The sequence below is a fragment of the Grampus griseus genome, assembly GCF_964374135.1.
Source record: "Grampus griseus genome assembly, chromosome: 15".
Classification (NCBI taxonomy): Eukaryota; Metazoa; Chordata; class Mammalia; order Artiodactyla; family Delphinidae; genus Grampus; species Grampus griseus.
The window spans coordinates 77,045,034-77,326,910 of NC_139009.1; the positions used below are offsets into that span (position 1 = coordinate 77,045,034).

At 42.1% G+C, this 281,877-nt stretch overlaps 6 protein-coding genes and 1 pseudogene across 9 annotated transcripts; 2 read left to right on the top strand and 5 right to left on the bottom strand.

Annotated features, from left to right (window-relative positions):
• Positions 1–8,501: 8,501 nt before the first annotated feature.
• LOC309833742 (axin interactor, dorsalization-associated protein-like) lies at positions 8,502–9,511 on the bottom strand (annotated as a pseudogene). Its single transcript has one exon. The product of its transcript is annotated as an axin interactor, dorsalization-associated protein-like (transcript).
• Positions 9,512–12,965: 3,454 nt separating this feature from the next.
• Positions 12,966–17,330, bottom strand: CHCHD5 (coiled-coil-helix-coiled-coil-helix domain containing 5). The gene is made up of 4 exons (XM_082672384.1): positions 17,078–17,330; positions 15,806–15,946; positions 15,553–15,718; positions 12,966–13,268 (listed from the first exon to the last, which is right to left on the bottom strand). Coding segments are annotated over exons 1-4 (333 nt in total). The 5' UTR covers positions 17,080–17,330; the 3' UTR covers positions 12,966–13,244.
• Positions 17,331–22,931: 5,601 nt separating this feature from the next.
• On the bottom strand, positions 22,932–51,534 carry POLR1B (RNA polymerase I subunit B). Its single transcript, XM_082672460.1, has 16 exons — positions 51,346–51,534; positions 47,595–47,762; positions 47,199–47,345; positions 44,825–44,957; positions 42,157–42,293; positions 41,047–41,270; positions 40,298–40,469; positions 37,155–37,326; positions 36,126–36,407; positions 34,873–35,006; positions 33,431–33,601; positions 32,473–32,634; positions 29,971–30,162; positions 29,302–29,555; positions 24,697–28,466; positions 22,932–23,831 (listed from the first exon to the last, which is right to left on the bottom strand). Exons 1-15 carry the CDS (start codon positions 51,520–51,522, stop codon positions 27,584–27,586), a joined length of 3,408 nt encoding a protein of 1,135 aa, XP_082528586.1. The 5' UTR covers positions 51,523–51,534; the 3' UTR covers positions 22,932–23,831; positions 24,697–27,583.
• Positions 51,535–59,630: 8,096 nt separating this feature from the next.
• TTL (tubulin tyrosine ligase) lies at positions 59,631–96,247 on the bottom strand. The gene is made up of 7 exons (XM_082672251.1): positions 96,000–96,247; positions 92,564–92,642; positions 85,815–86,047; positions 76,548–76,683; positions 75,275–75,544; positions 69,635–69,778; positions 59,631–63,079 (listed from the first exon to the last, which is right to left on the bottom strand). Exons 1-7 carry the CDS (start codon positions 96,154–96,156, stop codon positions 62,965–62,967), a joined length of 1,134 nt encoding a protein of 377 aa, XP_082528377.1. The 5' UTR covers positions 96,157–96,247; the 3' UTR covers positions 59,631–62,964.
• Positions 96,248–113,860: 17,613 nt separating this feature from the next.
• LOC309834153 (uncharacterized protein) lies at positions 113,861–145,713 on the top strand (the record flags this gene model as incomplete). The annotated part of the gene is made up of 7 exons (XM_082672771.1): positions 113,861–114,066; positions 126,600–126,783; positions 127,973–131,239; positions 135,195–135,380; positions 138,799–138,971; positions 142,106–142,223; positions 145,525–145,713. 7 exons carry the CDS (start codon positions 113,861–113,863, stop codon positions 145,711–145,713), a joined length of 4,323 nt encoding a protein of 1,440 aa, XP_082528897.1.
• A 23,253-nt stretch (positions 145,714–168,966) lies between these two features.
• On the bottom strand, positions 168,967–221,735 carry ZC3H6 (zinc finger CCCH-type containing 6). Of its 2 annotated transcripts, none has more exons than XM_082671743.1 (12): positions 221,576–221,735; positions 202,460–202,640; positions 195,547–195,669; positions 189,370–189,646; positions 186,770–186,903; positions 181,704–181,820; positions 180,965–181,078; positions 178,621–178,728; positions 177,362–177,615; positions 175,142–175,515; positions 174,449–174,682; positions 168,967–171,370 (listed from the first exon to the last, which is right to left on the bottom strand). In XM_082671743.1, the coding sequence occupies exons 1-12, from the start codon at positions 221,605–221,607 to the stop codon at positions 169,902–169,904; spliced, it is 3,417 nt and encodes a 1,138-aa protein (XP_082527869.1). In that variant the 5' UTR covers positions 221,608–221,735; the 3' UTR covers positions 168,967–169,901. The 2 variants fall into 2 exon arrangements, with proteins under 2 accessions (XP_082527869.1, XP_082527868.1); XM_082671742.1 differs by having other exon boundaries at positions 175,004–175,515.
• An 8,538-nt stretch (positions 221,736–230,273) lies between these two features.
• On the top strand, positions 230,274–264,611 carry ZC3H8 (zinc finger CCCH-type containing 8). 2 transcript variants are annotated; one of them, XM_082671744.1, is made up of 9 exons: positions 230,274–230,438; positions 233,605–233,701; positions 243,549–243,786; positions 244,679–244,818; positions 246,889–247,011; positions 247,412–247,523; positions 248,534–248,643; positions 249,901–249,950; positions 264,029–264,611. In XM_082671744.1, the coding sequence occupies exons 1-8, from the start codon at positions 230,275–230,277 to the stop codon at positions 249,928–249,930; spliced, it is 1,014 nt and encodes a 337-aa protein (XP_082527870.1). In that variant the 5' UTR covers position 230,274; the 3' UTR covers positions 249,931–249,950; positions 264,029–264,611. The 2 variants fall into 2 exon arrangements, with proteins under 2 accessions (XP_082527870.1, XP_082527871.1); XM_082671745.1 differs by lacking the exon at positions 233,605–233,701 and having other exon boundaries at positions 243,554–243,786.
• The last annotated feature ends 17,266 nt before the right edge of the window (positions 264,612–281,877 follow it).

Here is a 281,877-nt window from a genome sequence, read left to right on the forward strand (position 1 = left end):
AATACTCTTATATAACGGAATCAGTTTGCTGTACACCTGAAACTAATACAACATTGTAAGTCTATACTTCAGTAAAAAATTGTTTTGAAAACAATATATGTATAGTAAGTTAGCATTTGCATAAAAAAGGAGGATTGAGATACACACACATATGTGTGGGAATGTGTCCACATATGTATGCCTTTGCTGGTGTATACATAAGATGCTCCTAGAAAGATATACAAGAAACTGGTAGCATAGGCTGCCTGTAAGGAGATGAACTTGATGACCTGGAGCAGGGGTGACAGGGAGATTTTTCAGTGGGTAGCCTTTTCTACCTTTCGAATTTTTGTAGCACGTGCAAATACTATGTATTTTAAAAATTAATGTATAAATACTCTTCCTGAGATCACACTATAATTACAGTACAATTTGCATTTTATTGGACATCTGTTCAGACGACAATATAAGAAGATCTGTCTTTGTTTGTTTATTTGTTTGTGGCCATGCCACGTGGCATGTGGGATGTGAGTTCCCCAACCAGGGATCGAACCCATGCCCCCTGCAATGGAAGTGCAGAGTCTTAACCACTGGACTGCCGATGAAGTCCCTGTCTTTGTTTTTAAATGATCTGCATCCCATTTTTTGTCCAATGTTTCCAATTTTTATTACTGTGAACTGCATTGCTAGATGCGTTCTTGTACACTTACATCTGTACACTCACGATTCTGTAGCATAAATTCCTACAAAGGGAAGAAGATTCTTCCACATTGCCTTCCCGAAAGGCTGTTCCAGGCCACACACCTCTCCCATCCACACCAGTGTGTGCCTGGTACTCTACTTAGTCTACAGCCCTGAGTATTGTCCCCGAATTACGCAGGGTACCTCTGTGGCACAGACGATGCTGAGCGCTTACTGGCTTTGCCTCCGGAGCACACAAGTACGCTACATCTCTCAGCACCCCTTGCCGTGAGGTGAGGCTGAGTTCTGGTTGGTGGCAGTAGTGATGTACACCAGCACTTCCAGAACTGGCCCCTAAAAAACCTCTCCATAATCCTCAAGCTCTCTCTCTTCCTTCATCTGCTTGACATGTGCAGAAAGTCAAGTGGAAGTCTCTGAGCCCTAGAGCATTACTAGGTTGAGCAGAGAAACAAATTTTTACCATATCTCATTGCTGCCCCCTCCCCTCTCTCCGCACTGAGATTCGATCGCATGCCCTGGACCTAGCAGCAAGTCTTTGCTCAAATGTCATCTTCTCGGAGGGCATTCCCTACCACCTGATTTAGCACAGCCTGCCTACAGATCTGAGCAACTTTGAGGGATCTGCCTGTCTTTCAAATAAGATGATACTGGCATTTCCAATGAAACTTCTTCCCCAGACGATGATGCAACCTTGATAAATAGGCTAGAGCCACTTAGGGCAGAGGTGAGGGAGTGCAACGGTGAACCCCTGGGCCCTGAGGCCTCAGCCTTACCATTTCACCACCACTCCGGGGTCCCGGACCTCACCACGACAGCTCCAGCCACACTTCCTAGGCTGTGACCTGAACAGAGCATGGTGATCACCTCCTTCGTTCATTCTAAAATATATATTGAGGGAGTTCCTGCTGGTCCAGTGGTTAGGGCTCTGAGCTTCCACCGCAGGGGGCACTGGTTCGATCCCTGGTGGGGGAATTAGGATCCTGCAGGCCACGCAGCATGGCCAAAAATAAAATAAAATAAAATAATAAAATATTCATTGAGCACCTATCAGACACTATCCTCAAGGCTTTGGATATAGCAATGAACAGATGAGACAAAGATTCCTGCCTATTCGAGTGGGAGAGACAGACCGTAAGCAATAATACTAATAAATAAGGTAGGCGAAGAGGTGATAAAAGGAGAAGAGCAGGTTATCCGAAGTGCAGGGCAAGAGGCACGTATCTGTGCTAAGTAGGGTGGTAGGAAGGTGACATTTGAGAAAAGACTTTGAGGTGACAGTCACATGCTTCTCTGGGAGAAGAAGGCTCCCAGCAGAATTAAGCAAAGGCCCTGAGGCAGGGCCACTCCTGGAGTGTTCGAAGAGCAGGAATGAGTCCACGTGGCTGGGAACTTGGAAGGAAATGAGGTCAGAAGGCATGAGGAGGAGGGTGCCCAGAGGGCGCAGGGCATCACAGGCTACTCTACGGACTTTGGCTTTTGCTCTGAGATGATATACCTTTGCACAGTTTCAGATGGAGAAGTGACAGATATTCTGACTTAATATTTAAAAGGATTCCTCTAGCTTTTGTATTGAGAACACACTCAGGGTGGGAGGAAGGAGAAACTTGGAGAGTAGGGACGAGGCTGTGCAGAAACCCAGGTGTGAGGGATGGTGGTTCCCGCTGGATTTGGTAACAGGAGGTACTGAAAGGTAGAGGGATGGTGGATATATTTTGAAGAAGGAGCCAATGGGATTTCCAAATGCACTGGATATTGGATGTGAAAGAAAAGTGGGGTTAAGGAGGCTCCCAAGGTCTTTGGCCTGAGCAGCGGGCAGAATGGATCTGCCTGAGTTAGGGGAGGCAGAGGTGGAACAGTTTTAGGAGGAGAATCAGAAGCTCAGCTCTGAACATGGTAATATTGAGATGTTTCAAGACATCAAAATAGAAACGTTGGGACTTCCCTGGTGGTGCAGGAGTTAAGAATCCGCCTGACAATGCAGGGGACACGGGTTCGAGCCCTGGTATGGGAAGATTCAACATGCCACGGAACAACTAACCTGGTGCGCCCCATCTACTGAGCCTGCGCTCTAGAGCCCGCGAGCCACAACTACTGAGCCCATGTGCTGCAACTACTGAAGCCCATGGGTTCCTAGAGCCCGTGCTCCACAAGAGAAGCCACCGCAATGAGAAGCCTGCGAACCTCAATGAAGAGTAGCCCCTGCTCACCGCAACTAGAGAAAGCCCGTGAGCAGCAACGAAGACCCACTGCAGCCAAAAAATAAATAACTAAATAAAATAAAGTAAGTGTAGTAATTAAAAAAAAAAAAAAAAAGTCGAGTAGGCAATTGATATGCAAATCTGGAGTTTGGCAGAGAAGTCTGAGTGGAGATTAAATTTCAGGAGTTAACCACCTGCCTTTTTTTTTTTGGCCGCGCAGCACGGCTTGCGGAATCTTAGTTCCCTGACCAGGGATCGAACCCGGGCCCCCTGCAGTGGAAGCGCAAAGTCCTAACCACTGGACTGCAGGGAATTCCCTGCCATTGTTGTTGTTGTTTTCCTCCCAATGTATAATTTGACTCAGAGTATTGAATCCTCCATCGCTGCATCACTCTGAATGATGCAACTTAAATGTGTAACAAGTACATTGTAGTTGTATGTTAATACTCTGTCTCTGTGGATTCACTGTTGTACTTTGGACTGGGACAGTGACAGTTTAATATTTAACATTGTGAATATCGTGACTTTGTTTTCTAGGAGTTCAGATAATGAAAATGAGAATAATTGTAGTACCAATGCCAGCATGACCCAGATAGCACATAAAACACAGACTAAATGTTTATGTTATTTTAATGACAAATGGAAGAACATATATAACTGGATTAGGAAAGTAAGTAACCAAAATATATCATACTGCACACTATGCAGGAAAAAACTGGGGATTGCACATGGTGGAAAAGAGTATATGAAAGCACATGTGGAGATTGAACCTCACAAGTTCAGGATGAGACAGGCAAGTACTTCGAAATCTACCAAAAGCCAGTGTGTTGGGACTTCCCTGGTGGCGCAGTGGTTAAGAATCTGCTTGCCAATGCAGGGGACACAGGTTCGAGCCCTGGTCCGGGAAGATCCTACACGCCGCAGAGCAACTAAGCCGGCGCGCCACAACTACTGAGCCTGCGCTCTAGAGCCCACGAGCCACAACTAATGAGCTTGCGTGCCACAACTACTGAAGCCCATGAGCCTAGAGCCCATGCTCTGCAACAAGTGAAACCACTGCAACGAGAAGCCCGCACACCACAACGAAGAGTAGCCCCCAGCTCACCGCAACTAGAGAAAGCCCACGCACAGCAACAAAGACCCAAAAATAAATAAATAAATAATAAAATAAATTTATATATTAAAAAAAAAGCCAGTGTGTTCGTTTGCTTGTTTGTCTCCCCAAAAGACACCAAAGCTCAGCTGAAAACAGCAGCCATTGAATCGACACAAACATGTACGATCAGCGTACTGTTCCCTTGACCGCGCTATGAAACCGAGTAGAATTACATTTCCTCATTCAGATATTGCAACTAAAATGTCTTGTGGGCCAACAGAAGGGTAGACTCTAGAGCGTAACAGATGTGTTGGCCCCTTACAGTGCGAAACTGACTCCGTCGTATCTCACCAATGATCATACTTGCTACAGTGACTCAACTGAGGCATGGCAGCCACAACAAATGTTTCCCCTAGCTCTTAGGTACTTTTTCAATGAAAACTGGAGCTTCACATCATTTCTTAATTTCTATGAAGGTTGCCTTGAAGTTGCAGAAGACATAAAACAAAAAAATTGCTGATCTCTTATACAAACACGAACTAGACTTTGCTTATTTATCTGCATATTCAGCAGAGAGTGCAAATGTAAATTTTGACAAATCCCATTCAGCATATAAGCTCCTTACCAAAGAAAACGGAAAGATCTTACTTGCTAAGTGTCCTGGACACATTTTGCTAAAAAGAGATGTGATTTACTTACCTGTGATATTGAGGCTTTTATAATGTGCATTTTGGTCACTTTTCCTTTTCTCGAAATGTAAAGAAGAATTAAATGAGGATTTTTTGTTTGTTTTGTTTTACTTTATCACTTTTACTCTATTATGTAAAATTCACTTTGCCTTGAAGTTCTACTCTCAGAAGGCACACATCACACTGATTCCTGGTGTCAGGCCAACGTGATGACATCGAGCTAAACATTCTCTCAACAAAAGCACTGAACACGGAATCATTAGGATTCTCAGTTTTACCACTAAATGAAAGAAAATAAGACATCCTAAAGACTGCAGGCACTTTAGAGAATTATTACTGGAAAAGGAAACAGAAAAAGCAAAACTATGTTACTGTATCATCAGACAGGAAGAAACAGGTCATTGTCATTTTTATTCTGTATAGGTTATATCCATTTAAATTAGTACTATTTTATTTGCCGTCTTCTTTTTTAAAGTCTTGCCTTTACGTGTCTTAAGAACATATGTAAATATGCTTCCCTGGACTTGGTTCCCTGGGGCTCACGCTCTGCTGGGTACAGAATCTTTGGAGTTGTTCTCTTTCTCCATTTTACCGATTTGCGTTTCCCCCCTTTTTCTCGCCAGCACCTCACACTGCTGCATCGAGGTCACCGTGTTATCTTCAATGTCTTCTCTGGGGAAGTAAGAGATTTGACTTTGGACATGCTCTGCAGCCAGCACAGTCCCAGCAGCAGTGTCCAGGCCTCTGGCCTTGGAAGACTCAGGAGGGCAGGTCCCCTTATTGCACAAACTTGTCCATGTCCTTGACATTTTTGCTGCTTAATGCTTTTTAGAGTGACACCCTTTCCTTCTGTCCAGTTGAACTGACACACCTTGCATCCCATAATTTCTGGCCCATCAGAGAAGGAGGAAAGGATGTAAATTACTTGGATCTGACCTTGTTTCGTATGTCCCCACCTCACTGGTAAATATTCATTGGGTTAGAAATACTATTGTGACACTCACAGGCTCCCAGACTCTGTAAATTCTAGATCATCAGGGGCTTCAGAAATAGGGTCAACAACTTTCAGAACTTTATTTCCAAACAAGTTAATATTACAAAACGCAGTCAACCAAAAATGAGGAATTCCGCCAGGGCGGTGGTTCTTGGCTGCATATTGAAATAAAATTTAAAATCGGTATTTTAAAAAAAATACCCATGTCTGGGTGGGTCTTACCCCAGGAGATTCTGATTTAATTGGTCTAGGGTGTGGCAGCAGGACTTTTGAAAAGCAACACACTTTATGGTAAAAGCTAGCTTACTTTCTTTCAAGATTATTAATTTCTTTAGAGATCTGACTTCTATTTGCACACATTCTGCCTGAAAGTTTTTGATGGTATAAATGAGGTGCTTACCCTTTGAAGGTAAGTGCTGACTGAAATATTTCTTACCATTAATATAGTGATAATCTTTATCATCAAAGTCAGTACGTTCAGTGACAAACACAAAATCCTCAGTCCAGCCATCAAAGGTGAAAATGATGACCCTCGAAGACTCTGCTTTCTGGTTCACATACCCCGCCTCCTGACCTCCACACACCTTTGACTGGCTTTTTTTTTTTTCTTCCAGTTTTGCTACATTTTAATGGTAGGTTCTTTTTAAGTACTACTATTTTTTTAAATTAATTAATTAATTAATTTTTGGCTGTGTTGGGTCTTCGTTTCTGTGCGAGGGTTTCTCTAGTTGCAGCAAGCGGGGGCCATGCTTCATCGCGGTGCGCGGGCCTCTCACTGTCGTGGCCTCTCCCGTTGCGGAGCACAGGCTCCAGACGCGCGTGCTCAGTAGTTGTGGCTCACAGGCCTAGTTGCTCCGCGGCATGTGGGATCCTCCCAGACCAAGGCTCGAACCCGTGTCCCCTGCATTGGCAGGCAGATTCTCAACCACTGCGCCACCAGGGAAACCCAAATGGTAGGTTTTTTAAGGGATTAGTTTTAGGTCTTGTCAGCAACATCTAACAGAAGGTACCGAGTACTCCACAGGGTACAGAGCGCTGCCAAGCACCTCAGAAAATGTACGTGATGTGGCGAACATGTGGTTCTTGCCCCCTGGGGAGCTTACAGTCTGGGGGTCGGCGGCGGGGGGCGGGGGGGCTGACACCTCACAGTCTAAGAGTTGAGTGAACAACAAAGTAACTTATTAAGGCAAATTCCTCATCCCCTCAAGCTACTGCGGATGGAATCGTTTTGGAATTAAGCTAATCAAGAGAGAGGCAAGACTGAATTTGGTTGAGAATTCTTCAGGCTCATATAGTTTTTTAACATCCATCATAGTAAACAGAACTGACCTAACAGACAACTGAAAGTGGAGACTAGATCTCTTGAAGTGCAAGGGCTAGAACTTGACTGTGGTTACTTACTTTAAAAAGCAAACATACTGAACGGTATGACCAGGCCTATTACACTAGTTTAAAAATAGGCCAAGTACTGGCACTGCGTTCCCCTCATGCTAGCACTGGTCATTTAAAATAGTGAATATTAAATATGTGGGCTCCACACCTAACCCACAGAATGCCCACCCCAAATCTTAATGTTCTGTGTATCAAGTATCCACCTCGTGTGTACTATGAAAGTTTTATTTATGCCCCATTATCAAGTTGAAACAATGTAAATAGTCAAATTATAAAAAGCTCATGACCTGCATATTTCCATATGTGAATGGCAATATATCTACATAGGAAATAAATGGCAATCCTATCTACCTATATAAAAAAAAAAACAGAATATCTCCAGATTTGCGTACTCACCACTATAAGAAGAGGTAGGCAGGTTTTAAGGTTTCACAATCAGTTGTCCGAAAAACAGCAGTTATTCCTGCAGTATCTTGTTAGCATCTGACTAACAATCTAAAAATAAAATTATTTTTAGATTACATGATTTAGAAGACATTATAAACCCACCAAGAATTCGTAATTATTCCATCATTAACCCCAGAATCACTATCAGAAAGAGTAACGATGTGGTGTAGAAAGAAGCTAATCAACATGACTAAAAATATGCTCTTTCAGGGGCTTCCCTGGTGGCGCAGTGGTTGAGAGTCCGCCTGCCAATGCAGGGGACACGGGTTCGTGCCCCGGTCCGGGAAGATCCCACATGCAGCGGAGCGGCTGGGCCCGTGAGCCATGGCCGCTGAGCCTGCACGTCCGGAGCCTGTGCTCCGCAACGGGAGAGGCCACAACAGTGAAAGGCCCGCGTACCACAAACAAAACAAAACAAACAAACAAAAAAATGATCTTTCAGAAAAACGATCTGGTCATCTGGAAAAATCACAGCTACAACCTGTGAACACGCCCATATGGGATGCTGATTTGGCCAAGACACACTATTTCTAAGCAGGAGAACCATGAGATCAGGGTGAATCAAGGCCGTCTCCGAGGAGCAGCCTATAAATTTCCAGACTGACCTTGGGCAGCATAATTGGTCCAATTCCTCTCAAAGACAGTTTCATACTATCCTAGCCACATCAACCCAAAGTTTGACATTAACTCGAAAAACCGAAGAGCATATTGGAGCGGAAGTGGACAGGTGTGTAAACTCCAGCACACTCTTATTGCTGTATTAAGTGTGCAGGTGAGCACATTCCACCCACAACAGTGTCGTTCCAGGAAGCAGGGCAGGAGTAGTGGCACATTAGAAAAGAGGCTATTCATTGCACAATTAATAGAAAAGTGAAAATGTTTCAAGATCTACAATAAGCCTGTATCCAAAGGAGTCTTTTCCATCAGTGACGTGCTGGACTTTGAATTCTGGGCTACAGCTGGGTAATGGACTCGCTCTGTCCTGCTGGCCTGGGTATGGCTTGCTTCCTGCCTGTTGAAGGGTGAATAGGCTACACAGAGCTAGGATGGTTTCTACTGAGTGGTAAGATTCACAGAAGTTCCAGGGTATTCATGTCACGATCATTCCTTGGGCAAAGTTTGATGCAGATGAAGATAAAGTGGTTTCTTGGTCAGCAATTGCAATTTCTTTCTTTTAAAGTCAGTGGGTTTCTTGTATAGTTCTATTACAATTGGCCCAGGTTTAATTTCATACTTCTCCATGAAAGCAAAACACTTGGTGCTGGTAAACCTTTTTTGGGGGCTTATAGTGTTTGAATTCAAAGAAAATAGCTGCACCTTTGGTTAATTTTTCAACATGCTTCTGGAGCTCCACGTCCACATTAAAATGAACACACATATCTTCTTCTCTTGAAGCCACTGGAGTCTCTTGCACAGGAGTTAAATCCACGCCATTCAGATCTTTTACGCTAACCGTGACATAGGGATCAATGCGTCGCCCAGCATCTTTCAGGCCAATTTTCTCAATTCTGATGATGAGTAACGTCACTCCTGGTTCTGACGGCAACCTTGGTAATAAAGTACGGGGAACTCTTAGCAGGAAAGGCATCAGGAGACCCTGCTCTAGCACCACCCTCTTCTTCAAATTCCAAATTCTCTTCTTCACCAGGTGCTAAAACTCTTCTTAAGGGGACAGGCTGAACAGCAAATGGGAATTCTTTATTATATGTAAGAACATTCTTTAGGATTGGTTCTAGCTTCTTCAGATCCTCCAGTTTAAATTCTTCTTGGGACCATGTGGGCTGTAAAGCTGCACTTCGTAATTCCAAGCATGTCGCCATTTGCCTATGGTTTTCTTTTGTTCTTCGGTGAATTCAGAATTGCTGTGCTGAGCTTGGGCCTCTTTTTGTAGGTGTCTTGCTAATATCTGATGCTCCTCTATCGCCTCCACCAGCTGGCCCCAAGAGTCGAAGTCGGAGCCTCTCCCAAAGCTGGCACCCCAGCGCTGCGGCAGACTTCGGGTCACCTCCGACATGGCCGGTCCCCACCGCGTCCCCTCCCGTCCCTACCCCAGCGAGGCTAGGCTCTAGGGCACCATCTTCCCCGGGCCTGGCCCCGACATTAACAGGGCCAGGAGGAACCGCCAGGCCACCGCCACCACCCACCAAGGAGCCGCCCAAGCCCATCTGCCGCCCGAGCCAAACTCTGCGGTTCTGAAGCCTTGACTGGAACTCTGCCTCCTCAGAACCCTGAGCGTTATCCGCTCACTCAGCCCCTTCAGCGTGCACACGCGTCCCCCCAACACTGCCGTCCGTCCCTCCCCACACACTTCCCTGGGCTTCCCCCCGCCTTCACGCCCACCACTTCTCACTGGCCTCCTGGGTTGAATGCAGCCATTCTTTGCGAACGGAGTCAAGCATTTTGAAGGCATTCTTGTCATTTCAATACCTCCACCAACGGTGGCTATGGTGGGATGTGGTGATGGCATCAGTAGTGACAGGCAGCGAAGGTGGTCAGGATGACGCTGGCTGCTGCTGAGGCAGCCATGACAGACGGGAGCAATGGCAGCTGTGGCCACAGGTGGCGGCCACAGACGTGAACCCAGTGGGTGAATCAGGCGAGGCGGCTGACCTTTGCTGGAGAGATCCCTCTCCACCAAAGCCCACTCTGCCTGATGTGTGTGGCCAGCGGGAAGTGGCAGCGAATTAAAAGTCCATCCCCTCGGGACTCCCCTGGCGGTCCAGTGGTTAACACTCTGCGCTTCTACTGCAGGGGGCACGGGTTCGACCCCTGGCCAGGGAACCAAAATCCCGCGGGCCAAACTAAAAAAAACAAAAGACCCCACAAACCCATCCCCTTAAGTAGCCCTCAACCAAATGAAGGGTGTACAAGTGCCCTCACCCCAAGAGTGGGAAGCCTATTTCCACTGCTTCCCAGAGTTGCCCAGAGAAGGAAGCTGCTGCCCACAGTGATACCTTGCTTGAAAATGCACCTCTGATGTGCTGCCTTCCCTTCCCTGCCTCACTTCCCACAGCTCTACCAGTGCTTTCTGGGATCATCTCCCAAACCCTTGTCTCAAAGTCTGTTTGTGGGGGAATCCAAGCTACGATGATGCGTCACGAGCCAAGCATTCAAGCACATACGGCACATGAACAACAACTGACCATATGCCAAGCCAGAAAGTCGAAACAGATTTCCAAAGACTGAAATCACATAAAATATGTTCTCAGCCCAATTGTAATTAGGCAAGATAACTAGAAAAATCCCCATATGTTTAGAAATTTAAAAATACAATTTTAAACGTCTAAATAATCTGAGATCAATGAAAAAAGCAAAATAGCCATGCTTTGGGGAAACAGTGCATATATTAGAAAAGGGAAAAGGCTGAAAATCAGTGAGCTAAACATTCAAAAAGGTAGAAAACAGAAAATTAAATCCAAGGAAAGAAGGTAATAATAAAGAAGAGATTTAAATTAAAATAAATATATGAACTAGAGAGCACCAACAAAGCCAAAAGCAGATTCTGTGAAAAGACTAATAATATTGATAAACTCCTGTCAAGACTCATCAAGAAAAAAAGGAAGAGGACACAAATAACCAAAGTCAGAAATGAAAACGGGGGGAATTCCCTGGCGGTCCAGTGGTTAGGACTCCACACCCTCACTGCCGAGGGCCCAGGTGGGAACCAAGATCCCACAAGCCACACGGCTCGGCCAAAAGAAGAAAAGAGAGAAATGAAAAAGGCGCCTTTGTCACAGGTTTGACGGACCTTAAGATAACATGAGGATATGAAGAACAAATTGATGGCCATTTAAAAATTCAGATCATGTGAAAAATTCTTAGAAAAATACATTTTACCCAAACAGACGCAAGAATAGAAACTATGAAGTTTTTATGGGTAAATATGGGCAAAAATTCTTTGCAGGCAAACGCCGTCAAGGGGTGGAGTCCCTTCCCCGCCAAGAAAGAGGCAGCGTCTCCAGGGCCTGTAGTCTGGGTTGGCCTCATGACTTACTTCAACTAGTAGAATGTGGTGAACGCGGTGACTTTGTTTCCATTTTTGCTCTCGTGGACCCCTGAGACCCACCATGTAAGGAAGCTGGTGTAGCCTAGTGGAAGAGAGGCCTGTTAGGGATGTTCTAAAACGTAGTCTCCACCTCCATTTTGTCTGCTCTTATCACTTCTTTCAGTCACGTGGAGAGAACCCCACCCTAGCTTACTCAAGTAAAGACAGGTTGGCTGAAAACATACACAGAAACCTGAGGGCTCAATCCACAGCCCAAGGAAACTGGAGCTGGGAACAGAAAGCCACCAGGACCCAAGCAGCCCTATCAGGGACCACAGGAACTGATCACAACCCTCTCTCCACAACCTGGGTTTTCTTGTTTGGGCCACATGGCATCCAAAGGCCCCTGCAACCCTGGCTGCACAGGACTCCCGCCCTGGCTGCGAAGCCAACCAACAAGTTCCTTTGTTTTAGGTGTCAAATCCCCAGGAGAGGCTCCCAGCTCATTTTTCCAAGCCAGAGCACAAGCCTTAGATTTCAAATGGCCAGTCCGGTCAGCGCTGACCAGTCACTTCCAGTTTCTGTAAGTCTGGATTACGCTCCAGGGAAGAGCAACTTATCTGAATGGTGAAGCTGGGTGCAGGCTCTGGGCTCGCTCTCTGCATACTTGCCTGTCTACCCTCTGCACCTTAGGACCTCCCCTGCAGGAAGACGATCAACCAGCTGTGCCCACGGAGCCTGTAATCCTGCAGAGAAACATTAAGAAGCTGCAGCAGCCACTGCTGGTACCTACCCGATCCACTCAGCACCCTCTCCTGTGTGCTGAAGGCTGCTCACGTGACTTCCCACTGCTCTCTGCTCAGGGCCCTCTCTTGGTGGCAGGAGGGCACTCGGCCACGCATAGGGCAGTCAATGCCCATGAAAACATCCCTCAGTGTCAGATGGGGAGTTGGTGTACATACACCCCAACTTCCTTGCCCCTGGGATGGGGGAACTGAGGTACGTTCTGTGCCGCCTCCCAGAAGTCCCAGGTGGGACTGAGCCTCAGCTGCCCACAGCAGTGACCGGCTTGATGATGCACCTTTTATTGGCTGCCTTCGTCTCTGTCACACCTCTCCACTTCCCTACGAGTATTCCTGGAATCATGCCCCCAGATACTACCTGCACTCAAATCCTCCGGGTTGGACTCTGGAAGGATGCAAACCAAGACAGAGGAGAAGTCCAGTGCAGCAAACTCCAAGCCACATCCGTCAATGCAGCTGTTTTCCATACAAAAGCCAGTGTTTTCACCTGCATTGCCTCATGGCCATGTCTATTGCTCAACTGGTTCTGAACTCAGGAGGGAAGGAGGTGTGTTATTTATTGCCCCCTAAGCCTCAAGGAAACACTCAATGAAGACTTGTAAATGCTACAGTTAAGGTGAGAAGGAGCCCTTCTCCGTATCTGTGCGGCAAGGGACAGGAAATGGATGTTGGCAGTGCTGAGGGGGAAGAGGGGTCGCCTTAACCCTGGTGAACAGACAGAGCAGCTTGCCCCAGGCCCCAGGCCCCTCCTTGGCGCACTAGGTGAAGCTGGGGAACAGGGCCCACAGGCGCTGAAGGCAGGAGCCAAAGGCTGTAGAGTCTTTATTTATTGTGAGCCTTGATGTCCAGGGAAGCCAGGCCCATGTCCACAGCCCTCAGGCTCCACCTGGCCATGCTTCAGGGGTGGAGGCATCAAGCGCAGTCGCTCATGTCCAGTTCTCCTACGGTCTGAAGGGTCCTCAGGAGGCAGGAAGTGGCTGTGCCTGCAGAAAAAAGCCACATCAACATCTGCTAGCACCTCTGTGGGCCTGGCCCTGGGACCACTGCTGGCGAGATCAGGTAGACACGGCAGAGGCTGCCCTTGCCGAGCTCACAGCCTGGAGGGAGAGGGTGTCAGGTGATGACCTCGGGTGCAGCGAGCCATCACTGGGAGCAGGGAAGGCAGCATTCTGCTGGGTTTACACAGCACCTGCTGTGTGCCCAGCACTGTGACAGGTACTAGGGACGCAGCAGTGGATGCAGCAGACACACATCTCTGACTCCAGGGAGGGACAGACACAAATGAACAAAAACGTGTCAGCGGGTAAATCCTATGAAGAAAACTGCATCGGGGTGAAGGGCAGAGGTGTGTGGAGCGGGAGGTACAAGCAGCACTTCACGCCGTCAGCCGCGCTAACATGACATGTCTTTATACCGTGTTTTACGAGATGAGCCTGTGTGTTTGCCATTTTGGAGACCAGAGAAGAGAGGAGGCCTGAATTTCACTGCCCCCAATCGGAGAGGGAAAGCTGCAGCTGGGGTGCCATTACCGGGAAGGGAAGGGCAGTCAGGGGGACCGGGGAGCGGGGTTAATGACTCTGAGTGCGCTGGAAAGCCACAGGCTTTAAAGGGGACAGATGTGACCCCATTTCCGTTTTTAAAAGCTCCTTTGGCTACCAGCGGGGAGACAGAGAATAGCAAGAGGGCAGGGCAGGGCTGACCCGAGGAAGACCAGGGAGAGCCTTGGTTGCTCATTCCGGGAGGGACGGAGCAACTGGCCCTAAGATAGGAAGGTGGGGTCTTTGCTCAGATGCTCAAAAAACTTGAAAGAAGTATCACCAAAATATAATTAATAAACTAGCGTGAACAGTATGCAATCATTACTGAATATTTTCTGAAAAGAATTAAAAGTCCATCTCACTGGTGTCTGCTCTTAGAACTTGAACCTTTCACTTATCTGTGCCTTATTAAAAAAAAACAAAACCCAACGTCTACAGGGCCTGGTAGAAGGGCATTTCCCCAGTCTTTAGGCAAGAACTCCTCTGAAACAGGCGATGGGAGGGAAGAAGACACAAGGCAGTAAAGTATAAGCCATAGTGGAGGGAGTTCAGGGATCTTGGGAGGATGGAGACGGGCCATGACGGGATTTTCTGGGGGAGGTGACATCGAAGCTGGGATACGAATTAGCCAGATGGAATGGGAAGGGCAGTCCAGGCAGAGGAAAAGTGAGATAAAAGCCTGGCAGCAGGAGAGACCGGCATTCGAGTAGCTGCATGTTCACTGGGGCAGGAAACACAGAGCTTGAGGTGGATGTCGGGTAGAGGCAGGGCCAGAGGTCATGTCCTGCAGGGCCCGAGAGGCTGTGCCGGGGTGTAGACCTGGCCTGGTCAATGCGAGCCATGAAGCAGTACACAGTCAGAGTTCCTTTGGGATCACTCTGGGACCTTCACAGAGAACGGACTGAATGAGGTAAGACTGACAGCATGGAGGTCCAAGAGAAGGCTTCTCTTCTGGGTGTGAACAGAAAAGATGGGGCCCCAGGAACCGAGAGAGGGGCAAATGGGAGGGGCTTGAGAGGGAGCTGGTGAAAGATGTGACTTTTGCCTTTGGAGCTTGCAGGCCAGTGGGAGAGACATAAACATCTAAACCAGCATTTCTCAACCTTTTTTTAAAAAAAATTATTGCCCCCCCAAGGAGTCTTTTCAGACATTTTTTTAAAATTGAACCCATCCATGACACTTTAATACCATAGATATAGTGTATATCTGTTTAGGTACTGTATACATTAAAAACAGGTAAGACTTTTTTGCTCCATCCTTACCCCCATTGCCCATACAGCTGAGAGGCAATGAGGACGAGAAAGGGAGAGTGGGTAAGGGAGGAGGTGGATCAGGTCAGCCTGGGGAAGAACACAGAGAAGCAGCAGGAACCTGGGATTTTGTTCTCAGTGTGGATGAGGAGTCACCAAAGAGCTTTAAGCAAAGGTGTAATGTGACTAGTTTTCAGTTCCTAAATGTTCTCTCTGGCCACCGCATGGAGGCAAGGTAAGAGGGGATTCAGGGAGACTAGGGAGAAGGCTGGGGCAAGTACCCTGGCTGTGGAGGGGGGGAGGAGATGGCTGGACTAAAGCAGGGACTATGGAATGGGTAAGAGGAGAACACGTGCTGATGTTCTGGAAGCGGGATGCATGGTAAAGGTCTGTGTGGGGCTGAGGCTGACTCCAAGGTCTTTACTCTGAGCAGCTACAAAGATGAAGGGGTGGGATGAAGTGCTGAGCTGCTGTCTTACCTCTGCGGTGGAGGAGGTGTGTGTCGGCTGCACCTGCTCAGCACACTGCAGGAAGCGGCGCACGTGTTCTGCACAGTTGCCCACGGCTGCCTCGTTCTTTCTAAGACATTCCTCAAAGGCCTCAAAAGGCTCCGCACAAGCCTGGCGGATCTGCCGGATGACTGGGCTGCAGGGGCAGGGCATTTCAGGCCTGGGGAGACTTCCACCCCACTGCCTACCCCCCTCCACCTGCCCCGTACTTGCCCACACTCACTGGGCGGACGTGCACTGAGCAATGCTCATCTTAAGGTGGTGACAGTCTCGTTGCCATGACTCAGGCTTGGCTGCCACACACTGGCCATACTGCTCCAGCTCCCGGCCACAGTAGCGAGCAGTGATCTCCAGGGCCGCCTGCCTGTGGGACGTGACAGTCTGAGGATAATTCCAGGCAGTAGGCAAGAAAGGGAATTCTGATCTGAGTCTGGGGTGGCACCCCATGGGGTCTTGGGAAATCTCAGAGTCTGAAGGGTCCTGGGATAGGGCCAGGGAGGTAGAGAGGTAAGGCATGAGCCTTGGGGGCTGTGGAGCAGGCTGGAAGCTTCTGGGGAGTTAATGGAGGTCCTGAAAAAAAGGTCTGATTATTCCAAGGCAGGCTGTGGAGGTCCTGGAAGAAGGGTCTGGGAGTCTGGGCATCCCCCAGTTTAGGCTTGGGAATCATGAAGAGAAGGCTTAGGGCCTTAGAAGTAACACCTAGAGTTTTCCGAGAGAACCTGGGAGCCCTAAATGAGTTCAAAGGCCCTAAAAGTGAGGGTTAGAGGTCCAAGGGTTGAGGTCTTGGGTCCTGGGGAAGGGTCTCTTGACCAAAGGGTCTTAGAGATGAGACCTGAAAACAGGGGTACTGAAAGGGAGACTTGAGGCCCTGGGGCAGGTTTGGGGGTCCTGGGGTGGGTCTCAGGGTCCTAGGGGCATGATCTGGAAGCCCTGGGTGAGGCTGGGGCTCTAGGGTAAATCTGGAGGGTCCTACAAATAGGCTCTTCAAGTTCTTGGGAACAAGGTCTGGAACTCCAGCGTGAGATCAGTGGTGTCTAAGAACAAGTCTGTGGGCCCTATAGGTGAGATCTGAGATACTCGACAGACCCGGAAGTTCCAAAAGGTAAAGTCAGATGATCCAGGGGGAGGAACCTGGAGCTCTAAAAGGACGGCTCTAAGAGTCCTAGAGGTCCTGGGAGAAGTCTGGAGTCGCAGGGTTGCAGGGTGAGGGACGAGACCGGGTGTTTTGGGGGGCAAGGCTTGGGGTGTTGAGAGACTGGACCTGAAAGTCCTCCGTTATCACCCGAAAGAGGGGCGGAGCCTAAACGCTCAGAGGGCGGGGCCTGAACCCGCGCCGAACTGAGGCTCGTGAAGGACAGCGCTGAATCCTAAGGCTCGGGATCTCCAGGGAACAGAGTGGCCAATCCTTCTTCCCGGAGTCCTGGCCTAAGTCCAGATCACTGGGGAAGAGAAAGAATACGGGGGCAGTTACGGGGTAGGGGCTCCCGCTACTCACATCCTGAGGCCGATACCGGAGGAGGATCAATGAGGGAGGATAGCCCCGCCTTTTCCGGTATCAGGTTGTCATGGCGGCGCCCAGCCCAGCCCTCCTTGCCTCGTATTTTCCCGGTCGCAGAGCAGACAGGCTGCCCAGTTCCCTTTAGGCCCAACCCGTCATGGCGGCGCCCTACTTGTCCTTCCGGCCCCGACCTCTAACGGTGGAGCCTTGCGTAGCCACTTTCCGGCCCCAGCCGGCTCGGTACTTTGTGCCCTTCAATTTCCGGCTGGCCCTGGCGGCACCGGGAATTCACCGGAAGTGCTGGGAAGAATCGCGGTACCTCCGCTCTAACGCGAGTGCGGCGCCGGTGTGCGCCGCTCCTGTACTTGGCCGCAGCCGCACGCGCCTTTAGCCGCCTTGCTAGAGCTGGTGGCCAGCGGCTGCCGCTGCTGCGACCCCTCAACATGCTGCCGTTCGCGGCTTGGTTGGGCGCCGTGGCTGCGGGCTGCTGGGTGCCCGGACACGGAACCTGATACCTGATGCCCCTCTGCATCTTCTGCTCTGCGCGTGCGCTCGCTAGCCTCTGGGGACGCTGGTTGTACGCGAGGCGGAGCGGGCGGGAAGGGGGTCACCCCGGGAGCAGGAGAAGGAGGCCTGGACCACTCGTCTACTCAGCCTGGGTTACCCAGACCGTGTCCCCTACCCCTTGGCATAAATTATGAAGCCAAGGCGGATGTGAGTTTTAGTCTTGGCTCCCTGCCAACGCCTCCTCGTCTGTCTTCAGGTATGAGGCTCCGTGTGAGTATCCCTTGGTCAGAGAACTGAGCGTCAGTCCTGCTGTCTTGTGTGCAGAGCTTTTTCCAGACCCAGGGTGAGCCAAAATGAACATAAAATGTAGTTAATCATAGTGGCTTAGAGGAACCAGAGCCATTTGTGAGCACGTGACAATTGCTTGGAGTCTCAGTATGTTACCGAACTGAAACAGCACAGCTCAGATGGGACTGGAACCCAGGGGCTGGGACTCTAACTCACTGTCTTTTCATTGAGCTCGCACATCTGGTATCAGGACTTACAGAGGCTCAGGTTTTTTCTGTCTGGTTGCCGAAAGAATTCAATGAGACACAAAGTGATAGGAAAGAAGTGGATTTATTTAGAGAAATACACTCTATAAGCAGAATGCAATCCATCTCAAAAGGGGAGAGTGGCCCGGAAATATGGGGTGGTTAGTTTTTATGGGCTGGGTAACTTCTTAGGCAAGTGGGAGGAGTATTCTAACTACTTAGGGGAAGGGGCGGGGATTTCCAGGAATTGGGTCCCCGCCCACTTTTTGGCCTCCTTTGGTCAGCCTCAGAACTGTCCTGGCACCTGTGGGCATGTCATTTGCATATGTTAGTGTATAATGAGGTTCAAGGTCTTCTGGGAGTTGAATCTTCCTCCATCTTGGGCCTAATCGGTTCTAGCCAGTTTTTGTCATACCTGCAACGGCTCTGTCATTCTTTTATTTTTTTTAATTTGTTTTGGCCACGACACACAGCTTGAGGGATCTTAGTTCCCTGACCAGCGATTGAACCCGGGCCCAGGGCACTGAAAGCTCCAAGTCCTAACAACTGGACTGCCAGAGAGTTCCCAGGGAAAGGTTTTTAAAGACAGGGTGAGGGGGCCTCCCTGGTGGCGCAGTGGTTGAGAGTTCGTGCCCTGGTCCGGGAGGATCCCACATGCTGCAGAGCGGCTGGGCCCGTGAGCCGTGGCCGCTGGGCCTGCGCGTCCCGAGCGAGCCTGTGCTCCGCAACGGGAGAAGCCGCAACAGTGAGAGGCCCGCGTACCGCAAAAAAAAAAAAAAAAAAAAAAAAAAAAGACAGGGTGAGGGAGCGGGGTTGTGAGGTGTGTGATCAGCTCTAGACATTCTTCTCATTGGTTGGTGGGAGTTAGTATCATCAACTTTCTGGTTCCAACCAGTCTGGGGTCTACGTGCCTCCATCTGGTGAGGGTTTCAGTATGTGCAAAACAGCTCAAAGGACGCGGCTCAGAATATTATCTGTAGCCCCTGAGGAGGAACTAAAGGGCCTTGACTTTGTTTAATGGCTAAACTATTATTATTTTGTCTTGTTTGACGGTTTTCCTTTCTGCATTTTCTCACTTCTCTGATTAAATTTCCTCTTTGGAACTCGGGGAAGGCCCAGGAGGCTAAAGTTTTTCTACAGACAGAAGGTAGGCAGAGGACATGGGGAGGAAGTGTGTTCTGGGAGGGCCCCAAAGGGTCCTCCTTGGTTGCAAGTGTGCTCGTCTGTAAAATGGGGACGATAACAGTGAAATTCTTCACAAGATATAGTATATGTGAGCGTTTTAGCATGGAGCCTGGAAGAGAGGAAGGGAACAGCGTCAGCATCTCTTCTCTTTGGCTTCAAATGTAGACTAAATTCTCAGGTTTTCCCTTCCTGGGAGAGTGAAATCTTAACCTGTCCCATGCCTCCCCCTGAGTCTTATCCCAAAGTCCAGGTAATATGCTTCCTCCAGGGAAGGGTTTCAAACGTCTGACACTCATGCCTCCAAACTTCTAGTTGCCTTTTGGTCTGTGCCTCAAGAGTGTAACTAACTTCCTCTTTAGGAATCAAAGGAAGGGGGGACCCAAGTGACCCTAGGGTTTGGAGTGAAGCAGATCTGGGTTTGAACCTGAGATCTCGGACAGAGTACTTCTGTCTGTGTTTCAGTTTCCTTGTAACAGATGTTTCAGGATTTCCTTGTGAGTAGAAACATAGATGACGCGCAAAGCACCTGGTACGGAGCACTTTGTACTTTCTTTCTAGCCTTATCAGAGTTTGTTATGTTGACCTAAAACAAATAGGCTGCCAGTTATTTCTCCAGCAAAAGTGGGTTTATTCGAGATCAGTAAAGAAATAGTTAACAGGTCTGCAACCATAGCAAGCCAGGTGCAAGTCCCAGCACAGCAGGGAGAGGAGAGCTCCTTTAAAGAGGAGAAAAGGAAATTGGGAGGACCGTAGTAAACAGAGTCCATTGGAGGGACTGGGAGTTTGAAGTTTAGCGGCTTTTTATTGGCTAAGTCCTGACAGTCTCATTGGCTGAGCTCTTGCTAGGGAAGAAGAGGAATCTCTTCCTGTTGGGTTCAGTTATGTGTTAGGGTGTGAGTGCGCCCCCTTCTGACCTCCTGACTGTTTTAATTTTGGTTCTGTTTATTACTTTTTACAATTATTATTGTATATATTTGTTGGCTTATTTTCTGCCTACTTCAAAGCCCTGTGAAGCCCATGAGAGAAGGGACTTTGTATCTGTATCATGGTCACTGCTGGCTACCCCACAGCATGGGGCCTGGCAGAGTAATAGTGGAATGAATGAAACAGTGTGCTCATAGGATTGCATGAGGATAATGATGAAATAAAATTGTTTTTAAGGCAGTACAAGAAAATATTTAAACATAAAATTCTCAAAATAGAAAAAGGAAAACAAAATTCTCTCTCTGCCCATTTGAGCCACTACTCCCTCCCTTTTATTGTGCATTGGGCATCTGCATTATACATCAACTAGATCCCCTAAGAGGATACAGAAATGCCTACTTGACAAAGAGAAAAAAAAAAGCGATTTCCTCCTGGCACCAGCTGAGTAACTCCTAGGAGATAACATTCCTTTCTCAATCCTGTAAGCAATCGCGATGACCCACTACTCTCCTTGTTGGACTGTGTTAACTGTCAATATGTTACTTTGATGTATAAGCCTTTGTCTCAAAAACTTATATAACTGTGCCTTGACCTCTAACAAGAAGAACAGTCCTCAGAACTTCCTGAAAGACTGTCTCCTGGGTTATAACCCTCAGGTTGGCTTAAGTAACATTTTCCATGTCTTAGATTGACCACTGATTAATTTTTTGTTGACAGTAACATGAGATCCAGTTATTCACTGTTGACGAAAAACTGATCAGTTGATCTAAAAGAGAATTGGAAATTTTTATTTTATTCTTAAAAAATATTTATTTAGGTTGTGCCAGGTCTTAGTTGCGGCAGACGGGCTCCTTAGTTGTGGCATGTGAACTCTTAGTTGTGGCATGCAGGAGGGATCTAGTTCCCTGACCAGGTATCGAACCCAGGCCCCCTGCATTGGGAGCATGGAGTCTTACCCACTGTGCCACCAGGGAAGTCCCTGGAAATTTTTATTCGAGCCAAATTTGAGGATAATAACCTGGGAGGAGCATCTCAGAAAGTTCTGAGAACTGTTCTACCCTTTAGAAGTCAAGACACAGTTTATATAAGTTTTTTGAGGCAGAGGGCTGTACATTAAAGGATTTAATATTGACAGTTTACATAATTCCAGATTTGAGCACCATCACAGTGGGTCGTGTGACCCTTTATAAGATCAAGAAGGAATGTAATTTTTTAAGGAGTTGTCTTATTTATGCTAGGAGAGTGTTGCTGTTTATGGTTGAGTAGGTATTTCTGCTGAGGGGGGAGGTTTGGTGAATGCATAATGCAGATGCACAATGCACAGTGCGGTGGGGAGAGGGGAGGCCAAAGGGCAGATAAGTTTTTTTTTTTTTTTTTGCGGTACGCGGGCCTCTCACCGCTGTGGCCTTTCCCGTTGCGGAGCACAGGCTCCGGACGCGCAGGCTCAGCGGCCATGGCTCACGGGCCCAGCCGCTCCGCGGCATGTGGGATCCTCCCGGACCGGGGCACGAACCCGTGTCCCCTGCATTGGCAAGCGGACTCTCAACCACTGCGCCACCAGGGAAGCCCCAGATTCTTTTGTTTTGATGCAGAAAGAATTCAGCGTGAGGTAAAGTGGCATTCAAAGAGTGAGTTTATTAGCATAGGACAGTTGTGAGAGAGACAAGCGGGCAGGCAAGGCGCAGCCGCAAGAGCAAAGAGGGCTCCATTTTTATAATCAAAGAAAATGGGGAGGGGCGAAGACCACCTTTTTCCTCATTCTTGGGTAGACATCAAGGCTTACATCATTAGTCCCTCCTTTAACCCTATATGGTCTGAGACCGTCATGGTGCTATTTAAATCCTATGTATATTAGGGTGGTGACATATACTAAAATATGGTAATTCATCTCAGGTTTCGGTATAATGTCCCCTTTCACCTAGTTTCTTCACCCTTTCACCTATACAAAGTCCTGTCTTGGCTACATGCAGAAATGATACTTTTCGAGGACCACTAACTCCCCGATTTCATGTAACAAGACATAGACCCCATATCTATAGTCTTGTGGGTTTTTTGTTGTTTTTTTGGCCACGCCACATGGCTTGTGGGATCTTAGCTCCCCGACCAGGGATTGAACCCCGGGCCCTCAGCGGTGAAAGTGCAGAGCCCTAACCACTGGACCGCCAGGGAGTTCCCTATTGTCTTGTGTCCTAGCTGTCAGGGTTTGTGGCTTGAGTGTGCCTGGTGTTCCTTCAAGGTAGAGTAGATTGTTGCTAGATTACTGGATCCTTTTCTTGAGTGTCATTAGCTTACAAGAGTCTCCCAGACTCTTAAAATTCCCTTTCTTTAATCCCCTAGTGGGATTTCTAAACTAACCATTTAATTATCCTTCGCTATCCCTATCGTAGCGAGGGGTAATTATCCCTCACATAATTACCATTGTGTGTGTGTGATGAGAACATTTGAGATCCACTCTCTTAGCAGATTTCAGGTACATAATACATTATTGCTAACTGTGGTCACCATGCTGTACATTAGGTCTCTAGGACTTACTCATCCTGTAACTGAGTTTGTGCCCTTTGACCAACATCTCCCCATTTCCCCCACTCCCTGGGCCTGGCTACTCTGCTCCTATGAGTTTGACTTTTTAATTTTATTTATTTATTTATTTAAATTATGTTTTAGCTCCACAGAGTTTGTTTTTATTAATTTATTTATCCATTTATTTTTGGCTGCGTTGGGTCTTCGTTGCTGTGCACCAGCTTTCTTTAGTTGCAGCGAGTGGGGGCCACTCTTCATTGCGGTGCGCGGGCCTCTGACTGCAGTGGCCTCTCTTGTTGCGAAGCACAGGCTCTGGGCACACGGGCTTCAGCAGTTGTGGCGCGCGGGCTTAGTTGCTCCGCGGCATGTGGGATCCTCTAGGACCAGGGCTTGAACCCACGTCCCCTGCATTGGCAGGCGGATTCGTAACCACTGCGCCACCAGGGAAGTTTTACTTGTTTAGATTCCACATATCAAGTAGATCATGGAGTGTTTGCTCGGTGAAATCAGCTAGACACAGGAAGACATAGCGCCTTCCAGGGAGCGCGTGTCAGAGTTGGTGAGGGGCAGGGTTGTATGATGGGAGGATGCACTTGTAGACTGACTCAGAGAGAGTTTTAGTTCAGGGCTTCGATCCCTGGCCAGACTGAGAGCCGTCACGGATGGCAGCACAGACATGACTTTGACCAGATGATCTCCGACCTGGCAGCAAAGTGAGTGCTGACCCTTGATCCCTTGAAGGGGCTGTGAGGCAGCCTGTGATGGTGCCTGGGCGTACAGGTGGTTTCCTGACGGGGTGTTTCGAGAAGGCTCTGTAGACCAGGAGAGGGTCTCTTGGCCCCACGGGCTCCTCTCCTCTCGGGTGGCTTCACCCACCACCCTCAACCCTTGGGCTTCCTTCTGTCTTTTCTGGAAGCTCCACACTCCTGATCTTAGGTTGTAGGGCATGCTGGAGGCGAGGCAACTCCTGAGGAGCCCCGCACACGTAAAGTCTCCCGGTGTGAGGACAGCGGTGAGCGGATACACCCTGCCAGCCACCTTCCACCTTTTCTCAGTGACGTAGAACTTCAGGGCCTCCCCTCCTGTGGAAAGAGTGGCACAGGAAATTGTTAGAGGAAACCACATACTCTGAGGGGGTCTCTTGCCCCCTTTTCTCCATCGTAGGCCCTTTAGTTTAAAATCGGAACTGTGATAAATTCTATCCTCAGTGGGGACTTCCCTGGTGGTCCATTCGTAAAGAATCCACCTTCCAATACAGGGGACGTGGGTTCGATTCCTGGTCAGGGAACTAAGATCCCACATGCCGCGGGGCAACTAAGCCTGCGCGCCGCAACTGCTGAGCCTGCGTGCCACAACTAGAGAGCCCGTGCGCTGCAACTACAGAGCCCACACACATCAACTAGAGCCCGCGTGCCGCAGACTATAGAGCCTACGCACCCTGGAGCCCGCACGCCACTAGAGAGAAGCCCGAGCGCCGCAACAAAAAGATCCCGGTTGCCGCAACGAAGAGCCAACGCAGACAAAAAAAAACTCCATCCTCGACTCCAGCTTCTGGATTCCAGCCGTTTGCCAGTCTAGGCAGGGCTGGGAGGCCTGGAGGAGGGTATACCTGCAGGTTCCTGCCGTGCTCTCAGGCCTGTATTAAGGTGCCGGGCAGAGGAGGTTTTGGGGAAGAGGTGGAAGCTGTGGCTGTGTCCTAGAGAAGCTACCGAAACAGCCTTCCTGAGTGATGGCAGGCACGCTGCAGGTGAGGAGGACGCGGTGCCCTCATGAGGGCGGACTCAGACTCTTCTGCTCCCTGGGAGCAGGGGAGCAGCTCCCTCCTGGGGACCAGTCTTAGACAAGACCTCCGCCGCCCACCCAGTGCAACTCCTTTCCTCGTGCACTGGGCTGCTGGGGCTCCCGTGGGCCTGGCCCCCTCCTCAGCACTGCCCGAGCCTTCCTTACCCACTGCAGGTTCACGGGGTGCGAGGCTTAGAAGAGGTGCAGTTTCATAAGCAGCAGCTGATGAATGGGTCCCAGTGCCCTACTCCTTCCTCCAGGTCCTCCAGAGCTGTGGGCCAAAAGGCCAAAGGAGGCGCACAGAAACCGGTCACAGATGCAGGGCATTTTTTTTTTCTTTTTTTTGGCCGTGCCGCAAGGCTTGCAAGGTCTTAGTTCCCTAACCAGGGATTGAACCTGGGCCCTTGCTGGTGAAAGTGCAGAGTCCTAACCACTGGACCGCCAGGGAATTCCCCCTGCTTAGCCTTTAAAGTGCATTTGATGTTTCAAACAGAACTTGGCACCTCGTGGGAAGGAAAAAGGAAGCATGGGAAGGGTTAATTAGGTGGTTTGGTTCTCTGACAGCCAGTCTGGGCCCCTTCACCTCCCCCTCACTGATCCCAATGGAGGGACCTAAATGTCACAGTTAGAGCCCATGCTATTCAACGGTGTGCCCCACCAGGCACTGAGCTTCGGCTGTGGAAGTTTCCTGAGGTTGCTGAACAGTCTACCACAAACTAGGTAGGCAGAAACGTGTTCTCTCACAGTTCAGGCCAAAGTCCAGAATCAAGGTGCTGGCAGGTAGATTCCTTCGGGAGACGGGGAGAATCTGTTCCAGGCCTGTTTCCAGCTTCTGGTGGTCGCCAGCAGTCCTTGGCCCTCCTCGGCTGGTAGACACACTGCAGTCCTGTGATGTGGCCTCTTTTACCACAAGACCGATGGGAAGGAGTCACAAGTGGCTTCTCATTAGTATCCTGACTGCCAGAGGGACTGAGTGCTGTGAATCTACCCCATACATTTGTCTTTGTCTCCAAGTGGGCTGGGCCTGGAGGTCTGACTTCTAGCAGGACCCAGGGACGGGTCCTGCCAGGAACCAAAATCTGTCATTCAATTGTGTATTTACTTCTTTCATTTAAGGTACTCATAATAAATTCTTTAATTATGCAACACTTCATTCATGGTTATAAGTAACTTATTCAGTTTTACATTTAGCTCTGTCTTCCCATTGAAGGTACTTTTCTCTGCTTTTCATAGAGTTGCATAACATTAATTCAATCTTTTGAGTATATTTTTCCTTTAAGTAGATTTTTTGCTTGTTCTCCTATTTATTGAGATTATATACCTATATATATTTACACATGAATTTCACACGCACGCACAGATCTTGTATATACCGTTCTTACTTGAGCAAATACATTCATCTGGGTTCACCAACACTCCACTTACAGATACAAATCATCAGTGCCGCATATGGCAGTCTGTCTCAGCAGACACCCATGTGTTCTGCCAGCAATCCATTCACAGGGGAAAACCTTTCAGGCTCATTTCTAAATCCTTCCTTTTAATAGGTACAATTGCTTATATTCTCATACTCCAGATACATCATTTGTGTTCACAAACACTCCATTTATAGATAAAAACACATCACTCATTCTCATTAGATACACTTCTTGTTGTTATACCAACATTCAGTGCAGCGATAAGTAACCTATCATTCAGTGTTGTGTACACCGCTTTTCTTTGAGTGGATATATTCCTTTCCATTCTAACCACATTTTATTCCAGGGACCCACAATACGCATTGTACATAGGCGTTTTCTCTCTGTAGACACCTCCTGTTTCTGTTTTCTACCAACGTTCCATGTATAGATATATTTTGCATCATTCTCTTTTGCGTATAAATCCTTTCAGTAGTTACATTCATTTAGATTCATAAACTCTTCATTCAGGGAGATATAAAAGTATAATTCAATTATGTATATGGAAATGTCTTATGTTAATATATTATTGTTCTGCCAACATTCCATTCATAGAGATACACAGCATATAATTGTGTGTATAGTTTTTCCCATTCTACAACAGTTTATTCTAAAAAATGTCATTCGTTCTTATGTTCAGGTATTTCCTTTGAGTAGACAGTTTTGTTTTATACAAACTGTCCATTCATAGATATACTTCATATCATTCCGTGTTGAGTATAGCTCTTTTTAGATACATTTTTGTTCTAGTCACATATAGAATTCAGTCTTGAGTTGTATTTTTCTATGTGTTTTAGCAGCCATTCACTCATAAACTTGTTACACACACCATTCAGTTTTATCGCTCTTTCCTTCAATAAATACATTATTTTTTGTTACACCAAGACCCAGTTTCTAGAGACACATATCGATCTTTTGAACAACTGTTTTTATGGGGCGATATATTCATCTGTGTTCTATCCATAGTCCATAGGGTAGAGATCAAGTTCAGTGTTCTTACGGTAAAAACACCAAGAAACAAAACAAAACCAACCACCCCCAGGAGCACAAGGAACCCTTTGGAGGTGACACTTATTACCATGATTGTGATCATTCACAAGTGTGTGCATATGTTCAAACGCACCAAATTATATACATTAAATATGTGCAGTTTTTGGTACAACCAGTACACCTCAAAAAAGCTGCTAAAAATTTTTCTACCTTTGTTTTTACTTTAAGAAAATACAAAATTACATATATATGGCTTACACTGTTTATTTCTATTGGGCTGCTCTGCTCTACATGGACAAATAAATGTTTGACTGTCACTGCCTGCTGAAAGCAGGATACGAAGAACCTGGGGGTGGAAAGACTTTCCCCTGAATATCCTTCTATTTATCAGTGTATCACTTTTAAAGAGCAACAAATACACTGAACGTCATCTTCAGCAGTTATTATACCAGAGCAACTCAGAAACTCTGCATTCTTAGTTGCCAGGTCTTGGTTGAGCACTCTTAACCTTGAAAAACTCGAGTAACTATTAACAGCTTCAATGAACCAAAGTTACATTTTGTTTTAAGCTGATAGCAATCTTGACCCAAAAGGCCAGCGTCAAGTTAAACGATATCCAGTTTCACTTTGATGTTCATAGCTGCCAGTTCAGCTACAAAATACCGAAAGACGTAAGGCACGGAAACAGTGTCGATGGTGTCACTGCGGTTACACAGAGTACAGTTGTACTTCCTGTTGCGCGTGGTGGACCACGATGGGGGTGGCTTCTCCAACAGCGGGGAGAGCAAACTACCACACTTCACACACACGTGGGCTACGGACCGATCCGAGCAGTTGAAGAGCCGGTCGTGAAGGAGGAAAGATGTACCATGAGCTAAAAGGGCGTCCCGCTCCATCTCCCCGAAACGGATCCCACCCTGGACGTTTCTTCCCCCGATAGGCTGGTTAGTGACTTTGTCTCTGGCTCCTGTTGTCCTAACTTGGAATTTGTCTGAGACCATGTGGCGTAAGCGTTGGTAATAAACCACACCTATGAAGATGTCTGCATCCAGCTCTAGCCCACTGATGCCACTATACAACCTCTCAGTGCCATAGTAGTTGTAGCCAGCAGCCTTCAACATCTCACCAAAGTACTCCAGGGCCGAGTTCTCCTCGGAGAAGATGAAGGGCGTGGCGTCATGGCAGAGGCCATGTGAAGCTGCAGACTTCCCTGCCATACTCTCAATCAGCATACCGATGGTCATGCGGGATGGAAAACCGTGAGGGTTGAACAGAATGTCTGGAACCATCCCGCTCTCAGTGAATGGCATGTCCTCAACTGGCCACAGTCTGCTCAAGATGCCCTTCTGCCCATGACGACTGGCAAATTTATCCCCGATAGTTGGGTTCCGAGGGACTCTCATCGTGATGCAAACACACTTGAATTTGCCATTTCCGGTGTCATTACTGCACACTTTGATGTTATCCACAATACAATTTTCTTTACTCCTAGGAAAAAATAAACCGGACAAAATGTCAAAATGTATAGAGATACTAAGTTTTACTGATATAGTTAGCGCTTCATAAAGGATATTTGCAGAACTTATTCTCACCTCTATTCTCCAATACAGATAGGGCTGGTATCCCTAAAAGTATATTTATGAATAGGGCTACTGATTATGTTCACTAGAGAACTGTGTTCATCTGAAAGAATACTAGCAAGAAAGGCAGCTGAAGACCTACTACTGAAACCAATTTTACAGCTGTAAAATAAGCTTAAAAATTTTATTTTTATTAAGAGGTATAATGAACTCAACATTTTAGCTGGGAAACATTACTAACAACATGTCCAAGAGAGATGCTCAAGTTTGAATAATATAGTTTTAAAATAAATCACAGATTAGCTGATCTATTGTAGTAGACTGACAAGAAAAGTAGAAAAACAAAGGCAGTACAAAAGACCACAGAACTTTGTCTCATTTAAGAAATGTCCATTCAGTTAATAACTAAGCTACCGCTTATATTTTCTCCAAAAATTCTCCTGTTGAAAAATAACTTGCATTGACTTCCAGGAATTTCACTCAGAAACAGCCTTTAAGAAACAGCACTGGTGGGCTTCCCTGGTGGCGCAGTGGTTGAGAGTCCACCTGCTGACGCAGGGTTCACGCCCCGGTCCAGGAAGATCCCACATGCCGCAGAGCGGCTGGGCCCGTGAGCCATGGCTGCTGAGCTTGCGTGTCCGGAGCCTGTGCTCCGCAACGGGAGAAGCCACAGCAGTGAGAGGCCCGTGTACCGAAAAAACAAAAAACAAACAAAAAACACAGCACTGGTTATGCGAACTTACTTATAGTACATCACAAAGCTTTCCCCGGTGTTGAGGTTTACGTAGCTGTAATATGGATCTCCATACTGCAGTTGTGCTCCAATAAATGGCAATCCGTCATCATCCAACTTCTGCAGAATCCGTGGGTCACCAGGTTTGACTCCAAAGACCAGACTATCATCTCCTTGTTTGATTTTTTCAGACAGATCTATACACTCGGACTTGTAGACACTTCCATGGGCAAAGCCTCGTTCCCAAGAAGCCTTATTCACAATCTGTGAAGTCAAAGAATCATTAAGAGACTGAGACCAAATGAGAGTTTTCAAAATAAACCCGGTTAGAATTACAACTGGTTTAGGCATTTGATTTTAAAACTATCCACATTTCCTAAATCACCTATGCTATTAAAATCCAGACACAATAAAGGTAGATATTTCCAAGACTACATTCATTCGACATCTACTCGTACTATGCACTCAAACAGGCAGGCTCTATGCATATGAATATTCAGTGATATCCCTCAAGGCTTGCCACTTTTAACTTAGACCAGGAATTAACTATTTAACAGCATAGCCATGCACCAAATACTAGGCACTTGGGCACACAAGAAATCCTCCTTCAGTGACCTGATGGTAAACAAAGAAGTTAAAAACGAAAAAGGATGCAACTACGTCTCCTGGTAGAACTTACCATGGCATCTTCCATATCATAGCCAGTGTAAGAAATAACAGCAACAATGGCATTTGTCCCAATTGGATAGTTATCCATGTCATAATAATCATACATGTATGGTCGCACTAAAGGGCTTTGTGGAGTCTGAAGACGATACAGTTTATTATCTGACCGGTCTTGAAAAGTGAGGAGTGGAAAGCCCATAGTCTGCTTACCTACGAAGGGAAAAAAAATTAGTATTTCGTTTTTTCCTCCTTGATTATAAAGGTGACATATAAAATTGGAAACTAAATATTCATCATAGGGGAATGAATAAAGAAATTAATCATGCTGGTTATGTTTACTACAGACTAATACTTGGGGTGAAAATGAAGTAGACAAGTGTGTATCAACAGGAGCCATGAAAACAATGCTGAATGAGAAAAAGTACAGAATGACGTTTAATATGCATTCATGTACATTTGCCACACATCCCAATTCTAGACCTAGTTTATGGATACACATGTAATAAAAGCATAAAAAGGGGATGTAAAGGATATATACAAACTACAGGATATTACTACTACTGGGGAGAGAGATGGAGTGACAGTAACTACTATCTAAGTAGATTACTTTCGCGCACGCACACACACACACACACACACACACACACACACACAGAGTAAGATGTTGGTATTTGTAAATTGTGCATAGTGAGGTAGGTACAGGGGGCAGGTAAGACGCTTCTTTGTACTACTACCTTACAGTACAGAGAATCAATTCAAGACAAAATGATTTTAGGGCTTCCCTGGTGGCGCAGTGGTTGAGAGTCCGCCTGCTGATGCAGGGGACACGGGTTCGTGCCCCGGTCCGGGAGGATCCCACATGCCGCGGAGCGGCTGGGCCCGTGAGCCATGGCCGCTGAGCCTGCGCGTCCGGAGCCTGTGCTCCGCAACGGGAGGGGCCCCGGCAGTGAGAGGCCCGCATACCGCAAAAAACCCCCCAAAAAACCCCAAAATGATTTTAAAAGCTAAAATAAATAAATACATACACAGGGGAATTTTTTTAAAAAGGGAGACTTCTAGTTTCCAGTATATAGAGAGATATTCCTACAATATCACCCCCAACATGTAAGTATAAAATCCAGAAAAGAAAATCAACTACATACATATACACACTACCTGAAAGCACTGAAATTTAATAAAAAATAGAAATTAGAGAGGGATTAACATTTGGACAAAAGCAACTTCAGAGTGAATTTCCAGTTTTTTCAGTTTTTAATGTCTTGTTTCTTGTTTAATTTTTTACCGGATGGCTCAGTCAGTGTAGTGGCTAAAGCTCAGAAACCCACAGTCTTATTGGCTTGAAGAATCAAGGAACAGAGTTCAGAGCACGACAGCAGTTGGAAGCGTAAGGGGGGAAATTTCAGAAAGGAGAGAACCATAAAGGGAGAGCCTCACATTCTGCATATAAACTGAGTCCAAATCTTTGGTGGACTCCGTCCAGCACTATGTGCGGTGGGACAGACGTGGGCAGCCTACCTAAGGCTAAAGAGTGCACTTCAACAGCTGTTCAGCTGACTTCCAGCATCTAAAAACCAGCCCTCTTCCAAGGAACAGAATAGAATCTAGTCTTTACAACATATTTTCTGTCCACAATCCAATCCAATGTTATTAGACATACAAAGAAACAGGAAAACGTGCCCAAGACTCAAGAAATATGCAATCAATGGAGACTGATCCTGAGATGACCCAAATGTTGGAATTGGCAGACAATGATTTAAAAATACCTGTTATAACTATGCTCATGTAATGGAAAATTATGTTCACGATGAATGAAGATCAGACTCTCAGATAAAACAGAAACTATAAAAATGAAACAAATGGAAGCTCTAAGCTAAAAAATTAACTTTCTGAAATAAAAATGCACTAGATGACAGTGAATATGATAGATCAATAAAAATGATCCAATCTGAAGAAAAAAAGATTGAAAAAAGAGAACAAAAATCCAGTGGCTTATGGGACAACACTAAAAGGCGTAACATATATGATGCATAACTGAAGTCTCAGGAGATGAGAGAATGAGGCAGAAGCAATTATTTTTAGAAATAATGACAGAAAACCATACAGATTTAATTTTTTAAAACAGATTTAAGGCACTTTCCTGCTGGCGCAGTGGTTAAGAATCTGCCTGCCAACGCAGGGGACACAGGTTCGAGCCCTGGTCCAGGAAGATCCCACATGCCGTGCAGCAACTAAGCCCGTGTGCCACAACTACTGAGCCTGCGCTCTAGAGCCCGCGAGCCACAACTACTGAAGCCCGAGCGCCTAGAGCCTGTGCTCCACAACAAGAGAAACCACCATAATGAGAAGCCCACACACCGCAACAAAGAGTAGCCCCGGCTCGCCACAACTAGAGAAAGCCAGCGTGCAGCAACGAAGACCCAACGCAGCCAAAAATAAAAAGTAAATAAAATAAATAAATTTTAAAAAGAAACTACAAGCCCTTTTCTTCTGTGACTACCACCACCTTCCCCTCCACCTTACCCATCTGGCACTGGTACATGTTTCTTGGACTTTGGTTGTGATCAGAGAAAGGGATGAAGTTGGCGATCACACTCAGCAGGCTGTGAGGGAAGAGCTCCTGGTGGGTGGTAACGCCAGCCAAAACCTCATCCTCAAAGACAGCAACGTTCATGAAGATCTGGAAAAGAGGAAGGACGAGGAAGTTCAACATACAAAATAACTGTGACTGCTAACACGTATTAGCTCTATCTCTCAGAGTTTAGTTCTCACAGACTTGAAAGAAAAACTTCGCACCCAGTATCATGAACACTGAAGGGATCCACAGTTAGAAATACCACATGCCTTACACACCTCATTCTAAATCTACCCTGGTCCAATCGTGAAGGGAGACAGGAAGGAGGAACATTTTTTTTAAAGTAGCACAAAGCCCAGAGTTTGCAACTGCAGAAATGCAGGCAAAGATTGAGAGCGGTTCTAACGGAACGTTTCAGTCTCACCACCCGAGGCAGAGCTGGCTGCCAAGGAACGTGGGGAGTTGAGCGGGATGGGAAAGGCAAGTCATGTGACTGCCAACCCTCTCTCAAGTTTGATGAGCATGAAAACTGCTTCATGCTCGTCACAGAAGAGGCAGAAAATAAGCTTTGACTTTCTTTCAAATGCCCCAATTGTAATTATAACAGTTACACCTTTTTTTTTTTTTTTTTGCGATACACGGGCCTCTCACTGCTGTGGTCTCTTCCGCTGCAGAGCACAGGTTCCGGACGCGCAGGCTCAGCGGCCATGGCTCACGGGCCCAGCCGCTCCGCGGCATGTGGGAGCTTCCCGGACCGGGGCACGAACCCACGTCCCCTGCATCGGCAGGCGGACTCTCAACCACTGCGCCACCAGGGAAGCCCCAGTAACACTTTTAAAAAAGAAATAGTTACTAAGTCTCTGAAAGTTGCATACTATACAATCACACATAGTCTATGTACCTGTTCCATAGTTCCAATTAGTTCTTCTTTGCCCAATTCCAAGTTCTGCACAGGCCGCACCAGTCTACAAGGAGTGGTAAAAAGGTACAATCCTGGGTACAGACTTGGTTTTCCTGTCATGGGGACCAGGACCACCTCCATCCAGGGAGGAATTCTTTTTTCTCTCAAAACCTGTTCTCAAAAAAAAAAAAAAAAAAAAAGAGTTCAATTAAGAATAAATGAAGTATTTTACATCTATCTCCCCTGCCACCCAGGAGGTGGGTATAGTGGAGAAGCAGATCAAATGTGAAAAGCAACATCTTTAGAATTAAATCAGTTTTGCAGGTAACAAACCTAGTGCCCTGCCAGTCTCAACCCCACACAGATGGCCATTCGCCCCATATCCAGAGTTGGCAAAAGCCCTACTTTCTTGGGGGCTCAGTCCCAGTATCAGGCAGACTGCGTACAACTGAGACTGGGGAAAAGGTAAACCAAGAATGTGTGTGTAGACATACTAAATGAAATTCTATCCTCTGATGTCTACAACATAGATTACTGGGGACTTTCATGGCGGTCCAGTGGCTAAGACTCTGAGCTCCCACTGCAGAGGGCTCAGGTTCGATCCCTGGTCAGGGAACTAGATCCCACATGCCACAAGTAAGAGGTCACATGCCGCAACTAAAAGATCCTGTATGCCGCAACGAAGATCCCGTGTGCCTCGACTAAGAACTGGCACAGCCAAATAAATACTGAAACAATAAATAAATAAATAATATACAGATGACTGGTGTTATTTTAAAATGTATTCAGTGAAAAGGCGGCACGTGGGATCTTCCCGAACCGGGGCACGAACCCGTGTCCCCTGCATTGGCAGGCGGACTCTCAACCACTGCACCACCAGGGAAGCCCTCTACTTAAAAAAAAAAATGTATTTCAAGGGACTTCCCTGGTGGTCCAGTGGTTAAGACCCTGCGCTCCCAATGCAGGGAGCACGGATTCAATCCCTGGTTGGGGAACTAAGATCCACGAGCTGCATGGAACGGCCTTTAAAAAAAAAAAAAGGTATCTCAGGACCCAGAAGGCAACAGGTTATGACTTATATCCTGTATAGTTTCAATATTACTTGAAATATAAAGTCCATATTTCAAGGTCCCCTGTATGCCACTAGTGTTTACCAAGAAAAAAAAAGTTAAAAGGGTGTTAGATTAATAGACTAGGGCCTCAATGAAACCACCAAAAAAAAAGTACAGGTCAAATACCTGTCACTGACCCTAACTGATGACGTCAGTACAAGGCAAGACGCTGCCACCAGAGGGAATGTATGGGCACTTTTGTAATTAGCTTCTGACCTCCAGACCCCTTGACACTCGAGAATGCCCTGGGGCTACCTCAACTAGAAAATGACTGAAAACCTAAGACGGAAGGACAGGACAATTCACAGAGACTCAAGATCTTAAAATGACCTTAAAATGTCGGAGAGAATCGACAATGCCAGGAGCAAGCTCCTTATCCGCCCAGCCAACCATGACACCGTCCAGCAGGACAGGGTAGCACTCGCTGTACGGCCGATGTGGCGCTCCGTCAACTGGAGTGACGCCTGGTGAAGCGAGGAAACGGAATGATCACATCAGGATGCTTTTCCCGACATTTAACTTTCCCTCCACATTCAACAAGTGCTTCATCATTTTAGCTATCTAGTCATCTTGTCTCTACACCGGAATGTTTTTGTATTGCCTGAGTAAATATCTAAATCATTTCAGCAAGGACCCCCCAAATCTACTGTCTCTAATTGCCGGTGAGGAGAGGAGCAGGGGGACAGGGGTTTAAGGGAGGCTTTTCCCTGTGCACCTTTTGTATTTTGATTTCTGAGCCATGTAAACATATTAACTTCTTCCCAAAAATCTAATTACCTTTGATCCTCATTGTTCACATATCACAAATTTGCCGACTAGCTAAACTTTATTTGTAACCCCAATATCAATACTAGTGGCGCTTTTTTGATCATTTGAGGACATGCAGTGAAAATTTTGAATCGCCGGATACACGTGTTCCCAGCTGAGCTCAAACCAGGTGACGCACTGTCTGTTTCAGCTCATACTGTAAACAAGTGTCCTTTCCGCACTCTGTTCAGTGCCATGTTTTTTGCATCTTTGTGCTTTTGTTGGTGATTCTGCTGTTTATAATGGCCTTCAAGCACAGTGTGAAAGTGCTGGTTCCTAAGCACGAGGCCCTGCTGAGCCTTATGGAAAAACGTGTTAGATGAGCTTGTCGTTACAGTGCTGTTGGCTGAGAGCTCAATATTAATGAATCAACAATATACATTAAGTAAGGCGTCTTTAAACAGAAACACACATAAAGCAAGACTATGTACCAGCTGATGAAAACGCTGTGCCAAGAGGCTCACAGGAACCTAATCTTTTGTTCCCCCAGGAACAACGGCTCAGTATCTGCTAATTCAGTGCCAGTGGTGACTTTACAGAAGTACTGCAAATACCAAGAATCGACTCTAATTAAATAAAGAACGCTCTTCCATGAGCCATCAACATCTTCTGAAGATAGCAAGTGCTTTACAAAATGTCACAGGTTATCCACAGTGTTTCACCCATCGCCCTTACAAGAACTCTCTGCTCAGCCCCCAAAGAAGCACAACTTAATAGCTTTGCACCTGTTAAAACCCACACAAGCAAACAAGACAAGGCTGCTGTACACCACCTACCCAAGTTGCAGAGCAAAGCTGGAATAGATGCTGTATACACAAACTGTGTGACGACCTCACATATGGTGGTTAAGTGGTTCATCAGACCACAGGGCTCCCCGTCGGGGGTGTGCACGGGGCAAAGGAAACCCCAGGACTCCGGCAGCAGCCTGCGTACTGTGGTGGTCCGCATCTTGGCAAAATCTGCCCCTCTGTGCACACAGCGGAAGTGGGAGAGATAGCGTATGAAGTTCAGCTTGTCAGCCACAACACAAAGTCCAGAATCTTGCAGGAAGCCGAGACCTTAATAAAACAAATGTCAATGAAAATGGGCTAAACTTAAGGAAAAAAAAAAAAGCCTATCTTTTACTGGAGGCTCTGATAAGATAAAACCTCAGAGTACACTAGAGATCACAGAGTGGGTCATCACAAAGTTTACTCAGCTCTGGTGAGGGGAAGAGCTTAAAAACATAGTAAAAATCCCCAGATTTCACGAACTGTATTAGCCTCGACTGTTTCTCCATCTCCTCTATACTATCTCCTTTGTGGGAAAACATTAAATGAGTAATAAATAGCAAGTAATTAAATGGGATTCATCCAAGAGGGCTGGATAACACACAAGCATTTGTTAGCCCTTAAGGAATCTGCACCAGTATCATCTGTTTAAAAAAAAAAAAAAAAAAGATTTCTGGGCCCTCAATAACCACTTTTTAAAGTTTTCCAGTCATTCTAATACAACTGGTTTAGGGATGCGCACGTCTAACAACCCTCCCAGACAACCCATCTAGTTAACCTTTCCTCAGAGATCTAAGCTTTCTTTAGTTTTGTAGAAAGAGGCACAGGAAATGCATTTGATCATTAAAATTAGATTTCAACTATACAGACAGTCTACAGCCCAATATACACCTGTCAAAAGTTACAACTTGAAATCGGTCTTTAATGAGTAAGAAGTTCACTTTTGAAAAGAATCTCTCTCAGCAATATATAAATCCACATTAAGCAAATAATTTGAAAATCGTAACTAAATGAAGCCTCTCTATTTAATTTCACCTGTTTTAGAACGTAGATTCCCAGTAGCAAGAAGATATTCAAATGGTTTTGTAAGGTCTGTTCCCAGAGTAAAAATCTTCATCAAATTTTCAGTGTTTAAGGACACACTGGTCTTCTGGGCCTTCTTGTCTATAGCTATTTTAATAGATGCTAACCAAGCTTCCAATTTTTCCTGAAATAAGAAAAACTTTACATTGTTAGGTATTTTAATGAGCACAAGTTGGATATTTACTCTTACATAACCTGCACATCCGTAACAAAAGCCCACTAATTCGTACGTTTGACACGGAAAACTTCTAAACTATAAACCTGAAAAAACAGCTTTTCAAAGTACGATTGCAGCTCAGGCATTTCTTAAGACAGAAGATACAGGCTTCTGCAGTGCTGAGGTTCGCCTCGGCACTGTGGGCAGCTGGCTGGATAGTTCTTTGTGACGAGGGGCTGTTCTGTGAGCTGTGGGATGTTACCGCAGCATCCCTGGCCCTTACCCACAAAAATGCCTCCAGACACTCTCAAAGGTCCCTTGGGGTGGAACAAAATCGCTCCCAGTCGAGATTACCCACACTAATGGAAAAGAACCGAAACTGGTTTGCTTGGGCCTTAGAAAAGTTTTTAATTCAAATGCTCTTATCAAACAATCGCAAGACCTTCAACCCCAGAAACAGGCAACAACAACAAAGCCCTGAGACAAAGCAGCAGCCCGCTGTCCCAAGAACAAAACAACTAAGAAGAGCCCGGAGTCCCCAAATGACACCCAACACACAGGACCCCTGACTGACAAGCCAGTAGGAAAGACTGACACGTTCTTCTCATATAAAAGTTGAAACATAATGGAAAAGGAAGAGAAAACAAAAGAGAAAAGAGGAAAGAAGTCAGAGATGAGGAACAGAGACGTGGGTAAAATGCTCTGGAACCGGAGACGGGGAGGCGGAAAGAGTGAGCTAAACTTTCCTCCTGGGTCAGAGGCCTGCCCGTGGTCTCTTCGAGGTTAGCTAGCATTTACTGGGCACGTACCACAAGCTGGCGCTCTGCATGGTTACTTCAGCCGCACAACAAACTTTTCCTCAGGAAGCACGGCATTACAGGACCTCTGAAAACCCGTGGACCAGATGCACTTCAGTATTAAGAACTTTTTAGGCTTCCGAAAGGTGACAGGCACACAGACCTTTTATTACCTAACACCCATGATGGAGACTGAGGCACTGGCTCATAATCAAACACATTTCTACCCTGAAACACAAACTGTCATACTAGGTAGAGCAAATGAAAGTTACAAACAGCCTCCTGTTGGTTCGGATCAAGTTTTGCTGCCAACTCTTATATTTTTTTTTGGTTCTCATACTTTCTGGATCTGGAATTGCAGGCGAGCGATTGTGGACCTGTCTGTGCGGTCTGCACTCAGTACAAGCAGAAGCAAGCGAGAGCCCTCCAGGAAGCCTTCCCATGAGGCTCACCAGCCTCTCTGGGAAAAGGGCTAACGTGGAGATGGGCGGACAAGCCTATGAAGAGCGACGCAGCGCTGAGAAGGAGGTACAGCATCTCCCCATCTGCTCTCACACTGCAGAGCGGAATCGCTTCAGCGTCCCTCACTCCCCAACCCTGTTAAGCAGCCTCGGACCCAATCACAGGGACCTCAGTCTCTGTGGCAACACTCCCTGAGACGGTTATACAAGCCTGTCATTCGTATCAGGTCACTGTCGTGAACCTTCTGAAGATTGCTTTCATGTCCCGAATTCAGAGGTTTAAAAGCTTGAGTATAACGGAGGCAAAGGTAAGGAAATCAGACACTTTTACGCAATGAATTCTCTGAAAACGTCCCAAGTTTCCTTTCCTCTGTTGCTGAAACAGGTCACCTTGGTAATGTCGTGCAAGTGAAGGTACTTCTAACATGGCCAGCTCGCAACGAACCCACATGCTTCAGTTTAAGGAGGGAAATGTAAATTAGTCTTTAAAGGTGACTGAAACTTCTGCCTGATTTGAATTTTTATCGGGGAAATTCTAGACTACCAAAATTTCTCAATCTAATTTTATAGACAGAGCAGACAGAAACAAAAGTTATTACCTTCAAGTAAGAATTTAATTATTGACCAGATTAGGAACTTGGAGATTTTTACTGCAGTCCTCTCCATCTTCCCTGCCGTTGTTCTGTTATCTCTTAGATTAAATCTTTTTTAGGGATGATATTCAAAATATAAAATGCTACCAAGTCAACGTGCTTATAAAATTATTTTTGTGTCATGCCAACATTCTCTCCCAACACACACAGAGTTCTCATTATTTACAGTAATCATGTCCTATCCTGTCTCTGTGAACACTGCATTGGCGAGCACAGAAGCACTGCTCCTAGGGGAGATGCAGGGTTAGACTTCAGGGAGTCTCTGGTCATTGACGACGTTTTCGTCAACTGATCGAAACATGACCTCGTTTTTTGTGTTTGTTGAGAGACACCTTAGTTTATTCTGTTGGTTCGTTACCACTGAGCTCAGAGCAAACAGCACCGTAACTCATGCCTGAACAAAGCCTGTCAAGTGTTTTCTCCATAAGGAACGTCGCAGCCTTCTTACACTTAGGAACACTAGACGGTACTTCAGCACTGAGCCTGGGGGTCACTTTAAACAGCAAAATCACCAACAGAAAGCACAAAACTGTGAAAAACGTGGCAGTAGAGACCCTTGTTTACAGCTCATCAGACCTCAGCTGGGGCCATGAACATCAGGAAACTCCAGTTCTTCAGCACCTGTGCATGTCTGCAAATGATCCCGGGAGTGCTGACACTGCTGGCGTTCCAAATAAATTTTAGCGAGTAGGTGAATTCACAAGTACAGACTCTGTGAATAATGGGGACTGACTGGATGTGTGTATATAGGCCATTTACACTTTATCATTAATGTTATGACCAAGATTTGATATTGTCTTTATTTAGCTTCTATAAAAACATTAAAGAAATTTCTGAACCTGGCCAAGCTAAGATCTGTAAGTCCGTTACTGCTAAACAAACAAAAAGTAGAAAAGAAAAAAAAAAAAAGACTACATAAAATGCCCAAACGAGAAATTTTAAACATGCAGGAAACAATACTGCTGGAAATGGCCACGTCATCCCACAAGAGGTATGACTGCTCTGGGGTGAAGCAGCCTGCATTTACCTTCAGAAACATGAGGAAGAGCTGCCCGGGGGTCAGGACCTCTTGATTCACTAAACTGTCAGGATTCTCCTCCATGCACTCTCCTTTGGCTAAAGCAAAGAGCTTCCGGGTCATGAGACAAAGCACATAAAACTTTTCAGTGTTGGATTTCAAGTGGATACAGATGCACTGGCTGCCAAAAGAGAAAGAAAAAGCTTAGAACGATTCAGCCGCCGATACTACTCGATGTCCTACTGAATTCAGCTTCTCGGCTGCACTGGCCATTCAGATGCTCAGCGTGTGGCTCGTGGATACAGATTGGACAGCGCTGGTCTAGAGCAGGGCTCCTTTAATAACTACACAGTGGTTACAGAAGACCAGGTCCTAGCCTTGGGGAAATAAAGGGACGTGATGCCTGCAACTTTCAAGGATGCAGAAAGAAAAACACTGATGATATGCAGAGAAAGCAACAAAGCAAAGTGGTAAAAATATTAAGAACTAGTGAACGAGAGTGTCCAATGTACTATTTTTGCAGCAATTCTGGAAGTCTGAAGTTATTTCAAAAGTTTTAAAGTACAACAGAAGACATGAAGCTACCAGAAAAAAAAAAAGGCGAAGATGACTGCAGAAACAACGCTGGGCCCTACTTTCCTAAGCCAGAACCCTACCCCCAGGGCCATTCTGATTCCCAGATGACTCACCAGCCCCAGCTACATCAATACAAGGAAGCATGGACACCCTCCACCCCCAATAAACAAAAGCACACATACCTGAAGAGAAACTCTGCAGCGTGTTCATTTGGGTACCAGTCAGGAAGACTGAGTTTTACTCTGAAGCGTTCCCCCAGATAGCTGAGGACCTGTTTTTGTGTGGAACATCCCTCTTCCATTACAATCCTTAACATCTGAGAAACAGAGTTCCTAAAGAAAGAGTCATCTTCCTTTCCTTTGATGAGCTCCTGAAAAATCTGATAATCGGAAAAGCTGACAAGTGCCTAGAAAAGAAAAGAAGGTTCTTTTTTAAAATTGCTAATAACTAAACCATCTTAATCATTTAGTAACCATTCTGTTCTTTTTTTTTTTTTTTTAAATACCCGAGAAAAATTAGCACTCCGCTATCGCTGAATCTAAGCGATGCTTGTATGATAGACACCAAGATGGTCCCATGATCCTCACCTCCCGGTATCCACAACCTTGGTCTCCTCCACACTGAGCCAGGGCTGGCCAGTGTGACCGATGGAACATGGTGGAAAAGCTGAAGCATGACTCTCAAGGCAGGGTCTCAAGGGCCCTCCAGCTCCCGCCTTGCTCTCCTGGCTAACTCTCTGGGGAAGACAGCTGCCTCAAAGCAGCCTGTGCAAAGGTCCACGTGGAGAGGAACTGAGACCTCCTGCCAACAGCCCACAGTGACTTGCCAGCCATGAGGGAACCGCCTCGGAAGGGGATCCTCCAGCCCCGGGCAAGCCTTCTAAACAACTGTAGCCCCCGCTGACATCTCACGGCAACCTCCGGAGACCCCGGCCAGAGCTGCCCAAATCTGGAGCAACTTCCAAACTCCTGACCGCAGAAACTGTGAGAGAAATGTTTAGCGATGCTTTAGCCACTGCCTTTTAAGTTAACTTTTTTTGTTGGTGGCCGCGCCACGTGGCTTGCAGGATCTTAGTTCCCTAACCAATGATCGAACCCAGGCCCTCGGCAATGAAAGCGAGGAGTCCTAACCACTGGACCACCGGGAAATTCCCTGAGGTAACTTATTATGGAGCAGTAGGAGATGCCAGCACAGCATGAACTCTGATGAGGACAACCTATATCCATCCTGCGCAGGACACCATTTCCAGTGACTCACTCCCTAACGAGAGAAGTATATTCAGTAAGTCACACCTTAAGTGCAAATCCCAAAGGAAAAAAAAACAGTTCTTTCCGGTAAATAAAGTTCAACATAACCGTGCCATTTTCCAAGTAGTGAAGGTTCATATTGACGGCGGAATGTTCTTCCCTCACACAGTGCATTGAAACTCCTATTTAAACAAACAGAGCAAACGGTCAGAAACTCAGCAACACTACCACTTAGCATGCATGGCTACAATTAGAGACTGATTTTTAGCTCAATTATGAGAATAAATTGTTTAACTACAGGGCTCGTGAATGCAAAATGCTATCTTGTGAAGCCAGCCACTGTCACGGAGAGTGATCAAACAGAGGCCAGGTCACTGTCAGCCAGAGACCGAGGGGAGTGCCACATACCCTGAACCAGAAGAGTTCCGAGGCCTGTACCTACACCTGGCCAAGTCAGCATCCTTCAGCACCGTAAGCAGTAACATAAATACACGTGTTCATTCAGTTTGAAAAAAAATTGAACACAGTAGAAAGGTTTCCCACTATGAAATCATAACACAGAAATGCTTAACAGAAAAAAAAAATTATACATATATGGGAGAAAAATATCAAAGACTCTGTTTGGATGCATCTACTTTTTAATATCGGGTGGACCAAAACGTGCCTTCGGTTTTTAAGTAAAAATAAAAGACATATTTTTCATTTTCACCAAGAACTTTATTGAACAACGTATTCACCCTTTTGCTCCACTACCTTCTGCCATTTTTCAGGCAACTTCATAATTCCATCTTCCCAAAACTTATCTTTTTAAGCAAAGAACTGTTCCAGGTGCCTTTTGCAGTCTTCCAGGGAATTGAAATTTTTTTCATTAAGAGAATTTTGGGGCTTCCCTGGTGGCGCAGTGGTTAAGAATCCACCTGCCAATGCAGGGAACACGGGTGTGAGCCCTGGTCCAGGAAGATCCCACATGCCACGGAGCAACTAAGCCCCTGCGCCACAACTACTGAGCCTACGCTCTGGAGCCCGCGAGCCACAACTACCGAGCCCACGTGCTACAACTACTGAAGGCTGCGTGCCTAGAGCCCATGCTCCGCAACAAGAGAAGCCACTGCAATGAGAAGCCCGTGCGCTGCAACAAAGAGTAGCCCCTGCTCACCGCAACTAGAGAAAGCCCGTGCACAGCAACAAAGACCCAACGCAGCCAAAAATAAATAAATAAAATAAATTTATAAAAAAAAAAGGAGAGAGAATTTTGTAAAGACCAAAGTAAATTGCAATCCGAAGGAGCAATGTGTGGTGAATACGGAGGGTGAATCAGAACTTCCCAGCCAAGCTGTAACAGTTTTGAGTGGTCATCAAAGAAACATGCGGTCTTGCATTATCCTGATGGAAGACTATGTGTTTTCTGTTGACTAATTCCAGACGCTTTTTGTCGAGTGCCGCTTTCAGGTAGTCTAACTGGGAGCAGTACTTGTTGGAATCAATCGTTTGGTTTTCCGGAAGGAGCTCATAACAGAGGACTCCCTTCCAATCCCACCATATACACAACATCACCTTTATTGGATGAAGACCGGCCTTTGGTGTGGTTGGTGGTGGTTGATTTCACTTGCCCCATGATCTCTTCTGTTCCACATTACTGTACAGTATCCACTTTTCATCGCCCATCACAATTTGTTTTAAAAACGGAATGTTTTCATTACATTTCAGTAGAGAATCGCATGCAGAAATAAGGTCAAGAAAGTTTTTTTCGCTTAACTTACGTGGAACCCAAACATCAAACCAATTCACATAACCAAGCTGATGCAAATGATTTTCAACACTTGATTTGGATATTCTGAGTATGTCAGCTATCTCCCGCATGGCATAATGTTGATTTTTAAAAATTTATTTATTTTATTTATTAATTTTTGGCTGCCTTGGGTCTTCGTTGCTGTGCGCAGGCTTTCTCTAGTTGCGGCAAGTGGGGGCTACTCTTCGTTGTGGTGTGCGGGCTTCTTATTATGGTGGCTTCTCTTGTTGCAGAGCATGGACTCTAGGCGCGCGGGCTTCAGTAGTTGTGGCACATGGGCTCGGTAGCTGTGGCTCACGGGGTCCAGAGCACAGGCTCAGTAGTTGTGGCGCACGGGCTTAGTTGCTCCGTGGCATGTGGGATCTTCCCGGACCAGGGCTCACACCCGTGTCCCCTGCATTGGCAGGTGGATTCTTAACCACTGCGCCACCAGGGAAGTCCTATAACGTTAATTTTTCTCAATTAATGTCCGATTTGATCGCTATCAACAACTGGTCTACCCGACTGTGGAGCATCGTCCAGAGAAATCTCCAGCACGAAACTTTGCAAACCACTTCTGACACATTCAATCAGTCATGGCACCTTCTCCACACACTGCACAAATATTTTTTTGCGTTTCAGTTGCGTTTTTACCTTTCTTGAAATAATAAAACATAATATGCTGAAAAATGTTGATTTTTTTCTTTCATCTTGAATATTAAAATGGCTACACAAAAATTCACTAATTTTGATGTCTTTTTTTAAATGCGCGCTGATATGACAGCTGTCAAATACAATCTAACAGAATTGTTTCGAATGAAGTTAAAGACAACTAACTGCTATTAGAGCCATCTTATGGAAAAAAACAAACGAACCTTTTGGCCGACCCAATAAAATAGCTTAAATTTTTCTAAAAGAACATTCCAAAAAATCACTACAACTTACCATACTGAGTATAGCCAGGCCCTCTGCTTTTCCATTTTGGTCTTACCATTGCGATGGGGAAATTTCTGCGAGGCATAATCAACATTCGGATGACTTTTTCGATGCCATTGATTATAAAATAGCCTCCCATTTCCTGCCAAAGAGATGAATTAAAATCTGTTAAACAAAGATATATAACCACCCGTAAACATGAAACTGACCAACTGCAATCACCACCCTCATTCGTAAACAGATGTGCAGAAGAGGTGCACTCGGGCAAGAGGAACTGTGGATCCCTTGGAAACTGCAGACTTTATTAAGTCTTCTTAAGCACATTAAAACGGCTGTAGAGGGCTTCCCTGGTGGCGCAATGGCTGAGAGTCCGCCTGCCAATGCAGGGGACATGGGTTTGAGCCCTGGTCCAGGAAGATCCCACATGCCGCGGAGTGGCTGGACCCGTGAGCCATGGCCGCTGAGCCTGCGCGTCCGGAGCCTGTGCTCCGCAACAGGAGAGGCCACAGCAGTGAGAGGCCCGCGTACCGCAAAACAAACAAACAAAAACAAGTTACTCCAAAGAGAAGTCTAAAGATGAAAACAGTAATCGTTTAGCTTCCAGACAAGTATGGCTTCTTGAATAAGTTAAAAAGCTTTTGACTGTATGAAAGCTCTGGAAACCAGAAATTTGGATTAGCTAAATAGGAAAATATTTTTAATATTTAATTTTTAATAAGTTAATAGAACGTTTCTGTAATAAATAAGGAGCTACTATGAAGCAGGCATATCACGCTGAGTGCTCTATGTCAGCATAACATTTAATCCCATAATAATGAGAGAGAGCTATATGCCCATTTTCAGAAGAGAAAACTGAGGCTCAGGGAGATTAAATTTCCCAAAGGTGCGGGACTGGTAAGCGGAACAGCTGGATGTCAAACCCAGATCTGCCACCAAAACCCTCTTCCCACCACACAACACAGCCCCCCTGTTGTAAGCAGAGTCTGCTGGTCTTTTTTTTTTTTTACATCTTTATTGGAGTATAATTGCTTTACAATGGTGTGTTAGTTTCTGCTTTATAACAAAGTGAATCAGTTATACATATACATATGTTCCCATATCTCTTCCCTCTTGCGTCTCCCTCCCTCCCACCCTCCCTACCCCACCTCTCCAGGCGGTCACAAAGCACCGAGCTGATCTCCCTGTGCTATGCAGCTGCTTCCCACTAGCTATCTACCTTATGTTTGGTAGTGTATATATGTCCATGCCTCTCTCTCGCTTTGTCACAGCTTACCCTTCCTGCTCCCCATATCCTCAAGTCCATTCTCTAGTAGGTCTGTGTCTTTCTTCCTGTCTTACCCCTAGGTTCTTCATGACATTTTTTTTTCTTAAATTCCATATATATGTGTTAGCATACGGTATTTGTCTTTCTCTTTCTGACTTACTTCACTCTGTATAACAGACTCTAGGTCTATCCACCTCATTACAAATAGCTCAATTTCGTTTCTTTTTATGGCTGAGTAATATTCCATTGTATATATGTGTCACATCTTCTTTAGCCATTCATCCAATGATGGACACTTAGGTTGTTTCCATCTCCGGGCTATTGTAAATAGAGCTGCAATGAACATTTTGGTACATGACTCTTTTTTTTTTTTTTTTTGCGGTACACGGGCCTCTCACTGTTGTGGCCTCTCCCGTTGCAGAGCACAGGCTCCGGACGCACAGGCTCAGCGGCCATGGCTCACGGGCCCAGCCGCTCCGCGGCATGTGGGATCTTCCCGGACCGGGGCACGAACCCGTGTCCCCTGCATCGGCAGGCAGACTCTCAACCACTGCGCCACCAGGGAAGCCCTACATGACTCTTTTTGAATTATGGTTTTCTCAGGGTATATGCCCAGTAGTGGCATTGCTGGGTCATATGGTAGTTCTACTTGTAGTGTTTGCATGTCTTGATTACTTCAACTTAATACTGCAAAGCCACCTAACAGGGCTTGAACGGAAGGTACATGAAGCATTTAATACGTCCACAGAATCTGACTGTGGGTAAAGCAGACATTTGAGACAGATATGTGGGTTAAGACAGCTTTAAAAAAAACCAAATACATATCTAAATATGTATCAGTTGGTAGGAGAAACCTACCAATTCTTTCCCCATAATAATCATATTCTCTAACTGGAGTGGTTTTTTTCCATACATTGTCTCATGTGAGACTCATTATGAGGCCTATGCAGTGTGCAGACAAAACCTCAATGCCCCACGTTACCCATCCAGAGACTGAAGCAGAGAAAGAAATCCGGACCCCCCTCCCCCACTCCCGACAAGCTTCCCGTCCTCTCTCTCCCAGCTCCGGCGCTTTCTACTGTCACCTGGCCCTTGACTGCATGGGACCCCTGTAGGTACCTCTGCTTCCTCGTGGTGCTGGATGAGGGCTTTTGGAGGAAGGTTGTATAAGTTGCAAAGCTTGGATTTCACCATGATGGGAACATAGCCAAGAAACTGTTTAATGATGCCTTTTGAGATTCCATTCACTGCCCAGCTGATATCGGCCTAAATGAAAATGAGAGAGAAAAAAATTATTTCGTACAAAAGGAAATATCCAGATCTACAAGAATGAGTATTTGAAGAGATTAAGGCAGAAGACCATACACTAAATGATTTTATGCTTTAGATTGAAAAGATGGCATCTCTTGGATGACAGCACTAAGAAAGTAGAATTCTGGTATAAACTGTGTTAGGCACCAGGCTTATTCTCAAAAATGTACAGTGTGCAAGTCATACACTGTCTCTTGTACTCACCGTCAGCTTTCCCCGGTAGGTGCTCCTTCGGCCCCGGCATTCTGCTGGATAAACATTGAGCTCTTTACAGATGCTCCCTTTTGGAACCGTGGGTGGACTGATGACAGCATCCACAATAGTAAGAGAGATCCGCTCATCTTTGAAAGCAAATTCAAAGGGAGGGATGGCCTGAAACACAATTCACACTGTTAGCTGCTTGCATTTCCAAGGTATTTTTTTCTCTAAGACTCTTTCAAATCCCATGTGTTCTATAAGCATTGATGGCTATAATGCTAATGTGACACATCTGAAAAACAGCTAAAGCTACATCCAGTCTACTCACATCCTAAGTACCTAAAACTGTAATGCATTAACAAGATTTTTTTTGACTGTCTACTACATGTCCGATTCTGTAGCAGGTTCTAGGGATACAGCTGTGTACAGAACAAAGCTGTTCTCTGAACCAAGTGCTTGACTTCTCTATTCTTATATATAATAAACACACACACACACACACACACACACACACACACACACACATCTATTCTTTTTCAGTTTCTTTTCCATTATAGTTTATTACAAGATATCGAGTATAGTTAGTTCCCTGTGCTATACAGTATGTCCTTGATGTTTACCTATTTTATATATAGTAGTGTGTATATGTTAATCTCAAACTCCTAATTTCTCCCCCACCCCTCCCATTTGTACCTTGTACCCTCTGCATGCAAGACAAATGGGACTCCTGCCAACAGAGCAAGGATACAGACACACCCTACTGATTTAGCAACAGACACTCTAATAATGCCATTCTTTAGGCTGATCTTTGTACATTTCATTCCACGGTGGCCTCACACTGAAGCCAGAGCCATGCAAGGGGTTGGTGGTGGTCATGGTGGTTCTTTCCCTTCCACAGCAGTTGCTTCTTTGTACCACTCCCCGGGGGGAGCGCTGCTGAACTGAGGAAGGGGCATCACTGAGTTCTCGTACGTATTAACTCTAAACAACCTCCTGGCCTTAGTGCTGAAATAGCAAGAATGCCAAAAATGGAGCTAAGAATACGAGGGAGGTTCTTCCACCTCACGTGAGTTCAACTGACCGTTTCTAAACTTTAAAATTTTATCTAAAGCTGGTATTTTAGAATTCAGTATTTTATTCTAAAATAAAAATTTAACATATTTCCTATTTCAGGATAGAGCAATAGTTTACAAAAGGAGATTAGAAGATTCACTTTCTCCAGCCATTTGCTGCACTATCTATATCTCAACGCAGCCAATTCTCATTATTCAAGATAGTTACGGCCCATAAAGTCACCACAAGTGCTGAATCAGTGAATTCTGAACCTCTGTTCTCAGGGGAAATACAAAGTTAGGTTCCTGCCAGTCTCTGATCACAGCATTTCATTAACTGATCAATACATAACCTTGCTTTATGTGGGTTTCTTTCTTTCTTTTTTTTTTTTAAAAAAACATTTATTTATTTTGGCTGCACCGGCTCTTAGCTGCGACACCCGGGATCTTTGCTGCAGCGTGTTTAGTTGCAGCACGCGGGATCTTTAGTTGCAGCATGCATGTGGGATCTAGTTCCCTGACCAGGGATTGAACCTGGGCCCCCTGCATTGGGAGCACAGAGTCTTACCCGCTGGACCACCAGGGAATTCCCTTTATGTGTGTTTCTACTTAGGAACATCTTATTTAATACATACCGTGGTTCACTAACACTGATCTCACAGCCATCAGCACTAGCTCATGACTGAACAAAGGTTATCTAACATACATTTTCTCTGAAGGCACATCACAGCCTTCTCACACTTAGCAACATTATACAGCACTTCAGCACTACGCATGATGTCTGTTTTAAACAGCAAAATCACCAACAAAAAGAACACAATAAGAACGTGAAAAACGGAAGAAACTTTGAAAAGAACACTTTGAATCTGCTGGAAAAAAATGAGCATATCTCTCTTACTATCTCATTATTTTTAGTATAAGAACTTGAAACAAGAAAGCAAGAGTGTCGCCTTATCGTACCTGAGTTGGGATGGCTGTACAATGGGCAACTCAAATTTTTTGTCCCTGCAGATGTTGGCGAGTACTGGTTTGGGGGTTACAAATAAACTTTAGCAAGTAGGCAATTCACAAACGTGACAGACATATCAACTTGCACTCACAGATGGAGGAAATCTACTCCAAAGAAACTGGGCAAAACAAGATCTGATGAAGGCTATTTTCCCCTTGGTTTTGTAAACATTAGTCATTTACCTTACTGTGCTTCATGGAACAACATTTTCAAAAACCAAATTGCAGCGTCGTTATCTGGGTCAGATTTTCTTCATGTATTTCAACCAAAACAACATATCAAAAGAGACTGACTCTACAAGCAGGGTTGAGAATCCAGCTGTCTTCTAATAAGCCAAACATTAAAAAGATACACAAAAGTATCATTCATCTTCTAATCTCATTTTTGCTTTAGAAAATATTTTTTATAAAAAGTTCATATAAAATTGGTCTCTTTTTCAATGAATTAGTATTTTTAAGATTTCTCAATTTCAGTTTCTAATAGAGTAAACAAAAGCTCTTTGGGAATCGCTCAAGAATTTTATGAGTGGAAAGGGGTCCTGGGACCAAAAAGTTTGAGAACTGCTGGTCCACATATTACCCATAAAAATCTCTTATGTACATGTGCTCCATCATTTTAGGTCAAACCTTCCTTGATCATCTCAACACTGCTCTTTTTCATTGTTTTCATAAACCCCAGGGCCAATTAACTTTTAAGTAGACGTATAATTTTTCTCATAGACACGATACAATGAGTCCAGGCATGATAGAAATTATTTCCCATCAGACAAAAATATCTTGTCTTCCGCAAACAGGTCAAGGAATAATTAAACTTCAAAGAAGCCTCAACGGCTCCGAATTATTTGTGAAATAGAGTTCAAGCATCAGAGACTGGTACAGCTCTCCACATTCTCTCCACCCCTCCCACCATGCAAGCCCTACCCAACAAAAGCACAGGGTAGAGTCCCCTTGAGCTCTGCTCCTTCACTTCCCCTGGAGGGAACGCACTTTCCTCTTCAATTCGTGTACACCTGGACTAGCTGGACCTCCTCTGTGCTCCCCGAGTACCATGCGGCCGCCCCTTGTCAGAGCAGTGCTCAAGTGTACCGGCACCGACTGCCTTCACAGTTCCACCTCCTCACCCAAAACATGATGCCAAGCAAGAACTGTCTCTTACAGGCCTGCCTCTCCCTCACCCTTAGAGCCCAGTGCCTGGAGACAAGGGGATGCTTACTAATGAGACCTTCCCCCCACCATCTTCACCTGAACTCTGGCACCATGACCCTCTAGACCAATCACTTTAATGTGGAGCAAATGCTGTGTAATGATGGTACCAATCACTTCCTGTGGACCAAATGGTTCCTACGGAACCTCTTTTTTATGCCTCACCGATACCTTCCTCAACACAGACCCGCGCTGAGCCTACCTAGCACGGTCAAGGAGTTACAACTATTTGAAATTATACTGCGACCTCCCAGTCCTCTCTCTGGGACCCCTGCCCGCGGCATGTGCCCCATTCCCCCCGCCTCCTGGATCTCCCCCTCCCAGGCCCCGAGCCTCAATCACCTCTCCCCCGGCCCTCCTCCAACGCCTCACAAGCCCCCCACCCCTATCCTCGCCGGGCCCCCTCTCCTCCGCCCGCCTGGAGCAGGGGCTAGGGCCGCAGGCGAACCCAGAGCTGAGGGGAGCCTGGGTTCGCCTGAGGACGCCGCGCTCACCTGCACCGCGTGGCTGAGCCCCTCGCGCACAGCGTAGTTGAAGGACTCGACATGCGCCCGCGTCAGCTCCTGCAACGCTGGCTGTTGCTGCTCGCGCGGGATCCCGTAAGAGGGGTCGGTCAAGTGCTTTAGGCTGGGCCCGCTGGGTAGGTGCCGCCACCGGCCGTCGGGATCCATGAGTCCGCCTGCACACCGGATGCCGACAACAGCTTCACACGCGCCGGAAAGCATGGCCGGCGCCGGACGCCTTCGGCTTGCTGGGAAATGTAGTTCCTCTTTTTCCTCCGGCCCTGGGTCCTCCGATTTTACGGGGTCGACTTGAAACCAATACCGTGGAGCGAATGGGCCAGTTTAAACCTGTGCAGAGTGGGGGACTCGCCCGGCCTCCTTTCTTCCACCGCCCCCTCCCATATCCCCCTTCCGCGAGACGCCAAAGGCGGGAATCCGCTCCACGGGCAATTCCACGTGTGACCTCTTTGGCTCTCATTCGTGCTATCAGGGCCGGCCGAGAGCGGTGTTCAAAGATTTCCCTCTCTTCCCTTGACCGCTTTGCGATCCAGATGCAGACCCTTGGGGTGACACCCAGCCGGAGTCTTGGCTTCAAGGAAAAAGCAGTCGGGCACCAAACTGACTGCTCTCTACCCAACTCTGAAGTCGAAGGCTCATCACTGGGACGGTCAAGCGGTGGTCCGCCCTCTCTACCCACTCCCCGCGTCGTCTGGACTGAAGTCTTGAGCCAGGCGGGGCCGGCGGGGTGGGAAGGCGGGTGTCCGAGGGGCCTTGCAGCCTTAAGATCCTTTGAGGATCTGTAAGTCCTATGAAGCACTTATCTCCCCAGAATACGGACGTTATCAGGGACTGCCTGCAGCTGTCTTTCATCTTTGGTGTGTATGTGTGTGTGTGTCACAGCTCTCTTCTGTATTGAAGTATAATTGACATGCAATAAACTACACACATTTAAAGTGTGCACGTTGATAAGTTTTGACCTATTTATACACCCATGAAGCCATCACCACAATTAATGAATTAATTCACCACTCCCAAAAGTGTCCTCCTTCCCCAGTTTCACCTTTACCTGGGTCAGCTGGTAATTTTCACTCCTCTATTGCTCCCCCACCCCCATCCCATGCCATGTGGCTCGCAGGATCTCAGTTCCCGGACCAGGAATTGAAACGGCCTGGCAGTGAAAGCCCTGAGTCCTAACCACTGGACCGCCAGGAAATTCCTCTTATATCACTTTTAAAAAGTTATCTTCTGTTTCTGTCTTATGTTGACGTCATCAAATCTCCCAAGATCCGTGCAGCTGTGACCTAAATTCTGCCTTCTCTCCCTTTACAACGTCTGCTTCTTTTAAGGAAAACTTCCTTCATTCCCTTTCCCTTGGTCAGGGTCTCCTGGAGGGCAGGAGAATGCAGGGATGATGGCAGAAGCAGTCATTTCCATCAGCATACAAACCTGCTGGAAAAGCTGTTAAAACAAAAAAACAGCTCACTGATCTCTTGTCCCACTTCAGCTACCACAGGAATTCTCCCCTTCAGAACACAAAAAGCGTCGACCATCCTTACCATCTCTCCACTGCTTTTAAGGTTCATCCATGTTTTAGCATGTATCAGTATCTCATTCCTTTCACCGCTGAATAAGAATCCATTGTATGGATACATATTTTGTTTCTCTATTCACCGGTTGATGGACATTTCGGTTGTTTCCACCTTTGGCTATTATGAGTAATGCTGCTAGAAATATCCATGCACAAGTTTTTGTATGGACATAAGTTTTCAATTCTCTTAGGTATTACAGCTAGGAGTGGAATTTCTGGGACATATGGTAACTCCATGTTTAACTTTTTGAGGTGCTGCCAAATTTTTCCAAAAGCAGCTGTACACGTTTACATTCCCTCTAGCAACGTATGAGGATCCCAGTTTCTCCATGTCCTCACCAGTAGTTGTTATTCTCTGTTTTTTAAAAAATTATATCCACCCCCACACACACACACAAAAAAAAACGGTACAAGGACTTCCCTGGTGGCGCAGTGGTTGAGTCCGCCTGACGATGCAGGGGACGCGGGTTCGTGCCCCGGTCCGGGAAGATCCCACATGCCGCAGAGCAGCTGGGCCCGTGAGCCGTGGCCGCTGAGCCTGCGCGTCCGGAGCCTGTGCTCCGCAACGGGAGAGGCCACAACAGGGAGAGGCCCGCGTACCGCAAAAAAAAAAAAAAAAAAAAATTATATCCACCCTAGTACATGTGAAGTAGTATCTAATTGTGATTTCTGTATTTCTCTAATGACTAGTGATATTGAGCATATTTTCATGTGTTTATTGCCCATTTGTATATTTTCAATGGAGAAATGTCTGTTTAGATACTTGGTCCATTTTAAAATTGGGTCGTCTTTTTTATTGTTGAGCTGTCATACTTCTTTGTATTATTTCTATACTACTTATCAGATATATGATTTGCAAATATTTTTTCCCATTTTGTGGGTTATCTTTTACTTCCCTGGTTGTGTCCTTTGAAGTTTTTCATATTGATGAAGTCTAGTTTATTTTTTTCCTTTTGTTGCTTGTGCTTTTGATATCATATCTAAGAAATCATTGCCTAATCCAAGATCATGAAGGTTAACAGCTATGCTGTCTTCTGAGTTGTGTCTTTTTGTTTGTTTTTTTAGCTGCAACTCTTACATTTAGGCCTTTGACCCATCTTGAGTTAATTTTTGTATATGGTGTGAGAGAGACATCCAACTTCATTCCTTTGCATGTGAATATTTTGTTCTAGCACCATTCGTTGTAAAGACTATTCTTTCTCCCATTGAACTGTCTTAGCACCTTGTCAAAACTCAATTGATCAGGGCTTCCCTGGTGGCGCAGTGGTTGGGAGTCCGCCTGCCGATGCAGGGGACACGGATTCGTGCCCCGGTCCGGGAAGATCCCACATGCTGTGGAGCAGCTGGGCCCGTGAGCCATGGCCGCTGAGCCTGCGCGTCCGGAGCCTGTGCTCCGCAACGGGAGAGGCCACAACAGTGAGAGACCCGCGTACCGCAAAAAAAAGAAAAAAAATTTGATCATAAATATGATGGTTCATTTCTGGACTCTCAGTTCTGTTGCCTTGATGTGTATGTCTATTCTTATACCAATACCATACAATCTTGGTTAATATAGCTTTGTAATAAATTTTGAAAACAGGAAGTGTAAGTCCTCCAACTCTGTTCTTCTTTTTCTAGGTTGCTTTGGCTATTCCTGATCCTTTGTATTTCCATATGAATTTTAGGGTTGGCTTGTCAATTTCTGCAAAAAAAGGCTGCTGAGCTATTTGATAGGGATTATATTCAATCTGTACATCAATCTAGGGTCTATATTCATCTTAACAATAATTATCTTCCAACCTATGAACATGGGACGTCTTGCCATTTATTTGGGTGTTAATTTCTTTCAAAGATGTTTTGTAGTTTTTGGTGTACAAATGAACTTCTTTTGTTGAATTTACTCCTAAGTATTTAAACCTTTTTGATGTTGATGTAAATGGAATTGTTTTCTTCATTTAACTTTCAAATTGCTCATTTGTAGGGTCTAGAAATACAATTGAGTTTTGTATATTGATCTTGTTTCTGGCAATCTTGTGTGAACTCATTTATTAGATCTAATAGGTTTTGTGGATTTCTTAGGATTTTCTGTATGTTAGGTCTTGTCATATGCAAAAAGAGATAGTTATATTTCTTCCTTTCCAATCTAGATGCCCTTCCTTCTTTCCTTCCTCCCTTCCTTTTGAACCCTTAATCCATTGTTGAATAGAAGTGGCAAGATTAGATCTTTGTTTTATGCTTGATTTTAGGGAGAAAGCTTTCAGTCTTCCACCACTAAATATGATGTAGGCTGTGGGTTTTTCCAAAGATGCCTTTCATCCAATTGAGGAAGTTCCCATTTCATTCCTAGTTTTTTATTTTTTTTTTTTATTTTTTTGTGGTACGCGGGCCTCTCACTGTTGTGGCCTCTCCCGTTGCGGAGCACAGGCGCCGGACGCGCAGGCTCAGCGGCCATGGCTCACGGGCCCAGCCGCTCCGCGGCATGTGGGATCCTCCCGGACCGGGGCACGAACCCGCGTCCCCTGCATCGGCAGGCGGACTCTCAACCACTGCGCCACCAGGGAAGCCCCATTCCTAGTTTTTTTACAAAGGAAGTGTTGTTTTGTCAAATGCTTTTTCTGTGTATATTGATATGATCATTTTTTGTTCCATAAAAAATGATTATATTGATTGAATTTTGTGTGTTAAATGAATGTAGACTTTTTAGGATAGATCCTACTTGATCATGGTGTATACAACAGTATAGACAGACAGTCCCCAACTTACAATGGTTCGACTTATGATTTTTCAACTTTACAGTGGTGCAAAACGATATACATTCATTAGAAAACTTACTTCAAATTTTGAATTTTGATCTTTTCTCGGGATACGGATATGAAGTATGGTAGTCGCTCATGATACCGGGGAGCAGTAGTGAGCTGAAGTTCTCAGTCAGCCAAGCGATCACAAGGATAAACAACCAATACTCTTATAACCATTCCATACCCAGACAGCCATTCCATGTTTCACTCTCACTACAGTATTGAATAAATTACATGAGATAGTCAGCACTTTATTATAAAATAGGCTTTGTGTTAGATGATTTTGCCCAACTGTAGGCCAATGTAAGTGTTCTGAGTGCATTTAAAGTAGACTAGGCTAAGCTATGTTTGCTAGGTAAGGTGTATTAAATGCATTTTTGACTGACGGTATTTTCAACGTACAGTGGGTTTACTGGGACATAACCCATCATAAGTAAAGGAAGATCTATAATTCTTTTTATATGTTGCTGGATTTGGTTTGTTAGTATTTTGTTGAAGATTTTTTCATTTCTATTCCTAAGAGATATTGGTCTGTTGCTTGCTTTTCTTGTGATGTCTTTGTCTGGTTTTGGTATTAAAGTATTAATAGTGACCTTATAGGATGAGTTGGAAAGTGTCCCCTCCTCTTCTATATTTTGGAAGAGTTTGTGAACGATTGGTGTTAATTCCTCTTTAAACATTTGGTAGAATTTACCAGTGAAGCTATCTGGTCCTGGGCTTTTCCCTGTGAAAATATTATTTATTATTAATTCAATCTCCTGTTAGGTCTCTTCAGAATTTATCTTCTTGAGTTAGTTTCATCAGTTTTGTGTCTTTCTAGGAATGTGCCCATTTCATATAAGTTATCTAACTTGTTGGCATATTATTGTTCAGCAGGTTCCCCCATAATCCTTTCTACTTGTGCTGTAGTAATGTCCCTCTTTCATTCCTTATTTTTTCTTGGTCAGCCTAGCTAAAGGTTAGTCAATTTTGTTGATCTTTCAAAGCGTCAACTTTTGGTCTCATTGATCTTATCTATTGTTTTTCTATTCTCTATTTCATTTATTTCCACTCTAATCTGTATTATTTCTTTCTACTTACTTTGGATTTAGCTTGTTCTACTTTTTCTAGTTTCTTAAGGTGGAAGGTTAGGTTACTGATTTGAGATCTTTTCACAATATAGTCATTTAAAGATATAAGTTTTCCTTTAGGCATGGCTTTAACTGCTTTCCGTTAAGTTTTGGTAAGTTGTGTTTTCTTTCTTTTTTGTTTATTTATTTATTTGCTGTGTTAGGTCTTCGTTGCTGCACGCAGGCTTTCTCTAGTTGCGGTGAGCGGGGGCTACTCTTCATTGCAGTGGGCGGGCTTCTCATTGCAGTGTCTTCTCTTGTTGCAGAGCACGGGCTCTAGGCACACGGGCTTTAGTAGTTGCAGCACGCGGGCTCAGTAGTTATGGGTTGCAGGCTCTAGAGCGCAGGCTCAGTAGTTGTGGTGCACGGGCTTAGTTGCTCTACGGCATGTGGGATCTTTCCAGACCAGGGCTCAAACCTGTGTCCCCTGCATTGGCAGATGGATTCTTAACCACTGTGCCACCAGGGAAGCCCTGTTGTGTTTTCATTTTCATCTCTCTCAAAGTACTTTCTAATTTCCCTTGTGACTTCTTTCCTTTGGCATTTTTAACTTCCACACACTTGTGATTTTCCCAGATTTGTTAATGATTTCTTGTTTTATTTGTGTTCACAGAACATACGTAGTTTGATTCCAATCATTTTTAATTCATTGAGGCTTTATGGTGTAGCATATGGTTTATTCCTGAGAAAGTTCCATGTGCACTTCAGGAAAATGTATATTTTGCTATTGTTGGGTGGAGTGTTCTATAGATATTTGTTAGATCTGGTTGGTTTACAGTGTTTTCTATGTTCTTGTTGATCATCTATCCATTATTGAAAATGGAAAATTGAGAGCTCCAATTATTACTGTTGAATTTACTATTTCTCTCTTTAGTTCTGCCAGTTTTTGCTTCATGTATCTTGGGATTCTGTTGCTAGGTGCATTTGTTTATAATTGCTGTATCTCCTGATGGATTGATCTATTTATCATTATAAAGTGTCTTTCTTTGCCTGTAATAATTTTTTTTCTTCAAGTCTATTTTGTCTAATAGTAGTATGGCCACCTAAGCTCTCTTTGAGTTACTGCTTGCATGGTATATTTTTTCCCATCCTTTTACTTTCACCTGTTTGTGGCTTTGAATCAAAGCGTGTCTCTTGTAGATAGCAGAGTTTGATCATGTTTTTTTTTTTGATCCACGTTGCCAATCTCTGCCTTTTGATTGGCGTGTTTAACTCATTTACATTTAAATGAAATTACTGATAAGGTAGGATTTGTGTCTGCATTGTGCTATTTGCTTTGTAAATGCCTTATTACCTCCTCATCCCTTCACTACTGCCTTTTCTTGTTAAATATATATTTTCTAGTGTAACATTCTAGTTCCCTTGTCCTTTTTACTATATATTTAAAGTTATTTTCTTAGTGGTTAATGTGTCTTGGCGCGGATCTCTTTGAATGTATCCTACTTAGTTTATTGAACCTCTTGGATGCATTTTAATGGTTTTCCTCAAAGTGGGAAAGTTTTTGACCACTGCTCCTTCCAATTTGTTTTCTGCCCCCTTCTCTCTCCCTCCTTTCTTTTAGGATTCCTGTTACGTATATGTTGGTGTACATACATGTTTCTGGAGTTCTGTTCATTTTTTTATTCATTCATTTTTCTTTCTGTTCCTCAGACTGGATGATCTCAACTGAATTCAGATCCACTGATTCCTTCTTTTGCCAGCTCAAACCTGCTTTTGGACACCTCTACTGAACACCTCTACTGAATTTTTCATTCGCATGATCATACTTTTCAATGCCAAAATTTCTTTGTTCGATTTCAAAAACAATTTATCTCTTTAATGATACTGTCTCTCTGGTGACACATCGTTCTGTCTCCTTTTAGTTTACAGCTCTGCCTTAGTCTGCACGTCCTGCTTGTGCAGATCCTCCTAGTCAGACAGAGGTGAAAGCCGAGGGAATTCAGGTCTCCCCTGGGCATGGACACAGCCCTACACCTGTGTGTGTCCTTCCATATTTTTAGGAATATGTTGAAACTTTTCAAAACGTTTTATGGACATCTTATTCCCCATCTTTCCCTTCTAAATTTTTTGTCAGCGGCTTCTCTGTTCCAGCTGCTAAAGCCATCTCAGGAAGTTGAGATGTTAAACAACGGCTGCTGATTATTTTTAACAAGTGCACCTAGGGAAAAGGCTGCTCACACTGGGCACACTCTGAGACAGGTCACATAAAATAAGCCCTAAGACGGGGACTTACACAGAAGTCCTCAGTGAAGTCTTAGTAAGGACTTCTTGAACTTCCAGCTATTTGGGGAACGAACCTCACTTCAGAAGCCCCTCTACCTCCATGTTTAAAGCACACATAATTCCTTCACAACCAGGGGTGTCACCTCACAACCTGCAGCATGATTCAGGCAATACACATGACATGTGAGACATGATGGGCTGCATTTTGGCAGCTGAAACTGTTTCAATGCTTCACTCTGGAGCAGCTCATCACAGTTTCAAAGGCCAATCTGTTGGCTTACGTATTGAGTAGCATTCTGGGGTCAGTAAACAATGGCCGCATATATGCTTGTTTTTGTATGGCCTGTGTGCTAAGTTTTTTTGGCTTTGTTTTAATATTTTTTAAGAGTTGGGGAAAAAAAAGAAGAATATGCAAAGGAGAACCAGTTTGGCTTGCAAAGCCTAGAATATTTACTACCTGGCCCTTTATAGAACAAGTATGCCTACCTCTGGGTAACAGAATCATGCATTCAAATAACCAGTGATAACCTAGGACAGTCAACACTCGCAATAAGATGACAGAACCAAAGGGCAGAGAAATGCTTGAAATATGATTCCTTTAATGCTCCAGGCATTTTAAACATTCATAAAATCGCCTTGTGTCAGGAGTCATTTCCTCTTAGGTACATATTCTGTGTCCAGGATCAGAGACAGTTTTCTCCGTGGCACCCATGTGCTGTGGGGACCCACTCTGGCATCTAGTCTCCTCTGGCAGAGTCCCCACCACCCACAGCAGGGCTGGACGCACCCCTGCTTGACACGACCTCAATTCTTAATGGCAACACCCTCCGTAGCATCGCTGCTGCTTGCGGGTCCCGCGGATCCCATCCATTTCCAGCACTACCAGATGTCCCCAGTTTGGGATGATCACCCTGAGGCACTCGTGACACATCACGTCAGCTGGTAAGTCCACCAGCACCCGCTCCACTGCATCAGACAGACACCGAGGCACTTCCACGTCCTGGGGAAGTGGAGTCTATAGTTACCACGGGAGTCCAGAGGGAGGGAAGGGGATTTTTCTCTCCATTATTTGTTTATAATCTTAACACTTATTTAGCAGATTTATAAATTCATATCTGTTTATATTTGCTGACAAGGCTTCACAAACTGTTTAAGTAGATGAAAGCACAGCTGAGCTTCCAAAGGCTGTGACGGGGAGCAAAGGAAAACCTGCTTGGACGGCACTCGCTGTATCACGTCAGCATCCGGTCATTCTTAAAGGAACGCCTAGCCTTCTAGAAGGAATTTTTTTTAAAGCCCTAAACCTTATCTGATTCTTCCAAGGTAATAATGTGTTTGTCCTTCCTTCTCAGTCAGTGGTTCAAGGCATCTCAAAGCAAGCTGATGCCTGAGGTTCTGACTTAATCGGTCAGGGGTGAGGGAGGGGGAAGGTGTGGACACCGACATTCTTTAAAAGCTTCCCAAGTGATTCCAGCAAACAGCCAGCATTGAGAACCTTGGTGCTGGAGGTTCTCCAGCCTTCCTAATCTCATGTGTCCTCACTAAATGCCCTTGAAGTAGTCCCTGGGTCAGGCAACAAGCTCTTCCATGAGATAAGAAACTAAGGCACAGAGAGGTTCACGGGCTCCTCTGATGCCGTGCAGCCAATGACAGAGTCAAGATCAGAATCAACGCCTCCACAAAACACCACCTCCTTCCCCAGCAACTGGACACACGAACACAGACCACAGGTATGAAGACTGACTGCGGGCGAGGCATGACCACCTGTGTCAAGGATATCGTGGAAGGATATGGAAGAGCTCTGAGCCAGCCATTCCACCTGGTCAGAAATAAATGCATAAAATAGATACTTATTCGAAACCACGCGAGGAATGAAGCAGAATTTTCTCTTTAAAGCCTTCCTTCCCTCACATATATTGCTATTGATTCAGGTTTCTTAGAAAATCCATCAAGTTCCACAGACTTCCTACACCTGGATTCTTAGCTCTGTCACCAGTAAGAGACACGGTAAGAGAAAATTCTCAAACGTCCCTGCAGTTCAGGTCCAAAAGATCATTACAAATCTGCGTTCGCATGTGACAGCACTACAAAAACCTCCACGCTTTCCCCATCACCCTACACTTTCTACGTAGGTGTGCACCTCACCACGATCTGCTCAGAAGCCCCCAGCACTAACCCATCAGCTGTGCTGGGCCTCCACAGTTCCCTTAACACTGTCTTATTTCGCTCTGGATGGAAACTTCATTATCTATATATTCTGGGTAACCGCCCGCACGTTTATTTTGTAATTCCAAACACCCGGGAGGGCCGAGCCAGCTGGCCCTTCCTCCACTTCAGCCCGGACATAACACTTTCACATCCCACACACACTGCTGCAGCCATTGAATCATTTCCATCATGATTCCTTTTTTCACTGTTAAGCTCCCACATCTCATCATGTTTGAGGTGTTGCTGTTTCTTCTCTTTGTAAAAAAAAAAGTCTCCCCTGGCTGCAGAACTGTTTTCTTGTGCCAGGTAGAGACGAATAACGGAGCACACACGTGCCAGAGGGAAGACCCCGCCGCGCCCTGGGGAGGAGGGAGCCGGTTCAGTGGGTCTGCTGTGATTCCCAGCGCACTGTTCACTCATCTTACGGTGGACACAGATGGCATATGGGGCTTCCTCTCGCTAGTGACATGGCCTCCTGGAAAGTCTGCAGAAAATTCGTCCATCCCGTGAGTAGAAACTACATCTAACGGGACGCCGTTAACCTCTGCTGACTTAAGAGATGCTGAGTGCGGCTCTGAAACCCCATCTTCCCCATTTTAAGAGACTCTCCCACTCAGGCGAGACACACACTGATTCAGAGCCTCTCCGTGATGTCGAGAGGCACAGCAGACGGAGAATCTTCCCTGGAACAAAACCTGCCTGTCCAGCTCCCACAGAAGGTGCTAGAAGAGCAAGAAAAACAAAGTGGGGAGGAGCCCCCTGGGGTGGAGGGGGGGAATTCTACCCTCTCCCGACCCCTAGAAGGGTTTTTACAAAAGTTAAATCCCCCCAAAAAAAACAGAACGAAAGGGAACTTGGCCAAAGGGCATGTAGAATTCTGGTTAAAACAAAGAGAACTGAGAATCATATTTCAAAGACTCCCCCCCACGCAGCTATTAAGTAAAGCAGGACGTTGTGTTGTTTCCTCTCTCATGCTTATTGGATGCTTACGGGTTTGCAGCAAACTTGCTGCTTGGTTTCTAAAACATGCAGAGAGCAGGCTGAGAGCAGCGTTTGCTGTTGGGTGCCCAGCCCACGCCATCCCTGGCCAGTGACCAGCCAGATGCCATCAGGACCAAGAAGAGCAAGCCCCCTGATGGCAAGGCAGCGTCCGCAGAGCCCAGCACCCAGGACAGTCGGTGCGCGCTTGTGCAGATGCCCGTGGGACTAGCGGGGGACACCCTTGGCAACCTCCCAAGTGCTCTCGCATCCCGCCCCTGCCCCAGACAGGAGGCTGTAGCTGGGCACAGAGCTAAGGCACTAATGCAGCAGGTGGACAGACACCAACCAGATCCAACGGCTGCCACCCTGGGCAGGAAAGGCGCTGCTCACAGCACTACCTTAGGATAAAAATCAGATTTTTCAAAGGATGAGAACGTTAAGCACATCCCTGTGTTTTGCCCCTCAGAAGAATAGCCTGCTCTCCCATTGGCGAAATTTGCTGCAGTTTTCGAATCTCAGTAGCAGTGCCAAGAGCTCCACCTGGGAACCCCTGGGCAAACGACCACTCCTCGGGGAAGCTGCCTTTTCTTCTTCCAGCACATCTCTGCGGGTTGTCTCTCCTCCTCCTGTTTGGCTTGATGACGAGCAACTCGGACACTTCTCCTTCCCCCGGGGCAGCGCCCCCTCGTGCTTCTTCCGAGGCAGCTTCGAGCGCCTCCCTCGGTCACAGCTTGATGAAGGCGGCTGGCTGGGGCGGCTGCTGCCCCGAGCCGGGGGGCGGGAAGAGGCTGGCGATGGCTATGTCCACAATGCCCTGGCACAGCTCCGCATAGAGCTTCCTGCAACGGGTTCAAAGAGCTGTTACTGAGGATGCTCATCAAAGTGCGAGCGAAAAGTCAACGCTTTTTTCACCAGGATCCGCCCTAGAAATTCCACCTCACGTTTCTAAGACTACTGTCTGCTGACCATGCAAATCCTGCAGGAGGTACTGCAGGAAGAGAAAGCAGCCACTCGACAGATATTTCTGGAAGGTCTTGCAGGTGAACAGACAAGACGACTCCTGCTCTGACTTGAACTGCAGGGAACACAGGCAATTCCAAAGAGAACGGGGGCCGTCTTGCCTGTCTGGGGGGGGGACACCTGGAGGCGCAGGCTCTCCCCAGGGAAAGTGCCCACGCAGTGCGGCTGCGGGGCCTTTAGGAAAGACTCCCCGGAGTGACAGCTCGGCCGAGACCCGGAGAGGGAATCACGTCGGACAGAGAACAGATGATGGGATGGGAAACAGGATGAAGGAGGGGGAGCCAGACACAAAGAATGAGGGAGAGATGCGGAGAGAAAGGAGGGGAGGAAGAAAGAGAGACTTGGGCGAGAGAGAAGAGGGGCAGTGCAAATGGAAGGAGTGGTACCCACTGAGGAGAGAGAACTCAGGGCATCTGGGGAACTGGACCACTGCAGTGCGAGGCTAGGGACAAGGCAGGGGCCAAGCCATGCAGGGTTCTGAGGCCACGTGCAGGGGTCTGGAACCACCATAGCAGAAAAGCTAAGGAGGAAAACCTCCCATCCAGCCTCTTCAGAGAAGCGATGAGGCCCTCTGGCTCCCCACTCACTCATTGCCTATAGGATTTTCGCCCGTTTCACACGGCAGCACATGAGGCCCAGAGCCAGCTCTCGGAGGACTGTCTCTAACACAGGGGAAAACCAGAGACATATGGTCCAAAGAGAAAACCCACATCTGGGATGGCGCTCCAGGCCTGACGTGCCTTCCCAACTCACTCAAGACACATTTGGAATCCAGGTGGCTGCAGCCAAGGGTAGGAGCCCAGGCCAGCTCGACCTGGAGGAACAGAGGTCTTCACTGCCCTGATCTCCAGAAGATGCTATGTCCCAACCTCCAACAGGTAGGAAATCTTCACAAGCGAATTCCCATCCCTCCTGATGCAATGGCAAATCTCTGCTATCATCCACCCCATCACAGAGACTTTCTCCCACCCCTCCCATCCCCTTCTACTGCCCTTGCAGCTGGAACCTGTATGCTCTAACCTCTGGTAAGGCCCTCTGGGAAGAAAGCTCACGCAAAGCCATGCTTCCGTTGTCTATCTCAGGAAGTCCTAACTGCCAGCTAACCTTCATCTTTCCTGCTGGATGTCTGCTCTTCCCGCTCTCCCCTCTCCCCAGTCCCCCAGCCTCTGCCCCTTCTGTCTGTGAATCGAGTCCCATTTTCAACCGTCTGGTGTGGCCACACACTCAACCTCCCACTTCTGAAGGGATAGTGACCAGGGGGCCAGCAAGGGAGTGATAGCGGCTGCTAAACTTGGGACTCGGCAAGTCCCCAAGAGCCACAACCATCAAAATACACCGTGTTTGGTGTTTCGTGATGCTTGTCATTAGCTACCTCGGGAAGGCATTTTCCAAAGGGGATACTGGGGGAGGGGAGGACACAGCTTCAACCTGGTCAACTCATATCTTCGCTATTTCTGGTGTAGGAAGTACCTGACATACAGGCAAGAGTGGGCCTTTGAACATCCTGCTGGTTTTCATACAGCAAGATGAGTAAGTCCTATTTTAACATGTACACGATAATGGAAACTGTGGTTCCTGAACAAAGGCTTCCCGGGACTTCCCTGGTGGCGCAGTGGTTAAGAATCCGCCTGCCAATGCAGGGGACACGGGTTCGAGCCCTGGTCCGGGAGGATCCCACACGCCACGGAGCAACTAAGCCCGTGTGCCACAACTACTGAGCCTGCGCTCTAGAGCCCGCGAGCCACAACTACTGAGCCCGCATGCTACAACTACTGAAGCCCACGCACCTAGAGCCCACGCTCCGCAACAAGAGAAGCCACTGCGATGAGAAGCCTGCGCACCGCAACGAAGACCCAATGCAGCCAAAAAAAAAAAAAAAAAAAAAAAAAAAGACTTCCCTTGGACTACGCCCTCATGTCACCATCTCCATTGACCCTCTCCCCGCTGTTCGTCCTTTTGGAAGCAAGGACCCAAGAACACTCCCCACTCAAAATCATGAACCTAAAAGATAGAATCTGAGGGACATTCCCAGTGGTCCAGTGGTTGGGACTCCACGCTTTCACTGCCGAGGGCCCGGGTTCAATCCCTGGTCAGGGAACTAAGATCCCACAATTTTTGGCTTGGCCAAAAAATAAAAAGATGGAATCTGTTTCTTTTCTATTACAGCAACTGTAACACAGTATGATTCATATAATAATTAACTGGGCAGTGTCTGTCTCCCTCCTCCAGTCGACTCCTTGAGGACGCTCATTTTTACATGTTCCTAAAATCCCCACTGTTTCCCTGGACCCCACTGCTCGCATCAGGACTCTGAACGAAGGGAATCCAACAGACAGTGAGTGGCTGTGTGGGAGCTGGTGAGATGGAGCCCAGAGAAGCCAGTGAACCCTGATGCCCAGGGGTTTATCACCAGAGGCCTCTGTTGGGGCCCAGCATGACCTGATCCTGCAAGGCACCTCAGAGAGCAGGTGAGTTTCCACCAGGTTGGGGGGGTGCTACTGTTGGGGAAAGAGGTCAAAGCCATTACTAGACACTCCAAATGAACTAAGAAGTTGCCGTTTCTCTGCCCTCCCTAGCCTTCAATCCTTACGCGGAACAAAAGAGGCAGATTCACCTTTTCCAATCCAGAGACTGGAGGTCCACCCTTGAGCCAAAGCCCTTAAGACCAATGGTAAATAAAGAGTCCAACGTCTACGGAAAGCGTTCAGTTATGAGGGCCTGCACCAGATTATCTGTATCTTGACCTAGGATAATTTACACTTGGAATCAAAGAGCTACCCTGGAGAAGAAACACTTAGTGAACAGCTCATAAGCTTCAGGAATAAACTGAAACAGAATCACTTTTGCCCACAAGACAGTGGGGTTATTTTATGACTTTCTTACCTTGTACACTTGAATGCCTGACTGCATTTTAGATTCTGTCCTTGATTCACCATCAAAACATGATGGCATCCTTGTCTTTAAACACTTAAAGCTGCCATTTAAACATTCCCAAAGCTCTTCACAGTACGCACAGAACCTCCCTGCTCCCTGACACCCCATCCTGGCTGATGCGTAAGTTTGGGCCTAATGATAAAGAAATTCTATGCATCGAAGCACCAATGTCATTAGGGAGTATTAGGAAGATAGAAAGATGTCTCTATGTAAATAAAACCTAAGCAATTACTGACTCAGGTGAGTAAGAGTGTGAACCAGTAACACACACTATATCCACCCAACTACTATTTGCAGACTAGGATGTGCAAGGCACGGTGCCAGGTGCTGGGACTCCAAGGAGAACAAGAAAAACAAGGCTACTGCCCTCACGGTGCATACATTCCGTAAAGAAAACAAAAATGGGTTGATTTGACAGCAATTAGTGTAATGAAGTAAACTACCAAGGCTCTGGCTGGAGAAAATCAAAGATAGGACTGTTCAAGACTTGTGGTTGCCAAGGGGAGGGGGGAGGGAGGGATGGATTGGGAGTTTGGGGTGAGCAGATGCAAACCGGTATATACAGAATGCATAAACAACAAGGTCCTACTGTAGAGCACAGGGAACTCTATTCAATATCCTGGGATAAACCATAATGGAAAAGACTATGAAAAAGAATGTCTATATATGTATCACTGAATCACTCTGCTGCACAGCAGAAATGAACACAACACTGTAAATCAACTATACGTCAATAAAATAAATTTTTTAAAAAAGATGGGATTATTCAGGGGAGGCTTCCTGGAGATGCCATCTCGACAGACTAGGAGCAGCCTTGGTAAGACTGGGCTGGGGGGGGTAGAGTAAGAGTAAGCCAAAGGCCCCGCAGCAGGTAAGCGTCATCAGGGAAACGAGGCTCTGGGTGAGGCTGGAGAGGTAGGCGGGGCAGGAGCCCTGCAGGTGGAGGGGAGTCGGGTTTCGGTCCCAGGCGCAGGGGGAAGGCTAGAGAACAGCAGGGCCTGGTTTCTGGATGCTCAGGGGACAACGGACTCCACTGGGGCAAGAGCACAGACCCAGTTAGCAGGCTCTCTGCAAAAGCAAAGCTGGAGGACGATGTTTGGGAGAGCAAGGGCAGTGGGCGGGGGGAGCAGAGGGCTGGCGAGGCTGGAAGCAGAACTGACCAGGCCCCGATGGACAGAACCTGAGGGTAATGGAAAGGCAGGGGCAGGGTCTCGGTCACCTGGAAAGCGAGGGGCGGCAGCGGGGGGCTGGACATTCAGTGAGATGGGCGACTCTGGCCGGGTGGGGCGCCTACTGGACATCCACACACATCCTTGCAGGACGCCGGGAAGACAGGTGCAGATACTGGCCTGCAACTCCGGGCTGCGACATCATTTGCTGGTTTTAAAATCCTGGAGTGCAATATGGGCTTGGCTGGGGACCTGGAAAGAACAGTTTCTGTGCAGCGGCCGGGATGCGAGGCAGCCCGGAGTGGACCAGAGCGTGGATGCGGACTGAGGACAAGGAGACAGCGTGTGCACGTGTGGCTTCTCCAGAAGTGTGGCTGTGGAGGGAGCAGGGAGGGGGTGGTCCCGGGAGCAGGGCGGGGCTTCAGAGGAGGGCTTTTCCTAATTGCTGGGGAAATCTGCTGAGCGCCACAGGCTGGTGGGAACGAGGTAGCCAAGAGGGAGAAAGCAGATGAGGGAGGCATCCTCAACCCGCCCTCTTGCCTGGAGGGAGGGGATCGGGTCCAGAGCACAAGGAAGGGACAAACCTCTGACAGGAAGGACGGGAGAAGATGGACACCCCTGTGGACCTGGGGAAGGGAGGATGTGAAACATTCTGCTCTCCTCCACCCTGGGTCTCCTTAACTTTCCTTTCTCCTTCAGATCTCGGTTCCAAACATCACCTCCCAGGGGGACTTTTTGCTCAATTATATTACCTTCTAACATCTCTTACCCTATGAAAGGGTGTGTCCCAGTTTGTAATCTATATTTGTCTTGTCCTTTGTCTCGCCCAGTCTCCCTCCACTGAGGGCGGGGCCCGGGTCTCTCTGCTCACGACTGTGACCCAGAGCCCAGTCCGGGGCCTGGCGGGTTAGGGGTATCTAACAGGTATTCGTTAGTGGAAGGCAAGGATGAATGAGACGGAATCCCAGCTGCCAGGTCACAGCCACGAAGCAGGTGGCAAATGAGAGAACTGCTTATGTGTTAACACTGCCCCTTGGAGGTGCAGGCCTTTTTCCTACGCCGTCGGAAGATCACACCTCAATTTCTCCAAGACGTGGACGTGGGGAACCGTGAAAGGGTCTTGACGCTAATGAATGTGGATCCTCAGAGGAACCAACAGCCTTTGAGGATGAAGTCCAAATGACTCCCTTACACGTAAGGCCTCCCACAGTGGGGCCTCAACTCACCTTTTCACCCTCAACTTTCCTCACCCCCGACACTCATGCCACGCTGCAGCCAGGCTCCTCCCAGGAGGAACAGAAGTTCCCCGAGGGCAGGGTCTGTTCATCTGTGCATCTCCCCTAGAGCCTGGCCCAGAGCAAGGTCCCACTGGATTCTGGGTTCCCGCCCCCTTAGCACACATGACACTCTCCTCTTACACCCCAGCCTCAGCTCCACGATGTCCATGGTACCTTCTCAGACCACTTCCTGCCCAGGGAGCCTCTGAACTGCTTGGTCATCACTTTCTCCCTGACTCACAGGACGCGGCTGACTCATCACCTTGTCACGGGAGAGGGTCACTGCTGGTATTACCAGCTTTGTTTAGAACTCTCACGGCATCCACCACCCACAGGTGCTAAGTGCTCAACATATACAGGGAGGAAAAGGGATAAGAAATGACTCAGCAAAGACCCTGCTGGCCGGGGTCCTCCCAAAGCCCTCCCGTCGCTGGTACATCCTCCTTGACGGCACTCAAAGGGTCAGTGGTTGGACACCCAGGTAACAGGAGCTCACCACCTTGCCAAGACAGACTACTCCCCCTGCAGAACTAAGTTCCCACGCGTTTTAACCCAAATCCTTCTCTTCCAGGGACTCAAGGAGACTAGGACTTTGTGTATTTGCCTCCCACCCCACGTTTTTAATTTAATTTAATTTTTTTTAATTAATTAATTAATTTATTTTTTTTTTGCAGTACGTGGGCCTCTCACTGTTGTGGCCTCTCCCGTTGCGGAGCACAGGCTCCGGACGCGCAGGCTCAGCGGCCATGACTCACGGGCTTAGTTGCTCCGCGGCATGTGGGATCTTCCTGGACCGGGGCACGAACCCGTGTCCCCTGCACCGGCAGGCGGACTCTCAACCACTGCGCCACCAGGGAAGCCCTTATTTTTAAATGCATTAAAGATCGTGCTAGTCTCCTTTGCTGCACGGACTTCAAACTGCATGAAATGCATTAAACCTCATTTTAGATAAAAGCAAACAAACAGACAAAAACCCAGTGGTGTTCGGGCTTACTGAGCACAAGCAGGGGCGCCGTTGACTTCAATGAGCCAGACCTTCATCTCCTCATCCACCATGAAGTCGAAGCCGAAGAGCTGGAAGCTCTGGTAAGGGAGGTGTCGGGTGCTGATGGCGGGCTCCACGCTCATGAGGCAGCTCCTGCAGGGCAGAGGGGGCGCTCACTGAGGATGGGGTGGTCCAGGGAGAAGGACCACTGGGAGAGAGAGGTGCTTGGATGGTTTTATGTCGAATGTGCTGATGAAAATTAGGCTTTGGCTTAATTCTCTTTTTTAAATGCATTACCAATAGATTATTCAAGATGATGTGAGTTATTTGTTAGAAAACTCTGCCATCACTCTTGTTCTTACAAGTAGTGGCTGCTTTCCCAGCAAGTGCTGAGTCACCGTGGTCCCTACAAACGTGGACTCCTCCAACAGGTGGACTGCTGCCACATATGTTTATAATAAGCAAAACAAACCAAAAAATAATAATAATAATAAGCAAAACACTTCTACGTAGTTTTGCTATATTAAAAGAATGGACCACCATTTAGTGATGAGCAGAATTTGCAAAAAGAATGCTGACTCCGTTCATTTCTTTCACTAGCTCCAGTTCAAGTGTCAAATAGTTGCTTTTAAAGCTTTATATAATGAAACAAGATACTGACATACAGAATAGGATTTAATATTAGGATCAACTACTGTTCGCAAAAATTGGAGGATTTTAGTGACGCAGAAAAGCTGAAAGTGAATCTCAGAGACATAATGGAAAAGTACATGATGCCTGAGGTCAGGCTGCTGAAGCCAGAAGCTCGGACAAGTTTTTTAACCTCTTTAAGCCAAGTGTTGACTTCATTGTCCGTAAAGTTGGGGTAAAAATAATACTTACTCCCAGTGCTGAGATGGTTCAATGACATAATTACATAAGGAACTTGGCATGACTTCTGGTAGCTAGGAAGCATCTAATAAATGTAAGCATATTTTATGAATTTATCATTAATTACGATAATCATGAATCTATTGTTTATGAATAATAAAGAACTGTTATCTAGTACAACCATCCTAGAAAAAACCTAGGCCATTTCTGTTTTATGAAGTTCTCTTCACTGATTTTTCCCTCAACTAGATGTTGGGGCAAAATATTTCTCTTAGTAAATGCAATATATGTTATGATGACTCTAAGATTACCAGAGATAGCTGTCCTTCTACACAGCTGTATATTTAGAAGAAAAAAGATGTGTCCTAAAAAAAAAAAAAAGAAGAAGAAGAAGAAGGGGAAGAAGAAATAGAAGTGGACTTCACTGGCGGTCCAGTGGTTAAGACTCCGCACCCCCAATGCAGAGGGCGCGGGTTTGATCCCTGGTTGGGGAACTAAGATCCCACGTGCCGTATGGCCAAAAAGAAAAAAGACGTGTCCTTATAAGTAGCTTTTGGCTTATGACTTTAAAAGAAGAACTGAGGCTTCTGTGAACTTGGCACCAGGGTCTTGCTCCCCTCAACCTCCCTCCACCCCAAGCATCAGTTTCCTCCTTTTTTTCTCGAAGAGGAAAAACTTTCTATAGATGTGTTTAAACCTTTCAAAATCACTTTGGACAGTTAGTCACTTAAGAACCAATTGGAATAAAAATTTCTTTTCCCATTCATCCCTAACCTGCAAGCCACATATCACATTTTTTTCTATATTTCATCTCTATTCTACGAGAGAATACCCTTAACTTTTGTTTTTATTAAAATGCCCTTTAAAATATAATTTAGAAAAAAATTTTAATTTAATAGGTGCTCGTGATTAAAAAAAAAAACAAAACCAACAACATTGAAGGATAAAAATGGAAAGAAACATTACACTCCAACACTTACAGGAAAAACTGAAAGCAAGAACCAAGTCAAAACGAAATATTGTTTTATCTGCTGGGAGTTCAAGTTAATAATTCACTTTAAAGAATGTCTTTTCATCATCAGAGACTTTATATAGTACATCTTTTTTTTCAGCTGGAGTGGGAAGTTTGGGGGAAGCTAGCTGGGGAAAAAAGGAACATGAGAGCCGTGAGGAGCGTTAATAGCACCAATGTAGCAACACTCTCTGAAGTGCAGAACAATGAGGAGGAGGGGGTATATCAAATATCAAATAAATCTTCTGCCTAAAATATGAATTCTTTCTTCAGTATACTTGACTTATCTGGTGTCAGAATTCTAACCACATATAATCCCTGAAGAGATGGAACTCTGAGCCCCGTAATTATTCTGTTAGACTCTGTGTAAGAATACATTAAGGAAAAAGGCTCAGTCATCATGACAGGGTGGTAACGACAGGGCAGATAAACAGACCACGGAACAGAACAGAGATCCCAGGAACAGACTCTCACATAAACGGCCACCTGATTTATAACAAAGGCACACCAAAACGCAGTGGGGAAAGGACAGTCATATGTACTAGTGACCTGGGGTCATAAAGGGTTAAAATGTATGGGGGAATCTAACAGGATATTAACTATACAAATAACAAAAATAATGACTTGTGATTTTAAAATATATGTAGCACTAATGACTACCCATATACTTACAATTCAATACCTTTAAACCCCCTCCTTGGGTCCCTCCCGCTTCCCCTCCAGAGTTAACCACTATTTTGAATTTTGTGTTTATCATTACTTTGTTTCTCTCTAGATTTTTACCACATGTGTACATTCCTCCAAATAATGTATTACTTAGTTTTGCTTGTTTTTCAATTTATATGAACAGGACCAATTTGTAATTTTTTGCTTGACATTATATTTGTATAACTCCAGTGAAAAAAATCCTTCAGGAATAAGGTAAACTAAAGACATTCTCAGATGACGGAAAATTAAGAGGACTTATCACCAGCAGAACTGCTCTAGAAGAAATGCTGAAGTCTGAAGGGAAATGAAACTTGGAACTTGAGGACTGAAGGAAGAGCAAAGGAAACTGCAAATATCTGGGTAAATGTAAAAGCATAGTTTTCTCCCTTTATATTTAAAGTGCGTTGCTTGTAGAGAGCATATAGTTTGGTCTTTTTTTATTTTTTAATCCAACCTGACAATCTATCATATATTAAGTATTATATAATAAACCCTGGAGTAACCACTAAAACAAACAAACAAACAAAAATACAAAGAGATACAGCCAAATATTCAGTGGAAAAATTAAAATGGAACGCTAAAAAAGTTCAAATAATTCAAAAGAAGGCAGGAAACAGGGAAATGAAAAACAAACAAACAGAAAAGAAGGGACAGACAATGAATAATACAATGGTAGACATAAATCCCATCAAGTCAGTAATTACTTTAAATTTAAATGGTATAAACACAACAATTAAAAAACAGATGATGATGAATTGGGCAACTGGGATTGACATGTATATACTGATGTGTATAAAATTGATGACTAATAAGAACCTGCTGTATAAAAAAATAAATAAAATTAAATTAAAAAAAACAGAGATGATATATTGGATTAAAAACAAAAGAAAACAAAATCCAATGATGTGATGTCTACCAAAAGCCCATTTTAAATATAGAATAGAATAGAGAAGAAGGGTAGAGGGATGGAAAGAGACATACCATTAATCAAAAGAAAGCTGGAGTGGCTGTATTAATATCAGACAAAATAGACTTCAAAATAAGAAATATTACCAGAGATAAAGACAGAAACTACATAATGATAAAGAGGTCAATTGCCCTCAAAGAGATAACAATTCTAAATGCATATGCACCTGACAACAGATCTTCACAATGTACGAAGCAAAAACCTAATAAAACTAAAAGGAGGGACTTCCCTGGTGGCACAGTGGTTCAAAATCCACCTGCCAATGAAGGGGACATGGGTTTGAGCCCTGGTCCAGGAAGATCCCACGTGCTGTGGAGCAACTAAGCCCGTGCACCACAACTACTGAGCCTGAGTGCCACAACTACCGAAGCCCGTGCACCTAGAGCCTGTGCTCCACGACAAGAGAAACCACTGCAACGAGAAGCCCACACACTGCAACGAAGAGCAGCCCCCACTCACCACTCCAGAAAGCCCACGTGCAGCAGAGCAGACCCAATGCAGCCAAAAAATAAATAAATAAATTTATTTAAAAAAGAAAAAAACAACTAAAAGGAGACACAGATAAATCCATAATTATACTTGGAGACGTCAATAGTTTACCTTTCAATAATGTACAGGACAAGTAGAACAGAAAATGATCGAGGATGCGAAAGACTTGAACAACGCTACCAACCACCTTTGCCTAAAGCACATTTATAGAACACTCTGCCCAGCTATAGCAGAATAAACATTATTTTTAGTGCATGTGGAACATTCACTAAGATGGACCATATTCTGGGCCATGAAACAAACTTTAACAAATTTTAAAGATGTAAAACCATACAAAGTATTTTCTTTGACCATAATGAAATTAAAATTCCTGGAAAATCCCCAAATATCTGGCGATTAAGCAAAAATTTCTAAATAACACCAGTCAAAGATGAAGTCACAAGGGAAACTAGAAAATATTTTAATAAAATGAAAACAGTCTTCCCTGGTGGCGCGGTGGTTAAGAATCCACCTGCCAATGCAGAGGACATGGGCTCGAGCCCTGGTCTGGGAAGATCTCACATGCCGCAGAGCAACTAAGCCCGCGCACCCCAACTACTGAGCCTGCGCTCTTGAGCCTGAGAGCCACAACTACTGAGCCTGCGCACCTAGAGTCTGTGCTCCACAACAAGAGAAGCCACCACAATGAGAAGCCCGCTCACCGCAACAGAGTAGCCCCCAAAAATACAAAAAAAAAAAAAAAAAAAAAAAGGGCTTCCCTGGTGGCGCAGTGGTTGAGAGTCCGCCTGCCGATGCAGGGGACACGGGTTCGTGCGCCGGTCCGGGAAGATCCCACATGCCGCAGAGCGGCTGGGCCCACGAGCCATGGCCTCTGAGCCTGTGCTCCGCAATGGGAGAGGCCGCAACAGTGAGAAGCCCAAATACTACAAACAAAACAAAACAAAACAAAACAAACAAACAAACAAAAAAGAGTAGCCCCCACTCGCCACAACTAGAGAAAGCCCATGTGTAGCAACAAAGACCCAAAGCAGCCAAAAATAAACAAAAATTTTTAAAAATAAAAATAAAATGAAAACAAAAACATGACATAGCAAAATCTGTGGGATGCAGCGAACGAGTACTTATAAGAAAACTGATGGCCTTAAATGCTTATATTTTATAAAAAAATAAATCTCTCCAATCAATGATCTAACCTTGCACTTTAAGGAAACTAGAAAAAGAAAAGCAAATCAAACCTCCCAAAAGCGGAAGGATGAAAATAATTAAGAACAGAAATCAAAGAAACTGAAAACAGAAACAACAAAGAAAATCTATAAAGCCAAAAGCTGACTTTTACAAGAGATGAATAAAACTGATAAGCCTCTAACCAATCTGTCCAAGTGAAAGACAGAAGATATAAACTACCAACATGAGGTAATTACCAACGTAAGGATTAAAAAAAAGTGACAGCATTACAGATCCTATAGATATTAAAAGGATAATAAAGGGATATAACAAATAATTTTTGTTCTTAGACAATGTAAATGGAATCATTCCTTGAAAGGCACAAACTCCCAAAGCTCCTTTAAGACACATTTAACCGAAAGAGATAGGAATAAGTTACCTTATTATATGTTTGATTTGTAGTAAGATACTACTTTCCAGGGTGATGTTCAAAGCACTTGTTAGGTACCGATTGAACTCCTCAAAGAACATTTCGTTCCCTTCTTCATACTTCCCATAGTTCTTTGAGTACTCCTTTTGAATGCAGTGATTAGTCAAATGGCAAGTCTTATCTTGGAAATTATCCACATGATACGGTTCTGAAGCAGTCCGAAGTACACCCTCTCTATAGAGGTAGATATTATATTGATGATCCACCAAGACCCAGCTTCTGCAAGTCAATAAAATATTCAAGTTACCCAAAGTTTCTGCATGTTATATAGATCATCCCCACACCTTGATTTCTCTGGGAGGAAACAGAGGAAGGAGGTATGTTCTAAAATTATACGAGGCATGCCGTAACAACATTGTAAAGCAACTATACTCCAGAAAAAATTAATAAAAAATATATATACAAGGCAAGTCATGCCAGTTAGCCAAGATAGTGGATTACCACCATAAGGAGGCAAAGAAAACATTTCACCGTAACTGACAAGGAGACTTTGATCCATTCAAAAGATACAGCATTTCGAAGAGATCTGAGTGGCTTGGTTTTTACGGTTAATCTATGAAACCTCCAGTTGCCATGTTTGCTCTTTTAGTTATCTTAAGAAGACTTTCTGCTGAAGCTGATCTGACAGCACTGGTGTTCGAGAAGCAGCAAGTCAACGTGAAGGCACCTAAGTGACAAAGAGTCCTGGATGGGGAGAGGACAGCAAGGTTCAGGGCGAGCTGGGGCAGGGCTTTCAGCTTTTGAAAGCACCACGCAACCTCCTTCTCCTTGCAGGCCCTTTGCTCGCAAAGGTAAAGTCCAAACCCCTGAGGTGTGTTCATGAAAACCTTAAAAAGTGGGACACGGATAATAAAGTGAGGACGTGCTCTTTGGCAGGATCACCTGATCTGCTGTGACCGTATTAGGTGTTCTATGCATATCTTTCTGCCGCTTTCATAAAGCAAGCCCCACACACTGATATCCTTTCTTTGGATCCACAAGTCATCTTCATTAAAGAGAATACTTAAAAAAAAGAAAATTCATCATCTTAAAAACATTTTCTAGAAAGACAAGAGAAAGAGTGAAAGAAAAACAGAAGCTCGGTCCTGTTCAGCTGCACTCAACTTGGGGAACATTAAACGAAGTCCAATACTTCCCTATAATCCATGTCACCCTCCACATCACACACCACTGCATTTTTTCCAGATTTGTAAAACAAAAACTCCAGACGTGGAAGCATTACCGGATGTCAAACTTGCGATGGCCTGGCTCCAGAAGCAGGGGGCGCTCAAGGTATTTCTGGATTACGTGCACCTGGCCCTGGTTGTCTATGAAATCCAGCAGCTCCGCAGCGTCCGAGGAGATGAGGATGCCTTCACCTAACAGGGCAAAAGCAAACCATAATCAGTCCAGTTCACTCCAAGAGGAAAAGCTCTCTGCAAAGCCAGAAAGGAAATTCTGACAGCACGTAAAAACCGACAGGCGGCTGTTACTGGCCGACTCGCTTTTCATTCTCCATCCTTTCCCGCCTTCCATCTCTCTCACTCTCCCCTCTCCCCACAAAAGCACCAAGGGTTATCCAACCCTCTCTCCATGTAGGATTGTAAACACTGTCATGGCAGGCTCCATGAAATTTCATTTTTATGGATATTCAAAGGGTCTAAGCACCATAAATAAAGGCCGCTCTACTTTTGGTCACTGGCTACCACAGTAAAGGCCGTATGCTGCTTATGACCAATAGACCGACTGGAAACACTATATCTAGTAGAAACATCAGGTGGTTAGGGCAGAAAGACAAATGTACAAGAACATTCCTGCAGCGTTGTATTAGAAAAAACTGGATACATTTAAAGTGTCCCTCAACCTAGAGATTGTCATACTGAGTGAAGGAAGTCAGACTTACTTCAGAGAAAGAGAAATATCATATGATATCGCTTGCATGTGGAATCTAAAAAAATGGTACAAATGAACTTATTTACAAAAGAGAAATAGAGTCACAGATGTAGAAAACAATCTTATGGTTACCAGGGGTGAAAGGGCGGGGAGAGGGATACATTGGGAGATTGGGATTGACATATACACAGTGCTATATATAAAATAGATAATAACGACCTATTGTAGAGCGCAGGGAACTCTGCTCAATACTCTGTAATGCCCTATGTGGGAAAAGAATCTAAAAAAAGAGCGGATATATGTATATGTATAACTGACTCACTTTGCTGTACACCTGGAACTAACTCAACATTGCAAAGCAACTCTACTCCAATAGAAAGTGTCCATCAATATTAGATAAATGATGCATCAGCTCTGAGATATTGTTTATATCCTACAAAATTCACCCTTGTAAAGTGTAAAATTCAATGGTGTTTAGCATATTCAAGAGGTTTGCAACCATCACTACAATCTAATTTTAGGACATTTTCTTCACCTCCCCCCAAACCCCACACCCACCAAGCAGTTACTCCCCATTCCTTCCTCACACTAGCTCCTGAGGACTACTAACCTACTTTCTGTCTCTATGGGTTTGCCTATTCTAGATGCTTCATATAAATGGAAACACACAATATGGGGCCCTTTCTGGTCTGGCTTCTTTCATTAACACAGCGTTTTAAGCTTCACCCATGTTATAGCATGTGTCAATATGCCATTCCACCTTCCTATGACTAAATATTCCATTGTATGGATAGATCACATTTTGTTCAATCAATTGATGGACATTTGGGTTGTTTCCACTGTTGTTTGGCTCTTTTTTTAAAATTTTATATTAGAGTATAGTTGATCTACAATGTTGTGTTAGTTTCAGGTATACAGCAAAGTTATTCAGTTATACATATACATATATCTTTGGCTCATGAATAATGCTGCTATGAAGATGTGTACTGCAGTTTTCATGTGGAAAACATATGTTTTCAACATAGGAAAACATATGACATGTCTTCAACTCTTTTGGAAATATACCTAGGAGTGGAATTGTTGGTCATATGGTAACTGTTTAACTTTTTAAGGAACTACCAAACTGTTTTCCAAAATAGTTTGGTAATAGCTGTACCGTTTTACATTCCCATAAGCAAAGGGCGGCAAGAGCTCCATTTCTTCACATCCTTGCCAACACATGTTGTATTCTGCCTTAACTATAGCCATCCTAGTGGCTGTGAGGGAGGTGGTATGTTATTATGGTTTTGATTTGCATTTCTCTAATGACTTGGAATGTTGAGCATGTTTTCACATGCTTATTGGCTATTTATGTCATTTGTTTGTTTTGAGAAAGGTCTATTTAGATTCTTTGCTCATTTCTCAATGGCTTATTTGTCTTTATTACTGAGTTATAAGAGGTCTTTATATATCCTGGATACAGGTACCTTATATGATTTGCAAATATCTTCTCCAATTCTGAACAGTTCCATTATTGCACAGAATTCTCATATTGCCCTTTCAAAGCCACGAGTACCTCCCCCCACCCCACTCCCCGACCCCTGGTAGCCGCTAATCCGTTTTCCATTTCTACAATTTTGTCATTTCAAAAATGTTACATAAATAGAATTACAACATATGTGATCCCTGGAAGTTGTTTTCTTCACTGATACTCCCCTGGAAGTTCCTCCAAGGGGCTGTATTTATTAACGGTTCATTCTCTTTTATTACTGGGTAGTATTCTATGGGATCAATTCACCCCACTTTGCTTAATCATTCACTTGCTGAAGGACAGTTGAGCTGTTCCCATTTTGGGCTATTACAAATAGAGCTGCTATGAACAACCATGTACAAGTTTTTCGTGAAGGTAAGTTTTCATTTCTCTGGACAAATGCCCACACGTGTGGAGTTGCTGGGTCATGTAATTTCAGGTTTAGTTTTTTTTTTTTTTTTTTTTTGCAGTACGCGGGCCTCTCACTGTTGTGGCCTCTCCCGTTGCGGAGCACAGGCTCTGGACGCGCAGGCTCAGCAGCCATGGCTCACGGGCCCAGCCGCTCCGCGGCATGTGGGATCTTCCCGGACCAGGGCACGAACCCATGCCCCCTGCATCGGCAGGCGGACTCTCAACCACTGCGCCACCAGGAAAGCCCCAGGTTTAGTTTTATAAGAACTTGCCAGACTGTTTTCCAGAGTGGCTCTACCAATTTAAATCCCCACTAGCACTGGGAGGGTGATCTAGTTTCTCCTGACCCTTGCCAGCATTTGCTGTTGTTACCGTTTCCTATTTTAGCCATTTTAGGAGTGCAGTGATAGCTCATTGTGGTTTTAATCTGCATTTCCCTAATGGTTAATGATATTGAAAATCTTTTCATTTACTTATTTTTCATCTGTAGAACCTTTTCAATGGAATATGTTTTCATTGTCTTTTGCCCATTTTCTAATTGGATCCCCCCTTTTTTAACTGTTGAGTTTTGAATATTGTTTGTATAGTCTACATATGAGTCCTCTGTCAGATATAAGGCTTGGAAGTATTTTCTCCCAGTCTGTAGCTTGTCTTTTCATCTTCGTGGTTGGGTCCTTTACAGAACAAAAGTTTTTCATTTTGATGAGGTTCAACTGATCAGTTTTTACTATTATGGATTATACTTTCAGTATCAAGTTTAAGAATTCTTTGCCTAGCTTTATCTCTTATTTTTTTCTGAAAAATAACTTTATATTTTACAGTTAAGCCCACAATCCATTTTGAGTTCGGTTTTGTATAAGGGGTGAGGTTTATGTTGAGGTTCATTTTCTTGGTCTGTGGCTATCCACCTGCTCCACCAACGTTTGTTGAAAATTCTATCCTTCCTCTATTGAATTGCTTTTGCACCTCTGTCAAAAATCAGATGGTCATAAATGTGTGGGTACATCTCTGTCCCACTGATTCATATTTCTATCCCCTCCACGAATACCACAGTGTACTGATTATTGTAGCTCTACAATACAGTTTGGCATCAGGGACAGTGTTTCCTCCCACTTTTCTTCTTCAATATTGTGTAAGCTATTCTAGGGCCTGTGCCTTTCCATATGAATTTTAGTAGAAGCTTTATGTTTACACAAGAACCTTGCTGAGGTCTTGACACCAATCACCTAAAGCCTACAGAGCAATTTGGGGTGAAGTGACATCTTTACTGTGTTGAATCTTGCAATCCATGAACATGATATGTCTACCTGTTTATTTAGGTCCTCCTTGACTTCTTTCATAGTTGTTTTGTAATTTTGAGCAGATAGGCCCTGTACGTGTTTTGGTAAGTTTATACCTAAGCATCTCATTTTCTTTAGGGTGACTGTAACTGGTATTGTATTTTTAACTTTGGCTTCCACATGTTCATTGTTAGTATGAAATGAAAAAGATATGAAATGAGTTCACTGTGATTGAACCTGTCTTTGCCCATATGTAAAAGAAACTAATATGAAAAAATAAAAATAATTATGTTAGGAACTGGGTAAGGCTACGGGTAACTTTTCCATTTCCTTTTAATGTTAGGTTTTCTTTAATGATAATACTTTTTAAAAGGAAATGAAACTGGGTCATTTGTAGAGATGTGGATGGACCTAGAGTCTGTCATACAGAGTGAAGTCAGAAAGAGAAAAACAAATATCGTATATTAACGCGTACATGTGGAATCTAGAAAAATGGTACAGATGAACCTATTTGCAGGGAAGGAATAGAAACGCAGACGTAGAGAACAGACATGTGGACCCAGAGGGGAAGGGGAGGGTGGAATGAATTGGGAGCTTAGGGTTGACATATACACACTACCATGTGTAAAATAGATAGTGGCAACCTGCTGTATAGCACAGGGAGCTCAGCTTGGTGCTCTGTGATGACCTAGATGGGTAGAATGGGGTGGGGGGGAGGAAGGAGGTCCAAGAAGGAGGGGATATATGTACACATATAGCTGATTCACTTCATTGTACAGCAGAAACTAACACTGTAAAGCAATTATACTCCTATTAAAAAAAAAGTTATAGGGCTTCCCTAGTGGCGCAGTGGTTAAGAATCTGCCTGCCAATGCAGGGGACATGGGTTCGAGCCCTGGTCTGGGAAGATCCCACATGCCATGGAGCAACTAAGCCTGTGCGCCACAACTACTGAGCCTGCGCCCTAGAGCCCATGAGCCACAATTGCTGAGCCCGCACGCCTAGAGCCCGTGCTCTGCAATGGGAGAAGGCACTACAATGAGAAGCCCGTGCACTGCAACAAAGAGTAGGCCCCACTCGCTGCAACTAGAGAAAGCCTGTGCACAGCAACGAAGACCCAATGCAGCCAAAAATAATAAATAAATAAATTTATTTTTAAAAAGTACCTGTCTCCTTACTTTCTTCCCATTATTTTTCCATCTACTAGCATTAGAGATATTAATTTTCAATAAGAAATAGTCCGTAAGGAAATTGCATAAAGAAAATAAGGTTGGAGCATACAAGATGGGATGTGACCAGATTGCGGAGAGCAAGGCATAAATAGGTGACAGAGGTAGAAATGCAATTGATTTTTGTGTGTTGATCTCATATCCTGCGACCTTGCTGGACTCACTTTTTAGTTCTAGGACCTCCCACCTACACTTTTTTTTTTTATATTTATTTATTTACTTGGCTGCGTCAGGTCTTAGTTGTGGCAATGCGGGATCTTCATTGAGACGCGCAGGATCTTTTAGTTGCAGCGTGCAGGATCTTTAGTTGCGGCATGTGGACTCTTAGTTGTGGCATGCGGGATCTAGTTCCCTGAACAGGGATCAAACTGGAGCCCCCTTGCATTGGGAGTGCGGAGTCTTAGCCACTGGACCACCAGGGAAGTCACCCCCCTACACTTTAGATTCACAGCTCATCTCTACTTGGGTCTCATGCTTTCAGTAAAAATTTTTTTTTTTTGCGGTATGCGGGCCTCTCACTGTTGTGGCCTCTCCCGTTGCGGAGCACAGGCTCCGGGTACGCAGGCTCAGCGGCCATGGCTCACGGGCCCAGCCGCTCCGCGGCACGTGGGATCCTCCCGGACCGGGGCTCGAACCCGTGTCCCCTGCATCGGCAGGCGGACTCTCAACCACTGCGCCACCAGGGAAGCCCTCTAATATATTTTTAATTGAAGTATAGTTGATTTACAATGTTGTGTTAATTTCTGCTGTACGGCAAATTAATTTAACGATTCATCTTTCCTAAAAGCCAGCCCCGTTTTCAACTACCCCATTTCTATCACTCCCTCCACCACCTGGTTAGCCTCTTAAACAAGAAGCAGCAAATCAACTTGGGAAACATTCCTTCCGCTCTTTTTGGATGAACATAATTCATTCTGTTTCATTTCCCTTGAGAACCGCACTCAGATTCCCTGGTTCCTCTTCATTCTCACTTGCCAGTTCTTCAGATCAGACTTCAGTCTCTCCCGCTCCACAGCACCTTGCACACTCTTTTTAGAATCATCAACCGAAAACAGCATTTTCCTACGAGTGCCCTGAAGCTACCCATCGTCTTATTTCCTAACATAATGCTTTTCATTTTTTCATATTACCTTCCTTTACGTAATATGGCAAAGATAGGTTCAATCACAGCAGACTCACCTCATATTCTTTTTTCACTTCATACAGTCAATATTTTCACTGTATCTGCATTGACTTCCCAATGCTAGTGGCCAAGGACATATCCCATTGTGTGGATGTAAAAAATGACACGTTTACTGACTGCTGGACAACGGGGCTGTTCCTAAATACAATTTTGCTATTACAGGTAACACAATGGTAAAGGTCTTTGCTGTAGATCACCCTTGTTACTTTTTAACTATCTCCCCGGAGTAAATTTTCAGGAATGAGATGAGTGAGCCGAAAGCAAAGGAACTCTGACCCTTGCTCTGTGTGATCCTATTGCTGCTTCAAAGGGCTGTGTATCGCCACTGGGAGGGAGCAGTTCACAACAAACTCAGCAACACAACCACTGAAGGGTTCTGTTTTCTTACTTTGTAGATGTAAAATGATACGTAAAATCCACATTGATTTTGTAAGTTTTGTACACCAGCGTAGCATGTTTCCATGTGTTTCTTAACTGTTTCTTATACCGTTCGTTTCTATCCTCACTAACTATACCTGGAGGATATCTGTTTATATCCTCACTAAGTTATGAAGCTGGGGTTCTTCTAGGAGCTTCAAGGTCGCAGTCACAGTGGTTTTTCGGGTTCTTTGTTTCCATCTCAGCATTTAGCTAATCTGGAAATAAATGCATCATTAGCCTTCTTTCTGACTAGACTATGGGTCCCTGAGGGCAAGAGAACCATGTCCGTCTCATTTATCTCTTCATCTCCCTCCAAACGTTCATTACTTCTCTTATTCATTCATCCATCCATTCACTCGTTCGCTCAATACATATATTGAACCTTTGCAGCACGCCAGGTGCTGTCCTGGCCCCAGAGGCAGTGCTGAGGACAGATGTGACATGGTCTGATTGTGCTCTAACAGGATCTCTGTCTGCTGTATTTTGTGTAGACTCTGCAGAATGGCCAAGAACAGAACAGGGAGCAATGCTCCAGGTGACATGTGAAGGTGACTCAGATCCAAGACGGGGGTGGAGGTGGTGAACAGTGGCTTGATCTGGATATAGGGTGAAGTTAAGCCAACTACACCCAGCATGTAGTAGGCACTAAATATTTGTTTAACAAGAATAAAAGTCATTCATTCAGCCTAAACAAAACAAATCCACACCACTTATCTCCTCAACTCCCAAAGCAAAACGTCCTGTTTGGCATTTTATTCTCTCTTTATGACCTCCCTCTGCTGCTGAGAATCACTCTATATCTTGGGTTGGTGAGGGTCCAGGGACCACCTAGGTGGGATCACTGCCACGACTTGACAGATCCTTCTACCCAGGGCTCTGCCCCACTCATGGTTCCGGCACCAGTCAAGTCCATGACACAAGGACACACGATAGCCTCATAATGGCCATCCTGATTCCAGCCCCGATCCAAAGGAGGAATCTGGAATACTCTGGATGACTATTTCCTCTTTCAATTCCCCCACTTACTAGTAGAACAAAGCTAGGGGACTCTCCTGGAGAAGAAGTCCCAGGAGGGGAGGGAGAAGTAGGTGAGGTACCTGGCTTGTGGCAAGAGTCCAACTCTCCCACTTTCAGGAGATTCCAGGTGATGCCCTCCTGTCTCACGGTTGGTGGAAAAGAAGGTGAGATCCACTGGACCGGGGACAGAAATGAGTACCAATGGCCAGATGGTCTTCCAAGGCAATGAAAGAAGAAGTAAGTTCAAAATGGAGTGGGTTTTAAGAGAGCATATGATGGTAGTTGCAGAGATGGACCGTGTCTATGTGATCATTACATTGGCAGCTGCCTACATTTTAAGCCTGAGTTAGTATGACATACCTTATGCCTTCCCTGCATTCACTCAACATACCTCTATTAAGTGCCTATGGGGAGGGTACAGAGATGAACAAGACAGAACGTCTGTGTTTATATGGAGTGTGCAGGATTATGGGGGAGATGAACAGATAAACTAATATGTAATAGAGTGCTGGGAAGAGGTTAGTGCAAGGATGGAAAATAAAGCAGGAGAAAGGATAGAAAGCAATGGGCACAGAGGTTATTTTAGATCAGAAAAGCCTCTCTAAAAAAAAAAGAAAGAAAAGAAAAAAGAAAAGCCTCTCTGACAAGGCAACATCTGAGCTGAGAAATGAAAAATAGTCCATGAAAGCTCATTCCAGGTACAGAGATGAATTTAGAGTATTTCAGGGATGCTAGGCAGGTGTTATGGCTACAGTACAGGGAGCAAGGCCAAGAATAAGAGATGAGATCAGAGACACAGGCAAATATCAAGTGACGGAGACTTCCAGCAGGACTCGAGTTTATTCTAGTTGCCTTGGGAAGCCAGCTGGTAAGTCTTGAGTGGGGAGTAACATGATCACGTTTCTGTTTTTGAAACATCACTCTGTCCAAGAGCAGGAGAGCTGCTGTGAGCAGGTGCTGCAGTTACCCAGAATAGAGAGAAAAGGAGCTTTGGTTTAAGTGAGAGCAGTGGGAATGGCAAGAAAAAGTCCATCGCAGACTTTATTTTGAAGGTACAGTTAGCAAGACCTACTGATGCATTAGGTATAGATTGTAAAGCCAAAGAGGACTCCTGGGTTTGGGGATTGAGAGGCTGGGTGAGAAGTGGAATCATATACTCCATGGGAAGATGGAGAGAGGAGTAGGCTGGGGCGGGTGAAGTTGGGAAGGAAATAAAGAGTTCTATATCAGACATGTTATGCTGAAAATGCCTGCTGTTGGATGTGGAGCTTAAAGGGGAAGACCTCAGCTCGAGTTTATTCTATTTTAGAGATACTTCTATTTTTTTATTTTATTTTACTTTATTTCATTTTTTTATAAAATTTTATTTTATTCTATTTTAGTTGATTTGGAGATACACGTTTCTAAGTCACCAGCACGCAGATATTTTAAACTATGTAATGAAACGAGGTCTCCACCCCCGAGGATTCAGATTAGAATAGCCACACATCTAAAGACATCGTTTGAATCTAACAAAACACAATGGGAACCTACAGGGAAGGGAGAAGGGGCAACAGTGCCGACTCACCTTTGGCTCCGGCTGATGACTTTGCAATCCAAACGTTGCCCTCTCCATCTTCTTTCTTTCTATTATAAGAAGCCAGGAAAAATTCTCTCTCATCTGTCCTTGAGCTCTGGATTGGCGGGTGGATTCCGTTCTGAGCCGGAGCAACTGGGGTCTTGAGGTTAGTTGGATAAATCACATAGGACTCGGGGAACCATGTGCAGGACTCAGCCAGTTCTGGGCTGGTCTTGACGAGCCTGGCAGATGACAGAGGGTCAGTCTCCCTTCTGAGTACCCTCCGTCCCTCTATTCAGAACAGCCAGTGCTTTGCCCCAGAGCTCTTGAAGGAAGCCGGGCACGACCAGGGCTAGGTCTCCTTTTTATCCCACTCACGGGGCACACCTCCAAGGCACCACGGGGCAGCTCACAGCTGTTACCCGCGACCTTATAGGCATGCTCCGGTGAATTCAAAAGGGGCTTAAAGTCCAGAACTTCAGCTCCTTTTACAATGCATCTCTAAGGAAACTTAGCTTGAAGTAATCCTGAACCAACATCTTTTCACCGAACATGCTGTAGCTGAGCTAGACCCACCCGAAAAAATCAAAGTGGAGAACTGAGGAAACCATTTGGATTACTAGCAAAAAATACCACCTTGGCCCAACTCTGGAGAGAAAAGGCTAACACTCAGGAATCGGAATTATCTAAAGACATTTTCGTTCTTCATTTCTTGCCTTTAGCTCAGCCTGGCTTCGTGACAGAATAAAGGAAGAATCTTTCTAATGGAACCTGGGACTCCAGTGGTCATAACTAAACACACCTCCTGCCCCCCCTCAAAAAAAACCCCCATAATATAATGGAATATAAAGAAAGGCCCTGGGCAGGCACTTAATAAACACAAAGGCTTCACACTGTATCTCCTCTCCAAACAGACCCCTGGGGGGAGGCGCTAGCATCACGTTTCACAGATGAGGCACTGGGTCACAGAGAAGTGAATTTCCCAAGATCACAAAGGTAGTAAGAAACAAGCAGGATATAAGCCCTGAATCACTCCCATGTCCTAATTCCAAACCTATCCTTGGGAATTCCCTGGTGGCCCAGTGGTTAGGACTCCAGGCTCTCACTGCCGAGGGCCCAGGTTCAATCCCTGGTTGGGGAACTAAGATCCCTCAAACCGCGAGGTGCAGCCAAAAAAAAAAAAAAAAGAAAGAAAATAGAAAGAAAAAAAGCTACCCTTGCTCCCCAGGAATCAGAGGAGGGAGAAACCTGCCCAAAGACATTCACAGGCCTCCCCTGAGCTGCACTCCCTCTTCTATCTAGAGCAGAACTGTTAAAGCCTGGGGTATGATTCATCACCAAAACCCAGCCTCTGAGCCAATGGCAGAAATAATGAAAAGAAACTTTAAACTGAGATTTTTAAATAAAGCTATTTTTACGTTAGAGGCAATGGAATTTAACTTAAAGAACTCAAAGGAACAAAAAAAATCAATACATTTCTAACTCACTGACCATTCAGCTCTATCTGCATTGTCCAATACGGCAGCCACTAGCCACGTGGAGTTTCCAAGGGCTTCCGAGCACTTGAAAAGTGGCCAATGCGACTCGGAAACTGAATTTTCCGTTTTGTTTGGTTTTCATTTAAAAGCGGAAGCACTGTAAAATATGTTTCCACCAAGTACAACATTACTGTTTCGGTAGATGATGTTTTCACTTTAACTACCATGTGACCTCAGATGTTGTTGTTAGAGGGTGGCGTGCATGTCAGGCGCATGTGCTACTTCTGGAATTAGACATAAATGCATCACTGTTCTACTGGGGGACAACAGATGGATTCAGCTCATGTGAATTTTTTTCCAGGCACTGATGAAACATTATAATGTGTTTATTATGCACACAGCCAAGTTACAGAGATTGCTAGGTAAATCATAATTGGTAAATAATGTATAATTAGTCTTCTAGTTAAAAAAATGAGTACGGACAAACTTTTAAGTTTAAAACAAAGGCATTCTACTGACACGGAATTGAGTGGGGATGCAGAAGCTGGAACTATGACCAGACAATAAAGAAAAAAATAAGCACTAGAAGAAGACGTGTCACAAATTTCCTAACAAACGGCAATTACAATGTGCTGTGGCAGCAAAAATGAAGTTTGTTGTGTAAGGAGACATTTTCAGCAAATACATAATGAATTTGATAGGTGTTTTCCTCTCAATAGTCTAAAGAGAAGCAATGGAATTAGCGGCTGAAATCAGAATTAAAAACTCAACAAAAAAACTTTCAACATATTTTTCTTAGGATCTGAGCTTGTAACTTTGGTCAGCTCTAAAGTGGCTTGGATTCCTACATACACACGCAAAACGAACATCCTTTTAGATGGAAATGTGGTAATAGAAATTATTTTGAGGAAAAGACTAAAAAGATATTTTATAAAAAGTGAACAATCTTTAGTTAAGCCATCAATAATTGCCCATAGAGTACAAAGCATTTCTAACAATATTAAAGATTGATTCAAAACCGGAAAATTTTGAAATATTTTTCCTTAGCTTTAGATGAGTTGAGTGACATAAGAGATGCTGCCCAATTAATACTTTGTATGTTTTGCCTCAAAAGATTTCCAAATATAGGAAAAAATTATTGTCAAATTGCAGCCTAAAATGTAAACTCGTGGTGAGGATATTTCCTAATCTTTTACATTTGTCCAAGAAGAATTTCATCTACATGTGAAAAGTCAGCTTCTATCATGACAGACATTACTTCAGCTAGGTTGGGTTAAAATCTGGATTTACTGGGATTTTAATAGACTGACGTTTGCTTTATTGCTTTATTTTGTTGTACCATACGTATTGGAAACATCTGCTTCATTGCATGATACATTTTTTTTTTTTTTTTTTGCGGTACGCGGGCCTCTCACTGTTGTGGCCTCTCCCGTTGCGGAGCACAGGCTCCAGACGCGCAGGCTCAGCAGCCATGACTCACAGGCCTAGCTGCTCCGCAGCGTGGGATCTTCCCAGACCGGGGCACAAACCCGTGTCCCCTGCATCGGCAGGCGGACTCTCAACCACTGCGCCATTGGGGAAGCCCGCAAGATACATACTGAGAACGTTTGCACTCAGTATGGATACAGTTGTTGAAATGGTTCAGTATATGCTTGCAAATGCTACAATGGTTTGCAGGTATAGAACCATGAAAGAAACACAAGATGATGAATTTAATGATTCTGTGTTCTTTGCCAATGCTCACTGACTGAGAGATGGAAGAGTTTTACAAGGTTTCCCCGTACTGTAAACTCCAGTTTCTTAAAATAAGAGGAATGCTTGTCAAATCGTTCTTTTCATGCAACTATTACCTCATTCAATAATCAAAGATAAAAAATGCAGTGTGGTTTACATTTTTTCACCTATAACCACGCTGCATATGAACAAGCTAAATTTCAAGCTCCAAGGAAGTTGGAAAAAAAGATCTTACTTGTGATGTAGACCAACAGGTGTGAGAATTTGTGTTCCAACTTCATAATATAAGTCAATAATAATGATTTTACACAGTTTTATGACTCAGTATGCATAAGATTTTCCTTGTAACAGACAACATTATGCAAACTGGCTGCAAAAACTAAAGAAAAATTTGAAGAACACTTTGTTGATAATGATAAATTTAGAGTTTCTTTTCAATGTATTCAATACCTCCTCTGAATTCAATATTCATAATACTGAGTTGACACATGAGTTGGTGAATTTACTTAACTTGGACATAGTTTTAAAAACGATATGCTTTTGCTTCAAAGTCAAGTCAATTCTTCTCATGTTATGAACCTGCTTTGTCAATGTACATGTGACTATTAAAGGAAAATTATATTCTGGTATTTAATACAGTTATTGAAAAACTTTTACGTTTGTCAGAATGACTTGCATATGTAAATCTACCTTTTCAACCACACATTTTTATGAAATCTAAACATAGGACTTCCAATGAAAATTTAATATCTGAGCTTAGTTGTGCTATAAATGTAAAATATACACACCAGAAAAAAAAAAGAATATATCCCATTAGTTGTTTTTAATATTAATTACATGACGTTTTGGATTTATTTGGTTAAATAAAATACATTATTAAAATAAATTGTACCGGTTTCTTTGCACTCAATTTAATGGGGCTACTAAGCAATTTAAAATGCCACATGTGGCCAGCATTCTATTTCTGTTGGCCAGCGCTGGTCTGCAGAATGCCCTTCATCTGAAGCCCTCATTTCCTGTACAGAACCCAGTTCAGTTTCTACCGGAAATCTCTAGCGTTTGTTCCCTTTCCAAAAAAGGCCCATTTGGGAAGCAGCCACAAGTGGAGGTTTAGTCGCATCGCACACGAGATGTGAGAAACGCTAACAAGAGGAAAAGAAAGCTCGAATCAGGGCCAGGAGGACAGCCCTTGAGCACTCTGAGACTATGGCCATGGGGCCCTGATGAATTTCTAAAGCTCCTGGAAGTGACAGGCGTGACAGACTGTACAGGGTCCAGCATGGAACCCCATCAAGGCCCTGGGAACCTCGAGGGATGCCCAGGCACACTGCCCACGGGGCCCATTTGTACAGAGGAGAACCGTCCTGGCTCGACACTAACTGCTACGGCCACGGGCAACCTGGCTGTCTTCTCTGACTGCCACCTGAGATGACATTTTTTTAACTTTCTGGAGCTCTTTTGAGCCATACAAACTATGGGAGAGAGACAAAATGACAAAGGTAATCATTCCCTCCTGGAATTACTACAGTCCCTCGCAGGACACCTGAGAGAACGAAGGAAGCTTATGAGAATGATGACAACCCCTTGTCTGCATAAGTCACGTCGTCATTTATAAGGTGTCATGACAGACCACGCCGCGTGCTGCAGAACAGCAAAGGGCAGGTGTGATCACCTCCCTCCCCACAGATTCTGAGTGGTACTGTCCAAGGTCACAGAGGTCCGGATACCTATTCAGACCTGCTCACGACTCCAGCTCTGTACTCTCTTCACCCTATTATAGCTGCCAAGTATGCAAATATAGAGAACATTACTTTTTACAGCACCCTCTGCTTTCTACTTCAAAAACAGAATTCAACCTCTATCTTTAGGAAAAAAAATCATCATAGAATAAAGAATGAGTAAGCATTTTATAAAAATTTCCAAATGGGGCTTCTCCGGTGGCGCAGTGGTTGAGAACCTGCCTGCCAATGCAGGGGACACGGGTTCGAGCCCTGGTCTGGGAAGATCCCACATGCCGCGGAGCAACTAGGCCCGTGAGCCACAATTACTGAGCCTGCGCGTCTGGAGCCTGTGCTCCGCAACAAGAGAGGCCGCGACAGTGAGAGGCCCGCGCACCGCGATGAAGAGTGGCCCCCACTTGCCGCAACTAGAGAAAGCCCTCGCACAGAAACGAAGACCCAACACAGCCAAAAATAAATAAAATTAAAAAAAAAAAATTTCTAAATGGACAATCTGGATGAATAATCGTGTGCTGCTTCTAGTTCTGCTGAAACAACTGTTTGCACTCTAAATGTGAAAATATGTAAGACTTCAGAAAGCCTCGTTCTCCTTCAGGACAGCTGGTAAATCATGAAAATCCGTCACAGGAAGAAGTGGATACATAAGTTAGTGGGGGCAGTGAGTGAACAAAAAGGTGGAAATATTCCTACCAGCACTCAAACTAGTGAACAGCTAGAGAGCCCGGAAAGCTGTGCGACTGGGGAAAAGAGCCTTTGCTTTGGGTCAAGTCTTCTAGTGTCTTCTTACCTAAATGATTCGTTTGGCTACACACACATGTTCACAAGCCACTGTGGAGGGAATGCTGGAGACCTGATTTGGGGGGCCACACCCACCTTTCATTTATACAGTGTGAACTCTGACACGCGCATTATTCCGGGCGTTTCTGTAAAGTAACTCAACCAATCCTCACAACAACCCTGAGGTAGCTGCTATTATCATCCTCGTTTCACAGAAAAGGAAACTAAGGCATAGCGTCAAACGCTCACTCTGTGTCACCGTGCTACACGCTTTACGTCCATCACAACCTCTTTAGGAGGGAGGCACCGAGGCTTAGAGGGATCAGAACATTCGCCCAAACTGCTAAGAGCTGAAATTAAAACCCAAGCTGCTGATCCTACATCTTATCACTGTATAAGGCTGCTTCCTTCCGCCTTATGACACGGTTCTTTCGGCACCTGGCTGCAAGCCCACTGCTCAGAGGTGGGTGGTGCGGTAGACACCGGTATATTCTGCCCAGGTGTCCCTTCTGAGGGACCCCTGGCTGCTGAGCTTTGGCTGCCAGGGGCTTAGGCGCGTCTCTTCTCCGGGGACCAGCCCGTGCCTAGAAGCGCTGGGGAAGCTGTGTCCCGCCCAAAGCCGGTGGCTGGGCGACGTCAGAGTAGAGAACGTGGAGGGGCTGTTCACTGCTGCTCCATGGAGTCAGGCAGAGGCGAGACTTCAGCTGAAATCACCTCCTCGCTTCACGTCTTCCCCAGATGCCCTGCCCTTGGTTCTCAGCGCGTTTCTCCTGCAAGCCCTCCCCTTATAAATCACTTCCGCCAGAAGCCCTGTCTCAGGCTCTGCTTCTAGGGAGCCTCAACTTAAGGGACAGACAGGCACGTACGGCCAAGTTTGGACTGGGACTAAAAGCTGATCTTTGCTGGCTTTTTAAATAAAAGTGTCTTCTCCCTTTAAAGACGACCTCACACTTTTGCTTAAGTGCTTCAGGATGAAAGCCCAAAAGGTTCAGGTGAAAAGTGGAAAACACGGGTCGTAAAGAACACTTACTTCACTAAAGAAGCTTTGCGACACAGTTTGTCAGCTCCCCTGTAGTAATTCACCAACTGCATCAGGCCAGGCTCGTGACCTGTGAAGGGAAGAAGAGGCTCAGAAGGGGAACAGACAATTTCTCAAGTGGGAAATGACAATGTCAACACCAGCACACAGGAGGGAGAGCAGGGTCACGCTTAGCTTGTCATTCTCCCCTTTCAGGACTGGGTGTTGGAAAGGGAGCGATTCAGTGGCCCGGCCCCCCTACGCCCCTTTGCTCAGCGTCTCACTGGCAATTCTCACCCTCCCCACAGTGGCTATTATGATACCGCCATCGTAGGTCTGCCAAAGACCACTGCTGCCTCTGTTTTTTCTTCTTTGGGTGGGAGAGTATTTTCTATTTCGCCTCTCCTGGATCCCCACTGCACTGCACACATGGCTTAACACATATGGAGTTAGTCATCTCTGTACAGTAAGGACTTAAACAGTTAGGCTTTTGATGTTGCTACCCTTGCTTTCTACAGTCATCAAGGAAGGTAGGAGAACTACGATCCTGCTGTTCTCAAGCATGTCTCCCTGTGCAAGCTTCTAGGAGGGCCACTAGATGCTCCAAGAGGCCGTGTCTGTAAATTCAGAAGCCCTGAGGATGTTCTGTGCGTCCTCTCACAGGGAAACCCATTTTCCATAGATTGTACCGCATGCCCCCTCCTCTTTAAAATTAGGGCAAAAGGATACAAATAAAAACAAAAGCCTCAATTAAAAAACAATTTATTATAGTAGAGTTGACTTACAATACTGTGTTAGTTTCAGATGTACAGCAAAGTGATTCAGTTATACATATATATATTTCAGATTCTTTTCCATTATAGGTTATCACAAGATATTGAATATAGTTCCCTGTGCTATCCAGTAAATCCTTTTTGTTTATTTTTTATGTAGTAGTGTGCATCTGTTAGTCTCATACTCCTAATTTATCCCTCCCCCCCCTCCCCTTTGGCAACCATAAGTTTGTTTTCTATGTGTGTGTCTGTTTCTGTTTTGTAAATAAATTAATTTGTACTATTTTTTAGATTCAACATATAAGTGATATCATATATTTATCCTTCTCTGTCTGACTTACTTCACTGAGTATGATAATCTCTATAAAAGCCTCAATTTATGTTTAACATCTTAACAAAATGCAGTTTTCAGCAACACAAAGTAGAACCCAACAATGGGAGCTTGAACTGAAGATGCCAGAGGTTTAAGAATAATTCATCTGAGAACAGCATACAATCAAATAAAAAGTTTCAGGCGCTAACTAGCTCTCACCATCTCCCTGGACAGATGGACTGGTTCACACCTGAACTACCCACCTTCACATCACCAAGGCAGCAGCATTCCTTGGCCTTTATCCGCTGGGCCATCTCCTTGGGTTTCGAACTGTGTGAAAGGTAAATATCCTTAACAATGAAGGCATATTATAACCATCTGGTTGTGGGATGCTGGTTTTTTTGTTTTGTTTTTCTTTTTGTTTTTTCTTCTTCTTTGTTTTTTAAGATGCTAACCTTTTAAAAAATGTTTATTTTATTGAAGTATGGGGGGGGTTTGGCTGACATTCTTTTTAGAATTTTTCTTTTTTTAAATTTTATATTGGACTATAGTTGAGTTACACTGTTGTGTTAGTTTCTGGTATACAGCAAAGTGATCCGGTTATACATATGTAATAGTTTGCATCTGCTAATCCCAAACTCCCAATCGGATGCTGTTTTCTTTCCCATAAAAAGCAAATGTTCCCTGAGCAGTTGCTGACTTCATGGTACCTGCTTAGGATTCGGACCTTCTAGGACTCTGCTCCTAACCCTAATCCTACACCCTAGTCCTGAGCCTCACAGCAACGCCGATCACCCCTGCAAAGAGCCGTTTTTGTCAGTTTTTAATTTTAGGATTCCACCTAAGCTCTTTCAGCTGGGCACTGATCAGTCCAAAGAGGAAAGTCAGGCAGGCAGGGGAGCAGACAGAGCAAGGAGGAAATAAACGTTCTCAACTGTAAGCAGGTTTTCTTCTTTCAGGGAAGATATTCTTCTCGCTGAGGGCTTCCTGGGGAGACAGTTTAACAAAAGGGAATCAATCTCCAGGCCCATTCTCTGTATTCGAAGGTTTCTGGGGGTTGGAATCAGCCCTTCCATGGAGTCCCCAACACACATCATAAATTTGTATAACAATAAAAAGTTGTCCATGGTCTCATTTCAAAGAAAAAATATCAGGAAGACTAGGCTGAAACCCCCTTCATTCCTCAAATCATTACAATTCTACAGGCTCCCACCCAACTGTGCTCTGTCAGCTCACCAAGGGCTAGTCAGTTCCAAATGGCTATTTTCAGTCTTTGCCTATTCAACCTCTCCAACCCGCTGACCACACCTATTTCTAAAAACTGTCTCCTCTCCTGGACATACAACTGTTCTCTCTGGGATGCCCTCCAAGGCAGAGATGACTTTTCCTCATTATTTTCTCCCCTTCTATCTTTGGCAGTACGATGGGGTGCCCACCCCAGGGGAATTTTGGTAGGGCACACGGCGACCCTGAGTGAGGCTGCAATTCCGGATGACTATGCAGGGAGGAGAGGCCGTGAGACTATGTGCAGGTCAGTGGGATGTAAATGGCAATGATCTGCACAACTTCTGGATTACGTCATCTAAAAAGGAGCCGTTGGTCCTCTCCTTCCCCCTGCCTCTTCCTACAGGGGAAGATGTAGGCATGGGGGCGCCAGCTTCAACCGTGTCAATGAAGGGAACTCCCTCGGAGACAGTAGGGCAGAGAAACCTGGGTCACGTAAAATCTGCATTCAATGCGCAAGTGTGAAAACGTGTTCTTTGGTGAAACTAAGGGAAGGTCTAAAATCAGACACCCTTCCGCCCTTCCCCGGGCTGGGCTCACTGCTGAAGCTCCCGTTTTCGCAATCCAGAGGTCTTTTCCAAATCCCCTGCCGCTTTATCTGAGCCTTCGGGGAGCTGAATCCTCAGGGTTTTCAACACACACAAGCTCCCCTCCCGAGCCAACACAGACAGGGCGGAATCCCCCGTGGTGGAAATTTGCAAGATGGTCAGCCGCCAGCTCCGCGGAGCCTCGCCCCGCCCGGCGATCTGCCCAGCCGACCTGCCCGATTTGGGGGCGTCAGGACCGGGGAATCCGGGGAACGCGCGGCATTGGCTCCCCGCTCCCGAGGCCGACGCCCCCGGGGCTGCAGGGCCGGGTCATTGTCAGGAGGCAGCCGCCGTCCCGGGGGCCCGCACCGACACTCCCGCCCCGAATTCGATTTGGGACCCGAGAAGGCATGAAAAACGACGGCCTTAGCCCTTTAGGGATGCATTTTTTTATCCGCCCGAGGAACGACAGAGTGGAAGGTTTCTGACCTTAAGACAAAAGCGCTCGTTCTACCGGGAGGAGCGGGAGGGCGCGAAACGGGGAAGCTCACCCAGTCTCCCAAAGGGCAGCCGGTTCCTTTCTCCCAGCATCAGGTTGAACCTGGGGTTGTCCCGCCGCAGCCTCTTCCAGTGGCCGGTGGCGAGCAGCAGCCGGGAGACCTCGGCGTAGACGCTGCTGTTCTCGTCGCGCACCACGAAGGTGTACATGGCGAAGGGCCGCGCGACCGGGCCGCCCCGGCAGCCGCCGCAGGAACCAGCCGGCCAGGCGGCGGCTCAGCGTAGGAACCGCCCGGGCGCCAGCCGGGATCTGGCCCCGCCGACCCCGCCCGCACGCTCCGGCCGCGCCGCCGTGCCCGGCCCCCGCGCAGCTAGGGTTCCCCTGGCGGCCCGCGCCCGGGTGCCCGCGCGTCGGCCCGAGCGGCGAGCGCAGCCCGGACGCCGCGCCCACCGCCGGCGCAGCCCCGCCTCCGGCCCGTGATTCCGCGCGGCCAGCCCGGCGGCGGCGGGCGGGGGGGGAGTCTGTGCGCCCGGGGCGCGCCCCGCACCCTCCCTGAGCCGGCTGCCGGCGGCGGAGGATGCGGGGGCTGGAGGAGGGGCGCGCGGCTTAAGCTGCAGCCTCGGGAGCCGGTCCCCAGAGGGACCGGAGGGTGGGGCAGTCCTCCCGAGCCCAGGGTCACTGCTGGGGGCGGAGGGGGGCGGCGGTGCCAGCGGAAGATCCCTTTCTAGGGGGCTTGCTCCGGTAGCTTCCCACCCACTATTTCAAAGGGACGTTTTATGGATAAAACCAAAAAGTTCTGCGGCCCCATCCTGCGTCCAAGATGCGCTTCTTTGGCTTTCCTGCTTAAAGACGGCGGAGAACCAGAAGCGTTCCGGTGGCTGTTGGTTTCCCTTTGGGTCGAATGCTCCTTTCACCTGCTGAGACCTCCTGCGTGGCACACAGCCAGGGGGTGACTTCAGATTCCGCCGGGCGCTTGCACACAAGCTCTGGGGAGCCCTGGACTCCGCCCTGCGGTTTACCGGCGTTGGGTCACTCGCTTTCTCTTCTCCGGAACGATTTCCCCTTTCGAGTGTGTGCGTGGCGGGGTTCTTGAAAGTCCCTTCGGCCCTGATCTCACTCTGACTTCCTTTTAGGAAACGATTTTTGGTCCATTTGAGGGACAGAGAAAGGACTCTATCAGATTTCCCGTAAACTTCCTACACTTCCGCATGAGATAGCCGCATCAGCCACACGCCTCATATCTTTTACTCTTTAGAGAAAGAGCATCCTGGGACGTCTCCCCGTCCTGCTCTCCCTGTGCTCATGGTGTCTAATTAGCATATCGTAAAGGCGCTCTCCTCTCTCCCATTTTGCCCACGTTCCCAGCGGCGAGTACTCGCTTATTCTACGCCCAAGCCTCCAGCTCGGCAACCGCTGGAGGGAAGCTCGCTCAGAGGAGGAATGCGGCAGACTCAGGAGTGCCGGGTTGGTTACATTTCCTCACCCCCCCCCAACCCCGCCCCCAGCACTCAGACATCCAGGAGGAATAAGAGTTGGTAGAGGGTTTCCCTGGTGGCGCAGTGGTTGAGAGTCCTCCTGCCGATGCAGGGGACACGGGTTCGTGCCCCGATCCGGGAAGATCCCACATGCCGCGGAGCGGCTGGGCCCGTGAGCCATGGCCACTGAGCCTGTGCTCCGCCACGGGAGAGGCCACAACGGTGAGAGGCCCGCATACCGCAAAAAAGAAAAAAAAAAAAAAAAAAGTTGGTAGATAGTTCTCCAGCTTCCTCACCCCTCCAGTGAACGAACCGGCAGGGAGGCATATATCCTACACCCTACTTCGAGGTCATCTGCAGAAGCGTTCCCGTTGTCCACAGCTTGTAACCCGCTCATTCACGCACCTTCTCTTGTTGGAGTCCTTCCTTTTCCTGGTTTACTATACCACGTCTCTTGGGATCACTTCCCAAATAAACTACTTGCTCTCAAATCCCTGTACCAGGGCCCCCTTTTTGGGGAACTCAGGCCCAGACATTGTAGCTGCTTCTCTTCACAGCCAGTCATCCCGGAAGTGACACCCACTTTCATCGTGCCCCCCACCCCCGTCCTCTTCACTCACTCAATCCTCCTGCATCACCCACTCACCCCGGCAAGCTGGCTTCTCTCTCTGCCACTCCGCAGCCACGGATGTCATTAGGAACATCAGCGACCTCTGAATTTCCAAATCCAGTAGTACTTCTCTCCTTTTTCTCACCTACACTTTGCAGTGAACATCTTTTTTGTTTGTTTTAGTTCTTGTACAGCACCCCTTTTCTTAAGAATAGAATCCATCTTTCCCCTTGGAGTCCGTTTTATGTGATTCTGTTGGGATTGACACTGACCGTTCTGGACACAGGAAAATGAATATCTTGGCCCAACAGGACTACTCCACCCCGTTTGCCATCGTGATTGGAGAAACATAGGAGAGTGATCCAAATTTGGCGAATCTGATTCTCTCCGGGATTTTTCTACCTGAGCTATGGAGAAAGACTCTCTTTTTTCCCCCAACTGGAGTTGCTTAGCTGGAAGATGGTGTGGGACAGCGTGCAGCTCTCTTGCTATCTTACAGAGGGAACACCCTGTCTGAGAATTCAGCTTCCCATGCTCCTTTGCATTAGGCCTGGCCATGTGGATACATAAGTATCTTCATTTACTACATGTAAATGAAGTACTGTGCCTTTCTTCCTAGGCTGGACCTTAGAATTTGCACTTGCCTTCTCCTTCTTCTCTTGGAGGCAGGATACACAGTCAATAACAATAGTGGGACAAAACGTTGTAAGACATTTACCAAAACTCGTTATATGCTGCGTTATAAGGTAAGCCTCGACAAATTTCAAAGGACTGATATAATTTTGAGCGCTTTCTCTGACTGCAGTGGAATCAAGCTGCTTGGACATCAGGTAAAACCCTTCAGTAGCCCATGAGTCAACGAAGAAATCGCAACAGTATGAAAAAAAATTTTTTAACTGAATGGTAATAAAGATGTGGTGTATCAAAACTGGTAGAACGCAGACTGAAGCTGTGCTTAAATGGAAATTTACATTCTACAGAACATATGTTAGAAAAAGAAGAAAGACTGAAAATCAATTATCTAAGCTTTCATCTCTATTGTCATCTGTTTCATCTATGAAAAGAATATCAAATCAAATCCAAAGTAAGTGGAAGGGAAGAAACCAAGGAAATAGAAAACGGAACAGTTTTTGAGAATTGACAAGGCAATTCTAAAATTTACACGGTAATGCAAAGGACCAAGAATAGCAAAGACAATCTTGACCAAGAAAGTTGGAGGACTTAACACTACCAGATATCAAGAACTGTAAAATTATAATATTTAAGTACAAAGCTATAGTAATTACGAAACTATGATTTTGGTACAAGGAGAAACAAATAGACCAATGGAAAGAACCTATGCATATATAGTCACTTTGTTTATAACAAAGGCAACATTGCACATCAATAGGAGAAAGGATGGACTTTTCAATAAATGGAGCTGGGTCAATGGATATGCACTTGGAAAACAAAATTAATCTTGACCTCTACCACACACAAAAATCAGTTGCAAAAAGAAAAATATTAGTTGCAGATTCATTGTGATATAATGCATCTAAATGTGAAAAGTGAAGCAATAAACCTGCTTGAGGAAAACAGAAAGAAGAAAAATATTTATGATCTTCCGCTAGATAAAGATTTCTCAAAGCAGACACAAAAATCTCTATGAATAAAGGAAAAAACTGATAAAATGGCAACCTTAAAATTATGAACTTTTATTCATCAGAAGACATCATCAAGAGAATAAAAAGGAAAACAAGAGAGTAGAATATGTCTGATGTGTGTGTGCGCGTGTGTACATACACATATGTATCTGACAAAGGCCTCATAGCTGAGATATACAAGGAATTACAAATCAATAATTTAAAAAACTGAGGGGAATCCCCTGGCAGTCCAGTGGTTAGGACTTCACGTTTTTCACTGCCAAGGGTGCAGGTTCAGTCCCTGGTTGGGGAACTAAGATCCCACAAGCCACGCACGTGGCACGGCCAAACAAACAAACAAGAAACTGGTAAGCCAATTAACAAAAGAATTGTTCTGGATAGTCTAAGGGACAACCCAAGAGGTAAGCCCTCAGAAAAGAGAAAATTGGAAGAAAAGTCACCCTGAGAAACTAAAAAAGGAATATATTTGGCTAAAAAGCAGGCCCACATACACCTAATAGTTGTAGGGCAAGAGTACAAAGGGAAGCCATATGTCTAAATACTTTGAAGTTATAAACGAGCTGATAAGCTGCTAAACAATATGTCTATCTTCCTACCTTACAAATATACATTTACGAGAATGACCTGGAAGATCAGGATTTTAATAATTTTCAGACTCACAGGAGTTCCATGCCAGACCTTGGTAATACTGGAAGGGACGACCCTGGCCCCTGTCCATGGCCCGCCCCCTTGACTCCATCCTACACTGTGAGGGGTTGGTTTTGCATCATGCGCGGGGACTCCGTAGCCAGGAAATTCAAGCTCCGCCCACTCACCCAGCACCTCCCACAAACAGCTGCCTTTTGGCCACCTCTCAGGCCTAGAGGCGCACACACCAGCCATACCATTGACTCTTCAGAGAATGGACCCAGGGAAGAAGCCTGTATAGGCCCAGGCCATGAGCTGGGCTATTTGGACAGTGAAGCATCAGGTTCTCAGGTACCCAGAATAGTCTAGAAAGGGGGAAGGTTATAGTCTTGGGGTGCCCATATCCCCTTGACCTCACAGATGTCTCACTCATAGGGAGGGACGTGGCTAGAATAGGGCCAGACTTGGAGCCTCTAAAGAAGGACTTTTCTTACATAGACCTTAGATTGATGCTCCTAAGATACAAGCTGCAAAATCCTCAACTACCCTTTCCCCTCTCTCTGCTCTTTGTGTCTCCTACTTGGACACCAAACAACTCAAAACTGTCTGTCTCTGACGCTACCGCAATCATTCCACGCTTCGGTTACTACACCTGCCTCTGGCTGCTCTTCTTGCTTTCGCCCCTCTACCTCCCCTCTTCCCTGAACATCATTATCAGGTTAATCTTTCAAAAACACAGCGTTCATCACGTCTATCCACCCATCAAAAACTGCAGTGGCTCATTGAAGCCAGCATCCTCAGTTTCAAATTCATAGCCTTTCATTAAGTCTTCCCATTGGATCTTCCCTGCCGTGTTACCCACACTCCTTCATCCAAAGTCTTTGAAGTGCCCTGATCATCATCAAGGTCAAATGAAAGTCTGTTTCATTGTTGAGTGTGTATTAACCCTCCCTAAATGGATGGACCATATACCACATGGATCATAAAGTCCCTATTAATCAAAACATTTAATGAGCCAGAGTTTTGTATCTCACAATCGTGCTGAGTAAAATAAGACTTACTATTTCTTTAGCCTGAGGTCTCGGTAGCTCTTAAGCACTTTGCAGGTAGAACTGCCATACCCTTCAGTGGAGCCCTTGACCCCCTCCTTTAGGAAGGCCTGTCACACTCTTCTGCCCCCAAAGAACCGGAATCGCGGTTCTCAAGATGCTATGCACGTGATGTTACACTCACTGGATAATTCTTTTTTTTTTTTTTTTTTTTTTTTGGCCACACCACATGACTTTCGGGATCTTACTTCCCCGACCAGGGATGGAACCCAGGCCAGGGCAGTGAAAGTGCCGAGTGCTAACCTCTGGACCGCCAGGGAACTTCCCTTAATATTCTTTGAAGAAAGAAAGAAAAAAAAAAAAATCTAATTGTGAACACGTGATGGGAGATTTTTTTTTTCTCCCAATTAGGATGTTAAACAATAAAATGAAATGCTTTCACGTACCGGAAGAGTTTACTTGTGAAAGCTCCTTTTGCCTTTCTTTGACAGATTGATTGCAGCAAACTCTTCCTGCATAGCATGCTGTACAAACATGGACCACATAGGTCTTTTCTTTTTTTTTTTTTTTGCGGTACTCAGGCCTCTCACTATTGTGGCCTCTCTCGTTGCGGAGCACAGGCTCCAGACACGCAGGCTCAGCGGCCATGGCTCACGGGCCCAGCCGCTCCGTGGCATGTGGGATCTTCCCGGGCTGGGGCACGAACCTGTGTCCCCTGCATCGGCAGGAGGACTCTCAATGACTGTGCCACCAGGGAAGCCCTCACATAGATCTTTTTTATGTAAGGTTTCTCCCCAGTCTCTCCCTGTCCGCTTCGTCCATCCCAGGGCTGCCCACGCTTCCACAAAAGTAGATGTGGCCTGAGTCGGAAACACCAGTTTTTCCCTCTGGTGTTTCCTTCTCCTGCATGTCTCATACTACTCCACACTCACACCAAACACTTCACTTCTGACATTTCTGGTCACCAAGTGTGTGGAGGTTTTCCATACCCCAAGCGATTCTCTGTGGCCACCAACAGGTCCACCCAGTCCTGACACTACCCCATGGTAGCGTCAGATCCCACAGGTTAAGCGCTCAGGTCCACAAGACTGCCTCCACCACCACAGCACACACTTCCAGCGCCAGCCTCAAGCCCAGGTTGTCATCTGTGCTTCTGACCAGTGGGCTGTAGGTCAGAGGATCCAGTGGACTTCTTCCTTGGGTTTGATTCATTTGCTAGGGCGGCTCACAGAACTCAGAGAGACACGTTTATCAGTTTACTAAAGGGTATAATAAAGGGCAGAGATGAACAGTCAGATGAGGAGATATACAGAATGAGGTCTGGGAGGGTCCCGAGTGCAGGCACCTCTGTCCCCGTGGAGTTGAGATGAGTCACCCTCCTAGTATGTGGATTCGTTCACCCACCTGGAAGCCCTCTGAACCTTGTACTATTGGCATTTCATGGGGGCTTCCTCACATGGGCATGCTGAATTATTAACTCAGTTTCCAGCCCCTGTCTCCTCTCTGAAGGATGGAGGGTGGCACTGAAACTTCCAAGCTCCTAATAATCATGATTTGGTCTTCCTGACAACCACCCCCTATCCAGGAGCCATGGAGAAGCTCACCCAGAGTCACCTCAGTAGAACTCAAGATGATCCCAGGGCTCTTATCACTTGGGAAATTACAAGTGTTTTAGGAACTCTGTGCCAGGAGCCAGGAGCCAGGAGCAGAGACCAATATATATTTGACCTTTTTTACTTTTTCCCCCCAAGCACCAAAATGTTTAATAAAAAGACTGCATAAATTATCTGTTTTATTTTTCTGTGTTAAGTTCTTTCGTGCCTTTGATATTACAAAGTGAACATCTGCTTCAAAAATTTCTGTACTGTATGATGTCCGAAATATCCATAATAATAATTATTATACACATTCATGTGTACACATACAAACATATGCATCTAAAAAACAATTGTAAAAGGGAAGAACAGTCAGAACCTATAGTTAAAAGTATAAAAAAAGTACCCAAACCATACCTGAAATATGCGTCTGTTGTTGAATCCACTTCTAATCCCGCCCCAACTGCGAAGGGATTGCCCAGTCTATAGACAAGCATAGAGACCAATAAATTCGTGGAAGAGCTGCCTAAATGGGGCATTCTTTAGATAATGTGATTTTAAAGAGTTTCAATAAATATCAGTGATAAATGAGAGATTTGGGTTGCTATATTTGACCTTTGAATAACATGGGTTTTACCTGCCCAGGTCCACTTATATATGGATTTTATTTTCCAATAAATACAGCACGATACCATCCATGGTTGGTTGAATCCATGGATTGGAACCGTGAATAGGGAGGACCGACTGTAAAGTCATGCTTGGATTTTTGAAGGCGCAGGAGCCAGTGGCCTTAACCGCCACTTTGTTCAAGGGTCAACTGTATGTATTTTCTATTACCTCACAGGGGCCTTTGTAAAAACAGCTTGAACCTTGCAGCAGAGAAAGGCCCTTGAAGGGTGGTTCTATATGCAGTTCCTGGTATATACCTCTTGCAGTCAAGTTCCTTAGAGTTTCCGGGATGAGACATGCCCAGGTCATCCGTGGTATGTGGAACGTGGGTACCCGTGAATACGGCACCAGGAAGAAGGATGGGGGAGCTCCTCGCCCCTCCATAGACATCCCACATCCCGCTCTCCCAAAGGTCTCACGTGAGCCAGGAAGGGGCTCAGTCCCTCTGGAGACAGTATCCTCAGCTCACACAGCTGGTCCCTTCCCTTGTTCTCCTACCACTTCAAATGCCCTAAGAAGCACTGGAGAACATTCCAGGCTACTTAAACTCCAGCCGTAGAGAGGGACTTGGAGTTCCAGAACGAGGTCCTGAGCTTCAGGCTGGGTGTCATTTAGAAATCATGAGGCCTGAGGTTTTTATTAGGATGACAGAACTTGGAGTCACTTTCTTCAGAAGGTGACTGTGTCTGGGATTGTGACTTTGCTCAGGCTGTGTGACAGAGAGATGACAGCTCAGGCTCTGGGGCCACCAGGCCTAGGCTAACATCCCACCTCAGCCGCTGACTCTCTGTGTGACTTGCGACAAGTTACTCAACCTCTCTGGGCCTCAAATTGTATCATTCATTCATTCATTCATACATTTATTTGACTGCTCCGGGTCTTAGTTGCTGCATGCGGAATCTTTTTAGTTGCCGCATGCATGTGAGATCTAGTTCCCTGACCAGGGATCGAACCCAGGCCCCCTGCACTGGGAGCGTGGAGTCTTAGCCACTGGACCACCAGGGAAGTCCCTCAAATTGTATCTTTGAAGAATGGAATAATAATGTGACATTGGTGAGGATTAAGTGACATGTGAAATGCCTAAGGCATGCCTGGCATATAATCAACTCTTCATAACTGGGAAGTTACCAAGTTCGGATGTTGCGTGTACGTGTAATATAACGTTTCCGTTAGAAGGAAAACAGTCTGTAGGGCGAGGATATCCTTGCTGGTGCTTGTTCTAGACATCGCTTGAGGCATGGAGGACACAAGACAAAGTCCCTGCCCTCGCAGAGCTTCTGTTCCTGGGGAAGCTTGGATTTTACTGGATTCAGAGAGAGGAATTTTAACTGGAGGAGCACAAATTCCCACAGTCTCCGCAGCTGCAATTCTGGGTTGGGGTGACAGATGTAAGGGACAACAATACCTTCAGAGATCGTACTTTGCATGATTTCAAACCTTTTTATTTATTGAGACTTTTATACTTTTATGGCATAGCATGTCATTTTTCCTGGAAATGTTCCATGTGTTCTTGAAAAGAATGTGTATTCTCCAGTTATTGGGTGGTGTATTCTGTATATACTAGTTAGGGTGCATTTGTTGGTAGTACTGTTCATGTTTTGCTCATTTTCTGACTAGTTGTTCTATTAAATATTTAAAATGGGGTCTTGAAATCTACAACTGTATATGTTGAGTTGTATATTTCTCCTTTTAAATCTGTCAGTTTTAGCTTCATGTATTTTTTCACTGACCAGGGATTGAACCCGGGTCCCAGCAGTGGAAGCACCTAGTGCTGACCACTGGACCACCAGGGAATTCTCTAGCTTCATGTATCTTGGAGTTCTATTGTAAGTGCATTTACATTTTAATTGTTACATCTTTCTGACAGATGGACCCTTTTTATCATTATGAAATGTCCCATTTTGTCTCTGATGATATCTAAACTGGGGAGCTTAAAACAACAGAACTTGATTCTGTCACAGTTCTGGAGGCTAGAACTCTGAAATCAAGGTGTTGTCAGGGTCATGTTTTCTTTCAAGGCTCTAGGATTCTCAAGGGAAGAATGTTTCCCTGCCTGTTCCTGGTATTTGGTAATTGCCAGGAATATTGGATGTTCCTTGGCCTGTAGACACATCACTCAGATCTCTGTCTCCATCATCACATGGCGTTCTCTCTGCGGGTTTGTGTCCAAATTTCTATTTTCTTATCAGTACATCAATCATTGGATTAGAGCTCACCTTAATTCAGTATGACCTTGTCTTATCTTGATTACATCTTCAAAGACTCTATTTCCAAATGAGGTCATATTCACAGATTCTGAGTAGACATGAAATTTGGGGGGAATGCTCTTCAACCCCATACAGCACTCTAGCTCTCTTTGGGTTACTATTTGCAAAGAGTATCTTTTCCCAAAATTTAACTTTGCATTTATTTGTGTTTTTGAATCAGCGTTGTGTCTCTTGTAGACAGGATTGGACTTTGCTTTTTTATGCAGTCTTTCAATTTCTGCCTTTTGATTAGGGTGTTTAGATAATTCAGATTTAATATAATTATTGATATTGTTTGTTATATATTTGTCATTTTTCTATTTATTTTTTATTTTCTCCTTTTTTTTTAAAATAGGATTTACTCGTTTTTTTCCTTAATTTATTTATTGATTTAGGGCTGTGTTGGGTCTTCATTTCTGTGCGAGGGCTTTCTCTAGTTGTGGCAAGCGGGGGGCCCCTCTTCATCGCAGTGTGCGGGCCTCTCACTATCGTGGCCTCTCTTGTTGTGGAGCACAGGCTCCAGATGTGCAGGCTCAGTAGTTGTGGCTCACGGGCCTAGTTGCTCCGCGGCATGTGGGATCCTCCCAGACCAGGGCTTGGCCCTCCCCAGCTCTCCTGCCTCTGGGAAATCACTTTCACTGACAAGGACCCTGAGTGTGGGCATCATCCGCTGCTCCAAATGGAGTGAGCCCCCTTTGATGGCAACAGCAAAGTTGCTGGTTCTCACGGTCCTTCCTCCCTGACAGTACTCCACATTGAAGGGATAGACAGGATCAGACACAGACTAGAACGCCACAGATTTCCACGAAGTCCAGCATTTGCTAAAGCATAAACACTTCTCAGATTGTTGAATGCCTATGGTCAGTTTCCAGAGCGCTGAAATGATTGTTTGGGGGCAATTTTGTCCATCTTTATAGTTGTTTTTAGGGAAGAGCGTTTGACAATCTCCTCACTCAACCATAGTCAGAAGTCCTGCCTGAAATCATTATCCTTCCCAACACTTTTGTATTTAATTCTTTGAATCAGATTCCTTCTGGTTTAAGTACCTAAAGTGCTTTCTGTTTTCCTGATCAGGCACAACTCAAACGTCATATAGTCTTTAGGAACTTATTGTAAATCTAGGAATGAGTGATAATTTGAATAGGAAATAATTCTCAAAGGTTTGGCACCATTCACCTGCCCCAGCCTTTGGTTTCCTCACTTGTAAAGAGAAGTTCATAATACTTACCTAATTAAGTTGTTCTAGGAAGTAAGTGAGATGACGTATAGGAAACACCCGGGACACAGTACAAACCTTAAATACATGTTTAATTCTATTTTCCCTCCAGTTTAAGACCCCATTTCTTTTATTGTTCCCGCAAACAGCAGCCTGAATATTCACTCACAAACCAGATTCTTGTGAAAATCTACACATTAGGAAACTAGAAAGAAGCCAAGTTAATTAAACTGCTTAGTGATTCATCGTCTGGCTTTCAGATGCCTAATTTCCTTTCAGTTGCCCACAACAAAACTTTTTGAAGACCGATAGTCGAGTCTTATTTTTATGACTGAATTGATTAAAACATTTAGATTCTTTCTCGGACTGTAATCTGGTTCCTATTCCTGTGAATAAGCAGGACATTCAATCCCGCAGGCGCAGCAGACTTTGAATAGCTCCATGCATAAATTATGATGTTTGCTTGTTAGCAATACTGTCTGTGACGTAAGTAGCAGAGTCAGCTAACAGATGGTGGGAGATGCCACAGTTTTGAACAGTAGTATGGATGTAAATAGATTACTGTTGCTGGTTTTAAAAAACTGGATATTTTACATTTAGAGTGAATCCAGTATTCTGCTCTTTGGCTTGGAAAGTGGAGAGCATCTTCCCATCAAGGTAAGCAAAAATGTCCATGTTTTCCCCCTTGCTGGTTCTCTATGGGTGGCTATGCTCTCAAGATTGTCAATCAAGATGGATCATAGGGTTTTTACAACTCATGCTCTTGGCATAAGATGATGCTGGCTGATCTCTAGGCATACTCAGAAGCAGGAATAACCATGTTTTCCTTTTTCTTATGTGTTAAACTCTTTCTTATCTGGAATAACTTATTTTATGGTTTTTGTTTTTCTGTTTGTTTGGTGGTTGTTGTTGTTGTTTTGGCTGCATTGGGTCTTCGTTGCTGCACATGGGCTCTTCTCTAGTTGCAGCGAGCGGGAGCTACTCTTTGCTGCGGTCCTTGGGCTTCTCATTGCGGTGGCTTCTCTTGTTGCGCAGCACGGGCTCTAGGCACACGAGCTTCAGTAGTTGCAGCATGCAGGCTCAGTAGTTGCAGCACGCGGGCCCTAGAGCGTGAGGGCTTCAGTAGTTGCAGCGTGTGGGCTCAGTAGTTGTGGCACTCAGGCTTAGCTGCTCTGTGGCATGTGGGGTCTTCCTGGACCAGGGCTCAAACCCGTGCTCCCTGCATTGTCAGGTGGATTCTTAACCACAGCGCCACCAGGGAAGTCCCAGGAATAACTTATTTTATAATACGTTTTGGTGTGTTAAAATCTTTCATGAACAGAGTTCACACTAGAAACATTATGTGGGTATCCATTTAAAAATGAGAAAGAAGGTTTTTATAAAATAAAAAAAATACTAAATAAAAACAACCTTTTTAAAAATTTTTAAATTTTTTGATAACTGAGACAATGGGCCAGGATTCTGTAGCTCCTCCCTGCTACTCTATAAGCACTGCAGGTGGTGTTGACCACCTGTAGCTATGCAGAGGGAGGGGCCTCATTCCTCTGGGAGGTTCCCAGGTATGTCAGCGGAGTCTCCCAAATGTGACCAAATGGTTTAAGCAACACAAAAATAGTGTGTGTTGGAAGACAACTGTTTACCTGAATCCAAGGGCGTAAGCAATGTCTTCAGGACTTGGTCTTACTTGCTCCATCCCTTGGCTACCCTTGCTGTCTCCCTCCAAGAGCAGACACCACCCGCCACGCCATCGGGGGGCAAAACGGCTGCCAGCAGCTCCAGACGCATAGTCTGGCTCTCAACGGGTTTGGGGGGTCAGCTTTAATTGGACAGGCTGAGATCATTTGCCCTCCCTGAATCAATACATGTAGCCAGGGGAAGAGACTTAGCCCGGCTTCCCCAGAAGCAGAGACTGAGATAGTGGTTTGGGGGCACAGGATGTACTGAAGGAGTGCCCTTCAGGAAAAGCCTGAAGGGAGGACAGGGGAGGGGAAGGAGAAAGGACCTGGTCTCAGGACCAAGTCTAACCTGGTCTGACCCACAGGATATGACCATGGAGCACAAACTGCATCCTAGATCTGCCTCCCCTAAAGGCAAGGGGGCCTGACCATTTACACTCCATGTCATTCAGCCATTGGCTACAGTCCGCTCTGTCCAGGGGGAAGGAATTACTCCCCAGGGAAAGCAGCTCTGTCAGGTCAGAGCAGTTCCCGGGAGAGGGGAATTGGCAGCTCCTACTCACAGCACCAGCTGCACTGCTGGTGACAGTGTCCGAGTGGGCACCACTACCTTAACTTTAGAGGGACTCTTCCCGTATCCCTCCACACCCCACCCCTGTGGGAGCATGCCTGCTTGGCTGACACAGATTTCTCAAAAAACTTGTGGGTTTTCTTTGTGTGTGTGTGAGTCTCCTTGGGATTAACTCCGTTAGATGAAACACACTACAAATCTTTGAGATAAACCCTTCACTACCTTGAGCTCCTGCATGGAGGCTGAGAAACACTGCTCTTAATCTCCCCTTATTGTTTGATTGAGAGGATCTGAGAGGAACACCCAAATCTCTTTAAAGGGACCTTTGTATGACTGAACAAAACTCCTTTGATTTTCTTGAGGTATTACAGAAGGTGGTACTTACACAGATATAGATAACCAATATGGGGGTGATGGCAGGTAGCCGTCTCCACCACACAATGGTTTTAAAGGCAATTCCCTCTTAATCTTTGCCTTAGCTTCTTGGTTATTCTCAAGCACTTATTTTTCCCTATGAACTTTTCTGTCATTATTGTTGTTCCCTATGACTATTTTTAGCTAGCTCTAAACTCATTGTGATAGAATGGCAGTAATGTCCATACATATTAATGTTGGGAGGATTCTTATTTCTATGATACTAAGTCTTCCTATCCAGACGTGTTATATCTCTCAATTGATTCAGTTTTTATGTCCTCTAGAAGATTTTATTTAAGTTATATCATGCCTTTCATGTTAAATTTACTTCACGTTGTATATTGTTACTACTACAATGAGATATTCTTCCATTTCCAATTTTTGTTAATACAGAAAACATATGCAACCATTTAAACCAAATTTTCTTTTTAAAGATTTTCTTTCCTAAAATATCATGGATGATTTTGCCTATTTTTAAATTTAATTTTAACTTAATTTTATTTTTTTGGTTTAATTGCATTAAATAGAACTTTGGGAAATGTTGAATCATAGTGATAGATGCATAAGTAGTTTGAAACTGATTTTGATGAAATTGGCTCTGCATTTTACTCTTTAGTCTAAAGCTTTCTCTTGGTAAATAATCTTTATCATGTTTAAGTATTTTACTTGGAAATCTTTTTAAAGATTAGGAATAGCCTTTTTACTATTTATTGATTTAATATTATCATATTTAATTCATTGATTAAATATATTGTGATCATTTATTTTTAAAAAATTAGACTTAATTTTCCTTAATTTTCTTAAACAGTTTTGGATTTACAGAAAAATTAAGAAAGTAGTATGAACTCCCTGAACCCAATTTCCCCTATTATCAACATCTTATATTAATATGGTATATTTGTTTTAATTAATGAACTAATATTGATACACAATTATTAAATTTTTATTATTTATTTATTTATCTATGGCTGCACTGGGTCTTCGTTGCTGCACACGTGCTTTCTCTAGTTGTGGCGAGCGGGGGCTACTCTTCGTTGCTGTGCGCGGTCTCCTCATTGCAGTGGCTTCTCTTGTTGCGGAGCACGGGCTCTAGGCCCACGGGCTTCAGTAGTTGTGGCACACGGGCTCCGTAGTTGTGGCTTGCAGGCTCTAGAGTGCAGGCTCAGTAGTCCTGGCACACGGGCTTAGTTGCTCCGCCGCATGTGGGATCTCCCCGGACCAGGGCTCGAACCCGTGTCCCCTGCATTGGCAGGCGGATTCTTAACCACTGCGCCACCAGGGAAGCCCTCACAATTATTATATAAAGTCAATCCTTTATTCAGATTTCCTTAGTTTTTACCTAGCATCCTTTTTCTTTTGCAAGATTCCATTCAGGATGCCACATTAAATTTAGTTGTCATGTGTCCTTAGATTCCTCCTGGCCATGACAGTTCCAAAGGTTTTCCCTGTTTTTGATCACCTTGATCTAAACAGCTTTGAGGAATCCTATTTCAATTCATCACTGTTGATGCTGACCTGGATTGCCTGGCTGAGATAGCGTCGTCAGGTTTCTCTACTGTAAAGTTACTCTCCCCCATACCCGTTCCTTCCAGTTCTCTTTGGAAGGAAGTTGTTATGCACAGCCCACACTTAAGGACTGGGGAGTTATTCTCCCCCTTCTTGAGGGTGGAGTTGCTATAGAAATTATTTGGAATTCTACTGCATGGGAGATTTGTCATGTCTATGAAGTAACCCTCTTCATCTCCAGTAATATTTCTTGCCTTCGGTCTACTCTGTATGACATTAATTATAGCAAAACAGCTTTCTTTTAGGTAACATTTCCATGGCATGCTTCTTTATTTTACTTTCAATCTCTCTCTCTGCCCTTAACTATGTCTCCTGTAAGCAGGATTACTGTATTATAATTAGAATGAATTTGTTTTACCTAGACTGACAATTTTAGTCTTTTACTTGATGAATCCAATCTGTTTACATTTAATGTAATTAGATGTATTTGTGTGTGTGTATATATACTCTCTTACTGGGATGACTTTTCTATTCGGCATCTGTTTTATGCCCATTTTCCTCCTTTTCTTGACTTTAAAAATCAATCAAAATTGTAATTTTTCTGTTATTTCCATGTAATAACTTTTTAATTACACATTCCTTCACTTTTTTAGTGGTTAACCTAGAGATTATAATATATGTCCTTACATTATTATAGTTTAACACAGATGATTATTTTTACTAATTTCTTAATGATGCTGCAACCCTAAAACACTCTGACAACATTTACCCCATCCTGCTCTCTGAGTTATGATTGTCATGCATTTTATCTCTTTTTCTGTTTTTGGCCATGCCTCACGGCTTGAGGGATCTGTGTTCCCCGACCAGGGATCGAACCCAGGCTCTCGGCAGTGAGAGCGCCGAGTCCTAACCACTGGACCACAAGGGAATTCCCTGTCATGCATTTTATTTTTTTTAACACCTTTATTAGAGTATAATTGCTTTACAATGGTGTGTTAGTTTCTGCTGTATAACAAAGTGAATCAGCTATACCTATACCTACATCCCCATATCCCCTCCCTCTTGCGTCTCCCTCCCTCCCACCCTCCCTATACCACCCCTCTAGGTGGTCACAAAGCACCGAGCTGATCTCCCTGTGCTATGCGGCTGCTTCCCACTAGCTATCTATTTTACATTTGGTAGTATATATAAGTCCATGCCACTCTCTCACTTCGTCCCAGCTTCCCCCTCCCTGTGTCCTCAAGTCCATTCTCTACATCTGCATCTTTATTCCTGTCCTGCCCCTAGGTTCTTCAGAACCATTTTTTTTTTAGATTCCATGTATATGAGTTAGCATACAGTATTTGTTTTTCTCTTTCTGACTTACTTCACCCTGCATGACAGTCTCTAGGTCCATCCACCTCATGTCATGCATTTTAGATCTACATATATTTTAAACTCTATAAAATATACCATTATATATGATTATTGTTTTTTATAAGCAATATTGTATGTTACCCTTCTGCTGTTCTTTTTCTTCTGCATTTGTTTCCCTCTTTGGATCATCTTCCTCCTGCCTGATAAACTCCTTTTTTTTCCTTCAGTGCAGTTCCTGCTGGCAACAAATCCCCTTGGTTTTCGTTTGTCTGAAGATGCCTTTGTTTCCTTATTTTTTTTCATAAAAAAAAACACAGTTTACATACAGTAAAATTTACCCTCTTTTAGTGTACAATTCTGCAACTTTTGACAAATGTACACATTTACATAATCACAACAACCAAGATTTAGGACTGTTCTATCACCCCAGCACATTCATTTTTTTAAAAGCATACTTCACTGGGTATACGATTCTAGGTTAGCAATGATTTTCTTTTATCGCTTTAGAGATGCCATTCCATTATCTTCTGTACTCCTTTGTTTCTATAGAGAAGTCACCTGTCAAATTTAATACTGTTCCTTCAGAGATAGAGTGCCTTTTTCTCTGGATGCTCACAAATTTTTTCTCTTTGTGTTTAATTTTTAGCAGTTGGACTATGTAATGTTTCTCAGTGTGAGGTTTTTTTATTATAAAAGTTTTCTTTTTATCTGTTTCCCCCAGCACTGGGCTTCTGAATTGTCCAGGCCCTGTTCCTCAGCCTGTGCCCAGAATAACAAATTCCCCTAAGAAAATAGCCCTCTACACTAACTCATCTCTGAAAGATTCTCTCATTTCTGGATTTTTTTTTTTTTTTTTTTTTTTTGCGGTTCGCGGGCCTCTCAATGTTGTGGCCTCTCCCGTTGTGGAGCACAGGCTCCGGATGCGCAGGCTCAGTGGCCACGGCTCACGGGCCCAGCCGCTCCGCGGCATGTGGGATCTTCCCGGACCGGGGCACGAACCCGCGTCCCCTGCATCGGCAGGCGGACTCCCAACCACTGCGCCACCAGGGAAGCACCTCATTCCTGGAATTTTAATCTGTCTCATAATCCTTGCTGCCACAGCTCTCTGATGTATTTGGAATATAATTTTTATAATTTATCTGACTTTTCTTAATGTTATAGCAGGCACTTTGACCTGTTGTAATCTATTATGTCTTAACTAGAAGGGCAAGTCTGAGCCTTCCTCTTTTCTTCTCAGCCATGTCATACTTCTGTCCACAGATGGAGTCTTTCCTCTTGGATGACATCGGCTCCATGATACAGAACAAGGCCATTGAGAGAATCATCTCACCAATGACTGTTCAGCTTTGCCATCTGATCATCTCAGTGGAGAGGAAAGACATGGACAATGAAGTATTTGCCTCTTTGGAGAAGATGGCAGAGGAACTGGCTCAAGCTAGTGAAGAGTTTGTGCAAATTGCCCAAAGGTAATAATTTTAAACAACTCAAGCACTTTACTCTGACAAGTTTGCAGAAGAAGAGTATAAATAGAGCCTTATTATAGTCTCCTTAGATACTTTTGGAAAGAAGTCAGGTGTGACAAGTAAATTGATAAAACATAAAGCAAAGCTACTTAATATGTTGTTATTTATTAGTCGGGATGTAATTTCAAAAGGCAAACATTTCAGAATTAGCTGACTGAGTTTTCCACTAAGAATACATGTTTTCATCCAACATGTATTTATCGACCATCTACTAAAGTGTCAGGCACTATTCTAAGCGCTGAAATATAGCATGAATAAGACATTCACAGTCCTTGCTCTCAGGAGCAGTGGATCAAACAGAAAGGAAACATACAACGATATCAACAAGGAAAAGCCAAATACATAAATATAAAAGTAAGGAAAGTATAGCTATTTCAGTGAAAAAGAAATAAAAGTGAATTTTAAAATCTGGAATATATATTCAATCTTACTAATCCTCAATAATTCTTTTACCAAACATGTAGCAAACAAAGAAATGAAAATTAAAATGGTAAGATACTATTTTTCTAGCCCAGCATATCAGCAACTATTAAAGAATAATGATAATACTGTGGTGGCAGACATGCGTCGTCTCATATACTCATGATAGAAATGGAAATTGGTGTTTTAGAGGGTAATTTGATAAAATAGATCCAAGACTTTAGAAATATGTACCTGTTGACTCATTAATTCCAATCTTACTAATTTACCCAGAGGACATAGTCACAAATATGAGCTACGATGTATTCACAAGGACATTTGTTGTGTCATTATTTAAAATTGTGAAAAAGGAGAAACAAGCTAAATGACCTAGTTTGGTAAACCATGATATAACCTTATGGTGAAACAATAAAACAAAGTAGATGCTTAAAATGTCAATTAACATTTATTAATTAGGGGAAATATTTGTAGTATTGCTTTACATGGGGAAGCGGGCTATCAAACAAAATTTTTAAGCTAATATAGAGCTAGAATTAATATGAACAGAGAAGGCACCTATCATAATAATAACTGTTCCAGGCAAGGGTCGTCAGTGGATGCTAAAATTGGTGGGCAAGAGTTTAATGAGGAGCAGGATATTTGTACTGTCTCTAGTTATCTTCCGGCAGAGTATTTATTATTTACAAAGGGGAAATAGTAGTTTTACAGAGGAGAAGCCTGGCAGATATCACTTTACCCTAGCGATCAAGTTAACATTACTGTTATTGGGACAAAAACACCACCACATGCCCACTGATGTGGGCCATTGAGAAGGACACAGCACCACTTCTGTGGAATCAATTGCCAAGATGTAGAACCTGAATCTATTAATAAAATATCAGGGAGTTTCCTGGTGGTCTAGCGGTTAGAATTCAGCACTTTCACTGCTGTGACCTGAGTTCAGTCCCTGGTCGGGTGACCATGCACGTGGCCAAGTGTGTATATATATATATATATATATATATATATATATATTTATTTATTTATTTATTTATTTATTTATTTATTTATTTATATTTATATATATATCAGAAAAATCCAAATTCAGAGACCTTCTACAAATAAATGGCTTGTATTTTCCATAAAGTGTCAGGGGTCAAGACGAAGTCTCAGGAACTGCTGCAGATTAAAGGAGACTGAGGGGACGTGTATTAGGTTTTTTTTGCTGCTGTAACAAGTTATCAAGGTGCCCGTGGGCTGGGCTCTTCTGTAGAGGCTCTGGGAAGAATCCGTTTCCAGGCTCATTCAGGCTGTCCCTTGTGGTCATGGGACTGAGGAGCCCAGTCTCTTGCTGGCTCTCAGCCAGAGGCTCATCTTTGCTCTTCAAGGCTGCCTGCATTCCTGTGGCCCCTCCAGCAATGGCGGGTCAAGGTTGCCCACGCTTCAAACCTCTCTGACTTCCCCTTCTGCCTTATTCTTCTGCTTTAAGGGCTCATGTGATTACTTTGACCCACCTGGATCGTCCAGGATAAGTTCCCTATTTTAAGGTCACCTTAATTGCATCTGCAAAGTCCTTCCCAGCAGTACCCGATTAACACTGGATTGACTTACCAGGGGATGGGAACGTTGGGGTGGGGGCATCTTTAGAACTGCCCACCACAGGACTCGACAATTAACTTTCATACATGTCCTCAGATTGGGAGCAATTAGCAAACTTAGAATATGGATTTTGGATTACGTAATGGCGTTGTACCAATGTTTAATTTTCTGATTAATTTCTGATAATTGTTTTGTGGTTATGAAAGTGAATGTACTTGTTCTTAGGGAATCCACACTAAATCATTTCAGGGTAAAGAAGCATCGTATCTGGAACTTTCTATACACACACACACACATACATACACAAAAAGAGAGAGAGAATGATAAAGAAAACATGGCAAAATAAGAACAGTTGGTGAATCTCACTGAAGGATATATTGGAGTTTGTTGTATTATTTTCACAAAAATTTTTGGAAGTTTGAAATTATTAAGAGCTACAAAAACATTGTTAAAAAGATACTCATGGGGGCTTCCCTGGTGGCACAGTGGTTAAGAATCCGCCTGCCAATGCAGGGGACACGGGTTCGATCCCTGGCCCGGGAAAGATCCCACATGCCGCAGAGCAACTAAGCCCATGCGCCACAACTACTGAGCCTGTGCTCTAGAGCCCGCGAGTCACAACTACTGAGCCTGTGTGCTGCAACTACTGAAGCCTGCGCACCTAGAGTCTGTGCTCTGCAACAAGAGAAGCCACCGCAATGAGAAGCCCGCACACTGTAACAAAGAGTAGCCCCCGCTCTCCACAACCAGGGAAAAAGACCACGCACAGCAATGAGGACCCAATGCAGCCAAAAATTTTAAAAAAAACAAAACACCTCATGCTCAAAAGTTAAGTGAATTAGAAGCAGAGAGGATTCAAAACTGTACGTGAGTCCTCAAAAAACCAAAGATGGAATTACCATATGATACAGCAATTCTACTTCTGGTTCTATATTAAAAAGAATTGAAAGCAGGAATTCTAACAGTTACTTGTATACCCGTGTTCACAGCAGTATTATTTTCAATAATCAAAAGGTGGACACAACCCAAGTGTCACTAGACAGATGAATGCATAAACAAAATGTGGTGTACACATACAGGGGAGTATTAGTCTTAAAAAGGAAGGAAATTCTGACACATGCTACATCATGGATGAACCTTGAGGACTTAGTGTTAAGCGAAATAAACCAGGCACTAAAAGACAAATACTTTGTGATTCCACTTATGTGAGGTTCCTACAGTAGTCAAATTCATAGAGACAGAAAGTAGAATGGTGGTTGCCAGGGGTGGTGAGGGGCGGGCTCAGGAAGGGGGAAGATGGGAAGTTATCATTTAATGGGTATGGAATTTCAATTTGAGGGACTTCTCTGGTGGTGCAGTGGATAAGAATCTGCCTGCCAATGCAGGGGACATGGGTTCGAGCCCTGGTCCAGGAAGATCCCACATGCCACAGAGCAACTAAGCCCGTGCGCCACAACTACTGAGCCTGCACTCTAGAGCCCGTGAGCCACAACTGCTGAACCCATGTGCTGCAACTACTGAAGCCCACGTGCCTAGACCTCGTGCTTTGCAACAAGAGAAGCCACCACAATGAGAAGCCCACTCACAATGAAGAGTAGCCCCCGCTCACCGCAACTAGAGAAAGCCCGCGCACAGCAACAAAGACCCAATGCAGCCAAAAATAAATCAAATTAAATCTTAAAAAAAAAAAAGAATTTCAATTTGAGATGTTGAAAAAAGTTCTGGAGATGGATGGTGGTGATAGTTGCACAACAATGTGAATGTACTTACTGCCAAAATAGCTGTGCACTTAAAAATGGGTACGATGGTAAGTTTTATGTTATGTATATTTTAATACACACACACAAGATATGCAGCCAGAGGCACTGTACATGGTGTGACTCCAGTGATGTGAAAGGAAAAAGAATTCATGGAAAGAAACTTGCCAAAATTTTTACAATAATTTACTTAGGAGTTTGAGAATAGAGTGATTTTATACTAATTTAATGCTCTTTTGTACATTCTAAGTTTTTAATGCAATGCATTTTGTAATCACACAAAAAAGGGCACACAAAACTTTGGGAGAAGTTAACTATCCTTTTTGTCTGCTTCATTATAAATGCCTTTGCTGTATCATCTGTTCCGGGCAATTAAATTATTTATAAAGGGAATTATCTGTGCTCATGACCGTGGGATACGGTCCAGCCCATCAAATCCGAGCAACACTGCAAATAATTCATATTCTGACTTAGGTTTGGTTCCCTTGGCTTTCAGGGCAGCTCCTCCAGCAGTTCTCAGGAGAGGGCAAATGGAGGCAATCTGTACACAACGTGCTAAGTGTTTCTCTCTGGCTGGCAAGTTCCGGTGTTTCTCTCTGCTGTGTAAGCTCTCAGGAGGCCAGAAGGAACTTGCCACATCAGCAGACCAGCATTGGCATCAGGACGGGGCTACAGGGAAGACCCCACAAGAAGAGGCCAACACAGCATATGTCCCCTTTTGCTTAGAAATGTATCATACGATGAACATTTAGAAAATATGAATGAGATGAGGAAGAAAAGAATTACCCATAAGTCTACAGCCCATAGGTAACCACTGTGAACATTTGGTATATATTGATTCCAGATATTTTTGCTTTCTCTCTCTTTCCTTCCCACTCCCTCTTCCCATCCTTTTTTCTTCCCTATCTCTCCATTTTCATTAAAAAAAATTCATATAAAGCATATCTATCCATGGATATGCCTGTATATATGTATATGTGTTTACCATACATATATATGATCATACTGGTTGGTAAACAGGGAAGGGTCCGTGGGTTGCACAACCCCACAGGGTACCACTCACTTCAGAGTCTGGGTGAATCGTGCCTTTGGGGCTGTGACTGCACAGTCAGCATGAGCATCACAGCAGCCCTGGGGAAGATGGTTTAACACACCTTCTCTGCTCTCCACTTCCAACTTCAGTCTCTCCTGGACCACACAGTTGGAGATTTTCTAGCTACCTTTCTGATTTCTAGCATAATTATACTGTGGTCCAATAAATATTCTATATGATGTCTCTTCTTTTATGCAGTTATGCATTTTTAAATTATCCTTTTAATGTTCTGCACTATGCATGAATTAGTTCATTACAACATGAATCCTTGACTTTTTAGACTCTAATATAAATTAGTATTGATTTTTTACAAAGGTGTAAAGGCAAATCGGTGGAGGATGGTTAGTCTTTCAACAAATAGTGCTGGAATAATTGGATATTCATATACCAAAAAAATGAACTTTGATACATACTATATTAGATTATATACAAAAATTAACTCAAAATGGATCACAGACCTAAATATAAATCCTAAATCTATAGAAGTTCTAAAAGGAACCATAGGGGAAAAAAGTCTTTGAGATCTTGGATTAAGAACAGATTTCTTAGACATAACGCCAAGAGCATGATCCATAAAAGAACAAATTAGACTTTTTCAAAAAATAAAAAACTTTTGCTCTTCAAAAGAAGAGAATGAAAAGAAGCTACTACTAAGAGAATGAAAAGAAGCCGGAGACTGGGAGAAAATATTTACAAAGCATCTATCTGATAAAGAACTTATATCAAAAATATGTAAAGGGGCTTCCCTGGTGGCGCAGTGGTTGAGAGTCTGCCTGCCGATGCAGGGGACACAGGTTCGTGCCCCGGTCCGGGAAGATCCCACATGCCGCGGAGGGGCTGGGCCCTTGAGCCATGGCCGCTGAGCCTGCGCGTCCAGAGCCTGTGCTCCTCAACGGGAGAGGCCACAACAGTGAGAGGCCCGCGTACCGCAAAATAAATAAATAAATAAAAATAATATAGTTCAGGTACACACATCACCTCATTTTCCCTAATGTTAACAACTTATATATCCATAGTGCAATTTTCAAAACCAGGAAATTAACATTGATACGATACTATTAACTATACTGTAGACCTCATTCAAACTTCGCCAGTTTTCCTCCTAATGTTCTTTTTCTGTTCCAGGATCGAATTCAGGATCCCACATTGCATTTAATGGTCTCTCCTTAAGATTTTCCAATCTGTGGCAGTTCTTCATTCTTTGTCTTCTATGACCCTGATATTATGATAAGTCTTGGTCAGTTATTTTGCAGTCAGTTATTTAGTACTTTCATATCTATTAATTTGGGTTTGTCAGATTGTTTTGTCATGATTAGATTAGATTGAGGTTATGCATTTTTTGGCAAGAATATCACAGAAGTGATGTGGCCTTCTTTACGCATTCTATCATGATGTTGATCTATCTTATTACTAGTGATTTTAAACTTTATCATTTAGTTGAGTGGCTAACTAACCGATAGATTTCTCCACTATTTTTCCTTTTGTAATTCATAAGTGTCTTGGAGTAATTTCTGTAACTGTTCTGTTTCTCTTCAAACTTTCATCCATTTACCCATTAGTGTATCTTGCCTGTAAGAATTGTTACTGTGATGTTTGCCTAATAATTTTTAAAATTTCTCTCATTTCTTCTACGTGTATGAACTGGAATTCTTCTGTACAGAAATAATATCCTTTCTCCCTCATTTATTTATTCAATTATATGTATATATTCAATGATTTATACTGGATATTTATTTCGTTCTATGGCTTATAATCCAATACTGTCATTATTTTACTGTTTAATTCATTCCAGTTTCGGTCATCGGGAGTTCCTTCCAATCAGCTCCTGTGTCCTTTTGAAAATGTCTCCATTTTTTTAAAGCACCCACTTATTTTTCAGACTCATCTTGTATTTTTCCAGCCTGAGCCCTGGAATTAACTTCTTCCCCCAAAGAACCCTGGTTTCCTTTACTGAAGGATAAGAGCATTTAGAAACCAAGATCTGGGCTTTAAATATACTCATTACTACTGGTGTGTCATTGCTCCTCGGGCCTCTCAGCAGACAGAGCTAAGAAATATATGTATGTATCCTAATCCATGGGCACACATACATTGACTATTTATTTCTATGTCTCCGAATGCATATATATATATATATATATATAAAATCGCATATTCATATCTCCAAGTCCAATCCAACCCTACAAGGTTCTTTCTTATCTTCTCCTTTCCTTCTTTGCAGCTTCTTTTTCCAACAAATGAGAATCCTGGTTCTCATTACCCACAATATATCCATTTATTTTCAGCCCTATACACGTGAAGGAATTGCAAATTTAACCTGTAACCATATGAGAAACAGATTACTAGAGGGAAGCATTTTTATGTAGCTCTTACCGTTTTTATCCTGACCCTGTCCTGGAAAAATATTGTTCTCTAGAGTTAATTAGGTTAGTTTTTTTCTTCCCCATCCCCTTCAGTGTTATTCATTTGAAATCATATTCGTTTTCTACTGCTGCGTTACAAATTACCACCAGTTTAGCTGCTGAAAACAACACCCATTTATCATCTCACAGTGTCTGTGGGTCAGGAGTCTGGGCCTGGGGTAGCTGGTCTGCTGCTGTGAGTCTCATCTGGCTGGGTGAGCCAGATGACCCAGGTGTCAGGTGGGCCCCAGTCTCATCTGAGGCTCAGGTCCCCTTCCAAGCTCACTGGTTGCTGGCAGTATTCAGTTCTCTGGGATTGGAGAACTGAGGCCCTGAGATATGGCCCTCTCCGCAATGCGGCAATTTGCTTCTTCAAGGCTAACAGGAGAGTGTCTCTGCTCCTTCAAATCTGTCTCTTCAATAAGGACCCACTCACCCTTTTAAGGGCTCCTCTGCTTTGGTCAAGCCAGCCCAAGATAATCCTCCTTTGATTAACTCAAGCCAATGATTAGGGGCCTTAATTACATCAACAAACCCCTTTTTCCTATAAGATAACATAATCACAGGCTGCCATCCCATCCTATTCACAGGTCCCACCCACACTCAAGGGGAGGCCATTACCGGGGTGTGTACACCAGGGGATGAGAGCCTTGCGGGCGATCTTAGAATTCTGACAACCTCAGTGAGTAGTTTGGTTCATTTGTTACTTTTCATATTTTATTTTGGGATTTCCCCACATTCTGGTTAATTTTGACACATGTATCTTTTTTTTTTTTTTTTTTTTTTGGCGGTACGCGGGCCTCTCACTGCTGTGACCTCTCCCGTTGCGGAGCACAGGCTCCGGACGCGCAGGCCCAGCGGCCATGGCTCACGGGCCCAGCCGCTCCGTGGCATGTGGGATCTTCCCGGACCGGGGCACGAACCCGTGTCCCCTGCATCGGCAGGCGGACTCTCAACCACTGCGCCACCAGGGAAGCCCTCGACACATGTATCTTTAATATCTTCTTTCTTACATGAAGGGTATGTTACAGATATTGTTGTGCACTTTGATTATTTTACTTAATATATCATGGAGATCACACATACCATTTCATAGAAATTTTCCTTACTTTTTTATATGGAGTTGTATAATAACTCCATTGTGTGTATGAACGCACCATAATTTATTCAACCACTGTTGTATGAATGCACATGTAGGTTGTTTCCAATATTTGAAATTATAAACAATGCTGCAGTAAACAACCTTGTGCATATGTACTTTCATATTGTTGGAGGTGGTCGATTCTTTGTAGTGAGATTTCTGGGTTGAAATATATTATATATTACATGTTGGATCTATTGAAATATAATTAGGTTATTAGCCCTTTGTAGTGTATGTTAGGTTATGTTATTAATCCAAAACACATACACTATTAAGTGATAAAAGCAAAGTGTATGGTGCAGAGTTATATCATTAGGTTTATAAACATTGAATATATTATACATTAAGGTTAGTAACTTTGTCTGTCATATATATTGCAAAAATCTTTTCCCAGCTTACTGTAGGTCTTTTGACATTTTAGGTGTGTTTTTTTTTTTGCCATGGAAATTTAAAAATTTTATGTAGTTAAATTTATCAACCTATTCTTTTATTGCCTTTTGGTTTTGAGTCATAGTTACAAAGGTTTTCTCACACCAAGATTAAAGAAGAATTCACTCACATTTTCTTCTAGTACTTGTATAGTTTTGATTTTATATTCAGATTGCCTAATCTACTCAGAGTTCAGTCTTGTGTATGGCTTAAGATAGGAATCTCACTTTATATTTTTCCAGATGTCTACTCAGTTGTCCCAGCACTATTTATTTATGTATTTATTACTTTTTTGGTCACGCAGCTTGTGGGATCTCAGTGCTCTGACCAGGGATTGAACCCCGGCCACGGCAGTGGAAGTGCCGAATCCTAACCACTAGACCACCAGGGAACTCCCCCAGCACTATTTATTATAAAGTCTATCTTCACCAAAATAATTTGAGATGCTACCTTTATCTTTTCATGTGGGCTAATTAAAAAAAAAACTGAATACAATACATAATGTATGAAAATTGTAGTACTGTCTCCTTCCAGAGAGAATTTAATTTTATTCTGATGGGCAGTTAAAGTAGGGAGAGGTCACTCTTCTCCAGTCAAAACCTTAAGATGCTTCAAGACTAGTTTCAGTCTTTGTTAGGAGATGTCTATTTCCAGTTCTTACTTCTAAGGTGTAGCCTTTTGCGGTCTCAGCTGAAATCCTGGGATACTCATCAGGTTTCCTTCACATTGATGAGACCCAAACTCTAATTTTTATTTTCTCAGTACCATGAGACTACTGAAGTCTTGGCATGACTGCTACTTTTTACATGGCTTTTGTGCCTCTTGGCCTGCGTTACTTGGGAATAAATCTTGGCTGCCTTGGTTGATCTCTAGCACCTGAAAGTATCTGGGTTTTTAAAAATATTTCATCCATCTTTTACCAGTGTTCTTGGTGGGAAGGTTGGTCTGATACTCTCATGGCTTGAAGCAAAAGTTTGAGAATACTTACTATTTTATTTATTTATTTATTATCTTTGGCTGCATCGGGTCTTACTTGTGGCACACAGGATCTTCGTTGAGGCATGCGGGATTTTTCGTTGCAGCGTGTGGGCTCTTCGTTGTAGCACGTGGGCTTCTCTCTAGCTGTGTTGCGTGGGCTCTGTAGTTTGCGGCACTCGAGATCAGTTGTCCCGTGGCATGAGGGATCTTAGTTCACCGACCAGGGATCAAACCCACGTCCCTTGCATTGGAAGGCGGATTCTTTACCACTGGACCACCAGGGAAGTCCCAAGAATATTTACTATTATGACTCAATTATTGATCTGAAAGAGCAAGCTATCAATATAATTCGGCCAAAGAGCAAAAGCAGAAAGATATAGAAATCACACATGTAAAATACAGTAGAATTGAAGGACAGATCCAGGAGACCCAATATTCAGATAATGGGGCTTCTAGAAGGAGAAACATGAAGAGATTGAGGAGAGGCAATAATTAAACCAATAATAGAAGAAAATTTCTCTGAGCCAATTAATGACCCATATCTGTACAGAAAAACTGCTCCCTGGGTTCTGGGTGAGATTGCAGAGGAAAGATATATATAAAGCATATGTTGGCATAATTCCTGAACTCTTGGTGCTTCCAGAGAAAAGAAAAACAACTTACTTATAAAGGAAGGTCAATTAGACTGGTATCAAATAGACTGGCTTCATATTTCTCACCTGTAACTCTGGAGGCCAGAAGATGCTGGTAACAAGTCTATGGGCTGCGAAGAGGAAAGGCCTGCCATTACGAACGCTCTACCCAGACACCTCATCATTAACCTGAAACAGGAAGTATATGAATGCAGATAAGCAAGGATTTAGTGACCACATCACCATGTACCCCAAGTCAAGAAATCAAGAAAACCCAGGGCTTCCCTGGTGGCGCAGTGGTTGAGAGTCTGCCTGCCGATGCAGGGGACATGGGTTCGTGCCCCGGTCTGGGAGGATCCCACATGGCGCGGAGCGGCTAGGCCTGTGAGCCATGGCCGCTAAGCCTGCGGTCCGGAGCCTGTGCTCCGCAACGGGAGAGGTCACAGCAGTGAGAGGCCCGCGTACCACAAAAAAAAAAAAAAAAAAAAAAAAAAAGAAAACCCAGAAAAATACTGATAAACAACACAAACATAAACCAAAGACCTCAATATAAGGGAAGATGAAGAAGAACAGAAATTTGTAAAGGATAATAGTACTGCATCTTGGAATGGTTAAGAATCAAAATTCTTGAAAGAGAGATGCAAATGCTAAGGGAAATTCTAACTGAGGCTTCAAATTCAAAACATTAAACTACCTCAGCCGAATCTAAAAGGAGGGAAGAGAGTGAGGGGAGAAAGGATTGAAAAATGTTCCAAAGGTCTCAGGAAGAGGGAGGAGAGTTGGGAAGGTCAGCAGGTCATCGGAAGATTCATTTGGGCAGATCACTGCAGAGTTTCTATTCCGTGTGAAGTAGCTGGTACTCAAGGTCATATATTTGAACACAGCTATTAATTGCCTTAAGACTGGACTCCACAACCTCATTTCACATATACAACCCTGACTCTTGACTGCTATGTTTCTCTCCCATGAGAAAGCCCAGGAAGTTAGCTAGTGTGTGAGGGCCCCAGCTCTGCAACTGAACAGCTGCCCGGATGTGGCACAGTCATATTTATGGGCTGAGCGGCCTGAGTGTCAAATTTACGGGCCAAGCAGCTGATGTGCAAATTCTCCGCAAGGAGTCCAAAGTAAAGTAAGGGAAGACAAAAGCTGTCACATATCCTCTCCAATATTCCTTTCCCCCAGCGTTTAGACATTTTGCTGCGCTGGGTGTTTTGGGTTCGTGTGATTCTGCACACCGGGAACTTGGGATATTTTACATGAGGGTAGCTGGATTGTTTGGGGCAGGAAAGAATGAGGGGCATTGAAATCAGCTGCCATTAGGTAAGGGACCAAAAGCTGAGAGGAGCTTCTCTGAGATCACTCAAGCTGGCACTCCTGTGTCCTCCCAGCCTGCAAGTCCAAAGGCACAGAGCTCAGCCTCATTTGCAAAGAATAACCATTATATGGTCAGGCGGGAGGCGGGGTGGGACTTTTCTTGTTTTGTTTTGTGTGGTTAGGGATTATTAGTGAAAAAGAAATGTTTGCAGTCACGTGGACAAAAACAGCTGCTGTGGACATCTGTGTTCATGGAAACTGACTTTTGTTACACAAAACATCTCCTCCTGATAACATGGATTGCAGTGAGATTCTAGATAGTTCTTCCTTACAAAAAGAGGCTTATTGTTTCCTGTAGTAATTATATGTGTTCACTGCAGAGAAAATGAGAGCAATTCAGAAAGGAACAAAGCATATTTTAAGACGCCAAGATAGAACCACAGTTTGATGATTATCCTTCTCGATAAATGGTTCTCGATGTAGATCTACACTTAATTGAAAACAAATTAAATCTTGCCATACACACTATTCTGTAGTTTGGTTTTATTCACTCAATATCACATCTTGGAGAGGCTTCTGTCACTTACATATAGACCTACGTCACCACTTTAATGGCTTCATAGTGCTCTGTAACTTCTACGCGTCACAGTTTCCTTACTGGGATGTTTCTTTTTTGTAACATTACGTTCATGGAGTGTTGGTAAATGCTAAGCAAAGAACATGTCTGTCCAGGCTGGCGGGAGACTCTGAGGAAGTGTGGCTCCAGGAGGAAATGGGGGTTGCGGCGGAGTCTCTGATCCTGTCTTCAAGGAATATCACGCTGGTAGCTCAGAAGCTCCATCTTCAGCCGGAATGTCAGAGCCACCAGGAGGAGCTAGTGACCACAGCTCAGCACATCCTGGTAGACACCACGAAGGTGAGGCTGATGTCAGAGCTGGCTGGCCCGTTGGTCTGTCAGCTCATTGCTGGGAAGCATGGACGGGGCATGTCATTCCCACAAGGGATGCCCACCCCAGAGAGAGAAACCTGCCCAAGTTTATGCCAAGATCGCAGAGTTCATTACCAATTTAATAAATGCTCATTGTGGAAGCTGCCATAGGGAGCTGGGTAGACGTACTGAGTCTCTGTTCTTAAACCCACATGCAACCCCTGATCCCCACACTTGGCCACCAAACCGTAATGATGAGGGATGCATTTCCCTCCCTACCCATGGCCAGGAGCTACCTGGGGAGAAGCTACCAAAACCTGGGCAACTCTCAGCCTATTTGGCTAACTTGCTGTATTGCCTTACACCTGGGAGGATCTCAGGGGCCAGGATAACCCCTCAGCCTCCAAATACTCCCCATTCTCCATCCTGACATTCCACCATCTGTCACAACTCTTTTAGCTCAGTACATCGCTCCCTGTTACAACGTTATATGCCTCAACTATTATCAAATATTAATATATTAATAATGTTCATCATTTAAACTTTAATACTGTGCGTTATTGGGAGGGGGTGTAGTTGTAATGTAACAGATCCTCATTAAAGAAAGATTGAAATGGGGAGATGAGAGAGGCACAGCCAGAGGGCTTTGGCACCTGCTGCTGGGAGGAGGAGAGGGGAAGAAGGGCAGGCTCTTGGAAGTGGTTGGGTACCAGCTCTGTTGAAGGGGATGAACAGAGCAGTCAGGGGGCAACAGAGTCAGACCAGGAAAGATTTCTTAGAGGCACTTCTTGGACAGGCCATCTCGCCAGCCCCCATCATCCTCATGCAAACAGTAAGTGCTTCCTAAACACTCTTTCGTTCGTGATGTGTTGGTTACCACGTGGACGGTTGACTGCTCCTCCTGTAATGTGAAGAGAAGGGCTCTTCAAAGCCAGATTGGACCCCACATTAAATGTAGCTCAATTTAGAGGGGCTTACATTTTCAGTTAAGCCAAATGTTTTCTTTAAACGTCACTCTTAGGTGACATCGTCATCATTATTATTACTATTATTATCTCTGAGATTCTCTTTAGTCTTTATTTGCACAATGGGGGTAAAGCAGCTGCCGTTGCTCTCGCTTCGGCTCCATAAACGTGTAGGCATTTTCCAGCTTCTCTTCCCCCGATTGCCCAAACAGGTCCTGCTGCTGGAAGACGCGGCGACGGCGAGGAAGATGGTGCGAGCGGCGGGCTGGTGCCTGACTTGCCTGGACGCGCTGGAAGCGGCGGGCGACGCGGCCTCGCTGCGCGGCCCCTTCGCCGACCTGGCGGTGGCGCTGCAGAGCCTGGGCGGCCTGACTGCGCGCGGATCCGAGGAGCGCCTGGGCCGGGCCAGCCGCCTGCTGCGGGGCTGCGTCCCTGTGCTGCTTGTGGCCGCCCGCGGCCACCTCCGGCGTCCCCGCGACCCGCGGCTGGCCGCCTCCCGGCGCCACGTCTTCGCTCTGGCCAGGAAGACCTTGGGCGAGCTCCTAGGGCGCCTGGAGCCCGGCGCCGCCCCAGCGGCCCGCGCCCCGCACGGCGCGCTCCCTCGGAGCCTGCGGCAGCTGCGGGAGCTGCTGGCGGCGCCCGGACCCGAGCGGCTGCGCGGCGGGCTGGACGCGCCGCTGGCGGCCGTGGTCTGGCACTGCATGCGCCTGGCCGCCTGCTCCCCGCCGCCCGAGCGCCTGCGCCTAGTGGCCCGTTGCCGCCGGCTGCTGGAGCTGCGGAGCGCCGGCGTCCGGCGCCTGGACCCGATTGACGGGCCTCCGGGGACGGGCGGGAACAGCCAGGAGCCGGGGGAGGAGTGCGCAGCGCTGTGGGCCGCGACTGAGGACCTCTCCCAGGGGGTCCGCACCGGGCTGCTGCGCCAGATCCTGGACACGTTCACCGACACGCAAAGCCCTCTTCAAAGACTGGTCCGGGCCGCCTTGGCCACTCCCTCAGTCTCCTCCCGGTGCCATGGCGAGGCCTTGCCTGAGAGCCTCCAGCTTCTCCTCGCTGCTTTCCACGACCAGGCCAACCGGATGCTCAGAGTGGCTCACTTGGTCTTGGTTTGCTGCCCACGACAGCAAACTGGCGAAGACATGGAGGCCACCATGGCAGGCCTTTGGGGGCTCGTGGTCAGAGTGCGACAGCTTTTCTCACAAGGGCCCCAAGGGTCTGGTCTGGACTGGAGCCCTGCTGCCCTGCAGGCCCTGCTTCGGGAGTGGGCCAGGGCATCTGAAGGCTTATTAGCATGTTTTGATGATGTTCTCGATATTCCTGAGTTCCTGAGTGTGTCCATTCAGGAAATGACCAAGCACTTGGACTTTTTTACATGGGCTTTGAGGTGTGGAGATTCCAGAGAGTTTGCTCCACTTGTGGCATATTTACAGGGTCGAGGGACACACATAGTGCAGGTGATGAGCAGGTATGTGGACCAAGATCGAGATCCTATTTTCCGGAATGGCCTGAGAGTCTTGATCCAGCAGCTGGAGCAATCCTCCCGGGTCCTGGGTGAGGCTGGGGAGCATTGTTCAGGCGGGCACGGCTCTCAGGACACAGATGCGCTATTAACCTTGGCGAAACATGTGATCTCTTCAGCTCAGAGCATCCGAGAGGGGCTGGATGGAACTAACCACCCAGATATCCTCAGTCCCCTTCGGGACCAAGTCCAGAGGTTGGACATGGCTGAGAGACAGCCTTATTTCATTCTCTCCAGCCTCCAGGATTGCACAGCTCCTGCACTGAAACACCAAAGGGAGCCTGGGTTGAGGAAAAGCGACAAGGGCACCTCCTATCCACCTAGGGATCATCTTTTTTGCCCCTTGATTTTTGACACCGGTCTACAGAAGGTGGACTCTCCACTCTCTGCCATCAGCAAACCCATGCTTGCTGTAGACAGCCTGAGCCACCAGGGAGTGACCTCGGCTCACACCATCCTGCAGGACCAGGATGCAGCTGTGGAGGCAGTTCAGGAGGCCCTGGCTGGAGAGGTACCACTGGGGTCAGAGACGATGACTGGACTCCAAGAAATCCCATCACTAGCACCTTCTATTATTGACCTAGCAAGGGAGATAGAACATTGCACAACTGCTAGAACTGACAGGCTTCTGGAAGTGGCTCTCCAACTGTCTGGGAAGTCCAGGGAAACCAGGCAAAGTTTGGTAGCCATAGCTGGTGACTGGTATTCTCTGTGTCAACAGCTGTTTTGCAACAACCCAGCAGCTGATCTTCAAGAGAACATGACAGTGTTCATGGAGCTTCAGCAGAACTTAGCCTCAATGGTTCAACTAGCAGTCAAAAGTGGACCCATGGATTCGGGTAAGAAGGATTCTGACTCAGCTGGGCACCCAGAAGCGCATTTACAAGTGCAAGGCAGATTGGAGGAGGCGGAGACCCATGCCAAACAGCTTTTGGACAAAGTTCTGGCCTCTGATGGTTTCCAAGCCCCCAGGTCGTGGGAGGAGAGCATTGAGGATGGGTGCCTTCTATGGTCAGTGGCTGTCCAAGACCTGCTCCAGTGCCTGGAGAGGCTCAGCGGGAGACAAGGCCTGTTCCTACTGCCCCTGCGACAGGCTGTGAAGGACCAGCAGGGGCTGCAGGAAGGGTTGGCTCAGGCAGCAGATGTTTCTCAAAGGCTCCAAGAGGCTGCTAGGCTGTCTTCTCTTCTGTGTGGGGATGAGCAGGTAAAGAGTGAGATCTCCTTTCTGTGCAGGGAGGTTCATGTGCTCACAGATGCTCTGCTGGATGTGGCACAGATCCTAGCCTCCTTCCCCAAACCATCTCCCAGCCTGTCCACCCGCTTTGAACTTCTCTGCTTGGAGCTCACCCTTCAAGCCAAGGCCCTGACTGGCCACCTCAGCAGCATCAATGCAGACTATGAACGTGTCCTCCAAGGTGCCTTCTGCCCGAGGCTCTCTGTGTGCAAAGACCGCCAGACCCAGCCAGAAGGCTCTCTGGAAAGAATGGTGTCTGGTATCCAAGCTGTGCAGGGAATTGTGGCTGGAGGTCAGGAGTCTGGGCTCTGCCAGGAAGACCTTCTCATGGCTCTGGAGAGCATTCTCGTCCTCACCAAGGAGGTAGCCCAGCGGGTCCCTGTGCTCCGAGAATGCCCAGAGGACTGGCTTCAGCAGGAGTGGGCAGCCAAGGCCCACCATGCTGTGGCCCAGCTCCAGGCCTGGAAAGGTGGTCACACCAAGGCTTGGAGACTCCTGGCCCAGTGCTTGAAGCCCAGTGATGAAGAGGACCCCACCCAGCCCCAGCTCCACCGTGGGGAGGGTCCACCAGGAGCCGCTGAAGCCAGCAGTGTAGATTCCCAGGGTGCTGCTCCAAGAGACACCGCAGGGAGCTCAGTGGGGACCCGCACTCCGGATCCAGGCATCACCGGGACAGCCGCAGACCTGGGCACGGTAGGAATCACCGGGACAGCCGCAGACCTGGGCACGGTAGGAAAGTCAGCATCCCTCCTTCTCCCCCACCTCAGCCTTCTTTCTGGTCACCAAAGCCCCCCGTCAAGTTCCAGAAAAAGCTCTCTTGGTGCCCACGTGTGTCATTCATATCTGGCAGGCAGCACAGGGCACCCTTTGAGAATCCAAGGTCAGGAACCACACTGCCTGCACTGTGTCTGCCTCTACCATTTCCAAGTTCTGAGACCTCAGAGAAGTTTCTTAGCTATTTTGGACTTTAAGATCCTAGTCTAGAAAATGGGAACATTGATACTTTCCTGGCAGAGGGTTGATGAAAGCATCCATGGAAAATACTTGCACTTGCCTGGAACATAATTAGTACGCTGTGGTAGGGCCTGTAATGATTGACTTCCATGAAGTTTTTCGCATGGCCCCATCTGGAGGGGGTTCCCCTTGCTGTGACTGACAGCACTCCTCCTGTGGATCCGGCTACTTCATGCCACCTTGACCTCCACGATGTTACCTCCCTGCTCCAGTCAGGGGTTCTTTGGTTTGCAAGTGGCCGGAGTCCAACTTGAATCCTCGTAGGCAAAAAGAAAGATCTACCGGAAGGCTTCTGGGTCTGTTGAACACCTTCCACGTATAGTCGTTTCCTTCTGGGGCACCAGACAATGTGAGGGATTGTGGAGCCCAAACATTTGATTTACTTAACATCAACCGTGGGAGATATAATAGGTTGGCAGTGACCGCCCAAGAAGTTCCCAGGTAGATGTGCTCAGCCCAGCGTTTTGTGCATAACCTGATCTGTCCCCTTCGTGACATTATGCTTGGCTGCCCAGACTCCCCCCCAAACCTTTCCCTGGGCTTTCTTCCAAGATAAAGTGGACCAGACAATGTGTTTCTCCACCCCATTACCCTTTACTTCATCTTTCTCATTAAAATGTCATTACCATGAGAAAGGCCCTGTTCCCAGATTCGCTGGGAGCCTGGCAGGCACAGTTCCCTTGCCCCTGCAGCCTAAGCCCTCTTTGCTCTGCCTCCCGCTGTCTTCTCATCTCTCCTGTTCTGTGGCTCCTGGTCTCATGAGCTCAGACATCCTGCCAGCTCCCCCTGATCTGTGTTTCCACAGGGCCTTTCTGACACATACTTAATGCCGCTGACTTCACTGACAACACATTCTGTTTCTCTCTCAGTTCAGCTGACACAGTCCCTTTCTCAGCAAAACCTCCCGACACGAGCATTTCAGAGAACTGAGCGCCCAGGTCAGCTGGCACCCGGAATGGTGAGAAGAGCAGGCTCATTCAGCCCCCATCACCCCTCCTGTCCGCGAAGGGGTGTCACCTCTCCTGTTGCAGGCTGCTTTCCTCTGGGTGGAGAGCAAGGCCTCACATTCCAAGGTTCCTACCCCAGGGAAGCATTCTCCTTCATACACATAATTCCAGTGCATAGAAGGGGACAGTGGGGACAGTGGTCCTGCTGGGCTACCCCCGGGTGGGAGGGCAATTGGAGAGGGGAGAATCACCATCCATGGTGTGTGTCTGCTCCACTGTCCCACTCCCTGGGGCTCCTGGGGGGTGGAGACACCCTCCACACAGCCCAGAACAGCACCTCAGACTGTGAGCCCCTGAGGGAGGGCATGGCCTTGGGAAGGTGCATCTTTTGGGCACTTGTAAGTCACAATCTGGAAATTCTTTATTCCAGTTATGGGCTCTCCAGCAGAGTCCTAGCCTCCTTCATTACTGAAGAGCCTGGAGACACTGCTAGCTTTGGATGTTGAAGGTCCCTGACAGTCGAATACAAGGCATGAGTTGAAAAGAATATTTCCTAGTTGCCTATCCCTTGGCTCAAGGCCCACCAAATCCCACATTTGCCATTTTCACCCTGGTTTTTAGTCACTATGGTTGAGTCTTAGTCCCAGCTGAGTTCTCACCTTTCTCTTCACGTCATATAATCCCGGGCCCTGTGGGCAGCCTGCTGGACCTGAGTGTGTTGGTCCTTCTCCAGAAAAGGCTCCGACTTGCCCCTCCCAGCAGTCAGGGGGCATCCCAACCTGTCTAAAACGAGGCCAACAAACAGTTTTCAGAAGGTGGGGGATTATTTAATTGCAGACATAATACAAAAAAAGCCAGGTGACTTCTCAATATGCACTAGCACAGAAAGTCTAAACTCGCAGCCGCTGCAGTTCAAGGGCTTCATTTTACTCATCTTTAGATCCTTCAGGACAAGCACGGTGTCTGGGGCATCGCAGGTGCATGGTAAGTGATTTAGATTGCTTGCTGGGATGCTAAAGACAGCCTAGAAGGGCAGAAGGGGTGCAAATCTGGGGCAAAATGGTAATGGGAGGGATAAAGCAGATATTCTAGATGTCTCCTGAGAGGAGGGTGGTCTTGAGTTGAGCTTCAGAGGCAGTTTGGGATTTGTATTTGCCAGGGAAGAGAGGAAGGACATTGCAGGCAATAAGAGCTCTGAAGTGAACTTGGTTTGCAAGTGGCTGTGAGCCCGGGGGGCGCATACCTGTGCTCAGATGTGCTCCCAACGTGGAAGTGAATACTTTATGGCTGGAGAGGAAAACAGCCTGCAGTTAAGCCTTCACTATGGATGCCCTGTGCCACCTCCAGCCACCCACCTGGCTGGTTGCTGTTCTCGGCATCTGGACAACTTCTGAGTCAAACCCACATGATCAGGGCTTTCCCCACATGCTCGGCGGCTGTCGCCTCTGCTTGCTCCTGGGCCAAGCTTGGGGCCAAGCACCACGATGTGGAGCACCCACACCCCAGGGCAGCTCACTTAGATCCCAGCCTCCACGGTCTCCTGGTCCCACTCACATACGTCCCGTCCCCTTGTCTGTCACTTGGCAACCGCTCGCTTAAACACCCACCTGAGCTCTAGAGCTACAGCCAAATGATGTGATTCATCCAACCCCTTCCTTGGATCGTTGGTCTCCTGATTCCACATCTTTAGCCCAGCACCCTTCCTGCGTGCTCGGCAGTGAGTGAAGCATTACAAAGACTGGACAAAGTGGCCAACAAGGTGGGGGTGGAAGGGACACATGCCTGGAGCAGTTATCCTTTGATTTCCATTCCTCTCCTGGTGAAATATTTGCTACATATATAGCCTCAGACCAAGCAGGATCGTGAACTTATATCTCCCAATTTAGATAGAATTTGCTATCACACTCATACTTCCAACAGCTACGTTATGACCCTTCTGAGACATCAGTATGCTACGTTGGGGACTTGGGGGAGCAGTCAGGGTGTAGGAAGGCCCAGAGGTTCCTCCCACCCATGTTCTCCTTCCCACCCACACCTAGGGCACAGGCCCTACCCCCAGGAGCTCAGGATCTGGTGCGTGAGGCCGAGAGATGATCAAGGCCACTCTTGACACTTTGTTATTGGGTTTACCTTCAAGGGCAGCACACTCGATTCCAGAGTCTGGAAGAGGCTTAGTGGAGGCCTCATTTAGGGTCCAAAGAAGAGTAACATGGCCTCGCCCACTTCTGGTTGGCAGAAGCTGCTGTTTTTCTCACTAGAAAATAATAAGCAAGTTAATGGGGGAAAAATAATTATTCATACCAGAACTGTAAAGTCCTTTCACATGGAATAATTGATATAAAACTGTCCCAAAGTAGGGACATTCAAGGATTCCCGAATTTCTTCAAGGAGCTAGAGATTCTCCCAGGTAAGCCCTGAAAATTCACCAAAGGAAAGAAAATGTGATATTTTAACTATACTGGGGATCTGAGTCTGCCCGGTTGCAGTTTATGCAAATTCTGGGTGAAAGGAGCACAGAGCAATAGGGATTCATTGTTTCCTCTTCTCACTTTTTTTTAGGTATTTGGAGGAGATTGTCAAGAACTGCTGGCATGTGGGGATCAGGAAACCCTCTTGATTCCCACTCTTCTTTTAAAAATGCTGAAGAAGCCATTAACATCCCCACTGCAGTTAAAAGATCTGAGCGTCTTGAATTTCATCAGTTCCACCCTGTCTTCTTACAGCACCAGCATAGCGGCACCCCTGGCAGCTTCCCTGGCTGTCCAGCCTGGCCGCACACTGAGGTGGACCTGCCTCTCCCAGAGGATGGCAGCGTGAACAGTGGGAACAGAATCACCCAGGTTACCCAGGAGATGGCCAAGGAGGTGTTCCTGATGGCGCAGAGTCTGAGGAGGAGAGGATGCATCCTGGTACTTGACCTTCAGTGGGTGGTGGGAGGATTGGGCACCACGGGGGGAAACGGGTCTCCCAGCTGCTGCCCCGCAGGAGCCAGGACAGAGGGGCCACGAGCAGGGGCCATCGGGCACATAGCATTTTTCAGTGCTGTCTTCTCTCTCCATCTGGGCGTATCCTAGAGCTCACTTCATTTTTCTCTTCCCTCCTCCTGTGGGCTCGTTACTAAGGCTTTGTCTTAATCCAACGGGGAAGATAATTTACCGGAAGCTGCAGTTTAGTAAAATCAAGACCCATTCCTATCCCAGAGGATGAACTGAAGGGAGCCATTTACGTCTTTAAAAATTCCCCAAAATAGAGGTAACAGGGCTGCAAGCTCCTAAAGGATGGCCATTCAGGGCCAGCACAGCCTGGACAGGATGGGGGCTACTTTCCACTGGCTTTGGGGTGGGGGCAACTTCAACCACAGGTCACCTGTTCTGATTCTCTTTAGCCATCTCCCTGATTCAATGCAGTTAAGCATCACTTACCATCCACACACACATCAACACTGAAAAAAATAAAAGAAGTCCATTTACTGAGTGTGGGGACCAGAGGAAGAGATCGAAAGGCACCGAGAGCCATTTAGAAAATGTCTCCTAGCGCAGGCCTGCTGGGTACTCGTGGCCCCCACACCCGTGGCTGGGCCACACGCGGTAGAGGAGCGGGGCCCAGAGAGAAGGTTGGATGTCAGGGCACCTCCAGACGAGGTGACTGCAAAGCCCTGCCCAGCAGCCCTACCACACCCAAGACTCAGGCCTTTCATTGGCCTCTTCTTTCTCCCAACCCATGTCCACTTCAGTTAGTTTCTCACTGGAACAGTTACCCCAAGGTCATTAGGTCAAAAGTGGGAGCAGTTACCACTTCTTGCTGACTTCCGTTTTCCTTCCAAACATCTCAGATATTCTAATTTATATAGGACTTGGGTGCTGATGGGGCCATGTGGCTGAGGGCCCAGGAATATGCAAATCCTCCAGCCCGTGCTGTTCCCTGGGGAAATGTGCGCTAAAGGGAAATGACAAAAGGAAAAGCAAATGGTGGTTTTTAACAGTGAGGCTAGTGCCTGGTAAAATGCAGTGACTATGCAGAATTTCCCCCCGAATCCTCCAAATCTCGACCTTAATACCAAGCAGATTTTAACAACCAAAGTCCCTGGTACTCTTGAGTAAAATAGAGAAAAGAGTTTAAAATGGCTGGTTGGGGGGGTAACAGGCAGCACAGGCACGGGGGCAGAGCAGTAATGTTGAGTCAACCGTATTAGCAACTCTTCAGCCCTGAGGCTGGGGGCAGAATTGGAGGAAGCAGGGAGGAAGATGGGGAGAGTGGATGAAGGTTTCCCTTGGAGAGGCAGAAAAGGTAAGCACCTCCTTTCCTGGCAGAGGTCTACAAAAGACTATTCTCATGTGGTTTGAGTTTTCTCTGGCACCTTTGAGACCTAGGTTATGAGTTCTGGAATATTCCAGCTTGACCTCCTCAGTGGAGCCCTCCCCCTTCACACATGGAGATGTTCTTACTAAAGACTTTCCAGCATCACGACCTTCATCAGCACTGTCTGTGTGCCAGCAGAGAACGATAGCCATTCCTCACGTCATTATCTAGGTCAGGGAAACTGTCGCAGTAATGTGTACAAAATAAAATACCCACAGGAAAAAAGAGGGGTTCTCTCACCCTCCTCTCTCCTATTTCTTTAGTATTCCTTATCCTAAAGACCAGTAACTCTGAAATCAGGTCATCAAACCTACATTTGGTACAGGGAGAGAGCTGACAGATGCAGAGCTTGCCTAAACCCAAGCCTTATCCAAAGAGAAGTAAAGTACATATTTTAGGACTCATTTGCTAACTGGGGTGGCATATCATAAAGCAAAAACAAATTCTCGAGGGTGTGAGGACTCATGTCTTCTCCTGGGACATCATAAAGAAGTGTGCTGCCTTGGATGTTTGGGATGGGGCTTGGTTTGGGGTTGCAACGTCAGTTTTTTGGGTTTTTTTGGCGGTACGTGGGCCTCTCACTGCTGTGGCCTCTCCCGTTGCGGAGCACAGGCTCAGGACGCGCAGGCTCAGCAGCCATGGCTCACGGGCCCAGCCGCTCCGCGGCATGTGGGATCTTCCCGGACCGGGGCACGAACCCGTGTCCCCTGCATCGGCAGGCGGACTCTCAACCACTGCGCCACCAGGGAAGCCCGCAACGTCAGTTTTTTAAAAAGAAGGAGCAACAGAGTGTCAAATGACCTGGCACAGATTTGGCTAATTTAGGACTGGCTGCTTGAGTTCTGTGTTTCAAAAAGGCTGTCCCATTTGAAAGGGAGGTTTCTCGGACTGGTCTGCTGTGGAGCTTGGAATTGCTTGAATTAGGCACTGGACACATCTGTACCCACTCCTTTCTTATCTGGAATTGCAAATACCTCTAATAAACTAAGCCTCTAACATAGGTTTTTTAGGATTGTTTTCTTCCTTACAGGAGAAGCTGAGACAGCATGATACATGCAGGAGAGGGACCCAGAAGTGGCTCCCCACCAGGGCTGGCCATTATGAAAAGAATGGGGCAGACAAAATTAAGTTCTGTCCCTTAAGTTAATGTCCATCCTCATGGAATTTAGAGGCCCCTCAACAGGGCAGGTACAATAAATAGTCTGACTCCATTTTTAATGTTTGCTGACAGCTTTCAAGCCCCGACCACTCCTCCTTCTTCCCCTTGTGCTCCACATCTGGGCAAGCCAAAAGGTCCAGGCACAGTCTCCTCTGGTGCTAGTGGGAAGCTCAAACCACACAAGCCCTGACTGTTGAGTGGAAACTCCCACCCTGGCCCCATTCCCTGACCACAACAAAAGCCAGGCCGGTCTCCTTTCCTTGTTCTCTGAAGCCTTTTCAGACCTGGTTAGGAAAAGGCTTCTGTCACCAACCCATTAATTATCAGTTCCCAACTGGGAAGCTCTACATATGGCTATAGGCCTTTGACCCTTTGGTCAAGCCAAGACCTCCTTCAACCTGCACGTTCCTCACACCTGCCCTTCTTAGGGGCCTTATCTCTGCCCCGGGGCTGCTGAAAACTCTCTCTGAGCCACTGCAGGCCACAGCTCCTGTGCAGAACATCTAGCCCAAGACCAGGAGGCTGGGCCACCTTCCCTTCAGCAGTCCCCACGGACAGATGGGCCTGGACCACCTCATTCTGTGGTTTTAAAGAGAATAAGCTTCTTGCTAACCTAGAGTGTCTGGTCTTGAAGCCTCTGGAGGAGGTTCGGGACATCACAGTTTTAGACCAAGCCACAATATGTTCATTCCGGGGCTGGAATAAGTTAAGCAAGTTTGGGATGTTTACCATTTGCCACTGATTTCTTAGAGAAAACTTGCGGAGGCGTTGTTCACCTACTGCCAACTCTTTCATTTCTTTTGGTATAGACCAAAGAACAGCTCATTACCTCTGCCAGGAAAATTGCGACTTCCGGACAAAACTTCGCCAGACTTATCCGCATCATTGCTAAGAACTGTGTAGACCAAAGATGCTCCCAGGAGCTTCTGTACATGGTAGAGCAGATTCAGACAATGAGCAGCCAGCTCCGCATCATCTCCAGGTAGGAAATGGCTTTGAAGGGAAGTTGCTGTCTTCTTTCTCGAGACCCAAAGGGAGGGCTTGGAAGGGGGAATATAATTCCTTCTTTTGGATACTCCTTTTAATGTTTTTTATCCTCCAAGAATCTACGTTTATTTGAGGAATATCAAATGTTAAAAATATAGAGTGTAACTACAGAGCACAAAAAACACATTTAGGCTACTGTCATTTCTCACTGTTTCACAAACATATCTGATAATATACTTAAGAAAGAAAAAATATTTAACATGGAAAACTAGTTCCTGAGTAGGTGTGAGGATAAAGTAACCATAAGGATTTTTTTTAAATTTTTTTCTATTTTTTTGGCGGCGTTGCATGGCAGGTGGTATCTTAGTTCCCCGACCAGGGATCGACCCTGTGCCCCCCACAGTGGAAGCACGGAGTCCTTAAGTCCCCATAAGGATTAAGAATCAAATACATCAGAACTGAGGCTCTCCTTCAACATCGGTCCCTCCTCCCTTCATAACAGTGACTCCAGTGGTGCTGCTGGGCTCACAACACTTCAGGGTTACTATACAAGCACAGATGACTGATCTCTACTTTACAATCGTGTTTACGTTTTCACCATTAGCTCTCTATTGGTTTTTATACGAATCATAGCTAACAAACAAGCTGGTTATCTCTAAAAATACACTAATTGAAAAGTGAAAGCATTTTAAACGTCATTTGCCTAAGAAAAACTATGCCAGCACAAGGCTTATGTTAAGATTAATTCATTTAATGTGCCCCATGAATTAATCTTAACATAAGCCTTGTGCTGGAGTTGAACAGTTTTTGGTCATTGTCTCCATATAACAGTTTTCACGTTGATAATATAGAACACCAGAATAGAAGTATAGGATGGTTTCATTTCCACCCAAGTCCCTTAATACCTGCAGTGGCATATTCATCAGTAACAAACGTTTATTAGTAATATATTATGGGAAAGCTTGGTAGTTAAGACTATTATCAATTATTGTGAGGCATAAAAATAACATCGCCAAGACCAGGGTATATAAATTGTTTTTAAACTAAACACAAAGCCTGGTTACTGTTCTCTAGGAAATAATATTTCAGGCACAAAATCATGTCACAATTAGCTACCAGATTTTTTCTACTTAAGATACAGGAACTGTAATTAATTTTAGCATTTCAAATATGGGTATTGCTGTAAGGGTACTCTGGATTTGTTTAAATCAGGTATAGTAGGACATGCAAACATGGATGTGACAAGGAAGAAGGAAGAAAACAAGGAAGACAATCCCTCACGGACCCTTAGAAACAGGAACCATGTCGGTAGGACCACATAGGGAAGCACCAGGGTCAGTCAAAAAGCAGAAGGAGTGAGGGGAAAGCATGGACAAATCCTTTACTGTGTTTTCGTGGGAAGGAATGGACAAGTCAGGGGAAGTAGGCTAAACAGCTTTAGGACTGGTTAATTTGAATTTGGGCTCTGGAGTATAGAGATTATCTCTAGCTGTCTGGCACCTGGCTCTGGGGTGATTAGGGCAGGGGAATAGTGGCCCAGAGTATAAGAGCGCTATAAAGGAGAAGGTTGGGGGTGTGAACTTTGTATTGGTTGGTTTGCATGTATAAGTGCACTTGCAGGCAAGTGGTTTACTCTAAGAATTGGCTAACCCTGGGAGGGGCAGTCTTTCCAACATCAGATGGCCCTAAGATAGTGCATCAGAAACACAGAAAATAAAAAGGCATGATTAATACAGGTACATTTATCAAGTTCCCAGTTCTCTAAAGGATCTGGAAGTCCTGAGATTTTACCAAAGTTAGTCACTTAAGTTTCACAGCATCTTCATTTTCTTTTTAATTTTAATTTTTATTGAAGTATAGTTGATTTACAATGTTGTGTTAGCTTCGGGTGTACAGCAAAGTGATTCAGTTTTATCTAAATCAATCTATCTATTCTTTTTTATTTTAAATCAATTTATTTATTTTTGGCTGCTTTGGGTCTTCGTTGCCGCGCACAGGCTTTCTCTAGTTGCGACGAGCGGGGGCTACTCTTTGTTGCGGTGCGCGGGCTTCTCATTGCAGTGGCTTCTCTTGTTGCAGAGCATGGGCTCTAGGCGCGCAGGCTTCAGTAGTTGTGGCACGCAGGCTTAGAGCACAGGCTCAGTAGTTGTGGTGCACAGGCTTAGCTGCTCTGCAGCATATGGGATCTTCCCAGACCAGGGATTGAATGTATGTCCCCTGCATTGGCAGGCGGATTCTTAACCACTGTGCCACCAGGGAAGTCCTATCTATCTATTCCTTTTCATATTCTTTTCCACTATAGGTTATCACAAGATATCAAACACAGTTCCCTGTGTTATACAGTAGGTCCTTGTTGTTTATCTATTTTATGTATAGCATCTTCATTTTCATTGGTGAAAAACAACTTGTCTCACTAAATTCAGTTACACTCAGTTTAAAGCAAGTATCATTGAGGTGTGTGATTCAATTAAGAAATAGCAGTCTGATCTTTGATTAGAACTTTTACTTTAAGTCCTGAATGCAATTCTAGACAAAATTTCTTGTTCTCTTTCATTAGGTATGGATGTTGGCATTTATTCTGCTAGGTCTCTTCAGTTATTTTCATTAAAAAGACTTCTTAGCAGACTCACGGATATACAGAACAAAATAATGGTTACCAGTGGGGAGAGGGTAGTGGGGAGAGGTAATATAAAGGTAGGGGATTAAGAGGTACAAACTATCATGTATAAAATGAGCTGCAAGGATATATTGTGCAACATGGGGAATATAACCAATATTTTATAATAACTATAAATGGAGTATAAACTTTAAAAACTGTAAATCAGTATATCGTACACATGTAACATATAATATTGCACATCAACTATACTTCAATAAAAATTTTTTAAAAACATACTTCTTGTTAATTTATAGATTCTATATGAGTCATACTTTCTTAGTATCAAAATATAAATTTTATGTTAAAATGTTAGATTATACCTTAAGAACTTTCTTTCTCTGAATAGTCCCTACAAAGGCATCCCAGCTTTCTGGAAGAGGCTCACGTAAAACCATCTGGTATTTGTTTATTTGAGATTATGCCTCTTACCTGGTATAATGTTAACTGCTTTCCTCCTGTCAATTCCCAAGAGTAAAGGCCTCCTTGGCAAGAAGCAAGTCCTCTGAAGAGCTCCTGGTGGAAAATGCACAGCGGCTCCTCCGTGCTGCCTCTAAGACTGTGAGGGCTGCAGAAGCCGCCAGTCTCCGGGTAAGTGCTAATCCCAAGGGTGGACACTGGCACAGACATGCACAGGACCATGACTCAGGTCACAGGCTGAGAGCAACTTTGCAGACATTCATGAGGCAACTCTACCTGCTTCTTAGCTATTAAATTCAACTGCATTTCTTACCCAAACCTGTCACCTGATTTCTTGTGCATTTTAGTTTGGTTAATTTCTATCAACCTACCTTCAGTTCCACTGATTCTTTCTTCAGCTGTGTCCAAGCTGATGAGCCTGTCAAAGTATTCTTCAATCTGTTACCACATTTTTTCTTATTTTTAGCATCTCTGTTTATTTCTCATAGTTTTTGTCTCTCTGCTAAAACTCACCATCTGTTCATGCATTTTGTCTACTTTTTCCACTAAAGTCACTAATATATAAATCATAGTTATTTTTAACTTCCTATCTGATGGTTTCAACATGTGGCTCATATCTGAGTTTGGGTTTCTTTTTTTTTTTTTAATTATTTTATTTTTGGCTGCATTGTGTCTTTGTTGCTGCGTGCGGGCTTTCTCTAGTTGTGGTGAGTGGGGGCTACTCTTTGTTGCAGTACGCGGGCTTCTCACTGCAGTGGCTTCTCTTGTTGCGGAGCACAGGCTCTAGGTGCACGGGCTTCAGTAGTTGTGGCATGTGGGCTCAGTAGTTGTGGCTCGCGGGCTCTAGAGCGCAGGCTCAGTAGTTGTAGCGCATGGGCTTAGCTGCTCCGCGGCATGTGGGATCTTCCCAGACCAGGGCTGGAACCCGTGTCCCCTGCATTGGCAGGCGGATTCTTAACCACTGCACCACCAGGGAAGTCCCATGAGTTTGGGTTTTTTGATTGCTTTGTCTCTTGACAGCAGATCCTTGTTCTTCTTTGTGTGTCTTTTAATTTTCCATTGAAAACTTGACATCATGCATAGACTGGCAGAGACTAAATGAATACTATGTATGCCTGAAAATGGGCCCACCTCTTCTTCTAGGCCTTTAGTGTGTGTGCGTGGTGGGAAGTGGGGGTGTGAGTCAATATAGTCAGGAATTGAGCTGAGTTTGGGTGGCATTGTTACAGTCATCCTTGGGTAACCACTGGATTCAAATGTTCTAGCATTACTTTGTGTTCAGTGTGGGGTCCGGGTTACCAGAGGGTTTTCATCAATGTTCCTGTTCCACTGTCAGCTTGAGGCTTTCCTTGTGAGTGTGCACCTCAGGGGTGTTCTCTCTCAATGTTCTTGCCTCTCCATAGCCTACTTGTTACTTGTGACTCGATGATTGCTGGTCTGGAGAGGAGGTGGTAGTGTTCATTGTTGTTCTCACTCAGCCTCAATTGTAGGCAGGCCCTGTTCCTCCCTCAGCAATAGGAGACTTTCGTTGTGGCCTCTCCCGTTGCGGAGCACAGGCTCCGGACGCACAGGCTCAGTGTCCATGGCTCACGGGCCCAGCCGCTCCGCGGCATGTGGGATCTTCCCGGACCGAGGCACGAACCCGTGTCCCCTGCATCGGCAGGCGGACTCTCAACCACTGCGCCACCAGGGAAGCCCAATAGGAGACTTTTAACAGTTATGAATTCAGGATGGTTTTCTGCTTCTTCCCCCGAGGTAGAGGGCTGTATTCTGTCTTCTTTCTCCGCTTGCAGTGGTCTTGACCTGTGCCCTGGGGATGACAGGATTTGCTGTCCTTCCTTCAGTGACTTGAGCTTTTGTGCCATGAAGAGACAGATGTGGGCAGAGATCTGTGCCTTTGTTGCAGTGATGGCCGCTCCTCTTCCCAAAGCCTGCTCCACAAGGGAGAAAGTCCCAACCTCCTGCCCTGTCCCAAATCTTTGTCATGAGCACCAGGAGAGGTCCTGGAGAAAGCCTGTGAACAGGTGTGGATTTTTCTTAGTTGTGGTTCTCATGGGTCCTATACACTCACACTCATCTACAATTGGCCACATCAATTTGTTAAGAATTTTAGCTAAAATCTTCTGATCAGGTATATGATAGTCTCATCTTCCTCCCATGCTCTATCCTAAGGAAGCCAGTGCTGGGCCCCTGCCTCTCCCTGAAAGTGGCTGTCTTTTCTTAGATTTCAGTCCAGTGAGTTGCCCTTCAACCTTACTCTCTAATAAGTTCAAGAAAAGTTATGATTTTGTGGATTATCTGACTTTTTCTTGTTGTTAGGGTGGGAGCAACTCCCTTTCCAGCTTTCTATGTCCTAAGTGAAGGCAGGAAATGGGAAATATTTGGGTTCCCAAAAGAATACCCTGCCAGGGCCTTCACATGTGCTATTCTACCTGTGTGAGATGCATTTCTGCCCCTCCACTTCTACCAAATTGTCTCATGTCTGTCTCCTTCTTATCTTTTAGGCCCAAACTTAAATTCCACCTCCTCAAAAGGGATGAAATACCCCCCACTATATCTAAATGAAATCGCACCAAGTGTCCCCTGCTTTAGTACCTTGTATGGTTCCTTCGTAGCACTTATCACATTTTGTAGTTGTCTGCTTCTTTTCCTCACTTTTATGTGTTTGTCTGGCTCTGTTATTAGAATGTATACTTCATGAAGCCAGAGACCTAGAATAGTGGGCAAGTGCATGGAGGCACTAAATAAATAGAACGGGAATTTTCATTTCAAGTTTAAAGAAACTTTGTACCGATTAAATTCAAAGAGTACATAAAATAGACACACCCAGTGAAAAGCATTTGGAAAATGTGCATACTTGAACTACAAGTCCCAGAATTTCTTGAATATAAAGAAGGCTGAGAGAAAAGCTCAGGACTGGCCCCATGGATCAGTGAGCATCTCTCCTGCCAGCACGCCAGCGTGGCCACAGCCACAGCCTCCCGCAGATCCTGCAGCACCACCCAGGGCAGGGCCAGTCCCCAGGTCCCAATGCCCAGGCCATCTGAGTGCAGGAGAACCTGAGGGCCACGCTGAGTGCTTGCTGTGTACACCTGTGTCCTGGCTCTGCTTAGGCCGCTGGCTAAAGACCCATGGATAGTTTGCATAAAGCAAAATGAATAAAGCAAGATCCAGGAGGCAGAATTTGGGTTAGAGAGAGATTTTTTTTTTTTAATTAACTACAGTCCCAGAACATTCTATCGTGATAGACAAGATCCTTTGTCCTGTTGTGCTTGTCCTTTAAGAATGAGTGGGCTCCAATTCAGAGGACCTCTCCAAACACGATTCCTTGCTCTCTATTCAATTTAGGGCTAAAATATCAGAAAACCAGTCCCAGCATCACTCAGAAGAATCCCCTAGGAGCTCCAATGAGCTGACACTGGGAGAGAGTGCACAGCGTCTCCTAGTACTTAATCATCTCTCTCTCCTCCAGGGTTTGAGACAGCCTTCCCCAGATCCGGAGGAACTGGAAGTTGCTGCCTTCTGCATGCAGTGGAGAAGAAAACTGCGAAGGCACAGACTTCAAGAAACCTCAGACCTCGACTGTGATGAGCTGGGCCTGCGAAAAACAAGCACTAAAGGGCCCCCGACACTCGTGGCCCTGGTTCAAGAAGCCTTATAAAAGCTGAGCAATATTCTCCAAGTCAGACTCTCTGTTGATGTGTGCACTGGCCCTGAGACTCTGGGAGCCCATGGAATGTGCCTTTTAGGCCGAATCAGCCTGTGGGGACACAGGGGGACATGGTGGGTTGGGTGGGTGCAGGGCAGCCAGGGCTGGGCCTTGAACAGAGCTATCCCGACAGTATTCCCAGTCAAGGGGACAGCTCTGGGCCCCTGGTGAGACTGCTGTCTTCCTGGGAAGGATACTTAGCTTTCTGGGTTTAGAAGGAACATCACACATAGACTGGGCAAGGATGGGGTAAAAAACACCCAAGCCCTATTAGCTTAAGCCTATATTAAGATGTTGCAATGTGAAAACAGTCCCAGCACGTTCTACAGGGATCCAGGAACTGAAAGATTTATGGATTAGATTGGTAGTCCGAGTTCACCTTGCGTGAATAACTTGGCACTGTTCAAATTTTCAAGGTGTGAGGAAACTGAAGATGTGCTACTTGGGGATACAGTGCAGGAGCTGCAAGTCTGAAGGCCCTGAGTTGTGATTTGGTGAATCTGGGTTTAGCATCTGGGATGGAGAGGAACAGTTGGGCATTAAGGTCTTGGAGAGTCAGTGGAAATTTTTCAGTTCTCAGGATCTTTCACAAAACCTATTTGGTAAAGGAATGAGGAGACCAGTGACCTTCACCTCAGGGGTTGAACTGCATGGGCCAAAAGTGGAGAACTGGGTCTGGAGGAGGGGGATGTAGACAGGGACTGGATACATGATCTCGGAGCAGGGATGCCCTGGGGGCTGGGGCCTTGCTTGTTTGGGGGACATCGTGCCACCCTCTTATATTCTGGTACAGCCCATAGGGAGGAGGGCTGACACTAGATGAGGCAGAATTTCCCACAACCCAGTGGGATTGTGGTTCAGATTTACAGTAAATAAAGATAGGGATTTCTTTCCACTTTAAAAAAAAAAAAAACAGAATACAATGTGATGTTTTGCCTTGTATACACCCATTAAATCATCACTACAATTGGGATAATGAATATATGCATCACCCCAAAAGTGTCCTCACTCCCCTCCGGGGTCCCTGGAATGACTGATCTGCTTTGTCACTTAATGATTAATTTGAGGGACTTCCCTGGTGGTCCAGTGGTTAAGACTCTGTGCTCCCAATACAGGGGGCCCGGGTTCGATCCCTGGTCAGGGAACTAAATCTTGCATGCCACAACTAAGAGATCTTGCATACCGCAACAAATATCCCGCACGCAGGAACCAAGATCCCACGTGCCACAACTAAGACCTGGCGCAGCCAAATAAATAAATAAATATTTTAAAAATAAATAAAATTTGTCAACCTAACCCGTTTTAAGAAAAAAAATTAGTTTGATTAGTTATCTGCAAATCAATCAATGTTATACACCACGTTAACAATTAGAATAAAAATCATATGATCATCTCAACAGATGCAGAAAAAGCTTCTGACAAAACTCAACATCCATTTATGATAAAAACTCTCAATGAAGTGTGCATAGAGGGAACATACCTCAACATAATAAAGGCCATATATGACAAGCACATGGCTGTCATTGAAAAATTAATCAGTCAATCTAAGAAAGAAATGGAAGATTTTATTTGAGTCAAATTGAGGATTGTTACCTGGGAACAGCCTCAAGGAAAGTTCTGAGAACTGTTCTGCCCATTAGAGGTCAAAGCACAGTTATGTAAGTTTTTAAGACAGAGGCTGTACATAAATAACGTATTGTTGACAGTTTATACAATGTAGTGAATAGTGGGTCATGGTTCATCGTGGTCCCTTACAAGATTAAGAAGGAATGTTATCTTTTAAGTTGCCTTGTTGGTGCTGGGAGAATGTTGCTCTTTATGGTGGAGCAGATATTCTGCTGATTGGAAAATGTAATATAATGCAGGTGCACAAAGCACAGCAGAGAGGAGAGAGGAGGCCAAAGTGCAGAGAAAATTTTTGATGTTTAAATTTTTCTTGACTTGTCATAAAATATGAATTTTATTTCACACAGCTAACATCATACTCAATGGTGAAAAGCTGAAAACATTTCCTCTAAGAGCAGGAACAAGACAGGGATGCCTATTCTCACCACTTTTATTCAACATAGTATTGGAAGTCTTAGTCACAGCAAATCAGACAAGAGAAAGAAATTCCTTTTATCTAAATTGGAAAGGAAGAAGTAAAATTGTCACTGCTTGCAGATAACATGATACTATATATAGAAAATCCCACAGATACCACTAAAAAACGATTAGAACCAATACATGAATTCCGTAACTTGCACAATACAAAATTAATATAACAGAAATCTGCTGCATTTCTATACACTAACAATGATATATCTGATAAAGGGCTAATATCCAAAATATACAAAGAGCATATACAACTCAATATGAAAGAAAAAAACAAATCAAAAAACAAATTTAAAAATGGGCAGAGGGGGACTTCCCTGGTGGCGCAGTGGTTGAGAGTCCACCTGCCAATGCAGGGGACACGGGTTTGTACCCCGGTCTGGGAGGATCCCACATGCCGCGGAGTGGCTGGGCCCATGAGCCATGGCCGCTGAGCCTGCGCGTCTGGAGCCTGTGCTCCACGACAGGAGAGGCCACGACAGTGAGAGGCCCGCATACCGCAGAAAAAAAAAAAAAAAGGCAGAGGACCTGAACAGACATTTTTCCAAAGAAGACATACAGATAGCCAACAGGCACATGAGAAGATGCTCAACATCACTAACTGTCAGGCAAATGCAAATCAAAACCACAAGGATATGTATCACCTCACACCTGTCAGAATGGCTATTATCAAAAGACAACAAATAAGTGTTGGTGAGGATGTGGAGAAAAGGGAACCCTCGTGCACTGTTGGTGGGAATGTAAATCGGTGCAGCCACTATGGAAAACAGTATGGAGGTTCCTCAAAAAATTAAAAATAGAACTAGCATACGTCCAGAAATTCCAATTCTGGGTATTTTTCCAAAGAAAACAAAAACACTAATTTGAAAAGCTATATGCAGCCCTATGTTCACTGCAGTACTATTTATAATAGGCAAGATATGGAAGCAACCCAAGTGTCCATCAACAAATGAATGGATAAAATATACATACACAATGGAGTATTACTCAGCCATAAAAGAAGAACGAAATCTTGCCATTTGCAACAACATGGATGGACTCAGAGGGTATTATGATAAGGGATATAAGTATGACAGAGAAAGGCAAACACCACATGATTTCACTTATATGTGGAATCTAAAAAACAAAACAAATAAACAAAATGAAAATAGCCTCATAGATACAGAGAACAAAAGGGTGGTTGCCAGAGGGAAGGGGTGAGGGGATGAGTGAAACAGGTGAGGAGAATTAAGAGGTACAAATTCCAGTTGTAAAATAAATAAATCACAAGATTTAATGTGCACAATAAGGGATATAGTCAATAATATTGTGATAACTTTGTATGGTGACAGATGGACACTAGACTTACTGTGGTAATCATTTTGTAATGTATAAAAAATTGAATCACTCCGTTGTACATCTGAAACTAATATAATATTGTAAATCAATTACACTTCAATTAAAAAGATTAGTTTGCATTACCTAGGATTTGTGTAAAAATGGAATCATACAGTAGGTGTTCTTTTACCCCTCTAGCTTCTTTCATTCAGCATAATTATTCTGAGATATCCATGTTACTATGTATATCAAGATTCATTCTTTTTCATTGCCTAGTAGTATTCCATTATATGGATATAGGACAATTTGTTTATCCACTCGCCTGTTGATGGACATTTGTGTTGCTTGCAGTTTGGGGCTGTAACAAAAATATCTGCTATGAACATCTTATGTAAGTCCTTGTACACACAAATGCTTTCATTGCTTCAGGAACATTTCTAGTAGCGGAATGGCTGGGTGGTAGTGTAAGTGAATGTTTACATTTTTAAGGAAACTGCCAATTTTTTTTTCAGAATGTCTGTAGTGTTTAACATCCCTACCAGCTATGTGTGAGAGTTCCAGTTCCTCCACTTCCTCTCCAATACTTGGTATGGTCATTCTTTTTCATCTTAGCCTTGTAATAGGTGAGCAGTGGTATTTCACTGTGGTTTTAATTTGCGTTTCCCTAAAGACTTATGATGTTGACATCTTCTCATGTACTTATTTGCTATCTACACATCTTCCTTGCTGAAGCATCTTTTCAAATCTGCTGCCTATTCTTTTTTTCTGTTTTTTTTTTCTTATTGTTGAATTTCGAGAGTTCTTTTCATATCCTAGATACAAGTTCTTTTGTTCAGTATGTGATTGCAAATATTTTCTTCCAGTCTGTAACTTGTCTTTTCATTCATTTAACAATGTCTTTTAATTTTTAAGTACAATTTATCAATTTTTGGGGGGGTATATGGATTATGCTTTTTGTGTGCTAAGAACTCTTTGCCAAACTTAGGTCACAAAATTCTCTATGTTTTCTTCTAAAAGACTGAGAGTTTTACATTTTACATTTAGATATATATCACATTTTGAATTAATTTTTGTTTGAAGTGTGAGGCAGAGGTCAAGATTTGTTCATTTGGGTTTCTTTTTTTTGTATATGAATGTCCCATTGTTCCAACACTATAACTTTAAATGACTATCTTTTTGCATCAAATTGTGTTTGCACCACTGACAAAAACCAACTGACCATGTTTGCGCAAGTCTGTTTCTAAAATCTCTATTCTTTTCCATTAATTTGTATGTCTATTCTTTCATGAATATCACACTGTCTTCATTCTTGTAGTCTTATTGCAAGCTTTACAATCCAGTAGTTTAAGTCCCCCAATTTTGTCCTTTGCAAAATGATTTTGGTTATTCTAATTTTTTGGCCTTTCATATACAAGCTGATTCTAGAATCAGCTTGTCTGTTATCTCCAGAAAATTATGCTGGGGTTTTGATTGGAATTACATTAAATCTATAGATCAGTTTGGAGAAAACTGACATCTTAACTATGTTGAGACTTACAATCCATGAGCACAGTGTATCACTCCAGCATTTTGTAGTTTTTAGCATAAGGTTCCGTGCATATTTTATATATTAAACCTCAATATTTCACTTTATAGAATTGTTGTAAATGGTACCATTTAGAAAATTTTTGTTTCCAAATTTTATTACTAATATACAGAAATACAACTGATTTTTAAAAATGTTAACCTTGTATCCTGCTACCTTCCTAAACTCACTTATTGCTTCTAGGAGCTTTTTGTAGATTCCTTAGGATTTTCTATGTAGATATAACTGTCATTACTGTAAAGTTTACTTCTTCCTTTTTAATCAGTCTGTCTTTTATTTCTTTTCCTTGTCTTGTACCGGCTAGAACTTCCAATATAATGTTGAAGAGGAGTGAGAGTGGACATTCTTGCCTTGTTAGGGGGAAAGCATTCAGTCTTTCACCATTAACTATATTGCTAGCTGTAGGCCTTTTTGGTGAATGTCCTATATCAGGTTAAGAAAGTTCCTTTCTATTGTTATATGTGAGAATTTTTATCATGAGTGGATGTTGAATATTGTAAATACTTTTAATGCATTGCATTAATTAATATAACTACGTGGGGGGTTTAATTTTTGTTTTGTTTTTGTTTGTTAATATGCTAGATTACATCAATCAACTTTCAAATGTTGAAACAACCTTGCATTCCAAGGATAAACACCACATGGTCATGACATATTATTCTTTTGATGTATCGTTAGATTCTATCTGCTAGTATGTTTTTGTTGAGGATTTTTGTGTTTGTGCTCATGAGGAACATTGGACTGTAGTTTTTGTTTGTTTCTTTGTACTGTCTTTGGTTTTGGTATTAGTGTAATACTGGCCCCGTATAATGATTTGGGAGGTGTTCCCTTCTATTTTCTAGCAGAGAATTGGTGTTATTTCTCTTTTAAATGCTTGATAAAATTCATCAGTGATACTTTATGGGCCTGGTGTTTTCTTTATGGGAAGATCTTAATTAAAATATTATTTTTAAATAGGTATAGGATATTCAAGGTGAATACTGGTAGTCTGTGGAGTTAACGGAATTGTTTATTTCTTTTAAGGTCAAATTTATTGGCATAAAGTTATTCATAATATATTATTATTCTTTTACTATCTATAGGATCTGTACTTACGTCATTTCTCTCATTCCTGATATTGGTGATTTGTCTTTACTCTTTTTTTCCTAATAAGCCTCTGTAGAGATTTCTCATCTCGATTTTATTTATTTTTTGATATAACCAGCTCTTGGTTTTGCTGACTTTGTCTTAGATTTATGTTTTCTATTTCATGAATCCCTTCTCTTATCTTTAACATTTATTTTCTTCTGATAACTTTTGGTTTAATTCTCTCTTCTTTTCAAGTTTCTGAATGTTGATGGTAAGGTCTTTGTTTTGTGGCATTCTTCTTTTCTAATATGGGCATTTACTGCTGTACATTTCTAAGCCTTATTTTTGCTTCATCCCACCAATTTTGATATTTTTTTATTTCTCATTGTACATTCTAATTTCCTTTTTAAATTATTTGTTGACCCATGGATTACTTGGAGCTGTGCTATTTAGTTTCAAAATATTTGGGGGAATTTCCAGAGATTTTCTGTTTTGGTTTTGATTTAATTCCTTTGTGGTCAAAAAACATACCTTGTAGTACTTGAATCCTTTTAAATTTACTGAGCCTTGTTTTATGGCCTGGGTTATAGTCTATCTTGATAAATGTTCCATGTACACTAGAAAAGAAAGTGCATTCTGCTGTTGTTAGTTGGAGTACTCTATAAAAACCAATTAGGTCAAGTTGACTGACACTGTTGCTCAAGTATTTGATGTCCTTACTGATTTTCCTTCTACTTGTTCTATCAGTTTTAAGAGTAGGATATTGAAATTTGCAAATGTAATTGTGAATTTGCGTGTTTTATAGTTCTATCAGAGTTGCTTCATTTATTTTAAAGCTCTGTTATTAGGTGCATAAACATTTATATCACTTGGATGAATTAACTCTTTTATCATTAATAAATTAATCTCTTCATTCCTGGCAATATTATTTGCTCTAAAATTTGATTTTTTAAATATTTCCTAAGCTTTTACTTAACTTATGAACATGTGGGATACCATTCTAATAATTCTTTTAATGTTTTTTTCTCTACAAATTCTTACATCTGTGCCCCTTCTGGGTTGCTTTCAATAGATTCATTTTTCTCCTCATTATGGGCAGTATTTCCTGCTTCTTTGCATGCCTGGTGATTTTTTTTACTGTGTGCCATACATTGTGATTTTGCCTTTTTGGGTGCTGGCTATTTCTGTGTTCCTATAAATATTCTTGAATTTGTTCTGGGAGACAGTTAAGTTACTTGGAAGCAGTTTAATATTTTCTGTCTTGCTTCTAAGATTTGTTAAGTGGGATGAGAGTACAGTTCAGTCTAAGGTGAAATAATTCCTTCTGAGGCAAGACCCTTCTGTGTACTCTATACAATACTGTGTACTCTATCCAATGTAGATTTTTGAAAAGGCTGTGGGACCTGGGAGTGTGCACCTGTGGCCTCTGATTTGGAACCCCGGTCTGTCCTACACCATACTGAATATTCAACGAGTTCCTGCTGAGGAACAGACACTGTGTGAGGTCCTGGGGAGATGGAAGCAAATGGGAAGATAGTTCAGAGTGCACCTGAGAAGACAAATTTGTAGCTCATTAGAATGGAATGTGATTGATACTATGGGAGCACATAGAGAGACCGATTAGTTCTCTGCAGAACCAACTGGGTCTGGATCTGTGGATCTAGGGGTGTGACAGCCAGAGTCTGGAAGGCACTTGGAAAAGGAGCCTCGATTACAAAGCCAAGGAGTTTGGACCCGTCGTACAGATAAGCGAAGTCCCTGTGGGCTTTTAAGCCAACGAGTGGCAAGGTATTCGCTATGCTTTATGAGAACTGGTTGCCCTGTGGGGGACTTGCTCCTTTGGGGTGATTCAAGTGTGGGATCCAGCACCCCACCCCAACTTGAGCCAGGATGTCTCTGCGTTCATCCATTTTGTAGGCTGGATTTCACACACATTTTTCATTTGAGAAATGTAGGATAGAAACTCCCTGAGGACCAGGTCTTTTTGTTCACAAATGAGCCTAGAATTGGCAGAGAAGCTGCTAAATAAATATTTGTTGAAGGAGTATGAATGTTTGATACAGAGAATTGATTGAAGTGTTCTGATAGTTTAGACTATTATTCAGCAATTTCTCACCCCACTCCCCTTCCCACTGTGGACAGAGTGTATTTCCCCAGATTAAGATGTTAGTTTTGGCCACGGAACTTGTCTCAGCAATGGAATGTTGTTGATATGATGTGTTAGTTGAAATGTGCTTATATAGTTGGGTTCATCCTTCTGTGCTCTTGCCTTTTGTGATAAGAAGAATGTGCCTTAACTAGACTTATTGTGGTGATCATTTTTCAATTCTTACAAATATCAAATCAATACGTCGTACAACTGTAAGTAATTTAATGTTACATGCCAATTATACCTCAATAAATTAAAGAAGGAGGAGGAGGAGAAGGAGGAAGAAGAGGAGGAAAAGGAAGAGGGGGAAGAAGAATGAGAATATGCCTTAATTAGCTGCTGGCCAAGGAGAATAAGATGTGGACCTGAACTGCTGCCTGACAAATGTATACACCTTGTAACCACGGTCACACTATAGAATATTTTCCATCATCCCCCAAAGTTCCCTTGTGTTCCTTTACAGTAAAATTTCACCCATCTCTGGGCCCAGGCAACCACTGATCTGTTTTCAGTAACTACAGATTTGTTTTGACTACTTTAGAACTTCACATAAAAGGAATCATATGGTAAGGACTGTTTTGTGTCTGAATTCTTTTATTCAGCACAACCATGTGGCTTTGTGTATCAATAGTTTGTTACTTTTTATCACTGAATAGTATTTCAATTATGGATATAGCATAATATCTTCATCCATTTGCATGCTCATAGCTATTTGGATTCTTTTCAGGTTTTGTTATTTTGGAAAAAAAATGAACGTATGAGATTTTGTGTGGACATGTATTTTTATTTCTCTTGAATAAATACCTAGGAGTGGAATTGCTGCATTGGATAGTAATTATACTCTTACTTTTATTGGAAACTATGAAATTATTTTCAAAAGTTGTTGTACCATTTTATATTCCCACCACTTGATATTGTCAGTCTTTATAAATTTAGTCATTCTCAAGGGTGTCTAACGGTATGTCACTGTGGTTTTAATTTGCATTTCCTTGTTCACTAATAATGTTGAGCACCAAGGGACTTCCCTGGTGGTCCAGTGGTTAAGACTCTGCACTTCCACTGCAGGGAGCATGGGTTCAATCCCTATTCAGGGAAGTTCCAAGTGCCACATGTGGAATAAATAAATATTTATTTATTTAAATTAAAAAATAAAATAATAATAATATTGAGCACATTTTCTGGTACTTATTGGCCATTTGTATCATTTTCTTTCATTGCCCATATTTTTTGGTTAATTTTTATTAACCAGTGAGTTATAACAAAGTTTCTTATATATTTTGTATACAAATCCTTATTGCAAGTATTTTCTCCCAGTCTGGGGCATGCCTGTCTGTGTTCATAAAGATATCTCCTGAAGAGCAGAAATTTAAAATTTTTAGTGAAATCAAATTTACCATTTTTTCTTTTATAATTCACTCTTTTTGTATTATATCTAAGAAACTTTTGCCTATCCCAAGATTGCAAAGATTTTCTATTTTTTTTCTATAAGTGTATATGTAATTTTATCTTTTTTTTTTTTTTTTTTTTTTTTAAATTTATTTATTTTATTTTTGGCTGCGTTGGATCTCTGTTGCTGTGTATGGGCTTTCTCCAGTTGCGGAGAGCGGGGGCTACTCTTCATTGCGGTGTGCGGGCTTCTCATTGCAGTGGCTTCTCTTGTCGTGGATCACGGGCTCTAGGCACTCAGGCTCAGTAGTTGTGGCACACGGGCTTAGTTGCTCTGCAGCATGTGGGATCTTCCCAGACCAGGGCTTGAACCCGTGTCCCCTGCATTGGGAGGCGGATTCTTAACCACTGCGCCACCAGGGAAGCCCTAATTTTATCTTTTACAATTAGGTCTAAGATCCGTTTCAACTTACTCTTCGTGTGTGGTGTCAGAAAAGGGTTAAGGTTTATTTATTTATTGCATATGAATATCCAGATGTTCCAGCATAACTTGCTGAAATGACTCTCCTTTCTCCACTGAATTACTTTAGCTTCTTAGTGAAAATCAGTTGGACATATATATATATATATATATATATATATATATATGGGTCAACTTCTAGTGTCTCTCTTCTGTTACACTGGCCTATATGTCCATCCTTAAGGCAATCTGACTCTTGATTATTGTGGATTTACAGTGGCTCTGACAATCTCTGTAGTTTAGGTGGAGTGTTTAGACCATTTACATTTAATGAAATTATTAACAAGGTTTGTTTTCCTCCTTTTTCTCCTCTTTTCCTGCCTTCTTTTGGATTACTTGAACATATTTTTATAATTCCATTTTATCTCCACATTGTTTTATAAGCTGTACTTCCCTGGTGTATTTTATGCTAATTGCTCTGGGGTTTACAATATTCATTGTTAATTTATCACAGTCTACTTTTAAATGATATTATACCACTTCATGTACTGTATATCTCTCTCAAAAAAAAACAAAAACAACAACAACAAAAAAAAACAACCTTCCATTTCCCTCTCCTTTCCCATGTGCCACTGTTGTAACATATATTTTATAAACACCACAATCCACAGTTATAATATTTTCTTTAAATAGTAATTTTTCTTTCAAAGTCTTTAGAAGTTAAAATTTTTAATATTTTCTTACATATCTACCATTTCTGATGCACCTCATTCCTCATTTATTCCTGCCCAAAGAACTTCCTTTAACATTTCCTATTGTACAGGTCTGATGGCAACAAATTCTCTCAGCTTTTGTTTGTGTGAAACTGTCTTAACTTTTTCCTGATTTGTGAAAGGTATTTTCACTAGTTACCTAACTCTACATTGATAGTTTCCTTTAGTACTTTAAAGATGTCTTTCCATTGTCTTATGGTTGATTTGGATTCTGACAAGAAATTTGCAGTTATTGTTAGGCTTATTTCTCTGTACATAATATGTCTTTTGTTTCTGTCTCTCGAGTTTCCCTTAATCACTGATTTTCAGGAATTTGATTATGTGCCTTGGAGTGTTCTTCTTTGTGTTTATCGTGCTTGAGGTTCATTGAGCTTCTTGCATCTGAACTTATAGCTTTCATCAAATTTTGAAAAGTTTCTACTATCTCTTCAAATATTTTTTTCTGCTACTCCTTCCCCCACCAATCCTCCTCCTGGGAGTCCAATTACATGTATGACAGACTTCTTGGTATTGCTCACAGGACACTGAAACTCTTGTTCTTTTGTTGTTTTTTTAAATTTATTTTTTCTTTGTGCTCCATTTTGGATACTTCCTATTGCTACATCTTCAAGTACACTAATATTTTCTTTTGCAGTGTCTTATCTCTTTTTAATTGCATGAAGTGAACTTTTTACTTCTGATGTACTTTTCAGCTCTAGAAATCTCATTATTTTAAAAATTATCTTCCATTTCTCTCCTCAATATGCTAATATTTTCCCTTAAGTATGTAAACTTATTTATAATAGCTGTTTTTATATCCCTGTCTGCTAATTTCATCATGCTATACTTTCTGGATATGTTTCTACTGACTTACTGTCTCCTAGTAAAAGACAATACTTTCCTGCTTCTTGGCATGTCTACCAATTTTTGGTTGGATGCGGGACATTGTAGATCTTACGTTGTTGAATGTACGGATTTTACTGTCTCACTTTAAAGAGTGTTGAGCTCTGTTCTGGCAGGCAGTGCAATCACTTGTGGTTTAGTTTTATCCTTCTGAGCCTTATTTTTAAGCTTTGTTATATCAGACAGAGAGTAGTCTCTACCTTAGGGATAATTTAAACCTACTATTAAGCTTCAGCCTTTCTGGAGTCTCTGCTGCATACTCAAGTGATCAATGAGAACTCTCCCCTCTGACTGGAGGAAGCCTGAACAATTCCTAGCGGTGGTAAGAGTTCCTAGAACAGTATAACTCACAGCTCCCCAGCCACTCTTTATCCAACCTTGTGGAGTTTCACTCCACAAATTCACATTTCAGTGTTCAACAAAGACTCAAGGGGACCCCTACACATATTTCTGGAATTCTGTTTCTGCTAGCTCTCTCCTCTCCAGAACTCTGCCACACAGCTGCCTCTGCCTCCTGCTTCCATCTTTGCCTCCATTTAGTGAGACTGCTGTGCACTGCCTGGGATCCTCCTCCCTACTCTGTGGTCCAGAAAGTAATGACAGGCAAAGAGCTGGGGTGATTGCAGGGCTTCCTTAGTTGTTTTTCTTCTCTTAAATATCAATGTCTTTCATGGACTATGGTCCAATGTCTAATAGAGTAATTTCATGTATTTTAATCCAGTTTTCTAGTTGTTTAAAGGAGGAGGATAAATCCAGTCCCTGTTACAACATTATGACCAGAGCAGAAGTCATGTTCAGTAGTTTTCACTGGAGGGATATAGCACACATGTAGGTGAAGTTGCCGCCATACAGAGACTGAACAGAGAAGGGATGCCTGGAAAAGCAAATCCTTAGGGGAAGGAGGAGACAAATCAAGATTTGAAAGTGGGGAGGTAGGATGGACAATCCCTTCTCTAAAACAAAATGAAGTAAAAACTGGTAAAAACCTAGGTATGGCTGGAGATCAAAAAACAGAAGAGGGCAGGAGGAGGGGACTTAGAAGGAGTGGACAGGCAGGCCAGTCTTCCTCCTCCTCACAACCCTGCACACTGAAACTGGAACACTCAGGAACTTGTATGTTGAGGAGATAGAAAACATTCTTTTCCTTCTACATTTCTTAACATTATCATGGGACTTAGTAGCCTCCTGAGACAATTTACACTTAATTCACAGAAGAATATTAGGGTGCTTCTCTTAACTTCCTACATTTAACTCTGAACTGAGCTGGTACCTTGTCCTGATTATATGGACCTAATAGGCAACTGGCACCGATTCCAAAACTAAACACTGGGACATCTGGTATGTCAGCACAACACACACACACACACACACTTAAACAAAAAATGGACACAGAGATCCAGAAACATACATATTTATAATTTTGAATCTGGAACAAGAAATTTCATTCCTCAAATTAAATGCATCATTTTACTGAGGAGACAACCCAATCCCATAGATGGGACCTTGATAGAATACCAACTTAAGATTTCCAAACCAGTCTTAGAGCAGTTGTAACAACGAATGCAAACGTTTGTGAGGCTGTCTCACTGCTTCCTAGGTCAACTATGTCCATTTTAGTTGTACTTAAACTTGTATTCAGTTCATTAAATGAAACCACAGTTTAGCCTTATCCATAGCCTTTATTTTTCCTCTGAGACTCATTTAAATTAATTTTCTATCTAACCTATCTTACAACTATGCTTGCTTGGCCTCACCCATGACACTCTTCCTTTCTATGTATACTGAAGCCCTCTTGAACAACACGTTGCCAAATTTCAGGGTCTGCTGCCTTCCTGGAAATGGATGGCAGTAACTAAACTGCCAACACCACCTCCTGGAACATGTAATGAGATATTGTCTCAGTAAACTCTTGGGTTCTGTGTAAGAATTGGACATCTGGTGAACTCTCTCTGAGCCAGTGTTCCATGGAAATAGTGGACGAGGCCTCAGAGTAAACACTGAACTTCTGTTGCCCCGTCTGCTGTCGTGAGCCTGGGGGAACTACAAACTCCAGATGCTTGATGGAAAGTAAGCTGCTCTTCAGTAAGTGTCTCTTGGGTTGCAGATTTTAGCTCACACAACTCAGATATGGAAAGGTTTTTTGTTTGCTTATTTTGTCCATAACAAAATAGACTGTCTGGCCTTTCTCCTGAGTTCACACCCAATGATCAGCAGGAGAAAATTAGGTGTCCAAGCTGGTTTAAAACTTAGTAGGATTCAGTCTCTCCTAAGATGGCATCTAGGGGTGTGTGTGTGGTGGGGGGGGGGGGCGGAGCGGGGTAGGTGGGGAGGTTCAGTAGTGAGCCCTGTAGTTTGCACACACATTTTTTGGCTTGGGGGTAGGGGTAGTGAGCCCGGCAGCTTTGTGCTGATCCTGGAGTGGCCACTGGTTGAAATCCATTGCTCTGATCACTGTCCACAACACCTACTGGCCTCTCATGCCGTATCTACACCTGGGTAAACTGTGGCCCTTTCTTCGGCTTGGGAAGTGCTCCCAGGGAGCATAAGACAACTGCCCTCACAGCCTTTGCTTCTCCTTGGCTCCTAATGGCTTAAGCTCTTAATGACCCCTTCCCTGGCTTCTGCTGTGTGGTCACCACATCTTATCACAGAGGGCACCCATGGACACACAGGTTTGAGAGTGCCCCAGGAGAATCAGGACATCCTGAGCAAATACTTCCATGTAACCTTGGCTGCCCCACATCAGTGATGGGACCTCTGCACTACAGTCTCCTCCCAGAATCTCAGACAGAAATCAAAGCTCTCGTTACCCACAACCCCCAAGAAAACAATTCTGGACACCCATCTGATCAATCCCCTCTTCTCCTTTCCTCTTATGCTTTTTCTTAGAATTCTCCAGGGATAGAAAGAAAAAGGCTTCCTTCCTCCACCACATTTCTCTTTTGTTTGCCCCCTTTTTAAGCAAAACTCTGGTCATTGATATATTGCAGGGGTGATAAAGGAATTCAGATAATTATTTCAAACCAGGTTATGATATTGCTGCAAAATCCCATTTTTGAGTGTTAAAGCTGAATATTACCTTCATTCTCTTTGTATTCCTTGTAACAAGCCATAATGGTCTCTTCTCCTTCACTCCACTATCCCAGTTGGATGGCTGTCACAAGCCAATGAGGCAAGAGTTTGCAAACTCCAAAAGACAAAAGAGAAAGTCCGTTAATAATGTGAAAAATGACACATATTTTAATGACTGTTTCTGATGCTACTTAGGGGGAGGAGGTAGATATCAGGGATGTAGAGAGGCTTGGCTCACTTTTGGGAAATGAGCTTCTAAGGATAATTAAAAGCACTTAGGGATCCTTGAGAGACCTGCCGGGTTACATGCCTGTAAGATCAATGGAAACATGTGCTCGTCTGTGGTTATGGCTAATAAATCCTATGCTGGAATTTTGCTTTGTTTTATAGGAACACTTTGGTCTTTTCACTTCCTTGGATGCCATCAATGTGACAGTGGTGACCATATTTCACTGGTCTAATTCCAGCTTCAGCAGCTGATTGGAGATCTGAGAACAAGACCAATCTGCATTCTTTCTCACTCACTAGGTACTCCACATGCAGGAGAAGATAACTGCAAGTGTGTGAGTCTTTCCAAAGCCTTTCTAAGTTGAAATTAGTCCATTCAGTCAATAAATATTTATCGGCCATCAACAAAATGAAAAGGCAACCTGCAGAATGGGAAAAAATACTCGCAAACCATCCATCTGATAAGGGGTTAATATTTAAAATATATAAAGAACTCATGCAACTGAATAGCAAAAGAAAAAAAAACCAATTTGATTTAAAATATGGGCAGAGGATCTGAACAGACATTTTTTCAAAGAAGACATACAGATGGCCAACAGGTACATGATAAGGTGCTCAATATTGCTAATCATCAGAGAAGTGCAAATCTAACCCACGAGATATCACCTCACCCCTGTCGGAATGGCTATTATCAAAAACACAAGAAATAACAAGTGTTAGTGGAAATGTGGAGAAAAAAGAATCATTGTGCACTACTGGTGGGAATGTAAATTGCTTCAACCGCTACGGAAAACAGTATGGAGGTTCTTTAAAGAATTAAAAATAGAACTACCAATGGTCCAACAATTCCACTTCTGGATATTTATCTGAAGGAAACAAACAAACAAAACTAATCTGAAAAGGTCTATGCACCTTAATGTTCACTGCAGCATTATTTGCAATAGCTGAGACATGGAAGCAACCTAAGTGTTCATCAATGGAAGAATGGATAAAGAAAATGTGGTACATATGCACAATGTGAAATATTTTTCAGCCATAAAAGAAGAAGGAAATCCTGCTATTTGTGACAACATGGATGGACTTGGAGGGCATTATGCTAAGTGAGGTAAGACAGACAGAGAAAGACAAATACTGAATGATCTCACTTATATGTGGAATTTAAAAAACAAAAACAAAAAGCCAACTCAGAGATACAGAGAACATATTAGTGGTTACCAGAGGCAGGCTGGGGCAGGGAGGGGTGGGGTGCAAAGCTGGTGAAGGAGGTCAAAAGGGACAAACTTCCAGTTATAAAATAAATAAGTCCTGGGATGTAATATACAGCATGGTGACTACAGTTAATAACACTGTATTGCATATCTGAAAGTTGCTGAGAGTAGACAAAAAATTTGTAACTGCGGGGTGATGGATGTTAACTAGATTTATTGTGGTGATCATTTTACAATACATATATAAATTGAATCATTATGTTGTACACCTGAAACTAATAGAATGTTCCATGTCAATTATATCTCAATAAAAATATTTGTTGAGTATTTTATTGATGGGGTATCCAAGAATATATTGTAGTAGAAAAAAGTAACCAGCGTGTTCGTCACATGGTGAATATTTAATTAAGCCCCAAGCACACTGCCCATCATTTATTGAGGTTTTACTGTAATTATCATAAACACTTTTGGGCTCTAAAATGTTGGGCAGACGAATGTGCCATTGTGGAGGATGAAGTTTAAGGGGCAGAGCCATGACCAATGTGAGGATATTAGAGACGGTCATGGTTTGCTTTGAAAGAATTACGTAACATTATGTCCACCATACTTTTTTTTTGTTCCTTGTCATTTTCTAAAACATATCCTTGTGCACTTGATCATTTGATATTAGCCGCAAAGCACTGTGACTTCACTCACTTTGTAGTAAGTCTGATTTAAAAAGCAGTCTATCTTACCCATCTCTGTAACTCAAAACATAATAGCAAATGCTAAGTGCTCAAACAATCTTTCTTTAATAAGTGATGAGTCCCCATTTTGTCCATGAGGAAAGTGATACTCACTGAAGTCCTAACTCGCCTCGCGTTGCACTGCTCAGGAGAGACTGCACCAGGACCAGATCACGCTAGCTCTCAAGGAAGAAGTTTCTGATAATCTGAGTTGCTCCGTAATTAAATCCAGTAATCTACTAGGTTCCCTTATTTGAGACAGGGTGCCCTTGGCCATTGAACATACTAGAACAGAAGTCAGAAAACACCTTTTAATGATACTTCCTGACCTTTGAGGGAAGCATGACTAGCCACTTCTTTGTTGCTCCTGATCTTGGAGGGAAGAATGACCAGTTGCTCTCTGAGAGCCTTTCCTGCAATGAGATCCTATTTTGACCCTGAAGAGCTCTTGTTCTACACCAAAGCATTACATTTGCTAGCAACCTCTCAGATTCAGATCTTTTAACAGAAAATTGATTTAAGCTAATGTAAGAGGTACTCCCTTACGCAGGATAGGGCCTTAAATGCTGTTAATCTCTGTGGTTAAGTGAAGCACACTCTCTGTGCACTAAGGATAACCTGAAGGACAGTTTACTGCTGTCCCCTTCTTTCAGGAAGACCTGGAGGTGTTCCATTTACAAACTCTCATACGAGTACACGGCTCCCCAATGCCCTATCTTTAACTACTGAAGATTTATTAAAGCAAAGCAATGCACTGCCAGACAGATATTATTAGAAACATTTTTATTTAAAGTCAGACAATAGAAAGATGTCACAGAAGAAAACTACAGAAACTTGCAACAACAGAATGCAACTTGGAAAAGTTTTTAGTAAATTAGAAGGGGAAAAAAAAGATATTCCTGATGTTACCAAGGGATTTGTTAGTCCTCGTGTAGAATAATTTATCAATTCAGCCAAGTACACCCTTTGCTGGTGTCTTTTGAACAGACAGTAGGTTAATAATTTAGTTAATCTACTAAATTGGCATCTATTAAAACCCTCCAAAGTGAAACAGTCAAGGCAGCATTTCCCCACCATTTGAGATACAATGTGGGGAACTGAAATAATTAACAGTAGGAAGTTAAAAAAAACCCACTACTTCATACTGCATAGGTTTAATCTGGATTTCAGCCTACCTTACAGATGGTGCTTGTAAATCTGATAGAAAGTGGGCGACCAGGAATCTGGACACAACACCACCTCCTACCAAACACACAGACACATGACATCCTAGGACACAAGTGCCATCAATGCCCTTACCATGTGCAAGCTCAGCAGCCCTAGACTAAAAGCAAAATGGCCTAGAACCCTGGCTTTATACTGAGCCCTTTCTGAATCCTTGGTGGAGGAGCACTGGGTTTACGGTAAGAAGCATAAACTTTTTAAAAACTTTGGCAAGTAAGTATAGAAATGACTATTTCTTGATTGTCACTTTTAAAGGAAATTTCATTCTACTTCAGGAAAAGATATTCTCCTATCTTATGTGACTTCTCTCTCAAACATTTGGAGGGCAAATTCCTATAAAATATAGGTGGACTAAGACCTCTTATCTGCAATACTAGTTAATTATTTTTCACCTTCTCTACTTAAAAAGCACATAAAATGTATAGTCTATCACGGACAACAAACCCCAAGATCTTGCTTGTAATGGAAGTTTGGGAAGAACATGACTAATTTTCAAAAATTGGGTCTGTGTGTATTTAACTCCTTTACAATAACCTATATATCACATCACTGACAAAATAATATTATCTAACACAAATTTCGCCATTCCTCTCAACCTTTAAAACCTCACAGAGGTATTAAAATCAGTAGAGTAATGAGCCAAGGAGCGTGGAGCCGGAGATTTTCTTCTAAAATGCCATAACAAGCTATATATTAACTTTTTTCTCATAAATTCTAAGTTTAAAAAACAAGAGATCCAATGATAAACCAAGCTACAAGATATTGTTCCAAGAACTCATAGTTGTTGGAAAAAACGGATTTCCTTTATGCTCACAACTGTAGCACATGACTGTTCTGTTCTAAAGGGTAAGGAAGGGTGTTTAAGGACAAGACACAAGACCCAGATTTAGAGTCCAATTCATGACCTGAAAGGGTAAGTTAATGGTCTTAGGATAAAATGCGATTGGAAATTCACTAGGTTAGGCATATCTTCATAATTTTGGTTGAATTTTGAGGAGAATAGGAAGGGGGAAATTAGAGAAATATATTTTAACATAAAAACATAAGACTCTAGCATGGAGTTCTTTCAGATTACAGAAAGAACCCTTCATAGATCTATGGGGATAAATTACTGATCTATTCAAACTTCCACAATGAAGTAGTAAAATTATCTTGTAAGTCTGGAGGACTCATAGAATTACGAACTATTGTAGAAACATATAACTCCTAAGTAAAGCTGCCATAACCCTACTTTCACATTGTTTGGGTGGGAGGTGGGGAGGGGAGACAAAAAAAGAGAAGGTTGGTGCCCTGTGTCCACTGAAGGAGGTATAATTTATTATTGTACTCTTTCTAATACGATCATGGAATGGCTCTGTCGCATCTACTCTAACAGATGACAGCACCTGCAAAATCTAAACTTGGATGGACGTTGGGAACAAAGCACCCACGGTGTGCGTAGCACTAGGCTTGCTGCAATGGGAAAACAGAGAAGCAAGGAGACACATATGGGTTCTGCCTCCAAAAGCATAAAATACAGTTTAAAATGTGCTTTTTATTTCTTATTTTAAAATGAGAAATTCTAAATGTTATGTTGACGTTAACTTAAAGTCCTTTCTTAGGTATGTGTCCTTTCCAAGAAAGGCAGGTTAATTTGGACTTTGTTACAACTGGCAGACGCTGCTAATAAATAACATACTCGAAAACATAACGCCAGCAATAACAGCGATTGGTAGCTACTGGCGCTGGTTCTGCAAATCACGTAAGCTACTTCGGGAAGAGACATTACATAAACACCAAGTCCTAACACATAAGTGAGAAAAACAGCTTTAAACACTCAGACCCTGTTTGGTTACATTTTGTCAAAGCTTTAATTTCCTAAACTCAGCCTTATTTAAACTAATTAAGTTTACTAATGACCACTAAATTTTGAACATAACAGCATCAAGTGCTGCCAAACCATTTCTGAAAAGATAATTACAACCCTTCATTCTAGAAATCCACAGAAAGCCCAATATTGAAGGTTGCAGGCACCCTATCAGTGGACTGCTTGACTGCAGACCACCTCGCCAAGGTACAGCCTTTAGCACAGACAACCCCTCTGAGGTGTAGCCCTCAGCCCAGAAGGGTGAGCTCAGGGAGAACATCTCCACCGTAAGACTCTGTCCTGTGCAAATGGAAATACATTGACAAGCCCTCACATCTAGATCCGTAGGAACTTCCGAACGTCAAGATGCCATTAACCAAAGGAAAATGTACCTTTATCAATATCAAGCAAATGGTCACTAAGAAAGACCTCAATGTCACATGCTTGCAGAAATATATATTAAGAGGTGGGAGTAAACATCCCTAGTGTTTCTAAAAGCTAACAGCCCTTATACTGACTGAGTTGGCCACTTCGCCCACAACACACGTGCTATGATTCAAGCAAATACGTCACACGACACTGACTATCAGAGGATTTTCACCCTCCATCAATATCCAACTTGCATAAAATGGGCAGAGCGGTCAGATCTTGAATAGACACTACAAGTCCATAGAGCTCTAAAATAGGAAAGTCCTGTGTTTTACTGATACACAAAATGTTTAAGGAAATTGCCAACTTGATGGGTTAATATTCTCTGAAACAACTTCTCAGGCAATTCTACTGTGTCTCAAATGTGTATCGTCTGAAACTTCATAGAACTGGTGCACCACACAAACCATATCATGTTATTTCGGAATCTGTACAACTTAACGCAAACCCAGTGGGAACGTAATGATTACGTTTGTGAAAGTCATAAAGCAATTTTATATTTACAAATACTTAAAAATGATAATTACTTCACTCCTTACATCAAATCTGTAAACAGTCAAAATTATACCCATTTCACAGAAAACGAACTAGACATTAAGATAAAACACCTATAAATCAATTCAGAACCAGAATATGAATTCATTGTCATAAACCTCTAGCCCTCATAAGTTCTCCTTTCCTCCCTCTCTCTCTTCTAATTAATTCAGCAAGTAGCTTATACGAACGCTCATACAGGATTTTTTTTACTAATCAACTACTCTTCTACTCTTAAAGTAAGTACGACTAGCAAGGAAAACTACTAAACTCCTAAGGCAAGTTAAAAGACAAACAAACCTAAGCAAACATCATTTCATAATTAGGCTACTTTGGTTGCAACCTAATTCTGGGGTTTAGTGCATATGGCTGGGTAACACAGAGGGTCTGTACAGCAACAGACCTAACTGCTGAGGCAGAGTTTGAAATCACTCCAACATTTGGTTCATTTTCAAGATTCAGAATGAGGTCCTAACTAGGAAACCTCCAGAGAGAGGAGTTGGGAGCAAACTAAACAAGACATGGGAAAGTAGCTGCTCAATCTAAATTATGATCATCTGGATATCCCAACTCAACACCCTGACATATCCCACTCTATTCAACATCAAAGGGAACAGGTATAAAACTCTCACAAACCAGTATGAATAGTTAAGTTACATCTCAACCAATGAGTATAGCAGACTCTTTAAAGACACAGTTATTTCTGTTATCTGTAAATGTTTGGCTTCTAAGAATAGGGACATAATGTACTTTTCAGTGTAATAGTGTAAATCAAATTAGATGGATTCTAAAAACACCAATTCACCTTACAAGGAGCTTATTAATTAGAGAGAATGGCTACTTATTAAATTTTGGTAAGAAAATGGGAAAAAAGGATATTAAGATAATCCAGGTTGATAGGATATAATAGAATATTCCCTAAAGTTATCTCAATTAAAAAGCATTACAAATAAAAAATCATTATTTTAAACATAAATAAAACATTTTCATAAAAAATATATTGTTAAATTTGAAGGTAAGTTCAAACTTTCTTGTAAAATAGCCTCCAGGCCACTAGCCGATGTAATAGGGGCTCAAGAATACTAAGTAAATGAACTTACTTAGTAAGTAAGTTTTAATGGTTTTTAAATCTTACTTTTAAATTAATCTTTTAATATCTCTCTTAGTAAAAAGGATCTTCTGTTAAGAATCTGGAAAAAAATTTGGATTCCATTTTGATCTTTAACATCCAAATTATCTTTTTTTGTGTGATATTTTAAATGTAAACAGCATCACCTACAATAATTATAAAATCATGAATTAAAGATTTGCTAAAATTTTAAATTTAATTACTAAAATTCAGCAATTTTACTGATTTTATCCTGATAAAGGAATATTATTCTTAGGAATATAAATGTGTCTATATTTTTTTTGGTCAGTTTTATCCATTTTATTGACTTTTCAATTAACAATAAAGTTCATTTGGATAGTAAGTCAAAAAATTCTTTCTATCATGGCTTTAAACTGCATTTTTTAACCCCAAAACATTATCCAGAACCACTTTAGGCTACAATGTAACCAAAGTATAAATAGTAGGAACTCACATTCCCTTGAACAACTGTCCTTCCACTTAGAACACAATGAACTTCTTAGGTAGGCAGGCAGAATTCTTGTTCACTTAACTGCAACCCCATTTAAGCACGGAATCAGGGCAAAAAAAGTAAAAAGTGAAGAAGGGAATAGAAAGGATATACATTAGTATTAAACCATATGCTATCTGAGTGTTAGGTTCCCACATAAATATTTTGCTGTATATTTTAAAAATCACTTCTCAAGGACTGATTTCCTCTACTTCCATTATCTTTTATAATGAAATACTCCTTTTCAAGTTACTTATTAGAGTTGTTACTAGCAAATACTGTCACATACCTCTAGTTCAAGATATTAATATATACACTTAGCCTGAAACTAAGTGTACTACTTAGTTTTAGTTATAAATAATATATGTATAAAACAGGTAGGGTTGCCATTATTTATATACTGCAATAAATATACAAGAATGAGTACAAATTATTTTTCATAAAAATACAACCTCTAATCAATTCAGGAGGTTTCCAAACTATGACGACATTGAATACATTAAAACACCAGGCAGTCTCCTCTGTTATAGAATGCCAGTCAGGTGAGATCTGAAAGAGATTCTTTATTGGTAGCCATATACAGTTGACTATACCATCTCTGTGTTTTCTCGCTATTTAAGAAAAAATATAGAACCTGGACATTTAAAACATTATCAATGAAATAATCACCACAGACTCACTGGATCTTTTAAAATTTTGTTAAAAATTGCCAAAGTCATGATGAATACAATTATTGCAGCTACATCATTTGAAAAAGTAATATAAATTATGCTGCTAAAGACAAAAAACATCGAAACGCATAAACATCATAATGTAACACAGCAGTAACTCATAACTATTAATATGAAAAATTAAAAAGTTATGTTAGAGAACTCGGGAATTTTTCATTTTAGCAAAACATTCTATTTATATATCTCCAACTTCTATGATACAGTATACCATAAAATACTTTTAAAAGGTACAACACTCAAATGCTTCATTTACACAAATAATATTGCCAGTACTAATAAAAGTGATGCCCTTAAACATGAACTGCTCTGCTAATTATGATTTTAAAAATGTTTTACTTCATTTTACATTTTAGCTAGCAGTCAGCATTACATATTAATCAGTTCTGTGTTGACAAATAGGATCCTAGTCAAAATACTGTTTCTGAAAAGTAATGTACATTATATTGCTTGAAACTAATAACCATATAAAAGTGGTAATCATTTATCTAAACACTGATTATGAAAGACAACTGGCATATATTCAGGCAGAGTGTTGAGTTCATGATGGTTTATTTACAATAAAAGTACTTTTACTGAAGCTAACGTGATATATAGGTTTCTATGTCAATTACTACAGTCTCTTAAAATTATAAAAATATTATATAAAATACCACAGGCTTTAGAGGATATAACTTCATGTGGTTCTGATACTAGCAGCTGAAAAGTGTTTATAATTTAAAAATAAATAAACTATAGAGGTAAACCAGTTACAAAACAGCAGGGGACTGCAATAGTCACAAGAGTGAAAAGAACTGCTTAATTACACAATAGCTAACAAAACGGTGAAGCAGTTGGATCAAAAGTTTTAAAAACCTCTTTCAGAGATTTGTCATCTGTTGCTCTACGAGGGTCATCATCTGGGGTGGGGCTCACCTGACCCGGCTGCTTTGACTGTCTTGGATCGCTGTACTGGGGTCTAATTAAGCCTGTTAATGCCTGAATCGGAAGACTGTGCACTGCTGGGACCTGAACGGTACCGGAACTCCCAAGAATATCTGCCTCTGGGTCAGCTGGCCCATCAACAGGGACGTCCACGTTTGGAGCGATTTTCTGTGGTAGGACTGCTTCTCCAGTAGGAGGCTCGTTTTTATCACTACTTTTTAAACCACCACTTTTTTTCTGGCTCTCTGCATTTTCTGTTGCTGGCTCTGATGTAGATGATGAACTATGCTCCCTAGGGTCATACAAACTAATAGCACTAAGGACTGAACCTGGAGTTCCCAGGGGAAGGCCAGCTGAAGATGAGAGTTTAGGGGCATATGGAGGCAAAGCCCCAGGACCAGAATTGCTAGATACTGCCCCTAAGGGCTGTGATGAACCAGAGTTTGATCTGGCTACATGAGGGGCACCCTTTGATGTATGTGAATCCTTCATAACTGCTTGATGAGACTCTGTACTATGCAGTCTGTGAAGTCTAGGATCAAAACTTTTTTGCAGCCTAGGGTCTCCTAACTTACTTCCTGAACTATGTGCGTCTCCAAATTGTTCTAGGTAGCCTTCTCTGTTTGCTGTGTTAATTTTGGCCTTGCCTGCTAGTTTTGCATCAGTGGGCACTGTGCTTTGACGAAGATCACTTTTTGTATTCCACAACCTACTGAGCCTCTGATCAGCTATAAGAGGGGGCAGAGGTAAATTGATTGAAGATACTGGGTCAGGTTTAGGTAAAGGGACTGGAAGTAAGTCTTCTGGAGCCCACACGATGTGTTTTGCAAAGTTGGGTTTGGTTAGGGTAATATCCATTTTAATGTGACTAAACTGTCTCAGTTGTGACCTTGGATCCTGGAGCATTATACCAGGGGAAGAATCCAAAGGTATTAAGAAAGCTTTTTCTCTCAGTTCTCTTTCTGTATCTTCATCGTCATCGTCTCCTCTTTTGTGTTTGACATTAGGGCCAGCATTTCCATGATGTAAATCAAACTTTGCTCCACCAACAGAAGAACCTACGTGACCACTTCCATTCCCTCTTAATTTCCTGGGATCCCACGCAAGTCTAAGATCCAGTGGGGTAGACTCAGAAGATTTTCTAACGTCTTGCCTTGAGATAGTCCTAAGTCTAGGGTCAACCACTTGGCTTCCTTTATTTTTCTCTTTAGCAAGTCTTGGATCAGTAGGAGTGCTGAGTTCTGTGGAAGGTTGTTGACTCCTTAAAGTTTCTGTTTGTTTCTGCAATGTTTTTAGTATTGACTTGACACTGCTTCCTTCTTCCTCTTCACTACTGGAATACCAGTTAACAGTATCATCTAAATGCAGACAAAAACTATGGTAAAGAATGAAGCATTCATATTTGGCCTTAATTAAGATGAAAAAAACACATATACTATTTCTGAATAAGTGTAGTCTAACTTCAAGAAAATGCATCATAGAAATGACAGAGTTTCAACACTGGAACAAGATAAGATGTGGTATAACAATCAACAATTCAGTCACTATACTTTATAAAGAAAGAAGTATGATATTAGAACATGTGTAATGTCCTACTAGTCAGAGAACAGTCTGAACCTTTAATTCCAACTGATCAAAGGGAGCTCAGAAATGTGTGGTAAGACAGAGCTGGGGGAGAAGGGAAAACACTCTTGAAAAGGAATACCAAAATGTTTTGGCTCTCTTTAATTCATAGCTCTGGATTTAACTTCATAGCTTAATCCCTTAAACTTCATAGCTCTGGATTTATCAGGATAACAAGGGAGGGCTATAAAAAAAAAATACCTGGAAAGAAAACAAAACACTAACAATGATGGTTAAGGAAGCAAAGGGAACCGAGCAAGTGTGGGCTCAGGTGGGGACTTTTCACTCATACTATATTTTTAGATGTTTGACCTGTGTGAATATATTAATTATTCAAACATTAAATTAAAAACAACAAAGAAAACTAATAGCCTAAAATTTATATACTTTAACTTTACGAGAACACTTTGGGCCTTACTCTTAAAGCCTATGTAACCCTAGTGTATTAGGCACAATGTTAAGACGCTTAACCATCAGAGGTCTTCTCTCTAGTAGAGAAGGGAATAAAAACTGATGCTTCAGGAGGGCGAGTCTCCTTCCTCTCCATTAAAACACACACAGGTTATCTCTGAATTGGCCATATGTATATATGTGTATATATATATATACACATACACGAACATATGTACACATACTCATACGTATCCTAGAATATCTTGGATCAATAGAACAGCATATATATTCTCACTTTTACCTCATCTCACTGCTCACTAATGTGTTTCCACAACATCGAACTTTAGTGCTACACACTTAGTTTGAACAGAACAGTGCTACAAAACAAGCACTCGGGAAAGCAATTATACTCCAATAAAGATGTTAAAAAAAAAATACGTAGAACAGATCCTTCCCTCACAGCCCTCAGAAGGAATCCACCCTGCCGACACCTAGATCTCAGACTCCTGGCCCCCACAACTGTGAGACAATAAATATCTGTTGTTTAAGCCAAAACCAAAACCAAAACAACAACAACAACAAAAACAAGCACTCGTATTTAGGGTGGGGATGTGGCTTAAAATAGTATATATCAATATTATATCACAATGGCAAAAAGTTTTACTCATATCTCGGTGTCTGAAAAAACTACTTCTAGACACCGGATCTCTTTTCTTTTTTTTTTCCTTTGACTTCCAGGAAGTCTAGAGCTAGACTTGTGATTCACTTTCAGCTGTTGTAGTTATTTTAAATATTTCTGTATAGGAGCTTCACTCCTCATAGAATTTGGTACTTGATCCAGATAGGTAAGACAATCCAAATCTGATCCAAATAGGTAAGATGCTATTTTATTTTCACTTTCATATCAATGTATTTTATAAGCAGTCTTAAATTCTTTTTGGAATAAGAATGAATATAGAGCAGAAAGAAAGTAGAACAGTAGAGAAAGGTCAGTGGAAAGCAGATATTAGACAGAAAATGATAGTTAAGAGGTTTCTATGAGCATTTTATCAAAGGACAAATAAAATTTATAAAGGCAATAAAATTTCTAACAATGAACAAAAACACAAAAAACCTAGCTGTTTAAGAAGTTTTCTGTATTCCGAGAAAACAAGCCTCATAAAACATTACCAATTTTATAGTATTATAGTATAAAATTTTATATCATGTAGAAAAGTTTTAATTTTCTTATCTATGAAAACATAAAGCTTTGTTACTTTAAAGAAAGATTACCATTAAAATGGCTGCGTATTAAAATTAGCACCTAAGGGCTTCCCTGGTGGCGCAGTGGTTGAGAGTCTGCCTGCCAACGCAGGGGACGCGGGTTCGTGCCCCGGTCCGGGAAGATCCCACATGCCGCGGAGCTGCTGGGCCCGTGAGCCATGGCCGCTGAGCCTGCGCGTCCGGAGCCTGTGCTCCGCAACGGGAGAGACCACAGCAGTGAGAGATCCGCGTACCGCAAAAAAAATAATAATAAAATTAGCACCTAAAAGAGTACACATAAATTTTACAGGAATTAACTTATTAGAAATTCCTCATTTCCCTGTCATGCTAAATAAATGAAGAGTTAATAACACCTTTTTTGAAAACATAACAATGTTTATATAATAGCTTGTAGCTACCTAGTGTTATCTAGTTTTACATAGTTATTCATAAATTTCATGGGGCTTTGTTTTTTGGCTGCACCTCGAGGTATGCAAAACTTCCCAGACCAGGGATCAAACCCGTCTCCCCTGCAGTGGAAGTGCAGTCTCTTAACCACTGGACTGCCAGGGAAGCCCTAAATTTCATGTTTAAGAGTGGCCAAACATCAATTTTGTAATTCATAAGAAGAACTGGGTGATTTAAAGTTCTCTGCCCTTAACTGAGTTAACTAATTGCTGTACACATATCAATATCAAAAATACTAAGGGAAACTTAGTGTCCCCACGTAGTCTTTTAAATTAAAAATAATATTCCTTAATAACATAGCAGAACCTGAAGTATACAGCCTCTGCCCATGAAAATCTAATAATCAAATAACTTTGAGCTTGAGTTACAGGTTAAAATTCCTGAACTGGAAGGTATCTTGTTCCTGTTCTATTTATTTTCTTTAAAAAAGAAAAAAGAAAAAAGGCATAATAGCAAGTCTGCTTGCCCAGGCCTCACACTCCAGCTTCAGTCTCTTTATTGCTTCAAATCAAACCCTTTGCAATTAACTACTAATGCATCAATGGCACTGGAAACTACAATCAATCCCAAGAAGACAGGAGCTATGAGATAAACTGGAAATAGAATAGATAGTTCACAGGAACTCCTTTTTCAAATTTTAACTTATTCAAGACCATTTCAGGAACTGAGTGATCCAAATAGGTAAGATGCTATCATACCACCTGACACACCTTCTTCCTTGCTTGGTGCCCTCTGAGGTTGGGTGCTGCCTGGTTCTTCATCTTCTTGGTATTTCTGAGTAAGTCTAACAAAAAGAGCTCTCTGCACTGCAGGGAGGAGACCTGGTGCAGGCAGGGGGCCATGGCCTGTCACATTACTGCTGCTGTCAGACCCACTCCCGCGGGTAGGTGAGTCTTGAACGATAGGAGGCTGATGCTGGGCAAATTCACCATGCCACGTCCCATCTACATACATAACACGGAAAGAGACACTGATTTAGCGTAAAACTCCACTAGACAAGTACCACTGTGAGTTGTAAGAAATTGAGTTACAGTAATATCACATTTGATTATCAGATTATTATGTGATTGTAAGCACTTTTCAAGGTTATCTAAAGGTCTATTGTTACAAATATTTGGTTAAATTTAAATCATATTTTAATGTTTCAATTTCATCACATTTTACGTTGCTTTATTTAAAACATGCATTCTTTCCATGCTTTTAAAGAAAAATAGGACTCCAGATATTTTAAATTAGAAATGAGTTATTTCAAAAGGTAAGCTTACCACCAGAGTTATTGGGTGGCTGAAAATTATGTACAGCATGCTGTGAATAGTAATTATCATAAAACTCAGCTGGGTTTTGTAAGGACTCATAATTGGTATTGAGCTGCATTTCACCAGGACTTTGCAGGTGTGATGAACCTGGAGAACAGTGATTCTCTCTAGGTACTTTCATCATGTGTTCTGGAAAGCCAGGGCAATGGTAAGCACCACTCATATTTGGTGGTGTCAAAGGTGTATCCGGTTGAACAAGTACTCCCGCTTGACTGTGAGGGCCTACAATTCCAGGTGGACCAGGCGGCAAAGGTGGGCTCTGCGGCATTGGTAGACCAGGAGGTCCTGCGCATGGATGATGTCCAGGGGAGCCTGGGTGCATCACAGGACTATTGTGTCCCTGAGACATATTAGGTCCGGGACCTGGACTTGACCCAGAACTATACATATGTTGAGTATGTGGGCTGCTTTCCTGAAATTGTGGTCCTGGTGGTGAGGCACTGTTATAAAATGCTGGTGGCCTGTAGACAAAAGAATAATATTTCTTAGTTCAAAGAAAAGAGGCAAACAAGAATGTTACATTTCTAAATAGATATTGGTTGAATGTTTTACAGTATCAGAAGAGAAAACTATATTTTTAAGAAGCAATTTATTCCATATTATCTATAAGTAGAAACACCAACATATGTATCTTGCCTTCATTTTAGCACACAAGTTTTCTAAATTGCTGCTTACTATCATCTGTTCTAAAACTTAATATTGATGTTTTCAAAAATATAGAAAAATACAAAGATAAATATGATTCATCTCTAATCCTACCACCCAGAGATAAACTTTTTGATTGGTTCTCTTCTAATCCTTTTTCTAGGTACACACAGACCTTTTTATAACAAAATTAGAATTATACTATATAAACGTACTGCTTGTATTATAATTTCTAATTGGTTATTGCTTGACATGAAAAGATTTTAGTTTTTGAATGTTGCTCTTCTTTCTGGGCATCTTACTAATTTAATTACAGTTGGGCCTCCATATCGGCAGGTTCTGCATCCACAGATTCAACCAACTGCAGATCGAAAATATTCAGAAGAAAAAAATTGCAAAAAGTTCTGAAAGCAAAACTTGATTTGCTGTATGTACTCCAGCAACTATTTACATAGTATCTACATTGTATTTACAACTATTTACATAACATTTGCATTGTATTAGGTATTACAGATAATCCAGAGATTATTTAAAGTATACGGGAGTATGTATGAAGGTTATACGCAAATACTTCACCATTTTAATATAAAGGACTTGAGCATCTGTGGATTTTGGTATCCATGGAGCTCCTGTAACCAATCCTCCTGAGACACCCAGGAACAACTGTACAACTTCTAATAGTTTTGTCAGTGATTCCTTTGGGTTTACTAAGGGAAAATGCCCAAATAATGAGTCTGCCCCACCATTTCTAATCATATCTATTCTATCTTTCTCTTTTTGCATTGACTAGGATCTAATCTATAATATTTAGGCAAGCAGTGGACAGACTTGTCTTCTTCTTGACTTTAATAGAAATACTTTTTTTTTTTTTGCGGTACGCGGGCCTCTCACTGTTGTGGCTTCTCCCGTTGCGAAGCACAGGCTCCGGACGCGCAGGCTCAGCTGCCATGGCTCACGGGCCCAGCCGCTCCGCGGCATGTGGGATCTTCCCGGACCGGGGCACGAACCCATGTCCCCTGCATCGGCAGGCGGACTCTCAACCACTGCGCCACCAGGGGAGCCCAATAGAAATACTTTTAATGGCTCATATTAACTGTGATATTTGCTACAGATTTCTTATTCCTCAATTGCTGAGATCTCATTGCTTCCCCGAGTCTTCAGGATTAAAAGAATAATCAACAATGGGACTTAGAGCCCAGGTGCACAGACCCTGGTGGATGGGAAACAGGACCGGAAAATGCAAACTTGGATGCAGCCTTATCCAGAGGTTTTCCTCTAACAGCCCAAGGAACGACTTCTCTAAAAGAATGAATATGCTGGAGACATATTACCCACTATTTGAAGATGTTATCAGTGACAGTCCTGCCTCATAACAAGGTGGTAGGAATGCCAGTTCCATCCACCTGGCAGTGCCCTTCAGGATTAGTGTGTGGAGAGGTTTCTGAAGCTGTGTTAAGGATTCTGTACAGAAAAGCACTGATGGCATGGCAGGCAGCAGAGGGTGGGGCAAAAAGGAAGTGGGAAGCAGCAGTTGGGGTGCATGCCAGACATCTGCTACCTCTACCTAAGTTTAATTATATGATTGACATGGAATACAAGTTAGTTTCTTAATAAGAATTTTTAGGGGGAAAATGCAGCCATTTTTTGAAAAATTTAACTTACTTCTTCCCAATTTTATGCGCTAAATCCACAGTAGGTTTTACAACTATTTCAAAGAGAGATGGAATTTTCTTGAAATCATCAGAGAGATCTGTCTGAAAATCATCTTCAGGATCAGAAAAGGGAAAATGCTCTGGTGGGGTTGGCAGAAGCCCAACTCCAGGAGGCGGTTTGGGAAGAGGAGTTATGCCACGCTTTCTAAGTTCTTCTAACTCTCTTTCATCTTCATTTGTAGCTTCTTCTTCAGTATTCAACACCTAAAAATAATTGGCAAGGATTACTATTTCAAAACAAGCTTTCTTCCTCACATTTAAAACTGTGACGACTTGAGTAAACTAGTTTTGTCAATAGAAAAATACAATATTAAAGTTGAAATAGATCAGAGATAGCTAACTACTTTTTTATAAAGAATATGAGGTTCAAAGAGGTAAAGGATATTTCTTAAAGTAAATTAGCTTTTTTAGAGGTCAAATTTTGAGGTTACCAAGGTAGTGGGAGGAAGAACTGGATGAAGGTACTAAAAAGGTACCAACTTCGAGCTATAAGATAAATAAGTACTAGGGATGTAAAGTATAACATGGTAAATGTAATTAACAGTGCTGTATATTATATATAAAAGCTGTTAAGAGAGTAAATCCCAAGAGTTTTCATCACAAGGAAAAAAATCTTTTCTACTTCTTTAATTTTGTATCTATGTGAGATGATGGATGTTCACTAAATTTACTGTGATCATCATTTCAAGATGTATGTAAGTCAAATCATTATGTTGTACACCTTGAATTTATACAGTGCTGTATGCCAATTATATCTCAGTAAAATTGGAAAATAAATAAACTGCATTTGAACAGAAGCTCAACTGAGAGAAATAAAATTTATGAGGGACTGGTTCAAAAAATTAGGTTTTTTAATGGCAGAACAATGATAAGAACAAAAGATTCTGGTTTTTTTTAAGGTTAAGGCAATTGTATTACTTACTATCATTAATAAGTAAAGGATACTATAACAGGTGCCACTATTGAGCATTTACTATTTACTAGGAGTGGTATGAAGTGTTTCATATACATCACATAATTTAATCTTTTAAGAACAAAAGATTCTTAATTCTTAGTCCAATATTCCTGCTTTTCTAACACATTACATTAACAGAATAAAACATAAACTAACAAGTCCTTGATCTCTCAGCAGAGTTTTATAAACTATGACTTATAAAACATGATTCAAGTCAAATGAATCTGTAATCAAGGTACAAAAATACTACTCACTTTGTCCAAAAGTTTCTTTGTTTCTTTAGTGAGATCATCATGTGAAAATTTACAGTTGTCTCCTTGGTAACATTTTGCTCCACTATGATAGAACTTGCATGGAAATTCATGTAAATAAAAATATTAAGGAATAGACCACGTAAAATCAAACTCTCATATTTTTATACCCAAAAACGTAACTGCTGAATCAATGACTTTATTACTAATACTGTACTAAATTTTCTATAATCACACAATTTTTTAAATTTTAAATATTTTAAATACATGGCAAAACATTCAAAAAATTTTAAGTCTCCTCTACTCTATTAAAACTAGAAAACATTTTTTAAGAGCTTAACTTTTGTATTTAAAAAAAACTTGACTGTACAAACTATATTACCTGTTATTTTTTTCTGTCAGTGATAAATGTTTATATCTTCTATCATAACAGAGTTAGTAATGTGGGTAATTAACACAGACTTCCTTAGAAAGAGCTTTGGGTCAAGATTTTACAAATCATCTCCCAAATTACCATAATATAAATTATGCCAAAAATTCTGTGCAAAATCTAGATGCCTTCACCACTGATCAAAAGAGTCATGTTAAAGTTTCAATAGTTTGTTGAGAGTACCATGATACGAAATGTTAAGTATAAATGTTAAGCTTGGATAATTAGCTAATTCCATTAATATTCTTTTTTCTCAATAACCATTTTTTTAATTGAAGTATAGTTAATTTACAATGTTGTGTAAGCTTCAGGTATACAGCAAAGTGATTCAGTTACACATATATGTATCTATTCTTTTTCAAGAAAATTTTTTAAAGTAAAAATATTTATGATGGCTATAGCAAATATTATAGTGTAATTTAATTATGTAAACTCTGTTACTTTACTCAATAAAATAAAATATAGAACAAATAAATTTTGTAGCAAGAGCTCATATCTATGAAGAAAATAAAGGGGTCTGATATGTCAAATATCCCCAAAATGAAAACTACAGGCTAATCTTACTTAAAATTTTAGAGACAAACTTCTAAAGAAAATATTAAATCTAGAAGTACAGTGAAAAATATACCATTTTCAGGTAGTGTATGTTCTGGAAATTTCTGGGTAGTTTTAGGAAATTTATTATTGTAATCATCACATTGATAAGGTCAAGAGAGAAAAATCATGTGATCATCTTAGCAGATACAAAAGGCAACTCATAAAATTCAAGATCTTTTTTTGATATTAAAAACTGTTAGTAAAATAAGGATATACATACTTGAGTTTTAAAAAAAATCAATATTAAAACTACAGCCAAAGCAAAAGGGCATTATCTTTGAAACATGTATTATGCTGCCACAATCACTATTATTTAACATTTTTCTGGAAGTATGGACAATACAGTTGAAATTGTCATCCCACAGATGGCATGACTATGGAGAAAAACATAAGAATAGATGGAAAGCTTTAAGAAACAGTTCAGTAAGGTATCTGGTTTCTAAAGAAGTACGTCAAATCTGAAAAAAAATTTTCTTTGATTGAATAAGACAAATTTATCATAACATTTTGATAAAGAAAAAAGGAGTATCTGCCCTAGTAAATATCAAATATAATATTACAGAGGGGAATGGTCAAAGAGCACAACGTGTAACAGTAGTATAGAAGCAGAATTATGCACAGAGGAAAATTTAGAATATGGTTAAGGTGATCTTTTAAATCTGTGAAGAGGGGACAATGAGCTAACCATTTGGAAAAAAATAAGGTCCTTACTGAAGGACAGTATACATATATATATATATATATATATATATATATATACACACACACACATATATATATTTATTTATTTATTTTTATTTATTTATTTTTTTAAAGGACCATATATAGTGAAATGCCATAGGGGTAGAGGTAGGAATACAACTGAAATGTATAGATTTCCAAAGGGAGAAGTAGGGAAGAATATATAGTGCTTATCATTAGGTGGTAAGATTTGATAAGACTTTGGTTTAATAATTTCCAACAATGACAATTTATTACTTATGAACCTAAGTAAATAATCATTTAGTCACAGAATAAATATGTTGCGAACTACTCCTTCAGGAAGCACAGTCTCTTGAAATACTTATAAGCTGAGTATATTAAATATGAAGTATATTTATTTCATAGATTTTTTTCCAAAGGGAAGTTATTTCGTTTCCCTAAAGAAAAAAATTCAGTTTGCCCTTTTGAAGTGCAAAGGCTGATTAGACCTGGTTTATATAACGTGCTATTTTAAATTTAAAACCAAACTAGGCTTTCTGGGTTGTACTTATGATTTTTAAAGTCTCAGTGATGCTTGAAAACTACAATATTTTGGTTAACATGTTTTTAATAAAGGATATTATGCATATAAATGCAGTTCTCTCCTTTGGTACAATATCCTTGTAAATAAAATTTGCAGATCTCTTTTCTCTTCTCCAACTCTGCATCATGATCAAATTTACATTGATCTCCCTGTTAACAAAAAAAGAAAAGAAGAAAGAGGGAAAAAAAAGAAACCACTGAATTGAATTTTCTCCATGGTGTTTCATGGTAGAACTATGGTCATATCTCCAGTCTTTAAATAATGAGCTAATAATAATTCAAACAGTCCTTAGAATTCTTGCCCAAGACAGTGGATGTGGCTCTTTGCAGAGAGCCAGCACAGTCAGCATGACCTCAGAGGATACTGCCTGGCTCCACCAGCACTCACCATTTGTAGCTGAGCTACTCTGGGGACTTATTTAACCTCCTGGTTTGGCCATGTTAAAAATGAGGATAGTAACAGTGACTACAATTCACTGTGTCACTGTAAAGATTAAAACATTTAATATTAGTAATCTACTTTGAACAGTACTTGCCATACAGTCAGCATCATGTGTTTGTTAAATAAAATCTCATTTCAACAAGTTATATTACTGTCCCAGAATATAATTAAATGAGTTCTGATATACAGTATTCAATGCAAGATACATTTTGAAGAACCAGTTTTATTACAACTATATGAGAAATGAAAAAACTAACCACCCCCTAAAATGACTTTACATTTTAAAGATTATTTCAGAAGTTAAAATGATTTATGATACCCCTATAAATTTACCTTAATACATCTCCCTTCCAGAAAGTATTTACAGATTTGTTTTCCTTTATGTTCCACTGTGTGCTGATTAATAAATTCCTGAGTCATAACCTTCCATTTTTTCCCTGGTTTACTATACTGCAAGAAAAAAAATTATTTAAATAAAACATATGAAGTAGTAAAAAGGTATTAAAATGTATAGTCAAATGAATCTAGAAAGCAGTATACATTGATTATTAAAAGTAGTGAAGACTGGACATTCTGATGCTATTCATTTACTTGGAGAGAGATATGCTTCTAGAAAAGTGCTTATTGCTATACTAGTAGTTGCAAAGAACGCTATTTCTAATTTAATGAGGACATACAACTACATTTTTCAAAATAAAATTATGAAAATCTTGAAAATTAACAACAATACTTTGGCAAAGGTACAATAAAATATTTACTCTCATGTACTGTTGATGGAAGACGTACAATATCCATACTGTTTGACACAAAATTTGTACTTTTCAGGATTATTCTGAAGGAATTATCAGGAAGGCACACAAAGAGTTATTCACAAAAATAACTACTGCAGAATTATTTACAAGTAAAACAAACACACAAAACAAAATCTAGAAATACTGTACCCATCCAAAACTAGGAGACAAGTCAAACACATTATGATACACTTAGGTGGTAGAATATTATACTGTCATTAAAAAATCATGGGATGGAAAGACAATTTGGGGACATAAGAAAATGTTCACAATACCTTACCAAGTGAAAATGTGACCCCAGTTTATAATAATAAAGACAAAGAAAAAGACTAAAAGAATATACCCCTACCTTTAACAGTGTATGTCTCTAGGTATATCTCTAAAAAATTATAGATTGCTTGCGTGTGTGGTTATTTTGTACTTTCTATAGGAAAAAAATGGAGGATGCATTATCTTTAACTTTTAAATTAAGAAAATTAAGAAAAATTAGTATGTGGTAGAAAATCTCACAGCCCTACCTGTTTTTCTTAGTTCTTCTCCTCAGTCTCCTATTCAACTTTTGCTACAAGTATAAGAGGGTGGAGTAGCAAGAGAGTATGAAGCTTAGCCAAGCTAAGGACTTCCACTCATGAGTGCTATAAAATATCACTGTTTTTCAGGTTCTTAGCATGCACAGTGCCTTGAACATCGAGGAGCTTAATAACTATTGATATTTGCTCTTCTGATGTGATATCAGTTTTCCCTTTTCCCTCAATTTGTTAGAAGATGGAGAACAAAGCACAATCTACTGAAAACAGGAAACTGCCTCTCAGCAAACACTTAAGGAAATAGATGGCTAAACTTAAATCTGACCCTCAGCGCTCCCAACTGATGAAATATACATTTTACTAGAAGGATTCTGAAAAAAAGTACAAGAATACCAGGAAAATAGAGAATCTTTGAGGTTCTTTTAAAAAAATACATATATATACCCAAATTGCCCAAGGAAAATGCAAAGAAACTGCTTATACTCTACTCTGATAGGATCATTTAAAATGTCTTAAATCTACGTAAATTTTACTTACAAACATTTTCTATTTCTAGGCTCACTTAGAACAGGTAGATATAAATGACCAGTTCACATATGCCTTCTGTACAAGGAACTGTGGCTGTAATAAAATAGGCAGCCAAAGAGAGTGCATTGTACAAAGTCAATGAGCCAACCTGAGGAATATAACTCTGAAATTAAAAAGTAAAAATATTAGGTAATCACCCTCCCCCCCAAAAAAACGCTGAAAAATGTACCAAGTTGTACCTATGTTTCATTAATAACTTACTCTTTCTATGTTACTTTCCAATGATATACCTCGTTGTCTTAACGGAGGATCGCTGGGGGCTGTTTTTTTCCAGTTTAGTTCTGTTTAAACAAGTAGCAAGTACTGCAGTACCCATAACTATGGGAAAACTGACTATAATCAAGGTATTCTAGAAAATCTAAAGCAACTTGAACAAAATTTCAGGATAAAATAAAGTGCCTAGAAGGTCTTTTAAGCTTGAGCGTACAGAAGAACCACAAATGTCCTCTATACATTTTAAAAATTTTTAATTTAATTTTTATTTTATATGGGAGTATAGCTGATTCACAATGTTGTGTTGTCCTCTATCCTTAAGATCTTTTATGAACTATAAGAGCTGGAAGAATGACAGAAGTAATCTAGTTCATCACCCTTACTGGACAAATATGAAAACTGAAGATTAGTGAAGTTAGTGACTTGCCAAAGTTTACGTTTCATGTTAGGAGAATCAAGATAGAACTGTTTGCACTGTATCACACTGTTTCAAAGAAAACACAATTCAAGAAAGAGGGAGAAGGAATTCTCTGGTGGTCCAGGGTTAGGACTCTGCGCTTCTACCGCAGGGGGGCATGGGTTTGATCCCTGGTCAGGGAACTAGGATCCCGCAAGCTGTGCGGTGTGGCCAGAAAAAAAAAAAAGAAAGAAAGAAAGAAAGAGAGAGAAGGAAAAGGCAGAGAAAGGGAGGGAAAAACCAAACTACCCACTTGGTGATTTTAAAATTTATTTACTCTAGAGGATGTATTATATTGGTATAGGGAACAAGAGCATAAAAGATTTTTTAAATATACTAAAAGGAGGAGGAAATTAAAGGATCTACTGGGAAAAGAATATGTATTTATAAAAAAAATTTAATAGCTACTATAAAGACTAAAAAATTTTAGGAGTTTTATGGCCAAAAGACTGAATAAGGCTTTAAAATCCATCAAAAGTTTGCATGTTCTGTGACTATACTTGAGTTTTCAAGAAAATTAGTGTGGACATGCAGGTATTCCTAAATTTATCTGGCCTTTGGAGGATATTATACTCCTTGAAAAGGCAAGGGTAAAAATGGGTCTATGTTGGCCACTCCAAGTATGTTCACTCTACCCTGGATGGGCCTCCACCAAAGCACTCCTGAACTTGAGCTGCTTCCTTGGACTCTGACACGCTCCTGCTTGTTTCTGGAACCGTAAGAAGAAATCTCTCATGAGAGCCAATAAACTGACATAGTGTTAATAACATATTTTAATCTTGATAAAGAAAGGAAACATATTCTAAATCTGATAAATGTAAAAGAAAGAATTTATTCTGATTTTCTACTACATGATAAAGAAATCTTTTAGTTGCAGCCCAGATCTGCAAACATCTAAAATGTTAGTGCTTGAAGAGGCCATTAGAATTAATACTGTACTCTAATTTTACAGATCGAGCAAACTGAAGCTCAGAGATAGGCAGTAACATGATCAACGCCACACTTCCTCGGAAGCTAATATTTTTTCACATATAGGGTATACGTACTGAATATAGAAGAAGACTTACTTAGAAAACATTCACACTAATTTCGTCTAGTGAAAGCAGCACATCCTAGACATCTACACGTGTCTAGAAAGATGGACAGGCAGGTTATAGTCACCCAGAAATTCTAAGTTTGTTTCCATGGAGCGGTGAGTTAAGAGTAAATGTTAGTAGGTGTGTAGGAAAGAGAGTTCATGGTCAAGTAAATTTTGAAAATGATGGGTTGAACAAAGTAAAACAGACTTCTTTATGCCTAACCTGCTCAGAGTGTTTAATACATTAATGTTGACTGAGAATCCCCAAGAGTAGCGTAGCATGTGCTGGGTTTCACAAATTCATTTGGGCCCAAACTTCTTTTTTCTGTTAACAACTCCCTAAGTAGTACCTTAATGAGTACATATTAAGAAATCTTTGCCCATTATCTTTAAACCCAGAAATGAGAAAATTGAGCATTTTCCAATTATAATATGTTACTATCCCTTTTCTTTTTTTTTTAATTTTTAAAAAAATTTTGCCCGCATTGGGTCTTTGCTGCTGTGCACAGGCTTTCTCTAGTTGTGGTGAGTGTGGGCTACTCTTCATTGTGGTGCGCGGGCTTCTCATCACAGTGGCTTCTCTTGTTGCGGAGCACAGGCTCTAGGCGCGTGGGCTTCAGTAGTTGTGGCACGTGGGCTCAGTAGTTGTGGCGTACGGGCTTAGCTGCTCCGCAGCATGTGGGATCTTCCCGGACCAGGGCTCAAACCCGTGCCCCTGCATTGGCAGGCAGATTCTTAGCTACTGCACCACCAGGGAAGCCCCTACTATCCCTTTTCTATCAATCAAGGTTGCAGCTACTGATAACCCACCCTTGCTCTGTACAATTCAATCAAATCTTACTGGAACAGTGGCAGAATACAGGAATTGGACCACTCTAATCCAGAAAGTCGCTACAAGGTTGAAATGTACTGTTCAGAGTTCAGTTCAATTCAACATGTATTTATTCAATACCTACTATACACATAATTCATAAATTCATCTTTCCAACCATTTATACCTCCTTTTTTCTCTTTTAATGATTTCAACTGTAATAAGTAAGTGAATTTACTGCTATCTCCCTTCTTGGTCCTGCTACGTATTGAGCTATTAGCATTTTATTGCCATTTGCATCTAGGGACCGTGACTCCTAGGAAAGGAAAGTACAACAGAGAACTAACAGAACAAACATTTTTGCTTTCAGACATATCAATTTTATTTTGAGGTGCTTTCCAACTTACCGATTTTATTTCGAGGGCACCAAAACGTGCATCTGTGTGCTACTATCAAAACTAATTAAAACAATACTTCTTTTCTGGAGTTCATCTATACTCATTCGATCTGAACTGGAAAATTTTCATTTACTAGGAAAGTAGCATTAAAATCACAATGCTGGGCTTCCCTGGTGGCAGAGTGGTTAAGAATCTACCTGCCAGTGCAGGGGACATGGGTTCAAGCCCTGGTCCGGGAAGATCCCACATGCCACGGAGCAACTAAGCCCGTGCGCCACAACTACTGAGCCCACGTGCCACAACTACTGAGCCCGCGCACCTAGAGCCCGTGCTCCTCAACAAGAGAAGCCACCTCAGTGAGAAGCCTGCTCACCGCAACTAGAGAAAGCCCACGCGTGGCACCGAAGACCCAGTGCAGCCAAAAGTAAATAAATTAAATAAATAAATTAAAAAAAAATCACAATGCTTTCTTTTGCAGCCAAATAAGTTACAAAACGGAAAAGCTCCTCTCCTCATTATATATAAATTCTCAGTACCTCTTGAAAGTCATCCGTTCCTGAAAACACATTAGGCCCTTTATTGGCCCTTCCTCCACGGTCTTTGCGTTTGATTTTCTTCGGCAAGCCGCGTCCACGAGCAACATTAAAACTTTTAACCCTCTGTTCAATACCTAAAAAAGTTAAAATGTACTTCAGATAGTTAAAACAGCACACTAGACAATCTACTAGTTTACAGGGAATAGCTTATTTTAAATAGTCTATAATGTACAGTGTATTCTTTTTTTCCCTTTAGATTCAGTGAAAACAATTAATTCAGTCTTTACATTTTACTTCGTGGGTACTGCTCCTTATTGTTTTGTTTCTTAAGGGATGTTAACAACATAAGGAAGGCAAGAAACAAGGACATATACATGGCTGGAGAGATCAAATCTAGTTTTATTCTTCTCAATTTTCCTTAGAATAAGCAATTAACAATGTTTTCTGTTTTTAAGAGAATTAAATATTACATTCATCTCTAAGGAAGACATTGTAGGTATTCGTGATTAATTTGTGGCAAATTGAGTTTCTACTGATAATGTTGAACAGACATCACATATATCTCCAAGCAAAATTTATACTTGTCTTTTACTTTTGAAAAACTTGATATTTAAAAGTCTCTAAAGAGATACTCAAATGACTAAAATTATATATTAGGGTAGTAAGTTACAATACAAAGTGATTTCTCATTATATCAAAGTCATACTGAACTAATAAGTTTTCTAATGATATTAAACCTACAAAATAGCCAATAGATATATAGAAAAATGTTTCACTTCATTAAAGAAATCAAAGAAATTAAAAATTTAAAGATAACATAACTATTTTCACCTCATAGAATAATGTTGGTAGGGATTTGGAGAAATTGGCATTTGCACACACTGGCAGGGGTGTTATAAATGGCTACATCACCTTTTTGGATATCAACTTTGTATATGGATCAAAAATCTTCAAATGTAGCTATGTCTTTTGACTCAATTCTATATTTCAGCATTTACTCTCAAAAAAAAAAATGTTTGCCAAGATGTGTATAAATATGCAGGGTTAATCAGAGAATTTTTAAAAATGGGTGCAACTTAAATCCCAAATAATTACTAACAAACAAACCTAACAGTTTAGTAGACAAATTATGGCATATCTACTTAATTGAATAGAATGTAGACATTAAAATCTACTCATTAACATCAGAATGACTGAGGTACAATTCACAGTTAAGGGAGAAAAACAAGTTATAACAGTGTATATAGTTTTTTGTTAAAAAATAATTGTCAAAAAATTCTAGACGAATGTATACCGGGGAATTCCCTGGCAGTCCAGTGGTTAGGACTCCGTGATTCTACTGCAGGGGGCCTGGGTTTGATCCCTGGTTGGGGAACTAAGATCCCACAAGCTGTGGCACAGCCAAAAAAAAAAAAAACAAAGTATACCAAAAATATTAATAGTAATTGTCTCTGGGAGTAGGGATTCAAACTGCTTTTGTTTTATCTTTGATCTTTGCTGGGTTATCTTTTCTACACATAGAAAAAGTTTTCTACATTTGACCATATATTATTTTCATAATTCTGGGGGAAAAATGAAAGTCAAAATAAAATGCAATACTCAATTCTTTAACAGAACAAACAGAAAGAGTTTGAAAGGAAGAACCCCAGGTGGGAAGGGATGAACAAGGCCTCTACATTCCCCTTATTCCCCAAGTGGAATGATCCCTGACACCACTATGTCTGGACTCCAGGAACAAACTTACTAATTACAATAGCATATGCATAGACAAATTCCTGTCTCTTTAGTTCAACAAAGCCTAGATCCACATTTTTCAAAGGAATTTTGCTTGGAAATCAAGAAAAAATAAAGCCATAAAAATAACCAAATTTACTCGTAACTGATTCCTTTTTTCAATGATAATTAAATGATAGTTACATAGGGCTTGGTGCTCACTACTTCACCTCAGCCTCATCTCGCTCCAGTTTTCTTGAAGCAGACATATTGACTGGACAGTTCTTAAGGCTGATTTGACCCTGATGTTACCCATAATTTCTATGGCAATCTTGTACTGGTCTCTCCAGGGACGATGTACCTCAATATAGCAGATGAATAGGTTATCACTCCAGAAATTTCTTTAGATTATGTTCTTATTTCTGATCCTGAAGGATGTCTATAGTCCTGAGTACATTTACATAGTGAAGATGATCACTACATTTTAAAGCCTAATAAAAGAATAGCTTCCCAGGATTCTGTCCTTAACAGGTCTAAAACATAAAGTAACCCAGAGTAACAGAGACAGCTGAAAAAGGTAGGTTATTTCTTTCAGTATACTGATACCATATAGAAGGGAGGGGAAAAACATAACAGGAAAGTTGTTTTACATTTTTATACACTTTAAAAATATTAAGAAATCTTTTAGATTCAAATTTTAAAATATCATGCAGATTGAAATATTTGTAGATTTTTGTCCTCAAGGTCTACAAATAAAAAAAAAACGAATTCAGGAAGCACAGGAATAAGCTGATCATGAGAAAGGGCAAAGAAATTTAAGATTTTACTTCATATTTACCTGTTTTAATAAGGTTCTCATGTTAAAAAACAGACAATTTCAAACTTACCTTGCTGGATCCCTTTCAATCTTTGTTTTTTCCCTGGTTCTTTAGAAAAGGATGATCCTAAAGCAGTATTTGAGGTTTCTTTAGCTTGCCTGTATTGTTTCAGCCGACTGGCAAAATCTTCCTCTGTTTCCTGACTGTAGTTACCAAAGTTGTCATCACTGTAGTTACCAAAGTTATCATCACTGTAGGTACTGTACTCATCATATTCTTTACTTTTAAATTTTCTGTTATGTTGACTCTTCTTTGATGCCATGTAGCTTCCTGATATATGTCCATGCTAAGTGAAAACGCACAACCATTATCAAGATTTTTCAGTTATATATAGGAATTGATAGTAACACAGGACATCTTTCCCCCCCCAGAAAGCTGGGAGAAAGAAGGGGAAAAGACAGTTATTAGTTCTGCCTCTTGGTTAGAACTTATCTATGGCACTATTTAAAACTAAGTTCAAAAAGCTAAATGCTACTCTGATGTTATTAAACATTATAATGTTCATAGAACATTGCTGGAGAGTGTGTCTTGTTCACTTTTTGTTTTCCATGCCCATGTCTTATGTTTCTCATGCTCCATGCCTCGATATTTATACACATAAGAGTACTTTAAAATCCATACTGTCATACAAAAATTCCGTCTCCAAAAAACTGAAGAGGTCTTTTTGAAAACAGAAAAAAAAAATAGTGAAATAGCTTGGAGCAAGGGTAGAAAATATATAGAGTCTCCTAAGATTCAAAAATTCCCACATGACACGTTTAAGCATATTATATTTAATTAAAAAACTATATGTAAAGTCAAATTTGTAAAAAGAAAATATTTATATTTGAGGTCTAATAGAAAAAACAGAGATTTCCCTAATAGTAAAAAACATCTAATGAATAAATTGCTCATTAGAAACTATTTATTGCACTTATACATTATTAATTTTATTGCTTTTTACTAAAGCATGTAAAAACAAAAAATACATTGTAGTCCTAGAAGTTCATTTAATGATAGTATTCAAGTATATCTCTATTTACTGAAATATTTTTATTACTTCTATCATATCTATTGTCAATTTTTTTATAAGAAAGCAAGAAAAAAATTGCACATAGGGCTTCCCTGGTGGTGCAGTGGTTGAGAGTCCGCCTGCCGATGCAGGGGACACGGGTTTGTGCCCCGGTCCGGGAGGATCCCACATGCCGCAGAGCGGCTGGGCCCATGAGCCATGGCCACTGAGCCTATGCGTCCGGAGCCTGTGCTCTGCAATGGGAGAGGCCACAACAATGAGAGGCCCGCGTAGCGCAAAAAAAATTGCACATAATTACAGCTTGAGGATCTAGAAAAAGTCAGACCATGACTCGTTTTCAGTTTAGTACATTTTAAATGTGATATAAAAATACTGCCCTGGCAGAATACCAACACGAGACTGTGTTTTTAATAAAATGCAGAGAACATACAGAGTGAAGTAAGTCAGAAAGAGAAAAACAAATATCGTATATTAACTCGTATACGTGGAACCCAGAAAAATGGTACAGATGAACTGGTTTGCAGGGCAGAAATAGAGACACAGATGTAGAGAACAAACGTATGGACACCATGGGGGGAATGCGGGGGTGGGGGGGCGGGTGGTGGTGGTGGTGGTATGAACTGGGAGATTGGGATTGACATATATACACTAATATGTATAAAACAGATAACTAATGAGAACCTGCTCTATAAAAAATAACAATAAAATAAAATTCAAAAAAAAGTAAAATTCAGAGAAATATTAAGTCCTTTTCAGCAATTATAAAATAGAGAAAAAGTATATAACTAAAGCAATCAAGAAAATCAATTAGCTCATCAGTTTTAAATTTTGAAGACATTATATTAGATTTCCAAATTTTTTTAAGCAACATTTTTAAAGTTTATAAACTGTTCTCAGTCTAGCACTTCAGAAATTCAGAAGGGGATCTACAATTATAGCCAAAAGACTGTTTCTTACATTTAAAAAAAAGCCACTATGAAAATAAAACAAAAAATAATTGCTTTGATTAAGTTGAAGATTTATTAGTTGAGTGGTACTTACATTTCCTTTTATAAAAAATGTGATTACATTAATTCTTCAAAAATATATTTCAATGCCTAATGAGCAAGGATTACTCTCTGTTAATGGGCGAGTATGAATTTTTCTCTAGAGATTAGATGCTTTTCACAAAAGCTTTAAGTCTTAATATTAATCCAATTCTCTGATTTTTCACATCCTTTACAAAAATAATCTCCATAATTCCTACTTTTTCAAGCAGAATTATCCCTAAACTTTCAATCCATCCCTCCCTTGTTTTCCCAACTGCAAATAATCCTAATAGCCCTCTAATTATGCAAACCTCAGGGCTTCTTCTGCAGTGACAGACTAATGTGGCTTGCTGCAGTGCTTAGTGTTTGCATCAGGGCACCACCCATGCGGTGCAAGCTCTCCAGGAAGCGCTAAATGAATGAGGGGTTACAGAGCAGCCCCAGTTCTCTAGGAGAGTATCTCCTCGTGCTTCACATGTTCACCATTTGGAATGAACAAAATGTACTCACCAGCAAGGATCTAGCAAGTATTTTTAAAAGCCCTCCTAAAGATAAAAGAAATGAAAAAGACTATAAATTTTACTGAAGGATATAGTTTCTCCAATCACTTTGCTTATTGATTATTAGGCTATCTACCTGCTAGAATGTCTGTGGGGGCAGATTTGGTTTCTGTTACACAGGCTGTCACTCTAAGCATGAAATAAGAGAACAGGAGACCCTGAACAAGGATGAGGAAAAAGGAGATATATTAAGTACTAATTTAATAGCTAATTTAATAGCTAGATGCTAATACTATATTCTATTGTCGGCCTATAACTGTAGAAGTGTCATATAGTAGATACTCGTTATCTAATCAAATGAGATTTTTAGGATATACTTTCTAACCTCGGTGAGTCAACACTAAACCATATGTGAAGGAAATGATCCTGAACTTTCTCTTTTAATGGCAGACTAGGTAATTTAATTCAGATCAGTCCTCCTCCTAAAAAAATGCAGCAAAGATAGACAAGATATTTCTTTCAGACCACTGTAGACATCAGAGAGCTAACAAATTAGTGAAGGATTACTGAACCGTTTCCCATGGAGTAGATGAAAATCCCCAGAAGTGAGCAGTACTTGGAGCTGTTTTTGCTCTGAAAGCATCAGCCCAGCATGAAAAATCATCTGAAAAGGTTCAACAGCACTTTTGACTATCCTTTCAATCTTTGGGAACAAAAGGAGTCCAGAGTCTGGAAAAAGCGGAAGCCTTAGCGACCCCCACCCACCAGAACTCAGAAAGTCTGGGGTTTTTCAGATACATGCACACTGACCTGAATACTCCTCAGTGCTCCTGAGAGCATTAGGATTTTTCTAGCACAAAATAATATTCAGATGGAAGATTCTGTTCATACAGTGCAACATATTTAAGGAAGACATAAAGTATATCATGTTGTTTTAATTTTTTTTCTGTTTAAAACACATCAAATAATGTTTGCACTTGAAGAGGTAGGTGGCACAAAATTCATATACTGAAGCCCTCACCCCCAGTACCTCAAAATATGACAGTGTTTAGAGAAAGGGCCTTTAAAGAGGTGATTAAGTTAAAATGAGGATGTTAGGGTGGGCCCTGATCCAATTTGACTGCTGCCCTTATAAGAGGAAATTTGGACACACAGAGACACAAGGAGTCCACGTGCACAGAGAAATGACCATGTGAGGACAAAGCAGCACGAAGGTGACCATCTACAAGCCAAGGAGAAAGACCTAAACAGATCCTTCCCTTGTGGCCCTCAGAGGAAATCAAACCTGCCAGCACCTCGATCTTGGACTCACATCTAGCCTCCAGACTGTGAGAAAATAAATTTCTGTTGTTTAAGCCACCAGTCTGTGGTATGTTGTTATGGCAGCCCTAACAGACAAATCCATGACATAGTCTTTATTTTCAAAGGTTTAAAATTTGTAGCATATGTCTTATAAAATATTTTTTTAATATCAGAAAGCAAAGAATGAAATTGAAAGTTTAATTTTTCTCTTTAAAAAGCAGTAACTCAAAACCACAGTGAGATATCATTTCACACCAATTAGGAAGGCTGTTATCCAAAACAAAACAAACAAACAAAAACAGAAAATAACAAGTTTGACAAGGACGTGGAGAAATCAGAAAAATCTCATGCATTGTTGGTGGAAATGTAAAATGGTGCAGCCTTTGTGGGAAACAGTTGGTAGTTCCTCAGAAAGTTAAATGTAGAAATAACATATCATCAAGTAATTCCACTCCTAGGTCTATACTCCAAAGAATTGAGAGCAGGGTCTCAAAGAGATACCTATACACCCACGTTCATAGCAGCATTATTCACAATGCGCAAAAGGTGGAAGCAATCCAAGTATCTATCGACAAAATGTGGTATATACATATAATTGAGTACTATACAGCTCTGAAAAGGAAGGAAATTCTGATACGTACTACAACACAGATGAACCTTGCAAAAATTATGGTAAGTGAAATAAGCCAGACACAAAAGGACAAATACAGCATGATTCCACCCATATGAAGCACCTAGAGCAGGCAAATTCATAGAGATGGAAAGTAGAATAGTGGTTACCAGGAGTGGAGGGAGGGGGAAATTAGGTATTATTGCTTGATAGGTACATGGCTTCTGTTTAGGAAGATGAAAAAGTTTTGGAAATGGACAGAGTGATGGTTGCACAACATCATAAATAAACTTAATGTCATTGAACTGTATATTTTAAAATGGTGAAAATAGTGAATTTTTCCAAAGACATACAAATGGCCAACAGACACATGAAAAGATGCTCAACATCACTAATCATCAGGGAAATGCAAATCAAAACCACAAGGATAGGGCTCCCCTGGTAGCACAGTGGTTAAGAACCCGCCTGCCAATGCAGGGGACGCGGGTTTGAGCCCTGGACCAGGAAGATCCCACATGCCGCAGAGCAACTAAGCCCATGTGCCACAACTACTGAGCCTGCGCTGTACAGTCCGCAAGCCACAACTACTGAGCCTGCATGCCACAACTACTGAAGCCCGTGTGCCTAGAACCTGTGCTCCACAACAAGAGAAGCCACCGTGCACCGCAATGAAGAGTAGCCCCTGCTCCCTGCAACTAGAGAAAGCCAGCACACAGCAACAAAGACCCGATGCAACCAAAAATAAGTAATTAATTTTTAAAAAGCACAAAAACCCACAAGGACATATCACCTCACACCTGGCAGAATGGCTATCATCAAAAAGACAAGAAATAACAAGTGTTGGTGAAAATGTGGAGAAAAGGGAACACTTGTACGCTGTTGGTGGTAATGTAAATTGGTGCAGTCGCTGTGGAAAACAGTACAGAGGTTTCTCAAAATATTAAGAATAGAACTACCAAATATCCAGCAATTCCACTTTGGGGTATTTTCCCAGAGAAAATAAAAACACTAATTCGAAAAGATATATGCACCCCTATGTTCACTGCTGCATTGTTTATAATAGCCAAGATATGGAAGCAAGCTAAGTGTCCATTAACAGATGAACGGATAAAGAAGATGCAGTATATATATATATATATATATATATATATATATATATACATGCAGTATATGCAGTATATATACAATGGAATATTACTCAGCCATAAAAAAGAATGAAATCTTGCCATTTGTGACAATAAGGACGGACTTAGAGGGCATTATGCTAAGTGAAATAAGGCAGATAGAGAAAGATAAATATCACTATTATTTCTCTTATATGTGGAATCTAAAAACCAAAACAAATGAGCAAACATAACAAAACAGGAACAGATTCACAGATAGAACAAACAAGTGGTTACCAGAGGGGAATGGGGATGAAATAGGTGAGGGAGATTAAGAGGTACAAACTTCCAGTTGCAAAATAAATGAGTCACAGGGATGAAATGTACAGCATGGGGAGAACAGTTAATAATAGTGTAATATCTTTGTATGGCGACAGATGGTAACCAAACTTATCGTGGTGATCATTTTATGTACAGAAATATTGAATCCTATGTTGTGCACCTGGAACTAACACAGTGTTGTAGGTCAATTATACTCCAATTTAAAAGAAAAAGAGAGAGAAAAAGAAATAGTTAAAATGGTAAATTTTATGTTCTGTATATTTTATGACAATAAAAATAAAGGCAATACCTGAGGAAATGGAATGTCATAATCCCTGTAGAAACCACTTCTTTTTCTGTGGGAACTTTCTGTATGTTCGACCTCTGAATCAAGGCTGTAGTCTGAACTATCATCACTGGATGGAGAATTATGCTAAAAGAAGGAAAAACCAAAAATGTTACATTTACAAAAGGAAAAAAAATTTAACTAGTATCTAGATAAGCTTGTTTCAGCCAGAGGTGCCAACCAACAGATTATATTATCCTAGTAGGTTCTGCATTAACTGGAAAATTCTTGTTCCAAAGACCACCTCCACCCCAACTCCTCTGAAATTTTCTGAGGAATAGTACATCTTCCTCTTTTCTCGGGGATTTTAATGGCAGCATTTTCCCCATCATCCCTTTGGCCCAAGGACTTCAAATAGAAAATACTGCACCTCTATGCTCTAAAGTGATCTTAAATTTAAGTTAATCTTTATTTTTAAAATCTTTGGCTGCGTTGGGTGTTTGCTGCTGCGTGCGGGCTTTTAGTTGCTGCGAGCGGGGGCTACTCTTCGTTGCAGTGCACGGCTTCTCACTGTGGTGGCTTCTCTTGTTGTGGAGCATGGGCTCTAGGCACGCGGGCTTCAGTAGCTGTGGCATGCGGGCTCAGCAGTCGTGGCTCGCGGGCTCTAGAGCGCAGGCTCAGTAGTTGTGGCGCACGGGCTTAGCTGCTCCGTGGCATGTGGGACCTTCCTGGACCAGGGCTCGAACCCGCGTCCCCTGCATTGGTAGGCGGATTCTTAACCACTGCACCACGAGGGAAGCCCCTAAGTTAATCTTAAAGGAAATAAAATTGGTTCCTCATCACCAAAAAGAGTCCTAGAACATGAATAGAGTATGAAGTAATTTATTTTTACCTAAAACAGCTTTAGAGTTCTTAATCTATTGCATAAGTACCCTAAATCTAAAAGATATCAAAACATTCCAAATTATAAATATAACATAAATCCAACCCACAAAATTGAACAAAGATGAAATGCAAACCACAAGTAATTGACAGTGATTGACAAATATCAAGAATAAGCTTTTTCAAGTATGAATGCAATTTCAAAAAAAAAAAAATCACGAAATATCCTCCATCTAGCCAAAATAATTACCTTCCCAGGTTGAGCACCCTCTTTAAAAAAATTTTTTGAAGTTCTTATCAACAAAGACACTGACTCTGTATTTTATCATCCTTGCATTCCCAGCATCTAAGACTAGAACAAACTCAGTAAAAATGTGCTGAACTAAATTGACCTCTTGATACTTTTACAGTAGAAGGATCTGTTTTCTTCTACTCCATTCTTAAATGCTGGTTTAAGAAGACAAACTGTTTTCCTCCACCTTGTTCTTAAATGTTCTGGGGTTTAGTTTTGGGGTGCTGTTAATTCTGCTTTTGTTGATCTGATAGGTGATATGAAGATCTTTTTATAATTATGCTATGAAACGCTTCAAGCTTAACTACCTAATCTTTTTGGTTAGGACTTGAAATAAATATTGTCCATTTAAAAGCCAAGTTTGCTCTGTTACTAGCAGAAGTCAGCTCTGGCTCAAAAGAAAACCTTTACCTTGAAGAACACTAAAGGGGTAAGGCTTGCTTAAGAAGAAGTTCAAACAGAGGCATTGCTTCAGGAAGAGCCATCAGAGAAGAGAAGATTCTGTTTAAGGGAGAAGATTCTTCAGGCTAGCCCCCCGAAATGAGTCTAGAACACAGACGTTAAGAAGTCATTAGGAAGGCTATTATAAAAAAATATGTATGTGGCTCACCTATAGTAATAAGTAATTATTAACCCAAAATTAGCAAATTGGACTACATTAAAAATAGCTGGAAATAGTAGAGAGTAATTAAAAATTATTAAATTTTTAAGTGAAAAGGATAGTATACTTTTTTTATTTCAGAATTTTTGAGTTTCTTTTTTTTGGTTATTGTTTGGTATCTGTTTGGTGTTTGAAAGTGTTCCCTTAATTTTGTTATTTTACCTATAATACACTGGTGGATTATTTTTTTCAATACACTTGGTTGGTAAGTACTAAAGTTCAAGTCTAGGGACTTTCCTGGTGGTCCAGTGGGTAAGACTCCACGCTCCCAATGTAGGGGGCCCTGGTTCGATCCCTGGTTGGGGAACTAGATCCCTCATGATGCAACTAAGAGTCCGCATGCCACAACTAAAGATCCTGCATGCTGCAAAGAAGATCCTGCATGCCACAACTAAGACCCAGCCCAGCCAAATAAATAAATGTTTTAAAAATAAATAAAGTTCAAGTCTCAGTGATTATGCTTTCTATAGAACTCTTAACAAACATGACACCACAACGTGGTGAGTAAAGAGGGCAAAAGACATAGTCAAGAACTAATTAACAGGATAGACATTTAGTGACCCCTTTAAATATTCAAACAGTAACAGAAAGAATTTAGGGACTTCAGTGACTTCCCCAAACCATGCCAGCCTTTTCACACCTTTTTGCTTTTGTATTCTCTGTGTCTCTTTGGTCAACGAGCTAATTCCTACCTGTCCTTCAAGATTTATCACAAAAAATCTCCATGTCCAATAGTAAGAGAATGATACTAAAGTATAATACAATACAGAGCAATCAATTAAAATGGTATTTTAGAAGATTTTATAGTAACAACAAAATGTTTATCTGTACTATTAAGTGAAAATGCAAAATATAAAATCAATTAAATGGCATTTCTCTAATAATAATTGTCCACAAATTCATTATTACTCCTACCCTCAAGAGGTGGAGATTAATTCCTCTCCCTTTGAGTGTGGACTAGACTTAGAAGCTTGCTTCTAGCAAACAGAATTTGTCAGAAGTGATTAGGTTATAAAAAAGACTGTAGTTTTCATCCTGGGTGCTCTCTCTTGCTCTCTTGCTTTGGAGGAAGCCAGCCAAAGCACGAGGTCAAAGAAGTGGTATGTAAAGGGGTCCACATGGTGAGGAACGGAGGCCTGCCAAGAGCCACATGACCGAACTTGGAAGAGGATCCTGCCTTAGTCAGGAGATGACTGCAACCTCGCAGGAAGCGCTGAGCCAGAATACCAAGTTAAGCCGTGCCCACGTTCCTGACCCACAGAAACTAGGAGACAAACTTTTGTTGTTTAAGCTTCTAAGTTTGGGGTAATGTGTTGCGCAGCAATAGTTAACTAATACAGGTTTTGGTATCTGGAAATGCGGTGCTGCCAGTACAAATATCTAAAAGGTAGAACTGGTTTTGGAACCAGACAGTGGATAGAAACTGGAATGATTTTAAGAGGGCACTAGTGAAAGCCTAAGATCACCCTGAATTATTGTTAGTAAAATTTTGGACTTTGGGGCGACTTAAAAGGAAAGTGAGAGAGATCTTATTAAAACTGGAAAAAGGGAGATCCTTGTTATGCAGTGGCAGAAATCTAGCAACACTGTTACATTCAGCAATATGGAAAGTAGAAAATGTGTCTAATGAACTAGGTGATCTAGTTAAGATTTTCAAGCAAAATGTTGAAAGTACCTATCTATGAGGAAAGATAGATGAATTAAAGGAAGAACTGTTAAAAAGGAACCAGGACTTGATGGTTTTAAAAGTTCTTAGCCTCAAAATATCTAACTTTGTTTTTGTGCTTCCCTTTTTTCTTAATTAGTTTGGCCAACCCGTGCTGCAGGGGGCACAGGTTCGATCCCTGATGGGAGAACTAAGATCCTGCGTGCCGTGCAGCATGGCCAAAAAAAAAAAACAAACTACTGACTTTTCATTCTAATTTGTTAAATTCTACTTATAACTTTATTAAGCCCTTCCTTTTTGTTTCTGTCTTACTTTGCTGTTTTCTAGATTTTAATACTATAATAATTTTTCTTCTGGTAATTTTTTAGCTATCTTCCATATGTCAAATTCTATTATTATTTTCATGTAATTCGGCAGATTTAGTCTGCATTCAAAAGTGTTTCTGTTTTTCGACTTTGTTATTTATGTCTAGATTTATTGCATTGTGGTTTGAGATTGCTCTTTGTACTATTTCTACTCCATCAAATTAATTGGAGTTTTCTTTGTTGCCTATGACATGGTCTATTTTTATGAATATTCCAAGTATACTTGAGAGAAAGATATAGTCTCAGGATTCAGAGCTTACTATATATTTATAATATTTATAATACTATATATTATAATATTATAATATAATATTATAATATTTCTTTAATATCCTTACCACCTTTTCATCCATTTGATTAATCTCCTTGGGTTAAGAGAGGTATACTGGTGTATCTCCTGTTATTACTGTATTCCTGTCTATTTCTTCTCATAGTTCCTATAGTTCCTGCTTTATGAAAACTGGTGTTTAAGGGGATATTAAATAACAATAAATAAATAAATCTTCACTGTGAATTATAACCTTAACATTATAAAATGCCCTTCTTTGTTTCTTTCAATGCCTTTTTGACCTAAATTTGACTTTTTCATATATCAACACTGTGATTTCTGCCTTTTCTTTCTTTGCATCTGCCTGGTATAGCTTCACCCACTTTTCATTTTTTTATTTTTTTAACATCTTTATTAGAGTATAATTGCTTTACAATGGTTTTACCCACTTTTTAAATCTTTCTCTTTTACATAGCTTAGAGTTGGATTTTGCATTGTTGGGAGGTATATCTTTTGGTATTAGAAAGATTATATTTTTGTTTCAGTTATTTCTTTCAAGTTGTCTTTTTCCAATAACCTTAGTCCCTATCCCTTCTTTGCATACTATTTGTTTACTAGTAGGACCAATATTGAAATTAGGCAGTAACCTCTTCTTCTACTTCCTCTCTTTCATTCCCAGGATAATAATTTGAAGTATATTTAAAAAGTCTCAGTTAATAACTAAAAAACTACCAAGAAGGTTATCCTGCTTACCATATATTCTTCTGCTTTCCCTGACGTTTTTTACAGCTGTAATGTTTCGATACATAATTTACTGCCCCCCACGTCCATCATTTAGTCTTAGCTTTACAGACTAATACGTAGTGTATGTAGGTCACTCTCACTTTTTCAACCAGTCATTTTGGTTATCTGAACGTGTGCTCTAGGAGATTCTATGAGAAGTCTTATGATAATATTTCCTGACTTCTATTATATACAGCTTTTCTGAGGACTTTATATTTGAAGTTCAGTATTTAGCTGGATATAAAATGCTTGGCTTGCATTTTATTCAAATACGTTACTCCATTATCTTCTGGCATAAAATGTTGATATCAAAAATTTTTCTATAAATCTGACTTTCCTTTCTTAATAAGTGGCTTGGTCTTTTTGCCTAAATGACCAAAGGATTCCCTTTTCCCCCAGTTCTGCTGATGCTGTTTGATCATAGTCTATATTATTTTCTTAATTTTTAAAAATCATTTTGAAATGTTAGGTTAAGTTTTTCATGTTTTGTGGGCATTCTTTCCTTTCTGGAAGAATATTATTCTCCCCAGTTTCCTCTTTTTTTTTTTAATAAGAATAACGTATATGGAATGTGGTCATGGTCCAATCCTGTTGCTCATGTGTCAAAGGAGGAAGGAGCCAGGAAAACTTTCCTAGCTTCACTCTCTAGGGTTATTTCTTCTGTCGTTAGCACATGAGGTATTAAAAAACATGGCTGTGTATCTTCTGAGATATGCCACCCCTGCTCCCTTCCCCCATTTTCTTTCCTTGGCCCTAGTATTCTTGTCCTCTCAACTTAGATTCTACTCCTAGCAGTTTTCTCCTCAGGGTGGGACTCTGTCCTAGAAGAGATTTAGTTGATGAGTATTCATCAGGCACAGACCATTCTAGCACCATACAATCTTACGTGGTCACCTTATACTCATGTGGGAATTGGGAGCTAGTAAAGCCCCCTCTCAGTTTCCATTGCTGTTTCTCAGTTTGGCCGACAGGCTTTCCATGTTCACTGGGGACTCCTGCATTGAGATGAATACCTGTTGGTAGTTTGTTTTCTGGAAGTTCTTTTTACCTTTCTTCTGCTTCATTTCACACAATTGCTGATCCTACTCTGGTCTTGTTGCTGTCTGTGGTTGCTGTCTGTGGTTTTTTATTTTTGAGGTTTGTGAAGATAACTTGTTAGTTCATTTTTTGGTAGATGCTGCCAATGAATTTTTGGTTTTGCTATTCTAATTGCTCTGTTTTTATGGGGGAAATTCAGGGAGTTTCAAAAACTACCCCACCACTGCTGCCAACTTTTCTCTGATTTCTCTGTCAGTATAGGTTTCCCTTCTTCTCAACCGCAATCCACATTATTCTGTATCCAGCACCCAAGTGCTCTCTTGATAGCATTTGTTTTTCAATTGTTTACAGCTCTCTCCTTCTCTTTTCAATGTAATCTCTATAACAGCAGAGACCATTTCATTCATTACTATAACCCCCAGCATACAGCACAGAGATTTCCACAGCAAGCACGCAATAATACTTACAAATGAATAGATAAATGAATGGATGGACAATGCCAGTGCTGTTAATCTACATCTGTAGAGAATGAAACTTTCTTTCCTTAAGATTTCAGTATTCTTGCAGACAATCTTCCATCAATTTAAAAGATTTATTCTAATTTGCATTAAAAGTTACTTTATTTAATTTTTTTATTGGAGTTGAGTTGCTTTACACTGTTGTGTTAGTTTCTGCTATACAGCAAAGTGAATCAGCTATACGTATACATATATCCCCTCTTTTTGGATTTCCTTCCCATTTAGGTCACCACAGAGAACCTAGTAGAGTTCCCCTGTGCTATACAGTAAGGTTCTCATGAATATTTTTTAAATCTTTAAAACATTTCATATAATCTTTATGTTCATAAAATTTCTTAAGCACATAAAAAGATCTAATCCATATATTTTATAAGAAAACAGGCAATGATTTATACTTTGTAATTTTCAGTGTTTTATATTTCATAAAAATTTACCAAAAGAATAAAAAGTAGATTCTAACTAACCTTATGTTTCTCACGTTTTCTCCTTTTGGACTTTTTCTTCTCTTTTTCTTTCTTGTGTTTTTTCCTTGATTTTCTGTAGGCTTTCTCATTTTTCTGCTTTTCATCCTCTTTTGCTTCCTGTTCTTGTGTTTCTTCAAATCCTGCATCATCTATTTCACCATCTTCTAATTCACCATCTTCTCTGTAAAAGACAATGAAAATTTTAATTTTCAAAAGTCAATTCTAAAGAGAATCTTACAGAAACAGTTCCAAAAGAAAAAAAAAGCATGAGCCAAGAATTTAAGTTATACTCATTTAGATCAGGGGTTGGCCAATTTTCTATAAAGGGCTAGATAGTAAACATTTTAAATTTGCAGGCCACATATGGTTTCTGTTGCAAAATCTCTCTTTTTTTACAACACCCTTCAAGAACATAAGAAGCAATTTCAGCAGCCATAGTTTGCCAACCTCTGATTTAGAATAAGAGCATTGACTCTCACTCAGTAAACGAATGAATGCATGAATGCAATAGTATCCCAAGGTAATACAGCAATAGTTACCATCTATAATACTAAGCTACCATAAAAATGAAAGAAAGAAAGAAAGAAAGAAAGAAGAAAGAAAGAAAAAGAGGGAGAGAGGGAGGGAGGGAGGAAGAAAGGGAGGAAGAAAGAAATTAAAACACTTTAGGAAGCAAACATTCTAACTACAGGAAGGAATTTAACTTAGTGACCTGTAGACAGCTATAAATAGCTTTAAAATAAAAGCAATGTAATATATTAATTCTCACCATAAGAGTAAACTTCAATAAGAAGACAAATTTCAATAGGTAGATAAGTAATCTACCTACTGAAACCTGAACCACAAAAGCAGAATAATAAATTCCTCAACTTGAATCTGTAAAAAATATTCAGAGTAAAACCCCAAATCTACAAATCTTTATATTAATTATGACATTTTTATAGTTATAGAAGCCCCAACGTTCACTAACAGTATTTTAAATGCAAATTAACCAACTGATCTACATGGGAAGATAAATACATAAAATAATTTTAACATTTTATCCTGTTTCCATACAGTTTGAAAAAATGCAAACAACTACAAATATTACATGGTGATACAGAAAGATAAATGTCTTTTGTGACTGGAAGCAAATGAGAAGCACACAAACTATGGTGTGTGCATTTTAAAGATACTTTTAAATTACTAGAAATGTGTGATTTCTAAAATGCAAAACTGATCATGTAGCACTCTCCTGCTAAAAATCTTCAATGATGTGATATCTCAAATTTGCTTCAAACAATCCACTGAGGATGAAGGAAGTGGTCTCAACAAGACTGGCCATGAGTTGGTAATTGCTGAAACTGTGGGATGTGTATATAAGGATTCATTCTACCATTCTATCAATATGTGTTTGAAGTTTTCCATAATAAAAAAGACAGTATCAGTGATTCCCTTCTGACCTGAGGATGATGTCAACACTCCTTGACTCCAAAAGGCCCTTTATAATTGAGTCCCTGATTCACCAGCTAATTTCAATTCAAGTCCCCAAGCCTTAAACATTGCCTTAAAAACTCTCATTGCCCTGCTCCTCTCAACATCCACCCTCTCACCTCCTTCACCGGCTAAGTCCAATTCAATCTTTAGGACCCGGTTTAGATGTCCCTTCCTGCAAGATGCCTCCACTGACTACTCAGGATTAGGTGAGCTGCTCCATCCTAAGCACTCCCCTAATAATTCTCATTTCTTTATCTCTGCACTCTACACGTTATGTCTGAATGACTTGCTTATTGGTTGGTGAAAGCGGGGTATGGGACTGTCTTTCACAGCTGTATCTCCTAATCCCTAGCATGGTGCCCTGCTTTTTACTGAATGACTGAATGTAAAATACCCATAACCCTTGCCATTACAGAACAGGCACACAATATCACCCTGTATTGACTGTGAAGTCAATGTTGTTTTTCTCCAGTTTCCATCATAAAATCAGAGGTATATGTCTATTTAGGTGGACTTGAAAATTTCATGTGAGGCAGGTTCAGCATACTGGCTGTTTTAATTTAAAAAGTTTTGAGCTTTCATAACACTATAATACCTATGGCCCAAGAAAAATGAGTGCATATATTCACCCAAGGACAAGTATAAAGAAGTTTTTTAACAGCTTTAGTCATGATGGTAAAAAACTGTAAACAACCCAAATCTCCATGAACACGTGAATGGATTAATAGTGTTTCATTTACATAATGGAATACTATAAAGCCAAAAAACTTAACTACTGTACTGCTACACATAATACGATGAATGTTACAGACATAAGCAAAAGAAGCCAGACACAAGGGACTACTGTCTGACTCCATTTATATGCACTTCAAGAACAGGCAAAACTAATCTATGGTGATGTGAGTTAGAACAGCGATTACCTCTTGGAGGGTTATAGCTGACAAAAAAGGAGTACTAAGAAGCCTCCTAGGTTGTTAAAATATTCTCTATAGATGGGTATGGTGATTACTACATATACACGTGTGTAAAAATTCATCAATTCTTAAAAATTCATTTAAGAATTGTGCATTTTACTGTCTACATGTAAAAATCTAAATGCAAACAACAACAAAATCTACAGGTGTTCATCCTTTCTTTTACCATCATTCTCCTCCAGTTTGAGCTCCTTAAATCATACCTTAAAACCACTAATTCATAATTAGCATTTTTGACTAGAGCTATTTAAATAAAATACTCAAGCTGAAAATGCTGCACATGATTATGTTCCACTTTACTTAAATTCTTTACCTGTGACATACGGGAATTTATATTTGTTATTAAACATAAAACACTGAAAGTTTAAAATTTTTTCTTTCTTTTCCTTTAGCCTCTTTATCATTTCAACATTCATACAATAACACATTTAAATTTGTAAATTTATGTTTGGTTACATAAAGGAGAGTAAAAGGAAATGAAGAACAATGATCCACACTTCTATGAGCTGCTTCCAATGCTTTAAAAAATCACCTTTGGGCACAGATGGAAAGCATGTGTGGCATAATGGAAAAAGGAGACTTAGTAGGAGGAAAACTGGATTCTAATTCTAGCTCTGTCAGCAAAATAAAATAAAGCTTTCTTGACTGAGCACCTACCAATGTATCAGATACTAATCCAGCTCTGTGAAAAATCAAAAATAGAAGAGATAATAGAAGTAATTAAGAGTGCTTGCCATTCTCTAGATTTTGAATTAACACTATTATGAAAGCTGTTGTGGTTATTAAACCCAAGATAATTTGTTTTTTTTTGTTTTGTTTTTTTGCTGTACGCGGGCCTCTCACTGTTGTGGCCTCTCCCATTGTGGAGCACAGGCTCTGGACGCACAGGCTCAGCGGCCATGGCTCACGGGCCCAGCTGCTCCGCGACATGTGGGATCTTCCCGGACCGGGGCACGAACCCGCATCCCCTGCATCGGCAGGCAGACCCTCAACCACTGCGCCACCAGGGAAGCCCAATTTGTTTTAATTTAATAAATAAAAAATAAAAGTTCCTAAGTCAACCATATATGGGTGACTTTTTATTAATGTAAAAATAGGGGGCTTCCCTGGTGGCACAGTGGTTGAGGACCTGCCTGCCAGTGCAGGGGACACGGGCTCGAGCCCTGGTCTGGGAGGATCCCACATGCCGTGGAGCAACTAGGCCCGTGAGCCACAACTACTGAGCCTGCGCGTCTAGAGCCTGTGCTCCGCAACAAGAGAGGCCGCGATAGTGAGAGGCGTGCGCACCGCGATGAAGAGTGGCCCCTGCTTGCCCCAACTAGAGAAAGCCCTCGCACAAAAACGAAGACCCAACACAGCCAAAAATAAATAAATAAATTTTAAAAAATAATAGAATGATTATGTCCTTTTTAGAAGGAGTCATATTCATGTCACAGACATGTACATAACCGTCCAGTTAATAAACAAAATTATCTTTAAAAGAATTTCTCTCAGGCATATCCATAAAGACAGTTAGACTAGAGGAAGAATGGGGAATGATTGCCAATAGGTACAGAGTTTTTTTTAGGAGTGATGAAAAGTGTTCTAAAATTAGATAGTGGTAGCAGTTGCGTAACTCTGGAACATCCTAAAAATCAGTGAATTGTATACTTTAAAAGGTGAATTCTATCTCAATAAAGCTGTCATTTTAAAAAATAATAAAATAAAATTTTAAAAGATTTTATCTCTAGATTTAAATATCTAGACTGGAGACAACTAGATAAAATCATAATACACTGTAGTATAAATTAAAGACTCTGAAACTGGTCAATGCCCTCACTGTTCTTATTCTGAGGTAACTAGTCACTAGATCCTTACAAATTGATACGCCTCAATAGAGAATTCTACTTTTCTCCATTTTGATATTGTTGGCTATTAAAATAAATTAACCTGAACCATTCAGTCTTACCTCCACAGGTAGTGTCTGCTTTTTCTTTATGCTTGCCTAAAGGCTCCTGTTACAAGCTATAGATCAGAAACTGAGTCTTCTGGAAGAAACACAAAAGCCTCAATAAAAGACTATACAGGGCTTCCCTGGTGGCGCAGTGGTTGAGAGTCTGCCTGCCGATGCAGGGGACATGGGTTCGTGCTCCGGTCCGGGAAGATCCCACATGCCGCAGAGCGGCTGGGCCCGTGAGCCATGGCCGCTGAGCCTGCGCGTCCGGAGCCTGTGCTCCACAACGGGAGAGGCCACAACAGTGAGAGAGGCCCGCGTACCGCAAAAAAAAAAAAAAAAAAAAAAAAAGATTATACAAGTGCTCCTGATGGATGATATTACAGAGATATTACTCATGAACACAAGCTCCCTGGGATAAGCTGATAATGATCACTACAAAAAAGACATTTTTCAGAGTAGACAAGTTTATAGAAGTAGACTGCTTATCCTAAAACCAAGAGAACACAAATTTTCTAGATGCTTGAAAATGATTGCTTGTAGCACTTTTCATGCTTTGTTCTAATTCATCCTGTCATTTCTCCCTTACCATGGATGATAAATGTAGAGGAGCTGCTCTGTACCAGTGCCCTGGCAACCCTACATGTCTCCACATAGGCCGCACAGGCAAGGCTCAACCACAGGCTGACCTAAATCTTAGCAGATGCCCTGTGGTCCCCCCGAAGTATGGAAAGATAGGTGCTGCTGCAAGGCTATTTCTCACCCACCTCCTTATTTCGTGGGAGGCTGCTATAAGGCAATTTCTCACCCACCTTCCCTGCTTCCGGTGAGGACTTAGATTTTCCACCTTGCCCACTCCTAAGTGTACAGCTGCAGGCTGAAAAAAACTGCATAGCTGCAGTATGGAAACTGTTCCTCAGCAACAAGAGTGCCCTACCACTCACATTACCTATGATCCTCTGGTCTCTTTGATTTCAGTGTTATCCTGTAGGACAAGGGACACGAGAAGCTGACCCGATGCTGATATTGAATTTGTCGTCTATGTATGAAATAAACTCTCTGAATCTTACTCGCTGAACCTGTAAGCAGGTGTCACAAAAAACTTGCTTGGGTCTAGGATTTGCCCATGCCTGCTCTGATTGTTTCCCTCAATCTGTATAGCTTATGTGTGATCCTCTTGATTAAGCCCTAACCTAACTCCCTACCTTATACCTCCCAAACTAGGTATTTCCCCTCAAGGAAAACACTGGCTGGCCATATTGGGGTCATGGAAGAGCTACCTAACTTGAGTTTCTGTGCTTTTATGTTTATCCCAAACTGGACCTTGAACATTTACATCCTAGATGGTTTATCAGCATTTGTTTCAGAGAGTTTGTCTTTACAAATTACCAGTGGTAAAATCTGGATACCTACCAGCCTTCAAATCACTTTTTATCCTTATCCTTTACCCAATACATTCTTACACCCTCTGGAATGTACTGGTTTGCAGAAACTCAGCTTATCCCTTTAAAATGACTATCTACAGCCACGGCAATTTTCACTTGGTTTGTTTTATTCCCCACGCCTGTCTTAGAACTTAGTCAAAGTCTCAACCCAAATACAAATTCCTTCAGGAATGGGATTTTGTACAAATATATGGGCAAAATTATATATTTTAACTAGCCTAATAGCCTTCATAGTCCTATGACAATCTTTGCAAATTTTGTTTAATTCTATGTATGTTATCTGTACCCCAGAGATAACAGAATTCCTTTGTTACTTTTGTTACAAGTAATTGCTCTTTTGTTTTTAAAACTATATGTGGCCCTTCTAATCTTTATTTCCTGAATCAACAACATGGTTTCACATATTTACTTCATCAAAACCTAACTTGCATATATAAATAAAAAGTATATATAACAATGTAATAATTAGACATTTTTAGATATTTCCTTCCTATCTCCTTCAGGAGACCATGCTTCTCTGGGAGTGTCTGAAGGGACACTGATCTCCCTAGAGAAAAAAAAAAACAAACAAAAACTGTTGCTCCCTTAAAGCTAGAGTCCTTAGGGCTCTATCTTCAACTAAGGGGGTCATATAACTTGGAAAAATATATCAAAAATGTGTTGTTAACATTGACTGAAAGAATAAATAATACTGTAAAGCCCTAAAAGTACAACAAACTTAAGTCATTGATCCACGTGGTTGTAGATCACAGCATGGCCCTGGACTTCTTCCTGGCAAGCCAAGAAAAATATACAATATGGCTGATACTTCCTGCTTCTTATGGAATAATTCCATAAGGAAAGTTGACCAATCTATACTCAAACTAAAAGACAACTTGGCTATCAAATGTGGACTCAGCAGGAGCCTTAACATCTAACCTCCTGGTCAAGTGAGGAATCTTTGGTCATCATTCTCAAGTGCCTTCCAGTTTCTCCTTTTAACAGTCACGGCTACTCTTACTTTTCTTTCAATGCCTGGTCTCCAGAGTCAGATATGCTACTGCACAGCTGTTATTTCATGAGATGGTACAAAAATTTATTTTTATAACAGAAGGAAAACAAAGGGACTCAGTTAAGCCAAGGCCTTTTTAATCAGAGTTCCTACAAGATCGTAGCGTACACGTTAACTTGCTGTTTACGTGAGTAGGACAAGGGGAGACTGTTAAAGCTCTGCCAAGTTCCCAACATGCGCATACAAAAAAAGTGCTGTGTGTCCTTGAGCCTAACAGACACTTTCATATCCCTCCTCAGACATCGTCATAAAGCAATGCCTGTGCTTTTGTGACAGAAGCAGAAAAAAATCAAAAGGAAGAATTTCTATTTCCCAAATGAACCAATCAGAACGTAATATCTCGAATTCCTCCCAATATGTAATAAACATTTTATACTCCTCTTTATCCCTTCCACTTTCAGCATGGAGAGACCCACTGAACTTGTTTCTTAGCCAGCAAGCAGATTAACAGATTAATTTTGCCTTTTTTTTTAAGGTTCTGATAGAGTTCTATTATTCCTTGGAAGCTATTTATAGAGACTTTTATTGAACAAACTGTAAAATATGTAAATAAATCACAGTTAAAATTCTAAAGCTTAAAACAGTGCTAAGACTAAGATTAGTTTACATAGCGGCATGCCAGAAATCCCGGACTAATTTCTAGATGTAAGCTGCAAATTTGACCCTGAGCTTTAGGAAACAGGATAAGGTATAAGACAACAGTGCTTTTACGACAAGAACAGATCAGTTGCTCAAGAGAAGCACAATTTTGTTTCTGGGAGAAGGGAGAGAAATTTCTCCTCTGAGTCCTTATAAATATTATCAGATACAATGGGCAGTACTTGATACAATGGACACTATCTTCAATAGTGTCCATACAACAGTTTATCACTTACAGCATACCCCAATTTGAACCAAGGGCATGATGCCAAAGTTCAATTGAGAAGAAGCAATTATATGAGGAAACAAAGTAATATTGTCCAAGTACACAACTGTCTGGTGTTCTGATTTAATCCAGGGATGAAAACCACAGCATCTAGAGCAGCATTTCTCAAAAACTATATGTTTATAAGAATCTTCTGCCCTCCCAGCAAAAAAAAAAAAAAAAGTGCCATTCATTCATTTAACGTATTTATTCACTACTAACTGGGGATACGATGGTAAACAAAAAAGACACGGCTTTCTTCTCTCATGAAGTTTTCAATCTAGTGATGGCGGAGACAGACATCAAAGAATCACACAAATAAATATAAAATAACAACCATATACGAAGGAGGTAAAAGTGCTACGAGTGTACACAATAGGGAAAAGTCATGTCAGGGAAGTCTGGAAGGCTTTCCCTGAGGAAGTCATGAATGAACTGAGATGATGAGTTAGCCTAGGAGAATAGGGGTAGGGAAGGGCCTCTGGCAGACAGAGAAAATAGGATGAGCAAAATTTCTTTGTATGAGAAGTGAGGCAGGAACGGAGACAAGGCCAGTGTCACTGGATCATAGAGGAAAGGGGAGAAGCTGGTTCATAATTATACTGGAGTGATGGGTAGCACTAGATCATGCAGGGCTTTGGGCATGTTTGGAGTTTATCCTAGAGAAATGAAAAAACACTGAACGTGTTTTTTCCAGGAAAGGAGGCATTGTAATTAGATCTCCATTTTGAAATACAAATTTTGGCATTGTAATTAGATCTCCATTTTGAAATACAAATTTAATTGAGAGTGAAAAACAGATCTAGAGGAGAGACAAAACAGATACAGCAAAAGTAGGATGCCACTGCAACAATCCAAAAGAAGAATGGAACAGATATGGAGATGCTGATACTAGACGCACTCCACTCCAATACAATCACTCTGTTACTGATAGGAATGTTTTTTCTCCAACAGTGTTGAGGCAAAAAAAAAAAAAAAAATTAGCTGAAAGCTACTAATATCGAGAAATGAATAGACTATTATCTTTCAGGCAATCCTCTGTGAATATTACAAACATTCCCATGATTTATACCTTTAAAATGTCACCTCATTATTGCTGAAGTGACCATTCCTTTGAATTGGGTCAAGATTTCCCTTAAAAATAGTAAGGATATGAATGAATAATATGTTAATATTCTCTATCATAGCAGCACGTAATCCCAATCATTTAAGCCTCAAATTATTCAAAGAAGGCATTATAATTACCTGATGCAGTAATGAATGTATCAGTAGCATAATAAAGAAACATCTAAATTCAAGCAATGTAACTTCCTGGTGAACTTCCCAGTATAAATTTTGTGCAGAGTACACCATGAAGTTATTAAATTAAAAACCTTTTGAACAAAGAAAAGGAGTCCTTAGAGGGAGATTTATGCTTTTATTTAAACACATTTTCAGGAAATAACAAAGATTAAAAACAAATGATCTATACATTCAACTAAAGCACTTGGAAATGGGTAAACTGAAAAGAAGAGTGAAAATAATACATAAGAGGACATAAATCAACAAAATAGAGAAAAACAATAGAGGATACAAATAAAACTAAAGGTTATCTTTTAAAGAAGCATTACAAGTCCCCATTCACTACAGTACCAGGTTGTCTTAGTCCTGCAAGCATTCAAATCTAGATATGAACAAACAGAAAGTGTAAATGATTCAATTTTAGCTGTAGTAAGTTAACTCTGTTTCCCCATAAAGGCCAAAATATTGCCTGGAAACTTTCAAAAGCTTGGGGCCATCAGAGGATTATGGATATATGACTTAAACAAATAATTTAAAAATATTCCTCAGGGCTTCCCTGGTGGCGCAGTGGTTGAGAGTCCGCCTGCCGATGCAGGGGTATACGGGTTCGTGCCCCGGTCCGGGAAGATCCCATGTGCCGCGGAGCGGCTGGGCCCGTGAGCCATGGCCGCTGAGCCTGTGCATCCGGAGCCTGTGCTCCGCAACGGCAGAGGCCACAACAGTGAGAAGCCCGCGTACCGCAAAAAAAAAAAATTCCTCAGCAATTTTTCGTCTATACTTTTCGTCATCTAATTATTTCACTATTTGTCTATCTTCAATTCCAGCTAATGTGTTCATGATAAACTAATATTAATTCTGAAGTAAAATAACATCTCAATCCAAATTGGTAGTCAAAAAATAAAATTATTTTTATATCATCATATAATACGATTGTCAACAATTACTGAGCACTTACTAGGCTGCCAGGCATGTTGGGTCAGTTCATTTTACCCTCATGTTAACTCTATGAAATACAGGTGACCCTTGAACAACATGTGGGTTGGGGTGCCGACCCTCCACGCGTAATTTATAGTCGGCCCTCTATATCTGAGTTCCTCAAAACCATGGTTCCGTATCTGCAGATTCAACCAACCCAGGTTCGTGTAGTACGTAGTCTTTCCTATTGGGAAAAAAAATCCAAGTGGAAGTGGACCCAGGCAGTTCAAACCAGTGTTGTTCAAGGGTCAACTGTAACTATTATTATCCCCATTAAACTGGTGAAGAAAGGAGACAAAAAGCTTAACTAACTCTGCTAGTAGATGACAGAGCTAGAACCCAGCCTAGGCCGTCTGATTCCCAGGCCCATCTTTCTTAACCCTGTTGCTATAATAGTCACAACATGTGTTTAGTCTTAGGAAGAAAGTGCAAATAGCTAAACCCCTTAATAGTAGCTGATATAGAGATTAAGAATCATACCAAATGGTGGCTAACACATGAGGGTGTTTACTGTAAAAATTTTTTCAACATTTTTGTATGTTTAAAGTAATAAAATTTGGGGAAAAAAACTTCATCAACACATGATTTGGGTGGTATTTTAAGAGATGATACAGAGAAACTTGCGGTCTGGAAGTTGCATTTCTGACACGTAAAGTAAATGTGCTATACTCCAATAAAAATTAATTAAAAAAAGAGTAAATGTGAGTTACTTAAATTCCACAGGAGTTATTTTAAGATCTGTCAGGAAACAGAGCTACCAGGCTAGACCAGTTGGATTGATGATATTGGGTTTTCTTTTTAATGAACAGTCTGTTTTTAAGTGCTCAAAGGAAAATTTTTTTATTGAACAGATTAAAAAAAAGACTCGATCAAATCATGAGAGCTGGAAAATGGGTCTCCCTATTTCATTTCAGGGTTCCAAGCAAGCTGATAAAAAGGGTTGCAGTCCAGGTAACCGCCTACCAAATGAAATTCTCTACATCAAAGTCAGAGAGGGGAAGAAAAGAGAGGAATGTTGCAAGAAACGAAAATTGCTATGTTATTACTAAGGCTTGCCATTCAATTAAAACAAGACGGGGCTAAGCACCAACATCCAGAAAAGAATGTGTAATACTTAATAAGGTAGTTGGCTTTGACCCAAACCAAAATCAAACAGGCAAAAAACCTCTCTTATTTAATGAGGACCCAGGGCTCTGGCAAAGTGAGGTCACCTGAACCTGGAAATTAAAGTAGGAGTGTTAAACAAGTTACCAACAACAGATTTCTTAAAAGGACTATATAATGCTTTAAACTTGTGATATGTTAAAACTGAATACTTAAAAATAATCATAGTAGGGCAGAAGAAGAAAGGTTCTAGAGCCAGAAGGATGTGGCTTCAAATTCTGTTTCTAGGTATATAACCTTGAACAAATGATCTCAACCTCTAATATTCAGTTTCCTCAACTACAAAATGTAATGAATCAATTTACCAGCACAGAGTTAAGGAGTAAGTGAGATAAAGTTAGGTAATTACTTAGCACTGTACCTAGGAGACAGCCCTCAACAAGTTTCCTTTCTTCTTGTGATCTACTTGAAATACATGCATTTGAATAAAATGGGTATGCTAGACTACAGGTACTTCCACAGAAACTGGGGAAGGTTATAAATCCAAGGGGCATGGATTGTAACGGGAAATTTCTCTTATTTTCCTTCAGAGAATAACAATGAAAAACTATCTGAAACAAGCAGAAGCAGAAAGGAATCTGGGGTAGACTAACTTTGGAGTCTGTTCCTGAGGGCATTTCTACTTATCATTAAGCAACACCTAGCAATGACAGTCTGTGTGAAAGCTTCCATATTTCCAAAGTCTCCTGAATGCAGCAAGACACAAGATGGAGTATAATACCTAGTATTCAGAGGGATTATGATGACAATACATATTCATGATGATCCTAAGTAACTAAGAAAAAGCTAAATCAGTAACTATTTAGTACGACAGGAAGGCATGCCATGTATTTTAAGAGTTCCTTCAAAACAATTCACAAATTTGGTTTCTGATAAAATCTTTGCTAATTTCTTAATTCCCTGCCCCCATCCAATGCCAGCTAGAATAGGTACTGCTGTGTATCAATTTATGAAATTAAATTTATTTAACGCATCCTTAAACTTGTATGTTTAACATCATGAAGGAAAACCATACTATTCCTCAAACATCCTTTATGCCATGAGCAGAGACTATAACATAATTAAAACTGAATTAGCTTGCCATAGTTTTTTTTGAGACTACATTTAAAAAATTCCTTTTTTTTGGCCCCGCCATGTGGCTTGCACGATCTTGGTTCCCCGACAAGGGAATGAACCCAGACCACGGTAGTGAAAGCCCAGAATCCTAACCACTAGGCCTCTCCCTAAAATTCTTTTTTATATTTCATTCACTATCTTTGCTATCTCACTAAGCTAAAATTCATTTACTTTCATTCCCTTTCAATTTATCCTTTTGATTTAGGTCCTCTGATGTTGACCAGAGAAGCTAGAAATCCAACTGAAACGAATCTCAGCAAATAAAACACCCTTAGAATTTGAAAGCCAGAAAACAATCTTCTAGGCATCATGATATCAAAACAAAAGTTGAAGAAGTCTTGAATGAATCTATAATGAGCTGGGTAAAACTGCCTGTGACCCAATAATATCCAAAAAGGATACTTGGTATATAAGTGTCCAATATCCCAAATTAACTGATAACCACGTTAACTATAATATGAGGAACTGGGGCTCCAGGATTTGGGGAATGTGGTGGGAGTATATATATTTTTTAAATCCAAAATAGGCTTTGCCTGAAGTATCCAACTAAAGTACCTTTCTTCGTTCTACCTTGGCCTGCTTCAAGTCAGCTCTGGTATCCCTGAATGTGACATGATCAGGGATTGTGTGATCATTAGTTTAGTGTAACAAGGTCATATATTAAAAGGTTGTATCAAGTGAATTTACTGTTAGTATCTGAATATTCACTTTCCAAGTTAAGAAGATATTTTAGGTGCAATTTAGAACTAGAATCTCCTTGTGTGCTTTATATATTGACAATTTATGAATTAGATGAAGTATAAACGTACATTATTAATGCAAGAGAAAAATGTCACAATTGATGATTATGAAAGCTATTTTACGTACAAAAGAAATTTTCAAATAGTCAAATAGTGTAATAATATTGCAAGAGTTAGCTGATGACTTTAGAAAGGATATTATATCCTTTTTGAACTGACAAATAATTATAAAAATTTAAATAAAAAATGCAAAGTAGAATAATAGAAATTATGTCATAATTCTAACTTTGTTCAATTATTGGCATACTAATATCGACATCATTGAACAAAATAACTTCTAAAGACTATGTTTAGTTTTTAATTATTTAATTCCATAAATCTTTCAAGAAAAAAATGCCATTTGGGAATTCACATCTTTTATGGATAAATGAAAAACAGAATGTTAACTTTGCTACCTCAAAATTTCATGAGGAGAAAAAACTCCAGTTATGTGCAACGTAATCAATCATGTTTGCCCCAGAGAGTTAAAAAATATATAAAAAAGAAAACGTTAGAGGAAAAAAATTCCCTCAACTATCTTGAATTCCACTAATCTCAGTTGAAAATGACCCTCCATTCACTATCATGTGCATTACAGTAATCACAGGAGCACCTAACAAGAGGCAGTGCTGAAAATTATTGTTACTGTACTGTAATGTCCTATTTTAAAAATTAGATCTCTAAAATTTCTAATAATAAATTGAGGGACAATATTTCAGATTTATTCACATATTTCAAAAGTTTAATCTATGGCTTCAGCCCTAGCGTTAGTCAAATACTGGTTTTCACACTTGGACATTTGGCATTCGGGGAAAAAAATGGTGTGTGTGTGTATATATATATATATATATATATATATATGTAATATATATATGAAGTCAAATATGTAGGTATTTCTAACTTAGATGCGTTATTCTATTTCATTTTCATTTGCTTGCACAAAACATAATTTTAAAACAGACTCCTATGTACTCCAAGGGTGTAGAAAAGAAATCAACCCACAACCTCCTTTATAGGCCAAAGAGTAGAGGTTATAAAGAACATAACCCCACACACAAGTACCAGTGAGCTAACATTTTATTGTCAGCTGCAAGTATTCAAGGAAAATCCAAGCAAAGAGGTAACGGTTCTTCTGACCTCTTACGAATTTTCAATGAATTCCCTTAACAGTTTGAAACTTGTGTTTTCTATAGTTAAAAATTTGTAGATTTAATTTAATTGATTTCATAATCCCTTTTAAAATAATGTGAAAAAAGTAATATTCTTTATAAATTCGATTTTAATGTTTTAAGATTTAGAAAAACCCTTTGTCATATAAGATGAATTTATAATGAACTACAATGAAATTGCCTGTGATCAATACCTCAAAAAAAAAAAAAAAAAACTTTTAAGTGTCCCAAATCCAACCCAGCATCTGCTATCAGATTTCCTATCTTTATGACAAAATGGAGGCAACATAAAGAGTACTGAAACCGAATGCCGTAAGACACAGATTGTGCTTCTCAGCTGCTTGGCCACCTTGGTCAAGTTATTTACCCTCTAAATCTATTTCCGAAACTATAAAATGAAGACATTAATATCTGTTCTTTCTATATGGACCAAATGAATTCAAGTACATTAATTATAAACAGCAACATATGTATAATATTGAGTATCATGAATTCTAAATCTAGGTTCTTTATTTTTGTACCACTTTTATAAACAGATTGTTATTTTTATGTGGTTTTACGTTATAATTTTAATGATAATTAACTTAGGACACCTTAAAAACTCGTTTTACGTGACTAAATTGGCATTCTGATATACATATACATCCTCATGTGATGAAGATGTCTATTCTACCATAAAAGTGTGGGCTCTGGAGTCATTATTTGAGCTCCCACTGATTTACTCTGTGAATTTTGGAAATTTACCAATCTCTCGTTTACTGGAGTCAATGCCTTCCCTCACTAGGCAATTAGTTAATTTATTCTTCCAGTTTCATTGAGATATAATTGACATACAGCACTGTGTAAGTTTAAGGGGTACAGCATAATGATTTGACTGGTTGTTTGTAAAACCAGACATTGTGTAGGAAATCAAAGTGAACTCTGATGTAAGAAAAGGCATCTGCAACTTTTTAAATGAAAATTATTGACTTCTTAAAGTAGGAAGGGAGATTGGAAGTAATCTAGTTCAACTACCTTATTTCACAAATAAGAAAAATAATCATGAAAAAGAAGAGAGCATTAACCAAGCTAGAGGAAAAACTAGGATCACAACCAAGGTTTCATTCAGAAAACGGAGCTCTCTTAAATATACCACATTTCAATCCCAAACAATTCAAGAAGTAAAGGCTAGAATTTACTGGATTACTTCCCCATGCAAACTTAATGAAGAGTTAAAACTAACACTGCAGGTAGGAGTTTGCATTCTGGATTCTTACCTAGGCTCTATCTGTGGGATCTCAGAGAAATTACTGAACATTGCAATACGATATTACCTCATGGGATTAATGTGCGAATCAAAGGAAAGCCCTGTTACAAATGGAAAGTGTAATCATCTTCTTCACCCTCACCTCTTCATACTCTCCCGTGTAAGGTTTCAATCGCTATGTGGGGGAGGGAAAAGAAGGGGAGGGAAAGGAAGGGGAAATATAAACTACTACAATTCTGACTAGCTGGAGTTTTGGTGATCTCGGTTTACATGAGGAAGGAAAGCGGGGAGAGGAGGGAAAGAAGGTGGGAAGGTTGTTCATCATGGGCAAAGAATAACTTCCTCCCAAAGGAAAGTATTACCCATACCTCCTATCAGTTAGACTCTGAGAATCACAAGCTCTCATACTGATCATGTTAAAATTATCCTTTCCCCAGTGTAGGCCCTTAAAACTTTTGACCTTTAGCATATTTCAAAAAATATGTAACAATTACCTGGGCATATATTTATCTTTCCTTCTCAACTGTACTTGCGTCCAGAGCAGGGCCTCATACTATTTAGCCTTTAAGAGTTATCTGTGAGTTGTTTTAATTAGGTCAACATCCAGCTGAAATATAAAGCTAGGTGGCTGGAGCTGTGCCTAAGAGAACTGGCTGAAAGGGAAGAACTGAATGCAAAGAGAGACAAGACCTTTATCTCCCTTTGACTTGCTCCAACTCCTTCTCCACCTCTATTAATTCTAAAGATCTATGCATAAGTCCTCTTCTAACAGTCTACATAGTCACAAGTTCATTTATAGGTATTTTTATATTAATAACACTTTATAAAAATACAATGTTTTCACTCCAGGCATGAAAATATTTAAAGGAAAGTACAAATGGGTATTTTTTTTTAAGTTAACTAATTTGGCAAACAAATCTTATGCAAAATGTTCACCATATAAAACACGTACAAGAAAACAATTTTTTAAAAGAAAAAATTGTTCATTCTGTGAATTTCCATTTACATGTAGAATCTCATTCTCATGTAAACCATCATAGTAATATTTTAATTTGTATAATTATAGCAGTTGTAAATAAAAATCATAGATTTAACTTTTTTCCTGTATCTTTTTTTCCAATATCTTAATTTTCAAAAATGACAAAAAAAGAATATCCTTGAGACAATGCCAAGCTCCAAATACCAGAATTCATATATCTTCTCCATTTAACTCATGGAAAGTTTTATCACAGTATAAAGTAACTATAGTATGAAAGCAAAGAATATTTTGGGATTCCACAGATTAGTCCATTTTTTCCCAAATTTCTTGAAAATTACCCAGGGAGCCCATTAAAAATACAGATTACCACAATCCTCCCCTAGAGATTTCTTTTCCCCCCTAGAGATTTTGATTCAGTTGCTCTGGACAGGACAAAAATCTTTATTCCGCAAAGTGATTCTGATGATTAGCTAATATTGACCTAGTATAGTGGTTCTCAATTTGATACATGTTAGAATTACCTGAGGAGCTTTAAAAAATCTTAAAGCTCAGACCAATGGAAACGATTTCAACATTTTTTAAAAACCTCCCCAGAGAAGGTTGAGAACCACTGATCCTGTAGAAGTCGAAAAATTCTTATACAACCCTCTTAACAATTAAGAAACTAAGCCTGCTCAAGTGCACAAAGCTAAGTAGTAGCAAAGCTGGAGCCAGAACCACTTCTCCTGAATCCTAGTTCACTTTGTTTTTAGATATAGTTGTTTTGTTTTTCATGTAGGTTGACTTAAAAAAGAGTGAAAAAGATAAACCTTCTTGCCTCAGAATAATACTGTCACTTAACAAATGCATAAATTAAAACAGAGCTAATCTTTTTGCTTCAGAAATCACCAGAAAATAGTTTTCTTACTCCTAATATAAAACAAAAAAAGACTAAATACACTACTGCTTAATCCCTACTTCCTATCGCCAAGCTGGTTATATATCTTACAAAGAATTATTTAAATTTTTATTTTTAATTTCTAATTCAGTATTTTAAAATTTCAAATTCTTTTTAAAGTCCAGCATCACAGTTCCTTACTAGAAAATTAATTCGATATCTGAATTTGGCAACATGGTTGCTTCCTTAAGTAGAATACATAATTCTACATATTGAAGTTTCTCTGTGAACTAACAGAGAACAGATTTCCTTCTTTCACACAAAAGAATGAATTTTAGGCTGCATTAGCAAAACCCCATCATTGGTTTGTCCACAGATACTCAGAGTGGGAAACTTCGCAGGTTATTAGTTAACCCATTCCAAGAATTTTCTCATTTTAATAACAGGATAATGTAAAATAATCATGAAAAATGTGTCAAGTGCAAGCTTACATACCCATAATTTTTTTTAAGAGCATTTTTGACTTTCTAAAAATTACGACACGTTTAACTAACTTGCCTTCTGGCCGTCTACATTTATTATTACGGTACCAAGGTTGTTAAAATAACATTTTTATCCCTCTCAAAGTTGCCAGATATTTCGATATTTCAAATTTCAGTAATGTTTGTGATTTCTGCTTTTGGATTTAAAAAAAAAAAGAAAAAGTGTTTGGTATACTTTACCAAAGCAGGTCACATTACTTCACAGGTAAAACTTCAGCAATTTGTATACAGCCTAGAGTACAATGTATACTTCTGATTAATGCTATTCACAAGGGAGTAACTGCCGGGTTCTGGACCTTTTAAATATTCTAAATAAGAATCAGATGCAATGGATTTTGTTCCAGCAATTTTAATGAATGAAAGCCCACCCTTTCTTTTCTAACGATTAAAATGGATATCAATATGAATTCAAAACCTAACCGAAACTTAAGGATGCTACTTGCGCTATTTAAAATAGTAAATACCCGCAAACCGTTAAACGGAACGAAGAATGGGCCTCTTAAGCCATAGTAAAGATAAAAAATCAGAATCTCAGTTAAATGTTCAAATGATACATCACAGCATTTAGAAAATCGGGCTAGACTGGACAATCCATGGAGTTTTTACTTTAGGAGAGATCTGTGCTACACTCAGGTTTGCAAAGTCTAACTATTTTGTGTTAACATTTGAAACTTGCCATTTCAAATTGCGAGGGGTAAGCCTGTACAGATACACGGCCTTTAGGAACTGCTTAAAATTTTCCTAGAAAAAGACCGAAAAACCACACATGTTTATTTTTAGGAGTGTACTAGGGTAGTAGTCAAATAAATCACCAGTTATTGACAATTCTTGGCGGGTCCTCGTCGGACGGGGACGCCGGGCCCCGCACCGGGAACCGCTTCCTCCGAGCGCGGGCTGGACCGCAGCCCCGAGCCGGCGCGCGGGAACCGCCCGGCGCCGCCGAGCCCGCCCGGGGGCGGGGGGCTCGCACGTGCGGCCGGGGGCGGGGCCGGCCGGGAAGGACCCCGCGCGGGGAGGCGGGCGCGGCCGGGCCGGCCTCCCCGCGGCCGCGGGCCCGGGCTCTCCATCCGGGCGCACGTCATGGGACGGACGGAGCCACACAGAGACGTCTAAGTCATGCAGGAGGCGCGCGGCCCCGGCCCGCTCCCGCCGCCCCAGACCCCTCCTCTCAGCCGACAGAAAGACAGACAAGAAGGGTTCCCGACCTGTCGTGCCCTGCATGTTCAGAGTCTGTCATGTTTGGTCAAGAACGGGGCGGGGCTGGAGGGCAGGTCTGCGAGGCCGGCGGCGGCGGGGCGCGGGGAGGATCCCTGCGCCGCCTGCGGGTACCTGCTCCCGGCCGCCGCCGGGAGGTGACGAAGTGGTAAAAACTCACGGTTACTAGTGAGCGACACAGACACAGACTTTCCAGTCTATTAACAACCACGCCAGAGAGGTGGGGCTCTAACTGCAAACACTGGGCCACGGCCCCGCGCTGCCGGCGCTGCCGCTTTAGTCTCTATTCGCCGCCGGTGGCTGAGGCTTGGGAGCGGGCGGGCGGCGCGCAGCGACGCGGGGATTTGGACAGTGGCCGTAACGGTGATTTCTCCTCACCAACATGGCGGCACCCGCGACAGGCGACTCGGTAAAATGGCGCCTGCCGCAACACCTAGCCCGGGACTAAAGGGCAGGAGAGATTCCTCCGCGTGCCGCGGCCCTTGCCCAGCCCGCCGGGGCCGAGCGCGGCGCCCATTGGAGGAGACGCCCCGTCAATCACCTCCGGGGGCGAGCTCTCACGCTTCCCCTGCGAAGCGGCGGAGGAGGCAGTCTCTGATGGCGATGCCGGGCGGCGCTTGTAGTTCAGGGGGTGGGGGTGGCGTCCCGCGGGACCTGCAGTCCTTCCGCGCCTCCGGGGCCGGTCCGCGCCGGTCCGAGGTTTTCCCTGCGAGACGCCGCCTCCCAGTGATGGGGAGTTTCAGACGTGCCCTAACAAACGGGCCCTTAAAGCCAGCGGTTGTGAGCCCGGGTGGGGTAATAACTCGCGGCTGCTGGGTCGTCATTTATTCTTTTTTTTGAGTCGTCATTAAAAAACAAAAAACCTTGGTTGCTTAAATAATGGGTAAATGTACTTTCTCGTTCAAGGTTGTAGCGAATGTCTCTTTTTGTAATGTTTAATACTCAGAATCACGTTGTGAGGAAAACTTGGCATGTAACTTTTTCTGTTATTTAATACTAAATTTACCTACCCGGTTATTAATAATGACAGAAAAATCGTTAAAAGAATCATAGGTTTTGAATGATTTCATAAAAACGTTGATATGCAAAATACATACGAATATTTTATAAATAAAAACAACTAGCTATTACATTTCTTTGCACTTATGAACGTGATCTTCAGAGAAAGAATTTTTAATGACAACATTTTGGCCTGTAGTGTGCTACCTTAGTTTTGAAGGAAGGTCCTTGTTTTTTATTAACGTGATGGATTGATTAATCCTCTCAAATATCTGACTTCCTTTGAGTAAATGTGTTTTGCTGATGCATAAGTGCAGTGCATTTAGAAGCAAATGCAATTAGATTAAATTTTCAATTAAAAAATGTGGTTATGTGTATTGAAAAAAAATCGCACTTCTTTCTTTTTTTCTAAGTTGAATGCAGCCGTTGACAGGAGATGTACACTGATGGATAATTCTGGAGGCACCTGCCACGTTTGGACATAATACATTTCTAGGAAACTTTCAAAAGCAGCTATATGAGCGTTTGGAGTTGCATTAGAATCTCTACTTTGTCTCTTGTAGCTGTGTTACTTAGATCTTACTGTAGCTAATTAGGAGAGACATTTCTTTGCAGTTTTCCGAGGACGTTTGAGGTAAACAGTTGCTGTTCCTTCTTTGCACTTCAGTTTTTCCTCTCCCTTGTATCTGGGGGCATCAGGATCTCTTTCGAACTTTAGGGTCTTTGGTTTACTGTGGTGTGGAACAATGAATACAGTTCTCCCTAGATGAAAAGCCTCCTTCCTAACCCTGATGCACACCACTTAATAGGGCATCAGGCCCTGGTCTTTTCTTTTCCCTTGGGTAGCTGAAAGGGAGTGACAATGTGGGTGGTATGGAGGGCGGGGGGTGGTGCTCCTTTGAAGCTCTGTGTTTCGAATCTAAAAGTGCTCAGAGATGTTAGATAAAATATATTTAAGTTGAGGGCTAATCCAAGCTCAGCATTCCTCACCTTTAACTGCCTAAATTAAGAAGGCATGCATTCATCACAGATTAAAACAGATCATTAGTTTTCAACCTCGTAAATGTTACCTAACATTGAAAGATGGACCATAAGAACTGCAGAACTCTCTGTGCATAACAACTCCAGGGAAACCTCTGCCCCAAGAGATAGCTATATTCTAGCATGACTTCTAGCAGCATAAGACCAGACCCTTAGGAGGACTCCCACCTCCCATTAAAACGCCCGTCTGAGAAAGCTCAATGCTGCCAGGAGAATTACTGTTTGTTCTCGCCAACACCTGACACAGGCCCCTGCCCCCTGTACTTTTGTTTCTCCTCCAATTCAGGACTGTCTTTCTCAAGGACCTAAAAGCCATTCCTTTGAAATGTAATCATCAGGAAGATAAGAGCCTGTCTCCCAGTCTCTGGCGGGGGGGGTGGGGTGGGGTGGGCTTTACAAATAAATACCTGTTTTAATCACATTCTTCGGAAATTTTCCAAAGAAAAACAAGCACCTGCATATTAGCCCAGGCTTTGCAAAAGTGCTTTCAAAATGTTGCCTCCAAATGAGTTTAAGATACTGACACAGATGGCAGGCTCCATCTCCAGAAAAGACGGCGGTGGTCCCTTCTCTAGTTCATGCTCTCTGATAGCCTCAGATGGAAAAGGTCAGGATTGGTCCATAATACACTTCAGGTGTCTGTCTCAGACATAGAATTCAGAGGTCAATGAGTCATATCAGGGGAATTCCCTGGCTGTGCAGTGGTTAGGACTCCCAGCTTTCACTGCTAAGAGTGAGGGTTCAATCCCTGGTTGGGAGACTAAGATTCCCAAGGTCCACAGTGCAGAAAAAAAAGAAAAAAAAAGTCATCAGAACTTCCTTAAGCCTGTTTCTTAAATACTTGACTCCAAATTCTTTATTATTCTTCCCCAAAGATAATGAACTCAGAGGCAGCTCTCAGCAGTTGTGAAAGCATTTTCTGATGCAAAAAACAAAAAAACAATAGTCTTTATTTTAGGATATCACTTATGTACACCTGCAGTAGAAATGTGGGTTGGTTGGTTTGTTTGTTTTTTCCAGTAGTAGGAATGGTATGTGCTGAGCTCTATATATCCCTGACCCTCACCTTTTAATCTTAGAAGTATTGATTCACTGATTTGTTTATTCAGCAAGGATTTATTGATCATGTCAGTATGCTTTAGATATTGTGCTATTTTCTGAGCACAGAGTTGTGGATAAACTACTTGGGATGTCTGTTTTCATGGAGCTTAGCGTCTAATAATTTGCACTTGTGAAGTTTGCATTTATCAAGATACTAATTGGGGTCACGGGTGCTTACTCAGTTAAAATTGAACTTGACTGCATATAATGAAAACTCAGCTATATGGCTTAACTAAAAACAGGTTTTGAGTTTCTTTAATAACAATATATCTGGAGGTAGGAGTCCAAGACTGATGCAAGTGCTCACAGAAGTCATTATAAACACAGGCTCCTGTTGGCTTCTTGCTCTGAAATTCATAGCCCAAAGCTTTCATCCTTAACTTCTAGCTCAACTATCATGTGTTCTAGGGCATGGTCTATATAATATCTATTCTTTAAAATGTATTGATGTTTTATGTACATGATTAATTTTTATAAATACTCCATGCATGCTTAAGAAAATATAAATTCTCTCAAATGTTCGTGATTCTGTTTCAAAAAAGTTTATTTTTTATTTTCTCCTCCCGTGAACCTCCCAAGCTGCCCGCATCACAAGCCCAAGACACCCACCATGGACAACATTTCAAAGTAGCAACTCCTCCCGCAAACTCCACCATTACCCTTGGATCCCCAGTGGTTTCTCACAATTTTCTGTTTCTTGTTACTTTGTTAATATTTTACTCTATTTGCTTTAGTGTACTACTAGTTATCTATATTTCCCTCTATCCATCCATCAATCCATCTAATTTTTTGACACATTTACTTGTTTTTTCTGTGGCTGATTTAAAATTTTTCTCTACTTTTCTGCAGTTTCACTATGATGTGTCTAGGTGTGAATTTCATTTAATTATTTTGCTGGGTATTTGTTGAGTGTCTTGATGTGTGGATTGATATGTTTCATCAATTCTGGAAAATCATAGCATTTTCTCTTCAAACATTTCCTCTGCCTTGTTCTCTTTCTCTTCTTGTGATTAAAGTTAATTATATTTAGACATTTTGAGTTATTATTGCTATTTCTAATAGTCCCTTTCATAGATTCTTTTTTTAAAGGTGGGGAGGTCTCTCTGCATAGTTTCTTCTGACTTGTCTTCCAGTTCACTAATTTTCTCTTCCACCCTGTCTAGTTTTCTATTAAAGAGTGTCTTATTAATCAAGGTTCAGTCAGAGAAGCAGAATCACTAAGAGATAGATAGATTTACAGGCAGTTGGTCTTATGCAATTGTGGGAACTGTTTAAAATAATCTCTGTAGAGTTTTTGTCTGAGTCTAGAACTTAAGATCTTCAAGGCAAGGGTTCAGGAAGGGAAGTTGGATGTAAAGAAGGAGAGTAGAAATGAACTGGAATCCTTAAGGACAAACTAGAACCTGTATTAGTCTCTCACCACATCCAACTTTTATGATGTGGGTGCTTTGAAGGAGAATCTTGTGCCTTTTACCATGGAGCTAAACATACCTTGCCCAGAATTTGGAGAAGCTAAAGGAAGATCTGTGACAAGGTGTGTCAGCTGAAGGTCTGATTGTTGCCCCATTTCAGCAAGGTGAACTAGCAGATAAATGATTATGTGCATGTGTTGCACCAGCATCTGTCACCCCTGCAGTAACTTCCTGAGTATAAAAACAATATGACTGCTGTTTCACTTCCACCTTCCAAATTTTGTGCAAAAATCTCTCTGATAGCCCATTCTAACTGGAAACATGCAAGGATAGGAATCCTGTAAAACGTAGAGCAGCCCAGCCGAGATGACACACTAGAAAACCACCAAGTACACACTTTTCAACTAGGCACCCATATGTACCACTTTAACTCATACTTAACTTCCATCCAGAATAAAAACAATAGCAAAGTCATGCCTTTGCCTATTATGATGCAGCTACACAATGTTTAGCCAAAAACATGTTAACCCTTTCCCCTAAAAAGGATAAAAACTCTCTTTTCCATCTTTGGGTGATGTTTATTCTTCTAGTTTTTCCTTTAGCTCAGTCACACTCCTTTCATATCAAATATTTGAGTAATGAGATATAAAGTTAACTACTATTAATATATCATGTGTTAGTAGGAGAATGGGAGGGGGAAGATTTCATATATTATATAAAATATACATATTTATGTTTCACACACATGTATGTGTACACATACACATATCAAATTGAGGATGAAATATTCATAACCACTACAATCATTTTTGCTACTGGCCATTTGGGAATTAATCTACCACAAACATGTACAGCTTTTGATAGTCTTTATCTGAAAAGTCTAGTATCTGATGCCTTTGCAGGTCAGTTTTTCTTGCTTGATGATTTTGCTGTGCTTTTTGTTTGTTTGTTTGTTTTTTTCTTTAGCGGTACGCGGGCCTCTCACTGTTGTGGCCTCTCCCGTTATGGAGCACGGGCTCCGGACGCGCAGGCTCAGCGGCCATGGCTCACGGGCCCAGCCACTCCGTGGCACGTGGGATCTTCCCGGACCGGGGCACGAACCCGTGTCCCCTGCATCGGCAGGCGGACTCTCAACCACTGCGCCACCAGGGAAGCCCCTGTACTTTTTTTTTTTTTTTAACCTATCACTTTAATTTCCTTTGGTTGCCTGGTTATCTTTTGCTGTATGCTGGACGTTTTATGTGAAAAAGTATGTATGGTAATAATTTTTTTTTTTTAACTTGGGATCTTAGCTCCCCGACTGGGGATGGAACCCACACCCCCTGCAGTGGAAGCATGGAGTCTCAACCGCTGGACTGCCAAGAAGTCCTATAATTTGAGTTTGGAAATACAGCACTTTCCTCCAATGAAAGGATACTAAAGGTAGCTTAATTCAATTTTCCTCTTAATTTTTAGTAATGATTCATGTACAAAAGAAGGTGACTGCCAATAATAGAAACAACAGGGGAAAGTACAACTTCTCTGGGGAAGATGTCTGGCTTCAAAGAACTTCCGTTGTCTTATCTGTGAAGTGGACCCTGATTCCTGCCAGGAGTCAAACAGTCCTTCACTAAGAGAAGCAAGTCAGGCTCTCTATCATTGGTCCAATCTACCTTGTGAGGGTTTTTTCCCATGATTCCCTTATACTGGCATTACATTAAGCAAAACTAAATAATTCCCCATTTTTCAAACTGTACTTTATTTTCCTGCCTTGATACATTTCTCTCCACGTGTGATGCCCATTTAACTTCATCTCTTCTAATGGAAATTACCTCAAGACCAAGCTCAAATATACCCCTTTTAAGAAGCCTTCCCAACCAATGTGCTTTTTTCTCTTCTGAATCCTCTTGGCACTTAGTACCCACCCTTTTTTCCCCCAACTAACCCTAGGCATCTTCATTTCAGAAAAGCCCCCTATCAACTGTATTTTTTTTTTTTTTTCGGTACGTGGGCCTCTCACTGTTGTGGCCTCTCCCGTTGCGGAGCACAGGCTCCGGACGCGCAAGCTCAGCGGCCATGGCTCACAGGCCTAGCCGCTCCGAGGCATGTGGGATCTTCCCGGACCGGGGCACGAACTCGTGTCCCCTGCATCGGCAGGCGGACTCTCAACCACTGCGCCACCAGGGAAGCCCCTATCAACTGTTTTTTAATAGACTTTGTTTAGAGCAGTTTTCGGTTTATACAAAAATTGAGAAGTACAAAGTTTCCTTGCCCCCCCAAAACACAGTTTCCCCTGTTATTTACATCTTATGTTAGTTTGGTATATTTGTTACAATTGTTGAACCAATATTGATACATTAACATCCACAGTTTACATTGGATTCACTCTGTGTTGTACATTCTATGGGTTTTGACAAATACATAGTAACACGTGTCCCTCATTACTGTATACAGAATAGTTTCATTGCTCTAAAAATCTGCTGTGCTCTACCTATTCGTTCCTCCTTCCCTACCCTACCCCCAACCCAACACTTGGCGACTGCTGATTCCAAATAATTGACAAAAAATTCTGGAACTAACAAGCAATTAAAGCAAGGTTAATATACAAAAGTCAATTGCCTTCCTACATACTAGCCATGAACAACTGAAATGTGAACTTCAAATCATTTACATTAGCACCAAACAAAAAAAACCCTCACGCGTAAAGCTAACAAAATATGTACATCATCTATATGAGGAAAACTACAGACCTCTGATGAAAGAAAATCTAAATAAATTGATATTGCTTCATTGAATTTTAAAAGCAAACTCTCAACTCAGTGAGAATCAGTGACTGGCAGAGCAGAGGGGCACCCACTCATTACAGCCCTTTATTGGCTTGGGCTGGCTACACAGGACCCACCTCAAATCAGAGATTTAGAAATGCCTTCCTTCACAATGATGGTTAACAAAAAAAATCCCCCAAACAAAGGTAGCCCTGCAGGTGTGCAGCTTCCAGTGAAGAGCCCAGGGCTGTCACCCCTGTTAGTTGTAGCAGGGAAAGAGGCGCCAAGATAAAATACAAACAAGCGTTTCGTATATAAGTCCTAAATATTGCCTGGAACGTACTCATACTAAAATGTAAAAAAGTTATTTGTAGCTTAGCCAAAATTCAAATGTAACTGTGTCTCCTGTATTTCTATTTGTGATATCTGGCAACCCTACTCCAAGGCCTCATTGTGGCAGAGACTTAGAACGAGGAAAAACAAGTATCTTAGGTGTATTCTGTGGTTGACATTCTTCAAAGCCTTTCAACTCTTTTCTCTCAGGATCTTACTACAAGTCTGAGAGGAAAGTGGAACAAGCATTTCTATTCTCATTAACCAGATGGGAAAAAAACCCAGACACACCTCCACCCACCCAAAAAAAAAAAAAAAAAAAACAAAAACCACACAGTAAAAAAACAAAACAGGGAACAAGAAATGGAGGGACGCCTACCCAGGCCAGGAACACAGCTGGCTCTGATCATTCTTAAGCCCACCTGTTGAATTAGCCCAGGTTCAACCTTGGAATCACCTAGGGAACTGCCCCAAACCCGCTGATACCCGGACCCCACTCCTAAAGTCTGGGCGTCTTTTAAAAACATTTTACCTATCTACTTATTTATTAATTTAAATCAAAAAAATTTTTTTTTTAACCTTTGGACCCTCTCCACCCATTTCTCTTAGCACGTGGTACTTTCAGTGGACTTTTCGGCCTTAAAGTCATCTTTATTTTAATTTCATTAGATTGTAAAGAGTCTGCAAGTCGCAAAATCAGTCCACCGCTCTCGTTACTCATCTGAAAATGTGGGAGGTAATAGTGTATTTCTTAGAGGGCTGTTGTTAAGATTAGGTGAGCGAAAATGTGAAATGATTCCTGGTACAAAGTGAGCGCTCAAATAAACGTCAGCTACCATGCCTTAGAAACACTGTGACTTCGATCGAAGAGTTTTCACTAAAGGTAAATAAAGGAGGACTACGTTTTAAAATTCTACTAAATACTTGAGATAACGTGTCGAGAAGCGTAAACGCAAACGGCCAGGAGGACGGCGCCTGCGCAGGGCCGCGGGGGAGGGGGCGAGAGCGGGCGTGCGCAGAGCCGGGGACGGAAAAGCGCATGAGCGGGGCGTCCTGCCCATGGTGCGCGGCGTCGTTCTAGTGGTGTGCGGCGCCCTCCTCACGCCGTACCTGCTTCTCGGTAGCTGTCGGGCTCTGACGAGAATGATGGATTTTGAGAATCTTTTCTCCAAACCCCCCAACCCGGCTCTCGGCAAGAAGCCCGCCACGGACTCTGACCAAAGGTGACCCCCGGTCTTTTTCATGCTTTGAACGCAGGGGATGCAGTTAGGTTCCGCCCCTTTGTTCCTTCGGGAGGCCGCGCTGGCAGGGCCGTCAGGTCCCGCGAGGAGCGCGTCGGGCCGGCCGGGCCGGTGCGACGGCCGGGCGCCCACAGGTCGTTCCGGGGCAGGGGTTAGAAGCCGGGAATGGGGCCCGGTTCATAGGCCGCCGGGGCCAGCGGTGCCGGGAGCCTGGGCCTGGGGGAGCGGCCCAGACGGCGAGGGAGGCCCGGGATGCTCCCCTTTCTCTGCGACCCGGCCCCTCCGGCCGGGTGGGAACCCGCCTGCGGCCCCATAGCGCTTTGCCCTTGCAGGCAGTCAGCTCCTAGGGGACAGAGATCATTTGTCATTCTCACTGCACGTGCTAGGCCCTTTTGGGTAGAAAAGACTGTGCGGTGAAGGATAGAGTCTCCTGATTTACATCGGAAGATCCTAAAGACCATAATAGAGCAGCGAACTCCACTGGGGTATACTGTTTCCTTTAGGTTGAAAAAGGCGTTGAGACTGCCACGGAGAAAATGGAAGCAGGTTAGGGAGGTAAGAGAGGATGGGATGGTAGGGAGGAGGTAGATCTTTTAAGTAAGGGAGGTAAGGAAAGCCTCACTAATAACATCATTAATATTTGAGTAGGGACCTGAAGGAGGTGAGAGAGGTTGATTCTCTAGTGGGAAGAGTATTCCATATAAAGGTCCTGAGGTGGAGTGAGCTAGATGTGATGGGGTGTTGGGAGCGAAGTAGCCAGAAAGACAACTGGTGTGGAGTAAGAATAGTGGGACTGGTAAAGGGGAACTCGAGAGGTATTGGGATGGGGGGCGGAGGGGGAGGCAGCTTGTGTAGGGACTTCTAGGTGCCGTAGTAAGGACTCTGGCTCCTACCCTGAGTGAGGTGAGAGGTCTTGGAGGGTTTTTAGCCGAGAGTGACATATTAGCAGGACCATCTCGTTATGTGGAGAGTAGAACGGAGGGGGGGCCAGAGTAGCTTGGATCGTAGTTTTAGCAACAAGAAGTGGTCAGGTAAGGATATATTTGGAAGATAAACTATTTCCTCAGAGATTGGATGGGCGGTCTGAGAGAGGAGTTAAGGTCAACTTCAAGGTTTTTGGTTTGTATCATTAGAAGGTTGGAGTTGCTGTTTAAGATTGCAGGAGGATTAGATCAAGAGTTCAGTTTTGGGGAGTTCCCTGGTGGTCCAGTGGTTAGGACTCGGCGCTTTCACTGCCGTGGCGCAGGTTCAATCCCTGGTCTGGGAACTAAGATCCCGCAAGCCGTGCAGCGCGGCCAAAAAAAAAGAAATAAAGTTCAGTTTGGGATATTTAAGATTTTGTCTAGTAGATATCCAGGTACATATTTTGAATAGGAAGTTGGCTCTGCCTGCCTGGACTCAAATCTCAGCTCCACCATTTGCTAGATTTGAGGCAGGTTACATAAGCCTTCCGTATTGCGTTTTCTTATCTGTAAAATGGGCTTTTAAACCATAGTATATATGTCATAGGCTGTTGTGATGTGTGTAATGTGCATGGAGCAGCGCCTGGCACAGAGTAAGTGTAATGCAAGAGTCAGCTGCTGCTGTAATTGCTGCTGTGGTCATTATTGCTCTGCCTAAGGAGAGGTTGCTTCCTACTCCGTAAGATGATTCATTACCGAAAACTAGAACAGTGAAACTCCACAGCATTTGGTTTATTGGCTCTTGTAACGATGGCCTCTGTAGAAGGCGCACACCTTGGTCTCTCATCTGATGGACGTGACTGAAGCTCTGACTAGGGACAGATCGGCGTCGTAAACTGTTGGATTGGATGAGGCTGTGAAGCCTGAGCTCCTCCTGTAACTTTGAAAGAAGCACAAAACCACTCTTCACATTCCAGTGCTAGCAGTGCCTTTCGCAACATGTTCTTTTGAGAACATACACATTGCCTAGTCCTTGCCTTTATCTGGCGTGCAACTCAGATCTTAAGCTTTTATCTCTTGATCACTACTTGCTGAGACACAGTTGTCCTCAGACTTCTGTGTCTATAGCATCAACCATTATTTAGATTTACCTGTACATTTTATTGGCTTCTTTGTTTCTTTTATTTCCCATCTTCATCTTTCTTAGGTTATTTTTAGTTTTGCTGGAATAACCTCAAGTAGTCATCTCAGATGGTATCTATGCATGCTCAGCTTCTCAGTCCTAATGACCCTGACAACAACTTTTCTTTTTCATCTTCCCACTTGAATATAAGTTTAGTTCTCTCTGGACCTCGGAAGGCACCCTGCATTCTACCTGAAATACTCTTCTCCCTGACATTCCTCTTTGTTTTTAATTCTTACATATCTTTTTTTCTTTTTTTTTTTTCTTTTTTTTTTTTTTTTGCGGTACGCGGGCCTCTCACTGCTGTGGCCTCTCCCGCCGAGGCTCCGGACGCGCAGGCTCAGCGGCCATGGCTCACTGGCCCAGCCGCTCTGCGGCATGTGGGATAGCGCATGGGCTTCAGTAGTTGTGGCTCGCAGGCTCTAGAGTGCAGGTTCAGTAGTTGTGGCGCACGGGCTTAGTTGCTCCGCGGCATGTGGGATCTTCCCGGACCAGGGCACGAACCCGTGTCCCCTGCATCAGCAGGTGGAGTCTCAACCACTGCGCCACCAGGGAAGCCCTTACATATCTTTTAGGTTAGGAAAACTTCTGGCCCCCAAATCTAGGTTAAGTGTTCCTCATGTATGCACTGATACTTAGCACACCATACGGAAATTGCTTTCTTTTTTTCTCCCAAGTAGATAGAAAGTTCTTAGAAGGCAGGAACGAGGTCTTTTTCATTGTTGTATTCCAGGATTTAAGGTCCAGAGCCTGGTGTGCGGTGGATACTCAGTATTTGTTGAATGAATGGATGATTTGTATAGCTGCTAATAGTTGAACATTAAGGTTATGTAATATAAAGTTTCAGCTTTGCGGTTTACTCATAAATATGTGTTGACATTTACTACTCATCATTGAGTAGTAATGATGGAATGTTTCTCTGGAATATTTGGGGTAGATTTTGAATTTGGAATTTCTTTGAGGGCAAGTTGAAGGTAAACCAAAGCAGTGAATTTTAATGTTGTGGTATGAACCCTTTTCATGTTGAAAAACCCGTCTGTGTTATTTGATATTTTTGCTGCAGAATCGATGGTGGAATAGATGATACAGAAGTTGAAGAAACACAAGAAGAGAAAATAAAATGGAAAGTAAAACTGAAGTGTGAGCAAATTTCCAAAAAAGTAAGATTAAGTTGGTGTATTGAAAAAACAGACAGAAATGGCTGTGAGAAGTTGATTAGGGATCCTATTTGTCTCCTTTTAGTCAGCATTTGAGACCAGGTTACTTATATCAAAGGAAACCTTGTTATACTTAAAAAAAAATTAATCATTTAAGAACTTTGTTGTTTAACATGAACTGTTTCTAGTGCATTGTCTGTATTTTGGTTTCCCCTATCTTTGAAATGGTTGTTAACGGTTTCAAAATCTTCTTTCTTTTCAAATTAGATTAAAAATTTTGATTTGCTGAACTTAACTAACCGTAGTGATTTATAGCTTGAAGCTTGTATTCAGTTGCTAGGACGGCCATAACAAAGTACCTCATACTGGGTGATTTAAACAACAGAAATTTATCGTCTTGTGTTTCTTGAGGCTAGAAGTCCAAGAGCAAGCTGTCGGGAGGGTTGGTTCCTTCTGACAGCTGTGAGGAAGAATCTGTTCCGTGCCTCTGCCCTAGCTTCTGGTTGGTTTGCTGGCAGTCTTTGGTCTTCCCTGGCTTGGCTTCCAGAAGCATCATCTTGATCTTTACCTTCATGTTTGAAGGGCGTTCTCCCTGTGTGAATACGTCTGTGTCTACATTTCCCACTTTTATAAGGACACCAGCCATATTGGATTAAAGCCCACCCTAATGACCTCATCTTAACTAATTATACATATAATGGCCCTATTTCCAAATGAGGTCACATTCTAAGGTACTAGGGGTTAGGACTTCAACATAAGAATTTGGGGAGGACACAGTCAACCCACAGCAACGCCAATATCTGCATCTTTCTTGCTTTTTCTCTTTTTGAACTTTTTTAATTGTGAATTTTAACGCACTGCAAAAGAATGGGTTCAAATTGACAATGAGACTCACAAGACACACATGGGCTTTCATATGATATTCTTATACTCAGCTTTATAAAAGGATACAGGACAGAAAATCCAGCAGGTACAGCATCTTCATCTCCTCAGGAAGTGTCTCAGCTACCCAAGTACATAACTTCTTTTGCCCTTTGGGGCATATATGGCTGCTGTGGACGAGAGCTGTGGTGGACACCAAGAAACTGCAGTTTGGGTTTCCCACACCTTTTTTATGCTATTTTAGTCATGTAGGTCCCAGTCTTTCATGCCCACTTAAAGTTCCTCAGTCCATGTATAACCCCATACAGGAGATAGACAGGTACAACCTTCTACGATTATCTTGAGGAGTTTCCCAGAAACAATACTGTGAGAAGATGGATGCCTAGATTATTTCTAAGTAGGCTTACTCCAGGCCAGGCTCTTTACTTATGAGTGTGTAAAACATAAATGTATAGTATCACAGCTAATTAGAAAGAGAACACCCAAGTAGACGCTGTGCAAGTCAAGAAAGCTTTACCCACAGTGCCTCTGATGCCTCCTTTTTCAGTTGTATTCCCTTTTCTCCTCCTGGAGATAACTACTGTCCGAACTTGTGTACTAATCACTTCCTCATTCTTTACAGTTTTACTACTAATGCTGTCACGCCTCAGAATGCAGTTTTCTCTTGCCTGTTTTTGCACTTTATAGAAATAGAACAGTGTTGTATGTGCTCTTTGCTGTCTTATTTTTCTCAATGTTATGTTTATAAGAGTCATAATATACACGATATATACATGTAGTATATACATAGTATACACAAGTGGCGTATACTGATTTGTTCATTTTCTTAGCGGCATAGCATTCCATTATTTGAATATACTAGGTTCTGGTGTTGGTAGACATTTGGTCTCACGTCCAGTTTTGGGGGTTATGGGTAATGCTGCTACGTCTCTCACTTGTATCCTGCTGCACATCTACTCTACATTTACCTAGGAGTGGAACCGCGGGGTCTTAGAGTACAAGCATCTTTCCCTTTACCATGATGCCAAACTGTATTCCAGAGTGGTTCTACTGATGTTTATTCCCAAAGGCAGTGTATGAGAGGCTGTATTTCTACTGCTGCTCACTTGATATTTGTTACCTTTCTTATTTTCTGCCATCTGGTGAGATATCTTCATTGTCATTTAGTTTGCATTTTCTTTTTTTTAAAAATTTATTTAATTTATTTATTTGTGGCTGCATTGGGTCTTCATTGCTGCACGTGGGCTTTCTCTAGTTGCAGTGAGCGGGGGTACTCTTCGTTGTGGTGTGCGGGCTTCTCATTGCGGTGGCTTCTCTTATTGCAGAGCACTGGCTCTAGGCGCATGGGCTTCAGTAGTTGTGGCTCGCAGGCTCTAGAGTGCAGGTTCAGTAGTTGTGGCGCACGGGCTTAGTTGCTCCGCGGCATGTGGGATCTTCCCGGACCAGGGCTCGAACCCATGTCCCCTGCATTGGCAGGTGGATTCTTAACCACTGTGCCACCAGGGAAGCCCAGTTTGCATTTTCTTGATTACTGTTGAGCATCTTTTCATGTTTGTCCAACTTGGATTTGCCTTTTTTGTGGGCCACTTTAAGTCTTTTTTTAATTTTTTTCTTTATTCCGGATGTAGGGGATGGTTTCCCCTTCTTTGTGGATTATGTGTTGCAAGTATCTGCTCATTTTGCGGCTTTCTTTCCAGTCAATGGCAGTTTTTGATAAAAGTTTTATAATTTTAATGTATTCAAATTTATTAATCTGTTCCTTTATAGTTAATGTTTTATATGTTTTATTTAAATATCCTGAGGTAATAGAAATATTTCCCTACAGTGTCTTCTAGAAGTTTTGTTGTTTTTCTTTCCCATTTATGTTTATAATCACCCAGAATTGCTTTTTATGTATACTGTGAGGTAGAGGGGACAAATTTCATTTTACTTTTTTTTCATTATCATACCCGATTGTTCCAGAACCATTCATTGGGGGGAAAGAACTGTCTTTTCTCCCATGAGTCTGCAGTGTCATTGGTGTCAAAAATCAAGTGTTTGTGTTCTGATGGGTCCGTTTCTGGACTCTCTCTTCTCATCTGCCCGTTTATATGTCTGTCCCTTCCCCCAAGACCTCACTGTGTTGATTATTACAGTTTTATTATAATAAGTTTGGATATCAGATAAGCAAGTCCTCTCACGTTGTTTTTCTTCTTTAACTGTCTCAGCTCTTCTTAGCCCTTAGCACTGCCATATAAACTTTAGAAAGAGTTTGTCAAGTTCCACAACAAATCCTGTTGGGATTTTCACTTTGGAATGCATTGACTCTTTAGGTCATTTGGGAGAGAATTGACATCTTTAGAATATTGGATTGTCCAGTCTTTAACTCCTCTTTAATTTATCTCAGCAGTGTTTTATAATTTTCTTTGTAGATGTCTTCCATCTTATATACCTTTTGTTAGATGTATTGCTAGGTGTCTGATGAGACTATTGTGAATTACATCCTTTCCTTTTTTTTTAAGCACCATTTTCTAACTTGTTTTCTCACTTAGCTGGCATACATTGTTAGATAGGAATGCATGGAATTAAACTTTTGAGTTCTTGTAACATTTCTGAAAATATCTTGACTTTATTCTCATAGCTGACAGGTAATTTGGCTGAAATAGAATTCGGCTTGAGCTTATTGCCCCATTTTCTTCTACTGTCCAGTGTTGCTAGCGTGAAGTCTTGGCAGTCTAATTCTAGTTACTTTGTTAAGTATCCTGTTCTCCCTGGAAGCTTTTAGAGTCTTCTCTTGGTGGTGTTAGAGACTGAATCTTTTTTCATTCATTGTGCTTAAGTGTTTGGTGAGACTGTTTACTCATACCCTTCATGTACAAGGAATATCTTCTATTTTTATTCTCTTTGCCTTTTTTCTTTATATTCTAAGACATTTCCTCTATTTCTGTTTATCTTCATTTTGTAAATCATAATTATCAAGAGTTCTTCCTTGTTCTGTTGTTATAGCTTTCTAGCATTTTAAAAAAATATACCATCTTGGGGTTTCCCTGGTGGCGCAGTGGTTGACAGTCCGCCTGCCGATGCAGGGGACGCGGGTTCGTGCCCCGGTCCGGGAGGATCCCACATGCCGCAGAGCGGCTGGGCCCGTGAGACATGGCCGCTGAGCCTGCGCGTCCGGAGCCTGTGCTCCGCAGCGGGAGAGGCCACAGCAGTGAGAGGCCCGCGTACCGCAAAAAATATATATATACCATCCTGATATCTTTGTTTATTTATTTAAAAATTTTTGTGCTCTTTTCTTTTCCTTGAATTGTATTTGCTTCTTCTGGATCAGGTTTTCTCTTTCTCCTGCTTTTTTGTTTTATTCTCTAGATCAGGAGTCAGTAAATATTTTCTGTAAAAGATAGGCTTTGCAAGCCAAAAGCAAAATTGAGGGTAGAATGTAGCTACTGATATAACAAGTGGGAGAAAACAAATTTCCACAGTATTTTTATTGACAGAATTTAACATATAATAATTGAGTTTTTTGTTGTACAGGTTTACTAGTGAGAATGAGGGGATTCTTCTTTTGGGGTAATAATTTGTTTAACTGGAGTTCAAAGTTAGTGTTCCCTATCAAAATTGATTGCAAAGATTCATCTGTTAGTGCTGATCTGTAATTAAACTCTATACATTTCATCTTTAAAGGTGTTTTTTTTACTGCAGGTACTGCAGAAAACTCTTATCAGTTCACCACCATGATTGTTACTGAGTATATTCATTGCTTGGAAGGCATTTTAAAAACTTTATTAGATTTTTCTCTTGAGATTTGTCTTTTAGCCTGTCATTACATTGCAGATTAATTACTTCCAATTGAAGGTTAGGTGATAACTCCTCAGTTGCACAGTTAAATGGATTTTGAAATAGCGATTTCGTCTGCATATACATTAAAATCTGAAAAACACTGCTGGAACTGTAGTTTGAGCCTGGAAGATAAATCTACTGCAAATTTGCGTGAGAATGGAGCTCTTGCTTCTTGTTGTAACTTTGGACAGCACAGTGATATGAGCGATGTCAGTAACATCTGTCAACTCATCAAGAGCCAAGGAAAACCACCTGATATCATTTGTCTTATTTTTTTAGTGGTCAGAGCTTCTCCCAGTTCCCTCACGGCTTTGAGAAACTGTTGTTGCCAAAAGGCCAGTTTTCTTAAACAACTTTTTCTCTGGACAGTTCTTCAATTGCTGCAATCAAACATGATTTAATTAACTCACCATCAGCTTTCTTTGGCTAACAACTGAGCCACTCAGAAACTTACTTTGATTGCAGCCTCATTTTCATTTTTGATTCTTGTGAGGAAATAATTTTGTGATGAGATATTTTGCTTATATTTTCTAATTTTTCTCACCGTGGCTTTCCTGTGAGTTGGGGTTATTGTGATGAATGCTTAATATTGTCAACATATATTGTGTTCCTTCAGCACTGCTGTAGTATCATTGTGTAATAACCGTAATGCTTTGCCACCTAATTTGACAGTAAAATAATCCACACTTTACTGTGTCTTAAATGCATGGCATTCAAAGTCTGCTTTTCATGTTTTGACATGGTGGGTGTGCACTAGTAATGAAACAAAAAAGTATCATGACTTGGTGATATGTGACGTATTCAACATGCTGTCAAGTTATAACGGTCAGGGTTTCCCTGTTGGCGCAGTGGTTGGGGGTCCACCTGCCGATGCGTGGGGCGTGGGTGCGTGCCCTGGTCTGGGGGGATCCCACGTGCCGCGGAGCGGCTGGGCCCGTGAGCCATGGCCGCTGAGCCTGCGCGTCCGGAGCCTGTGCTCCACAATGGGAGAGGCCACAACAGTGAGAGAGGCCCGCGTACCGCAAAAAAAAAAAAAAAAAAAAAAAAAAAAGTTATACTGTCACAAATTCATGGTATGCTGAGCATGAGTGTAAAGTGATGAGAGAGCCACAGCCACACCTACGGTCTCTTCTGCTTCTGCTCAGCTCTCAAAGCAGCCAGTGTAATACGTAAATGAGTGAGCATGGCTGTGTTCTGATAAAACTTTATGGATGCTGAAATTAGAATTCTATATAATTCCCGTGTCATGAAATGTTATTTCATTTTTTTTCCCCCAACCATTTAAAAAATGTAAAGACCATTCTTAGCTTGCTGACTATTACAAAAACAGGTAGCAGGGTAGATTTGGTCCTTGGTTATATTTTAATGACCACTGCTGTAGATTTCATCATTAGCTTTTGTTTTTCTTCATGTCTCTTGATTTAAGAAAGGCCTGGAGAGCTGATGGAAGTTCTTTGCTGGTCTGTAGGTAGGTCTGTGTCTCCATAGGCCTTTCTTCTAAATGGAAAGCCTGATGGGGCATTCGGTACGTGAGTGGGCCGTGTGCATCTCTAGGTGTCCAGCAGCATAGTAGTTCTTAACCTTCTTTGTGCCATGCACCCCCTTTGGCAGTCTGGTGAAGCCCATGGGCCCCTTATGATAATATTTTTAAGTGTATAAAATATGTTGGATTACAATGGAAATTGATCTTATTGAAACACAGTTATCAAAATATTAAAGAACAAATGGGGTAAGAGTAATATGCTCTTTATAAATGCACTAAATAGTAAGATCCAGCGTTAGGTCTAACTATTGTAATTTTGACATAGTGATGAACATAAAAGATATTTTGAGGTCTGCAATAACGATAATATATGAAAGTGCCTGTGATTTCTAATGGTGACAGTCGCAGCTGCTGCTGATACTACTGTGGTTTGTTGCTGTAGTTCAAAGCAGAAGAAAATGCCAAAGGTCAATTTAGAGGTTGATGAAAGTAATGTGTGATTTTTATTACTATCCAAGTTCATTGAATTCTATCCATAGACCCTTGGCCAGAGGCAGGGCGGGGTGGGGCCATCTCTGGACAGCAGGTTAAGAACCCTGATATAGAGTGAGTGGATAGAGTGTTTTTCTCGTGGGAGTTGCTCACAAATGTCAGAATATGGAGGAATTCACTCTGGGGTCTTAGTACCCATACAAGAAGACTTGGCTTTTATCAGACATTTTAATACATTTCTTTAGCGAATAGCTCTCTTTTTGCCCAGGGTAAATTTTTTTTTTAATAAATTTAAAAAATTTATTTATTTATGGCTGCATTGGGTCTTTGTTGCTGCGTGCGGGCTTTCTCTAATTGCGGCGAGAGGGGGCTACTCTTCGTGGCGGTGCATGGGCTTCTCATTGCGGTGGCTTCTAGTTGCGGAGCATGGGCTCTAGGCATGCGGGTTCAGTAGTTGTGGCACCTGGGCTCAGTAGTTGTGGCTCACGGGCTCTAGAGTGCAGGCTCAGTAGTTGTGGCACACGGGCTTAGTTGCTCCGGGCATGTGGGATCTTCCCGGACCAGGGCTCGAACCCGTGTCCCCTGCATCGACAGGCGGTTTCTTAACCACTGTGCCACCAGGGAAGTCCCCAGCCCAGGGTAAATTTTTGTTTGATTGTATTCTGCGTTGGGGGTGGGTGGGCAGAGATAATTTGTTACAATAGCTTTGTTTGTTTTTATGTAGAATTTTAAGTCATTCTCATTTATAGCCCTATTTCTCACACTGCACCCTAAGCCCAACCTCCAAATTATAACTTGCCTTTTGTTTGTCAAAAATTTGCCAGGAATTTGTTGAACTTTTCTTAATTCCTAATGAGTGTACTTCATTCCCTGTCTCCTATACAGACACTATTTTAGGACTATTAATTTTTATATTTCTATACTTTTATTTCTGGGGAATTTCAGGAGGCCATACAAGTTCTATATACCATCCTGAATCAAATGCAAGAAAATCTTTTACTTAAAAAAGAAGAAAAATACTTTATGTAGACTCCTTTATAAAACATAAAAAAGTTGTAATATCGTGTTCTTATACTTTCCAAATTATATAGAGAACAACAGACATCGAAGCAATGAGTTTATAGTTAGCTGCATGAAGAAAAGTATTTAAGCAATCATTTGTATATTGTGTATTTCGGTGCCCTCTGAAAAGAATCATATCAATTAGGAATACTTCTCTATAGTAAAACAACATAGTTGATGATTGTCCTCGTTTTATAATGTTGCCAAGTCATCTCATCTCTTCGTTTAATACAAATAAGTCAGTTTTGTTACTACTTGTAGTAAAAGGGGTCTGCTTCAGTACTGCAGGCCCCCACATCTTGTGCGGGGGAGGGGGAACACATAATCACCCATTTGGATCCTTGTAATATTTTGATTCAGATGCACTGAATAGAATCTCATGTTTGATTGAGCTAAACTTATTGTGAACTGTTGCATATTGAATGATTTTTTGGTTCTCCCTGTGCCTACTAAATAAAATTAAAGGCCAAAACCAAGGTAAACATAATAATTATCACAGGAGTCAGCCAACGTTTTCATAAAGGACCAGATAAGTGCATCTTTTTGACTTTGTGAGCCATATCGTCTCTGTCACAGCTAAGCAGCCATAGATTAATGAATGAATGAGCGTGACTGTTCCAGCAAAACGTTATTTATAAAAGCAGGAGGCCAGGCCTAACCCCTAACCCAAAGCTGTTTACAAGTTGGTATGTTAGAAAAGGGTGCTCTTTTCTTGAGGACTCAGAGATGAGAAACTTGGAGGCTTGAAGATTGGATTGGTTGGTAGTCTTGTCTGGTGTAATGAAAATAAGATGTACAGTGAAGCCCTTGTCAGGTTAGGCAACCTTCTCAGCTTGTTCGGATTCTTCAAGCAGGGGGCAAATTCATTTTCTAGGCCATAGTCAACCCTCCAGTGGTACAACTTCTAGCTTGGAAGTTAAACATCAAAGGTAAACCATTAAACTGGACCACCTAGTATATTTTGTGATTCTCCTTTGCTGCTTTCCTCAGTTATGTGAGGGTAGATGAGACCAGGCCCAAAAGCTCTGGAGCGGGGTAATTGGCCAATTTAATGACAGACATATCATCTCTTCCTGAGATCAGAATAGGAGCCCTTTGGCAGTTGGGCTTTTTAAAAATAAACTTTTTAATTGAAATGTACTGGTTGTAATTATACAGATTGATACACCTGTGTCACCAGGTATAGACGCCTCTGTAACCAGTACTTGGAAATTTTTATATGCAAAGTGCTTTAAGTTGTCTGCTTTGATCACCTCGGGCTGCTTCAGGGTCAGCTGCCATACCTGAGTTCCTGTTCCAGTGGATGCCTGTGTTTGTAGCTGTCACCTTGGGGCAGCTCCAACAACAGAGTTAGAAAACTATTTCTGAAAGTAAAATTAACTTAATTACAGAGAATGGGGCAATTCTTTCTTCTCATCATTGTTGCCACATCCTATGCCACCAGTGCTGTGAGTTATAGGGAAAAAATAGGCTTTGGTATGTGTGATGTATCTTACTTAGTATAGCGGATTTTCAATTGGGCCATTACAGTGTACTTGTTCTTTTACGAAATGACGATCTATTGAGTTAAACCGTTTAAAAGTATAGTCCATGCAAAGGGAGAAATAAAATGTGAACTATAATTCTGTAGTTCCTTTATATCAAATAATTAAGACATAGGGCTTTAGTCTTTCTTTTTTCTTTTCTTTTTTTCTTTTATTGGGGTATAGTTGTTTTACAACGTTGTGTTAGTTTCTACCGTACAGCGAAGTGGAGTTCCCTGTGCTATACAGCAGGTTCTCATTAGTTATCTATTTTATACAGATTAGTGTATGTATGTCAATCCCAATCTTCCAATTCATCTCACCGCCCGGGGCTTTAGTCTTTCAATTCAGTAAAGTACAGTATACAAATTCAGAATCTTCCCTCAAACCATCTTTAAGGATAGATTTTTTTTTTTTTAATTCTGGAAAATTTCATATACATAAGAACGGAAAGAATAGCATATGAAACCCCTATGTACCCATCTCCCAACCTCAACAATGATCATGGCCAGTCTTTGCTTCTTCTTTATAACCAGATTGTTTTGAATCATGCTAGGTTTTAAAAATTGAAAATGTAATTTTCACTTAGTTTAGGCACTTTGGAAACTCTACATCACGGAAGAATTTGCAACGTAGAAAATCAAGAAGTAAGGACTATGATGTATATAGTGATAATGATATCTGCAGTCAGGAATCAGAAGATAATTTTGCTAAAGAGCTTCAACAATATATACAAGCTAAAGAGATGGCAAATGCTGCTCAATCCTTATCGCTTCCTGAAGAATCTGTGAAGAAAGAGGGAGCAAAGGATACCCAGAAAGGTAAAGGTAAGAGTCCAGTTATTTTATCATTTAAAGTTATCTATAGAAGCAGTCACATTTGTCCACATATGGATAGGGGGGAGGGGTTCGCTTGCATTTTATCTCATGATAAGATCACGTTTTCCTGGATCTTTACACCAAATGTGAGCTGGTCACTTGGTGTACAAATGCTTAGTTTGCGGGAGGAACGGAGAGTGCAGGAGGGTTTTCAAGGGACGTGACTACTTTGAAAGGGAGAATGCTAAATCCCTGGCCTCAGCATGTGTGAAGGACAGGAAATACCTGTTTGCTGTCCTCTAAAGAAGAATGGGTTTAATTAATGTCTGGGATGGTAGTGTGTCCGACTAAACTCAGAAATATATTCTTTTAGATGACTAAAATGAAATTAAGCCACAGATAGGAGAATAAATGACAATTGTAAATGAAATTCTTAATCTTCTCATTTTATTTTTTTTCCCTCTTTAAATGTTCTTCTATTTAAAATGGATCTATAGATAAACTTAATATATAAAATGTTTTCAGGGAGTAATCTGACAGCCATATATGAGGTCATTTAAAACATTAGAAGGTTTTACTGTTACAGTGCTATAGCAGTTCCTACTTAGATCCACTGTACTCTGAACACTTCGGAAGGATCTGGCTGATGGCTAGCAAGATTGATTTCGTGAATTATCTTGTTTTTTTCCCCAATAATACCTTACATATTTTCAGAAAGAGTTAATTTGGGATCCACAGTATATTAATCCAAGAGCTTCTAGAAAGACAGGTCCGCATCATCCTAGTTATTACGCTTTGAGCAGTGGAGAAGTTTTCCTGGATTGTTAGAGAATATACTTCTTAAGAGTAAACTGCTATTGGACTTTTATATCACCTTTAAACTGAACTTTCTTGCTTTTAGCTGTTAAACAAAAAAATAAAAATAAAAACCTTAAAGCTGTTCGCAAGAATGGTAAACAGAAGAAAATGAAGCGAAAATGGCCTGGCACTGGAGACAAAGGATCAGACGCTTCCCTGAGGAAGAGTGGCTCACAGGAACAGGTATGAGAATATATGCCTGTCTGTCGGAGGGCACTGCCTGCCCTTGGATTTTTATCTTGCACCCCAATGGGATCTCCTCTTACCTCCAGTGGGCTCCGTGGGTTCTTCTTTCTCACTGTTGGGTGGCCTTCCCTCACACTCGTTACCTGCCAGCGCCCACTCAGGCCTTAGTGTCGTACCTGTTGCCCCTGTATACACGCACACAAGCCCCCTGATTTCTGAGGGCTGTGCAAAAACAGATATGGGAGGCAGGGAGAATATAAGATAGCCATGAGGACATTCCAAAGGCCACAGAGTCTTACAGAGTTTCTACTCTTAAAGTCTCTGGTCTGTTGGTTTTTGACTCCCTCTGGAAATTAAAAATGAATATTTTTGAGCTTTGACCTTATCAGCCACTCCCTACCCTCCTGGAATTTTGATTTTGCTTTGTAGAAGTTCCTCTTCCTTGGTCTGCAGATGTAATCACGGTAGAACAATAAGTGAGTCCTCTGGACTCTGCTTTTCTGAGGGCTTCTAAGCTGGATGGCCACCTTTTTGTTGTTAGGCTTGGTTCAGGAGGCAAGAGTTGAGGGTGGTAAACTATTAGAAATACCAAATATTATAGATTAAAATGTATTTATATAAAATCTGTTTTACAAAGGAGGAATCCGAAGCCCTAGGGTTTAGGTAACTGCCTGTAGTTACAAGGGCCAGGGCAGTTTCCCTTTCCTTTGTTTTTTTTTAAAATATATATTTATTTACATATTTATTTATTTATTTGGCTGCGCCAGGTCTTAGTTGATTCATGCGGGATCTTTAGTTGCGGCATGTGGGATCTAGTTCCCTGACAACCTGGGCCCCCTGCACTGGGTGCATGGAGTCTTAACCACTGGACCACAAGCAAAGTCCCCCCTTTCGTTTGGTTTAGATTGACTCAAATGATTATTCAGCCAAAGCTGACAGCCCTGCTACATGAGGAACAAATGTAAACATATATGTTAGAATTTAATAACATAATCAAAATAAAACCCAGAGTTAAAACTGACATTTATTAGACACATAATTTTGATGGTGCTAAGTGGAAGTCTGACATTACTGCAAAGCAGATCACATAAATATACAGCCAGCTCCCTTCTTTGTACTTACTGAATTCCTAAGACTGTACGTGGGTATATGGTACGTAGAAGCTGTAAGTTGTACCACAAGTAAACACACTAAAAGTGATTTATGTTTCTAAAGACGTAAAATGAAATTCCCCTTTTGTTTTCATACCTTTATTGCCATTTTTGAGGGTATATTTCTAATTATGTTTGTTAATTTGAGCTCGTCAGTACACTCAGCTCACACGTAGTGAGCATCTCACTGAAATGAAAGATCACACTACTTTTGCTTTACCTTATGATTTTGAGGTTTGTCCCCATTGTTCTAAAGAGCCTTGTTCTTAGACTTCACTTTTTAATCAGAAGTAGTGGTACTTTCCTTCTAAAATTTTTAAATTAATTTTTTAAAACGAGGGCAAGGTACAATAAAATATTTATAATGTTCAGTGATGGAATGCTGTTGAAACTGACAAAACATTAATTTTTTTCAACTGATGTACAAAAGTCCACATCTTACCTGCAGGCCAATTCAGAAGAGTTACCTTTTAATGTTGTTAAAGGTGGTTTAAAATAATTTTGTACGGCCTTCCCTGGTGGCGCAGTGGATAAGAATCTGCCTGCCAATGCAGGGGACACAGGTTTGATCCCTGGTCTGGGAAGATCCCATATGCTGTGGAGCAACTAAGCCCATGCACCACAACTACTGAGCCTGCACTCTAGAGCCTGTGAGCCACAACTACTGAAGCCCGTGTGCCTAGGGCCCGTGCTGCACAACAAGAGAAGCCACTGCAGTGAGAATCCCGCGCACCGCAATAGAGAGTAGCCCCCGCTCGACGCAACTAGAGAAAGCCTGCACACAGCAACGAAGACCCAATGCAGCCAAAAATAAATAAAGAAATAATTAATTTAAAGAACACATTTTTTTATACAATGGAATAAAATATTTAATTTTTTATTTCTCACATTTAGTTTTTTGTTTTTGTTTTCAAAGGATGGTAAACCTAAAGAGAAGCAGCAGCCTGTGAGAATGAGTCAGGGATTCATCAACCAACATACGGTGCAACGCCAGGGAAAACAAATTTGTAAATATTTTCTTGAAAGGAAGTGTATTAAGGTATAAAAAATGTGTAAGCAAAAATATACTAAAATGTAAGATATAGCAAAAATGTATTAAAACCAACTCCTCTTTCCATTAGACACTCCAAAAGCATACCTGTACAATTTTAGAACCGTTTCGTTCTGGGAAAGTTTCAATTAGGAAATTTTACTGAAATATTCTTTTATGTTTAGGAGAGTAGATAATTTTTTTTAAATGCTTTGTGTTAAAAATATTAAGGACTTGACAGATTTTTAAGCAGATATATATATGTGATGTGGTTATGATAGCTCGTTAAGAATTAGACTGTACTGCTTCTAAGACTTTGTTTTCTTCTAGAATCATTAAGTTAAGTAGGAATTATAATGACTTAACTATGAGGAATAATGGTTTTTCCTTGTCCCTTCTTTTGGCCCAGGGAGACCAGTGTAAATTTGATCATGCTGCAGAGATAGAGAAGAAAAAGGAAATGTGTAAGTTTTATGTACAAGGATATTGTACCAGAGGTGAAAACTGCCTGTATTTGCATAATATCCTTTATCACAAGGTACAGTAACTTTACTTTTCATAAACATTTACGTGAATGTAAAATTTTGAGTGAAACCAAGTGTTTTAGCCATGGCAAAATTACATCATCCAAGCTCAACTCAGTATTGAAGTGATTAAATTGTACACAGATTTTTTTTCTTTTTCCCCCAAGCAAGAGTCTTTAGAAATTCTCTCAAATGCACATCCTCTCAACCTGGGTAGTGTAACAGCTTCATGAGACCTATTCAGACCTATCCAGAAAAACTTCTCTGAATTTCTGCTGTGACATCCACTAATTGAATCTATATTCATGTAATCTACTTCATAAAAGAGGCAGGAATTGCACAGTTTGGGAGTACTCGTTTTCTGCACATTCAGTATTGTATAGACAATTGTATATTGTCCGTTAATTTGAAGAATAACCCTAACTCTTCAGTGTAAATGGTCTAGACGTGTTGTAAAAATACAAACATAAACATTTTAGGGTAATTGGACCTTTGATCAACACAAAAGTTGTTTTCCTTCAGTCATTCAATACAAGGAATCGCAAATTCTAACTTGAGAAATTTTTCCTAGAAAACAATATCGAAGCTGTATAAATTGTTCCTATTTTATACAAGCCTAATATATGAAGAATCCAGATTTGTAAGACATATCATTGTCATTGACTTTAATCCCCCCACCGCAAAAGAATGCTTTAAAAATAATCCCATTTCTCAAAGTATTTAAAATACACATCCCTCTCTTATATTGGTGAAATATACCTGTAGTTTATTTTAAGAATGGATATGAAGGAAAAAAGTGTCCTGTGATAGCCAATAAACTTTATAATCATCCTAAAATTAGATTTTTCTTATACCCCAGTTAACAATTTACTGTCTCATATTTTAAATAGAGAATTTGTTTCTACTAGTAGAAAAGAACTTTACGTAGGAAAAATAAAGTTACTAAATTAATAACAAATTATTTTAGTTGGATTACAGTTGTTCTTTTCCTTAACATTTGGGTTAACATGAATATCCTTGCAAGTTTTACCATACAGGAGCAAAATGTTATCAGGGAGAACATTGCAAGTTTTCACATGCTCCCCTGACTGCTGAAACACAGGAACTGTTGGCTAAAGTAAGTACAATTTTAATTTTTCTTTCTCTTTTTTTTTTTTAATTTTTTTTATTTTTAATTTTATTTTTGGCTGTGTTGGGTCTTCGTTGCTGTGCACGGGCTTTCTCTAGTTGCGGTGAGCGGGGGCCACTCTTCGTTGCGGTGCGCAGGCCTCTCATTGCAGTGGCCTCTCCTATTGTGGAGCACAGGCTCTAGGCACACAGGCTTCAGTAGTTGTGGCACGTGGGCTCAGTAGTTGTGGCTCGCGGGCTCTGGAGCGCAGGCTCAGTAGTTGTGGCGCATGGGCCTAGTTGCTCCGCGGCATGTGGGATCCTCCCGGACCAGGGCTTGAACCCGTGTCCCCTGCATTGGCAGGCAGATTCGTAACCACTGCGCCCCCAGGGAAGGCCCTGTTTTTCTTTTTTAAAGAATACTTTTGAACTAAGGGTGGAATTTGAAAAGATGCTCACAGTTTCTTAAGGAGAGTGCCTCATAGGGTAGCATGTGGGTTGTATTAGGACTGATAATCTAAGGATTTACTTCAGTTTAGAAAATTCATTTGTATATTTTTCCTTGTAGCTTAAAGGAAAACTTATACTTACTGCTGGTGTAAATTGGAATGTTCTTAAAACCTTCAGTGTAGTTAGCAACCTTAGTAGCTAAGTTAACCAGAGGAAAACAAAGCAAATAGGAGAAATAGTACTCCTGTTATACTCTTAGAAGGAAAGTTAAGGATCATCAGTTGATAAATATTTTAGGGTTACATCAAAACATACTTAAGTAGTTATTTCAAAGTTTTCTTCAAATATTCTTTCAGGTGTAAGAAAAGATAATTGAAAAATAATAGTCGTTTATGTTCTTTCATTTCCCATGTGTTAATTGGAGCTAGTCTCTTCAAAATTAAACTGAAATATAAGTGAAAATAAAAGATTCTTTTAAAACCAAACCATTCCATCTTGCGGCAGAAGTTCCCTTGACTATATTGCAAATATTAGAAAGTCAAAGGTCCTTGTTTCTGGATATTTTTGGTTGTGAAATATGAAGGGTTACCCTGGAATTAGAAATTATACCAAATATTTGGTTGTTCATTAGCATGAATGTATGTGGAAAAAATGATAAATGTAAAAGTCATTTTCCAGTTCCACTTATAGTAAATATTATTAGATAATTATTAGGATGAATATTATTGGAATCTTTAGAAAATTATAAGAGTATGATGATGTACCTGAATTTAATGCGTAAAAATGATTGCGTGATTTTTTTTTTCCCCCATACTAGGCTTTGGATCCTGAAAAGAAGTCGTCATGAAAGTAAAATACATAAAAAAGGTAAAATTAATGATTTAACACTTTTTTCCCCCTCTGAAATGTCTCTAGAAATTGGCATGAGGACATAGGCCTTTTTACATTTTCTCAAATAGAAGTCTTTTTCTCTCTCCTACCCCACTAAAAACTTATAAAATATTTGATACATATAAATAGATATATATGTGGATCTCCATGGACCTGCTTCCCTTTCTGGATTTGTCACTGTCTTTTTGTGTTTTTATTCTTCTGTTTTGTTTCTTTGTAAATTTACCAAATGTGTATGATTCACCAAATATTATATTTAGTTTTGCTTGAGTTTGGATATTAAACAGTATCACATTCTATACTTCTTGGTGACTTGCTGTTTTCATTCAGCATTGGGCTTGTAAGATTCATTCACGTATATGCATGCAGCTGTCATTCATTTTTACTCTTGTATAGCATTTATTCTATGAATATGTTACAAATTATTTAGTCATTCTACTATTGACGGACATTGAGGTTATTTTCAATTTTTAAAATATAAACTGTTATTATAAATAACTGTTTCACATGTCTTCTGATGAAAATGTGGGTGAGTTGTCCTGAGTGTACCAAGGAATAGAATTGTTGTATCATCTTAAAACTTAAGATAATACCAATCTTTTCTGAAGTACTTATAACAGTTTTTATTGCCATCAACTGTGTAAAAGAATTTCTGTTGCTCCCCACTCACTAATGCTTTATATTGTCACAACTTTAAATTTTTGGACCAATTTAGTGGGTGTAAAAATGGTGCCACATGGCTGTATTTTCATAAAGTTCAGCATTTTTTCTTAAGCTTACTGGCTTTTGAGCTTCATCTCCAGGGAAATGCCATTAATGTCTTTTGCCTATGCTTCTGTTGGGCTGATTGTCCTTTATAAATTGATTTTTATATACAAATTGTTTGTGACGTATGTGTGACAAGTCTTCTCCCATTTTGTGGGCTGTCTTTTCACTTTTTTAAAGGCGTTTCAGTGAGGAGAATTACTTGTTTTGGCGATCTTTTTCTTTATGGTAGGTTTTGTGTTTTGCGTCTTACTTAAGAAATCCTTCCCTATCATGAGGCTGTAAAGTACTTTAATTTTTTTTTAGGTTTTTGGAGTTTTGCTTTTTACATTTATATTTTAATCCTTTGGAAATTCTATCAGTTAACAGTTGTCACAATAATGGTGTTTAAAACCAACCACAAGACTCTCAGTAGCATATAAAAGTAAACATTTCTTTTTCCATGCATCTGCAGGTTGGCTGGGAATAGGCTGATACAGGCTGGCTCTGGCTGGGTTGGTTGTGCTTCATAAAGCAGAACCACTGGGATGGTTCTGCCCCACATTTGTCGCACTCTCCTCCTGGGACCAAGGGGCTAGCTGGGGCATGTTTTTCTCATGGCATTGGCAGAAGGACAAGAGGGCAAGGCCCTGTTTGTATCACATCATGTTTACTTACAACCCATTGACCAAAGTAAGTCACATAGGCAAGCCCAAAGTTAGGGTGTAGGAAAGTATACTCCACTTTCTGTACTTTCCATGTGGGAGGAGTTGCTAAATTACATGAAAATTTTTCTGAAGGGACCTTGAGGGAATTATGCTAAGCAGAATAAGTCAGAGAAAGAAATATACCGTTACGATTTCACTTATGTCTAAAAAACAAAACAAATGGACAAATAAAACCAAACCAAAATCATAGATTCAGAGAACAGAGTGGTGGTTACCAGAGGGGATGGGGATTGGGCAGTGGGTGAAACAGGTGAAGAAAGGGGTCAAGAGGTACAGACTTCCAGCAATAAAATAAATAGGTCATGGGGCTGTAGTGTACGGCATGGTGACTATAGTCAGTAATGTTGTAGAGCATACTTGAAAGTTGCTGAGAGAGTAAATCCTAAAAGTTAAGTATGTATGGTGTTAGGTGGTAACTAGACTTACTGTAGCAATCATTTCTCAATCTATACAAATACTGAGTTATTATGTTGTACACATAAAGCCAGTATAATGTTATATGTCAATTATACCTCAATAAAAAAATTTTTTAATTACACGAAAAAGAGGGTAGCTGTGGGTATAGGGAAAAGGGAAGAATTAAGACTAATTGATTTTTTTTTTTTTTAAACAGTGTGCTATAGGGACTTGATTTTCTTTTTTTACCCCATACGGATAACCAATCTCCCAGAACCATTCAAATGAAAAGACTGCCCTTTCCCCACTGATTTGTAATGCCCCCTCTGGTATATATCGAGTTTCCTTCAAACAGAGGTCTATTTCTGGGGTCTCTGTTCTGTTCCTTTTGTCTTTGGCTCTAGTACTCTACTGCCTTAATTACTGGAGCTTTGTTGGATTTTGATATAGTTTGATAATTTTTCTAATGTTGTTCTTCAGGAGCACCTTGACTGTTTTGGACCCTTTTACTTTGTTAGTTTTTTAAAAAACAGCTTTGTTGAGGTATGATTTATATATCACTTGTTGTAAGTGTATAATTCAATATTATTTGGTAAATTTACAGAGTTGCATAGCATCACAAAATCTAGTTTTAGAAGGTTTTTGACACCCCCAAAAGATTCCTTTTACCCATTTGCGGTCACTTCCCAATCCCACTAATGGATTTTCTAGATTTGCCTTTTCTGAGTATTTCATATAAATTTCAACATGTGGTCTTTTTTTGTTTTTGTTTTGTTTTTTTATTTTTGGCTGAGTTGGGTCTTCTTTGCTGCGCGTAGGCTCTCTATAGTTGAGGTGCGTGGGCTTCTCGTTGCAGTGGCTTCTCTTGTTGCGGAGCATGGTCTCTAGGTGTGTGGGCTTCAGTGGTTGTGGCACACGGGCTTAGTTGCTCTGCGGCAAGTGGGATCTTCCCAGACCAGGGCTCGAACCTGTGTCCCCTGCCTTGGCAGGTGGATTCTCAACCACTGCGCCACCAGGGAAGCCCCAGCATGTGGTCTTTTGCTTCTGGCTCTTTTCATGTAGTGTAATGGTTTTGAGATTCATCAATGCTTTAGCATATATCAGTGATTTTTTAAAAAAATAATTGCTCCATTATTCCATTGTATGGATGTACCACTTTTTTTAATCCTTTCAACAATTGATATTTGTGTTATTTCCAATTTTTAGTTATTATGAATAATTCTGCTGTGAGCATTTGTGTATGAATCTTTGTGTTGTGGACATACTTTTTTTTTTTTTTGAAAATGAGAATTCTAAATATATTGTCAAAATACGCCTTGGAGATAGCACACAAAAGCAATGTTACGAAGGTACCAAATGCGTAAATGAATATTCTCTTGAGGAACTTCTCATCTAAGGACTTTTTTCCCTTTTGGTGGTACAATTAGGAACAGGTCGGTTTTGTGAAACTTTTTGGTGCTGGTGGGTGGTTGTCAGTTCAGGGTAGGTTTGGACCTGTGTTATTTTGAAGTACTTTTTCCTCAAGCAGGGATGACTTATTTCTAGGTCATGGGATCAAGAGGTGACTACTTGAGATCACAGAAAACCTTAGGTTGCATCAAGGAAGTATTGGTAGGCGGAAAAATCAGGATGAGCTTGTTATTAGCTTTGCAGACATACATTTTTATTTATCTTGAGTAGGTTACTACTTTAGTGGAATTTCTGGGTCCGACAGTAAATACATGTTTAACTTTTTAAGAACTGCCACATTGTTTTACAAAGTGGCTGCATCATTTTACATTCCAGACAGCATTGTAGGAAGATTTTAGTTTCTTCACATCCTCACCAATGCTTGTTATTGTCAGCTGTTTTGATTATAGCTTTTCTGTTAGGGGTGAGCTGGAATCTCATTGTAGTTGTAATTTGCATTTCTCTAATGGCTAATGGTGTTGAGCATCTTTTCATGTGCTGTTGATGGATTCAGATCTTTGCCCATTTTTTAATTGGGTTGTAAGATTATTGAGTTGTAAGAGTTCTTTATATATGTTGGATACAAATCCTTTATCAGATATATAATTTGCAAATATTTTGTCTCAATCTGTGGCTTTGTCTTTTTGTCCCAATTTGTGCTTGCCTTTTAAAAAGAGTGTCTATTGAAGCATGAACGTTTTCATTTTGTTGTAGTACACTATCAGTTTTTTTCCATCATGGATCATGCTTTTGGTGTTTCATCTAAAAATTCTTTGTCTAATCCAAGGTCACAAGATTCACTTTTATGTTCTAAATTTGTTTTAATAGTTTTAGCTCTTATATTTATGTCTGTGATTCATTTTGAGTTAATTTTTGGGAATGGTGTGAGTTAGGATCCAAATTTTTGTTTTGCATATAGATACCCAATTGTTCCAGCAAGCATTTAAAAAAACTACCGTTTCCCCACTGAGTTGCCTTGGCACCTTTGTCAAAGATCAGTTGAACTAAATGTAAGGATTTATTTCTGGGCTCTCAGTTGTGTTCTCTTGATCTATAATGTTTATCCTTATATACTGTCACTGTCTTGATCACTATAACTTTATATTTGTTCTTTGGTATCCAAGGGGAATTGGTTGCAGGATCCCACAAATACTAAAATCCATGGATGCTCAAGTCCCTTATATAAAATGGCATATTTGCAAATAACCTAAGGACATTCTCTTGTATGCTTTAAATCATCTCTAGATGACTTATAATACCTAATACAGTGTAAATGCTGTGCAGATAGTTGCTGACGCATGGCAAGTTCAAGTTATGCTTTTTGGAACTTTCTGGAATTCCTTTTCCCAAATATTTTTGATCCACAGTTGATTGAAGCTGTGGATGCGGAAGCTGCAGATATGGAGGAGTGACTGTACTAAGTTTTGAAATAAGGAATTGCAGGCTGTCTAGTTTTGTTCTTCTTTTCCAAGATTGTTTTGGCTATCCTGTATTTTGCTTTTCCATATAAATTTTAGGATCAGCTTGTAAATTTCTGCAAAAAAAGTATGCTGGACATTAAAAGGATCATACACCATGATCAAGTGGGGTTTATTCCAGGAATGCAAGGATTCTTCAATATATGCAAATCAATCAACGTGATATACCATATTAACAAATTAAAGGAGAAAAACCATATGATCATCTCAATAGATGGAGAGAAAGCTTTCAACAAAATTCAACACCCATTTATGATAAAAACCCTGCAGAAAGTAGGCATAGAGGCCTCAACATAATAAAGGCCATATATGACAAACCCACAAACAACATTGTCCTTAATGGTGAAAAACTGAAACCATTTCCACTAAGATCAGGAACAAGACAAGGTTGCCCACTCTCACCACTCTTATTCAACATAGTTTTGGAAGTTTTAGCCACAGCAATCAGAGAAGAAAAAGAAATAAAAGGAATCCAAATTGGAAAAGAAGAAGTAAAGCTGTTACTGTTTGCAGATAACATGATACTATACATAGAGAATCCTAAAGATGCTACCAGAAAACTACTAGAGCTAATCAATGAATTTGGTAAAGTAGCAGGATACAAAATTAATGCACAGACATCTCTGGCATTCTTATACACTAATGATGAAAAAATCTGAAAGTGAAATCAAGAAAACACTCCCATTTACCATTGCAACAAAAAGAATAAAATATCTAGGAATAAACCTACCTAAGGAGACGAAAGACCTGTATGCAGAAAATTATAAGACACTGATGAAAGAAATTAAAGATGATACAAATAGATGGAGAGATATACCATGTTCTTGGATTGGAAGAATCAACATTGTGAAAAAGACTCTACTACCCAAAGCAATCTACAGATTCAATGCAATCCCTATCAAACTACCAATGGCATTTTTCACAGAACTAGAACAAAAAAATTCACAATTTGTATGGAAACACAAAAGACCCCGAATAGCCAAAGCAATCTTGAGAGAAAAAAACAGAGCTGGAGGAATCAGACTCCCTGACTTCAGACTATACTACAAAACTATAGTAATCAAGACACTATGGTACTGGCACAAAAACAGAAATATAGATCAATGGAACAGGATAGAAAGCCCAGAGATAAACCCACGCACATATGGTCACCTTATCTTTGATAAAGGAGGCAAGAATATACAGTGGAGAAAAGACTGCCTTTTCAGTAAGCGGTGCTGGGAAAACTGGACAGGTACATGTAAAAGTATGAAATTAGAACACTCCCTAACACCATACACAAAAGTAAACTCAAAATGGATTAAAGACCTAAATGTAAGGCCAGAAACCATCAGACTCTTAGAGGAAAACATAGGCAGAACACTCTATGACATAAATCACAGCAAGATCCTTTTTGATCCACCTCCTAGAAAAATGGAAATAAGAACAAAAATAAACAAATGGGACCTAATGAAACTTCAAAGCTTTTGCACAGCAAAGGAAACCATAAACAAGACCAAAAGACAACCCTCAGAATGGAGAAAATATTTGCAAATGAAGCAGCTGACAAAGGATTAATCTCCAAAATTTACAAGCAGCTCATGCAGCTCAATAACAAAAAAACAACCCCATCCAAAAATGGGCAGAACACCTAAATAGATATTTCTCCAAAGAAGATAAACAGATTGCCAATGAACACATGAAAGAATGCTCAACATCATTAATCATTAGAGAAATGCAAATCAAAACTACAATGAGATATCATCTCACACTGGTTAGAATGGCCATCATCAAAAAATCTAGAAACAGTAAATGCTGGAGAGGGTGTGGAGAAAAGGGAACCCTCTTGCACTGTTGGTGGGAATGTAAATTGATACGGCCACTATGGAGAACAGTATGGAGGTTCCTTAAAAAACTAAAAATAGAACTACCATATGACCCAGCAATCCCACTACTGGGCATATACCCTGAGAAAACCATAATTCAACAAGAGTCACGTGCCACAATGTTCATTGCAGCTCTGTTTACGATAGCCAGGACATGGAAGCAACCTAAGTGTCCATCAACAGATGAATGGATAAAGAAGATGTGGCACATATATACAATGGAATATTACTCAGCCATAAAAAGAAATGAAATTGAGTTATTTGTAGTGAGGTGGATGGACCTAGAGTCTGTCATACAGAGTGAAGTAAGTCAGAAAGAGAAAAACAAATACCATATGCTAACACATATATATGGAATCTAAGAAAAAAAAAAAGGTCATGAAGAACCTAGGGGTAAGACAGGAATTAAGACACAGACCTACTAGAGCATGGACGTGAGGATATGGGGAGGGGGAAGGGTAAGCTGTGACAAAGTGAGAGAGTGGGATGGACATATATACACTATCAAACGTAGGGTGGATAGCTAGTAGGAAGCAGCCGCATGGCACAGGGAGATTAGTTAGGTGGTTTGTGACCACCTAGAGAGGTGGGATAGGGAGGGGGGGAGTGAGGGAGACGCAAGAGGGAAGAGATATGGGAACATATGTATATGTATAACTGATTCACTTTGTTGTAAAGCAGAAACTAACACACCATTGTAAAGCAATTATACTCCAATAAAGATGTGAAAACAAAAAACCAAAAACTATGCTGGGATTTTGACAGAGTTTGCATTCAATCTGTGGAGGATTGCCGTGTTAATAATATTGAGTCTTCTGATCTGTGAACATCTTCATTCATTTAGATTTTTTATTCTCTCAGTGTTTTGTAGCTTTCATTGTACAAGTGTACTGTTTACACTTTTTCTGTTAAATTTATTCCTACAGATTTTGTTCTGGCTGATGCTGTTGTTGAATGGAATTGGTTTTTAAACTTCATTTTTCGGTCATTCATTTGCTGTATTTAGAGAGAGAATTAAGTTTTGTTTATTGATCTTGTTTCCTAAGACTTTGCTGAACTCACTTATTAGCTCTAGTAGGTGTGTGTGTGTGTGTGTGTGTGTGTGTGTGTGTGTGTGTGTGTGTGTGTGTGTGTGTGTGTGTGTGGTGTCCCTTAGGAATTTCTACATGTAGGATCATGTTATCTGAGAGTAAAGACAGTTTTACTTCCTCCTTTCTAATCTGTGTGCTTTTTATTTCTTTTTCTTGCCTGATTTCACTGGCTAGAAACTCCTTTACAGCGCTGAATAGAAGTGAGAGAGTGGGCATCATTGTCTTTTTCCTGATATTAGGCAAAAGCGTTCAGTCTTTCATCATTGTGTGTAATTTTTGCTGTAGGTTTTTGAAGCATACTCTATTAATTTGAGGAAGCTCTCTTCTATTCCTAGTTTATTGAGAGCTTTTATCATGGATGGGTGTTGGATTTTGTCAAATGCTTTTTCCACTGTTGAGATGCTCATACCATTTTTCCCCTTTATCCTATTATACGACATCCTACATTAATATGGCATATTTGAACATGTAACCAGTCTTGTGCTCTTGAGATAAATCTGCTTGGGCATGGTGTATAATCTACTTTATATATTTTGGGATTTGCTTTGCTAATATTTTATTAAGGATTTCTATCTTTGTTCATAATGTGTATTCCTGTGTAGCTTTTTTTTCTTTGTGATCTCTTTTTCTAGCTTTGGTATTGGTAATACTGGTCTCCTAGGGTGAGCTGAGTAGTGTCCTTTCTTCCTTTATTTTCTGGAAGAGTTTTTGAAGGATTAGTATTATTTTTTCTTTAATTGTTTGGTAGAATTCACCAGTGAAGGCAGCTGAGCCTGAGCTTTTCTTTAACAGAAGATTTTACAAACAGATTCAGTGTCTTTCCTTTTTATAGGTTTATTCAGATTATTTTTTTCTTGAGTAAGTTTTGGTAATTTGTACTTCTTATTAATTTTTCCATTTCATCTAAAAGTTGTCTACTTTATTGGTATAAATTTTCCATAGTATTTTATAATCCTTTTGATTTCTGTATCAAAAAGATTTTTATATCAAAAAAAGATTTCTATGTCAAAGATTTTGATTTCTGGGGGACATCCCTGGTGGTCCAGTGGGTAAGACTCCATGCTCCCAATGGAGGGGGCCTGGGTTCGATCCCTGGTTGGGGAACTAGATCCTGCATGCATGCTGCAACTAAGAAGCCCGCATGCCTCAGTGTACTGCAACTAAGATGTACTGCAACTAACGTACTGCAACTAAGATCCAATGCAGCCAAAATAAATAAATAAATAAATATTTAACATATAACAAAGATTGTATTAAAAAAATGATTTTGGGGCTTCCCTGGTGATGCAGTGGTTGAGAGTCCGCCTGCTGATGCAGGGGACATGGGTTTGAGCCCTGGTCCAGGAAGATCCCACATGCCGTGGAGCAACTAAGCTCGTGAGCCACAACTACTGAGCCTGTGCTCTAGAGCCCGTGAGCCACAACTCCTGAGCCCATGTGCCGCAACTGCTGAAGCCTGCGTGCCTATAGCCTATGCTCTACAACAAGAGAAGCCACTGCAATGAGAAGCCCGTGCACCACAACAAAGAGTAGCCCCCGCTCACCGCAACTAGAGAAAGCCCGTGCGCAGCAGCGAAGACCCAACGCAGCCATAAATAATGAATAAATATATACATACATACATACATCTTAAAAAAAACAACTGTGTTAAAGTATACCTTACATGCAATAAATTGCACCCATTTTAAGTGTGTAGTTTAGTGAATTTTAACACATATACATACCCATGTAACCACTACCACAGTTAGCACCCCAAAATGTCCCCATGTGACACTTTACAATCCATTCTTCCCCTCTATCAGGTCCCAGGCAACCACTGGTACTCTTTCAGTAAGGAAAGATTCATTTTGCCAGTTCTAGAATTTCATATAAGTGGAGTCCTGTAATATACTCTTTTGTGTTTGTGTCTTTTGTGCAGCAGAGTGCATTTCTTTTTATTGCTGAATTGTATTCTTTTGGATGGATATACTTCAGTTTGTTTATCCACGCATCTGTTGATGGCCATTTGACCGTTATCAGTAAAGCTTCAGTGCACACTTATGCTCCAGCTTTGTGGCGGTACAGTTTTTTCTTGGCTGCACCGCACTGCATGTAGGATCTTGGTTCCCTGACCAGGGCTTGAACCAGTGCCCCCTGCAGTGCAAGTGTGGAGTCTTAACCGCTGGACCCACCAGGGAAGTCCCCTACAATTTTAAATAAAAGTAGTGATAGTACACTTTTGTCCTAGATGTTAAAGGAACCGCTGTTAATACTTCCTCAATTGACTGCAATCTTTGCTGTGATTTTCTGGTAGATACTCTTTATCAGATTAAGGAAATTCCCTTCAAATGGTAGTTTGATAAAAGTTTCAGAGGTTTTTGTTTCTTTGTTTTATAATCGTGAATAGATGTAGATGTTGGAGTTTTTGGAATTCTTTTGAGATGAGCACGAGTTTTTCTATTCTGCTAATGTGACGAATTATATCTATGGGTTTAGAAATGTAAAGCTACCCTTGCATTCCTGAGATAAACAAAGTTTTCTAATTTAAAACTTTTTGAATGTTTCGGCATAATCATGATATTCTCTAAATATCTGTAGCATCTGAAATTATAGCTGCGTTTTTATTCCTTATATTGATTATTTGTGCCTTTTATACTTTTTTTATAAATTTATTTATTTTATTTATTTACTTTTGGCTGCCTTTGTTTCTTTGTTGCTGTGCATGGGCTTTCTCTAGTTGTGGCGAGCGGGGTGGAGGGGGCACTCTTCGTAGCAGTGCGCAGGCTTCTTATTGCAGTGGCTTCTCTTGTTGTGGAGCATGAGCTCTAGGCACGAGGGCTTAAGTAGTTGTGGCACGCGGGCTCAATAGCTGTGGCTCGCAGGCTCTAGAGCGCAGGTTCAGCAGTTGTGGCGCACAGGCTTAGTTGCTCCGCAGCATGTGGGATCTTCCCGAACCAGGGCTCAAACCTGTGTCCCCTGCATTGGCAGGCAGATTTTTAACTACTGCACCACCAGGGAAGCCCCTTTTATTCTTTTTGATCAACTTTTCTGGAGGTTTAACAGTTCTATTATCCTTTATAAAGAACCAACTTTGCTTTTGTTAATTCTGTTTTATATTAATCTTCCATTTCATTAATTTCTCTTCTTTTTATAGCATTCATTTTACATTCTTTGAGCTTATTTTGCCTCAAAATTGATTGTTTCCTTTTCTAATACATACATCTAAACCTATAAATTTCTCTCAATGTACTCTTTGATTTATATTCTCGAAGTTTGTTTCATTAAATATTTTTTATCAAGGTAGTATATTTAGATAGTTTTAAAAGTCATGTAGTTTTACAAGGATTATCATGGAAAAACAGCAAAATGGAAGTCCTTCATTTCATGATTATTTCTGTAGATGCTGAAAAGGCATCCTCCAAAATTCAACGCTTGTTCCTTATTTGAAAGTAAATACTTGAGAAGATAGGAATGGATGGATGCTTTTTTAAAAAAAATTGTGGTAAAATACACATAACATATTTACCATCGTAACCATTTTTAAGTGTATGATTCACTGGTATTTGAGTACAGGCATATTGTTGTGCAACCATCGCCACCATGCATCTTGCAAAACTGTAACTTCATACTCCTTAAAGAAGAACTCCCCATTTCACCCTTCCCCAGGCCCTTGGCAATCACCATTCTACTTTCTGTCTTTATGATTTTTGACTACTCAAGGTACCTCTTGTAAGTGGAATCGTACAGTATTTATCTTTTCGTGACTGACTTATTTCACTTAACCTGTATCTTCAAGGTTCATCCATATTGTAGCATATTTCGGAATTTCAGTCCTTTTTAAGGCTGAATAATATTCCATTGTATTGGGACTTCCCTGGCGGTCCAGTGGTTAAGACTCTGCACTCCCAATGCAGAGGGTGCGGATTCGATTCCTGGTCGGGGAACCGAGATCCCACATGCTGCATGGCGCAGCCAAAAAATTAAAAAAAAAAAAATTCCATTGTATGTATCTACCACATTTTGCTTAACCACTCATCTGTCAATGGTTACTTGGGTTGCTTCCATGTTTTAACTATTGTGAATAACGCTACTGTGACCATGGATGTGCAGGTATCTTTTTGAAACCTTGCTTTCAATTCTGAGTATATACCCAGAAGCAGAATTGCTGGATCATGTGATAATTCTATTTTGAATTTTTTGAGGAACCGCCATACTGTTTCCCAAGAGGCTGTACCATTTTTACATTTCCACCAACAGTACACAGGGTTCCAATTTCTCCCATTCTCATCAACACTTGTTATTTTCAGTTGTTTTGACAGTAGCCTACCTAATGGGTATAAAAGGTGGTTATCTCATTGTAGGTTTGATTTGCATTTCCCTAATTAGTGATGTTGAACACCTTTTCATGAATACTCTTTTACTTGAAAGAATAACTCAGAGGCAGGGACTTCCCTGGTGGTACAGTGGTCAGGAATCCGCCTACCAGGGCAGGGGACACGGGTTTGATCCCTGGTCTGGGAAGATCCCACATGCCATGGAGCAACTAAGCCCGTGTGCCACAACTACTGAGCCTGCTCTCTAGAGCCCACGAGCCACAACTCCTGAGCCAGCATACCTGGAGCCTGTTCTCTGCAACAAGAGAAGCCACTGGAATGAGAAGCCCGCACACCACAGCGAAGAGTGGTCCCCGCTCAACAGAACTAGAGAAAGACAGTGTGCAGCAACGAAGACCCAACACAACCAAAAAAAGAAAAAGAAAAAAAAAAAACTCAGGGGCAAACTGTTTGGTTTTTTCAGATGTGGATGTTTGGCAAGTAGATTTTCACAAATGAATGGAGTGACCCTGTCACTTCAAGAAAAACAACTGAAAGTATATGTTATTGATGATAAAGTTCTGGTTTTTGAGCAAAAATTACAGTTTTGGAACATTTGATCTGCCTCTGTGAGCTTGAAAGCTTTCCTGTACTTAAAGACTTTTTGGTAAGATTGGTTGGTGATGATATTAAAGAATGTGATTCTTAAAATGCTATAGAATGAAGCATTTGAAAGATCTGCATAAATTAGTAAGGTAATATTTTCCAAATAAATGATGCATGATATTATAAAGTATGCCTGTGTAAAATATACATCCAACCTACAATGTAGATTAATAGATTTTAATGTAACAGTACAGAAAATTTCTTGTTGTGGTTTCAGATTCTACATTGCAGCCAGAGATTTGTTTGCGCTTGCTGTTAATATTCATTGGCCCATCATTTTATTTTTAGCTTTTCTGAGTCAGTTTAGGTTTGTTTCTTTAATAGTGCATAGTGTTGGGTTTTGCTCTGTGAGCCAAGCCAGAAATCCATTTTTTTCTTTTGGTAAGTGAATTAATCCGTTCACATTTATTGAAATTACAGAATGTTTGATTTATAGTTACTCTGTATATTATGTTATCTCTGTGATGGTTTTTCTTTTTTTTTGCTCTTCGTTTTACTTTCTTCATCTAATTTTTATTCTTTTTCTTCTTCCACTTTTGTCCATTTACCCTTATTAAGTTTCCATTCAAATCTGGTCTGTATTATACTCTTCATTTTTGATGTGATTACTGTTTCTTCTGTCATTTCTGGGGTCAGTCAACTCTTGTTTCATTACTTTTTTTTTTAATCTTTATTGGAGTATAATTGCTTTACAATGGTGTGTTAGTTTCTGTTTTATAACAAAGTGAATCAGCTATACATGTACATATATCCCCATATCTCCCCCCTCTTGCGTCTCCCTCCCTATCCCACCCCTCCAGGCGGTCACAAAGCACGGAGCTGATCTTCCTGTGCTATGCGGGTGCTTCCCACTAGCTAGCTATTTTATATTTGGTAGTGTATATATGTCCATGCCAGTCTCTCACTTCGTCCCAGCTTACCCTTCCCCCTCCCCGTGTCCTCAAGTCCATTCTCTGTATGTCTGCGTCTTTATTCCTGTCCTGACGCTAGGTTCTTCAGAACCTTTTTTTTTTTTAGATTCCATATATATGTGTTAGCGTACGGTATTTGTTTTTCTCTTTCTGACTTCCACAGACCCTAGGTCCATCCACCTCACTACAAATAACTCAATTTCGTTCTTTTTTTATGGCTACTTCCATTTTTTTGATTCAATTTTGGACTTAGTTTTTGAATTGCAATTCAAGTTGTTTTTTTTGTTTTTCATATACCTAAACTGGGATATTTAATCCAGCTTGGATTTTTGTGTTAGTTTTCTTCCGTGCATGTTGTTGTTGGTGGAGTCGGTAGCTAAGTTGGTAAAATCTTTACCAGCTCATGTGTTTTTGTTTTCTCTTTTCTTCTGTAGCTTTGTATGGATGAAGAGTGCTTGTGTCTGCCTGTTGAAGACTATTCAAGACTTGATTTGGAGTGGTTTACAAGATTCCTCACTTAAAGCGCCCTCTTGTGTCATTACAGTGATGTGCACCTCTTCAGTGGGTGGCGCTGAGGGATGAATGTAGTGTCTAAGTGAAGGGTTGGTCTTCACCAGGATGGTTCCAGCCATTGAAACAGGGGAGGAGCATATGTGACAGAGATGCTGGCTGGTGGGTAAACGTTGTGGCAGTATATTGCAGAAGTCTCTTCTGATTGATTGCGTTTTCTCAATAAAATAGGAAGAAGGTTAGGCTGAGTGAGGATGGAAGAGAGAAAACTACTGTGTTCCGCTGGGAAGACATTGGGATAATAGACAATGAATATACAGCTAGATCTTTTCATGTCATTAAATACATTCACAACATATTTTTATATTGTTTGCTCGCAGTTCTGTTTTATGGCTTAAATTATGGTTCTGTGATCTTTTAAAACCAGTTTCCTATTGGTGAACGAAAAAGTTGTTTCCGATTTCCTGCTGTTATAAATAAAACGGAGCAGTGTCTCTTGCTGTACCATTCCTAAACCTGGAGTTCTTAAATTTTTTGTTGTTAAAATTTAAGAATGGTTATCTTTTTCATTGGTTCATAAACTGTAGTCACATTATACACTTGTAGAACATAAATTTTAGGAGTGTGGTGATATTTGTAATATAATATTGCAATACAAAAATTTCCAAGCATGAGTAATAAGATTCTAAATATGTACTTTTATATAGTGGTACTGATTATTATTAGAAAAATGAAATTGAAACTATTATCATAATATTGTTTTATTGCTGTGAAAAATAATAGCATCACTAACTTGCTGTATACATTAGAGTCCACCAAAGTTAGTGACGCTTCTTACCAAAGTCTTTTTTGAAAATATGAGTCAGAATTATTTTGGTTGTAACCTAATCCCACAAAAGCAAGAAAGGGAATTGCTTATACTCAAGCAAAGGTATATCAGACAAGACCTGGGAAAGTAAGAAACAATGATGGATCCTGGGCCCTTAGCACCAGGAGTATGTGAGCTGAGAGTGAGTCATCTCTCAGCGCCCATTGCAGTCTTCCACATTCACTCCATGGCTGTGATAGGAAGGAGGGAAAGATAATGCACTAGAATCGTCCAGAGGAAGTCACAGGGGAGAGGGGCTGAGTTGATGCTTTAAGAGGGTTCATTACAAGAAGCTTCAATAAGTTAATGAAATTGTGCAAGGGAGTGGTTATATTACCTGTAGAATTGATACTTCATATCTTCTTTAAAGATCACATACAGTGTAAAGGAATTCAGGATCTTGTCATAGGGCACAATTGTAGAAGGTACATTTTATGGCCAATCTGTACATAAGCTAACATTGGCTGACATAAAGTTTATGTATAAGAAAAAAGTAAGTCTTATATTCCAAGAGACAGTACCCACCTCACCTGTAAACTTAAAAGACCAAGCAGAGATTTGAGGGAGTGAGAATCAGAGAAGTTTAAATAGCTACAACTATCATTATTTTGAAGAGGCAGACATCGCTGTGTCAGTGAAATCTCTTAACTTGTGTTAAATCAAGTTGAGGGAGAGACGTTTTCCCTTCGATGTGCCCTGTGCACCTAAAGCAGCCATCAGGCTGTGGGTCTCTAGTCTGTGGGTTATTACAGCCCTTTCTAACTGGACTCCAGCCTCCAATTTCCACTTTCTACTCTACAATTCTCTAAAGAGAGCTTTTCCTCAGAGCAGATTTCCCAATGTACTGCTTCAGTCATGCCTCCACTGTGCTGTACCTTGAATCAGGGTCTGTTTGTCTGCCTGGCTGTAAGTGCTCTGAAGTCTGGCCATCTCGGCCATACGAGGCTTTAGTGCCCATTGGCCTCTGCTCCTCTCTGCTCCCTTGGGTTTCCTCTTATGAAGTAAATCTCACTGACCCTTGATGCAGCTCCAAGCAAGTATGAGTATAATAATACCATAGGTAAAAAAAAATCTGAACCAGAGGAAATATAAGCAAGAAAGTTGTAATGGGGAAAGCCGTACATGGATTTACATGTCATTTGGTCAGCATGGTTATCATGGCTGTATTAAATTTATCTCTGATCTTTTTAAAAATTCTTTTGGCTGCACTGCGTGGCATGCAGGATCTTAGTTCCCCGACCAGGGATTGAACCCATGCTCCCTGCAGTGGAGGCATGGAGTCTTAACCACTGGACCACCAGGGAAGCCCTATCTCTGATCTCTTTCGGAGCCAAAACAAAAAGGATGAAGTGGTTATCTATTTACCTCTCATTTTCAGAAAAGAGGGAGGGTGCAAAGCCTAACTCTTCTAATAATACTTCATAAAAATGGTTCTTACGTAGGTCTTCATTATGGAAATCACTGAGGAGAATGGAGAGAATTCTTATTTCTAAGATTCTTTGTGACAGGTTTCATATAACTTTTTTACAGTCAGTTACTGAAAGCCACGTGACAGCAAAACTCAATTTTTGTCATTTGGTAAGAGAATGTAAGTCACGTATGTAGTCTTCCAGTGTGTTAACTTGATCTAGTTGTAGAATGTCAGGAATTCAGGCGCAGAGGTATTGAATGACCTGCTCCCTGTCTTAATAGGATTCCTGACTTCCAGCACAGGTACCTCAGTTCACTGACTAGTTTTAATAAACATAACCATTGAGGGGTTAAAAGAATACTGATGCCTGGGGCCCACTCCCAGAAATTGTGATTTTGGGAAGTTTGGGGGGAAGGCTGGGATGTGGACATGAGATTTTTCAGTAGTTCCCAGATGGTTCTACATACGGCCATTGAAAACCACTGGTCTCAACAACTAATGGGAGTGCCATTCTTGCCAGCTTAAAAATTGCTTTAAGCTTTATTTGTTGTTTGTTTGTTTGTGTTTTGGCTGTATTGGGTCTTCGTTGCTGTGCCCGGGCTTTTTCTCTAATTGTGGTGAGTGGGTACTACTCTTCGTTGCAGTGCGTGGGCTTCTCGTTGTCGTGTGCGGGCTCCAGAGCGCAGGCTCAGTAGTTGTGGCGCACGGGCTTAGTTGCTCCGCGGCATGTGGGATCTTCCCGGACCAGGGCTCGAACCCGTGTCCCCTGCATTGGCAGGCGGATTCTTAACCACTGCGCCACCAGGGAAGCCCCAGTTTAAGCTTTAAATACGAATTCGTGTCCTCTGGTGTGCTTCTGGAGAAGCTAACATCTCTTGAGATAGACGGGAAGAGGTTAGACGTTGCCATGCCTAAATAGACTCCCAGAACTGATGCAGCTGTCTTAGGGACCTCAAGGGGAGCCAGCTAAGCAGCTGAAGATGACAGAGAAAAGAGATGGGAAGAAGCTGGGTCCGTGAGAACAACTGAACCATGGAATTCTCCGCTCTTGAGAGGAGATAGCCAACCTTCAGGTTTCATGTTACCGCACATGAAATCATATATTCTCCTTACTGTTTAAGCCATTTTGATTTGGGCTTTATATTACTTGCAGCCAAAGGCAGGCTAATGCGTGTGAGCCAAGGATAAGCGACTTTTGTCCATCCAAAGGCCATGGGTCCCCACTCACCGCCCTCCTCACCGGAGGCTGTATTCACCCTCCGGGCTCCTGCAGGCAGCACACAGTAAGAAACGAGTGTATTTATTTTTGTGGTCGACATCTCTGAAATTGGGATGTACTTTACAGTTGATAGAATATCATATTTTCATTGGCAGGTTATTTTTTCTTATTGGTACATTAAAAATGGTGGCTCTTATTAAGTTACTGACATTTAGATTTGGTTGAATGTAATTTTTAAATGAAATTACATATGTATATAGGGAAAATTTTACTGTGAAATAAAATTTGTTATGGGATTTATTTTGGATTAATGAATTATGAAAACATAAAAAGGTTTTTAATGAAAACAAGTGATTCCCTGTATCCTCCCTTTTTCCCACCCCCTTTGTGGGAAGTAGAATTCTAAGACGGCTCCCAAGATTCCTCGTCCCCGGTGAACACAGCTAGTATAACCTGCCGAGTGTGAGCATTACTGTGAGTAGGATGGACTTCACTCCCATGGTTAACTTACATTATATGCCAAAGATGAAGTGGTTTTTACCTTTGGTGTAACTAAGATCTCAAATCAGTTGATTCTGAGTTAATCAAAAGGGAGATGATCCCAGGTGGAGCCTAAGTAATCAGATGAATCCTTGGAAGAGACTGGGCTCTTCCTGAAGTCAAAGATTAGAAGCGTCAGATTCCCCTACTAGCCTTGAAGTAAGCTGCCCTGTTTCGAGAGGACCGTGTACCCAGAACTGTATCCAGAACTGTACCCAGAACGACAGGGAAGAAACGGGAGCCTCAGTCTTAAAACCACAAATTACTGAATCCTGCCGACAGCTTTAAGAACTTGGAAGAGGTGCTCCAGGCTTGTTTTGTATGTTCCTACCTTGGCCCTTGAATGGGCCATTTCTCTAAGGAGCCCAGATTCCTTTTAATTGAGAAGACAGTCCCCAACTTAAAATGGTTCCACTTAGTGATTTTCACACACGATGGTGTGAAAGTGATTGCATTCAGTAGAAACCATGCCTGGGTTTTTGAGTTACGATCTTTTCCCTGGGCTAGTGGTATGTGGTAGAACGCACTCTCATGATGGGCAGCCCTGCAACATGAGACTAAACAACCGAGAGCTTAACGACCATTCTGTACCCAGACAACCTCCTGTTTTTCACTTTCAGTACAGTATTCAGTACATTACATGAGATAGTCAACACTTGATTATAGATTAGGCTTTACGTTAGATGATTTTGCCCAACTAACTATAGGCTAATGTAAATGTTCTGAGACATTTCAGGTAAACTAGGCTAAGCTACGATGTTCAGTAGGTTAGGTGTATTAAATGCATTTTCAGCTTATGATATTTTCAGCTTACAGTGGGTTTATTGAGACGGAACCCCATCGTAAGTCGAGGAAAATGTAGTAGTTACAATCCAGGATCTGGGTGCTGGATGTGCTTATTGCTTTTGAGTCTGGTCAGCTGAAGACAGGCCCTGAGGATGTAGTGTGAACCGTCATACAAATCAAAGACAATTTAGGGAGGAGTGGATTTGGCTTTTGAGGAGCTCCCCATCTCTTCTGCCTGGTCTGGGGGACTATGGGTCCTGGTTTTCAGTTGTCATTTTGGGGCTCTTGATGTTCAAGGCTGCTGTGGAGCTGGGGAGAGGAGAATGAGATTAGGGCAAGTCATTGTCACGAGGCGTTTTACCCAGATGCAGCTGTTTTTCATGAGTAAATTCTCTTTGAATTGTTGTAAGGCTTTAATTTCCAGAATTCTGCAAAAGTTGATTTTCACTGTTTTTGCCAGTGTTCTCTCATGCCTTTTATGGAGTAGTAGGTTTCAGAGATTCTTAGTCTGTCATTCCAGAAGTGGTAACAACAGTTCACTTTTTTTTTTTAAAGAAGACGTTGGGGGTAGGAGTTTATTTATTAATTTATTTATTTTTGCTGTGTTGGGTCTTCGTTTCTGTGCGAGGGCTTTCTCTAGTTGTGGCAAGCAGGGGCCACTCACTATCGCGGCCTCTCTTGTTGCGGAGCACAGGCTCCGGACGCGCAGGCTCAGTAGTTGTGGCTCACGGGCCTAGTTGCTCCACGGCATGTGGGATCCTCCCAGACCAGGGCTCGAACCCGTGTCTCCTGCGTTAGCAGGCAGATTCTCAACCACTGCGCCACCAGGGAAGCCCCAACAGTTCACTTTTAAGTATTTGACTTTTTTTTTTCATGCCTGTACTTTAGAAATATTTATCTTTGATATGAAGACTGACTGTGTGCCATTTTCCTAGTCCTTTTATTTCAGAATCCCCCTTTCCTGCCTGGCGGTCCAGGAACTCATCTTCCTGGCAGGATGCTCCTCATTCCTGAGTATTTAGGGCCTTCGTTCCTGCTCCAAATGTTTAAACTGCCTTTTTCAGGGGTTCCACAGAAGTGGCCTTATTTACCGTTCACATAAGTCTTAAATAAATACGAGTTTTGTATCCCAGCTGTATCCTGCGCAAAAATATTTCCAAGTTATTTGCCTGGATGTGTTGCTTGGCAGGTAAATTTGTTACATAATAATATAAACTGGACTTTAATCTTGGACTTCCTGAACAGATTTGTGATTCAGCCCATATCTGCTGACACACCAGCTCTTTCAGCCTTCTGTGTGCCTGAGAACTGCAAGCCAACTTCAACTTCCTCGTGGAGCTGAGCTCAGTTAGGTGAACCCGGAATCAACAGAAATGCTCCTTATTTCAGCCAGAGGCACATAAAACAGTCATTTCAGTCCATGAAGAAGGAAAACCTGGTCCCAGTGAATTCCTGATTGTCTCAGGGGCTGAATGGCTGTCCTTGTGCAGCTGTGAAGGGTTCTATGTTCTTCCCAAGCTGGGAAGGTGATGCGAGCCGCCCCTCAGGAAACAGAAGCCGCCCAGCCTCCCGCAAGACCGCCAGCAGCTCTGCAGGGCTGTGCTCTTGGGGATGCGCCTTCCAGCTAGATCTGCACCAGAAAAAAGAAGGGGGAAAATGACCTTGACTTTCGAATGGGATGTGCGGGCCCCTCCAGCTGGGGGTTCAGAAGGCAAGAGGGGAAGGAGGAGCAGACGGGGAGACACTGCTGCTGCCCTCGGCCTTTGTTCTGTCAAATTTCAGCAAGATGCCGTGGCTGAGGTGCTGCAGCTGCATGAAGGACCATGGAACCGGCCTCCTGGGCCCACCCACGAATTAGCGAGGGTCTGTTCAGAACCGTCCAGGTCAAATTACAGGAGTGGGGAATGGGGGTTCAGGCCAGCAGTTGTGTCCATGGCCTCAGGCCCTCACTGGCCTTCCCTCTTTCCTCTGAGGCCTCACCCACATTTTCTCTGTGCCGGGGGCAGCTTTAGCGAACTTAAGGCAAGGGCATCCCTCGCCCTCCACCCTCCGTTGGGCTCAGCAGCCCTCACACCCCTTAAATTGCCCTCCCTGATATTCTGGAACTGTTACAGGGGGTGTGCGGTGTCTCTGTCTTGTTGAAGGCTGTACTCCCTGCAAGGGTCAGGCACATAAAAGGCCCTCACTCACTAGCCGTTAATCATTAAAATATTTCCCCCAACCATAGGAAGAAGGGTGGCCCTTTAAGTGAAAAGAATGAAAGTGATTTCTTAAAATGTTTAAGACTTGAAGTGGTAGAGGCCAAACCATGAAGCAGCGCAGATGGGGATGATGGGTCCTTCTGCTCAAGTAAATCCCCAGACAGGCAGAAAGGAAGGCGAGTGGCTGACAGCAAGGTTCCCGTGTGTGTCAGCCCGGCGTGCACACACCTCCCTCTGTGTGACATTCGCATGTGCGTGTGCACGGGTGAGGGGCCCTCCACGCTTGGCACGGTTCCTTCTCATTTCCACACTTGGGCCTCTTAACTAGTACCAGCCGCCAGCTACCTCGCACACGCCTCCCAGCTGGTCACCGCCTACCGGTGTGTGTGGATCTGGGGAGCAGGTGGATCCCTGGTTGCTCACGTTGGAGGTTGGTGCCCATCAGTCAGAGACCACCCGGCACCCCCTTAGGGTCCACAAAGCAGGTTTATAATTTGCTGCATCAAGACAGAGATTGCATTTCTGGGGACTGGGGGCAGCTCAACAGGAGGGAGTGAGGGAAAGATAAACAGAGTTTTTGAGTCAGTCCTGGGATGGCCTTGGCGGGAGTGGGGCAGAATTTGTCAAGTACAGAGGTGCTGGAAGAGCCGGCGGTCTTGTCCCTGTGAGTGAGCTGGTGTTAGGAGTTTACACTTAAGAGTTTGCGGCGCTCACACTCTGAATGGGTGCAGTTTCTGGGTGGTGTGAGTCCCAGAGCAGCCTGTTTTGAAATGCTGTGGCTTCTGTTTCAATTTTCGGTTTCCCCCTAAGGTTGGCTGGCAGCCGAGCAGTTTTTCGCTCTTATCAAAGTGTGGCAAGTAAGAGATGGAGGGATGCTAGGAAATGACCTTCCTGTCCAGCAGTGGGAGGGCGTTGCGTGCATGATGCCCGAGGACACGGCAGGATGGTTTCTCAGATTCAGGAAAGGCCCCGACTCTGAAGGAACTTCTGCGGAATTCCTGTCCTTTTTTTTTTTATAAATTTATTTATTTTATATATATATATATATATATATATATATATATATATTATTTTTGGCTGTGTTGGGTCTTTGTTGCTGTGCGTGGGCTTTCTCTATTTCCGGCAAGCGGGGGCTACTCTTTTTTTGGGGGGGGGTGTATACTATTTTATTAACATTTAAATTTCACCAAGAGTTCAAGCATATGCTAGTCATTTGTTCAGATTTTTGAAATAAAGACAAAATGGGCAAACAGCTTTAAGGGTGCGATGTACTTAACACTGCACAATATATTCACCAACTAGACAATCTAAGGGGCGGGATAACTATACGCTTTGGAGCACCAAGTATAGGAACAAGCCCTGGAACTGGAGGAAAAACCCGCCATTCAGGACTGCACAGAGGTCCTTGGTTGCCAATAGAATCTCCCCTTGACTTCAGACTTGAGACAAACCGAGGGAGCCTGTCAGTATCCAAAAACCACTGCCGTCAGTAACAGGATGGACTGGCCAGGGCCAATTCAAATTGTGGGGGCCAGTCTGAAGCGAGCAGGGTTGGCTGGAGGCTGGACATGTTGCAGCTGAAGTCCAGCATCGGCAGATGAGAGCAGCCATGTTCTAAAAAATCGCTGATTTCTACACAAGTCGGGGTGGGGGGGGGCTGCTCTTCGTTGCGGTGCGCGGGCTTCTCACTGCGGTGGCTCCTCTCGCTGTGGAGCACGGGCTCTAGGTGCGCAGGCTTCAGTAGTTGTGGTACACAGGTTCAGTAGTTGTGGCTCGCGGGCTCTAGGGCGCAGGCTCAGTAGTTGTGGTGCACGGGCTCAGTAGTTGTGGCTCGCGGGCTCTAGAGCACAGGCTCAGTAGTTGTGGTGCACGGGCTCAGTAGTTGTGGCTCGCGGGCTCTAGAGCACAGGCTCAGTAGTTGTGGTGCACGGGATTAGTTGCTCCGCGGCATGTGGGATCTTCCCGGACCAGGGCTCAAACCCGTGTCCCCTGCATTGGCAGGCAGATTCTCAACCACTGCGCCACCAGGGAAGTCCCCTGTCCATTTCTTTTGACTCAATTTTTTTTTTTTGGCCGCGTCCCACCGCATGGGAGATCTTAGTTCCCCCACCAGGGATGGAACCAGTGCTTCCTGCAGTGTTAGTGCAGAGTCCTGACCACTGGACCGGCAGGGAAGTCCCTTGACTCACTATTGATCTAGCTTATAAATTGTGTTCCCCTTCTGTGTGTGTCAGAGGAAAAGGAAATGCAGGCCTTGCATTCCGGTTTTTAGGGCAGAACCTGACTTTATCTGGTACTTCACTTGCTCCACGATGTCCCCTGCTGTGAACGACAGCAGTTTCATACACTGTAGACCATGGGGGAGGGGACTTCTGAGGCTGCACTGTCCTGGTGGGTGGAGGGGGGAGAGCCGCATCTCCTGCTGCTGCAGGAATGTTGCTGGAGAGGTGGTAGGGGTGCGGGGGACCCAGGGTAGGGGCTGTGGGGAGGGGAGGAGCCCTGCGAGAGGAAGCTTTTGATCCTGCAGACCCTGAGGGGAGAATGGTTTTGATTTCATGTCCAGTCTTCTAGGCTCATAATCCAGGGTTGGGATTAAGAGTCCATAAGTCCTTCCTTATCCCTGGACTCAGTGAATCTCTTTATGAAATATGCTGATTGAGCCCCTTGTTTCAGCTCTTACTGCTGAAATAAGTAGAATTATGTCACTGCTGGTTATAAAATTAGTCAACTTCTCTTTCAAAAAAAAGAAAAAAGGCCACAATGTTTGAAAATTAGCCTCCTGAATGTCCCCAACGTGACTCTGCACTCATTGCAAAATGGTCTTCTCTGACTCTCAACTGAGCAGGAATTACACAAATAAGGTGATTGTGTTTTTATCACTTTTAAGTGCTCCAAGGTTATTGACAAAGAAAAGGATGACCAGGCTGGGATGTGGGCTTTTGAAGAGAAGAGTGTGCTTGGCACTGGGTGGCTGTCCAAGTTCCCCAGAATGGAGGTGCCCCCTCCCTCAGTGAGGTGGGATGGGTGACCCTCAGCAGATGCTCTGCAGAGGAGGCCAGGATACAAGGTGTGTTCATTTGCTGTAACAGAGGACCACAAACTCAGTACCTAGAACAATGGAAATGTATTCTCTCAGTTCTGGAGGCTAGAAGTCTAAAGTCAAGGGGTAGGCATGGCCACACTCTGAAGGCTCTAAGGGATGGTCCTTCCTTGCCTCTGTCTAGTTTCTGGTGGTGACTGGCAATCCTTGGCGTTTCTTGGCTGTGACAGCCTAACTCCAATCTCTACCTCTGTCTTCTCTCCCTGTGTATGTCTGCATCTGTTTTCTCTTCTTATGAGGACATTGGGTTAAGGCCCACCCCAATCCAGTATGACCTCATTTTAATGAACTATTTACATCTGCAAAATCCCTATTTCCAAGCAAGGTCACATTCACAGGTACCAGGTGTTAGGACTCGAACATACCTTTTTGGCGGACACAGTCCCGCCAAAACACAAGGCCTGTTCTGCTCCCGAGGCAAGAGGTTGCAGTAGAACTGAGGTTGGGCCTTTGGGGCCTCCTAAAACTCCTCCGTGTTGCTGGGAAGCCTACCTCAGCCTTTGAGACATACCACCGTAGCCCAGTTTTGCAATTTAAGGTATCACTTGTGTGTGTGGCTTTTTTGTTTGTTTGGTGTTAAGCACGTATAAGGAGTTGAGTTCACCCCACCCCAGTCCGTAGCACGATCTCATCGTCAGTGATGGAGGGATTCTCCCTTATTTTATTTTTTTCCCTTTCTGCCCTGCGTCAGTCAGGATAGTTATGCTGGAGTGACAAACAGCTCTCAAATCTCTGTGGCTTGAAACAGCCAAGGATGATATTTTGCTCATGCTGCGCACATCGTGGGCCAGCAGTTCACTGTGTCGCACAGGTAGGCACCTAAGCTGTCAGCGCAGCCTCCACCTGAGTGGGGCCAGATGCCATCAGGGAAGGGAAAGAACTCTGCAATAGTGTGACCGAACCACAAGGGGGCAGAAGTGCCCAGAGGTGGGAGAATAGGAGCGATTTGGCCAGATTTGCCAGTGTTTGCCCTGATCGCCAGCTCTTTTATTGGGTTGGCCAATTGGGAAAAAGTGGAATGAACTTTTTGGCCAACCCAACATTTTGCGGCTTGTCTGTCACCTTGTCCATGGGTTTCCATTAAGGATTTCCATCTTCAGGAGGCTCTCACTACTGTTTCCCTCCTACTCATCTTTCTAATAGTCCCTTCCCCAACCCACTGCCTCAGGGCCCTGATCTTTACAAACTAAATTAAAGCCAAGTTGTTTGTGGGTGCGATGGGTGGCCCCTCTTAATGCATTCACGTTGGTCCTCATGATTTAAGGTTCTCCAGTCATCAGTCTCTAGGCAAGTGTTGAGCACCTGCCGGGGAGAGCGGGTGCTGGGGCTACATCAGCAGGTGTGCAGACAAGATGCCTGCTCTCTCGAGACTTCCCTGGTGGTCCAGTGGTTAAGAATTCACCTTCCAATGCAGGGAACGCAGGTTGCAGCCCTGGTCGCGGTACTGAGATCCCACATGCTGCGGGGCAGCTAAGCCCTCGAGCCGCAACTACCGAGCCCGTGTGCTCTGGAGCCCACGCACCACAAGTAGAGAAGCACTCATGCTGGAACAAAGACCCAGTGCGGCCAAAAAAAAAAGATGCCTGCTCTCATGGAGCTGGGATTCCAGCCAGTTAGATCCAGGATGCTTTGGGCTACAAACAACAAGAATTCCATCTCAAATCCATTTAAACCATAACCCCATTATCATATGTAACAGGAAGTCCAGAGGCAGGAAAGTTTCCAGGGGTATTTCGATTGGGACCCCAGCTCCATCTGGCTCTGCCTTTCACCAGGAGGCTTTTTCCTTATACTAGCCTCTTTCATTGTCCGTAAAATGGTTTCCAGCAGCAACCATGATGACATATTCCCTCTTATTCAGTGGAAAAGATAGAGACCTTTCCAACCATGTAATAAGAAAGCCGTTCCCTTCATTCACTGTGGTTGCCTTGGAGCCTGGAGGGTGGGTGGTGGGTGATCGCCTACCCGAGTCACAGGCTGGAATGAGGAGTGTATTGGTTTACTAGGGCTGCCATCACGAAGGACCCAAGACACAATTATGGAGGCTAGAAGTCTGAGATCAAGGTGTCAGCAAGGCTGAGTTCTGTGGCCTCTCTCCTTGGCTTGCAGATGGCTGTCTTCTCCTCCCTGGGTCTTCACACGGTCTTCCCTCTGTGTGTGTCTGTTGCCTAATCTCTTTTTATAAAGACACCAGTCCTGTTGGATTAGAGCCCACCCTAATGGCGTCATTTAAACTTAATTACCTCTTTAAAGACCCTATTTCCCAATACAGTCACATTGAGGTACTAGGGGTTAGGATTTCAACATCAGAATTGGGGTGTGGGTACACAGTTCAGCTCATAACAAGGAGGGAAGGGGCTCTGAGCAAAACAGTTTTCTTTATGGAAGGTGGAAAAGGGAAATGGATATTGGATGGGCATCCAACAGGCTTCATGCTATGGGGAGAGACAGAAAACAGTAAACAAATAGCATTTCAGATAGTGAAAAGTACTTCTGAGGAAAGCGAAACAGGGAAAGGTAATCAAGAGGGATGGCAGATGGGTAGCAGCATTGGCAAGGGCAGCTGGGACGGCCGCTCTGGGGAGGGGACTTTTGAACCCACCCAAGTGGAGAACAGAATAAGGGGCAGAGCAAGCAGGAAACGGCAGATCCAGAAGCCCCAGGGTAGGAAGGAGCTTGGCAGAGTCCAGGGCAAGGAAGGAGGCTGGTGCATTTGGTAGCATCCCAAGCAGGGGTCCAGGAGGTCGGCGGGGGCCAGCTCACTCAGGGCTCTGGGATTTGGGGTTGCCCACTAAGGTCCGGCTGCACTCAGGGAAACAGTGGTCATGACTGAACATGGAGTGTGTTGAATTTCCACGTGGCCAAGTGACTCTGCAGAGATACATCTGTCCCGTGGGCAGACTCCAAACCACTGTACAGCCAGCATTGGAGTGAGAAAGACCCCTTAGAGGATGGTGCCCTTTCTCCAGCTTCCCAGGCCCAGTCCCCAACCAAGTTTGGCACTGCCTGCCAGCTGAAGGCAGGAAGGGAGGACTGAGTGCATAGCTCATCTTAGCCCACAGGACTCTGGCAAGGGGTGAGGAGCAAAACAAACTCTCCCTGTGATGGAACTTGATGGCTTGGGTGGGGAGGACAGATGAGTCTAAGAAACAGAGATCTTTATCTCCAGCACCACGTGTGACCACTCGGCCAACTGTAAAGGGAAGGAAGGCGAGATATTGTCCAAGTGCCACCACATGATGGTTGTGGATCCTGGCTCAGGTCAGCAAGGTATACATACCATGGAGCCTGTTTTTCCTCTAAAAAGTATATCTAAAGAGCTTCCTGGAGGTAAAGAACTAGATGGAGAAAATCTGATTTTTCATCTGGAGGTGGTGGTGAGACTCAGAAACTTCTGTCAGCCCAAACCCAGTTTTCACCAAGTCATACTCTCCTGTGTGCATGTCAGCTGACCTTGCCATGGCTTTGCTGATGCTGGATTTTGTTGGAAATGCTCCTTGTGAGAGTGAGTATACCAGGAGATGGCTTGCATGTCCCACTAGAGTTCCCTAGTAAGAACCATTTCAATGCCAGCTCCTCCATGAACTGGTCCCAGCCCTTCCCTCGACCTCTGAGCTTGGTGAACCTGCAGCACCACGCATGGGGACTTTAACTCTGTTTCTCCCATTGTCCCTGGTGAGATATGTGAAGATCTCATCTCCCAGCCTGAGTATAAACCCTGTCTTACGCAGGGATCATCTGTTTGCAAAGAACACCCAAAAGGGCTGTCTGATGAAACCCACAGGTCAGAAGCCAGATTTCCGGAGGCACTGGAGCCCTAAGCAGGAAAGCAGGAGTGGCACGGTTAGAACACGGCCCTAAAATCCTTTGAAACCTCTCAGTTCAACTCAACTCCATGAGGTCCCGGGCCCATGTCCACTTCCCTTGACCCAGTGGCTGCCTGTGACTGTGTCAGCCAACAGTGTGGCGGAGGTGACCCTACGTGACTTCCGAGGCTGGGGCATAAAGGCCATGCAGCTTCTACCTTGTTTTCTGGGACATGCACTCTAAGAGCCCTGAGCCGCCATGTCAGAAGTCTGCCGACTCTGAGGCCACCATGCTCTGAGAAAGCCAGCCCACAAGGAGAGTCCAAGGATAGTTTTCCCATTGTCATCCCAGCCCAGGCCAGACATGCAAGTGAGTGAATGACCCCTTCAGGTAAGCCCAGCCCCCAGCCAAGGAGTCTTCCCAGCTGAGGGAGGCACAGACATTGTGGAGTAAATATAAACCACCCCACTGTGCTCTCTCTGAATTCCTGACCCACAGAATTTATGAGCATGATAAAGTAATTGTTTTAAGCTGCTCAGTTTGGGGATATGTTATACAGCAGTAATAACCAGAACACAAAACTAGGCTCCCTGCCTGCAAGTTTCCTTTCTGCCCACGTAGCATCGTCGTCCTCTCTGTGTAGGTGAGCCCAAGGTGGTCATCCCAGGCCTTGCTTTACATCACGACTTCCTTCAGACCCTTGAGATTCTGAGTCCTAATTCCAAACACCAGGAAATGAAATCTGATTGTCACCACACACGATCACAGTGTTTGCAACACCTAGGCTACGTGGATGATATATCTATGTATACTTATGCATCCAGTTAGTATATACTGACCACCCTCTTTTGCTGCCTTTATTTTCATAGCACTCATCTCTCTTTGAAATCACACACTTTTCTTGTGTATCTATATTATCTTCTCGCTTGCTGTAGTGTAAGGGTACCATGAGGTCAGGGTCTCTGTCCATCTTCTCATCCATTGTATTCTGAACAACTAAAACAGTGCCTGGAACACTGTAGATATCCAGGAATATTTATGCAGCTTATAAACACATACAGATTTTCATTGTTCAAGGTAAAAGTCGTAGAAGTCCACTTTTCTCTCCCTGCACTGTGAGCTTGGTGAAAGCTGAGTCAGTGGCTGGTGGACCCATTCAAGGCTGACCATGTCTCTCCTTGGGGCACGTGCTCAGATGCCCAATAAACCAAGCAGTGACCATGACCATGCAGTTTATTGTGACCATGCAGTGATATTCTGTTTTCGGCTTATTTTCCTTTTAGTTTGCTAGTGTTGTAAGTATGACATTTTCAAAATAAGATGATTTTTTTAAACCTAGCTAACCTTCCATCCCTCAGGAGCCTGTGATCCAGTTGGCTTGTCCCTCTTGTCTTCCTAGTGAATGCTGATTGCTACTCAGAAGTCCAGGACCGGTGGGTGGGCTAGCTGTGGAACAGCCCTCCATTCAGGCTTCTCCGTCCTTCCAAAGCAGAGTCTGGTGGATGCATAGATGTGAGAACTGGGGACACCACTGGGGCCTTCTTTGGTTTTAGGGACACAAACTTTCATACACTGTTCGTGGGGATAGAAAGTAGTATAATCCTTATGGAGGAAAAATTGGCCCTAGAGATAGAGAGGCAAAAATGCAAAAAGGCAGGTGCATATCGTTGCAGTATTTTAATAGCAAAGGACCGGAAACAACCCAAATGTCAATCAAGGGTGACTGGTTGAATAAACAATGGTATGTCCTCATAATGGAGCATTTTATAGGAGAACATTCTATCTGGTTCTATGGGATAATATTCAATATATTGTTAAGGAAAAAAAGCAAGATCAAGGAAAGTGTGAAATGAATTAGTATGCTATCATTTATCATGTGTTTATATGTTTTTAAATGGAAGGGTAAAATGGAAAAAACTTGATTATCTATGGTAGAAGGAGGACGTAGGGTGGAGGGGACTGGGTTAGTATATAGACTTCTCTGATTACAGCTCATTTTGTGAATTTGACTTTGGAACCATGTAAACAGTTTACACAATTACTTTTAAAAATTAAAATAAAAAAGCAATCTCTAAAAATTTAAGCAAAACAAAGTGAATAACCATAACCCTGATTCAAGCTTGGGGCATAACCACAGAGAGAGGAACTATTCCAAGTTATTTGATTGTATGTCCCTAATAGCATAAACCCTAAGGACAAAAAGAACTGAGAAAGAAAAATCTTAACTGTTTTCAGTAATTTTTGGATGATAATTTTGTTATCATTGCATTGTTATTCTGAGGATTTAAAACAATGTATAATTATTTTGGTGATTTTGAGAAGGAGGTCTTCAGAATGAGAGAGAGAAGAGCAGATGTAAGATCAATGAGGTTACATGACAAACCCTGTACTCCTGAGCTGGGTTGGAAGTATCAGTATAAACTCATGTAGTGTTTCTTCTTAAAACAAAATGAATAGTACTTATTTCCTAGCTCTTTCCACTGAAACCAAGAAACAATGACCAAACCACTACCAATGAGCCCTCCTTACACTCAGATTTTGATCTCTAATGACCATTCCCCACTGAAAGGAACCAGGGATCCCTGGGTAAAAAAATCGATAACTTCAGGGCTGGAGCATGTACAAGATGAGCTTGAAACGTCTTGTCATACAAGATAACTACAAAGCTCTTATTAGAGACCACTAGGGTCATGTCAAAAAGAATCAGCCAACTTGAAGCAGTTCACAAGAGCCAAAGAGGACAATCTGAGTGACAGGAAAGATAAGAACTGCAATGGATTGAAACGTACATATCAAATATGTTTAAACCATGAGTTCATAATGTAATGTAATGTTTCCAGTAAGAAAACAACTCTCCCTGGACAGCCTGGAAAGATGCCAGGGAACCACCTTGGAAACTGACAAAGGGGAAGAAGTAAAAAATGTATCCAGTCTTTCCTGTACAAACCAAACCTCAGGGCAACCAAATAACTGATGAAAGGAAGTTTCTCCTTATAAGGTATGCCAGCTAATAAACGAAGAAACAGTAGCACTAGAATACTATTTGCAACCCCTAAAGAAGTAGTGGGATCTATGGAATAATCATCAATAGTTGTTAACATCAGAAAAGAGAGGCAACTAGAGATGAAGTCCAGGACAGGTGGGTGGGCTAGCTGTGCAACAGCTCTCCCTGGAAGAACCTATCACCACCAATAAAGTAGTCTTGCGAAAATAAACCTAACTGGAGTCTGATTGAATTTCTAGATATAACTACTGATATATAAGAAATAAATAGGACAGAGGACCATGTTCAAAGACACTACAGACAATGTAAAGCAATTATACTCCAATAAAGATGTTAAAAAAAAAAAAGAAGACACTACAGAGACAGACTCAGGAAAACCCAGACTGTGAGAAATTCTACAGGACAAAGGACCTTCTAACAAGGACAAAGGAGGCTTCTTCCAACAAGCCTCCAGGTTGTCTCAATATATTTTAAAGCGTGAGAACCACCGCTACAGATTAGAGATTTAAGAAGTGAATCAACAAATTACAGAGCATGGACCTAATTCAAACAAAAAAAATCACGAGCCACTCAGAAACTTGAACCGTGACTAAATACTTGAAGGTATTAAGGAATTATTGCTGATTTTTTAGGTGTCATTGATATTGAGGTTATGCTTTTTTAAAGTTCTTATGGTTTAGAGATAATGCTGAAATATTTACGGATGAAATGACGTGAGGTCCAGGATCTGCTTCAGAATCATCGTGGGGTGGGGTGAGAGCAGAGATGAAGCAAGATGATTGGCCGTGAGGTGATTGTTGAAGCTGGTGATTTGGACGTGGGGTTCCTTCTATTGTC

What these genes read in the sequence shown, in the direction of transcription:
- POLR1B (XM_082672460.1), bottom strand. Translation starts at nt 51,522, where the DNA reads ATGGATCCCGACGGCCGGTGGCGGCACCTACCCAGCGGGCCCAGCCTA. An exon ending in GCCTGGCTATACTCAGTATG is followed by an intron (nt 42,294 to 44,824) that starts GTAAGTTGTAGT and finishes TTGTTTAAATAG; the next exon opens with GAGTTTCAATGCACTGTGTG. An exon ending in TAATTGGAACTATGGAACAG is followed by an intron (nt 32,635 to 33,430) that starts GTACATAGACTA and finishes CCTCTTTTCCAG; the next exon opens with ATCTTCATGAACGTTGCTGT.
- TTL (XM_082672251.1), bottom strand. Translation starts at nt 96,156, where the DNA reads ATGTACACCTTCGTGGTGCGCGACGAGAACAGCAGCGTCTACGCCGAG. An exon ending in GCTGCCCTTTGGGAGACTGG is followed by an intron (nt 92,643 to 95,999) that starts GTGAGCTTCCCC and finishes TTCCCTTCACAG; the next exon opens with GTCACGAGCCTGGCCTGATG. An exon ending in CAAATCAAACATATAATAAG is followed by an intron (nt 69,779 to 75,274) that starts GTAACTTATTCC and finishes TCTGCCCTGCAG; the next exon opens with GAGCTGCCTCATGAGCGTGG.
- ZC3H8 (XM_082671744.1), top strand. Translation starts at nt 230,275, where the DNA reads ATGGTGCGCGGCGTCGTTCTAGTGGTGTGCGGCGCCCTCCTCACGCCG. An exon ending in GTGAGCAAATTTCCAAAAAA is followed by an intron (nt 233,702 to 243,548) that starts GTAAGATTAAGT and finishes ATTTTCACTTAG; the next exon opens with TTTAGGCACTTTGGAAACTC. An exon ending in GGATACCCAGAAAGGTAAAG is followed by an intron (nt 243,787 to 244,678) that starts GTAAGAGTCCAG and finishes TCTTGCTTTTAG; the next exon opens with CTGTTAAACAAAAAAATAAA.
- CHCHD5 (XM_082672384.1), bottom strand. An exon ending in GCTCAGTGCACGTCCGCCCA is followed by an intron (nt 15,719 to 15,805) that starts GTGAGTGTGGGC and finishes CTGCCCCTGCAG; the next exon opens with CCCAGTCATCCGGCAGATCC. An exon ending in ACACCTCCTCCACCGCAGAG is followed by an intron (nt 13,269 to 15,552) that starts GTAAGACAGCAG and finishes TTTTTTCTGCAG; the next exon opens with GCACAGCCACTTCCTGCCTC.
- ZC3H6 (XM_082671742.1), bottom strand. Translation starts at nt 221,607, where the DNA reads ATGACAGACTCTGAACATGCAGGGCACGACAG. An exon ending in ATGACATTCCATTTCCTCAG is followed by an intron (nt 189,647 to 195,546) that starts GTATTGCCTTTA and finishes GTTTTCACTTAG; the next exon opens with CATGGACATATATCAGGAAG. An exon ending in GAACGGATGACTTTCAAGAG is followed by an intron (nt 181,821 to 186,769) that starts GTACTGAGAATT and finishes TTTTTCTTGCAG; the next exon opens with TATAGTAAACCAGGGAAAAA.